Here is a 288358-nt window from a genome sequence, read left to right as displayed (position 1 = left end):
TGTTCGCGCGCTCTTTTCGCCCGGGGCCGTTCCTAATCCTGTCGTCGCGCTTTCCGCGCCACCCACTCTTCGTGCCTTCCTGGCTCCCTTTCTTCACTGCGCGCAATGTATCCGCCCATGCGGTACTCCCAAATTTTCCTGCCGTCAAGGCATTCCCTGCGGGTGTTCACACCTCGCCCTTTTCGGCGCGCCTCAACGGCCCGCTTTTTCTTCGTGTCCATCAGAACGCCTCCCTTCCTTCGCGTGCACTTCGTTCCCGCTAATTTCTCTTTTGCGCCTCTTTTGTCGCATTTCCTTTTAAAACTTACGTCCGCCCTCGAAGGCATTCTCTACTCGAGCGATCGGCCCGTCGGCTCGTATTGTGGGTTTTCTCGTGGTGGCGTGGGCTCCCGGGGGTTGGCCGCACTTGTCGGCACCCACTGGGTACATGGACACGCGTTCGCTATATATGGGCGGTAGTCTGCGTTGTCCTGTTCATGATCGAGCCGCCCCGGAACCATCCGCTTCTGCCGCCACCGCTTCACCCCATCGGGCGCCTCGTTTCCCGTGGCCTCCCGCTCTCTTTGCCGTCGGGCTGTTTCGTTCGCGTGCCCTTCCTGCCCTGTGCCGACTTTGCGTCTCTTTACGGGCATTACATGCCGGCAGCCGCTTCGCGGCGTCCTACTTCTTCCATTGCGCGCAAATTCTTTGCCCGCCAACCGCTTATGCGGTAACCTTAACGTGAGGTAGGTGCTTGCATGACACCTTACGATAATTAGTGCTTTTAGCGCCGCTCTTTGCCGTGCTCCTTTCGTGTACCCCCGCCTTCAGACCCGCCTCTTCTCCACTATTCTCTTTACTCCCTTTCCCAGCACAGCCCAGTTGCGGTGACCCCTAGCTAAAGGAGGCAATTACCGGGCTGTGCACTACCCTTCTTCCTGCCCTCCTCGTCGTCAAACAAGAATCACTCCTCCCCGTGAGCGAAATATCCCTCCTCCTCGCAATGTACGCCACTGCCCCAACAGATAGCGCGTGACGGCAGCGCAAGAAAAGGAAGGGACGCCTGTCACATATTTCTGTGGACAACTCGGACCGCGCCGCAAGGGAAGGAAATTTAAATTAAAATTGGTTTTAAGGAAAGGGAGTGAGGCCTTTCTCACGTATCTCTGTGGACACCCGAACCGCGCCCTAAGGAAAGGGAAATGAAATTAAAATTGATTTTAGGAAAGGAAGTGACACGTCTGACATATCTCTCGTTCGGGCGCAGTGGGGGCATGTGGGCACGAGGAATCACGCGGTGAGCGCGAACAACGGAACGCACATCCAAAGCGCGTTCACCACGAAGCTTGCGGCTTGCTGCCCGTTCGTTCAGCCCGGAAGCTATGCTGGCATTCGTGGCATCGGGTTCGTCGAGAACGATGTGCCGACGAACTAAGACTGCAGCTTGAGCCCCGCGCGTTTCGGCAAGGCGCCTAGCAGCGCATTTACGTGGTTTGCCGATCCGCGCGTCCGTTTCACCGTATGTAGCAGGGCGATATGTCTAACGGGCCAGCCGTCGCGCCGAACGGGCGATTGTGAATCATGGACTCCCTGGCAATGCTGCAACATGCTGTCGCGTTCCACTGTTAAAGGCGAAGCTTAAGCGTCCTCCAATTTTTACTACGCGCACGTCGGCATATCTCTCTGACGTAAACTGCATGCATGCATGAGAGCTCTTGTACGGTGGCTTGCAGCTGGTATATATCTTCTCTTGCGGCGTCTAGGATATCTCTATTCTTGTATCAGCCATATATATCTTTGCTTCGTATCTTGGAGGTTCAGCGGTCGCTCCCGATTTGTTTTTCGGACGATGGCCGCTCTTCGGATATTATATCGCGAATATCGGCAGTGCTGCGTGGTGTCTCAAACGGGCGCGCCGTTATCTCTCATGAGTATACTCTCACAGCGCGTGTCGGTGCATCTCTCTCAAACTCGTTATCGTGCTCATTTCGTTTGCTCGCGGCGTCTATCTCGCCTCTGGTATCAGCTACAGCTGTATTGTTTCTCTTTCCGTTTTTTTCTCTTGCAGGCTCAGCGATCGCTAGCGACGCCTGTTTCGTTTGCACCTCTGGGTTTCGGCTCGATCATAATCGGCATGCGCGCGTTCCGAGCGTCTCGTATACGCGTGAGACGCGGTTCACGATAGATAACGGATGCATCGCATATGAGACACCGGGCGTCTCATATTTGATGCATCGGTTATCTCTCCTGAGGTGTCGGGTATTGTTTTATTGCGGCACATACGCGGGCGTCTCACATATACGATGCACCCGTTATCTCTCGTGATATCACGGAGTTGGTCCCCGCAGGGGGGGGGGGGGGGGGCGTCTGCAGCTTGCAGACGTTGGTGAGTGGCGACACCACGTGTTCCCGAGCATCCGCAGGGACATCCCACAGGGGGATGATGATGAGCAGTGTGTCACCACGGACCCGAGCACCCGCGCTTTGCCGTGCGTGGCATTGCCGTGTCCGAGGAAAAGGGATCCTGGTGGTTGTGCCAATGCTGAGCGTTTGGAACTTTATGGCCCGCGGCGGAGGCAACACATCACTCTGGCCTCAACTTCCTGTAGACGGCACCTCCGGCCTGACCCGACCGGGGGGAAATCAGCAGTCGCCTTTTCCTATCCTCCCCTCTATCGTTCACTTTCCTACCCTTTCTCACAACTCTCCTGTCTCCGCTCAACCGGCGCGCCGGTGGGGGGCGCAGCTGCGCATATCAACCGGACGTCACAGAGTAGCGGTAGAACGAGCGCGCGCGTCGGCGGTGGCAGCTGCACCGCCGCTCCTTCGCCAGACGTCTCGTTGCAGTCGAGTGAGTGAGACGCATGGCTCCGAAGCGGCCCAGTGATTCCGCGCCAGGCGGTTCGGGGAAGCGGCAGCGAACGCCGGATTCCCCAACACCAAACGCCAGAAGAACAAGGAGCGAATTCGCTCCTTCGTCGCATGCGCATAATGCGCATGCGACGACTGAACATGTCACCAGATGCGAAAGCAAGGGAGGCAGAATGGAAACTCCAACAGCGACTGGTTATATCGCCGGGTACCAAAGGCAGGGGAGCAGAAAGAAAGCGGCAGCAGCCACAGGCGATATCGCCGAACACCAATGCGAATGAATTGGAGCGCAGACGGCAGCAGTGACTGGCCATGTCACCGAAGAGCAAACGCAGGGAAGCGGAGTGCAGACGGCAGCAGCGCCTGGCTATGTCACCAAACAGCAAGGTACTCCGAAGCGGTGACACTGGGGCCGCCGCCGCCTTCGGTTTCTGTCGGCGCACAGGTCGATCGGAGGTACCTGGTGTCGACATACAAACTCCCACCACAGAAGCCGGTGGCACAGTCCACAGGGCTGAAAATTTCGCGAGAAGACACGCGAACCTCCCCGGAGGCCCTCAGGCCCCAATTTCAGCAGCGGCATCATCGGCGACAGACACCCAGAAGAGCTCTGCTGAACTGGACCTGTCGCCCCACACCGCTAAAAAGGCAACTTCTGGTACAAGAGACTGCCGCTGGAGTAGAGCCTGGTTCTGCGGTGCCAACAAAACAGACTGATGCGAAGGCCACGGGCCATCGCGACCGAGATCATCCTCCAGGTCCACTGTGGAGGATATGGCTGTCAGCGAGAGCCCGCCGACATCCAAAACTCGCACATCCACGGCGTCGCCGCGGAAATCTGGCGTCGCAAGAGTGGCGATGGATTTAACTCCTGGTTAATAATAATAATAATTGGTTTTTGGGGAAAGGAAATGGCGCAGTATCTGTCTCATATATCTTTGGACACCTGAACCGCGCCGTAAGGGAAGGGATGAAGGAGGGAGTGAAAGAAGTGAAGAATAGGTGCCGTAGTGGAGGGCTCCGGAATAATTTCGACCACCTGGGGATCTTTAACGTGCACAGACATCGCACAGCACACGGGCGCCTTAGCGTTTTTCCTCCATAAAAACGCTGCCGCCGCGGTCGGGTTCGAACCCGGGAACTCCGGATCAGTAGTCGAGCGCCCTAACCACTGAGCCACCGCGGCGGGGCAACTCCTGGTTCGCTACTGCGGCGGCGAGACTTCCTAGATAAAAAAGAAAACCCACGAATCGCTCCTCCTGAAAATAAGCAACTTTCCCCAAAACACAAAAACAGCAGCATAGGGTTTTAAATGCATCCCCAAAAGGCATTATATATTGCGTTCCTAATTCACTGGAACTGTCGAGGCATATTAGAAAACTACAGTGACAAAAAAGATATTCTTTCTTTATATGCCTCCCCGGTTGTTTTGGGTCTCCAGGAGACAAACTTGGGGTAAAAACATAAAAATATTTTAAGTAAATATAAAGTCTTTCGCCACAACCGAGAGCAAGCAAATAGGCTCTTTGGAGGTACTGCCATAGTTGTCCAGAGTAGTATGGCTACTCGTGAAGCCAAGCTTCAGACTACATTTGAAGCCGTTGCAGTATATGTTGTACAGTATGAAACAATTACAGTATGTTCCGTATAAAGCCAACCACGCCTGACAGTAACACACCATGACTTAGAAGACCTTTTAAAACAATTACCAGAGCCATATCTGTTATTCGGCGAGTTTAAAGCTCACTCCAATTTGTGGGGAAGCGAACAAACCGACACTAGAGGCCGTATTTTAGAAGATTTTATTCTGTGGAATAATATAAGCCTTGCCAAGATGGGCAAACACACATACTGTTCTCCAAGCTCAGGAAAATGGAGCTATATAGATTTGTCTCTTACATCCCCTTCTGTTTTTACTGCTTTTAAATTGATGTCTTGGACAACCCGTATGGCAGCGATCATCTACCCGTTCTTATCAACCTAACATCTCCGCAAATTATTCCTACAAAATCACGACATTGGAAGCTCCATTTAACCGACTGGGTGCTTTTTCAAGAAAATGGCAGCCTAGAAAAAAATAGAACCACATAAATTCAGAATAGATGAACTCAATGAAATTGTCACAAACTGCATTATTTCCGCCGCGCGCCTGGCTATACCTCAATCTGATGGAGTGGTGAAACAAAACCACAAAACCTGGTATACAAAAGAATGTAGAGTACCAAAAAAATAAACAGAGCAAAGCATGGGGAAACTTTCCGAGGTACCCCACGCAGAAAAATCTCATAAACCTTAAAAAGCAAGAGCAGAAGCCCGATATATCCGCCGTGGGGCCGTAAAGACTTTATGGCAAAGTTACGTGACATCCATATATAGCTCAACCACATGTGAGAGAAGGTGCGAAAGCTGAATGGTAAATACTCCCCATTCACACATCCCCTTCTAACAGCCCCTGGTATACAGACAAGCATCGAAGAACAGGCAGACATTTTAGGTGAATATTTTTCGGCATGCAGTTATCAGCTCATCACACTACTCAGAATCATTTCTAAAGTACAAAAACACAGCCGAGAAACAGACTCCCTACAAGTGAATATACAAATGAACCATTTAATAATTTTTTTAAGTTATATAAATCAACATAGTCTTGTCCGCCGGTAAATAGACTGCACCCGGCCGTGACGGAATAAACTATCAAATGCTGTCCCACCTCTCTGAACCTACCGTAGAGGCACTTTCAAGTTTTTTTTAATAAGGTTTGGGTATCGGGTAAACTACCCGAAGCCTGAAAAAAGGCTATCATCGTTACATTTTTAAAACCTAAAAAACCACCAACCTCTTCCAGTAGTTATAGGCCCATAGCCCTCACCAGCTGCCTTGCAAAATCCTTTGAAAGTGTCGTTAATATTAGACTAACCATCGTGCTAGAAGCCTGTGAGCTTCTCGATGTCCATCAGTGCGCTTTCAAAAAGGCATGCTCCACAATAGACCACCTAGTTCGTCTTGAAAATACTGCCCGTGAAGCTTTTGTATACAAGCAGTAATGTCTTGCTGTTTTTTTCTTTTGCCGCCGCGGTAGCTGAGTGGTTATGGCGCTCGGCTGCTGGCCCGAAAGACGCGGGCTCAATCCCGGCCGCGGCGGTCGAATTTCGATGGAGGCGAAATTGTAGAGGCCCGTGTGCTGTGCGATGTCAGTGCATGTTTAAAAAAACTCTAGGTGGTCGAAATTTTCGAAGCGCTTCACTACGGCGTCTCTCATAGCCTGAGTCGCTTCGGGACGTTAAACCACCATAAATCAAACTAAACCAATCTTGCTGTTTTTTTTTTCGATTTTGAGAAAGCCTATGATACAGCCTGGAGGTACGGGATTCTTCACGACTTGGCTGAGCTTGGCATTCGTGGCAGGATGTTGAACTGCCTAAAGGTCTTCCTCTCAAATCGTTCATTCCATGTACGCCTCGGTTCAACCCTCTCGAGAATTTTCATTCAGGAAATTGGAGTGCCTCAAGGGAGTATTTTAAGTACGGCCCTCTTTGTTGTTAAAATGAATTCGATTAGTAAAATAATTCCAAAGTACATTATGCATTCGCTCTATGTCGACAGTCTTCTGATAGCTTGCATGTCCTCAAACATATAAACATGCGAAAGACAAGTGCAGTTAACAATTAATAAACCTGCAGCATGGGCAAACCGAAATGGGTTCCGGTTCTGCCAACAGAAAAGAGTGGAAATTTTTTTTCTCACTAAAACGTCGACTACAGATAGATCCTAGACTACATCTGAAGGAAACCGTATTATCGGTAAAGAGTGACCACAAATTTCTGGGCATAACGTTTGACAAAAACTTACCTTCTTGCCCCACATAAAGAACCTGAAGAAATCTTCTCGATCATTCAATATCTTAAAGGTGCTTTCACATAAACGCTGGGGGTCTCAGAGGACCTGCCTTTTATACATCTACCGCAGCATAGTTCGCTCTAGCCTAGGTTATGGGTCCATAGTGTATAGTTCAGCTAGGCCGTCCTACCTGAAGCACTTAGATCCAGTACATAACTCAGGTCTGCGCCTTGCAAGCGGGGCTTACAGGACGTCGCCAATAAAAAGTCTATGTAGAATGTATAGAAGAGCCATGCTCGCATGTGCTTAAATCCTAAAAATCAGTTCACTACCCAAACATCTCTGCTACTGAATAGTTATGAATTGTTTGTCTAAGCAGCTTTTCAGTAACAGACCCAATGCACTGACACCTCTTATCGTCGGTTTTCAAAAAATTTGCCAGGAATTAGGTATTCTGGACACACTACCTGATGTTGCCCAGAGACCCGAAACACTGCCACCTTGGTACACCTTTCCCGCTGTAGGAGACTACACACTAACACAATTTCGTAAAAAGCATACTCCACGTCAACACATATTAAAAAAAATTTTTCGTGGTAGACGATAAATGCAAAGAATATACAGCATTTTATACAGACGGTTCTAAAACAGCACTTTACGTTGGGAGTGCTGTAGTGCAAGATAAATGGGAAAAGGTAGTCTTGTTGCCTCAGTGCGCGTCAATTTTCTCATCCGAATGTTATTCCATTTCGGTGGCTGTAGCAAAATAGTCAAAAAGAACATACAAAACAGTATTATCTACACGGACTCGCTGAGTGTAATCACAGCACTGAACTACAGAAATGTGAGAGAACCTTTAATAGGAGATATAATTGTGAGATGCACAACACATCTGCGGAGGATTTTTCACGGCCCAGAGGGCCTTTATAGAGCACGCGACCGGTGCAGCACGACTCAGTGGAGCCTTGGAATAGGGGCCCACCCTTGCTGAAAGAAGACTCTAGTCGCCGGCGCAAGCACGAAGACGACGGAGCCTTCGATCCGCGAATCCCTTTGGAAATCAATAAATGTTTTCACTCACTCACTCACTCACTCACTCACTCACTCACTCACTCACTCACTCACTCACTCACTCACTCACTCACTCACTCACTCACTCACTCAATGCGGTGCATTGACAGTGGTGCGTCGGACAGCGGAGCGCTGCGCGTGCCAGCCCAGCGTTGCGCGTGTGTGCGTGTGCGCGTGCGAATGGTGTGTGCGAGGCGACGACGACAGGGAGCGTGGCGAGCACGAGGAGCAGAGAGATGACGTGTCAGAAAACCGAGGTGTGAAGGGAGACAGCGCAGCGGAGGTCGTGTCCAAGCGTGGAGGTAGCAGCCGACGGACGTTGGGTCCGTGCTGCCGAAAGGCCTCCCTTTGATCACCGATGCATGTCTCGATCCTGCGTTCCGTTCAAGCGTGGAGGTGGCAACCATCAGACGTTGGGTGCGTGCTGCTGTGGACCTCCGTTGGATCACCGACGCAAGCCTCCTGCGTTCCTTGCAAGCGTGGAGGTGGCAGCCGATGGATTGAAGGTCCTTGCGGTCTAAAGGTACCCTTGGATAGCCTGCTTTAAGCCTTCGGTGTTTCGGGCCGCCATCGACGGGTCTCGGCTACGCTTGTTCTTTCTGCTGTTGCCAAGTTCTTCGGGCAGCTGACGGGAGTCCACCGGCGTCTCCCTGTGTTCCTATCCGCTCCTACCACCACCTGGCTCCCTTCCGCCGCTTTCTTCGACGCATCGCACTACATCCACCCGCGTCCGCCCTGTCTGCAAGGCACCCCTGCTTCACCTGGGACGCTCAGTACCTGGTGAGCTCTTTCCTTTATTTCTGTAGTTTTGTACGCGTGTTGAGAGTGTGTTTTTTCTTGTTTTCGTCTCCGCACCTGGTGCAGACCAAATCACAAACTCCATGCTCCGTAATCTGGACGATCAATCGATCACCCAAATTACGCAATACTTCAACCAGTGCTGGAGGGAGGGTACCCTCCCGCAGTCCTGGCGCCACGCGAAGGTAATATTCATACCCAAACCCAACAAAACACTTACACTTCAAGACCTTCGCCCGATTTCGCTAACCTCATGCCTCGGAAAGCTCTTCGAGCATGTTGTGTTAGCAAGACTCACAACGCACATGGCGGACAACAATCTATACCCGCATAGCATGGTGGGATTCCGACCACATCTGTCCGCACAGGACGCCATGCTGCAACTCACACGTGACATTTTCGACCCGCTTCTGCCTGGTCACACAAAGGCAGTCTTAGCTTTGGATCTCTCCAAAGCTTTTGATCGCATCGAACATCAGGAGATCATGACTGCCCTATCTCCATTGAATGTGGGTGCGCGCACGTACGCCTACATTCAAGCATTCCTCACTGACCGCACGGCTGAGATACATTTTGGACCTCTCTCTTCCCCCCTCCTACACGCTTCAGAGTATCGGAACCCCTCAAGGGTCCGTCCACTCCCCCTTCCTCTTTAACATCACCCTCATCCCCCTCGCCCGAAAATTGGTAACTATTCCCCACCTTAAGCACGCTCTTTATGCCGACGACATCACACTGTGGACCACCCACGGCAGTGACGGCGACATAGAGAACACCTTACAGGAAGCAGCCACCCTCACCCAAACTTATGCACAGAACATCGGACTGTCTTGTTCCCCAGAGAAGACCGTACTGCTCCTCATCCGGCCCAAGATCCAACGCTCCCCCCACTCCCCCATTGCCATCGAACTAAATGGGAACCCGGTACCGGAGGTTGACACTCTCCGCGTATTGGGCCTGCATATCCAGAACGATGGCAAAACACCACCACCCTCAAGAAACTCAAGCAGGTTGCAGGCGCGATATCGCATCTCATCCGCACAGTTTCGGGCCATCATAGAGGCATGAAGGAGAGCGACCTCTGTCGCCTCATTTATGCCTTTGTCCTCAGCCGTGTGCTCTACACTACCCCATACTTGGAACTATCTAAACACGACATAAATACTTCGGATGCATTGATCCTCAAGGCATTCAAAGTCGCACTTCATCTTCCCCTCAACACCCCCACAGACAGATTACTAGGCCTGGGCCTCCACAACACGATCGAGGAACTCGTGGAGACCCATCGACAGGCCCAATACATAAGGCTTACACAAACCACCACAGGGCAGTGTATCCTGGACTCCCTCGGAATCAGAATACCGGCCAACGACCCAACCCTCCTCCCCATTCCTCGATCTCCTTTCATTTTCTTTTAAAAACACAAGCATGGCTTTTTTAATTCAATGGAATTGTAGAGGACTTATGCGGAATTATAGTGACATAACACATATTTTAGGGTCAATGTTACCCATAGTTTTATGTCTTCAGGAGACCAATCTTGGTCCACAACATGTGCATATCCTGAAACATTATCAAACTTTTAGACGCGATCGCGAGCAGGCAAATCGACTCTCAGGAGGCGTCGCAATTGTCGTCCAAAGCGGCGTCCCTGCTCGAGAAATAAAGCTCAATACAAAACTAGAGGCGGTTGCAGTCAGCATCGTCAGCTATAAAACACTAACAATCTGTTCCGTATACATTCCTCCACATTTTACATTAACAGTCCATGATCTAGAAGAATTGATAGATGAACTTCCAGAGCCATATCTGGTAGTTGGGGATTTTAACGCTCACTCCCCTTTTTGGGGAAGCGAGCGCTGCGACTCTAGGGGGCAAACAATCGAAGATTTTATCCTCTCAAATAACATCTGTCTTTTAAATACAGGAAAAGCAACTTATTGTTGCCCAAGCTCGGCAAAAATGAGCTTTCTCGATTTAGCTTTCGCATCACCATCGCTTTTTACAGATTTTAAATGGGATGTTTTAAATGACCCTCTGGGAAGTGATCACCTACCTATTATCATCAGCCTCTCATCGTCTACTGCAGTCATCCCCACAAGACCACGGCGCTGGAAACTTCACCTCGCCGACTGGTCACTTTTTACAGCAAGTGCCACACTAGAAAAAGAATTTTGTGAAGATCTCAGCATAGACGAAATTAATGGAAAATTTACTACATGCATAATATCGGCCGCTACACTAGCCATACCACAAACAACAGGACTCGTACACAAAAAACATAAAATATGGTGGACACAAGAATGCACATTGGCAAAAAAACAACAAAATAAAGCTTGGGGCTCTCTGCGTCGGTATCCCACAGCGGAGAACTTGATTGCCTTTAAGAGGGACAAGGCCAGAGCGCGATTCGTTCGGAGAAATGCCGAGAAATCCTCGTGGCAGAAATATGTGTCCTCTATAAACAGCTCTATAACCTCAAAAAAAATGTGGGAAAAAGTTCGAAGATTCAGTAGTGACCATACCCCTTTCACACTTCCTCTGTTGACTACACCCGGGACACAAACATCATTAGAAGAACAGGCCAACATACTAGGTGAGCATTTTGCTGAAGTTTCCAGTTCGTCCAATTACACAAACACGTTCCAGAAGTACAAAGCAATAGCAGAAAAACAAAAACTTCCATTTGCAGCAGGTATGCACGAGGACTACAATCAACCCATCACACTCCAGGAATTGATCAGGGCATTATCTTGTGGTAAAAAGACAGCAACAGGCCCAGATAATGTGCATTACGCTATGCTCGCCCATCTCTCTGAGGCTGCCGTACAGGCATTGTTGAAATTCTTTAACAAAATATGGACAACTGGAACTATACCTGAGGAGTGGAAGAAAGCAATAATAGTACCTTTTCTGAAACCCGGAAAACAACCAACAAGTCCTAACAATTACAGACCGATAGCCCTCACCAGCTGCATCGCTAAATCCTTCGAAAGCATAATAAACACTAGACTGACCTTCACACTTGAATCTCGTCGACTCTTAGATTTACATCAATGTGGATTTAAGAAAGCATGCTCGACCACTGATCACCTTGTCCGCCTAGAAAACACCATCCGAGAGGCGTTCATCCACAAACAGCACTGTATCGGTGTCTTCTTTGATTTGGAGAAGGCATATGATACCGCGTGGAAGTTCGGCATCCTCCATGACCTAGCAGATCTAGGGATCCGCGGCAGGATGCTGAACTGCTTGAACGACTTCCTGACTAGCCGCACATTCAGAGTCCGTCTGGGAGCAACTCTATCAACGGCATTCGCCCAAGAGAATGGCGTACCCCAGGGATGCATTTTAAGTACGACACTCTTTATAGTAAAAATGAATTCCTTGGCCAAAGTAATACCTAAGTCCGTAATGTATTCAGTTTATGTAGATGACATACAGATAGCATACACTTCTTCCAACATACTGTCCTGCGAGAGACAAATACAAATCACACTAAATAAACTGGCTGCTTGGGCAGAGAAAAATGGATTCAAGTTCTCCCCTCAAAAAACAGTAGCTGTTTTATTCTCATTACGACGAGGCCTACAGGTCGATCCCAATCTGTGCTTGAATCAAACCACACTGCCAGTCAAACAGGAACATAAATTTTTAGGCGTCACTTTTGACAAGAAACTTACATTTCTGTCACACATTAACAACCTGAAAAAGAAAGCATCCCAAGCCCTCAATGTATTAAAGGTACTCTCGCGAAAACGGTGGGGGTCCGATAGAGCATGCCTATTGCAAATATATCGCTCTTTGGTGCGCTCCAAGCTGGACTAGGGGTGTGTGGTATATGGTTCGGCAAGAACATCCTACTTGAAACGACTGGACCGTGTTCATAATCTTGGTTTGCGCCTATCAACTGGAGCTTATAGAACATCCCCGGTAAAGAGTCTTTACGTTGAAGCTAATGAGCCCACACTAGAGGATAGAAGAGTCACACTAACATGCACGTACATCCTAAAAACCCGTTCTCTCCCTAAACATCTCTGCTATCCCATTGTTACCAAGTGCCCATCTAGGAGATTATTCAATAATAAACCACATTTTATCAGGCCACTAATAATGCGCTTTGAAGATAAATGTGAAGACTTAGCAGTGCTGGACGCCCTACCTAATATTGCACAAAGACATGAATATCTACCACCATGGTACAGCCTTCCTTCAGTGTGTGACTTCACATTGACACACTTAAACAAAGAGAAAATACCACACGAGCACATACTACAAGAGTTCTTTGCACTACAAGAAAAATATGACACTTACACCGAATTTTACACTGATGGCTCAAAAACAGAAAGTCATGTCGGAAGTGCAGTAATTCAAGGAACAAATGAAAAAATGATACGATTGCCACAGTATGCATCGGTATTTACTGCGGAGTGTTATGCCATCTTTGTAGCTGTAGAACAAATAGTAAAACAAAACATAAAAAATAGCATCATTTACACCGATTCACTCAGTATGCTAAAAGCGCTGCATTCTACAAACGCTGCTGAACCCATAATAGGAAAAATCATACATAACATAGTTAAAATTACAAAGCAAAAGCATAACATTATATTCTGCTGGGTCCCTAGCCATGTTGGAATTTTAGGTAATGAGAGAGCAGATGCTTGCGCAGCACAAGCTAGAATTGGCCATATAAAACAAGTTAACATACCACAGAGGGATTTTTCTAAATTACTGCACAGTAAACTCAGGAATAAGTGGCAGATTGCATGGGACGAACAAACAAACAACAAACTACATTCTATAAAACCTGTTTTGAGAGAATGGAGATCATGTACACATCAGGAGCGTTTCATAGAAGTTATTTTGTGTCGACTACGCATTGGACACACACACCTTAGTCACAACTTCTTACTGACAAAAAAAGGCAAACCTCTCTGCGAAATGTGTGGCGATGAACTTACGGTAAACCACATTTTAACTGTATGCAAAAAACTGGAACAACTGAGGAAAAAATATTTCACAACATTGTACAATGAATACATCCCACTACACCCCATGTTACTTTTAGGAGATCAAGCACTGGTTGATTTTTCTAGCATTTTTAAATTTCTCAGAGAAGCCAATGTTTTATACAAACTTTAGATATAAAAAGCGTAACCTTTAACAAAAGTTCTAACCGTGTGTTTGGCGCATCATAGCCTAAGTTGCTTTTGCGCCATTAAAATCAATATAACTAACTAACATTCCTCGATCCCTTCACCGAGAGCTGGTCACCAAGCCACTGCCAAAAATATGCACCCCTCCCACCATGAGCAGCGCCGCAGAGCCCGTGCAAAGGCACTCCACCGAGTGTACGGCTCCGAGCCGGACGCCGTATGGGTGGACGCCGCCTGCACGGGTGACGAAGCAACCGCAGCCGTGGTGGACTCCTCTTCATCCGCCCTCCTCACGCTACCTCTCCCCCCCAGACACCACCCCAGAGGCTGCAGAGGAAGCCGCCATCGCAATTGCCATCACCCGCACAGAAGCCCAGTACATTTTAACAGACTCTAAAACTGCAATTCTAAATTTTGCGCGAGGCCGAGTCCACGTCCCTGCTTTTGGCATACTGGGCTCGCCCGATGCACCCCCACCCCGCCATGTGGCGGCCTCGTTTCCGGGAATCCCGGAAACGAGGCCGCCAACCTTTTAGCCTGAGGTTCTTTAAACCGGTTTCAGGTGGCCTCGGATCGGGGATTCGCGAGGGAGCGAGTGCACTCGTTCAGCGAGATGACGCAGGCCTACAGAGACTCGCGCCAGCTCTACCCCCCCCCCCCCCACCCCTCCCTAGATAACAAACGCAACACTCTGGCGCAAACTACAGACACACACACTCCCCTCACCCCTGACCCTAGCCTACTATCATCCCTCCTTCCCCACTCCTGCCTGCACCTTGTGCCCAGAACCATTCGCCTCTTCCCTCCACATCCTCTCCCTCTGCCCGGCGGACCCTCCCCCGCGCGGCCTAGAGGACCTCAAGACCTGGGAGGACTGGGAGACCCTGCTGCGCTCGGAGGACCCGGCCGTGCAGACAATCGCCACCGGCCGGGTTGCCAGTGTTATGGACCTTAGGGACATCAACACTTGAGTGCAGTGGGGTCGTGCGGAGACCCAGGGGCGTGCCCCGAGTGCAGACAATCGCCACCGGCCGGGTTGCCAGTGTTATGGACCTTAGGGACATAAACACTTGAGTGCAGTGGGGTCGTGCGGAGACACAGGGGCGTGCCCCGACTCCCTCTCCAACAATAAAGTTTCTCTCTCTCTCTCCGTTTCTTATTGGCCAGTTTTCCTTTAATTTATAAATACGGCTTCGTTTTGTTTCCTTTATCTCTTTTTCTCTTGTCTTCTTGTTCGAATCTTCACGCTATAGCGTTCCCCCTATAAAGTCTGGGATGCGTTACCAATTATCGCGACAATTGGCGTCCGCGCGACAGGACGGAGCCGTGTTTTTCCTCCTTTCGTGGGTCCGTAATAAGGAAGGATGGCAACACTAAAGGATTTGGTCGAGTTGGGTGAACGCATGTGGTTGAAAGACGCCTAGCTGCGCACGTGGGTGTCAGCCGAGCAAGATAGGGAACGCGCAGTACCTGCTGCCGAACGCGAGCACGCCAATTCGCAAGCAGAGGCTGAGGAGCGCAAAGGACAAGCCGAACGGGCAGCACGTGCTGCCGAACGCGAGCACGCCAAAGCGCAAGCAGAAGCCAAACGCGAGCATGCAACGTCGCTAGCAAAGACTGAAGAGCGTAGATTGCAGCTCCAATTAAGGCTCGCAGAAGCTGGTGGGGGTAATCGTGAACTCGCATCGGGGCCCTCAGCAGCGGTTAGCCCACACAAATTGATCCCGCCTTTCGACGATCGCAGGGATGATTTGGACGCATACTTCAAGCGTTTTGAGCGTATCGCAGGCCCAAGGAAAAATGGACTACAACACTCAGTATGTCTTTGACTAGGGAGGCTCTCCGTGTGTTCGGTCGATTGCCTCCCACAGCTTGAATGGATTATGATAAGGCAAAACTAGTCCTGCTCCAACAATTGCGGTTCACAGCAGAGGGTTATCGCGGAAGGTTTCGTGAAAGTAAGCCGCTAGATAAAGAAAAAGGCAAGCAATACGCAGCACGGCTGCTCAGTCTTTTCAATCGATGGGTTGAGATGTCGTGAACGGCCACAACGTACAATGATTTACGTGACTTTGTGGTGGCCGAACAGTACAGGAGGAACTGTCAGCCTTCTGGCGATTTTCCTGACCTGTACATAAGGCCGCCGACTGTCAGTCTAAGCCAGAACAGCTCTATTGCGTTGATTGCCGAAAAACAGAGCATGATGTAAGTTCCTGCTCAAGGAAGCACGAAAATCAGAAGCAATCGTCCTGTTGTGTTTAGCCAGAGTGTGTTGCACCTGAAAGGGTGTACACAACAGCAGGTAGGCTTGAGCCAGCTGATAACAAAGCGGTGGTCGGACTTGTCCGGAAAAACCCCGCAAACGCACAACATATGCCTGTCCTAGAGGGAGAGGTCCGAGGCCTACCCGTACGTGTTTTACGGGACACGGGAAGCAATACGGGGGTTGTGCGGAGGGCCCTAGTTCCTGACTCAGCTCTCACTGGATCGACATCTACGGTATTCCTTGTTGATGGCAGTAGTCTGGAAGTACCCGAGGCAGAAGTCTATATCGCTTCCCCTTATTTCACTGGCACGGCCCTGGTAAAGTGCATGGAGACACCATTTGCACGATGTCATAATTAGAAATATACCAGAGGCCCGTGAGCCGTCAAATCCAGATATTAATTGGAAAAAATCGCAGGGAGTTGCTAAATTATGTCCTGACATAGTCAATGACGAGGTCGCCAGCGAAAATTATGAGGGCAACGGTCCACAAGTGGTTTTGGCTGGAAAGGGAGTTTCTGGACGAAGGAAGGAAAGTACTGCTATAAGCTTGGTCCCATGAGGGTCACCAAGGAAATGCTAGAAGCAAAGCAAAGAGACGATGAGTCATTGAAGGCGTGTTGGGTGAAAGTAGGGAAGGTGTTCCATGGCAAGCACGGCATATCGCACTTGTATTCTGTTAAAAAGGATTTGCTGTAATGGCTTATCATCTCGCCTCTGGCAGAGAGGTTCGACAGGCAGTACTTTTCAAGACTTGCCGATCACAGGTGTTAAGGCTTAATAACGATAGCCCGTTGGCGGGGCACCAGGGCATTAAAAAGTCTACAGATCAAGCTCTGGAATATTTCTACTGGCCGGGAGTGCAAGAGGAGTTTGAGAGGTATGTCAGGTCGTGCGACTCCTGTGAAAGGACGTGCCCGAAAGGCAAAGTAGGGAAAGCTCCATTGGGACGCATGCCTCTTATCGACACTCCATTTGAACGGGTCGCTGTCGTTTTCGGTCCGATGTCGCCCACATCGGTGAAAGGGAATAGATATATTCTCACTCTCTTCGGTTTTACCACGCGGTATCCCGACGCCGTGGCTCTGCCAAAGATAGATTCATCGACCGTGGCAGAGGGTTTGGTGGAGATGTTTTCGCGAATAGGTTTTCCGAGGGAGATCCTTTGTGACCAGGGCTCCCGTTTCACTTCCGAAATGATGAGAGAGCTCAATGATCGTTTGACAGTGAAACATCTCAGCACGACCCCTTACCATCCAGTGTGCAATGGGATGGTCGGGAAATTTAACGGCACACTCAAGCAGATGCTGCGGAAGCTCAGTCAGGAGCAGCCCAAAACTTGGGATTATATCGCTCCGCTTCTGTTCGCATACAGAGATGTGCCGCAGACAAATCTCGGGTTTTCTCCGTTTGAGTTGATATTTGGACGACATGTGCGAGGACCACTCGCAGTCCTCAGAGAGCTTTGGACAAGGAAAGAGCCGGGAAAAGACACGAGGACGACCTATTTTTATGTTCTTGATCTAAGGGAGCGTCTCGAGCAAACTGTGAGAGCGGCACATCAAAATATGTTGACTGCCCAACAGTCTCTGAAGAGATGCTGTGACAGGAACAGCAAGAAGCGCAATTAAGCGTTGGAGATCGTGCCCTCATTCTTTTGTCCAGCAGCCACAATAAACTGCTAATGCAGTGGAAAGGCCTATTCGTGTTTTGTGGCACAAAGAATGACGTGGATTATTGGATCGACTTGATCCACGCTAAGAAGCTCTTACACATCGATATGCTTAAGCGATACGAAGAGCGTGCGTCCGAAGAGACCGTGCAGGCGTCATCTTTAGTTGTAATCGAAGAAGGTGACTAAAAAGAACAACTGCCTACTCTTAGCACGGACCATGGTAAAGTAATTAATAGAGTGCATCTTGCAACCGCGCAAAAAAGGACAAGGGGCGAGGAAGAAACCAACAGGACAGAGCGCGGAACTTCAACTGGTTTATTACAACAGTGCGTGACATTTATACAACATCGTAGTCACGTGGTAACATGACAAACGATCACGTAACAATTGTGCGCGGGCGTGTACGATACATCATGCAATCTAGATATGAATACTCTTTATCGGACAGGTTAACCGAGGTTTTGCTGACACACGAGCCGGAATTCTTCTTGATACAGTAGGCCTCATACACTTCTCTGCTTAGTTTCGACCCGAACTTTTTGAGGATAGTGGTATCGCGGAACCGAAGCGTGCAACCATGGCAGTGGCGACAATGGTCGGCCACATGCCCTCCCCCCACCAATGCGCCTACTCCTGCGTGGTGCTCCTGGAGTCTGACGTTTATACAGCGTCCAGTTTGTCTGATGTATCTTTTGCCACAGGACAGGGGTATACGGTAAACAACCCCCCTTTTGCACGGGAAAAATCTTTCTGCGTGCTTGATACCGCATTGTTCTTCGTGCTTTCCTTACACCTTGTTCATAGGCCGGCCAGTTTTTGGGGTGCGGTGAAGACCACCGGCACGTCGCCCTTCTGAGCCACTTTTTTCAAGCGATGCGAGATCTGGTGCTAGTATGGGATGACAACGAGTCTCTTGCGTTGCGCGTCTTCCCTACGGCGGTGCTCAGGTACGCCCCTGGCTTCACTGGCAAGGGCCTCTAGCACAGAGGTGATTAACTCCCCAGGGAAACCAGCACTGGTCAGCCTTTTTAGCTGGAAACTCACGCTGTGCGCCATTTCATGATTACAGGACTTGTCCAGAGCAGCACGCAGGCAGTTTTTTGCGATACCACTTTTAACAAGCTTGGAATAAGCTGATTGGTGGGTTAAAATCGCCTTTTTTTTGAGCGAGGCTGGTACCTCCAGCACGCTTGGGTTTCGCGGACAACAATACAGATATCAAGGAATTGCGAGGAACCTTGCGCAGGCACCTCATGGGTGAACATAAGGCCAAAAGAGCATTCGGAGAAGATTTCTAGAACCCGGCGCACCGCTGTCATACCCCCCTCATGCGTAACCCCTTTGAGGAAAATAGTGTAATCATCCACGCATCTAAATACCTTAGCCGAGTAGGCTGTGTCAATGCGTTCAGCAATTCCCTTGTTTTTCCCTTTTTTCTTTTTTTGGCGAGTGCTCCTATTTTTCTGTTATGTTCCCTCCTCGCTAGACGGGATTCCATCAAACACTCGACTAAAGTGCCCACCTAGAACCCTCTTTTATAATAAACCACAAACTACCAGGCTACTACTCGCGTTTTGAAGAGATGTGCCACAATCTCGGCGTACTGGATACATTACCTAGCATTGCACATAGACGAGATCCACTGCCTCCATGGTACAATTTTCCGGTGATATGCGATTTCACCCTTACACAGTTTAACAAAAGGCACACTCTGCCACAACATATACTGCAAGAATTTGTAGCACTCGAGGCAAAATACAATGGTTTCACGAACTTTTATACTGATGGTTCGAAAACCAGCCAGGGTGGCAGTGTAGGCGCGCTGCCTATCCAATGTTCGGAACGCAATGAAAGCAGGTTTTTGCATTTGGACACCAATGCCACTTACATAACAGTGAGATTAAGGTGTCCACTAACACAGGGAGCCAGTTGTGCGCCTTTCCTTTCGTGAGAAAATGAACTGTCTCTACAACGTTGACGCTAAGGCGCCCGTGTGCTGTGCGATGTCAGTGCACGTCAAAGATCGCCAGGTGGTCGAAATTATCCCGGAGCCCTCCACTACGGCACCTCTTTCTTGTTTCACTCCCTTCTTTCCCCCTTCCCTTACGGCATGGTTCAGGTGTCCAACGATATATGAGACAGATACTGCGCCATTTCCGTTCCCCAAAAAACCATTTATTATTATTAATATTATTATTATCTACAACGTTGTCAACGCCAGTGAACCCAATAAACGCCGGCGGCTCACTTGTTTTGTTTGGTTTTTGAGGAATGGAAATTGTGGAGTAAATGTTTCTCATATCTCGGTAGACACCCGAATCTTTCTGCAAGTGAAAGTATAAAAGATGGAGTGAGAGAAGAAAGGAATAAAGATGAAATTGAAAATTGTATATTGAGGGTTACTGATATGGAGTTCCTGGGTTCGAACGCTACCGTGGCGGCTGCAAAACGCTAAGGCGCCCGTGTGCTGTGGGATGTCCGTGCACGTTAAAGATCCCCAGATGGTCGAAATTATTCTGGAGCCCTCCATTACGGCACCTCTTTCTTTCTTTCTTCTTTCACACCGTTCTTTATCCCTTCCCTTACGGCGCGGTTCAGGTGTCCGCCGATATATGAGACAGTTACTACGCCATTTCCTTTCGCCGAAAACCAATTGTTGTTATTATTATTATTTGAGGGAAAGAAAACTGAATTTTGTGGAAAGGCGCTAACGCGACCACGGAGGCCGCGTTTGGATGGAAACGAAACGCTTTTGCTGTGCGTTGTCAGTGCACATTAAAGATCCCCAGGTGGTCGAAATTACTCCGGAGCCCTCCACTACGGCACCTCTGTCTTCCTTTCTTCTCTTAGTCCCTCATTTATCATCTTCCTTACGGCACGGTTCAGGTGTCCGCCGATATGTGAGACAGATACTGCGCCATTTCCTTTCCCCCAAAGATAATTTTAATTTTATTTTTTAAAGGCGCGGCGCAGCAGCGGAAAACTTGCGGCTCGGGGCAACTAGTGGCGCATGCGCAGTAGTGACTAGCGACGCTTACCTGAAATGCGCCGCTGACTAGCTTAGAGTGGTGGTGGCGGTTGTGGTGAAAACATTTATTAGGAAGGGACAAGATGTATGTTTCGATTAGCCCGTAAGAGACCGATCCTTACAAGCACTAGGTGGAGGTCCCTAGTTTGGAACCCCAGTGGTGGTGGCCGCCGCCCGGACGCGCCCGATTAAGGCTTGTTGGGCCTGTAAGTTGTGTCAGCCGAGCAGGGTCGCCTCTCAGTCTTCCCGGGTTGGGTTGGTGATGGGGGAATAGCCGGGTTGGAGGGGCAGGCCCATACCATGTGATCGGTGCCCGAAGACACCGCTCTACAGTGCGGGCAGGTGCCCTTAAAGGAGGGGTCAAAATGTCTTAGTGCTGCCGGGAACATCAATGTACTTGGGAGAAGGCGGAGAAGGAGCCGCTCATCCGCCTTCTTGAGGCCTTTACATGGGAGGGGTTAATGCGGTGACTATCTTGAAAGTAGGTTGTAACATCTTTGAAGGTATAAACCGGATTGAGATCGGATTCCTAATCGGGCGGGGAGGAGAAAAAAACCTGGTGAGAGAGTGCGCAGCCGGCGGCGTCTGCTGCCTCGTTTCCTGCCAACCCCTGACGTGCAGGGGCCGATATAGGGTAACGGCGTGCAGGGTCCGTATCCCGTATGCACTTTTAATAGATTCGATAGGCTAGGAAGGGAGTGCAGCCTTGTTCGACGTTCCGACAGGCCCCTCGTGAGTCGGTGATTATGTATTTTAAATCGGAATGTGAGGCCGCGAGACCAATCGCGACCTCTTCTGCTCGTGTTGAACTGCGGGCTCTGAAGGTGAGGCCGTTAACTGTGTTGCTACTGTTAACTACCGCGACCATGTACCATCTCCCGTGGTGAGGGCCGGAGGCGTCCGCGCGGTATACACCTGTTTTGTTTCCATAATATCGGGCTAGGGCTTCCGCTCGTGCCAGGCGCCGACCATTACTTCCCGAACACTATTCCCATCACTACTTCAAACAGTCGGCTTATGGCTCTTGGGGTGATTAATACTTTCCAAGAGCTCCAGGAGGCGCACCTTACAAATCAGTACTCGCGCTTGTCGCACACGGAATCGGGTTGCCGGCTTCTCCATATCCACCACACCACTATCGTGGAAGACAGGCTTCACATTCCAGAACTGTGGAGACGCGCCCTCCATGTGCGACCTTTAGCCTAGTGTAGCTTTCGCTCATTTAGATGGCACATCAGCATTCAGGGAAGGTGCAGACTCAGTAGGCACACGCGCCATCTGCCAGGCCAGCGCCGTGAATGTAGAAGGAGGGTTTCAGGGTGCCTACAGGATGGCGCTACGACTGCTCGCCAAGCTCGGAGGAATTGTACTGGAAACGCATGGTACTCGCTAAATTCCGAGCCCTGTAATTTACATGCTCATAATTACTCATGTATGCCTGAGTACAGTTCTCGAAGATACGTTTCTAAGAAACCCGTGCATTCACTAGACTCGCAGGCTTTATTCATGCTGAAAACGTCGAGCCGTCTTCAAACATCAAACTTCAAATACTTTATTTCTTCCTTACGAAGAAAAAGGAAGCTGAGGCAAAAGGCCTGTAGAGCCTGACGAGGCCTCAGCTTCCTTGTACAGTTTGCACTACATTGCAGAGGTAAAAAGTAGAACATGCACAAATCAAACAAACATTCAACGTATTACAGAACAAAGCAGAGAAGGAGGATCGCACATTGCATGAAACGTGATCACCGCGGAACAACAAACATGACATAAAACCAGGCTTCGCTTGCGCACAGAAAACAAATAGATGAAATACACAATACTTTTCAATTGTATTAATACTGTTCAGGCACAAAAAGGGGCCGTATTTATTAGGTAAGGTAAGATTGTGTCAGAACGTCAATGCACAAAAGTTTAAGGATTTAACAAGTCATTTTACATTAAGTAGCCCTTAGTTATTGCAGTAAAATGTTTGAGAGAAACACTAAAGTCAAGATCACCCGAAAAATTATTTAGATCATTTGCTATTTCCCGTAGTTCGTACGCGTTCTCGTGACTAGTTTCCTATGTGCTCGGAGGCTATTCTGTGATGAGGAATTTTCTGGAAGGGTATTATACAGCCGGTTTTTGTAGATGTGTTGGAACAAACGCGCTTTAAGCAAACTGTGTTTGCGATAGAGTGGTGCTGTAGCCAAATATTGAGGATGACCGTGATATCCTTGGATTGCTCGTAATGCCTTCTTCTGTACAACTATCAGTTTATTGTAATTGCTTTTAGTTGTAGTGCCCCAGGCGAGGCAACAGTAAGACAATCTGGAATTAAAAAGTGCATAGTACCTAGATAACTTCAACCATTTAGGTAGGAGATGGGAGATTCTATAAATGCAACCAACTGTTTTGCATAGATCAGATATAAGATTAGTAACGTGAATATTCCAAGAAAGAGTTTCGAAACACCAGACACCGCGGAATTTGAGACTGCTGACTCTGTGAATTATTGTGTTCCCGTAATGAATATTGACTGCGTAGAGTTCAACAACCATGATGGGCCTAAATATAATGTAGGTAGTTTTCTTTAGGTTTAAGGTCGGCCTTTTTGCCTGTAACTACATATGTAAACTGGTTAGGTAAATGTTGGTCATACTTTCCAGTGCAGGCAGTGAAAAAATGGTTCGTGTCGTCTGCGTACATTACAAGATCAGGTGAATTTAATATTTGGGATATATAATTAATGTAAACTAAGAATAATAAAGGTCCTAATATGGAACCTTGCGGAACACCTTTTGTTATGGCTTGCCTGTCGGAACGATTCTCATTTATTCGAACATACTGTAAGCGGTTTTCTAAATAGCTTGTGAGGAGATCCAGAGTTATTCCACGCACGCCGTAGGCATGTAACTTCTTAAGGAGAATGGTATGCTGTAGCTGTACGCAGTCAAATGCCTTGCGAAAATCAAGAAACAAACCCAAGGTGTATCATTGCTCTTCAATATTATCGATAATTTTGTCTTTAATTTTGAGCAGTGCTTGTTCGGTCGACCTGTTCTTTAAGAAGCCGTACTGTGTAGAAGCTATAATGTTATATTTGTCGAAAAGGTTCTGCAGTCTGCTGTCAATCGCACCATAAAATATTTTTATAATAGAGCTAATTTAGAAATAGACCTGTAGTTGGAGATTCCATTCCTGTTACCGCCTTTATACATTGGACACACACGAGCAAGTTTTGAGTCGTCTGGGAACACTCCCGTTTCAAACATAAGATTTATAATCTAAGCCAACACGCCAGATATAGATGAAGAGACGTACTTTAACGGCACAGCTGCTACGTGGTCATACCCAGGCGATACGTTATTCGTAATGTCATTGATTAATGCTTCCACTTTATTTGTAGTTGTTGGCGCAAACACTACAGAATTAGGTAATGGTGTAATGGGAATCGGGTAATCACTGCTAAGTTCGGGTTTTTCAGTTGTTGGAGTGCCTACTGTCACGAAGAACTCCTTCGTTGCTTTTGCCAAGCTGGAACCACTGAGCGTGCCATCTGAAGTTATGATTTCATTCAACTTGTGAACCAAGTTTTATTGAACAGATTATTTATTTCTTTGCAGACTTTTCCTTGATCATTTTGGACTTTTGAAAACCGCTCGATGTAGTAGTCAGTCTTGGCGGCCTTAAGATCGGTATTAAGTGTATTTCTAAACTTCTTAAATTCTTTTAGTAGAGATATGTCACGGCTCTTATTAAAAGCATGGTACATGTTATTCCGGATCCGAATGCGTTGGCACAGTGATTTTGTTATCCAGGGATTTCTATACTTCTTTCGATGAAACGTTCTTGTACGAAGAAGGAAGGCATCGTTATAACACACCAGAAGGAGCTTGAGGAATGCGACAGAGGCCTCATTTGCATTATAAACTGTGTTAATATCCCAAGTTGTACTATCAATTAGAGTTTTAAATCTAAGAAGGCTGGAGTCATTGATATCTCTGTAATTGTGTATAGCTTGGTGTAGAGTTCTCTAGTTTAACGGGAATAAGACAGAATACAGGCAGATGGTCGCGAATATCCGCAGCTAGCACACCCGATAGGGGCTCTGGGGACATCTGATTGGTTATGCATACATCTAGCAGAGTGGCTGTCTCCGTAGTCACTCTTGTAGGCAGAGCTATGTAGTTGCAGCAAGCATAACATGACAAGATACTCTTAAATTCGCATGCATTGGAATCTGTAGCCATAAGATTTATATTCACATCGCCCATAAGTATGAAAGGAAGGTTAATAGAAGCTAGATAGTCAAGCAGGCACTCCAGAAATTGAAAAAAAAGTCTTCTTTGCTCCGGTGGGTGGTCGGTACATTGCAACAATAATAACGTGTGACAAGGATATAAAAAGGCACTCATAACTGGGAGTTATGATCGAAAACTCATCAATTACTGTAGGCGTGTACAGTCTATCACATAAATTGCAAGACCGCCGCCTCTTCCATGAGGCCTCGTCAAACCACTGTACTTATAACCATCAAGATAAATAGATTCATCCTGTGTGGAGAGCCAGGTTTCAGAAAGCAAAACGGCATCAAACTTTGAGCGCAGTGACGAAAGTACGAGGGTAATGGAGTCACCCTTGTTGCGCATGCTCCGACCATTTACATGCATAGTCGAAAAAAAATTCAGTTGACCTCATCCGGGAATTCATCACAGCTGTAGTAATCGCAACCTGAATGAAACTGCATGATTAAATTGGAGCAGGAATAGAAGTCAGTACAAAGCAAAATTTACTTAGGTCATTTTGTTTAAATCGTTAAGTTCGAGAATCGTGACGACAGCGGTTCCTTCAGACTGCCGTGCAAAAATGTTTCCACCATTTTTCCACACAAATTTCTACTCGATTTGTTTTTTGCGCTCAACGGCAGCGCAGAGCAACTTCTTGTTTGCTGGAGTTAAATGCTCGTTCACATAGACTGCATCATCATCTGAAAATCCTAGCGTTATGTTTGTCATCTCGTGCTTCTTAGCTTTTGCCAGGAGCGCATGCTGCTTATCCCGACGGACAAAACGAACTACAATGTTCTGCTCTCCAGAGTTTTGCGTGTTAACAGTGTGGTATATGTCGATATCTGAGTCAGTGATCGGTTGACCAACTGCATCACCGTTTTTTTACGATCACAGCAGGGTCATCGATGGTTTTCACACCCTTTATTTCCAAATTGTTCGAGCGTTTGTATTGCTCAAGCTCCTCCGCTTTGAGCGTAAGACGCTTGTTTTCCGCTCTCAAGTTTTCGTTGAGCTTTAGCACTTCACTAACTTGTTGCCTAAGAGCTTTGACCTCAGAGCTAATGCTTTTTGCTTCGTCACATGTGTCACTGCAAAACTATGTACTATGTTTTAGTGAACGTAATTGCGCTCTCATTTCTCGCTTGAAATATTCAAGGGCCTTCGCAATTTCCTTCGTCATGGTAAGGAAAATTCAAGCAACGAACATACAACAAGACAAATGAAGTTTGGCAGCAGTCCGCGGCTTGATAATAAAAGCGGTAGTAGCAGTAGCGTATACTAGCGCTTACCTACTAACAAAACAGGAACAATGAGCGATGTGCGAACGGCTTGCGCACTGCTGCCAAACTGCGCTGAAGCCTCTTGCAGGGACCTCTTTTGTAGGCAGCTCGGGTGGAAGTCCAACGTTGTACGCGCTTGATCGCCGGAAGAGGGCTACATGCAGTTCCAGCAGTTCCATCTTCAGCCGACGGTGCATCAGCCACTCGGTCCCACGCGCTGGCAGGCAGAAAGCGGTCACCACAGATGAGGCTGCGAAGAAAGCAGGAACAATGAGCGATGTGCGAACGGCTTGCGCACTGCTGCCAAACTGCGCAGAAGCCTCTTGCAGGGACCTCTTTTGTAGGCAGCTCGGGTGGAAGTCCAACGTTGTACGCGCTTGATCGCCGGAAGAGGGCTACATGCAGTTCCAGCAGTTCCATCTTCAGCCGACGATGCATCAGCCACTCGGTCCCACGCGCTGGCAGGCAGAAAGCGGTCACCACAGATGAGGCTGCGAAGAAAGCAGGCACAATGAGCGATGTGCGAACGGCTTGCGCACTGCTGCCAAACTGCGCAGAAGCCTCTTGCAGGGACCTCTTTTATGTAGGCAGCTCGGGTGGAAGTCCAACGTTGTACGCGCTTGATCGCCGGAAGAGGGCTACATGCAGTTCCAGCAGTTCCATCTTCAGCCGACGGTGCATGAGCCCCTCGGTCCCACGCGCTGGCAGGCAGAAAGCGGTCACCACAGATGAGGCTGCGAAGAAAGCAGGAACAATGAGCGATGTGCGAACGGCTTGCGCACTGCTGCCAAACCGCAGAAGCCTCTTTCAGGGACATCTTTTGTAGGCAGCTCGGGTGGAAGTCCAACGTTGTACGCGCTTGATCGCCAGAAGAGGGCTACATGCAGTTCCAGCAGTTCCATCTTCAGCCGACGATGCATCAGCCACTCGGTCCCACGCGCTGGCAGGCAGAAAGCGGTCACCACAGATAAGGCTGCGAAGAAAGCAGGCACAATGAGCGATGTGCGAACGGCTTGCGCACTGCTGCCAAACTGCGCAGAAGCCTCTTTCAGGGACCTCTTTTGTAGGCAGCTCGGGTGGAAGTCCAACGTTGTACGCGCTTGATCGCCGGAAGAGGGCTACATGCAGTTCCAGCAGTTCCATCTTCAGCCGACGGTGCATCAGCCACTCGGTCCCACGCGCTGGCAGGCAGAAAGCGGTCACCACAGATGAGGCTGCGAAGAAAGCAGGCACAATGAGCGATGTGCGAACGGCTTGCGCACTGCTGCCAAACTGCGCAGAAGCCTCTTGCAGGGACCTCTTTTATGTAGGCAGCTCGGGTGGAAGTCCAAAGTTGTACGCGCTTGATCGCCGGAAGAGGGCTACATGCAGTTCCAGCAGTTCCATCTTCAGCCGACGGTGCATGAGCCAATCGGTCCCACGCGCTCGCAGGCAGAAGCGGTCACCACAGATGAGGCTGCGAAAAAAGCAGGAACAATGAGCGATGTGCGAACGGCTTGCGCACTGCTGCCAAACTGCGCTGAAGCCACTTGCAGGGACATCTTTTGTAGGCAGCTCGGGTGGAAGTCCAACGTTGTACGCGCTTGATCGCCGGAAGAGGGCTACATGCAGTTCCAGCAGTTCCATCTTCAGCCGACGATGCATCAGCCACTCGGTCCCACGCGCTGGCAGGCAGAAAGCGGTCACCACAGATGAGGCTGCGAAGAAAGCAGGAACAATGAGCGATGTGCGAACGGCTTGCGCACTGCTGCCAAACTGCGCAGAAGCCTCTTGCAGGGACCTCTTTTATGTAGGCAGCTCGGGTGGAAGTCCAACGTTGTACGCGCTTGATCGCCGGAAGAGGGCTACATGCAGTTCCAGCAGTTCAATCTTCAGCCGACGGTGCATGAGCCCCTCGGTCCCACGCGCTGGCAGGCAGAAAGCGGTCACCACAGATGAGGCTGCGAAGAAAGCAGGAACAATGAGCGATGTGCGAACGGCTTGCGCACTGCTGCCAAACTGCGCAGAAGCCTCTTTCAGGGACATCTTTTGTAGGCAGCTCGGGTGGAAGTCCAACGTTGTACGCGCTTGATCGCCGGAAGAGGGCTACATGCAGTTCCAGCAGTTCCATCTTCAGCCGACGATGCATCAGCCACTCGGTCCCACGCGCTGGCAGGCAGAAAGCGGTCACCACAGATGAGGCTGCGAAGAAAGCAGGCACAATGAGCGATGTGCGAACGGCTTGCGCACTGCTGCCAAACTGCGCAGAAGCCTCTTGCAGGGACCTCTTTTATGTAGGCAGCTCGGGTGGAAGTCCAACGTTGTACGCGCTTGATCGCCGGAAGAGGGCTACATGCAGTTCCAGCAGTTCCATCTTCAGCCGACGGTGCATGAGCCCCTCGGTCCCACGCGCTGGCAGGCAGAAAGCGGTCACCACAGATGAGGCTGCGAAGAAAGCAGGCACAATGAGCGATGTGCGAACGGCTTGCGCACTGCTGCCAAACTGCGCAGAAGCCTCTTTCAGGGACATCTTTTGTAGGCAGCTCGGGTGGAAGTCCAACGTTGTACGCGCTTGATCGCCGGAAGAGGGCTACATGCAGTTCCAGCAGTTCCATCTTCAGCCGACGGTGCATGAGCCACTCGGTCCCACGCGCTGGCAGGCAGAAAGCGGTCACCACAGATGAGGCTGCGAAGAAAGCAGGAACAATGAGCGATGTGCGAACGGCTTGCACACTGCTGCCAAACTGCGCAGAAGCCTCTTTCAGGGACATCTTTTGTAGGCAGCTCGGGTGGAAGTCCAACGTTGTACGCGCTTGATCGCCGGAAGAGGGCTACATGCAGTTCCAGCAGTTCCATCTTCAGCCGACGATGCATCAGCCACTCGGTCCCACGCGCTGGCAGGCAGAAAGCGGTCACCACAGATGAGGCTGCGAAGAAAGCAGGAACAATGAGGTATGTGCGAACGGCTTGCGCACTGCTGCCAAACTGCGCAGAAGCCTCTTGCAGGGACCTCTTTTGTAGGCAGCTCGGGTGGAAGTCCAACGTTGTACGCGCTTGATCGCCGGAAGAGGGCTACATGCAGTTCCAGCAGTTCCATCTTCAGCCGACGATGCATCAGCCACTCGGTCCCACGCGCTGGCAGGCAGAAAGCGGTCACCACAGATGAGGCTGCGAAGAAAGCAGGCACAATGAGCGATGTGCGAACGGCTTGCGCACTGCTGCCAAACTGCGCAGAAGCCTCTTGCAGGGACCTCTTTTATGTAGGCAGCTCGGGTGGAAGTCCAACGTTGTACGCGCTTGATCGCCGGAAGAGGGCTACATGCAGTTCCAGCAGTTCCATCTTCAGCCGACGGTGCATGAGCCCCTCGGTCCCACGCGCTGGCAGGCAGAAAGCGGTCACCACAGATGAGGCTGCGAAGAAAGCATGAACAATGAGCGATGTGCGAACGGCTTGCGCACTGCTGCCAAACCGCAGAGGCCTCTTTCAGGGACATCTTTTGTAGGCAGCTCGGTGGAAGTCCAACGTTGTACGCGCTTGATCGCCGGAAGAGGGCTACATGCAGTTTCAGCAGTTCCATCTTCAGCCGACGATGCATCAGCCACTCGGTCCCACGCGCTGGCAGGCAGAAAGCGGTCACCACAGATAAGGCTGCGAAGAAAGCAGGCACAATGAGCGATGTGCGAACGGCTTGCGCACTGCTGCCAAACTGCGCAGAAGCCTCTTTCAGGGACCTCTTTTGTAGGCAGCTCGGGTGGAAGTCCAACGTTGTACGCGCTTGATCGCCGGAAGAGGGCTACATGCAGTTCCAGCAGTTCCATCTTCAGCCGACGGTGCATGAGCCCCTCGGTCCCACGCGCTGGCAGGCAGAAAGCGGTCACCACAGATGAGGCTGCGAAGAAAGCAGGAACAATGAGCGATGTGCGAACGGCTTTGCGCACTGCTGCCAAACTGCGCAGAAGCCTCTTTCAGGGACATCTTTTGTAGGCAGCTCGGTGGAAGTCCAACGTTGTACGCGCTTGATCGCCGGAAGAGGGCTACATGCAGTTCCAGCAGTTCCATCTTCAGCCGACGATGCATCAGCCACTCGGTCCCACGCGCTGGCAGGCAGAAAGCGGTCACCACAGATGAGGCTGCGAAGAAAGCAGGCACAATGAGCGATGTGCGAACGGCTTGCGCACTGCTGCCAAACTGCGCAGAAGCCTCTTGCAGGGACCTCTTTTATGTAGGCAGCTCGGGTGGAAGTCCAAAGTTGTACGCGCTTGATCGCCGGAAGAGGGCTACATGCAGTTCCAGCAGTTCCATCTTCAGCCGACGGTGCATGAGCCAATCGGTCCCACGCGCTCGCAGGCAGAAGCGGTCACCACAGATGAGGCTGCGAAAAAAGCAGGAACAATGAGCGATGTGCGAACAGCTTGCGCACTGCTGCCAAACTGCGCTGAAGCCACTTGCAGGGACATCTTTTGTAGGCAGCTCGGGTGGAAGTCCAACGTTGTACGCGCTTGATCGCCGGAAGAGGGCTACATGCAGTTCCAGCAGTTCCATCTTCAGCCGACGATGCATCAGCCACTCGGTCCCACGCGCTGGCAGGCAGAAAGCGGTCACCACAGATGAGGCTGCGAAGAAAGCAGGAACAATGAGCGATGTGCGAACGGCTTGCGCACTGCTGCCAAACTGCGCAGAAGCCTCTTGCAGGGACCTCTTTTATGTAGGCAGCTCGGGTGGAAGTCCAACGTTGTACGCGCTTGATCGCCGGAAGAGGGCTACATGCAGTTCCAGCAGTTCCATCTTCAGCCGACGGTGCATGAGCCCCTCGGTCCCACGCGCTGGCAGGCAGAAAGCGGTCACCACAGATGAGGCTGCGAAGAAAGCAGGAACAATGAGCGATGTGCGAACGGCTTGCGCACTGCTGCCAAACTGCGCAGAAGCCTCTTTCAGGGACATCTTTTGTAGGCAGCTCGGGTGGAAGTCCAACGTTGTACGCGCTTGATCGCCGGAAGAGGGCTACATGCAGTTCCAGCAGTTCCATCTTCAGCCCACGATGCATCAGCCACTCGGTCCCACGCGCTGGCAGGCAGAAAGCGGTCACCACAGATGAGGCTGCGAAGAAAGCAGGCACAATGAGCGATGTGCGAACGGCTTGCGCACTGCTGCCAAACTGCGCAGAAGCCTCTTGCAGAGACCTCTTTTATGTAGGCAGCTCGGGTGGAAGTCCAACGTTGTACGCGCTTGATCGCCGGAAGAGGGCTACATGCAGTTCCAGCAGTTCCATCTTCAGCCGACGGTGCATGAGCCCCTCGGTCCCACGCGCTGGCAGGCAGAAAGCGGTCACCACAGATGAGGCTGCGAAGAAAGCAGGCACAATGAGCGATGTGCGAACGGCTTGCGCACTGCTGCCAAACTGCGCAGAAGCCTCTTTCAGGGACATCTTTTGTAGGCAGCTCGGGTGGAAGTCCAACGTTGTACGCGCTTGATCGCCGGAAGAGGGCTACATGCAGTTCCAGCAGTTCCATCTTCAGCCGACGGTGCATGAGCCACTCGGTCCCACGCGCTGGCAGGCAGAAAGCGGTCACCACAGATGAGGCTGCGAAGAAAGCAGGAACAATGAGCGATGTGCGAACGGCTTGCGCACTGCTGCCAAACTGCGCAGAAGCCTCTTTCAGGGACATCTTTTGTAGGCAGCTCGGGTGGAAGTCCAACGTTGTACGCGCTTGATCGCCGGAAGAGGGCTACATGCAGTTCCAGCAGTTCCATCTTCAGCCGACGATGCATCAGCCACTCGGTCCCACGCGCTGGCAGGCAGAAAGCGGTCACCACAGATGAGGCTGCGAAGAAAGCAGGAACAATGAGGTATGTGCGAACGGCTTGCGCACTGCTGCCAAACTGCGCAGAAGCCTCTTGCAGGGACCTCTTTTGTAGGCAGCTCGGGTGGAAGTCCAACGTTGTACGCGCTTGATCGCCGGAAGAGGGCTACATGCAGTTCCAGCAGTTCCATCTTCAGCCGACGATGCATCAGCCACTCGGTCCCACGCGCTGGCAGGCAGAAAGCGGTCACCACAGATGAGGCTGCGAAGAAAGCAGGCACAATGAGCGATGTGCGAACGGCTTGCGCACTGCTGCCAAACTGCGCAGAAGCCTCTTGCAGGTACCTCTTTTATGTAGGCAGCTCGGGTGGAAGTCCAACGTTGTACGCGCTTGATCGCCGGAAGAGGGCTACATGCAGTTCCAGCAGTTCCACCTTCAGCCGACGGTGCATCAGCCACTCGGTCCCACGCGCTGGCAGACAGAAAGCGGTCACCACAGATGAGGCTGCGAAGAAAGCACGAACAATGAGTGATGTGCGAACGGCTTGCGCACTGCTGCCAAACTGCGCAGAAGCCTCTTGAAGGGACCTCTTTTATGTAGGGAGCTCGGGTGGAAGTCCAACGTTGTACGCGCTTGATCGCCGGAAGAGGGCTACATGCAGTTCCAGCAGTTCCATCTTCAGCCGACGGTGCATGAGCCCCTCGGTCCCACGCGCTGGCAGGCAGAAAGCGGTCACCACAGATGAGGCTGCGAAGAAAGCACGAACAATGAGCGATGTGCGAACGGCTTGCGCACTGCTGCCAAACTGCGCAGAAGCCTCTTGCAGGGACCTCTTTTATGTAGGCAGCTCGGGTGGAAGTCCAACGTTGTACGCGCTTGATCGCCGGAAGAGGGCTACATGCAGTTCCAGCAGTTCCATCTTCAGCCGACGGTGCATCAGCCACTCGGTCCCACGCGCTGGCAGGCAGAAAGCGGTCACCACAGATGAGGCTGCGAAGAAAGCAGGAACAATGAGCGATGTGCGAACGGCTTGCGCACTGCTGCCAAACTGCGCAGAAGCCTCTTGCAGGGACCTCTTTTATGTAGGCAGCTCGGGTGGAAGTCCAACGTTGTACGCGCTTGATCGCCGGAAGAGGGCTACATGCAGTTCCAGCAGTTCCATCTTCAGCCGACGGTGCATCAGCCACTCGGTCCCACGCGCTGGCAGGCAGAAAGCGGTCACCACAGATGAGGCTGCGAAGAAAGCAGGAACAATGAGCGATGTGCGAACGGCTAGCGCACTGCTGCCAAACTGCGCAGAAGCCTCTTGCAGGGACCTCTTTTATGTAGGCAGCTCGGGTGGAAGTCCAACGTTGTACGCGCTTGATCGCCGGAAGAGGGCTACATGCAGTTCCAGCAGTTCCATCTTCAGCCGACGGTGCGTCAGCCACTCGGTCCCACGCGCTGGCAGGCAGAAAGCGGTCACCACAGATGAGGCTGCGAAGAAAGCAGGAACAATGAGCGATGTGCGAACGGCTTGCGCACTGCTGCCAAACTGCGCAGAAGCCTCTTGCAGGGACCTCTTTTATGTAGGCAGCTCGGGTGGAAGTCCAACGTTGTACGCGCTTGATCGCCGGAAGAGGGCTACATGCAGTTCCAGCAGTTCCATCTTCAGCCGACGGTGCATGAGCCCCTCGGTCCCACGCGCTGGCAGGCAGAAAGCGGTCACCACAGATGAGGCTGCGAAGCAGGAACAATGAGCGATGTGCGAACGGCTTGCGCACTGCTGCCAAACTGCGCAGAAGCCTCTTGCAGGGACCTCTTTTATGTAGGCAGCTCGGGTGGAAGTCCAACGTTGTACGCGCTTGATCGCCGGAAGAGGGCTACATGCAGTTCCAGCAGTTCCATCTTCAGCCGACGGTGCATCAGCCACTCGGTCCCACGCGCTGGCAGACAGAAAGCGGTCACCACAGATGAGGCTGCGAAGAAAGCACGAACAATGAGCGATGTGCGAACGGCTTGCGCACTGCTGCCAAACTGCGCAGAAGCCTCTTGCAGGGACCTCTTTTATGTAGGCAGCTCGGGTGGAAGTCCAACGTTGTACGCGCTTGATCGCCGGAAGAGGGCTACATGCAGTTCCAGCAGTTCCATCTTCAGCCGACGGTGCATGAGCCCCTCGGTCCCACGCGCTGGCAGGCAGAAAGCGGTCACCACAGATGAGGCTGCGAAGAAAGCACGAACAATGAGCGATGTGCGAACGGCTTGCGCACTGCCGCCAAACTGCGCAGAAGCCTCTTGCAGGGACCTCTTTTATGTAGGCAGCTCGGGTGGAAGTCCAACGTTGTACGCGCTTGATCGCCGGAAGAGGGCTACATGCAGTTCCAGCAGTTCCATCTTCAGCCGACGGTGCATCAGCCACTCGGTCCCACGCGCTGGCAGGCAGAAAGCGGTCACCACAGATGAGGCTGCGAAGAAAGCAGGAACAATGAGCGATGTGCGAACGGCTTGCGCACTGCTTCCAAACTGCGCAGAAGCCTCTTGCAGGGACCTCTTTTATGTAGGCAGCTCGGGTGGAATGCCAACGTTGTACGCGCTTGATCGCCGGAAGAGGGCTACATGCAGTTCCAGCAGTTCCATCTTCAGCCGACGGTGCATCAGCCACTCGGTCCCACGCGCTGGCAGGCAGAAAGCGGTCACCACAGATGAGGCTGCGAAGAAAGCACGAACAATGAGCGATGTGCGAACGGCTTGCGCACTGCTGCCAAACTGCGCAGAAGCCTCTTTCAGGGACATCTTTTGTAGGCAGCTCGGGTGGAAGTCCAACGTTGTACGCGCTTGATCGCCGGAAGAGGGCTACATGCAGTTCCAGCAGTTCCATCTTCAGCCGACGATGCATCAGCCACTCGGTCCCACGCGCTGGCAGGCAGAAAGCGGTCACCACAGATGAGGCTGCGAAGAAAGCAGGCACAATGAGCGATGTGCGAACGGCTTGCGCACTGCTGCCAAACTGCGCAGAAGCCTCTTGCAGGGACCTCTTTTATGTAGGCAGCTCGGGTGGAAGTCCAAAGTTGTACGCGCTTGATCGCCGGAAGAGGGCTACATGCAGTTCCAGCAGTTCCATCTTCAGCCGACGGTGCATGAGCCAATCGGTCCCACGCGCTCGCAGGCAGAAGCGGTCACCACAGATGAGGCTGCGAAAAAAGCAGGAACAATGAGCGATGTGCGAACGGCTTGCGCACTGCTGCCAAACTGCGCTGAAGCCACTTGCAGGGACATCTTTTGTAGGCAGCTCGGGTGGAAGTCCAACGTTGTACGCGCTTGATCGCCGGAAGAGGGCTACATGCAGTTCCAGCAGTTCCATCTTCAGCCGACGATGCATCAGCCACTCGGTCCCACGCGCTGGCAGGCAGAAAGCGGTCACCACAGATGAGGCTGCGAAGAAAGCAGGAACAATGAGCGATGTGCGAACGGCTTGCGCACTGCTGCCAAACTGCGCAGAAGCCTCTTGCAGGGACCTCTTTTATGTAGGCAGCTCGGGTGGAAGTCCAACGTTGTACGCGCTTGATCGCCGGAAGAGGGCTACATGCAGTTCCAGCAGTTCCATCTTCAGCCGACGGTGCATGAGCCCCTCGGTCCCACGCGCTGGTAGGCAGAAAGCGGTCACCACAGATGAGGCTGCGAAGAAAGCAGGAACAATGAGCGATGTGCGAACGGCTTGCGCACTGCTGCCAAACTGCGCAGAAGCCTCTTTCAGGGACATCTTTTGTAGGCAGCTCGGGTGGAAGTCCAACGTTGTACGCGCTTGATCGCCGGAAGAGGGCTACATGCAGTTCCAGCAGTTCCATCTTCAGCCGACGATGCATCAGCCACTCGGTCCCACGCGCTGGCAGGCAGAAAGCGGTCACCACAGATGAGGCTGCGAAGAAAGCAGGCACAATGAGCGATGTGCGAACGGCTTGCGCACTGCTGCCAAACTGCGCAGAAGCCTCTTGCAGGGACCTCTTTTATGTAGGCAGCTCGGGTGGAAGTCCAACGTTGTACGCGCTTGATCGCCGGAAGAGGGCTACATGCAGTTCCAGCAGTTCCATCTTCAGCCGACGGTGCATGAGCCCCTCGGTCCCACGCGCTGGCAGGCAGAAAGCGGTCACCACAGATAAGGCTGCGAAGAAAGCAGGCACAATGAGCGATGTGCGAACGGCTTGCGCACTGCTGCCAAACTGCGCAGAAGCCTCTTTCAGGGACATCTTTTGTAGGCAGCTCGGGTGGAAGTCCAACGTTGTACGCGCTTGATCGCCGGAAGAGGGCTACATGCAGTTCCAGCAGTTCCATCTTCAGCCGACGATGCATCAGCCCCTCGGTCCCACGCGCTGGCAGGCAGAAAGCGGTCACCACAGATGAGGCTGCGAAGAAAGCACGAACAATGAGCGATGTGCGAACGGCTTGCGCACTGCTGCCAAACTGCGCAGAAGCCTCTTGCAGGGACCTCTTTTATGTAGGCAGCTCGGGTGGAAGTCCAACGTTGTACGCGCTTGATCGCCGGAAGAGGGCTACATGCAGTTCCAGCAGTTCCATCTTCAGCCGACGGTGCATCAGCCACTCGGTCCCACGCGCTGGCAGGCAGAAAGCGGTCACCACAGATGAGGCTGCGAAGAAAGCAGGAACAATGAGCGATGTGCGAACGGCTTGCGCACTGCTGCCAAACTGCGCAGAAGCCTCTTGCAGGGACCTCTTTTATGTAGGCAGCTCGGGTGGAAGTCCAACGTTGTACGCGCTTGATCGCCGGAAGAGGGCTACATGCAGTTCCAGCAGTTCCATCTTCAGCCGACGGTGCATCAGCCACTCGGTCCCACGCGCTGGCAGGCAGAAAGCGGTCACCACAGATGAGGCTGCGAAGAAAGCAGGAACAATGAGCGATGTGCGAACGGCTTGCGCACTGCTGCCAAACTGCGCAGAAGCCTCTTGCAGGGACCTCTTTTATGTAGGCAGCTCGGGTGGAAGTCCAACGTTGTACGCGCTTGATCGCCGGAAGAGGGCTACATGCAGTTCCAGCAGTTCCATCTTCAGCCGACGGTGCGTCAGCCACTCGGTCCCACGCGCTGGCAGGCAGAAAGCGGTCACCACAGATGAGGCTGCGAAGAAAGCAGGAACAATGAGCGATGTGCGAACGGCTTGCGCACTGCTGCCAAACTGCGCAGAAGCCTCTTGCAGGGACCTCTTTTATGTAGGCAGCTCGGGTGGAAGTCCAACGTTGTACGCGCTTGATCGCCGGAAGAGGGCTACATGCAGTTCCAGCAGTTCCATCTTCAGCCGACGGTGCATGAGCCCCTCGGTCCCACGCGCTAGCAGGCAGAAAGCGGTCACCACAGATGAGGCTGCGAAGAAAGCAGGAACAATGAGCGATGTGCGAACGGCTTGCGCACTGCTGCCAAACTGCGCAGAAGCCTCTTGCAGGGACCTCTTTTATGTAGGCAGCTCGGGTGGAAGTCCAACGTTGTACGCGCTTGATCGCCGGAAGAGGGCTACATGCAGTTCCAGCAGTTCCATCTTCAGCCGACGGTGCATCAGCCACTCGGTCCCACGCGCTGGCAGACAGAAAGCGGTCACCACAGATGAGGCTGCGAAGAAAGCACGAACAATGAGCGATGTGCGAACGGCTTGCGCACTGCTGCCAAACTGCGCAGAAGCCTCTTGCAGGGACCTCTTTTATGTAGGCAGCTCGGGTGGAAGTCCAACGTTGTACGCGCTTGATCGCCGGAAGAGGGCTACATGCAGTTCCAGCAGTTCCATCTTCAGCCGACGGTGCATGAGCCCCTCGGTCCCACGCGCTGGCAGGCAGAAAGCGGTCACCACAGATGAGGCTGCGAAGAAAGCACGAACAATGAGCGATGTGCGAACGGCTTGCGCACTGCCGCCAAACTGCGCAGAAGCCTCTTGCAGGGACCTCTTTTATGTAGGCAGCTCGGGTGGAAGTCCAACGTTGTACGCGCTTGATCGCCGGAAGAGGGCTACATGCAGTTCCAGCAGTTCCATCTTCAGCCGACGGTGCATCAGCCACTCGGTCCCACGCGCTGGCAGGCAGAAAGCGGTCACCACAGATGAGGCTGCGAAGAAAGCAGGAACAATGAGCGATGTGCGAACGGCTTGCGCACTGCTTCCAAACTGCGCAGAAGCCTCTTGCAGGGACCTCTTTTATGTAGGCAGCTCGGGTGGAATGCCAACGTTGTACGCGCTTGATCGCCGGAAGAGGGCTACATGCAGTTCCAGCAGTTCCATCTTCAGCCGACGGTGCATCAGCCACTCGGTCCCACGCGCTGGCAGGCAGAAAGCGGTCACCACAGATGAGGCTGCGAAGAAAGCACGAACAATGAGCGATGTGCGAACGGCTTGCGCACTGCTGCCAAACTGCGCAGAAGCCTCTTTCAGGGACATCTTTTGTAGGCAGCTCGGGTGGAAGTCCAACGTTGTACGCGCTTGATCGCCGGAAGAGGGCTACATGCAGTTCCAGCAGCTCCATCTTCAGCCGACGATGCATCAGCCACTCGGTCCCACGCGCTGGCAGGCAGAAAGCGGTCACCACAGATGAGGCTGCGAAGAAAGCAGGCACAATGAGCGATGTGCGAACGGCTTGCGCACTGCTGCCAAACTGCGCAGAAGCCTCTTGCAGGGACCTCTTTTATGTAGGCAGCTCGGGTGGAAGTCCAAAGTTGTACGCGCTTGATCGCCGGAAGAGGGCTACATGCAGTTCCAGCAGTTCCATCTTCAGCCGACGGTGCATGAGCCAATCGGTCCCACGCGCTCGCAGGCAGAAGCGGTCACCACAGATGAGGCTGCGAAAAAAGCAGGAACAATGAGCGATGTGCGAACGGCTTGCGCACTGCTGCCAAACTGCGCTGAAGCCACTTGCAGGGACATCTTTTGTAGGCAGCTCGGGTGGAAGTCCAACGTTGTACGCGCTTGATCGCCGGAAGAGGGCTACATGCAGTTCCAGCAGTTCCATCTTCAGCCGACGATGCATCAGCCACTCGGTCCCACGCGCTGGCAGGCAGAAAGCGGTCACCACAGATGAGGCTGCGAAGAAAGCAGGAACAATGAGCGATGTGCGAACGGCTTGCGCACTGCTGCCAAACTGCGCAGAAGCCTCTTGCAGGGACCTCTTTTATGTAGGCAGCTCGGGTGGAAGTCCAACGTTGTACGCGCTTGATCGCCGGAAGAGGGCTACATGCAGTTCCAGCAGTTCCATCTTCAGCCGACGGTGCATGAGCCCCTCGGTCCCACGCGCTGGCAGGCAGAAAGCGGTCACCACAGATGAGGCTGCGAAGAAAGCAGGAACAATGAGCGATGTGCGAACGGCTTGCGCACTGCTGCCAAACTGCGCAGAAGCCTCTTTCAGGGACATCTTTTGTAGGCAGCTCGGGTGGAAGTCCAACGTTGTACGCGCTTGATCGCCGGAAGAGGGCTACATGCAGTTCCAGCAGTTCCATCTTCAGCCGACGATGCATCAGCCACTCGGTCCCACGCGCTGGCAGGCAGAAAGCGGTCACCACAGATGAGGCTGCGAAGAAAGCAGGCACAATGAGCGATGTGCGAACGGCTTGCGCACTGCTGCCAAACTGCGCAGAAGCCTCTTGCAGGGACCTCTTTTATGTAGGCAGCTCGGGTGGAAGTCCAACGTTGTACGCGCTTGATCGCCGGAAGAGGGCTACATGCAGTTCCAGCAGTTCCATCTTCAGCCGACGGTGCATGAGCCCCTCGGTCCCACGCGCTGGCAGGCAGAAAGCGGTCACCACAGATAAGGCTGCGAAGAAAGCAGGCACAATGAGCGATGTGCGAACGGCTTGCGCACTGCTGCCAAACTGCGCAGAAGCCTCTTTCAGGGACATCTTTTGTAGGCAGCTCGGGTGGAAGTCCAACGTTGTACGCGCTTGATCGCCGGAAGAGGGCTACATGCAGTTCCAGCAGTTCCATCTTCAGCCGACGGTGCATGAGCCCCTCGGTCCCACGCGCTGGCAGGCAGAAAGCGGTCACCACAGATGAGGCTGCGAAGAAAGCAGGAACAATGAGCGATGTGCGAACGGCTTGCGCACTGCTGCCAAACTGCGCAGAAGCCTCTTGCAGGGACCTCTTTTATGTAGGCAGCTCGGGTGGAAGTCCAACGTTGTACGCGCTTGATCGCCGGAAGAGGGCTACATGCAGTTCCAGCAGTTCCATCTTCAGCCGACGGTGCATCAGCCACTCGGTCCCACGCGCTGGCAGACAGAAAGCGGTCACCACAGATGAGGCTGCGAAGAAAGCACGAACAATGAGCGATGTGCGAACGGCTTGCGCACTGCTGCCAAACTGCGCAGAAGCCTCTTGCAGGGACCTCTTTTATGTAGGCAGCTCGGGTGGAAGTCCAACGTTGTACGCGCTTGATCGCCGGAAGAGGGCTACATGCAGTTCCAGCAGTTCCATCTTCAGCCGACGGTGCATGAGCCCCTCGGTCCCACGCGCTGGCAGGCAGAAAGCGGTCACCACAGATGAGGCTGCGAAGAAAGCACGAACAATGAGCGATGTGCGAACGGCTTGCGCACTGCCGCCAAACTGCGCAGAAGCCTCTTGCAGGGACCTCTTTTATGTAGGCAGCTCGGGTGGAAGTCCAACGTTGTACGCGCTTGATCGCCGGAAGAGGGCTACATGCAGTTCCAGCAGTTCCATCTTCAGCCGACGGTGCATCAGCCACTCGGTCCCACGCGCTGGCAGGCAGAAAGCGGTCACCACAGATGAGGCTGCGAAGAAAGCAGGAACAATGAGCGATGTGCGAACGGCTTGCGCACTGCTTCCAAACTGCGCAGAAGCCTCTTGCAGGGACCTCTTTTATGTAGGCAGCTCGGGTGGAATGCCAACGTTGTACGCGCTTGATCGCCGGAAGAGGGCTACATGCAGTTCCAGCAGTTCCATCTTCAGCCGACGGTGCATCAGCCACTCGGTCCCACGCGCTGGCAGGCAGAAAGCGGTCACCACAGATGAGGCTGCGAAGAAAGCACGAACAATGAGCGATGTGCGAACGGCTTGCGCACTGCTGCCAAACTGCGCAGAAGCCTCTTTCAGGGACATCTTTTGTAGGCAGCTCGGGTGGAAGTCCAACGTTGTACGCGCTTGATCGCCGGAAGAGGGCTACATGCAGTTCCAGCAGTTCCATCTTCAGCCGACGATGCATCAGCCACTCGGTCCCACGCGCTGGCAGGCAGAAAGCGGTCACCACAGATGAGGCTGCGAAGAAAGCAGGCACAATGAGCGATGTGCGAACGGCTTGCGCACTGCTGCCAAACTGCGCAGAAGCCTCTTGCAGGGACCTCTTTTATGTAGGCAGCTCGGGTGGAAGTCCAAAGTTGTACGCGCTTGATCGCCGGAAGAGGGCTACATGCAGTTCCAGCAGTTCCATCTTCAGCCGACGGTGCATGAGCCAATCGGTCCCACGCGCTCGCAGGCAGAAGCGGTCACCACAGATGAGGCTGCGAAAAAAGCAGGAACAATGAGCGATGTGCGAACGGCTTGCGCACTGCTGCCAAACTGCGCTGAAGCCACTTGCAGGGACATCTTTTGTAGGCAGCTCGGGTGGAAGTCCAACGTTGTACGCGCTTGATCGCCGGAAGAGGGCTACATGCAGTTCCAGCAGTTCCATCTTCAGCCGACGATGCATCAGCCACTCGGTCCCACGCGCTGGCAGGCAGAAAGCGGTCACCACAGATGAGGCTGCGAAGAAAGCAGGAACAATGAGCGATGTGCGAACGGCTTGCGCACTGCTGCCAAACTGCGCAGAAGCCTCTTGCAGGGACCTCTTTTATGTAGGCAGCTCGGGTGGAAGTCCAACGTTGTACGCGCTTGATCGCCGGAAGAGGGCTACATGCAGTTCCAGCAGTTCCATCTTCAGCCGACGGTGCATGAGCCCCTCGGTCCCACGCGCTGGTAGGCAGAAAGCGGTCACCACAGATGAGGCTGCGAAGAAAGCAGGAACAATGAGCGATGTGCGAACGGCTTGCGCACTGCTGCCAAACTGCGCAGAAGCCTCTTTCAGGGACATCTTTTGTAGGCAGCTCGGGTGGAAGTCCAACGTTGTACGCGCTTGATCGCCGGAAGAGGGCTACATGCAGTTCCAGCAGTTCCATCTTCAGCCGACGATGCATCAGCCACTCGGTCCCACGCGCTGGCAGGCAGAAAGCGGTCACCACAGATGAGGCTGCGAAGAAAGCAGGCACAATGAGCGATGTGCGAACGGCTTGCGCACTGCTGCCAAACTGCGCAGAAGCCTCTTGCAGGGACCTCTTTTATGTAGGCAGCTCGGGTGGAAGTCCAACGTTGTACGCGCTTGATCGCCGGAAGAGGGCTACATGCAGTTCCAGCAGTTCCATCTTCAGCCGACGGTGCATGAGCCCCTCGGTCCCACGCGCTGGCAGGCAGAAAGCGGTCACCACAGATAAGGCTGCGAAGAAAGCAGGCACAATGAGCGATGTGCGAACGGCTTGCGCACTGCTGCCAAACTGCGCAGAAGCCTCTTTCAGGGACATCTTTTGTAGGCAGCTCGGGTGGAAGTCCAACGTTGTACGCGCTTGATCGCCGGAAGAGGGCTACATGCAGTTCCAGCAGTTCCATCTTCAGCCGACGATGCATCAGCCCCTCGGTCCCACGCGCTGGCAGGCAGAAAGCGGTCACCACAGATGAGGCTGCGAAGAAAGCACGAACAATGAGCGATGTGCGAACGGCTTGCGCACTGCTGCCAAACTGCGCAGAAGCCTCTTGCAGGGACCTCTTTTATGTAGGCAGCTCGGGTGGAAGTCCAACGTTGTACGCGCTTGATCGCCGGAAGAGGGCTACATGCAGTTCCAGCAGTTCCATCTTCAGCCGACGGTGCATCAGCCACTCGGTCCCACGCGCTGGCAGGCAGAAAGCGGTCACCACAGATGAGGCTGCGAAGAAAGCAGGAACAATGAGCGATGTGCGAACGGCTTGCGCACTGCTGCCAAACTGCGCAGAAGCCTCTTGCAGGGACCTCTTTTATGTAGGCAGCTCGGGTGGAAGTCCAACGTTGTACGCGCTTGATCGCCGGAAGAGGGCTACATGCAGTTCCAGCAGTTCCATCTTCAGCCGACGGTGCATCAGCCACTCGGTCCCACGCGCTGGCAGGCAGAAAGCGGTCACCACAGATGAGGCTGCGAAGAAAGCAGGAACAATGAGCGATGTGCGAACGGCTTGCGCACTGCTGCCAAACTGCGCAGAAGCCTCTTGCAGGGACCTCTTTTATGTAGGCAGCTCGGGTGGAAGTCCAACGTTGTACGCGCTTGATCGCCGGAAGAGGGCTACATGCAGTTCCAGCAGTTCCATCTTCAGCCGACGGTGCGTCAGCCACTCGGTCCCACGCGCTGGCAGGCAGAAAGCGGTCACCACAGATGAGGCTGCGAAGAAAGCAGGAACAATGAGCGATGTGCGAACGGCTTGCGCACTGCTGCCAAACTGCGCAGAAGCCTCTTGCAGGGACCTCTTTTATGTAGGCAGCTCGGGTGGAAGTCCAACGTTGTACGCGCTTGATCGCCGGAAGAGGGCTACATGCAGTTCCAGCAGTTCCATCTTCAGCCGACGGTGCATGAGCCCCTCGGTCCCACGCGCTGGCAGGCAGAAAGCGGTCACCACAGATGAGGCTGCGAAGAAAGCAGGAACAATGAGCGATGTGCGAACGGCTTGCGCACTGCTGCCAAACTGCGCAGAAGCCTCTTGCAGGGACCTCTTTTATGTAGGCAGCTCGGGTGGAAGTCCAACGTTGTACGCGCTTGATCGCCGGAAGAGGGCTACATGCAGTTCCAGCAGTTCCATCTTCAGCCGACGGTGCATCAGCCACTCGGTCCCACGCGCTGGCAGACAGAAAGCGGTCACCACAGATGAGGCTGCGAAGAAAGCACGAACAATGAGCGATGTGCGAACGGCTTGCGCACTGCTGCCAAACTGCGCAGAAGCCTCTTGCAGGGACCTCTTTTATGTAGGCAGCTCGGGTGGAAGTCCAACGTTGTACGCGCTTGATCGCCGGAAGAGGGCTACATGCAGTTCCAGCAGTTCCATCTTCAGCCGACGGTGCATGAGCCCCTCGGTCCCACGCGCTGGCAGGCAGAAAGCGGTCACCACAGATGAGGCTGCGAAGAAAGCACGAACAATGAGCGATGTGCGAACGGCTTGCGCACTGCCGCCAAACTGCGCAGAAGCCTCTTGCAGGGACCTCTTTTATGTAGGCAGCTCGGGTGGAAGTCCAACGTTGTACGCGCTTGATCGCCGGAAGAGGGCTACATGCAGTTCCAGCAGTTCCATCTTCAGCCGACGGTGCATCAGCCACTCGGTCCCACGCGCTGGCAGGCAGAAAGCGGTCACCACAGATGAGGCTGCGAAGAAAGCAGGAACAATGAGCGATGTGCGAACGGCTTGCGCACTGCTTCCAAACTGCGCAGAAGCCTCTTGCAGGGACCTCTTTTATGTAGGCAGCTCGGGTGGAATGCCAACGTTGTACGCGCTTGATCGCCGGAAGAGGGCTACATGCAGTTCCAGCAGTTCCATCTTCAGCCGACGGTGCATCAGCCACTCGGTCCCACGCGCTGGCAGGCAGAAAGCGGTCACCACAGATGAGGCTGCGAAGAAAGCACGAACAATGAGCGATGTGCGAACGGCTTGCGCACTGCTGCCAAACTGCGCAGAAGCCTCTTTCAGGGACATCTTTTGTAGGCAGCTCGGGTGGAAGTCCAACGTTGTACGCGCTTGATCGCCGGAAGAGGGCTACATGCAGTTCCAGCAGCTCCATCTTCAGCCGACGATGCATCAGCCACTCGGTCCCACGCGCTGGCAGGCAGAAAGCGGTCACCACAGATGAGGCTGCGAAGAAAGCAGGCACAATGAGCGATGTGCGAACGGCTTGCGCACTGCTGCCAAACTGCGCAGAAGCCTCTTGCAGGGACCTCTTTTATGTAGGCAGCTCGGGTGGAAGTCCAAAGTTGTACGCGCTTGATCGCCGGAAGAGGGCTACATGCAGTTCCAGCAGTTCCATCTTCAGCCGACGGTGCATGAGCCAATCGGTCCCACGCGCTCGCAGGCAGAAGCGGTCACCACAGATGAGGCTGCGAAAAAAGCAGGAACAATGAGCGATGTGCGAACGGCTTGCGCACTGCTGCCAAACTGCGCTGAAGCCACTTGCAGGGACATCTTTTGTAGGCAGCTCGGGTGGAAGTCCAACGTTGTACGCGCTTGATCGCCGGAAGAGGGCTACATGCAGTTCCAGCAGTTCCATCTTCAGCCGACGATGCATCAGCCACTCGGTCCCACGCGCTGGCAGGCAGAAAGCGGTCACCACAGATGAGGCTGCGAAGAAAGCAGGAACAATGAGCGATGTGCGAACGGCTTGCGCACTGCTGCCAAACTGCGCAGAAGCCTCTTGCAGGGACCTCTTTTATGTAGGCAGCTCGGGTGGAAGTCCAACGTTGTACGCGCTTGATCGCCGGAAGAGGGCTACATGCAGTTCCAGCAGTTCCATCTTCAGCCGACGGTGCATGAGCCCCTCGGTCCCACGCGCTGGCAGGCAGAAAGCGGTCACCACAGATGAGGCTGCGAAGAAAGCAGGAACAATGAGCGATGTGCGAACGGCTTGCGCACTGCTGCCAAACTGCGCAGAAGCCTCTTTCAGGGACATCTTTTGTAGGCAGCTCGGGTGGAAGTCCAACGTTGTACGCGCTTGATCGCCGGAAGAGGGCTACATGCAGTTCCAGCAGTTCCATCTTCAGCCGACGATGCATCAGCCACTCGGTCCCACGCGCTGGCAGGCAGAAAGCGGTCACCACAGATGAGGCTGCGAAGAAAGCAGGCACAATGAGCGATGTGCGAACGGCTTGCGCACTGCTGCCAAACTGCGCAGAAGCCTCTTGCAGGGACCTCTTTTATGTAGGCAGCTCGGGTGGAAGTCCAACGTTGTACGCGCTTGATCGCCGGAAGAGGGCTACATGCAGTTCCAGCAGTTCCATCTTCAGCCGACGGTGCATGAGCCCCTCGGTCCCACGCGCTGGCAGGCAGAAAGCGGTCACCACAGATAAGGCTGCGAAGAAAGCAGGCACAATGAGCGATGTGCGAACGGCTTGCGCACTGCTGCCAAACTGCGCAGAAGCCTCTTTCAGGGACATCTTTTGTAGGCAGCTCGGGTGGAAGTCCAACGTTGTACGCGCTTGATCGCCGGAAGAGGGCTACATGCAGTTCCAGCAGTTCCATCTTCAGCCGACGGTGCATCAGCCACTCGGTCCCACGCGCTGGCAGGCAGAAAGCGGTCACCACAGATGAGGCTGCGAAGAAAGTAGGAACAATGAGCGATGTGCGAACGGCTTGCGCACTGCTGCCAAACTGCGCAGAAGCCTCTTGCAGGGACCTGTTTTATGTAGGCAGCTCGGGTGGAAGTGCAACGTTGTACGCGCTTGATCGCCGGAAGAGGGCTACATGCAGTTCCAGCAGTTCCATCTTCAGCCGACGGTGCATCAGCCACTCGGTCCCACGCGCTGGCAGGCAGAAAGCGGTCACCACAGATGAGGCTGCGAAGAAAGCACGAACAATGAGCGATGTGCGAACGGCTTGCGCACTGCTGCCAAACTGCGCAGAAGCCTCTTGCAGGGACCTCTTTTATGTAGGCAGCTCGGGTGGAAGTCCAACGTTGTACGCGCTTGATCGCCGGAAGAGGGTTACATGCAGTTCCAGCAGTTCCATCTTCAGCCGACGGTGCATCAGCCACTCGGTCCCACGCGCTGGCAGGCAGAAAGCGGTCACCACAGATGAGGCTGCGAAGAAAGCAGGAACAATGAGCGATGTGCGAACGGCTTGCGCACTGCTGCCAAACTGCGCGGAAGCCTCTTGCAGGGACCTCTTTTATGTAGGCAGCTCGGGTGGAAGTCCAACGTTGTACGCGCTTGATCGCCGGAAGAGGGCTACATGCAGTTCCAGCAGTTCCATCTTCAGCCGACGGTGCATGAGCCCCTCGGTCCCACGCGCTGGCAGGCAGAAAGCGGTCACCACAGATGAGGCTGCGAAGAAAGCAGGAACAATGAGCGATGTGCGAACGGCTTGCGCACTGCTGCCAAACTGCGCAGAAGCCTCTTGCAGGGACCTCTTTTATGTAGGGAGCTCGGGTGGAAGTCCAACGTTGTACGCGCTTGATCGCCGGAAGAGGGCTACATGCAGTTCCAGCAGTTCCATCTTCAGCCGACGGTGCATGAGCCACTCGGTCCCACGCGCTGGCAGGCAGAAAGCGGTCACCACAGATGAGGCTGCGAAGAAAGCAGGAACAATGAGCGATGTGCGAACGGCTTGCGCACTGCTGCCAAACTGCGCAGAAGCCTCTTGCAGGGACCTCTTTTATGTAGGGAGCTCGGGTGGAAGTCCAACGTTGTACGCGCTTGATCGCCGGAAGAGGGCTACATGCAGTTCCAGCAGTTCCATCTTCAGCCGACGGTGCATGAGCCCCTCGGTCCCACGCGCTGGCAGGCAGAAAGCGGTCACCACAGATGAGGCTGCGAAGAAAGCACGAACAATGAGCGATGTGCGAACGGCTTGCGCACTGCTGCCAAACTGCGCAGAAGCCTCTTGCAGGGACCTCTTTTATGTAGGCAGCTCGGGTGGAAGTCCAACGTTGTACGCGCTTGATCGCCGGAAGAGGGCTACATGCAGTTCCAGCAGTTCCATCTTCAGCCGACGGTGCATCAGCCACTCGGTCCCACGCGCTGGCAGGCAGAAAGCGGTCACCACAGATGAGGCTGCGAAGAAAGCAGGAACAATGAGCGATGTGCGAACGGCTTGCGCACTGCTGCCAAACTGCGCAGAAGCCTCTTGCAGGGACCTCTTTTATGTAGGCAGCTCGGGTGGAAGTCCAACGTTGTACGCGCTTGATCGCCGGAAGAGGGCTACATGCAGTTCCAGCAGTTCCATCTTCAGCCGACGGTGCATCAGCCACTCGGTCCCACGCGCTGGCAGGCAGAAAGCGGTCACCACAGATGAGGCTGCGAAGAAAGCAGGAACAATGAGCGATGTGCGAACGGCTTGCGCACTGCTGCCAAACTGCGCAGAAGCCTCTTGCAGGGACCTCTTTTATGTAGGCAGCTCGGGTGGAAGTCCAACGTTGTACGCGCTTGATCGCCGGAAGAGGGCTACATGCAGTTCCAGCAGTTCCATCTTCAGCCGACGGTGCATGAGCCCCTCGGTCCCACGCGCTGGCAGGCAGAAAGCGGTCACCACAGATGAGGCTGCGAAGAAAGCAGGAACAATGAGCGATGTGCGAACGGCTTGCGCACTGCTGCCAAACTGCGCAGAAGCCTCTTGCAGGGACCTCTTTTATGTAGGCAGCTCGGGTGGAAGTCCAACGTTGTACGCGCTTGATCGCCGGAAGAGGGCTACATGCAGTTCCAGCAGTTCCATCTTCAGCCGACGGTGCATCAGCCACTCGGTCCCACGCGCTGGCAGAGAGAAAGCGGTCACCACAGATGAGGCTGCGAAGAAAGCACGAACAATGAGCGATGTGCGAACGGCTTGCGCACTGCTGCCAAACTGCGCAGAAGCCTCTTGCAGGGACCTCTTTTATGTAGGCAGCTCGGGTGGAAGTCCAACGTTGTACGCGCTTGATCGCCGGTAGAGGGCTACATGCAGTTCCAGCAGTTCCATCTTCAGCCGACGGTGCATGAGCCCCTCGGTCCCACGCGCTGGCAGGCAGAAAGCGGTCACCACAGATGAGGCTGCGAAGAAAGCACGAACAATGAGCGATGTGCGAACGGCTTGCGCACTGCTGCCAAACTGCGCAGAAGCCTCTTGCAGGGACCTCTTTTATGTAGGCAGCTCGGGTGGAAGTCCAACGTTGTACGCGCTTGATCGCCGGAAGAGGGCTACATGCAGTTCCAGCAGTTCCATCTTCAGCCGACGGTGCATGAGCCACTCGGTCCCACGCGCTGGCAGGCAGAAAGCGGTCACCACAGATGAGGCTGCGAAGAAAGCAGGAACAATGAGCGATGTGCGAACGGCTTGCGCACTGCTGCCAAACTGCGCAGAAGCCTCTTGCAGGGACCTCTTTTATGTAGGCAGCTCGGGTGGAAGTCCAACGTTGTACGCGCTTGATCGCCGGAAGAGGGCTACATGCAGTTCCAGCAGTTCCATCTTCAGCCGACGGTGCATCAGCCACTCGGTCCCACGCGCTGGCAGGCAGAAAGCGGTCACCACAGATGAGGCTGCGAAGAAAGCAGGAACAATGAGCGATGTGCGAACGGCTTGCGCACTGCTGCCAAACTGCGCAGAAGCCTCTTTCAGGGACATCTTTTGTAGGCAGCTCGGGTGGAAGTCCAACGTTGTACGCGCTTGATCGCCGGAAGAGGGCTACATGCAGTTCCAGCAGTTCCATCTTCAGCCGACGATGCATCAGCCACTCGGTCCCACGCGCTGGCAGGCAGAAAGCGGTCACCACAGATGAGGTTGCGAAGAAAGCAGGCACAATGAGCGATGTGCGAACGGCTTGCGCACTGCTGCCAAACTGCGCAGAAGCCTCTTGCAGGGACCTCTTTTATGTAGGCAGCTCGGGTGGAAGTCCAACGTTGTACGCGCTTGATCGCCGGAAGAGGGCTACATGCAGTTCCAGCAGTTCCATCTTCAGCCGACGGTGCATGAGCCCCTCGGTCCCACGCGCTGGCAGGCAGAAAGCGGTCACCACAGATAAGGCTGCGAAGAAAGCAGGCACAATGAGCGATGTGCGAACGGCTTGCGCACTGCTGCCAAACTGCGCAGAAGCCTCTTTCAGGGACATCTTTTGTAGGCAGCTCGGGTGGAAGTCCAACGTTGTACGCGCTTGATCGCCGGAAGAGGGCTACATGCAGTTCCAGCAGTTCCATCTTCAGCCGACGGTGCATCAGCCACTCGGTCCCACGCGCTGGCAGGCAGAAAGCGGTCACCACAGATGAGGCTGCGAAGAAAGTAGGAACAATGAGCGATGTGCGAACGGCTTGCGCACTGCTGCCAGACTGCGCTGAAACCTCTTGCAGGGACATCTTTTGTAGGCAGCTCGGGTGGAAGTCCAACGTTGTACGCGCTTTATCGCCGGAAGAGGGCTACATGCAGTTCCAGCAGTTCCATCTTCAGCCGACGATGCATCAGCCACTCGGTCCCACGCGCTGGCAGGCAGAAAGCGGTCACCACAGATGAGGCTGCGAAGAAAGCAGGAACAATGAGCGATGTGCGAACGGCTTGCGCACTGCTGCCAAACTGCGCAGAAGCCTCTTGCAGGGACCTCTTTTATGTAGGCAGCTCGGGTGGAAGTCCAACGTTGTACGCGCTTGATCGCCGGAAGAGGGCTACATGCAGTTCCAGCAGTTCCATCTTCAGCCGACGGTGCATCAGCCACTCGGTCCCACGCGCTGGCAGGCAGAAAGCGGTCACCACAGATGAGGCTGCGAAGAAAGCAGGAACAATGAGCGATGTGCGAACGGCTTGCGCACTGCTGCCAAACTGCGCAGAAGCCTCTTGCAGGGACCTCTTTTATGTAGGCAGCTCGGGTGGAAGTCCAACGTTGTACGCGCTTGATCGCCGGAAGAGGGCTACATGCAGTTCCAGCAGTTCCATCTTCAGCCGACGGTGCATCAGCCACTCGGTCCCACGCGCTGGCAGACAGAAAGCGGTCACCACAGATGAGGCTGCGAAGAAAGCACGAACAATGAGCGATGTGCGAACGGCTTGCGCACTGCTGCCAAACTGCGCAGAAGCCTCTTGCAGGGACCTCTTTTATGTAGGCAGCTCGGGTGGAAGTCCAACGTTGTACGCGCTTGATCGCCGGTAGAGGGCTACATGCAGTTCCAGCAGTTCCATCTTCAGCCGACGGTGCATGAGCCCCTCGGTCCCACGCGCTGGCAGGCAGAAAGCGGTCACCACAGATGAGGCTGCGAAGAAAGCACGAACAATGAGCGATGTGCGAACGGCTTGCGCACTGCCGCCAAACTGCGCAGAAGCCTCTTGCAGGGACCTCTTTTATGTAGGCAGCTCGGGTGGAAGTCCAACGTTGTACGCGCTTGATCGCCGGAAGAGGGCTACATGCAGTTCCAGCAGTTCCATCTTCAGCCGACGGTGCATCAGCCACTCGGTCCCACGCGCTGGCAGGCAGAAAGCGGTCACCACAGATGAGGCTGCGAAGAAAGCAGGAACAATGAGCGATGTGCGAACGGCTTGCGCACTGCTTCCAAACTGCGCAGAAGCCTCTTGCAGGGACCTCTTTTATGTAGGCAGCTCGGGTGGAATGCCAACGTTGTACGCGCTTGATCGCCGGAAGAGGGCTACATGCAGTTCCAGCAGTTCCATCTTCAGCCGACGGTGCATCAGCCACTCGGTCCCACGCGCTGGCAGGCAGAAAGCGGTCACCACAGATGAGGCTGCGAAGAAAGCACGAACAATGAGCGATGTGCGAACGGCTTGCGCACTGCTGCCAAACTGCGCAGAAGCCTCTTGCAGGGACATCTTTTATGTAGGCAGCTCGGGTGGAAGTCCAACGTTGTACGCGCTTGATCGCCGGAAGAGGGCTACATGCAGTTCCAGCAGTTCCATCTTCAGCCGACGGTGCATCAGCCACTCGGTCCCACGCGCTGGCAGGCAGAAAGCGGTTACAACAGATGAGGCTGCGAGGAAAGCAGGAACAGTGAGCGATGTGCGAACGGCTTGCGCACTGTTGCCAAACTGCGCTGAAGCCTCTTGCAGGGACCTCTTTTGTAGGCAGCTCGGGCGGAAGTCCAACGTTGTACGCGCTTGATCGCCGGAAGAGGGCTACATACAGTTCCAGCAGTTCCATCTTCAGCCGACGGTGCATGAGCCACTCGGTCCCACGCGCTCGCAGGCAGAAAGCGGTCACCACAGATGAGGCTGCGAAGAAAGCAGGAACAATGAGCGATGTGCGAACGGCTTGCGCACTGCTGCCAAACTGCGCTGAAGCCACTTGCAGGGACATCTTTTGTAGGCAGCTCGTGTGGAAGTCCAACGTTGTACGCGCTTGATCGCCGGAAGAGGGCTACATGCAGTTCCAGCAGTTCCATCTTCAGCCGACGATGCATCAGCCACTCGGTCCCACGCGCTGGCAGGCAGAAAGCGGTCACCACAGATGAGGCTGCGAAGAAAGCAGGCACAATGAGCGATGTGCGAACGGCTTGCGCACTGCTGCCAAACTGCGCAGAAGCCTCTTGCAGGGACCTCTTTTATGTAGGCAGCTCGGGTGGAAGTCCAACGTTGTACGCGCTTGATCGCCGGAAGAGGGCTACATGCAGTTCCAGCAGTTCCATCTTCAGCCGACGGTGCATGAGCCCCTCGGTCCCACGCGCTGGCAGGCAGAAAGCGGTCACCACAGATGAGGCTGCGAAGAAAGCAGGAACAATGAGCGATGTGCGAACGGCTTGCGCACTGCTGCCAAACTGCGCAGAAGCCTCTTTCAGGGACATCTTTTGTAGGCAGCTCGGGTGGAAGTCCAACGTTGTACGCGCTTGATCGCCGGAAGAGGGCTACATGCAGTTCCAGCAGTTCCATCTTCAGCCGACGATGCATCAGCCACTCGGTCCCACGCGCTGGCAGGCAGAAAGCGGTCACCACAGATAAGGCTGCGAAGAAAGCAGGCACAATGAGCGATGTGCGAACGGCTTGCGCACTGCTGCCAAACTGCGCAGAAGCCTCTTTCAGGGACCTCTTTTGTAGGCAGCTCGGGTGGAAGTCCAACGTTGTACGCGCTTGATCGCCGGAAGAGGGCTACATGCAGTTCCAGCAGTTCCATCTTCAGCCGACGGTGCATGAGCCCCTCGGTCCCACGCGCTGGCAGGCAGAAAGCGGTCACCACAGATGAGGCTGCGAAGAAAGCAGGAACAATGAGCGATGTGCGAACGGCTTGCGCACTGCTGCCAAACTGCGCAGAAGCCTCTTTCAGGGACATCTTTTGTAGGCAGCTCGGGTGGAAGTCCAACGTTGTACGCGCTTGATCGCCGGAAGAGGGCTACATGCAGTTCCAGCAGTTCCATCTTCAGCCGACGATGCATCAGCCACTCGGTCCCACGCGCTGGCAGGCAGAAAGCGGTCACCACAGATGAGGCTGCGAAGAAAGCAGGCACAATGAGCGATGAGCGAACGGCTTGCGCACTGCTGCCAAACTGCGCAGAAGCCTCTTGCAGGGACCTCTTTTATGTAGGCAGCTCGGGTGGAAGTCCAACGTTGTACGCGCTTGATCGCCGGAAGAGGGCTACATGCAGTTCCAGCAGTTCCATCTTCAGCCGACGGTGCATGAGCCCCTCGGTCCCACGCGCTGGCAGGCAGAAAGCGGTCACCACAGATGAGGCTGCGAAGAAAGCAGGAACAATGAGCGATGTGCGAACGGCTTGCGCACTGCTGCCAAACTGCGCAGAAGCCTCTTTCAGGGACATCTTTTGTAGGCAGCTCGGGTGGAAGTCCAACGTTGTACGCGCTTGATCGCCGGAAGAGGGCTACATGCAGTTCCAGCAGTTCCATCTTCAGCCGACGGTGCATCAGCCACTCGGTCCCACGCGCTGGCAGGCAGAAAGCGGTCACCACAGATGAGGCTGCGAAGAAAGCAGGAACAATGAGCGATGTGCGAACGGCTTGCGCACTGCTGCCAAACTGCGCAGAAGCCTCTTGCAGGGACCTTTTTTATGTAGGCAGCTCGGGTGGAAGTCCAACGTTGTACGCGCTTGATCGCCGGTAGAGGGCTACATGCAGTTCCAGCAGTTCCATCTTCAGCCGACGGTGCATGAGCCCCTCGGTCCCACGCGCTGGCAGGCAGAAAGCGGTCACCACAGATGAGGCTGCGAAGAAAGCACGAACAATGAGCGATGTGCGAACGGCTTGCGCACTGCTGCCAAACTGCGCAGAAGCCTCTTGCAGGGACCTCTTTTATGTAGGCAGCTCGGGTGGAAGTCCAACGTTGTACGCGCTTGATCGCCGGAAGAGGGCTACATGCAGTTCCAGCAGTTCCATCTTCAGCCGACGGTGCATCAGCCACTCGGTCCCACGCGCTGGCAGGCAGAAAGCGGTCACCACAGATGAGGCTGCGAAGAAAGCAGGAACAATGAGCGATGTGCGAACGGCTTGCGCACTGCTTCCAAACTGCGCAGAAGCCTCTTGCAGGGACCTCTTTTATGTAGGCAGCTCGGGTGGAATGCCAACGTTGTACGCGCTTGATCGCCGGAAGAGGGCTACATGCAGTTCCAGCAGTTCCATCTTCAGCCGACGGTGCATCAGCCACTCGGTCCCACGCGCTGGCAGGCAGAAAGCGGTCACCACAGATGAGGCTGCGAAGAAAGCACGAACAATGAGCGATGTGCGAACGGCTTGCGCACTGCTGCCAAACTGCGCAGAAGCCTCTTGCAGGGATATCTTTTATGTAGGCAGCTCGGGTGGAAGTCCAACGTTGTACGCGCTTGATCGCCGGAAGAGGGCTACATGCAGTTCCAGCAGTTCCATCTTCAGCCGACGGTGCATCAGCCACTCGGTCCCACGCGCTGGCAGGCAGAAAGCGGTCACCACAGATGAGGCTGCGAAGAAAGCAGGAACAATGAGCGATGTGCGAACGGCTTGCGCACTGCTGCCAGACTGCGCTGAAACCTCTTGCAGGGACATCTTTTGTAGGCAGCTCGGGTGGAAGTCCAACGTTGTACGCGCTTTATCGCCGGAAGAGGGCTACATGCAGTTCCAGCAGTTCCGTCTTCAGCCGACGGTGCATCAGCAACTCGGTCCCACGCGCTGGCAGGCAGAAAGCGGTTACAACAGATGAGGCTGCGAAGAAAGCAGGAACAGTGTGCGATGTGCGAACGGCTTGCGCACTGCTGCCAAACTGCGCTGAAACCTCTTGCAGGGACGTCTTTTGTAGGCACCTCGGGTGGAAGTCCAACGTTGTACGCGCTTGATCGCCGGAAGAGGGCTACATGCAGTTCCAGCAGTTCCGTCTTCAGCCGACGATGCATCAGCCACTCGGTCCCACGCGCTGGCAGGCAGAAAGCGGTCACCACAGATGAGGCTGCGAAGAAAGCAGGAACAATGAGCGATGTGCGAACGGCTTGCGCACTGCTGCCAGACTGCCCTGAAACCTCTTGCAGGGACGTTTTTTGTAGGCAGCTCGGGTGGAAGTCCAACAATGTACGCGCTTGATCGCCGGAAGAGGGCTACATGCAGTTCCAGCAGTTCCGTCTTCAGCCGACGATGCATCAGCCACTCGGTCCCACGCGCTGGCAGGCAGAAAGCGGTCACCACAGATGAGGCTGCGAAGAAAGCAGGAACAGTGAGCGATGTGCGAACGGCTTGCGCACTGCTCCCAAACTGCGCAGAAGCCTCTTGCAGGGACGTCTTTTGTAGGCAGCTCGGGTGGAAGTCCAACGTTGTACGCGCTTGATCGTCGGAAGAGGGCTACATGCAGTTCCAGCAGTTCCGTCTTCAGCCGACGATGCATCAGCCACTCGGTCCCACGCGCTGGCAGGCAGAAAGCGGTCACCACAGATGAGGCTGTGAAGAAAGCAGGAACAGTGAGCGATGTGCGAACGGCTTGCGCACTGCTGCCAAACTGCGCAGAAGCCTCTTGCAGGGACGTCTTTTGTAGGCAGCTCGGGTGGAAGTCCAACGTTGTACGCGCTTTATCGCCGGAAGAGGGCTACATGCAATTCCAGCAGTTCCGTCTTCAGCCGACGATGCATCAGCCACTCGGTCCCACGCGCTTGCAGGCAGAAAGCGGTCACCACAGATGAGGCTGCGAAGAAAGCAGGAACAATGAGCGATGTGCGAACGGCTTGCGCACTGCTGCCAAACTGCGCAGAAGCCTCTTGCAGGGACGTCTTTTGTAGGCAGCTCGGGTGGAAGTCCAACGTTGTACGCGCTTGATCGCCGGAAGAGGGCTACATGCAGTTCCAGCAGTTCCGTCTTCAGCCGACGGTGCATCAGCCACTCGGTCCCACGCGCTGGCAGGCAGAAAGCGGTCACCACAGATGAGGCTGCGAAGAAAGCAGGAACAATGAGCGATGTGCGAACGGCTTGCGCACTGCTGCCAAACTGCGCAGAAGCCTCTTGCAGGGACCTCTTTTATGTAGGCAGCTCGGGTGGAAGTCCAACGTTGTACGCGCTTGATCGCCGGAAGAGGGCTACATGCAGTTCCAGCAGTTCCATCTTCAGCCGACGGTGCATCAGCCACTCGGTCCCACGCGCTGGCAGACAGAAAGCGGTCACCACAGATGAGGCTGCGAAGAAAGCACGAACAATGAGTGATGTGCGAACGGCTTGCGCACTGCTGCCAAACTGCGCAGAAGCCTCTTGCAGGGACCTCTTTTATGTAGGGAGCTCGGGTGGAAGTCCAACGTTGTACGCGCTTGATCGCCGGAAGAGGGCTACATGCAGTTCCAGCAGTTCCATCTTCAGCCGACGGTGCATGAGCCCCTCGGTCCCACGCGCTGGCAGGCAGAAAGCGGTCACCACAGATGAGGCTGCGAAGAAAGCACGAACAATGAGCGATGTGCGAACGGCTTGCGCACTGCTGCCAAACTGCGCAGAAGCCTCTTGCAGGGACCTCTTTTATGTAGGCAGCTCGGGTGGAAGTCCAACGTTGTACGCGCTTGATCGCCGGAAGAGGGCTACATGCAGTTCCAGCAGTTCCATCTTCAGCTGACGGTGCATCAGCCACTCGGTCCCACGCGCTGGCAGGCAGAAAGCGGTCACCACAGATGAGGCTGCGAAGAAAGCACGAACAATGAGCGATGTGCGAACGGCTTGCGCACTGCTGCCAAACTGCGCAGAAGCCTCTTGCAGGGATATCTTTTATGTAGGCAGCTCGGGTGGAAGTCCAACGTTGTACGCGCTTGATCGCCGGAAGAGGGCTACATGCAGTTCCAGCAGTTCCATCTTCAGCCGACGGTGCATCAGCCACTCGGTCCCACGCGCTGGCAGGCAGAAAGCGGTCACCACAGATGAGGCTGCGAAGAAAGCAGGAACAATGAGCGGTGTGCGAACGGCTTGCGCACTGCTGCCAAACTGCGCAGAAGCCTCTTGCAGGGACCTCTTTTATGTAGGCAGCTCGGGTGGAAGTCCAACGTTGTACGCGCTTGATCGCCGGAAGAGGGCTACATGCAGTTCCAGCAGTTCCATCTTCAGCCGACGGTGCATGAGCCCCTCGGTCCCACGCGCTGGCAGACAGAAAGCGGTCACCACAGATGAGGCTGCGAAGAAAGCACGAACAATGAGTGATGTGCGAACGGCTTGCGCACTGCTGCCAAACTGCGCAGAAGCCTCTTGCAGGGACCTCTTTTATGTAGGCAGCTCGGGTGGAAGTCCAACGTTGTACGCGCTTGATCGCCGGTAGAGGGCTACATGCAGTTCCAGCAGTTCCATCTTCAGCCGACGGTGCATGAGCCCCTCGGTCCCACGCGCTGGCAGGCAGAAAGCGGTCACCACAGATGAGGCTGCGAAGAAAGCACGAACAATGAGCGATGTGCGAACGGCTTGCGCACTGCCGCCAAACTGCGCAGAAGCCTCTTGCAGGGACCTCTTTTATGTAGGCAGCTCGGGTGGAAGTCCAACGTTGTACGCGCTTGATCGCCGGAAGAGGGCTACATGCAGTTCCAGCAGTTCCATCTTCAGCCGACGGTGCATCAGCCACTCGGTCCCACGCGCTGGCAGGCAGAAAGCGGTCACCACAGATGAGGCTGCGAAGAAAGCAGGAACAATGAGCGATGTGCGAACGGCTTGCGCACTGCTGCCAAACTGCGCAGAAGCCTCTTGCAGGGACCTTTTTTATGTAGGCAGCTCGGGTGGAATGCCAACGTTGTACGCGCTTGATCGCCGGAAGAGGGCTACATGCAGTTCCAGCAGTTCCATCTTCAGCCGACGGTGCATCAGCCACTCGGTCCCACGCGCTGGCAGGCAGAAAGCGGTCACCACAGATGAGGCTGCGAAGAAAGCACGAACAATGAGCGATGTGCGAACGGCTTGCGCACTGCTGCCAGACTGCGCTGAAACCTCTTGCAGGGACATCTTTTGTAGGCAGCTCGGGTGGAAGTCCAACGTTGTACGCGCTTGATCGCCGGAAGAGGGCTACATGCAGTTCCAGCAGTTCCATCTTCAGCCGACGGTGCATCAGCCACTCGGTCCCACGCGCTGGCAGGCATAAAGCGGTCACCACAGATGAGGCTGCGAAGAAAGCACGAACAATGAGCGATGTGCGAACGGCTTGCGCACTGCTGCCAAACTGCGCAGAAGCCTCTTGCAGGGACATCTTTTATGTAGGCAGCTCGGGTGGAAGTCCAACGTTGTACGCGCTTGATCGCCGGAAGAGGGCTACATGCAGTTCCAGCAGTTCCATCTTCAGCCGACGGTGCATCAGCCACTCGGTCCCACGCGCTGGCAGGCAGAAAGCGGTCACCACAGATGAGGCTGCGAAGAAAGCACGAACAATGAGCGATGTGCGAACGGCTTGCGCACTGCTGCCAAACTGCGCAGAAGCCTCTTGCAGGGACCTCTTTTATGTAGGCAGCTCGGGTGGAAGTCCAACGTTGTACGCGCTTGATCGTCGGAAGAGGGTTACATGCAGTTCCAGCAGTTCCATCTTCAGCCGACGGTGCATCAGCCACTCGGTCCCACGCGCTGGCAGGCAGAAAGCGGTCACCACAGATGAGGCTGCGAAGAAAGCAGGAACAATGAGCGATGTGCGAACGGCTTGCGCACTGCTGCCAAACTGCGCGGAAGCCTCTTGCAGGGACCTCTTTTATGTAGGCAGCTCGGGTGGAAGTCCAACGTTGTACGCGCTTGATCGCCGGAAGAGGGCTACATGCAGTTCCAGCAGTTCCATCTTCAGCCGACGGTGCATGAGCCCCTCGGTCCCACGCGCTGGCAGGCAGAAAGCGGTCACCACAGATGAGGCTGCGAAGAAAGCAGGAACAATGAGCGATGTGCGAACGGCTTGCGCACTGCTGCCAAACTGCGCAGAAGCCTCTTGCAGGTACCTCTTTTATGTAGGCAGCTCGGGTGGAAGTCCAACAATGTACGCGCTTGATCGCCGGAAGAGGGCTACATGCAGTTCCAGCAGTTCCGTCTTCAGCCGACGATGCATCAGCCACTCGGTCCCACGCGCTGGCAGGCCGAAAGCGGTCACCACAGATGAGGCTGCGAAGAAAGCAGGAACAGTGAGCGATGTGCGAACGGCTTGCGCACTGCTGCCAAACTGCGCAGAAGCCTCTTGCAGGGACGTCTTTTGTAGGCAGCTCGGGTGGAAGTCCAACGTTGTACGCGCTTTATCGCCGGAAGAGGGCTACATGCAATTCCAGCAGTTCCGTCTTCAGCCGACGATGCATCAGCCACTCGGTCCCACGCGCTTGCAGGCAGAAAGCGGTCACCACAGATGAGGCTGCGAAGAAAGCAGGAACAATGAGCGATGTGCGAACGGCTTGCGCACTGCTGCCAAACTGCGCAGAAGCCTCTTGCAGGGACGTCTTTTGTAGGCAGCTCGGGTGGAAGTCCAACGTTGTACGCGCTTGATCGCCGGAAGAGGGCTACATGCAGTTCCAGCAGTTCCGTCTTCAGCCGACGGTGCATCAGCCACTCGGTCCCACGCGCTGGCAGGCAGAAAGCGGTCACCACAGATGAGGCTGCGAAGAAAGCAGGAACAGTGAGCGATGTGCGAACGGCTTGCGCACTGCTGCCAAACTGCGCAGAAGCCTCTTGCAGGGACCTCTTTTATGTAGGCAGCTCGGGTGGAAGTCCAACGTTGTACGCGCTTGATCGCCGGAAGAGGGCTACATGCAGTTCCAGCAGTTCCATCTTCAGCTGACGGTGCATCAGCCACTCGGTCCCACGCGCTGGCAGGCAGAAAGCGGTCACCACAGATGAGGCTGCGAAGAAAGCACGAACAATGAGCGATGTGCGAACGGCTTGCGCACTGCTGCCAAACTGCGCAGAAGCCTCTTGCAGGGATATCTTTTATGTAGGCAGCTCGGGTGGAAGTCCAACGTTGTACGCGCTTGATCGCCGGAAGAGGGCTACATGCAGTTCCAGCAGTTCCATCTTCAGCCGACGGTGCATCAGCCACTCGGTCCCACGCGCTGGCAGGCAGAAAGCGGTCACCACAGATGAGGCTGCGAAGAAAGCAGGAACAATGAGCGGTGTGCGAACGGCTTGCGCACTGCTGCCAAACTGCGCAGAAGCCTCTTGCAGGGACCTCTTTTATGTAGGCAGCTCGGGTGGAAGTCCAACGTTGTACGCGCTTGATCGCCGGAAGAGGGCTACATGCAGTTCCAGCAGTTCCATCTTCAGCCGACGGTGCATGAGCCCCTCGGTCCCACGCGCTGGCAGACAGAAAGCGGTCACCACAGATGAGGCTGCGAAGAAAGCACGAACAATGAGCGATGTGCGAACGGCTTGCGCACTGCTGCCAAACTGCGCAGAAGCCTCTTGCAGGGACCTCTTTTATGTAGGCAGCTCGGGTGGAAGTCCAACGTTGTACGCGCTTGATCGCCGGTAGAGGGCTACATGCAGTTCCAGCAGTTCCATCTTCAGCCGACGGTGCATGAGCCCCTCGGTCCCACGCGCTGGCAGGCAGAAAGCGGTCACCACAGATGAGGCTGCGAAGAAAGCACGAACAATGAGCGATGTGCGAACGGCTTGCGCACTGCCGCCAAACTGCGCAGAAGCCTCTTGCAGGGACCTCTTTTATGTAGGCAGCTCGGGTGGAAGTCCAACGTTGTACGCGCTTGATCGCCGGAAGAGGGCTACATGCAGTTCCAGCAGTTCCATCTTCAGCCGACGGTGCATCAGCCACTCGGTCCCACGCGCTGGCAGGCAGAAAGCGGTCACCACAGATGAGGCTGCGAAGAAAGCAGGAACAATGAGCGATGTGCGAACGGCTTGCGCACTGCTGCCAAACTGCGCAGAAGCCTCTTGCAGGGACCTTTTTTATGTAGGCAGCTCGGGTGGAATGCCAACGTTGTACGCGCTTGATCGCCGGAAGAGGGCTACATGCAGTTCCAGCAGTTCCATCTTCAGCCGACGGTGCATCAGCCACTCGGTCCCACGCGCTGGCAGGCAGAAAGCGGTCACCACAGATGAGGCTGCGAAGAAAGCACGAACAATGAGCGATGTGCGAACGGCTTGCGCACTGCTGCCAGACTGCGCTGAAACCTCTTGCAGGGACATCTTTTGTAGGCAGCTCGGGTGGAAGTCCAACGTTGTACGCGCTTGATCGCCGGAAGAGGGCTACATGCAGTTCCAGCAGTTCCATCTTCAGCCGACGGTGCATCAGCCACTCGGTCCCACGCGCTGGCAGGCATAAAGCGGTCACCACAGATGAGGCTGCGAAGAAAGCACGAACAATGAGCGATGTGCGAACGGCTTGCGCACTGCTGCCAAACTGCGCAGAAGCCTCTTGCAGGGACATCTTTTATGTAGGCAGCTCGGGTGGAAGTCCAACGTTGTACGCGCTTGATCGCCGGAAGAGGGCTACATGCAGTTCCAGCAGTTCCATCTTCAGCCGACGGTGCATCAGCCACTCGGTCCCACGCGCTGGCAGGCAGAAAGCGGTCACCACAGATGAGGCTGCGAAGAAAGCACGAACAATGAGCGATGTGCGAACGGCTTGCGCACTGCTGCCAAACTGCGCAGAAGCCTCTTGCAGGGACCTCTTTTATGTAGGCAGCTCGGGTGGAAGTCCAACGTTGTACGCGCTTGATCGCCGGAAGAGGGTTACATGCAGTTCCAGCAGTTCCATCTTCAGCCGTCGGTGCATCAGCCACTCGGTCCCACGCGCTGGCAGGCAGAAAGCGGTCACCACAGATGAGGCTGCGAAGAAAGCAGGAACAATGAGCGATGTGCGAACGGCTTGCGCACTGCTGCCAAACTGCGCGGAAGCCTCTTGCAGGGACCTCTTTTATGTAGGCAGCTCGGGTGGAAGTCCAACGTTGTACGCGCTTGATCGCCGGAAGAGGGCTACATGCAGTTCCAGCAGTTCCATCTTCAGCCGACGGTGCATGAGCCCCTCGGTCCCACGCGCTGGCAGGCAGAAAGCGGTCACCACAGATGAGGCTGCGAAGAAAGCAGGAACAATGAGCGATGTGCGAACGGCTTGCGCACTGCTGCCAAACTGCGCAGAAGCCTCTTGCAGGTACCTCTTTTATGTAGGCAGCTCGGGTGGAAGTCCAACAATGTACGCGCTTGATCGCCGGAAGAGGGCTACATGCAGTTCCAGCAGTTCCGTCTTCAGCCGACGATGCATCAGCCACTCGGTCCCACGCGCTGGCAGGCCGAAAGCGGTCACCACAGATGAGGCTGCGAAGAAAGCAGGAACAGTGAGCGATGTGCGAACGGCTTGCGCACTGCTGCCAAACTGCGCAGAAGCCTCTTGCAGGGACGTCTTTTGTAGGCAGCTCGGGTGGAAGTCCAACGTTGTACGCGCTTTATCGCCGGAAGAGGGCTACATGCAATTCCAGCAGTTCCGTCTTCAGCCGACGATGCATCAGCCACTCGGTCCCACGCGCTTGCAGGCAGAAAGCGGTCACCACAGATGAGGCTGCGAAGAAAGCAGGAACAATGAGCGATGTGCGAACGGCTTGCGCACTGCTGCCAAACTGCGCAGAAGCCTCTTGCAGGGACGTCTTTTGTAGGCAGCTCGGGTGGAAGTCCAACGTTGTACGCGCTTGATCGCCGGAAGAGGGCTACATGCAGTTCCAGCAGTTCCGTCTTCAGCCGACGGTGCATCAGCCACTCGGTCCCACGCGCTGGCAGGCAGAAAGCGGTCACCACAGATGAGGCTGCGAAGAAAGCAGGAACAGTGAGCGATGTGCGAACGGCTTGCGCACTGCTGCCAAACTGCGCAGAAGCCTCTTGCAGGGACGTCTTTTGTAGGCAGCTCGGGTGGAAGTCCAACGTTGTACGCGCTTGATCGCCGGAAGAGGGCTACATGCAGTTCCAGCAGTTCCGTCTTCAGCCGACGATGCATCAGCCACTCGGTCCCACGCGCTGGCAGGCAGAAAGCGGTCACCACAGATGAGGCTGCGAAGAAAGCAGGAACAGTGAGCGATGTGCGAACGGCTTGCGCACTGCTGCCAAACTGCGCAGAAGCCTCTTGCAGGGACGTCTTTTGTAGGCAGCTCGGGTGGAAGTCCAACGTTGTACGCGCTTGATCGCCGGAAGAGGGCTACATGCAGTTCCAGCAGTTCCGTCTTCAGCCGACGATGCATCAGCCACTCGGTCCCACGCGCTGGCAGGCAGAAAGCGGTCACCACAGATGAGGCTGCGAAGAAAGCAGGAACAGTGGGCAATGTGCGAACGGCTTGCGCACTGCTGCCAAACTGCGCAGAAGCCTCTTGCAGGGACGTCTTTTGTAGGCAGCTCGGGTGGAAGTCCAACGTTGTACGCGCTTGATCGCCGGAAGAGGGCTACATGCAGTCCCAGCAGTTCCGTCTTCAGCCGACGATGCATCAGCCACTCGGTCCCACGCGCTGGCAGGCAGAAAGCGGTCACCACAGATGATGCTGTGAAGAAAGCAGGAACAGTGAGCGATGTGCGAACGGCTTGCGCACTGCTGCCAAACTGCGCAGAAGCCTCTTGCAGGGACGTCTTTTGTAGGCAGCTCGGGTGGAAGTCCAACGTTGTACGCGCTTGATCGCCGGAAGAGGGCTACATGCAGTTCCAGCAGTTCCATCTTCAGCCGACGGTGCATCAGCCACTCAGTCCCACGCGCTGGCAGGCAGAAAGCGGTCACCACAGATGAGGCTGCGAAGAAAGCACTAACAATGAGCGATGTGCGAACGGCTTGCGCACTGCTGCCAGACTGCGCTGAAACCTCTTGCAGGGACATCTTTTGTAGGCAGCTCGGGTGGAAGTCCAACGTTGTACGCGCTTGATCGCCGGAAGAGGGCTACATGCAGTTCCAGCAGTTCCATCTTCAGCCGACGGTGCATCAGCCACTCGGTCCCACGCGCTGGCAGGCATAAAGCGGTCACCACAGATGAGGCTGCGAAGAAAGCACGAACAATGAGCGATGTGCGAACGGCTTGCGCACTGCTGCCAAACTGCGCAGAAGCCTCTTGCAGGGACATCTTTTATGTAGGCAGCTCGGGTGGAAGTCCAACGTTGTACGCGCTTGATCGCCGGAAGAGGGCTACATGCAGTTCCAGCAGTTCCATCTTCAGCCGACGGTGCATCAGCCACTCGGTCTCACGCGCTGGCAGGCAGAAAGCGGTCACCACAGATGAGGCTGCGAAGAAAGCACGAACAATGAGCGATGTGCGAACGGCTTGCGCACTGCTGCCAAACTGCGCAGAAGCCTCTTGCAGGGACCTCTTTTATGTAGGCAGCTCGGGTGGAAGTCCAACGTTGTACGCGCTTGATCGCCGGAAGAGGGTTACATGCAGTTCCAGCAGTTCCATCTTCAGCCGACGGTGCATCAGCCACTCGGTCCCACGCGCTGGCAGGCAGAAAGCGGTCACCACAGATGAGGCTGCGAAGAAAGCAGGAACAATGAGCGATGTGCGAACGGCTTGCGCACTGCTGCCAAACTGCGCGGAAGCCTCTTGCAGGGACCTCTTTTATGTAGGCAGCTCGGGTGGAAGTCCAACGTTGTACGCGCTTGATCGCCGGAAGAGGGCTACATGCAGTTCCAGCAGTTCCATCTTCAGCCGACGGTGCATGAGCCCCTCGGTCCCACGCGCTGGCAGGCAGAAAGCGGTCACCACAGATGAGGCTGCGAAGAAAGCAGGAACAATGAGCGATGTGCGAACGGCTTGCGCACTGCTGCCAAACTGCGCAGAAGCCTCTTGCAGGTACCTCTTTTATGTAGGCAGCTCGGGTGGAAGTCCAACAATGTACGCGCTTGATTGCCGGAAGAGGGCTACATGCAGTTCCCGCAGTTCCGTCTTCAGCCGACGATGCATCAGCCACTCGGTCCCACGCGCTGGCAGGCCGAAAGCGGTCACCACAGATGAGGCTGCGAAGAAAGCAGGAACAGTGAGCGATGTGCGAACGGCTTGCGCACTGCTCCCAAACTGCGCAGAAGCCTCTTGCAGGGACGTCTTTTGTAGGCAGCTCGGGTGGAAGTCCAACGTTGTACGCGCTTGATCGTCGGAAGAGGGCTACATGCAGTTCCAGCAGTTCCGTCTTCAGCCGACGATGCATCAGCCACTCGGTCCCACGCGCTGGCAGGCAGAAAGCGGTCACCACAGATGAGGCTGTGAAGAAAGCAGGAACAGTGAGCGATGTGCGAACGGCTTGCGCACTGCTGCCAAACTGCGCAGAAGCCTCTTGCAGGGACGTCTTTTGTAGGCAGCTCGGGTGGAAGTCCAACGTTGTACGCGCTTTATCGCCAGAAGAGGGCTACATGCAATTCCAGCAGTTCCGTCTTCAGCCGACGATGCATCAGCCACTCGGTCCCACGCGCTTGCAGGCAGAAAGCGGTCACCACAGATGAGGCTGCGAAGAAAGCAGGAACAATGAGCGATGTGCGAACGGCTTGCGCACTGCTGCCAAACTGCGCAGAAGCCTCTTGCAGGGACGTCTTTTGTAGGCAGCTCGGGTGGAAGTCCAACGTTGTACGCGCTTGATCGCCGGAAGAGGGCTACATGCAGTTCCAGCAGCTCCGTCTTCAGCCGACGGTGCATCAGCCACTCGGTCCCACGCGCTGGCAGGCAGAAAGCGGTCACCACAGATGAGGCTGCGAAGAAAGCAGGAACAGTGAGCGATGTGCGAACGGCTTGCGCACTGCTGCCAAACTGCGCAGAAGCCTCTTGCAGGGACGTCTTTTGTAGGCAGCTCGGGTGGAAGTCCAACGTTGTACGCGCTTGATCGCCGGAAGAGGGCTACATGCAGTTCCAGCAGTTCCGTCTTCAGCCGACGATGCATCAGCCACTCGGTCCCACGCGCTGGCAGGCAGAAAGCGGTCACCACAGATGAGGCTGCGAAGAAAGCAGGAACAGTGAGCGATGTGCGAACGGCTTGCGCACTGCTGCCAAACTGCGCAGAAGCCTCTTGCAGGGACGTCTTTTGTAGGCAGCTCGGGTGGAAGTCCAACGTTGTACGCGCTTGATCGCCGGAAGAGGGCTACATGCAGTTCCAGCAGTTCCGTCTTCAGCCGACGATGCATCAGCCACTCGGTCCCACGCGCTGGCAGGCAGAAAGCGGTCACCACAGATGAGGCTGCGAAGAAAGCAGGAACAGTGAGCAATGTGCGAACGGCTTGCGCACTGCTGCCAAACTGCGCAGAAGCCTCTTGCAGGGACGTCTTTTGTAGGCAGCTCGGGTGGAAGTCCAACGTTGTACGCGCTTGATCGCCGGAAGAGGGCTACATGCAGTCCCAGCAGTTCCGTCTTCAGCCGACGATGCATCAGCCACTCGGTCCCACGCGCTGGCAGGCAGAAAGCGGTCACCACAGATGAGGCTGTGAAGAAAGCAGGAACAGTGAGCGATGTGCGAACGGCTTGCGCACTGCTGCCAAAGTGCGCAGAAGCCTCTTGCAGGGACGTCTTTTGTAGGCAGCTCGGGTGGAAGTCCAACGTTGTACGCGCTTGATCGCCGGAAGAGGGCTACATGCAGTTCCAGCAGTTCCGTCTTCAGCCGACGATGCATCAGCCACTCGGTCCCACGCGCTGGCAGGCAGAAAGCGGTCACCACAGATGAGGCTGCGAAGAAAGCAGGAACAGTGAGCGATGTGCGAACGGCTTGCGCACTGCTGCCAAACTGCGCAGAAGCCTCTTGCAGGGACGTCTTTTGTAGGCAGCTCGGGTGGAAGTCCAACGTTGTACGCGCTTGATCGCCGGAAGAGGGCTACATGCAGTTCCAGCAGTTCCGTCTTCAGCCGACGATGCATCAGCCACTCGGTCCCACGCGCTGGCAGGCAGAAAGCGGTCACCACAGATGAGGCTGCGAAGAAAGCAGGAACAGTGAGCAATGTGCGAACGGCTTGCGCACTGCTGCCAAACTGCGCAGAAGCCTCTTGCAGGGACGTCTTTTGTAGGCAGCTCGGGTGGAAGTCCAACGTTGTACGCGCTTGATCACCGGAAGAGGGCTACATGCAGTTCCAGCAGTTCCGTCTTCAGCCGACGATGCATCAGCCACTCGGTCCCACGCGCTGGCAGGCAGAAAGCGGTCACCACAGATGAGGCTGTGAAGAAAGCAGGAACAGTGAGCGATGTGCGAACGGCTTGCGCACTGCTGCCAAACTGCGCAGAAGCCTCTTGCAGGGACGTCTTTTGTAGGCAGCTCGGGTGGAAGTCCAACGTTGTACGCGCTTGATCGCCGGAAGAGGGCTACATGCAGTTCCAGCAGTTCCGTCTTCAGCCGACGGTGCATCAGCCACTCGGTCCCACGCGCTGGCAGGCAGAAAGCGGTCACCACAGATGAGGCTGCGAAGAAAGCAGGAACAGTGAGCGATGTGCGAACGGCTTGCGCACTGCTGCCAAACTGCGCAGAAGCCTCTTGCAGGGACGTCTTTTGTAGGCAGCTCGGGTGGAAGTCCAACGTTGTACGCGCCTGATCGCCGGAAGAGGGCTACATGCAGTTCCAGCAGTTCCGTCTTCAGCCGACGATGCATCAGCCACTCGGTCCCACGCGCTTGCAGGCAGAAAGCGGTCACCACAGATGAGGCTGCGAAGAAAGCAGGAACAATGAGCGATGTGCGAACGGCTTGCGCACTGTTGCCAAACTGTCGGAGTGTAACCTGCCCCGGTGGCTCAGTGGTTAGGGCGCTCGGCTACTGATCCGGGTACCCGGGTTCGAACCCAACCGCGGCGGCCGCGTTTCGATGGCGGCGCAATGGTAAGGCGCCCGTGTGCTGTGCGAAGTCAGGGCACGTTAAAAATCCCCAGGTGGTCGAAATTATTCCGGAGCCCTCCACTATGGCACCCCTTTCTTCTCTTAGTCCCTGATTTATCCCTTCCTTCAAGGCGCAGATCACGTGTCCGCGATAAGTGAGACAGATACTGCACCTTTCCTTTCCCTCACAACCCATTTCCTGTCCTGGTGGAGTGGGAGGAGGAGGAAAACTTTTATTTCTATTTACAGTGAGAGGTCGATGGGGCGAGCCGGAAGGGCCCGTCCCTTACAAACACTAGGAGGGAGCCCTAGTCCGGGATCCCTGTAGCTTCCGCAGCGGCTCGGGCTCTAGCTACCAATGCCTGTTGGGCATGGAGTTCGGAGCAGCCGCGCAGGGCAGCTTCCCAGGCCTCTCGAGTGGGGTGGAGGTGGGGTGGGTAGGCAGGATTGGAAGGGCATGCCCACACCATGTGGTAGGTGTCCGAAAACTCCTCCTCACAGTGTGGGCACGCGCCCGAGAAAGAAGAATTGAAGTGCTTAAGTACTGCCGGGCACAGTACAGTATTGGTATAGAGGCGGAGAAGCCAGCGCTCCTCCACCCTGGTGAGGCCTTTACAGGGAGGGGGATAGAGACCATGAAAATTTTGATAAAGAGAGGTGATCTCTTTAAAGGTGATGGCCGGATTGAAATTGAATTACGGATCAGGCTGCGGATGAGGCGACGCCCGGTGAGTAAGCGCGCGGGCGGCAGCGTCGGCTGCCTCGTTCCCCTCAAGACCCGCATGAGCCGGAGCCCACACGATGGTACGATGGGTCGGAAACCCTGTGTAATCGCATGCGTGGAGAATTTTGAAAGCACGGTCTGGAATGTACCCTTGCTCAATATTGCGGCAGGCGCCCCTGGAGTCCGTAATAATGACTCGGGACTCTGGATCTGCGGCGGCCAGTGCAATGGCGATCTCTTCCGCAAATGTAATGTTTGGGGCACGGAAAGTAAGGCCCTGAACTGTAGTGTTTTGGTGGATGACGGCCGCCGTGTACCAACCCCCATGGTGCGGGCCGGCCGCATCCACATAGAAGACACCTGGCTTGTGGCCATATTGTTGAGAAATAGCCTCCGCCCGCGCGAGACGGCGACCATCATGGGTGTCTGCAGTCATGTTCTTCGGAAGGGGTCGCACCTGGAGTGCAAAGCGCCAGGCTTCAGGGATGCGGACCCGTTCTTCTGTATGTGTTGCGTAGGAAATGTGTAAGCGGGTTAGAAGGCGGCTCCCCGCAGGTGTTTTGCTTAGGCGCAAGTATTGATTGTTAAGATGAGCTTCTCGTAACTCCCCAAAGGTGTTGGTCATCCCCAGACCGAGGAAACGCTTGTTGGACGTCGTTATGGGAAGGTCGAGCGCTCTCTTATAAATCTTGCGGAGAACTACCTCTAAGGCATTCTCATCGCATTTGCGTAGATGGAGGTAGGGAGCCGAATATAAAATCCGGCTGGTCACGAATGCATTGGCCAGCCGCAGGGCATCTTTGCATCGTAGTCCCCCCCTTTTATTGGACACCCGGCGGAGCATCCGACCCACCTGGTCCCCCACCTTACGTAACTTGTTTAGGGTAGTGTCTATCTTGCGCCTATGATGAATGAAAAGCCCCAGTACCCGGATCTCCGCGTGTTCAGGTATCGGTCCGCTAAGTAGGGAAAGGGCAATTTTGGTTGTGCACTTTGAGTTGGGGCGTATGTGCACAAATTCAGATTTGCTCGGGGAGCATTCAAGACCACAGCGACGAGCGTATTCGTCCACTATAGCTGCCGCTTGTTGCAGGTTGGTCTCGATGTCTCCAACCGATTGTTGTGTTGCCCAGAGGGTGATGTCGTCCGCATACAGAGCGTGCTGCACACCGGCGACCTCCGCCAGCTGGGTAGGGAGCTTCATCATGGCCAGATTAAATAGTAATGGTGAGAGGACAGCTCCCTGTGGGGTCCCTCGTGTACCAAGTTGATATGGGCCATATTCTGTGTCTTGTAGCCGGATATAGGATTGGCGATCTGTAAGGAATTGTTTGATATAATTGAAAGTATTGCGCCCACAATGTGTTTGCGACAAGTGGGATAGGATGATCTCGTGGGTCACATTGTCGAAAGCCCCCCGCAGGTCAAGTGCGACGACTACTTTATCATTGCTGGGGTGCTCGACGGGGTCGAGAATCTCCTTGTGAAGTTGCAACAGGACATCTTGTGCGGACCGGTGTGGGCGGAAACCGTACATGGTGTCTGCGAAAATGTTTTGTTGTTCCAGGAAAGCCGACAATCTGTCGCGGACCATAGTCTCCATCAGCTTCCCCACACACGAAGTGAGGGAGATGGGCCGGAGGTTGTCGGTGTTAATGGCTTTACCTGGCTTGGGAATGAAAGTTACTAGTGCCGTTTTCCAATCTATGGGGAGTGGTGTGCCTCCAATCCAGATAGTGTTGAAGTAATCGAGGAGAGTTTCGTAGGCGGGATCTGGGAGGTTGGCAATAAGCTTTACCGTCACCTTGTCCCGGCCTGGTGCTGTACCTCGCTTCATTTTAGCCAGGGCCGCTTTTAGGTCATGGAGCTGGAACGGTTGATCCAAATCCGCGTTCTCGGAACCTGCATACGAGTACGCCTGACCACGGGGATCCTGGTGTATACTCAAATATTGGTCGCGGAGCGCATCGGCCAGTTTGGCCGTGTCTCCAGTGAAGTTATGTATAGCCCTTTGAAGCTGTTTTTGTGTCTCAGTACGGGTTTGTGCCGGATCAATAAGAGCGCGGAAGAGGCGCCACGTACTCCGACTCGACATTTGTCGAGCTGCAGTGTTGCATCGGTGCACCCAATTGGAGTCGGCGAGTTGGGCCGCGTATTGTGCCGCCTGTTGGGTGATATCCGCAATTCGAATTTTGAGTTTCCGATTGTGTTTTTGACGACGCCAGCGGCGGACTAGGCTGTGTCGTGCCTCCCAGAGGTGGAGGAGGTGGTTATCCACCGCCGGGCTCGCCTCTGAGAGTTGAACATTTTGCTCGACTGATTTCAAGTGGGATACTAGGTGTTGGGACCACGTTGAGTATCCTTGGTCCATTATCGATTGAGGATTGGTGTAACTGTTCCTAAATTTGGTCCAGTCGGGTAGTTTTGCATTGGCCTGTGGTCTTGTGAGTGGCTTGGTATGGATTGTAGTGGTAATTATGCAGTGGTCACTACCGAGGGATTCCTCGGTGTTCCTCCAATCTGCATAGCGAATATTTTTCGTAAAGGTGATGTCCGGACACGTATCGCGTGTAACGGAGTTACCTATACGAGTGGGTTGCGCGGGATCCGTTTGAAGAGTAAGGCCCAGTGTGGAAACAAGCTCCGCCAACTTGCGTCCGCGTTTCTCTTCACGTGTGTACCCCCATAAGGTGCTGGGAGCATTAAAGTCCCCAACGATTACGAGGGGATCCCGATTCGCGACCTTCAAAGCCCGGCTGAAGATATCTGCGAATGTAACATTTGGTAGCTTTGGGGGACAGTAAATGTTGAGTATGTGCAATGGGGGTCCTGTTTGCGTAGCGGAAGGATCGTCACCATTACATAGGAGAAAGTAGCGCTAAGATCCAGGTCAACCTGGGAGGCCGTGTAATTTTTATGTACGCAGAGGCAGCTATGCGCATCCTGCTGGTACACCGTGTAACTGGCAAGGGTGGCGCCATTTCCTGGCTCCTGAAGGGCCACCACAGGAGGTAATTCTGGGAACGTTGTAAGGAAAAGGCGTAGATCGGCTCGCTTTGTGCGTGCCTTGAATCCGCGACAGTTCCACTGTACAATTTGAATAGGGATCGAATTGCTTCGCGGATGCTTCCTATTTCTAGGGGCGCCCGCCATGATCAAGGGTAGAGTTGTGAGTTTGGAGAGAGGAGGCTTGAGAGCCAGTGGCTCCAAAGAGAGGAGCGTTCTCTATACTGAGGATGGCACAGGGGACCTCTTCTTCTTCTCCGGCGATTCGACGCCTAGACGCTTTGAGCTGCCGGCCTGTGGAGGTTTTGAGCGGGCCAGCGCGCTTGGGAGCGCGGGTGAGTTGAGCGAACTGAGCGGTTATGAGGTTCGGGATAGATGCCGCAAGGTGGCTAATTTTGTTGAGTGCCGCCGTAAGTGTGGCATTGATTTGCGTTTCCAATGCGGATATTCTGTTGTTAACTTGAGTTTCGAGCGCGCTCACTCTCGCCTCGAGTGCCGTGAGGGCATGCGCAGCCTGTCCTGAAGGGGTTGCGTCGCTTTCCATTGCCTCTGCTGCGGGTGAGGCAGAGGTGTGGTTGGGGGAATTTTGGCGGGCCTCCGCTATTGCGAGGCGCTTTTGAAAATTTGCAACCTGCTCGCGGAGAGCAGATATTTCTTTTTGTTCGGCAGAGATTGGCCGTTGTTGGGATTGGGAAGGGGGAGCGAAGCGAGAAGCTGCCCTGCCGGCGCCGCTCACCTGGGAGTGTTGCTTGACAACGGTTGCCCACGTCTTGGAGCCGCCTTTTTGTGGAGGTCCGAGGGGCTTCGCTGCACCGGCCTGAGGCGGCGGTGGCGCAGCTGGAGGTTTCCCTTGGCTCCCAGTAGAGGAATTCACAGGCTGGTCCATGGCGTGGTCGGCAGCCTTGGCCTTCAGCTTGTCCGGGCGACGCTTGCCACGCTTGCGTCGGTTTCGCTTCGATTTACGCCCGCGCTCGGCCTGCGTGGGCTGGATAGCGCGATATTTAGCAGTACACGCTGGGCCCCCCGTGGCATGGGCCGCGCCGCACACTGAACACTTTGGGTTGCACTGGTGAGGGGCCCGCACCCCCTCAACGAGTAGAGCCTGCTGTCCGCACAGGCCGCACCGGTCCAGCCTCTGGCCAGGGCAGGCGTCCACGCGGTGGCCGACCACACCGCAATGTCGGCAGGCTGGAATGGTTCGCTGGTAAGGCCTAACTTGTACAAGCTCCGAGTCTTAGTGCACGAAACGTGGCTTCTCTGTTCCGGCGAAAGTCAGTCTCGCTTTGTTGGATGTCCCAAATTTTCGCACTTCCACGATGGTGCCGAAGCGCCATTGGAGCCTAGTACGGAGCGAGTCCGTAGTTTCAGAGTTACGGACGGTAATGACGCCGTAGCAGACGTCCTTGTCGTCTTGGCGCAGGTGCCCCACAAGGGGGACCTTCCCGTCGGGTCCATTAAGTTCAAATTCGCCGATGATACGGTCGGCTAGCTCAGGTTTCGCAGTGTGAACAATAATGAGGTTTTGTTCTCTTACCGGTATTATGGTAAGATCTGTTGCGGGTTGCGCGCCCAGGAGAGCCGTGAACGCCCGGCCGTAGCCGGTCTCCTGGAAAGTCTCGTACAACGAGACGCGGGTCCGGGGCTTGATGACGACGACGTAGTCGTCTGGAGCAGGCTTGGGAATAACAGGCGGTTTCCACTTCGTGAGCAGTCGCCGACTGCGGCCCGCCGCGCGCGGGGCGGGTGACTGCTGGTTTCCGGCGTGAACGCCGGCCGCGTCTACGGACGCCGGCTTTAAGGCTTGGTCTTGCGCTCGGCGCAGCACTGCGGCGTTCAACGCGACGCTGCGAAATCTTGCGGAATCTGGGCCTCCGGTTGCCGCTGGGGTAACCGTTGTCCAGTGCATGTTCTCGGGGTCGTAGCCTCGGCAGGAGATTTGCGTAGCAGCCATACTGGCGTCAGTGGCCAGAGGCCCCGATGTGCCGGGTACCGGTTCGGCCGTTAGGCCTAGCCGCGCCACCGGCCCGATCGGGCCATGTGTTGCCCGAAAAGGGGGTTTAACCGGGCCCACCTTGGAAAAAACTGTTGTCCAGATGTTCCCGACAGCTTTCGGTGCACGTTGGGGATGATCTTGCTAGGGTCAGGCGGAAACTTCCGCTGCTCCGGCTGAAAATCGCCGAAGCCGACGACCAGCACGTCTGACTCCCCGTGCGAACGCCGAGCGAATCCCCGTGGAGTGGGAGCGTCCCTGTCTCGAATATAATAATAATAATAATAATAATAATAATAATAATAATAATAATAATAATAATAATAATAATTGGTTTTTGGGGAAAGAAAATGGCGCAGTATCTGTCTCATATATCGTTGCACACCTGAATCGCGCCGTAAGCTAAGGGATAAAGGAGGGAGTGAAAGAAGAAAGGAAGAGAGATGTGCCGTAGTGGAGGGGTCCGGAATAATTTCGACCACCTGGGGATCTTTACCGTGCACAAACATCGTACAGCACACGGGCGCGTTAACGTTTTTCCTCCATAAAAACGTAGCTGCTGCGAACGCCAGAAAATTGGTTTTTGAAGAAAAGAAAGGGTGCCCCGCCGCGGTGGCTCAGTGGTTAGGGCGCTCGACTACTGATCCGGAGTTGCCGGGTTCGAACCCGACCGCGGCGGCTGCGGTTTTATGGAGGAAAAACGCTAAGGCGCCCGTGTGCTGTGCGATGTCAGTGCACGTTAAAGATCCCCAGGTGGTCGAAATTATTCCGGAGCCCTCCACTACGGCACGTGTTCTTCATGGAGAGATTCCGGACACAAAAATCGAACACACAATAACAGAAGTCATACCGAAACGTAAGCTGAAAGCAAAATGCATCTTCATTGTCAACCTATACAGCCCCCTAAGACAGAAGGACGGAGATTTCAACAAACTCTTTAAAGAAATAAGCAAGAAAGCTAAGGACAACATCCTCGTTATAGCCGGAGATTTCAATGCGAGAGACCAAAAATGGGGGTACCATAATGGGGAAAAAAAGGGCGCAAGAGTAAACGAAGCGGCGGAACTCACAGGATGCACCCTCCTCACAGATGAAAATCAACCCACCCGCATTGGGAATAGCGTCAGCGTAGATACATGCCCAGACCTAACCTTCGTAAAAGGAGCACAGGCAGAGTGGACAAATCTATTAGAGAACCTAGGAAGCGACCACTACATAATCAGAACCACGATAGAGACCAAATACGTCAAAAGAAAAATAGGTGCGGCCAAAATTACGGATTGGGATAACTTCCGCAGGAAATGTAAACAGATAAAAGGGGAGATCTCCTCAATCGAGGAGTGGACCCAGCAGCTAAGTCAAGCACAAGAGCTGTATACAAAGAAAATAGATAGAACTGAGACTACACCAGAGATAGACTCGAGAATAATCAGGATGTGGGAGGCAAGACGAGGCCTCGTGAAAAGATGGAACAAGGAAAAGTGGAACAGAAAGTTAAAAAAAAGAATCGCCGAAATTACGGCAACGGCGGAGGAATACGCGATGCAGTTAGCAAGGCAAAACTGGGAACAGTTCAGCAACTCACTTAACGGCACGCTGAGCACGACTAAAACATGGAGGATTTTAAAGAGTCTAATGGATCCTACCAAAACAAAGACGGAATGCAACAAGGTCATCCACCGCCTTGTCCACCAGCATGAAGGAACCGATGAGGAGCTACTTAAAGCAGTCAGCATGAAATCCTACGGCCAGGACAAACCCACGGCCTATCAAGAAACCTACAAAGGCAGAGAAAACCCGGAGCTAGACAAACCGATCTCCAGAGATGAGGTCTACGCTGCAGTTAGGTCCATCAAAAGAAACACAGCAGCTGGAGAAGACAAAATTAGGAATTCCCTAATCCGCAACCTGGGTGACGAGGCAGTCGAACAGCTAGCTCACTGCCTACCTAAACAAACAATGGGAGGCAGGACTGGTGCCCAAGGAATGGAAGCACTCTATGGTTGTAATGATCCCCAAACCCGGAAAGAAACTACACATAGAAAACCTGAGGCCCATTTCACTCACATCTTGCCTCGGCAAGCTCTATGAAAGAATTGTAACCAAAAGAATTCAAAACTACCTAGAGGACATTGAGCTGTATCCCCATAGCATGTTTGGGTTCAGGGCAAACCTGTCAACGCAAGACATCCTGCCACAACTCAAACATGAGGTAATTGCCAATTCCCCGCAGCAAGGAGAAAACATAATTATGGCAATTGACATCAAAGGGGCCTTCGACAACGTTAGCCACGCGGCTATAATGGAAGGCATCAACAATACCAACTGCGGAAGGAGAATTCACGACTATGTAAGATCTTTCCTGACAGAAAGAACGGCCACAGTAGGATTAGGAGATATAAGAAGCGGTAGCATAGACACACCAAATAAAGGCACACCGCAGGGATCGGTTATATCGCCAATCCTTTTTAACCTAAGCATGATCGGTCTGGCATGGAAACTTTCAAACATCCCGGGCATAGGACACGCCATATATGCGGACGATATAACTATATGGTCGAACCAGGGATCACTGGGGCAGAAGGAACAGCAACTGCAAGAGGCAGCAACCTGCATCGAGCAATACACCAAAACGAGGGGTTTAACCTGCTCAACCGAAAAATCGGAAATCCTTAGGATATGAAAGAAACCAACGGATGCAAGACTAGAAATAAAGCTCGAGGACAACACCATCCCGGAAAAGGAGACTATTCGAATTTTAGGCATGTGGCTACAGAGCAACGGCAAATGCAACCACACGATAAACCTCCTTAAAAAATCAACGGAACAAGTTTGCCGCATGATAACCAGAGTATCATCCAGAAGATACGGCATAAAGCAGTGCGACACGCTGAAACTAGTGAACAGCCTAGTCATCAGCAGAATAATCTACTCACTACCATACCACAACATGCTCAAAAGCGAGGAAAATCAGACGGAGGTTCTAGTCAAAGCATCCTACAAAACAGCTCTGAACTTACCAAGAAACACATCAAACGAAAAGCTGGCAGAACTGGGGCGCACAACACTTTTGATGAGCTTAGTAAGGCACAATTCATGTCGCAAATACAAAGGCTAAGGAACTCGACAACAGGAAGGGCCCTCTTAAGAAGGCTGAACTATAAAGAAGCCTTGGACATCGAGGACAGGTCGGAAAACATCCCAGATGAAATACGTCGAACCTTCCATGTTAGTCCCATACCCAGGAATATGGATCCAAACCTCCACGCAGCAAGAAGACAGGCAAGGGCTAAATATGTAGAAACGAAGATAGCCACACAAGATCGAGTAGTGTACACTGACGCCACACTGTATCCATGGAATCGCAGCCAAAGCATCAAGAAAACAGTTTCAGTTGTAACAACGAAGGAAAGTGACCTCATCAGCGGTGCATCCACGAGAGATGGAACGATAGCTGAGGCAGAGGAGATAGCCATAGCCCTAGCGGCAGCCGAGGGCTATCGGACCAACAAATCTCTCACAATCTTAACTGACTCCCAGGAAGCGTGCAGACGCTACATGGCAGGAAGAATCAATAAGAAAGCACTAAAGATACTCTTGAAAACGAAGCGAACCAATGAAAATATCCAACATAGGATCTACTGGGTACCAGGACACGCCGGAATCAAAGGCAATCTGAAGGCAGACAAGCTAGCTCGCGAGCTCACTACCCGAGCTGGTGCGTCAAATGCCTCGGACGGCCCGGGGATGACGGTGGAGCTCACGTACGCAGCTATCCTCAACCTCATTAAAGGCAGAAGGCGCAAATACCCCCAGCCACACCCTCAGCTAACACAATACGAGGCGACATGCTGGAGAAGACTCCAAACAGGGACCTTCTACAACCTTCATGTCCTACATAAGATGTATCCAGAGCAGTATAGGGATACATGTCCGTGGTGCGGGGCAACCCCCACGTTATATCATATCACATGGGAATGTACACACAATGTAGCGTTCCGAAATAATAAAGACCCAAATGCGGAACAGTGGGAGGACCGGCTAACCAGCAGCCAGCTTAAGGTCCAAAGGGACCTAGTGAGCCACGCATGCCGGATGGCCAGGGACAGTGGTGCCTTGGACTAGGGGCGCCAACCACGCTCAGCCTGGAAGACATCGGCAGTCTCTGGGCACGCAACCAAACCTCTCAATTGGAACAATAAAGTTTACTCTCTCTCTCTCCTTTCTTCTTTCACTCCCTCCTTTATCCCTTCCCTTACGGCGCGGTTCAGGTGTTGAAAGATATATGAGACAGATACTGCGCCATTTCCTTTCCCCGAAAAATCAATTATTATTATTATTATTAAAAGAAAGGGCGCAGTATCTTACATATCGGCGGACACCTGAACTGCGCCGTAAGGGAAGGGATAGGATGGATCGAAACAACTTTTATTAGACAAAAAAATATTCCAGGGTGGTTCCTTACTGGTCCAGGAGTGCACAGGCTTGTGCTTCACATAAGGCCCGATCCACCAGCCATTTCTGGCCGGCGGGCTAAGCGGTCCGTAGAGCAGCCTCCCAGGAAGAATAAGTGTGATTAAGAATGCGGACTACTGCCTGTGGGGAAGTACATTCCCAAAGGTAGTGTATTATAATTATAATTGGTTTTTGGGGGAAAGGAAATGGCGCAGTATCTGTCTCATATATCTTTGGACACCTGAACCGCGCCGTAAGGGAAGGGATAAAGGAGGGAGTGAAAGAAGAAAGGAAGAATAGGTGCCGTAGTGGAGGGCTCCGGAATAATTTCGACCACCTGGGGATCTTTAACGTGCACTGACATCGCACAGCACACGGGCGCCTTAGCGTTTTTCCTCCAAAGGTAGTGGAAAAGTGAGGATCTGGGCACGCCACAGATGTTTAAATGAGGTGGAAAGGTAAGGGGAAAGCATGAGAGACGGTATGGTGAAATAAAGCAGCCCGTCGGTTTTGTCGCCATGTTGCGCTGGATAAGGGCGAGAAGGTACTGTGGGGTGGTGGTAAAGTCATGCGGCTGAGTTTGTAGGATGTGGTGATTTGATTATATGTATAAAGGACCGATGGGGCCTCTTGCGCAGGGTTGGGTGGGTGCCTGATTGTCCGGGGTCCGGGAAGAGAGTTCTCGGGCCAGCGCATGAACGCGTTCATTACCGGGGATCAAGGCATGCCCAGGAATCCGCGACAGAGTAACCGTTCGGTCAAGAGAGGTGGCTGTGGCAAGAATACGGTGTGTGGCCGGCATCGCCACGCCCTTTAGGTATTGGCGGTATGCGTCCTGGGAATCTGTGCAATTTTAATAATAATAATTGGTTTTTGGGGAAAGGAAATGGCGCAGTATCTGTCTCTTATATCGTTGGACACCTGATCCAGGGGACCAGTTATGCGTCATTCCTTTCCTCAAAGCCATCGCCGGCTATAATATCGTCATCGCCAACGCCAATGAACGCAGTGAACGCCCACATTTTTCGCTTTGTATATCCTCGATTAGCTGAGCTAATCCACATTAATTTTTTGTCAATGGTGGAGTGGGACAGCGCAAGTGCGATGGCGGCTCCTTCGGCCTCTGTAGGTGAATTAGTTCGGATAGTGGCGGCGTCCTCAACTGTGCCGTCTTCATAGGCTGCGACTGTCGTGAAGAATACTAATTTAGAATTTTCTGCCGCGTCGACGTAAAGAATATCGGAGCGGTTGCTGTACGTTTTGGTGTTATAGCTCGCTCGAGCCTGCTGCCTACCCTCATGGAGGCTGGCGCTCATATTACGCGGTAGGGGCTTTTGATATTATGTGATACTGCGTGCGCAGAGAAATCATGTAAGGTGTAGGACTTGCTTGGGTGGGAACGGGTGGATTGAGACGGAGCTGTCGCAGTAGGCATTTGTCCTGTTTCCGTGCGACTCAGGCGGACTAATTGGTTGGTCCGTTGTGCCTCTATTAATAACATCACGGTATTGTGGGTACCAGTGGCCAGGAGACGTTTCGTGCTAACCGTCCGTGGAAGACGTAGGGCGGAAGTGACAGCCATTTGTATTAGAATGTCTGCCCGTTGTGTTTGGCGCTGAGTGAGCATGTGGTATGGGAGGTGGTATCTAATGCGGCTAATGATTAATGCATTTGTCATATTGAGGATCTCGCGTTGAAAGAGCCCATGATTGCGTGCCGCCACCCGCTTGATTATTGCAGCCACCTGTTTGGTCTGTCTGTGCAAGAGCTGAAGGTTAGCGGTTGCATAGAGTGTGTTGTTAATGAGAAGGCCGAGAATCTTCACCTGAGACGCAACAGGCACTGGATTCCTGTACGGGTGCAGTACAATGGGGGGTCACTGGGCAAGGGTTTCAGCTGCAAGAGTTCCGATTTAGTTGGAGAGCAACGGAGGCCTGTTTGTTAATTTGGGGGTGGTGATGCCTATGCCAGATTGCAGGATATCCTGGGCTGTTCCAATGGATACTCCCGTTGTCCAGATTGTTATACCATCTACGTATATGGCTCTATGTGGAGCTCTGGGATAGCAGCAAGGGCCTTTGCCAGTGGCGCTACGGCAATGCTAAAAAGTAAAGGTTATAGGACCGCCCCTTTCGGGGTTCTCCGGTTAGGGAGGGGGAAGGGCTGGGAGGCGACATCCCCAAGGTGGAGTTCAGCTGTGCGTCCCTGAAGGAAGGCCCGAACATATTGCCATATGCGGGTGCCGCAACCCGTGGTGGCTTATGTCGTCAGAATATGGTCATGGCTTATTGTGTCGAAAGCCTTATAAATATCCAGGGCCAGTATGGCTCACGTAGCGGCTGTACAGCGCTTAGTGTAAAAGGGAGACTCTTTAAGGGCGAGAAGTACGTCTTGGCGCCGATATGTTTGCACGGAAGCCAAATTGAACTTTGAAGAGAAAGCCTGCTGTTTCTAGGAACAGCTGCAGGTGATTGAGAAGGACATGCTCAAAGAGTTTGCCGACACGGTTGATTAAGGAGATGGGGCGCAAATTTTGAAGGGTGCGGGGTTTGCCCGGTTTGGGTATAAATCGCATGCTGGCATGTGCCCAGGCTGATGGTAACCTCCCCGCGTGCCAGTGGTTAATAAAGAGCTTCGTAAGTTCCCGAAGGGAGAATTCCTCCAGAATGAGTAGTGCCTTGTAAGTTACGCCATCCTGCCCCGGCGCCGTAGAGCGGTGAATACTAACGAGTGCTTGGCGGACTTCGCTTAAGGTAATGTCGGCATAGAGTTCCGGGTTAGGTGGAGGTAGATTGGGTGGATCGGCTGACTGAAGAGATGTGGGTATTTAAGTGTGCCGTAGTTGGCCAATTACGTATTTGCCCTTTTGGAGCTCTAGTTGTATTAGACGTTGTGTGCTTATTTGTGTCTGAGATTTAGTGGCTTTTGGATCTAAGCGCGCAGGAGGGACCACGTGCGTTTAGTGTTTAATGTACCCTTAACGTCGTTACAAAAGGTTGCCCAGTTTGCCCGGGCTAGCGTTTTCGCGTATTCTTCTGCCTCACGAGTGAGAGCAGCTATGTGGAGCCTCAATTTACGATTGTGTCGCTGGTGACGCCAGCGCTTAAGAAGTCCCTATCGGACCTCCCATAGATGAGCCAGATGCGGATCAACCTGCGGTGCCGTAGGGGTGGTTTGAATGCGTTTACTGTTCACCTGGATAGCCTCCACCAGAAGGTCTGTCCAGTCAGTGACAGTACGGGGTTCGGTAGAATCAGCTGCCAAGTATGAGCGCAATTTATACCATTCAGTGAGGAGCTGTGAACGAGGGCTGAAAATCTTGGAGTCGTAAGCAATAGTAGTGGAGACTGGAAAGTTGTCACTCCCAAGGCTGTCTTGGAGCACCGTGTGAGATTTAACGATTATGTTCGGTGTGGCACATGTGAGATCGGGTGCGGTGTCGCTGGTGACACTTGTGCCAATGCGAGTGGGGATGGTGGGGTTTGTGACCAGGCCAAGGCTGTAATCAGCCATTGCGGTAGAAATGAGGTTAAAGTTGGGGGTATCCGAGGTGTATCCCCAGTGCGTGTGACGTGCATTAATATCACCCACCAGAAGGAGCTTTGAGGAACGAAAGGAGCCCAGGATGGCCGGAGTAACTCTGTCTATATCTTTGGGATTGCTGTATATGCTAAGAATAGTGAGGTCATATGTGTGCCCGGGTGAGCTGAGCTCTATAGCGGTATACTGAGTGCCCTTGCTGTCGGGCGTGTTTGTCGGCGTGCGGTCGAGCACCGCCATGGATGCGAGTGTTGAAACTGCCGTACGTGGCGTAAGGACTGCCCTGTGATAGCCGCGGATATGAATGCGATTTGTTTCCGTCTCTTGCAGACCGATGACATGGTGGAGGGGGATTAAGTGAGTTTGCTATATATGCTGCTAGTTGCGCTTGTTTTCGACTTATGCTGCGACAGTTCCACTGCCATATAATTGTTTCTGTTGGTGTAGTGGACTGGCGCGTCGCCACCGACCTTTTCGCGTGCTATTGTTCTGTGCCTTGTTGCTGGTCTGGAGATACTGGATGAGGACAGGCAGTGGGTTGAACTGCGCGCTGCTTACGAGTCAATTCCTCATGAGGTACAAGTTCGAAAGACTGACTGATGCCGGCTTCATGTTTTTCCAAGCGTGTGTTGATCGTAGCTTCTATCCTGTCAGTCATGGAATGTATCAGCTGTGTCTGGGCTTGTAAGAGCTGTTGCTGCATCGCTCCGAGTTTTTCAGCAGCTATAGTGATGATTATGCTTGTGATTTCTGAACGAAATTCAGCGGAACGTATTCATTGCTTTACCGCCTCTTGAGGTGTAATAAGGGGGCCAGATAAGGGGTACTAGTGGGTGCTGCTTGGACGGACCACTCACCCTTTTCAGCAGAGCCGCTCCTTTCTCGGGTGCAGCGTTCCGGAGTGACTGCGTATCCTGGGTCTCTTGGATGCGGGCTGTGGATTCACTGGCTTTCGAGGTAGAGGCCCGTGGCTCGGTGGCGTCCGCCTTGGTACCACTGGGCTCCAAAGCTTTATGTCCGCCATTCACGGTGTCCACACTGTGATTTTCCGTCTGTTTTTGTTATCTTGTTCGTGCGACGGTTCCGGGTTCTCGGTCTCCATGGCCTGCTCAAAAGGTGCCTTGGCGGCTGTGGTGACGACTGGGTTTTCCTTCCTCAGCGGTGGGAGGAGGGGTCATTCTTCTGTGCTTCGATTCCAAGTTTTCTTTGGATGGACGGTGAGTACCTTGCTTGGACCGTTGGTCTGATTCACTTTCATGGGCAGTGTTGTGCTGTTGCTATATTCTTGCGGTTGTTCCTGCCGGTCGACTTGGGTTTGGTTCAATTTGGGCCGATGCTCATTCCTGGGTCTATGCTCAGTCTTGTGCTCCTGCTCAGTGTTGTGCTTCAGCCCAGTCTTTTGCACCTGCTGAGTCTTTTGCTTCTTCTGCACATCTAGGAGAGTGCACGGTGCAGCAATTTCTCCATAAAGATGGCGTCTGATTGTGGCTTCATCAGTTTTGCCTGTCTTTTTCCCTCTTGCTGTAATTCGTCTGTGTTGCCGGACAGTTCGTGTCAATGGTGGAGTGGTTCGATGTGCCGCAGGCGATGCAGTGCTTTTTGCAATCGGCATCCCCTGGTGGAGGATTGTGTATTCCGCAATTGTAGCAACCTTTAGCAACCTTTCTCCTGCGGAGTGGGGCAAATGACAGCTCGGTGTCCTGTTTTCGGGCAGCATCCGCAGACCTGCATCACTGGTCGGAATGGTTTGCACCTGCATTCTGTGCCGCTGAGGTAGACAATCCGTGTTATTGCTTTGCCTTCAAAGGTATGTAGACATGCGCCTTTTGTGCCGAAAGGCCTTGCTTGAATGATGTTTATTTGTTGGGGATATATTTCCATGCAGTTAAACAATTCCTCTTCTGTTGGTATCAATTAGGCGCCGATAATGATGCCTTTACATGAGTTGTCTGGTGAGGCTGCATAAGCATTCATCGAATATTCAATTCCTCCTAGATTGATTGCCCGGATATTGCATATCTGTTCAGTGAGGTCCGGATCCGGGGTGCTCAGAATAGCGATGTTCTGCTCCGGCTTGACTCTCACCCTAGCATCGTGTGTTAATTGGCGGCTGAGCTTGAATTGCAAAGCAGCAAGTAGTGACCTACCCGATTTGTTATGCAGCGTCACCCCTCCCCGTAGGCGTATTACGATCTTGTAATCATCATGCGACAGCCTCAGTAATTTGACAGGGCATGCGGGTCGTGATCTTTCCGCAGGTTTGTGTGCTTCTGCCTCCTACAGGTTCGAATCGTTTTCTTCGTGCGTCGATCATCCTGAACCATGGCGTGGCCTTCGGGCAAGCTTCAGTCATGTCTCGTGTCGTCCAGTTTAATACGAGTTGGAGTACGGGTCCTCCTGCGGCGTCCCGTGTGGTAGGCCCTCGTCCGGTGTGTGGATGTTAGAAATTCCGGGTTCGGAGTGCTGAGTTTCCATGTCGGCAAGTTCGGGGACTCCCTCCGGTGCCGTCAGCAATGAGCCCGACCCGCTGTGGCAGGATGTGAAGGCAGCGGCGTCGGCCATATGATACGTGGACATGAAACGCCGCTCCGCCGTGCGCCACCGAGGGGGATTAGGCTTAGTGCGGCGACTACGCCTCGGAGGTCTTCGGAAGCTGCTTGTGCAAAATACACCGTACTCACGGGCAAAGATGCCCTCGTAAAGGTCCCTTGGGTGTTCACGGAAGCCTGAGGTAGGAATTTCGGGCACTATGAAGGGTAATTGGTAGAATAAAGCAGGAAATTCGCAGAGCCCATGTGAAGCGCGTCTGCTCCGCTCGGCTCCCTCCAGCAATCAAGGGAAGGGATAAAGGAGGGAGTGAAAGAAGAAAGGTGTCGTAGTGGAGGGCTCCGGAATAATTTCGACCACCTGGGGATCTTTAACGTGCACTGACATTGCACAGCACACCGGCCATGATCCCCCGATATGTCAGCGCATGCGCAGTAGAGAGCTGTACCAGGCATGGCGAAATCGGCTTTGCATTGCTATAGCGAAGCTATCGCTTCAAAAATCGCTCCAGTGCCGGGAAGCTTCGGCCAGGCCACTGCAACAGCTCGCACAAAGCACCGTATAGCGCGACGGCTTTAACACAAACACGCAGCCCGTAGAAAGAACGCTTCACCAGGTTTTCGCGGGCGCTGCTATCAAGGGTAGAGTTATCGGCATGCTTCCCTCGCGCTCTTTATCCTCGGTGCAAGCAAGCGAGCGGTGTCGCGCGCCAGCGTTGGCAGCGCTGCGATAGCGGAGCGCAGCCGCTCCTGTCTGTCTCATTGCTGGTCTCTCGTTGCCCACCTGCTTCCCTGTTCTTCCTGACAGCCATGCGCACGAAGGCGTCTAGGTTGAGACCCCCGCGTTGAGGTACAACACCAGAATGGCTTTATCGCTGAACTGATGATGAATCAACATTTATTTGGCCGGAAATAAATCGTTGGTGCACGCAGGCACCAGACGGGGTGGTCCCCTAGTTACAGGACCCATATGGTCCCAGCAGCTCCTGGCCCCTGTCCGTCAGTGCGAGGGCGGGGCGGGATAACCATGTCTCCCATTGCTCAAGGCGTTGGGGATTGGGGGGTATTGGCGGGAAGGGGAGGAGGGGGACTCTTGAGTTCTGTGCACTCTGTCAAGACGTGCGGCAGGGTGCCCTTTTCTTTTTTCCAAAAAGGACAGAGCATATCGTGTTCCGCATGGTACATGTGGTTCATCATTACGTATCGCTGAAACGTTAGGCACAGAGTGAGGCGTATGGCGGTCCAAAGGCTCATTGCAAAGTTCGAAGGCACGAACTGAACTGACCGCACATATTAAATGCATTAAGGCTGGGCAGAAAAGCATCGAAACAAAAATAACTAACGTTCAGAAGAGTTTGGACGAACTAGAAAGTTCTTGACACTTTCAGCCATGAATTTGCAGGCATGCAAGAATCAATTGAACGCTTATCTTCACAAAATAACTTTTTACAAAAACGCCACGAACTAACTCAGAAATATGTTCCAAGACGCACCATCACTTCTAATCCTCAAGCCCCATGGTATACCGCCCATATAAGACGCCTATCAGAAAAAGCGCCGATATCGTACAGCCAGGCTATCACCATGTAACGCTCACTGGGACGCAAACAAGACTGCCGCTGATGCCTATATAGCTGCGCTTAAGAAAGCAAAAGAAAACTCCCTTTCTAACACTTTACCATCCATGCTATCTACCAACATAAAACAAAAATGTTGGCGCGTCATCAACCTGCATACCGAAGAATCTATTAACTTAACGAACGCCTCAGGTGACCCTTTTCCGCCTCATTTATGCGCATCAGAACTTAACGAAAGTTTTGTTCAGAACTTCTCGCGCACATCAAACACCAAACATCCCGTTCCACTCCGGTATAATTTCCCAACTATGCCTCAAATTGTCATCGATTCATCTGGCGTTGCTAAACTTATTGATGCCCTAAAATTTCATTCATCACCCGGTTTTGACTCCATTCATGCTAAATTCTTAACAAATACAATTGTCTACAGTTCCTTAATAATAACAGATTTTTCAGCAGACTCTCGATGGTTCCATTCTGCCTACACAATGGAAAGTCGGGAAGGTGGTTCCATTATTCAAATCAGGAAATAGAACATCCCCAACAAATTATCGCCACATCTCGCTCACTAGTACTTGTTGCAAACTATTAGAAAATGTCATCTTCACTAACCTTGTGAACTTTCTCGAGTGTAATTTGTTTTTTACACCCGCACAGCATGGCTTTCGGAGGTCATTTTCTTGTGAAACCCAACTTGCCAGCTTCACCATCAAACTTCACCATATTTTTAGATCGCGCAACAGAAGCTGACGGCATTTTCCTAGATTACTCGAAAGCATTCGAAAAGGAAGGTCACCGCTTACTATTTTTAAAGCTAACCCAACTGAATATCAACTACATTGTTTTAAAATGGATTGAATACTTTCTTAACCGATCGCAGTTCGTTTACGCTAATAATTTTAACTCACCCTTCAGCGAAGTTTACTCGAGCGTGCCACAAGGGTCAGTGCTTGGGCCCCTTTTGTTTCTTATTTACATCAATGATCTCCCTTCGATTGTATCACCTAACATTCTTTTGTTTGCTGACGACTGTGTTGTTTTCCGCGAAATAAAATCCCCCGACGATGCTAACATTCTCCAGCGTGATCGTAATAACATTTCTCTTTGGAGTAATGAATGGCTTATGGAACAATACTAATAAGTGCAAAATTATGCGAGTATCAAGAAGTTCCAACTCTCTGCCTGTGTACTACTTAAATAACGTTGCCTTAGAAGCGGTTACTTCATATAAATACCTGGGTGTTCATATTTCTGTGGACCTTAACTGGACGCGCCATATTCAGTACATTACTAACAAGGCTAACCGCATGTTGGGCTACGTGCGCCGTAACTTTTCCAAAACTCCATCTTCTTTGAAATTATTGCTTTATAAAACACTAATACGTTCTAATCTTGAATATGCCGTAGCGATATGGGATCCGAATCATGGAAAACTGATAACTTTGCTTGAGCTGGTTCAAAATAACGCTGCTCGTTTTATCCTGTCCAACGTTAATCGTACCGCAAGTGTAACAAGCATGAAAGCTAATCTTTTTTTACCTCTTTTAGCATCCCGCCGGCAGACAATTCGTTTGAGCCTTTTACATAAACTATACCATCACCCTACGCTACGCGATTCTCTCATTTCGTCCCCCAGATACGTGTCAAATCGCATTGATCATCGTCACAAAGTTGGCATTGAAACATGTAACACTAAAACAGCATTTCAGTCTTTCTACATCACGTGAATGGAACCGCCTTCCCGCAGATATCGTCGACATAATTGATAACCAGAATTTTCGTTCTGCACTAGCTAACATTGTATAACAGGAGGATGATAATACTTGTTTTCTAATATGCATTGTATCTATTTATGTATTTTTGTTTTGTAACCACTCCACTCTTTAATGCCTTTGGCCCTGAGGGTTCAATAAATGAAATGAAATAAATAAAATGAAATGAAAAACAACCTATCGGTACTTTAGTGTCGCCATATGTGAAGCATTTCACGCGTTTCGACTTCCTTGGAAAGAGTACTACCTCAAAGCTTCGTGTGTAACATTGCAGAGAACATGAGGCTTCATATAGCAGACGTCTGTGCTCAGAAGATGAGTGTTGGAAAATTTTAAATTCTTGAATAATCCTGCGTAGAAGCGTCATTGCCTACCAACAAATATTGTAGCTCATGTACTCGAAAGCTCGTTAAAACGTGCTTGGAAACCATGCGCATCCGAGCCACACTAATAGGCGTGTTCTCTGAAACGCCACCTGTTTTGTGGCAGAGATAGCACTCAGGCAGCTGCGGAGTGTCCTCGGAGTGAACGGTGCATGCGGTTCTAAGAAATTTCCTCAGATCGCATGGGCTGCATACAGACAACCTGCTATTACACGGCTGTTTCTTGCGAGCTAGAGAATCTGCGTCATGTAGTTTCCTGCGCGGTTCCACGCCAAACACGAGCTCATGTGGGCTGGGTCTACATTCGCACATCACTGTGTGGTGCACAGCTGTTTTCTAGGAAAATGTCCCAGCATCTTTGTAGTTAGCCGATGCCGATGGGTTGGTCCTTCATGGTACGAAGACAGGCGGAACACACCACCCCGATCTGTGTTCTCCTGTACACCCCTTCCTCTCCGTCACACCACTCCCCTGCCCGGGCTACTATGTAAAAAAGTATAGTTTTCATGGGGCTGTTCGTGATAGCATGAACTGCTCTCTAACAACTTTCCATACAGATAACAGGATTCCTGTGTTTTTAGTTTAGGGCGCTTAAAAATACTGTTAGTTCACAAAAAAACTGCTGCATTTCTGTATTTTGAAAGTCATTGTCTTCTTGTGGACAAATTTCTGGGCTTTTTGTTTTATATTGTTGCGAAAGCATGCCTCCTTTTCGCAGCTGTCAGCGCAACGTTCCAGCGTATTCTTTCGACATAACATTGCTCCCACTCTGTGCGCGGAGTATTTATCCCTGTTGTAGAGAACGAATTTTGGCACTCACATGATTGCACAGTGCGCACGCACCGTCCGTGTTCGCGTTTTCGGCCTCGTGATACCTGTACCCTGCGTAGATCGGGGTAACTTAAAACAATTAATGGATCAAAATTGTATTGCGAGTAGGTGAGCGGCGAACAAGAACTTGTGACGTGTACGCTTATTATTTCAGGGTCGTGCAGCAGGCCACCGCAAACAACCACAAAGTGAATCATCGGCTCTTCAAATTGCAAGGTATGGTCTCAAATTTGTGAAAACAACTTGTAACAGTGGCAAAAGTGTGGGAACAAATTTTTGTCCTGGGATACACAAAGACGACGGCACTACCCTCAATTTTACATATTTAAAGCACCAATGCACCCTTCGTTACTTTTAGACCGCAGCGGTGGCGTTGAAATTACCAAAAGAAAGGTTTCTAGTGGTCCGAAGCAGGCGAAAAAGTATTCATCCATGAAAGAGCCGGTTGTGCCTTACTATGTGGTGAACATAGAGTTATTGTTTATTTATTTATTTATTTATTTATTTATTTATTTGAAATAGCCTCAGGGCCAAAGGCAATGGAGTGGGGAGCGGTTAGGGAAGAAAAGTACATTTATAAATGGCTCCTAGTTAGGCAATGTTGCTAAAAATTGTTTACAATGTCTCTTATATTCCAAAATTGTAAAAACATTGCTAACGCACTGCAAAAACGCGAATGATCAACGATGGAAGTCAACGATCCTGGAAGGCAGTTCCAATCATGTGAAGTTTAGAAGTACGGAAAGCTGAGCAGGTTGGTTACTGCTATCTATGGTAAAACAGCGCGGAAAAACACAAGGACGAAACACGAGGTCGTCGTGTTTATTTCTTGCTTGTGTTTTTCCGCGCTGTTTTACCAATCATGTGAAGCACGGGCGATGAAAGACTGAAGAGAAATTTTCGTGTGGTAAAAAGCGATGTCAACTTTTTGAGCGTGATCAGTGCGAGGATATATATATATATATATATATATATATATATATATATATATATATATATATATATATATATAAGGGTGGAATAAGGACGTCATTATGTGCAAGAGGGTTTTAAAACACAGACGAGGAGAAAATCTACGAAGGGATGCAAGTGATCTAAGTTCCAGTGAGTTGTTCAAGCTACGCTAGCCATGCGATTATAATTGCTAAGAATGAATCGGGTCGAGTTATTTTGCACCAATTCAAGGGAATACATCAGGTTTTCGCTGCTTGGGTCCCAGATGGATGCGCAATATTCCAGCTAGCTACGAATTAATGATTTGTACAACAATAGTTTTTGTGGCCCCGGAGCAGTGAATAAGTTACGGCGCAGATATCCTAACATGCGGTTTGCGCTGCTAACTAGTTTAGGGTCATTCCAAGACAAACGTCCCAGACGTTGCGTTCGACCATCTATAATTTTTTCAAAACAATTCATGGAAACTTATCGTAATGTGAGTAATGAAAGCCTGAACACGCGCCTCAACAGAGCTTGCGCTAAACCGGTAACCAACGTATTAGGTGGCGGCATTTATGGGAGCCACTGAATCCCCCCGCACACTCGCTTAAAAAAAAAGAAAACCCGCGCCGAGGTTTGGAATTGAATCAGGGCCTTCGGCGTTTGAAGTGGTGACACTACCACACCGCCACTACAGCTGAAGTTTTAAGCGTGTATAAAGGCGCATCTAGTGAACGCACTCTTCCTATGCAGAAAACTCCGCGCTTTTGCATATACTGGCCTAACAGAACTAGGCCATCAGCAATTTTTTTAACTGCCTTGTATCTTGTGTCTCTTTCCTAATAAACGATTTCCGTTAAGTAGTTCGAAGTTGCCTGGCACAGGCGGGAATGTTTGGCCGGCCGAGCGTACGAAGACACAAGTGCTCTTTATACTGCTAACTGCCTTGTACGATCACCGGCCATCGAGCCATCATAGTTTTTCGTCTACCGTGGCGATCATCTGACCAGCCTTAACAGGCTCCTTCAAAGGCTAACTAGCACTTGAAGCGGTGCTTGCAGCGCGCTCTGCTGTTCGGCGCTTGTAAATCGACACTACAACTGGAGTGGGGCGTCCAGTTAAGCCAAATATTACAAGAGAATGTTTGGTGCGAAAGCACTGATTTGTGCTGCGTAGAAGACGACGATGAGAGGGCAGCGCCGCGGGCCGGAGCAGTTGGAACTTGAGACAGACGACGCTCTGCAATGCACAGCGTGAGAGTGGGGTGCAGTGTAACACGAGGCCACTGTGGATATGATATGTGCCACTCCAACAGAAGACGACAGCAACATGAGGCGTTCTCGCGTGCTGCTATAGCTTACTCTGGTTTAAAGTCGGTCTGTTCGTACACTTTCATCAGATGAGCAATCATTTGGCAGAAATGAGATTTTTTCTCGGAACAACTGATTCACAGTGCGCGTCTATCGTTATGTTTTTGCACAAGCTGTGTACTCCAATCAGAAAAAATTAATGTGGATTGGCCCAGCTAGTCCAGGATATACAAAGCGAAAACGAGATTGAGGTCTCCACTGACCCACGGAGGCGGTTGTGCGCCTTTCCTTTCGTGAAAACGAACGCTCTTTGGAAAGTTGCCAACGCCAACGAAGTCTATGAACGCCGTCGGCTCACTTCTTTTATTTGGTTTTATGGAAAGGAAATGGCACAGTAACCGTCTCACGTACCTCGGTGGACACCAGAACCGCGCCGTAAAGGAAGGGATAAAGGATGGCGGGAAAGAGGAAAGAGAAAACTGAAAATTGAAAGTTGGATTTTGAGGAAAGGCGTGGCGCTGCGCAGCGGCTGAACGCCTGTGGCTCGGCGCTACTAGTGGCGCATGCGAAGTAGTGACAAGGGAGCGAGAAAGAGAAAATTGTCAGTGGCTTAGCTCGGCTATGCCAGGATATACGTAGCGAAAGCTAAGGTGTAGTATGGTTAGCCTTGGTAAATCTTGATTGCAAGTCCAGGTTAGTCTGGTTGTCTAGCTATGTTGTTGTCGCATTAAATACGACGCAACTGTGGTTGCGGCGCACCAGAGCTCTCTTTTTCAATCCTCCGACATGCTATCAGGCATGCGACGCAGCATGCGCCCAAACGGCGGCGGCGGCGAGCCGCGCGGTGTGGCGTCATGCCAGATGGCACGGCGAGCGTGCAAAGCACACTAACCGTCTCACATATCTCGGTGGACGGTATAAAGGGGGAGGGAAAGAGGAAAGAGGAAACTGAAAATTGAATGTTGCATTTTGAGGAAAGGCGTGGCGCTGCGCTTCGGCGCAACACCTGCGGCTAGGTGTTACTGGTGGCGCATGCATATTTGTGACTAGGGATCGAGAGAGAGAAATGCGCCGTGTGCCCTCACTGCTCCTCGCGCTTGCGCAGCACGGCTCTCCAGGAATCACGCGTAACTGCTCAACATGCTGCCAGTAAAGCTTCCGCTTTAAAAACACATATGAAGAGGTTCATCAGCCTATTGCACTCCCGTAAGGTATGGTATGATAAATCAAATCACTTTTTCAAGGTTCGTTGCAAGACATCGCAGAACAGACTTGCGTCCTTATAATACTGTTGATAGTTTATGGGGGTTTACGTCCCAAAGTGACTCAGGCTATGAGGGACGCCGTATTCGAGGGCTCCGGGAATTTGGGCCACCTGGAGTTCTTTAACGTGCATTGACGTCGCACACTACGCGGCCCTCTATAATTTCCCCTCTATCGAAATTCTACCACCATGGCCGAGATCGAACCTACTTCTTTCGGGTCATGAGCCATGCGCCATAACCACTGAGCCACCGCGGCGTCCTCGTCCTTACAATAGATGAAGCAATGGTAAATTGTTTCAGGAACATCATAGAGGCGGCGGTTCGCTTATGACACAGACGTGCCCCTTCTCGGAAGCCAAGTCTCTACGGGCAATGGTTCCGTACGTAACTTATAGAAGAAAGTTCTAGTGCATGCCGAAAGTAACACTTTTCGCATCCGCGTAAGGACATCATTGCCTGGCTATCCAAAGTACAATGAGCGGTAATTAGGGGGAGGGAAAAGCATCGAAATTAAGTATTTTACACACGTTTTGGGGACATCAAAAATGAGAACTCTGTGAAAAAACGGAGTGCCAGAAAATGCACACTAAAATATACCTCAAGCATAAACCCCCTTAGACAAGGACAGTCAGAAAAGTTTGTGGGCGCAACCAGTTTGGACAAAGCATTAACTGTATTTGCCTGCTAAAATCCTCGAAATATCGAGAAAAACATAAAGCGGGTAGCCGGGTAAAAATCTGCAGCATATAAAGATGGACTATACCTAGCCCACCCGCGCTGACAGGCCGGAAAAGATCATTACGTCACATGGGTCCCAGAGAGAAACCTCGACCAAAAGTTGAAAAAAAAAAAAACTCTGTGGAAGTGATGAATAGAAATCCTGGGACAGTGAAAAATCCGCAAACCATACTAAATTTTTAGTTGCTAGAAAGAAGTTAGAGGCGGTAGCTTTGCCTTTTATGGCCATACCACGAGAGACAAATGTCTGAACATAGCACTGTACAGGCGATACGCAATATTTTCAATAGCTTTCACTTTGCCTGTACAAGATTTATGGTACGCCAAGATACTTGGACGGTACAAACGACCATGCCACGCCAGCATACCCAGCTAGTGTAGATCCCTGTAGCCCAAACCACAGAGCGCTACTCTTCGAACGGTACATCTGGGCACCCGAAGCTCTACCCAACTGCTCATTTGAGCGAACAGCTTCATCCACGAAAAGCTTGTCGGCGCAGGAAAATGCCAAGCTAACTGCATAAACTAATACTTAGGGCTCACTATCTGGGATACGGAAAGGTGGAATTGCACTACTCTCAGGAATTTATACGTAGTGACTCTAAGTAGAGTGCAAACAGAAGTGGCGATTGTACGAAAGAAAATATTCGGACGGGTTGTGGAAGAGACCCATTCACAATCAAATGGGTGGCAGCGCTCCCTCTTGATGATGTGCTCATCCCTACATCCTGTGTAGTGATATCTCTTTTCAGGCGTCTTTCGTAGCGTGTCCGTAAAGCTTTTATAAATAGTTCATATAAAAAAAAGATAATTTTCGTGTAATAAATAGCATTACAAAAACGGCGGCTATAGCCGAGTGACCTTTGAAGCACATCTATTCGCGCCGCCTTGGGTTCGACTCCCATTCTTGGATATTGATGTGACTTTGTTTTGCTAGGCTCTGAGCCTCCGGACATAATCGGCAAGTGACGATTTTGCTAGGCGGTGAACCTCCTGTTTAATGCTTCGCTCTGATACTATACGCTACCTAGACGGGCTGCCCCTGTAGTGTGGCAACACTAGAGGCTGTTTTTGTCCCTAACCCTACTTTCAGCGGGGACTTGGCTGCACTATTCCACACCAAGTGGGCCTGACAACCTAACCCGGTAGGGCCTTCACAAAAGAGTCCCACATTTAAACAGTGAGAGGCGGCCTTGAGCAGCACGGCCCTGGAGGACCAGCTTTTCGTGGGGTTCCCCAACTAGAGGACAGAAGTCTGGAGCGACCCACACTGCTCTTATTGAGTAACGTTTCAGAATAAAGTTTATTCTTCTTATCACCAGCAGAAGTTTTTAAGTACTGTGGTAATGCGTTGTTTGAAACAATGCCGAGAAGCTCGGTGTTGTAATCGCCGAAGCCATTCTTCATTACTCTCACCAAACTAACGCCATCACTGTGCGCCGCATAGCCATAGCGGCTTCCATGACTTTGCAAACAACGTGCTCGGAGGGTACTTCCACCTAAACACCCGACATGCACCAGAATACATACTTGCGCGTCGATCTAGAATAGGTGCACTATCACCAGGAAAAAGGCTCATGCCCTTGGCCGCGACAAGTATCCTAGCAACCTTTCCCTTGGATCGACGATTACAACGTCAAGTAGGAGCGGGATATCGCAGTAAACAAAGAAGAGAGTCACAGAAGAATATTACTGCCGCTTCCTATCTGCCCCTTCGTGACATCTCACTCGCCCCAAATATGCTTACATCGGACAAGCACGAAATATTTATATACCGTGTTACCTCTATAACCAGAACATAACCGCCCTGACCATCCCCGTTGTGAGTTCTCATCAAAGCATTCCAACACGAGGTAAGCACCAGTCCCGTTTAGTACAGTGATTCTTACGTATTATCGGTCCGTAAAATAAAGTGAATTGAGAGAATCGCGCTCAATTTGCTCTCTACCAAGACTTGTACTTTTTGTCTGGGGGCTTGTGTACCTTCAGTTGGCAGCGACTCGCTCCTTGAAAGGTCGCTCTATCGGTAACAGCATACGTGCCCTGCGCTGCCATATGCCGTTCTGTGTGGTTTCAGCTATGCGGAATAAAAAGGAAAACCAGCCGCGCCAAGCGTGTTCCGGCACTGTCGTGACTCATTCGTAGAAAAGACTAAGTGCAACAAGGATTCGCTGCTTAGTGTGATTATTTTAGTTCGCCTAGTACTACGTGGCTGAACTGTGCGGCAAGGTGTTCTTCGAGTGCATCAGGTGAGCCTATATAGCTTCTTATGTCGCTGTAGTAGAGCTTCGATGGAATGGAGAGTCTAGGGGCATCCATATGAGAATATCCGGCAGCTTACCCGCTCTGCCGATTTTTTTCACGTCAAGTTACGAAGGCAACAACCAGCCTAGCTAACAGGCGCCCGCCTTTGAGCGCTTATGCCCAGCCATACGATTTCCCAGCAATTTATCATACGAAATCGGTTATAAACGAGTTATTCACGAACAAGTTTTGTTTAAATGTGTTTAGATAAATTAAACGGTTGTAGCTGTAGTGTGTTGCTTCTCTTTCCGAAGTTATCTAGAGACTGGCCTGCCGCTTCTGGCTTAAAGAGTGTTGGCGTTGTGAGGAGCGCGCGCCGCCTCCGGTGAAAACGTGAATGGGATGTGGTTCTTACATTTCGGCGACGCGAACCATGACTATACCCAGACCGTTTGGACCTGGTTTGTGGATAGAATTACCAAGTTCTTCGGCGATACTACGGCTAAGAAGAAAAGAGCCGAGCAGACCAATGCGACAAGAGCTGAGGTCCCAGGCGAGACGTGCACGAATACATCGAAGTGCTCCAACTATGCCGGCTTGCCAACAGGAAGATGCCTGATGACGACAAGGTGGGCCACCTTTCAACAGGGATTGCGGAAGACGTCTACAGCTTTCTCGTCCCCAAAGACTCCTCTCTCTTCTTGCCTCTGCTGAGGATGTGATGCAGCATTGTCGTGCATTTGAGGCACTCAAATTGCACCGTATTTCCTCCTAATTTGGCCGACTATTCAATGTCACAAATGTCTCCCTAGCTACCCACTCTCTGGCTTCGACGCTCCTGTGACAAGCAGCGCAACAGTTACTGCGCATAAAATCGGGCTGTCTGTTAAGATTCCGACATAAACCTGGCCAGTACTAACTCGTTGACCTACTTCTGAAACACCTCGACGCGCACCTGTAGGGTATTCTCGGTCGACGCGGCCTCCTGTCTACTCCAAGACCTGAGAGACGCGTCGGTCCCACTATTGTCCACGTCGTAGATCTGCTGCTCCTTCCGAACGACGTCTGACAACATTCTCCGAAAATTTAGTTTTCGTCTGTCTCAGCACAGCGTTCATTATCCTCCCTGGGAAAGTCCCAATCCGGCAATTTACTTTTCGTGTCTCGCAGCACAGCGTTCATTGTCCTCCCTGGGAAAGTCCCGACCGATATTAGACTATCTCCATTTATCGGCTCCATTATAGCTCCGGCGCACCTCCTCATTTTTGAGTCACCAGGTGTATATTTTTTCTTTCCAGTGTGTGTGTGTAGACATCACCCCATGTAGCTCATTGTATTATGCCATCATCAACTTTCATTCGCTCTTTACCTTCCTTTTCCTTCCCCTTTCCTCGGTGTGAAGTAGCATGCCAGGTTCATGTTATCACCTGCCGACCTGTCCTCCTTCCTCTCATTAAAATTCCTTTCTCTCTGTTATTACTTGGACGCTTTCGTTCCGTCCCCTTGTTGGCTCTGGCCATGACTTCCGCTCAGGGGTTTTCATTGCTTCCTCCTCTTTATCGTCTCCAGACTTGTTAGCTAACACCTTTGAATATCTCTCCCTGTGAAAGCTTCCCCGACCTAGATTCCTTTCACTGCCTAGGCCAGTGCTGGGCCAATCCATGGGACTCACGCTGGAATATCCGCCATTGCCGTTTCCGATGGCGGTGCCGGCCATTTTTCCTTCAATTCCGACTTGGTGCTCCTAAAAGTTTCCGTTCACTGCCTTTTTTACCTCTACATTTTTTTCTAAGCCATCCATACGTGGCGCTAGTGTGGCGTTTTGTTGGACAACCCCCTCCTGCCGTCCACTTAATACGCAATGCCTGCGCTTATAATCCGCATCTTCCGCCCCCCTCTGCTGATTCAAACCGCGTTTCCTCCATGTTCACCAACTCCTCACAGTCCTTACATCTAACCTTCCTTTGCCTCACCATCTTATATCCACTTCAATATTCTTACCACAAAAATGGCCAGAATGCGTGCAGGCTCAAACATGATGTACAAGCACGTGTTGAAATAAACTGTTTACTACAAAAGCCGACCATCTTGAAAAGGATTAACTTTCGCTTACTAAATACTTTCTTTTTTTTGCAAAGTGACGAACACATGAATAAGCGCTGAAAATCCCACCTGCCGGATCGAGTAACCTGGGCGCCAGAAGAATAAACTATATTATTCTCCCTAGCAAGTCCCTAGCCTAACTAGCCTGCACCAAAATACAGATAAGTATTAAAATATTACAGGAAAGAACTCATTTATTTCACGCTGCTACGTCGTTCTCGCTGTCGTCTATCTGTCTGGTCCCAGTCGCCACGTGAAATCCTAAAAGCGCCGAACCTTGTGCCCCTCATAACTGCTCGTAAACGCCCGGCGCGACAGGATCTCCTACCTTCCTAACTGCTGTTTTCACTTCTCAGGTGTAGAACAACAGTTTCTCGGCTGACCCTATGGATACTTTCTGGCCCCTTTATACTTGGCTGTTACACTCAATCTCGTTAGGTAATTACGTTTCGACTCACTGAAATGGTTATTCCTACTGGAGAGACATTGGTCGACTGGGATAAATGCACGGACGGTGGCTTAGTGCCTTTCTATAGCTGCCTTCAGGTTATTCTGAATCAGGAAGACTGGAATACCTTCTCATCATTTTCTTGCAGGATCCAGCCCGAGATCGGAAGTGCCAACTGTAATGGCAGAAGGGAGCCATGTGGGGACAGTTACGAAGAGTGGCGCTGACGGCAACCGGAAGTGGACTGTCCTAGGGGCATGCTTTGCTATGAATTTCATTAGCAGTGCTTTGTTTCGGAATTCTGCCGTCTTCTACCCTCACATCATGAACACCTTTCTGGTCTCCAGGGAACCGGCTGCATTGCCGTTATTCGTCTACGGAGGCTGCTTTCACTTCGGAGGTACGAAAGCGAGGATTGCGGGCAGGTTTTGCTTGCTTGTTTTCCGTCTAGCCGTGGCTAAATTTTATGTACTTTTATGTATCTGCATAAATTCAGAACACGTGGCATGATTGGGAACTGCGAAACAACTCGAAAAGAGTGCAACGATTTAAAGCATCAAATGTGCCACCGATCTCCCGAATCCTGATGGTGTCGTACCACTTTACAATTCCATAACCTCTTACAACTCTAGAATACAAACCTGGCAATGAGTATATATCGGCTTCTTCCACCTGCATGCTTAAGACTGCTGCGAATATATTCATTATGAAGAGCTGCTGCGAATATATTCATTATGAAGAGCGCCTGCCCTAAAACAGAGACGTATATCGCTGTTCAACGCTGCGTAACAATTTGCCAGGAAGAAAAACAAATATCGGTGGAACTGAAAGCGTAAGCTCATTCGGCTTTCCATTGCGAAGTAAAGGAAAAGTAGCGCATTACTGTAGAGCATTAGCAGCGCACTGCTCCTTGATATCTCTAAAGGCCGTGCATTTATTTGGGCATAGTTCCCTTAAGCAGCGTGCCAGTTCTTACAAGTAGCGTGATAGTGGCAGCTTCTCTGTAACACTCAGGTAAGCCTCTCTGCCTCGCAGGGCACTTGCAGTCTCCATATGCTCAAGGAGACTGCATGTGCCAATGTGTATCTCTGGCACCGAGAATAAAACTTATGCCTTATGCTAAATTTAAAAAAAAATGCACATAACTTAAAATCGTAAAGCGGAAGGCGCATTATTGCACACGACAAGCTCAGTTATCATTTCAGAAGGATGCATCCCTAACGAGAACTTGCGAACCAGCAAAGAAAGCGTCAGCATTGTGCTCTAACATAAAGCGAGGTTTCGCGCTCATGCTCTGGCCATGTTCACTCGCCGAGCAAGTCCTTGCCGCATCTGTCACTGACCAATATTCATGAAGTCCTTATAATATCGCTAGTTACAACTGTATATCGCTGTTCAACGCTGCGTAACAATTTGCCAGGAAGAAAAACAAATATCGGTGAAACTGAAAGCGTAAGCTCATTCGGCTTTCCATTGCGAAGTAAAGGAAAAGTAGCGCATTACTGTAGAGCATTAGCAGCGCACTGCTCCTTGATATCTCTAAAGGCCGTGCATTTATTTGGGCATAGTTCCCTTAAGCAGCGTGCCAGTTCTTACAAGTAGCGTGATAGTGGCAGCTTCTCTGTAACACTCAGGTGGGCCTCTCTGCCTCGCAGGGCACTTGCAGTCTCCATATGCTCAAGGAGACTGCATGTGCCAATGTGTATCTCTGGCACAGAGAATAAAACTTATGCCTTATGCTAAATTTAAAAAAAATGCACATAACTTAAAATCGTAAAGCGGAAGGCGCATTATTGCACACGACAAGCTCAGTTATCATTTCAGAAGGATGCATCCCTAACGAGAACTTGCGAACCAGCAAAGAAAGCGTCAGCATTGTGCTCTAACATAAAGCGAGGTTTCGCGCTCATGCTCTGGCCATGTTCACTCGCCGAGCAAGTCCTTGCCGCATCTGTCACTGACCAATATTCATGAAGTCCTTAAAATATAGCTTATTACAACTGTATTGCATGAGACCTGCGCTTCTTCGATTTACACGGACACGCTTAAGGAAAACAGATATCAACAGTGAAGCGCATTCTACCAACTGAACTTTTATTCTATTGAAGCACTATCGTTTTCTTTTCAAAAATAATGTCGCCTTTCTTTGATTCTGCTGCTCTGGAAATAACTTCAGTTGGGAGAATGCATTTAGCCGTTTTACCCTGTCCGTGTTGACTGTGTTTTGTGTGAATTCAAGCAGTGCAGCTCTCATACAATATTTAAAAAACACCTAGTTGGTTTTATTGTATGCTGTTGTGAATGCGGCATATGTACATTTTCTGTTTTCATGCCTGTGTTGTGTTCTGTCGCACTATCTCTCTAAATTAGTAACTGATATGATGAGGTTAAGCCAGCCGAAATCGCTTCGTTATGGAAGTCTTAATTACGATTTACCCGCATTTTATGTCATTTTGCGCGGTAGCTCTGCTGGGGGGCGCCATCATTCAAGTGGTCAAAGTGCGCACCGCAGCAGTCGCCGGTGGTCTTCTGCTCAGTGTCAGTTTTATGGCCTCTTACTGCGCTACTGGGACAGCGTTTCTTACGTTCGTGCTTGGAATTATGGGTGGTAAGTATTTTCTTTTTCATCAGTGTCAGCTCCTAACCACTTAATAATAATAATAATAATAATAATAATAATAATAATAATAATAATAATAATAATAATAATAATAATAATAATAATAATAATAATAATAATCAATCAATCAATCAATCAATCAATCAATCAATCTTTATTTTTTCGGTGCCCAGGAACAACCCAAAGGTCTTGGTGCTGGTACACCATTCACACGCACAAAATGTACATTTATTTCACTACAAAGGAAGACACTCAGGGGAGGTAATGCAGCAGTCAAGGCGATAGAAAAAAAAAGACACATAAACTAGGCGCGACAGCAAGCATGAAACAAAAAAGCGAGAACAAGGAAACAGCGAGAACAGGGGTAAATGAAAACAGCTAGAACAGGCAACAGACATATAGATAACTAATAAAACAATAAACAAAGAGAATGAACACAAGAACGACCGATAAGAACCAAGTACAGCATATATCAAAATACAAACAAGAATAAAGCCCATACTAATATGAACGAATAAGAGATCTCTGAAATACAAGCTAGAAATACAATCATACACAATAAGAAATGTAATTAGTGAACGCGTTACAGACAATCAGGCGTGAGTACACAGTATTAAAGAAATAATATTAATGAAAACAAGTACACGTGATGTACAATTAAGGAGAGAAAAAAACAATATAATACCGGTGCAAACGCACAAGTGTAGTAAAGACAAAATGCATGAAAGGGGAAGTTATGTATGAGAAAAAGAGTGCTCAAAGTGGAACGTCACGGACATTCAATATAAAGGAAGGGAGAGAATTTTCGAATATATCAAGGTGAGGACAAAGAGAATTAAACAACTTTTGCATTCTGTCCAGAGGGGAGAGGGAGTGCAGGAGCGCAGAAACTTGAAATGGTCTGAATTCCCTTATGCTCTTTCGCGGTACACGCAAAAGGATACGCGCTAGGAGCTGAGGGCATAGAATGTGACCATGAAGAAGTTTATACAAGAAAATTATATCTGCCCTCACGCGACGGCAGCTAAGAGAAGGAAGCTGCAGTGAGTTACTCCGTCTGGGATGAGAGCTAGAAGTTTTGCAAGAAAACCGATGTTGAAATATGCGTAAAAACTTTATCTGAACTCTGTCGATTTTTTCACAGTTCGACTGGCAAGTGCCGCTCCAAACAACAGACGCATATTCCAAAAGCGGCAAGCATATGGAGAGGTAGAGCTTTAAGAAAGGGAGTTGGGATCGAAACTCTCTCGAAAGCCTGCAGATGAAGCCGAGTGTACGCATAGCCCGTAGAGCAATGCGTTTTGTATGAGAGGAGAAGCTGAGGCTACGGTCGAAAAGTACGCCGAGGTCATTAATTTCATCAACCCTGGGCAGCGGCCTACCATTCACAGAATAAGAGTAGAGAAGACTGTGCGTTTTACGCGTAAATGAGACAACCTTGGTTTTAGATGAATTGAGAGTGAGCCCATTCTTCAAGCACCAATCAGAGAAGGCGGATATGTCCGACTGCAATGACAAGCAATCATGAAGAGTATGTATTGCCTTGAACATTTTTATATCGTCCGCATAAAGGAGAAACGAGGAGTTTTTTACCACGGAGGAAACGTCATTGATAAAAACAGAGAACAGAAGCGGGCCTAATACCGAGCCCTGAGGAACTCCGCTGGTTGGAGTGTAAACAAATGAGGTCTGTCCATTTACACTGACAAAGCAGGACCGATCAAGAAGATAGTTGCGTAAGAGGGCTACAATTGAAACGTCGATCTCAAGCAGCAGAAGCTTTTGAAGAAGTAATGAGTGAGTAACAACGTCGAAAGCTTTGCTCAAATCACAGTACACAGCGTCTACCTGACTCCTCTGAAGGATTTCAGCTGATGTATACGTCATAAAAGTCACAAGGTTAGTTGTAGTAGAACGACCTTTTATGAAACCATGCTGATTATGTATGATTACATGTTTGAGGTGGAAGGAAAGTACTTTGTGCAAAGCTAATTCAAAAAGCTTAGAGGTTGCACAAAGAAGAGAAATGGGGCGGTAGTTTGAAACATCAGATTTGTTTCCTGATTTGAAGACAGGGAAAACACGCGCCGTTTTCCACACGCGGGGAAAGGCAGAATTTTTCAAACAGTTATTAAATATCGTGGTTAAAACAGGGACGAAGGTACTATTGAAGGCTTTTATTATGGCGGCTGGAATGCCATCAGGTCCAGGGGACAAAGATGGTTTCAAACACTTAAGACTCTCACTTACTAACTTCTCGTCAAGAAGAACGGAATTAGGTGCGCCAGCTGGAAGGCATACGGAATCGCGACGTGGAGATTTGTACACGGAGGAAAAGTGTTGAGCAAAGCCGTCAGCGACGTTCCGAATTTCATTCCCATGAGAGTCAACTAAGTGAATATGACTATCAGATTTATTCGAGCGTTTGCGAACGTATCTCCAGAATTTAGTAGGACGATTAGAGGCACTATTCTCTAAATATTCTCTATATATCTCTAAATAATAATAATAATAATAATAATAATAATAATAATAATAATAATAATAATAATAATAATAATAATAATGTGAAGAATATGATGACCCGGACAAAGCAGATGACTCGTGAAAACGAAGAAGATGGCCCTGTGCGTCAGCCGTATTGCTATCGCGACGTGTGTCTGTGCCCGACCTGGTTGCCCTCGGAGTGTTCTCGCCGCTGCTCCCTTCCTCCCAGCTCTTTTGAATAAACCCCCGCCGTACATTTGGTGGAGGAGCCGGGTAAAAGCCCTGGAATTGCGCAACCGTACCCTCCCGCCACCTGCGATGCCTCACGACGTTCAACATCAAGCCGTGCAAGTGGGCCCAGCTGTTACCTGCGCCGGCTCCCTTCGCCAACGGGACCCGGCCATCTTCATTGGGTCCGATGAGCAGCATGTCGAAGATTGGCTCACGTCTTACGAGAGGGTGAGCCTTTACAACAAATGGGACGATGCCACCAAACTAAATAACGTAATTTTTATCTCACCGGCGTGGCTAACCTGTGGTATCGGAACCACGACGTGGACATCCGCACCTGGTCCGCTTTCAAGAAAACCTTCTCCGAAGTATTTGGTCATCCTGCTGTTCGGAAACTCCGCGCCGAACAACGCTTGCGTGAACGGTCTCAGCAGGTCGGCGAAAGCTTTACCAGTTACATACAAGACGTCATTGACCTATGCAAGCGTGTCAACCTCAATATGTCGGAAGCTGACAAGATTAAACACATTTTGAAGGGTGTTGACGGCGACGCCTTTCAGATGCTGGTAGCGCGCGACTTGCGCACCGTTGCTTAAGTCGTCACCCTTTGCCAAAGCTTCGAGGAGCTGTGGAAGCAGAGGCTCCTGACTCGACAGCACCTTCGACAGGTTGAGTCGCTTGCTGGACTGACACCAGCACCTGACACCTCATCGCTGCTGCAACAAATCAGACAATGTTCGGGAAGAAGTGGCGCGTCAGCTTCCTCTTCTGCCTAACCCTACAGGGAAAGCTCCAGATTTGGCTCTGGCACTTCGACACGCCATCCAAGAGCAGGTTGCCGAGGCTCTTCCACCCGCCCATCCGCCACCACCTGTCGCCGCTCCACTGACATATGCCGACGTTGTCGCCCAGACGCCGCCCCCTATGGCCGCTCCGCTGACATACGCGGACGTCGTCGCCAGACCTCGACCGCCTACCTATGCTTTGCCTCCAACACCTAACGCGCTCATCCCTCCTGCCTCTACGCCAGATCGCTCTTCTACCGAATTGTTCTTGCGCTCCATCGACGCCGATCTTCCCCCACCGCAAAGAACACAACTTCTCGACCTCCTTCATCAATTTCGCTCTTCGGCCCAAAGAAGTTTGGTGAGCGTCGAACTTCCACCGTCACCCATCGCATCGACACAGGTGCCCACGCGCCGCTGCGGCAGCGCCCCTATCGTGTGTCTCCAACCGAGCGCCAGACTATTACAGAGCAAGTCGACCAAATGATTCAAAACGGCGTCATTCAGCCCTGAAGTAGTCCATGGGCATCGCCTGTTGTCTTCGTGAAAAAGAAAGATGGCTCCATACGCTTCTGTGTCAATTACCACCGCCTTAATAAGATAACGCGCAAGGATGTCTATCCGCTCCCCGCATAGACGACGCTCTGGACTGTTTGCAAGTGGCGGAGCTCTTTTCCTCCCTCGATTTATGTTCTGGGTACTGGCAGGTCACCATGGAAGCAGCCGATCGTCCCAAAACTGCTTTTGTGACCCCCGACGGATTCCATGAATTTACTGTGATGCCATTCGGCCTTTGTAAAGCCCCTGCAACCTTCGAACGGATGATGGACACCCTTTTGCGTGGACTCAAGTGGAAAATGTGTCTATGCTGTCTCGACGACATTGTCGTCTTTTCCCCCCGACTTTGAAACCCATCTATCCCGCCTGAAGCACGTTTTGACCTGCCTCTCTGACGCTGGCCTGCAGCTCAACTTGAAGAAATGCCGTTTTGCTGCGCGTCAGCTGACAATTTTAGGACACGTTGTCTCTAAGCAAGGCGTTCGTCCCGACCTAGTTTAAACTTCGCGCTTTCGCAGACTTTCCCAAACCCACTTCCATCAAAGACTTGCGCAGCTTCTTAGGTCTGTGCTCTTACTTTCGGAGGTTTATTCGCAACTTTGCTTCGATTGCTGCGCCTTTAACACAACTGTCCGGCAGTTTCGACTTATCGATGTGGTCTCCAGCGTGCGACGATGCGTATAACACCTTGCGCCGCCTCCTCACAGCGCCGTCCATACTGCGCCATTTCGACTCGACCGCTCCTACCGAGGTCCACATGGACGCCAGTGGTGTCGGCCTCGGCGCCGTACTCGGCCAGCGCATCTGTGGTTTTGATGAATACTTTGTTGTCTACGCAAGCCGCACGCTTACGAAGGCTGAAACTAATTACTCCGTCAGTGAAAAAGTGTTTGGCCATCGTATGGGCTCTTGCCAAATTCCGCCCGTATCTCTATGGTCGCTCTTTTGACGTTGTCACGGACCATCATACGATTTGTTGGCTTTCTTCCTTGAAAGACCCATCCGGCCGCCTTGCCAGGTGGGCTCTTCGTCTGCAAGAATATGACATCCGCGTGGTCTATCGTTCCGGCCCCAAGCATCAAGACGCTGATGCCCTGTCCCGCTGCCCACTTCCAGCCGAGATCGCCAACCTTTCCACCTCTGACGTCTCCCCGTCGTCCCTTCATATCAGCGACGTGCCTTCAGAGCAATGTACTGACCCCTGGATCGCTTCTCTTCTCGACTTTCTCTCCAACCACACGGCTGCTTCTCCATCCCGTGCTCTCCGCCGCCATGCTTCCCACTTCGTGATTCGCGATAACCTCCTCTATCGCCGGAACTACTGCATCGACGACCGCAAGTGGTTACTCGTTATTCCTCGCCACCTGCGCACGAACATATGCACCTATTTCCACGCTGACCCACAATCCGGTCACGCGGAAGTCTTCAAGGCATACACCCGCATCCGGCTGCGCTATTACTGGCGCGGCATGTAAACCTTCGTACTTAAATACGTATGCGCCTGTCTCGCCTGTCAACGTCGCAAGCCATCTCCTCATCGCTCTGCTGGAGAGTTGCAGCCACTCCCTTGCCCACCACGCCCCTTTCGACCGTATCGGCATTGATTTCTACGGCCCGCTTCCATACACTGCGGCCGGCAACCGTTGGGCTATCGTTGCGCTTGATCATCTCATGAGATATGCCGAAACCGCCGCCCTTCCGTCTGCCACAGCGACAGATGTTGCCTCCTTCCTTTTGCAACGTTTCGTCCTTCGTCACGGTGCACCTCGTGAACTGCTTAGCGACCGCGGACGCGCCTGTTTGTCCGATGTCGTCACCGCCCTGCTCCGTCAGTGCAATATAATCCATCGTACCACCTCCGCCTATCATCCGCAGACCAACGGCCTCACCGAGCGATTTAACCGCACCCTCGGGGACATGCTCTCTATGTAAGTCACATCCAACCACTCGAATTGGGATCTCATCCTCCCTTATGTGACTCGCCTACAACACCGCCCAGCAGTCCACTGCTGGCTTCTCTCCCTTCTTTCTTCTTTACGGCCGTCATCCATCTGCTACAATAGACACCATTCTGCCTTATCAACCTGACGCCTCCGAATATACCCGTTTCCGAAGCCGCGCAACACGCAGAAGATTGTCGCCAAATCGCCCGGTCAGTCACAACTGACGCCCAGTATCGCCAGAAATTCCGCCACGACAACGCTCACACCACATCGCACTTCTCTCCTGGTGCGCTTGTGTGGCTCTGGATACCATCAAGTACAGACTTTCCTCGAAATTTCTCGCCAAGTATCACGGCCCCTACCGCGTCCTGGAGCGCACATCTCCGGTTAATTACGCCGTCGAACCCCTCACGCCATCTCCCGATCTCCGCCGCCGCGGCCGCGAGACAGTTCACATCCAGCGTCTCAAGCCTTACTACAACCCCTCCATATTGCAGTCGCCGTAAATCGCCAGGATGGCTCCCCTTCGCCCCGGGGGTGATTGTGAAGAAGATGATGACCCTGACAAAGCAGATGACTCGTGAAAACGAAGAAGATGGCCCTGCGCGTCAGCCGTATTGCTATCGCCACGTGTGTCTGTGCCCGACCTGGTTGCACTCGGATTGTTCTCGCCGCTGCTCCCTTCCTCCCAGCTCTTTTAAATAAACCCCCGCCTTACAATAATAATAATTCTTGGACAGCTGACACCGAGAATCCTTTCTATTCTGTCCATTGGATGAGAGTATTCGCTTCGTTCTCTTATTTTTACAGTTCCTTAGCTGCAGGAGTGATACACTGTAGCTGGCTAGATCAATTCTATTAGGGCTGATATTAGTCCAGCCATATGAAGAGCTCTTTAAGGCAGATTCCCGGATTTGTGCTCGCATAACTGTTTATGACTGTCGTGAAAGCGCGCGTCCTTGTTGTTTTGTCTTCCTGTCCTTGCGTCCTTGTTTCGGTTCACGCTGCAGTTTCCCCCTTTAGACATGTACCAACCTCTCCAGTCTTCTCGCCTGCTTCAGGAATTAAAACCTGGACCTGTTCTAAGCACGAGTATGCTCAGCTGCTCTAAACGTGTATAGGATACTTAAGAATCAATACTATTTTCTCCATGCATAATTAGAATTATGTGCACTGTCCTGCTCGTTGCACGTCGCACGGGTGGAGTAAAGAATGTTTCAGTTCTTGAGTTGTAGGCATGGGTTATTGCACGCGTGTCTCTTCCCATGTTCGACCATGATCCATGTGATGGGGAGGGTATAACAATGCGTACCACGTGTGCTTCTATTGTCGACATGGTGAGGGCTTTCAAGCTTAGGTGGGAGAAAACTAACAAAAAAGGCCTTCAAAATTGGAGCGCCGAGAGCCGTCGCCAGCAAACAAATGAACACCATATGCGATATCCTCCTGTCGTGAGTTGGTTCCCACCGTTGACATGCCCTTTTTTACAGTGCATAAAAATATACTATATTGACATGATTGCTCAATTACTTTCTATAAATATGTAATAACACCACCAATAATAATTGCTTTCCGTTTTCCTTGCTTTCCAAGACTGTCGCTTAGATTTGTGTATGTCACACCCACTCTCTAATGGAAGACTATGAAGTGGCTCTAGACCAGTTAAAAGGACCCCGGTCCTTGCGTCTTCCAATCTATGAGCCTACATACTATTACCATTCCTTTTCCCGTAAAAACTTTCCTGTATCCAGCAATTAACCGCCTGTGTCTTGGCCACTCCCCCTCACTGGGCATGTGCCAGCAGTGTCTGAGGCCTACCTACGTACCGTCCCTTCGCCTCTTCAGTTTTTTCCTGATTTACGACTTTATAATGAAACCATTGTTTCTTTTTTGGTGACGGTGATGGAAGTGGATGCTGTTGAAATTCAGTCCGCTCGGTCAAGCGCTGCGGTCCAGAGGAAACGTCTTGGCCTCCCGAATGACGCAAGCAGCCAGGCCATCGTGGTGTACTCTGCCAACAGTGATGGCTCTTCGGCTGACGACGGCTTCATCAGAGTCGTAAGCAAGAAGGCCAAACTGAGACTGCGCTAAGGTGAGGACTCGTCGTCGTCGAGTATGTCCACGATCACTACGGAGCGAGGATCATCGGCTCATACTGCCCTATTTGTACCAGAGACTCCCACCGACAATCTCAACCACATCAATAGGCAAGCCACGTCTGCGTTCCAGGAGGCCCGCCTCCAGGGAGCAACTGAAGATGTGAGGGTAAATCGTTTTAGGAATGTCGTCGCCATTGATGTCATGGACCGGAACGCGCTTGAGAGTTTGAGCAACATCAGAACGCTCGGCGGCATCAGCGTTCGCTCCCATGTCCTTCCAGGCAGTGGCACTACGGCAGGCGTCATTTACGACGTCGACGTAGCCATCCGTTACTCTGATCTGCTCATCTTGATTCAACCAGCTACCGACGGTGTAGCCATACTGCAAGCTCAGCGTCTTGGAAGGATAAAGTGCATCAAGTTGACCTTCCAAGGGTGACTGCGTTCCAACGTACGTGAAGGTTGGGCACTTTCGGCATGTAGTTAGGCCTTTCGTCCCGAAGCCTCTCCAGTGCCGGAAATGCATGAAGATAGGACACGTGAGTAGTGTGTGCAATTTGCCCATCGTGTGCCTACGGTGTACTCAGCCACACAGCGGCGATTCTTGCCGGGCAACAGTCCTTACGTGCGCCAGTTGCCGCGACCCTCATGACGCTGCCTCAAAAGTTTGTCCTTGCCTGAAAAGAGAAACGGCGATACTCAAACAAATGGCAAGAGACAATTCTACGCACAGAGAAGCTGCCGCTAAGGTGTGACGACGTCGTCGCGTCGCCCTCGTCACAGACATTCTAAAGGTCTAGCGAGCATTGAAAATGATCACCAAGAATTTCCGCAACTTGTCCTCCCCTCCGCATACTACTTTAAAGATTGGGAGCAATATCACTGGCGAGGCACAGACGGCTGTCGCAGACGGGCCTTGGCCATCCCTGCCTGAGCTACACACACCCGCAGTGACCATGCAGGTATTGCATACTGAGAGTCCCGAGCCCATTGCTAATCAAGCACAAGTCACAACTCCGGTCCAGGACCGGGACCGGCAAGTTACTTGGCCATCGCTCCCGAAGCACCCAGCACCCACCCCAGCACCGCGCACCCAGTTTGTTGAGCCTACTGCTGGTCGAGTAGTTGGTCAGGAAACGGACGAGGTCGCAGACGAGCAAGTGATTGCGATGCTAAAGCCAATCGTGAATGCCATGTGTGTGCTGCTTTCCAACATGCACATGCCAGCTGCACAGAATGCACTGCAGATGCTGGATTTGTTGAATCCAGTGCTTGCAGCTGTCCAATAGCTGGCACAACGCATCCTCCAGCCTCATCTTTCCGAGAAGTCCGATGCTTACGTTGTCATCAACATTATCAGCTTCAACTGCAAGCAGCCTTTCTTAACACTGAAACGTCTGCGCTGCCTTGTGATGTAGGGCCCTCGACCTGTTTCGCTCAGGTCGCAGCAGAAGCCCTCAACGTGTGCAGGCTACAGCTGCGGCGGCCTGTGACTTACAGTGCTTGTGTCTCTTCCTGTCGTGCTTGCTACGGACCGCATTTTTATACTTCTTCTTACTCTTTTACCCCCTCATCCCTCTCCCCCAGTGCAGGGTCGCCAATCGTAACATATTACTGGTTAACCTCCCTGCCTTTCGCCTACCACTTCTCGCTCTCTCTCTCTCTCTCTCTCTCTCTCTAATTTTGCTTGTCCTCGGGGCACTCAGTGGTATTCACCTTGACATTTACTGATTACGTTGTTTTGTTCCTTTTTAATATATGCTGCTCTCATTTGCTCGGCAACATATGGAAAGAAGCAAAATGCTTTTCGTATAGCAAAGTAATGGTTTTTAATTTGAAATGTGATTTGCGTGAGTTCCGGTTTCAGCAAACACTAAAGTCCAGCGCCAGAAATCCGTGCAGCAACGCGTGCGCAGGGACCCGTGTACCCTCAGTGTATCTGCCAAATGATCATGCAGTATTACACGAAAACCTGCAAACTTTTGATGAGTCGTGTATGCGTTGGGGAATTCAACTAACACTGAGAAAACATTCCTGCTCGACTTACTAGGAAGAAAACATTAAGCATCATTTCTTATACGCTTGGCCACAATGTTACAACAGAAGTAGATGAACCTTGATGTCACGCTTATTAATAAGCTAACCCTGTCTCGTCACATATCCGCCAGTTGCTCTTGGTTCCTTAGAAAGCTGTAGTCCCTCAAGAGGAAACTTGAGGGAGCACCTGCTCAAGCTAAGCTCTTAGCTTGCAATGCCTCCCTCAGAGCCTGAATATGCTGCCAGCGCATGGAATCCGCACAATAAGGATATATTACAACTCGAGCGAGTGCCAAGAAAAGCTGTTCGGTGCATTTTTAGTAGATACAGAAGACATATCCCCCCTCTCATTTTTGATGCAGAAATATAACATAGACTCTTGAAATCGCGTAGGAAATCCAGTTGGCTCGCATTTTTCTACAGCTGGCTTTAGGACAAGCTGAAGTTTAACTTGCCGGATTGGTTAAAGGCGCATTTTACCAGAAAGACAAGACACACGCCATCACTCCCTGGTTTCGATTGTCGCGTGAACATACATTTTTGAACAGGTTTTTTTTCCCCGGAACTATCAGGAAGTGGAATCCTTTGCCTTCAGATATTTCCGCAGCAAGCGGCATATGCATAGTCTGCAGTATCTGGAAATAAAAATAAAAACTAACTTAACGGATGCATGTGGCGGCTATAGTGTTGGAAGAAATCGCCTTATATTTGTTCCATGAATGGTTTTTGGTTGTACCGATACTAAATGGTATTTCTTTGCATAACGTTGTTCTCATGAGAAGAAACAGCCTTGGTCATGGTACACACAGACGCAAGTTCACGCGCAAGGAAAGCTTGGATGCATGAAGGGACAAGATAAAAATGTAATTGAATGAGAATCAGGGTGAGCTAAACTGTCAAGAAGCAACTCCGCGCGGATTACATGGTTAGTGCGAAAGCATGTTTTTTCTTAAAAAAACGTTCTGATGTCGGAGCTGTTAAGTGTGTGCGTTAAAACAGTTTGATTCTAACATATGAGAGCAATCAGCCTTATATACATCTTTAAAAAAGATTAGATCTTGGTCTCCACTCCTACATGATAAACATTCAATATTGCACGTTTTCATCACTATTTCGTGGTCATGTTCGCTGTATGCTATGTACTAGTGGGCTCGGGTGGCCTTCAAGCGAAATTTGTTTCGCTTTTTGCCTGAGCGTGCCCACATCTTTATGGTGTAAATAAAAATGAAATGAAATGAAAATGAAAATCATACGTCATATGTAAAAGCGGCAATCGAGCTATGGATCAAAATGGATTCTTAGGATCGAAAACTTGGACACCGTTTCATAACTAAAATGAATTTGTGAATAGGATTCGAAACAACCGATGCGAATTCATTCTCAGAGCGCACCTGGGAACAAGAGAGCCTTATCAAAATAGAGAGTTCTTCGAACCCACACGTTTTCCTAACAATAAACATATCTTCATGTAATATCAAGCTACAGGCCATGTTGCTACCGAGTGCTCTCCGCTTTCAAGCTATCGGCTGCAAGGGGGACCCAAAGTGACCGCTTCTTTATACATGAAATGACTGGGTTCTTGGACGGGTACAAATTAGACGATTTCACGGCGATATTGAAAACTTTTCGCAATTCTTACAGAGCTGGATAGATAAACTAATGTCGCATAGAACAGCGCCAATGATAAGCTTATGTGCGGATTGGTCTAATCTGACGCACATACGCCGTTCGACTGCGTGGTTGAATGATTTAATTTTCACAAAAAGTACTAACATTAACTAATTTCTCGAAATTAAGTCGACGTTCGCTTTATGGCACTAATAACACCCTTGTTGTAGCCGTTTACTGTTTATCCCATTTTACTAGAGATTACGACTTTTGATTGCAGTAGGAAAACAAGCGCAAAGGACGGAGGCAGAACAGGAACACAAGACGACGCTGGACTATTCTGTGTCCCCGTCCTTTGCGCTGGTTTGCCTTCTGCAATCATGCACCGACTCGCCCAGCTCACCACTCTACTGAATTATAGCTTTTGAGGAGCGAAACTAGCACAGCGCCCATGTGCATTTTGGCTTGTTAGCGGTTACGTTAAGTTGCTTCTTTTCTTGTTCCGAGTTTTATTAAAATATCGTTATTGTTAGCACTTTGGATTTGGTTTTTAAGCGGTTTAACGTCTTAAAACAACTGAAGCTATGAGGGATGCCGTAGTGGAGGGCTTCAGATAATTTTTACCGCCTGGGATTTTTTAACGTGCACTGGCAAAGCACAGAGCACGTGCCTCTAGCATTTTGCCTGAATCAAAATGCTGCCGCCGTGGCCAGGATCGAACCCGCGACTTTCGGGTCAGCAACCGAACACCTTACCCACCCAGCCACCGTGGTGGATGTAAGTGAACAGGTTGGCTGCATATTTACACCATTCGAAGGTTTTTGACACTGTCCTTCGCTCCAAGCTGTTCCATGAGCTAAACTGTGTAAAAAAATTGCCAGGCTTAGCTTGGTTAAGCCAAGAATGCGTTGCATATCTCGATGGAGTTCCGTGCTGCTCCGTTGACTCGATAGGCTATTGACTCGATCGCCATTGAAACTGCCCGTGTAGCAACGCTCGATCGCCTTTGAGTCGATAGACTATCGGTTCGATGGTCCTCGAAATGCCCGTGTGACAGGGGTATAAGACTGTCCCGGCGAAGGAGCGCAGCTCTTTTATACATATGCCGTGACGTCAATCATAGCGCAGCGCCCCTAGCGGGAGGAGCGGGAGTCAGGTGGTGGCTGCGGCCGGGCGCGGGGCCCAGCTTTTCCTCCGTGATGTCACGCGCCGGCGCAGCGCCCCTAGCGGGAGGAACGGGAGTGAGGTGGTGGCTGCGGCCGCGCGCGACCGCGCGAGTTCGGGCCCAGCTTTTCCTCCGGCTGTCGTGACGTCACGTCACGTGGTTTGGTGGCTGCCCGGCCGCGCCCAAGGGCTGAACTGAGTGATTGCAATATGCAACGGATTGCTATTGTCGTTTTCCTATCGCTCATAACGTGTCGGTTCCACTAGACCACAGGTTATTGATGTTTCATCATGGTTCCCACCAAGTTCTGTTCTACGGTTGCTTAACTGTTAAACATCTATGGTCTAGCTCTTCATGTGCTAACAAACACATGCGATGCCTGCGCGCTTACAGTTGCGTTCTTTCTTATACAATTAAAGCATGCATGGATGTTAACCTTGTTGACAAATCATTGTTACGTGTGCGCAGGTCTAAAACCCTGCTGTTTTGAAAAGCGTCGCCAAACGCAGCATTGAATTGTCCCTGAATGTAACCAACCTTCTATGGGTCGAAAGTAAGATATTTATCCCGATAGCCGGGAAATAATTTCTCATCGCTGTGTTACCACCCTCCGCGGTGGCTCAGTGGTTAGGCGCTTGGCTACTGATCCGGAGTTCCCTTGTTCAAACCCGACCGCGGCGGCTCCGTTTTTATGGAGGCAAATCGCTAAGGCGCCCGTGTGCTGTGCAATGTCAGTGCACGTTAAAGATCCCCAGGTGGTCGAAATTTTTCCGGAGCCCTCCACTACGGCACCCATTTTTTTCTTTCTTCTGTCACTCCCTCCTTTATTCCTTCCCTTACGGCTGGTTCAGGTGTCCGCCGATATATGAGACAGATACTGCGCCATTTCCTTTCCCCAAAAAGCAAATATTATTATTATTGTTATCGCTGTGTTACCTAAGACGCAGCTCGTTCTACGCGTAGGATGTTTTTGAATAGAATCGTTCACTTTGCGAACTAAAACCTAAACGGTACACTACGTAATTTCTCTGCAGGTACGGGACAAGGAATTATCTTCAACTGCAGCATCGTCGGAATTGGTGACCATTTTTCTTCGAGGCGAGGTCTTATCCTCGGCGTCGTTATGACCGGAGCCCCTGCAGCGTCTTTCGCCTTCCCGGCTCTATTCAACTACGCCCTGCAAGAATATGGCCTGCGAGCAACGCTTCTTCTGACAGGAGCTTTTATGTTTAATGTTGTGTTGTTCGGTCTCCTAACTGCTCGCCCAAGAAGGCAAAAAGGGCGGCCCCGGCCGTTCCCAAATGTCGTCTCTGTTTCGACATCGTGCATGTTTTTGGAGCCTCCGGCAAGAAACACAGAAATATCCTCCATTTCACCCACTGTCTTCCACGCAGAGGTAGATAAAGGCTTCAGAGGCGATAAACACGAACACCGGCGCTTCACAGCCGTGGTTAAGCCGACTTGCTCGATTTCCACAGCCAGTGCAACGACAGTGAAAAATACAAATATGTTGGGCAGTATGGACACAGAGAAAAGTATTTTGTCTGTGTCAACACGCGTATGCTCGGTTTCCGACTATTATCCACCATGCAATCTGGAGACAAGGACGATAGGGCTTCGCACAAACGTTTCAACGGAACCGCGCGTCTTATCACAACTATCTCATACGGGACTGCTTCCTAGATGGAATGATGGGACTGTAACGCTTGCACAGAAGAAGCATCAGAAATTAGCTACAGCGACTTCTTTTGCAGCAGGCTTCAGGCTCAAGTGGCTCGCACTGAGAGCAAGCACTGTCAAAATCGCCTCCAAACCACGTTTCTACGTGATTTGTTATTCTTTCTGGGCCTACTGCTTCTTCTTGGACACCTTCCTCACCGTCATTGTGGACTGTGCTATTGACAACGGCCTCGCTGTAATCGACGCTGTACACGTGCTGTCGTTTTTCTCAGCGACAGACGCTCTGTGTCGACTCCTAATTCCTTGCCTTAGTGACTGCAATCTACTGCCCACTTCTACGCTCCTAGCTTTGTCGTGTGTCGCAGCGTCACTTCTAAGTGCTTCCCTCCCGTTTCTCGCGGGAAGAGTGGGCTTCTGGACCGCGGCCCTGGCCTTGGGACTGCCGTGTGGCTACTTGAACGTCGGCCTCTCGGAAAACATCTCAGCTGTTGTCGGGAAGGAGAACCTTCCAATGGCCCTCGGGTTCGCGTCTGCCGCCGCAGCTATCGGCTCTTTCACGACGCCATTTTTAATTGGTGAGTGGGGAATTGGTGGATATTCTCTAGTGATCCTGGATTAATACAGAAAAGCAACGCTACACATCACGTTCTGCGACAATTGTGCAGGAATTAGGTGCGAGGTTTTCAAAGAAATTGAGATGTTCGAGGCGTGCACCGCATTATTGTGACATTTGAAAGCTGGCTTTTTTTTTTCAAATTCAGTGTCTCAAAGGCATTCAGCCTGTCGGCTCTGCGGTACTGCAATGAAGACAATGTATTTTTTTTCAAGCCCTTTGTTCGGGAAAGTTACTTAGAAGAAAACTGAAATCTCTAGAGAAAGTTTCCCCGATTCGTTTTTGCTTCACTTCTGAGAGTTCTGAGCGTTTTGTTGTGGTTCAAAGAGACAAGGAACATGGAGCAGGACACATACCAGAAATACGATGGTGTGTATGTGTTCTGACGTCATTTATTCCCTAACAGCTAACTGAGCATACTGAGAATTTTGTACCATTTCTTTAATGGTAAAATGTAGACAGGCGCATCATAGTGTCTTTACCATGGCAATAATAACAGACATAGTCCCCTCTTGATCACGTGTTCGCATTTGAGAACGTTAGGGCTTAGGGAATATCGTTTAGTACAAGTGAAGCAAGGTGGCGGCTCCTTTTATACCTTTTTTTTCAACATTAACTTGGCAACCGCCGCCCACGTCTGCCAGCTTAGCAAGCATAGCTTTCCTGTAAACTGTATTTGTAGGGGCGGCCTTCCCATGCACCTTTACTGTCGTCTGAAACTTGCATTAATACATAAGCTGCTGTGTAACTAGGCTGCGAGAATTCTTTTAATTTTGCGTTTCCAGCGCTAATGCATGACGTCATTAAATTTTGGGTCTCCTACTTCGAAGGCTTATTTTTTTTTTTGTAATGACGGCATCGCTACCGCAGGCCGAAGGACTACCACATTTCTAAGTAATTACTTGAGATGGTAATGTCTTTTTTTCCAATGGTCGGTGGTCTGCGAATAAGAAAATGTCAAATCAACGCGGATCTGGTAACAAACTTGAAGTCATGCTTGGCCAGCCTTCCTCGTTGGAGTTTTACGCAGTCATTCCGCAGATCTTGCAAGGGAAATAATTTGGCAGCAATGTCGTTTATTATGCAAAAAAAAACAGCAATAAACGACATTTTGCTACAGGATGTTGTGCACGTGAAGATAAATTGCGAAATCAGAATTTAACTTGACATTTCTTAATACTTCAATGGCTTCCAAACCAAACATCAAAACTTTCAACTCTGCAGCCCCAGATGCATGCTTGCCACGGGGGACTGACCAGCCGCGCAGGTGGCAATCAACTAACCGTGGTGGAGCCCTAGAGCACACATTCCATTTATTTCCATCAGATTAGGTCTCGTCCAGTTGAGGGTCTCCAGATCTCGTAACAAAATAAGAAAACTATCCCAGGTTGCACTTAAGACTGCTTAGGAGCAGTAATGCGAAAGCATTTCTGTTGACTCGGTTGCTGCGTGTTCCTTTCTTGCCTTCGCCATTTCTAAGTCGTGTTTTCGCTCTAACTTCGGTTGAACCGCATTCGAAGACGTGGGTCTCGTTGCTAGAGCGTCTAGTAAGCACATCAAAACAGTAATAATTAATTATTCTAGTAATTCACCAATTCGATCAAATTAAGAATGAATGTGTCAAGTAATCCACCAACTCAACAAATTAATTGGGCCATTTAATCAGTTACACAATAATTAATCATTTGGTGACTTAATCATGTGCAATTGATGTTATTTTTATTTAATGAATTCTGTAATTAACAAATTCATACATTCTATTATATTACCAATTAATTTGTGAAGTAATTGAGCATTTGAGCTAATTATTACTTTGCACAAATAAAAAAAGTTCTAAAGTGATTCATCTTTTGGTTACATAATTAATAAATAATGCTAATTACATAATTATTTGATCAAATATTCTATTATTCGCCCCTTCAATGGATGATTGCCAATTCGTGCGGACACGCTCTGCCGACAGGTCCTGTACACGCCACTCTTGAGACAAGAAATGCTTTCGCATTAAAAAACTGATAACGAGCCCCAGCATTTCGATGGAAGGGAAATACAAGCGGCATGTGTACTGCGCGATATCAGTGCACGTTAAAGAACTCCAGGTGTTAGAAAATATCGGAGCCCACCACCTCGGTCTCCCTCGTAGCCTTAGTCACCCTGGGACTTTAAGCCCCATAACCCAAACCAGTTTTAACTATCTTTGCACCCCCCACTGCGGCTTAGCAACTGCACAGCTTGGCTGCTGTGCTCAAGGTCGCGGTATCAAACCCTTGCCACGACTGCCGTGTTTCAGTGAAGACCAAAATGCAAAAAGGCCCGTGTGCTGTGTTATGACAGTAACCGCTAAAGGAACCGGGTGGTCGAAATGAGTTCGGATCCCTCAACTGTGGCATTTCTCATAGTCCATGTGTTGCTTCGGGACATTGAACTGCCCACACCATACCTTAACCATGTTTTTCGAAAGGTAGAACAATATGACATTTGAAAAAAAACATAGTTAAGATTCGATGAGGTATTCGTGATTAAATTGCTGAGCAGATGCTGGTTTGATTAGGGTGACGTGGGCAGTACAAGTGCCGTGCTAACTGTAAAAGAACACGAAATTTATAGTCTATAACAGTGCTGTTAATATTCGTGCTTTCTCTTTCTTTTCTTTCAGGGTTCTTCCGCGATATGTGGGGCTCTTACGACGACCTCTTCTTTCTCACTGCCGGCGCACTGGCGGCTGCTTTTGGATTGTTTACTGGAATCATAGCAATTAACTTTTTCAAGACTAGGGTGTTCGTGCTGCCTCGGTAGCCGAAAATCTGTCGAAGTCAACAGAAAGCGCAACCGCCCTCGATCGTAATCATGTGAATGTTCTGAAAGTGCGCACGACCGTGACGACTTACCTTCAGTGCCTTTCGTGTTCAGTTTGCGCTCTAGAGGCGGCTTTAAGAATTCCAGTTCAGCAAGCTGACGCATAAGGACAAACAACGGTGCGACAAAGCGGAATGATGCAGCAAGGCAGTTTATGCCGGACTCAGTGGACATCGAATTGCACGTCGGAAGGGGACGCTGGCATACTGTACAGACGTAACTAGAGAGACAAAAAATAAACTGCACTCCTTTCAGGTTGATCTACATGGTCTGCGGTCTATCGATTTGTCCCTCATGCTTTGTTACCGAGGGAATGAACAATGGGGACTCCGAACGAATTCAAGGGTGGTGACCAGTTAGGCGGCCAATAGAAGAACCCTCTTTATCACTTATCACAAGTCCCCGCAGGGGGGCGTCTACTACATGCAGGCGTTGGTGAGTGGCGACACCACGGGTTCCCGATCATCCGCAGGGACATCCCCGCAAGGGGTTGATGGTGAACCGTGCATCGCCACGGACCCGAATACCCGCGCCTAGCCGTGCGTGGCATCGCCGTGTCCGGGGAAAAGGGAATCCTGGTGGTTGAGCCGATGCCGGGTGTTTAGACCTTTAAGGCCCCTCTGTGGACGCAACACACCACTTTGGCCCCAGATTTCTGCAGACGCCACCTCCGCCTGGCCCGACCGGGACAAATTGGCAGTCGCCTTTTCCTGTCCTCCCCTCCATCTTTTACTTTCCTATCTTCTTTCTCACAACTCTCCTATCTCCTACTAACTTCTTGGTTTTTCCTTGTTTCCTGGTAGCGGAGAGTTAACATTAGCGAGGGAAAGCATATGACAGTGTAGAGCACGAGTTTCTGATGCATAGAATACGGGCTCTGGGCTTGCCAAGTTATTTTGTGGCATGGGTGTCAGCTTTCCTGGCTGACAGGGAATTTTATTGTTGTCAACGCGGGATTTCTACAAGGAAATTTCGTCAATCTAGAGGAGTGCCTCAAGGTGCAGTTCTCTCCCCTGTTCTTTTCAATCTCTTACTCAGTTCGATTCCGACCTCTCCTGATGTGGCTACATGCGTGTATGCAGACGATATAGCTTTCTTTGCTGCTGCGAGTGATTTACATTCTTTTTATATGGTGTTACAGTCGTATTTAAATTCACTTGACCGATGGTTATCTGAAATCCACTTAAGTCTCAATGCAAACAAGTGCACTTTGTTACCTTTTCCGATTTCGCAACAGGCAAACATTTCACTGGTTTGTCGTCATCACGTGATTCCTCAGGTATGTTCTCTAAACTATCTCGGGGTAACTTATAACACCTCTCTCTCTTGGCGGTCACATATAGATCAGGCTGCTGCGAAAGGGGTTCGGGCATTCGGTCTTCTGCAAAGGCTGAGTAGCCGACGCTGTGGTATGCGCCGACATGCTCTTCTGATGAGTTATAAAATGTATACCCGGCCTATCTTGGAATTTGGCTGCGTTCTGTTGTCTGGAGCGGCTGCATATAAACTGCGCTCACTTCTGCTTTTAGAGCGTGAAGCTTTGCGCCTCTGTTTGGGCCTCCCTAAATACGTGGCAAAGAATGTTTTGTATCTGGAAGCGCGTGTGCCGCCTCTTACTGCAAGGTTTCGCCTGTTGACGGTACAGACGTTTTTAAAATTTTGCGACTCGGAGCAGCATGCATCCCATTTGATCTTCCTAGGGCAGCGAGTGGAGTTCTTGGGTGTCGGTTGCTCTCGGCTTCAAACTCCCCAAATCTGTTTCGCTGAATCCTTGCTGGGCCCACTAAATGTGCGAATACCTGAAATTGTTCCGGTGCGGTCCATCCCCTCAACTATGACCATCATCTTCGACGATATTTACCTACGTAATGCCGAATTACTGCCTTTCTCTTTGTTAAATGGTATGTTGCAGGATTACTTGTCGACCTTCTGCACACATGTTGCTATTGCGACTGATGGCTCGGTGTGTGACGAAAAGGCAGTTGTAGGCGTTTACTCCCATTCCCTTGACTGGTCTTTTTCTCTCCGTCTTCAAGATTTCACACCTATCTATCTGGCTGAGTTTCTAGCAGTGGTTCTGGCTCTGCGCAAGGTACCCATCTCTTTTTCAGCGGTAATAACAGTTACGGACTCGTTATCCTTATGCACTTCCCAGTCTGCGTGCACTGAATCGCAGCTCTTTCGCATACTAAAATTCCTGATCCCTCAACATATCAAATCAATTCGATTTATTTGGGTTCCTGGGCACAAGGGCCTTCTAATAAATGAATCAGCTGATGCTCTAGCGAAGGCAGCCCTGAGTGGACCGATTGTTGACCCCCTTCCAACAACTGCTTACATCACGGCGGTACGATTTCGAATGTACACTGTAATGAAAGAATTTGGCGCATCAGCGCTTACTTGATTGGACGACTTCCAACACCTCCTGTTGCCTTGGAGAATCACAGCTTGGCGATCGCGCAAACTTGAAGTTTCCTTCACGCGTCTTCGTTGCCGGGTGCCGCAACTAAATTTTTACCTCTACAGGCCTGGTCTGACGATCTCCCCATGGTGTCCGTATTGTGCTGAGCCGGAAACAATACAGCACTTTCTTTTCTTTTGTCGTCGCTACTCATCGATCCGGAGGCGACTATTACAGGTCCCAATGCAGAATTTCAATTTGCGTCGTTCTTCTGCGGTTGTTCTGTCCCTTGGCGCTTCTATGCTTGGCCATACCAATGGGAATGTTTGCTCTGCCGTTCAAAATTATCTCCTAGAATAAAAACGTCTACCTTCATAAGCTTTCGTACTGCCCAAACCATCATAAGCTTTCGTATTTGGGTAACTACTTTTTGCAAATCCTACTCTCTCTCTCTCTCTCTCAATCTCTAATTTTTTTTACTGATTCCCTTACATAATTTTCAGTTTGTTAGGTCGCCGTAACCTCCTGCAACCTCCCCTGCTACGGAAACTGAGTTACACAATTTTTGTTAGGCCATCTTACGCTTGCCATATGCAATCTGCAATTTAAAGTCACCGCCTGGTTATGGCCAATCCCCCTTGTGGGTATGTGCCATTTTGTGAGGGGAACAACAACAACAACATTGTGTGGCGAACTACCCTGAGATTCTTCGTATTCGGTTATAGTTGAGGTGTACAGCTGACATGGGCAAGACTTGTTTACAACTTCCTGTCCCGTCCCCGTGTTGGGCTCCGCGGTGGGTAGCTGCCACCGCAGCCTAAAAACAATTTTTTATGGATCCCTTTTATTCTACAAATGATCGCTCTCATCAACGAGGGCGGAGTGAAGTCTTCCCCAGATACCACGTCGTACACAGTGATTATATCTCCTTTTGTAGTTTCGAAATCTGTCACACTCACTGGGCCTTGGCTGGAAGGTGATGAAGCTGGTTCATGGCAATCTACTCCTCCAGATCAGAGATGAAGCAGACCATTCCAACCTCTCAAACATAGTAAACTTTAGAGAAATACGTGTTTTCATTAATGCACATAGATCCCTCAACATTGTCAAAGGCGTGATTTCAAAACAAGACTTTCTGTCTGACTGAAGCAGAAATGCTGGATGATCTCAAGGACCAGAATATTTTATTTATTTATTTATTTGTACATACTATCAGTCCAGCTGGACTAAGATAGGAGTGGGTACGACATCAAAATTTATAAACGCAGGCCAGTACGATGAAACAGCCATTACAGTCAAACACAGTTCGTAAAATACAGTCAATGTAATGTACAAATTATGTGCACTCCTGCGTTAAATATTTGCACATGAGGGTAGCAAATTGCTCTCGGGATTGGGTATTCACAACGTGGTTAGGAAGGCTGTTCCAATCGGACGATGTGGCAGGAAAAAAAGAGTATTTAAAACAGTCTTTAAAAAATTTTTCTACCTGGACGTGTTCATCATGTTTATTACGAGTGACGCGTGTCTTTGCTTCGTTAATGTATTGTTCTTTCTTAACCAAGACTAAATCATTTATTTAGTTAGTCGTTTTTCTTTTCGTCTGTGGGAAAGAAGAGGCACATCTGCTTGGGCATAAAGAGGGGTCACTGAATCCAATCGTCGATACCGGGAGAAAATAAAATTGTCACGTAGTGGTGACGGCAGTCTAAGCAGCGATGAAGACGAACAGGTCTTCTAAAATAAAACTGTTTATTGGGCTGACTTGCACCCAAAATGGACTGAATCACTCGTCGGCGGCGAAGCGACAAGCGTGCTCGGCGGTCGTCGAACAGAATGCCCGCCGCTGTCGGCCGTGCTCAATTTAAAGATGATAGCGAATTTCGAGATAAAGCGTGTAAAGTTACTAGAACATTCCGGAACAACGTAGAATCAGCTCTGCCAGGCTACGATCAATCGAGATAAACCTAGTCGCGTCTTGCGTCGCAAAGAAAGCGATAAAGTTGTGTGGCGGCAGATTTGAAGAGTGAACAAACACTGCAAATGTTCGCGGCATTACTCCCCTCTCAAAGAAGCATCTACCCGATGCAATAAAACAAATAATGCGACTAGTAAGAGATAAAATGGATCTTGCGAAAATAGAGTATGGAAATGCAGCGTCCTTTAGGGCGCATAATATGGCTTCAGACGGACTACATGGACAACTTCTGGTCGTACGCGGCGTCGCTGGGATGCAGTCATTGCGCCAGGGATGACTTCAAAATCCGGTTCAACTAGCTGACGAAGAACCTTGTACGGACCGAAATAGCGGCGAAAAAACTTTTCACCCAATCCACGGCGGCGAATGGGCGTCCAAACCCAGACTTGGTCTCCTGTCTTGTATTTCGCGTTGCAGCTTTGTAGGTTGTAGCGTCTGGCGTCGGACCGCTGCTGATCTTTGATCCGTAATCGGGCAAGCCTTCGAGCTTCTGCGCATTTAAGGTAGACGGAAACGTCGACGTTATCTACTTCTGTAACGTTGGGCAGCATGGCGTCTAGCGTGGTCGTGGCCTCCCTGCCATGGACGAGCCTAAAAGGCGTCATATGAGTGGTCTCCTGCACTGCGGTGTTGTAGGCGAAGACGACGTAAGGCAGGATGACATCCTAGGCTTTGTGTTCGGCATCGACATACATGGCGAGCATACCGGTGATGGTCTTGTTCAGGCGCTCGGTCAGTCCGTTGGTCTGCGGATTGTATGCAGTTGTCCTCCGGTGGCTGGTTTGGCCGTAGCGCAGGATGGCTTGCGTTAGTTCCGCCGTGAATGCTGTTCCTCTGTCCGTCTAGTACTCTGGCGTCTAGTACTGTTCGAAGTCTTTTGAGGTGCTCTTCAAAGTTCGAGGCGAAGACAACGACGTCATCTAAATATACCAGACAAATTTGCCACTTCAGGCCTGCCAGCACTGTATCCATTACTCGCTGAAGCGTCGCTGGTGCGTAACAGAGACCAAATGGCATCACCTTGAACTCAAACAGCCCATCCGGAGTGATGAATGCTGTCTTCTCGCGATCTCTTTCGTCGACCTCAATTTGTCAGTAGCCGATCTTGAGGTCAATAGACGAGAAATATTTGGCATTGCTGAGCCGGTCCAGTGTGTCGTCGATGCGGGAGAGGGGGTAGACGTCCTTTTTATGTTGTTCAAGCGGCGGTAATCAACGCAGAATCGAAGTGCTCCGTCTTTCTTTGTCACTAGAAGATACGGCGCCACGCATGGGCTGTTTGAAGGCTGGATGACGTCGTCGCAAAGCATTTCTTCGACTTGGTCCTGGATGGCTTGTCGTTCTCGCGGTGACACATGGTAGGGGCTTTGACGGAGAGGTCGGACGTGTTGGTCCGTTTTAATGCGATGCTGGGAAATTGGCGTTTGGCTGGCCATTGGCGATGTCGAAAAACTCTCACTGTAGCTTCGAAGCAGATTGCGGATGTGGTTTTGTCTGTTCCGGGACAGGGCTGGGTTGATGTGGAAAGTGGGCGAGTTCTCTTGGTCAGGCGAATCTTCTGCGGAGGGGTTGGAGAGTGCGAAGGAGTCTCGTACGTCGGATATTTCGTCGAAGAAAGCAATCGTCGTTCCTCTGTTAATGTGCCGGTATTCTTCGCTTAAGTTAGTCAGCAGTACTTCGTCCTGGCCATTGCGGAAATGTGCGATGCCTCTTGCGTTGCTGATTCCTCGCGCGAACACTTGGGTTCTGATCGGCTATGCCTTCTGTAGATTTATCGCTCTGTAGTACGTTCCGTTTCAGACTATGGTTGCATAGTGTATGGTTCAGGAAGGCCACCGTACTTGAAACGACTCGATCCAGTGCAAAATTTAGGTTTACGTCTTTGAACTGGTGGTTACAGGACATCGCCCATAAACATGCTCATACATTCTAAAAATCTGTTCCCTACCGAAAAATATCTGTAACGAATTAGTTACAAGTCCCCATCTAAAACACTCTTTAATAACAAACCGGAAACTACGAGGCCTGTCCTCCTGCCTTTTGAAGAGGTTTGCGAGAATGTCGGCGCACTGAATACATTACCTAGCATTGCGCTCAGACGAGAGCCGCTGGCTCCATGGTACAATTTTCCCGTGATATGGGATTTCACTCTTACACAGTTTCACAATAAGCAAACTCCACAACAACATATACTACAAGAATTTCTAGCACTCCAGGAGAGAGAGGGGGGTTTTATTTATAGGAAAGGCAGAGAGGTTGGCTGGAAAAACAAATATCTGGCCTGCTACTCTGCACTGGGGAACGGGAAGAGGAGAAAAAAGAGGGCCACGAAGAGGGATGATGATGATGGGAGGAGGCAGATGAAAAAAAGAAAAAAACAAGGCACACTTTCTTACATCACAAATGCGAGGTAAGGCCCATGTCGCTTAAAAAGCATGAGAGCGCTCGTGTTGCCTGTACAGTTTTCGAACTATCTGGCCAAGCCCCGAGGTTCAGATCCTCCGAGAGGGGCCTGGTGTCAAAATACCTCAAAGCAGATGCTAGTATGAGTCTCTCGTGCATATGCTTGGCACGCCACTAAAACATGTTCGACAGTCTCTAGCACACTACGTGTGGTACAGTCCGGGAAGTCCGCTTGTCCAATTAAGTTCAAGTACTTGCGCGTGAAGGCGACATTTAAACGCAATCTATGGATAACGCATGCAATAGGGCGTGGTATTTCGCGTGGAAGAGAAAAGGACATCTCCGGATCTATCCGTTTAAGGCTGATGTGTCGAGTGCTTTGCAGGGCCCAGTATCTAGCCGTCGCACTCCTCAAAGACCACGAAGGGAGAAAAGTGGTGTCCGGTCTAGAAAACGGCACAGCAGTGCGAAGGCCACTGCTGAAGGCGCTCCTTCACTCGAGGAAAAATACATTGGTTTCACGGACTTGTATACTGACGGTTGAAGAACGAATGCCTCGTAGGAAGTGCAGTAGTACGAGGGCATGAGAAGGAAATAATCAGAGTTTCTAAGTGTGCATCACTTTTTACAGCAGAGTGTTATGCTGAATGCCTAGCCGTAAGAAAAATACTAAGTGCGAACCTCAGAAAGAGTATTGTAGCGTGAGTTCACTGGCCGAGGTTGAGCAGTTTCGCGTGGCTCCTGGAGAGACGTGCTGCGCATGCACGAGGAGCAGTGACGTCACACGGCGCACAACTGGCGCGCCGCAGCCGCCGCTGCGCGTGCCTCGCCGGTCTGCGCATTGTCTGGAAACCGCACCACGTGACCAACCACGGCGCCGCGCCGCCGGCATCTGCTCCGCACCACGTGAACGACCACGTGGCCAACTACGTGTCAAACGTGTCAAAACTTGAAACACTGAGGAAAAAGCATTTTGCAGTTTTTTACAATGAACACATACCATTACAACCCACATTACTCTTAGGTGAAGATGTACTTGCTCACATTTCAGAGGTCTTTAAGTTCTTGAAGAGGGCAGGTGTCTTAAACAAATTGTAGTTGTGATAATATTGAATAATTTATAGCAAGAGACTTTCTAAACCACACCTCAGCCAATTTATCATTCTTGAGAAGAAGGCTGAGGTCTTAATTTGATTGGCTGGGAGCCTCAACAGCCTTGCCCCGGCAAGGATGGTTGCATACGTTACCCGACTTTATTTAAAGCTTTTACTAATGTCAATTTTTAAAATGTCTTTTCTTTGGCATCACTGGGTAGTAAAACTTGCATTTTAGGCCGTGTGCACCCCCGATCACTTTGCCCAATATTTATAAAATTCTGCAGAATATTTTTGTATGCCATGTGGTTGGCGCATGATAGCCTTAGCTGCCTATGTGCCATTAAACCAAACAAAACAGAAAATTACCACAAGGCTGGAATGCTTCGCCTGGAAGGGGTCCAAACGCTAAGGGAACTTTAGTAAAGTGGAGTGTTGGGACAGTTGCTGATTCATGATTTGCAGGTATGCTTGGCGCGAGCGAAACGAGGACAAGAGAGGGACACAGGATGAGCGCTAAGGGAAAGCTGAGGATAACGAGGAAGTGCGTGAGCGTACCTCTGCCGTGCTTTTATGTAATTTCCGTCGGTTGTTTAGAACGGCTTGCTTTACGTTAACAGGATTACGCGATGTGAAGGGGCCCTTTAATGTGCGATGTCAGTGCACGTTAAAGATCCCCAGGTGGTCGAAATTATTCCGGAGCCCTCCACTACGGCCCTATTTGTTCCTCTCTTCTTTCACTCCCTCCTTCATCCCTTCCCTTACGGCGCGGTTCAGGTGTCCAACGATATATGAGACAGATACTGCGCCATTTCCTTTCCACCAAAAACCAATTATTATTAAGGGGCACTGGGAGCAGTGTTCTGGCTCAAGATGCTATTAACACATTTATATACGGTAACCACTATTAAGGCCTCGATAATTCTGCGGCGGAAAATTTTAAATTAGGTGGATTAAAAAAAAAACACCCGCAATATTCCACGTAAGCATAGCACGCACAAGTTGAAGACGTCAGTTCACTTTTGCGTCGTGAAACCTATATGCTTAATGCGCCTCCATTAAGATCTAAGGCGGCTGTTGGAATTCAGCGTCAGCTAGTGCTTGGTATTCTCTTCATTTGAAGAAAGGCGCTTGTTTGACACAATGACCCGCATCTTCTGAATGATCTCTTTGATGATGCCTCAGCGCACTCCTGCACCCACCTGCTGCGCTGACAGTACCCGCTGGCGGGATGCAGCCCGAGAAATGTTTGGCGCACTCCTGTCGTTCACATTCGTTCCTGGAAGGCCCGACACCGCAACCAAAGAAGACACCCCAAACTGATGCCAGGAATTAGCGGAACTGAACACGTGTGTTTCTTTGCCGCTGCTATCAGGATTTTTCTAGAAAAGAGCCAGTATCATAACTCGTCCTGCAGAACGGTGTGATCAAATCTCCAGAGCCGCTCCTCTTGACACGCTAGCCTGCTCGAACAGAGAGCGGGTAAGCATGCCAGGCTGTTTGCGGAAGTTTAATTCTTCATTATCACGTTCAAGCTCCAAAGATGATTCAGATGAGCCGTATCTGAACCAATACTGCGCCGCTTTTTTCCCCCTGAAAGCATCTGCTTTAAAGCGTACCTCTCATTATATTCGGAAAAAAGTACGACGAATATGGCACGAAATTTTCTTTGCGACTCGTCGAGCGAACTGCAGCGAGCGGAACCACGTGTATCATAAACCGCAAGGAAAACCCAACCTCCCGACTCCCTTCGGCTGGGGAAGCAACGCGCGCGTGAAATGTAAGCTTCCGTTATAATCGTCACATGTGAATACCGCATAATGAGGGCTCCATTAGGTGAGGTGAATGTGAGGGAGTATTTGTCTAGAAAAAAATTGTGAGGGCTGGAAGAGGTGGTGAGGAGGGGATGAGGGTGTGTCTTGAAGTTCGCGCCTGGCATGACCTTTCTATAGTTTTCGGTTCGCGGCGCACCCTGTTCCAGAAATCACCTGGACACGAGAAAGAAGACTAAAGGAAGACAACTAAACAAGAACTACTTACGTGAAATCCTCAGTTGATGTGTTTTGGTGCTTATTTAATTTGCTGTAAAAAGTTCCGCCTACTGAACTGACGCAGAGTGCAGCCTGAGTAGCCCTTGCGGTTTGAGCTAGTTCGAAGAATCAATATGTGAAAATTTAATGTGCGGCAATCAAAGTTTATTATAATTGTAGTCTAAAGGCGGGCTGCGCGATCCGTACGGCCCATTAAGTGCAAGCTGTTTACCAAGTGAACATGGAACGGGGGAAGGCGATCGAAAACACAACTAAGAGACGCAGAGGTAAAGTTTTAACAAGTGACGAATTAAAGCATCGGGTAGTCGACCTGGGACACTGTGTTTCTCGACAGGAAGCCAGCTGCAATAGAGCAGCAAAGCAAGTACGGCGTACAGTCAAGCCCACTGATAACGAACCGGATCATCATTCACGGAGATCGTGTTCGTGGTATCCAAGGTGCGTGTTAAGTGGCCTTTGCCTATCACAGGAAAAAATGCAAAGACATGTAAAAGTGGCATTTATTTCAAGAAAATGTCGGTTATGTACGTCTGCTTCTTCTTGCAGCGCTTCCAGACCTTTTTCCAAGCTGTTCAGAGTGGTGCTGTGCGTCTCGCCGAAATCATTTCTGTCAACGAGCTGCTTCAGGGACGCTGTATTACTAAATGTGATATGGGCGTTCATGGCACCGGCAGGTGCCTTACGCTTGCGGTTACTACAATGATAGTTCACCCCTCCCGCAGCGCTGCACCCTACTGCGCTGCGCTGTTTTGGCGCCATGCTGTTTTTTACCTGTGCTCTTGTATCTTCATGCTGTTTTTTCCCTCTGGTTTTTCGCTCGCTGTGCTGTTTTTCCGGCGTGCCGTTTTTTCCCATGTGCTGTTTTTTCGTCGAGCTTTTTTTTGCCTGTGCTGTTTTTATTTTTTGTTTACCCACCACGCCAAGCGGCATTACAGTGGAGGAGGGTATACAAAACAGAAACCATGACATAAGCAGTGTCAGCCATGAACACAAGTCAAAATCTTTCAGCGCCACAAAACTAAAATATTCATTATAACATAAAAAAGAAAACATGATCAAAAATAATACAAGGAGTGTCTGAAGGCAATTTGTTCCAATCGCGTGATTTTTGTCGGGGAAAACAGGCAATCGAAATACATGAGTTTTTTCGGCAATCATCCGTACTTTGAAACTGTAGTCTGCGCGTTTTAATGCATGTGTTTTGTCGTGTGCAGTTCTTTAGTGCGCCCTGTATGCAGCTGTACTTGCACGCAGCGCTTGCTTCAAGAACCTAGTAACTGTGGCCAGGTACAGCTGCCAAAATCTTTTAACTATCGTGTGCGACGGCCCCGTTGTCTGTGCCCCTGCACTTTAGGGCGGATGAAATTTTCGGAAAAGTCAAGGTTAGGCAAGGGCTTTGTGAGCCTCTGCTTAGACTCGATTTTTTTGCAGGTTGGCTCCTTTGTAATGCGCAGGAGCACGGAAAAGGCGGCCATCGTGCACGCTAGTTAAACATTTGGACGGCTCTACCCTTTTATTCGCAGCCCAATGTTACTTTTCAAGCGCTTTGCACAAGGGTGGCGCATACTGTACGTTCTGCGCGCACACTGAGCGCGTTCTGAGCGTTCTTGCAACCTTGTCGAGGATCCAAGACGAGAACGCCGACTTACCACTAGTGGCAACGAACGTCCCAATCGCTGTCAGTATAGACTTTTTCAGCATACCGGAGACGTACTACCAGAGACGTATACCGGATTGCCGGACCCCTATTGCGCACGCGCAGTGCCTCCCCCTCACCCCAACAATGCCACTGCGCATGCGCAAGAGGGATCCGGTAAACCGGTGTATTTCTCGGGTAGTACGTCTTCGGTATGCTAAAAAAGTCTAATGTGGCGCCCCAATGGGGCTTGTCCGCAGCAGGGGTCTCAGCCCCAGTGCATATGACCGCGCTGGCGATCTTAGAATGCGAATTGATGCTGCTTCATTTTGAAGAAACACTTTATTTTAATGAAGTAAATGGCACTGTTGTTTTGGCTGTAGATGTTGGTTGCAAAAAGGAAGTCTACTAACTCCGAATTTCAAATACGACGGCAATCTGCGTGACCTACAGTGCCTTTATAAGTGGGCTCGACTGTATGTGAGCAAAATCGTAATGATGTCGGCAATAAGACTAATTGGATGTACCTGAATGGCATAGGTATCAGAGTTGCTACTATTCTTTAACCGTATAATTATAGAAGAAATGTATGCTTCAGTTTACAGGCTCAAATATATGGTGTCATTACTACCGCATTTCATGTAGACAGATTGGTGTACTGATATTTGTAAAAATGGCTCGTGCACTAGATATTCCTGCAATCTATTCTCTAGTTCATTACCCCCATTACTGTTCTGTTGATGACGATCTCAGTCGTAGTTTTTCCAAACACTGGGCTGATTATTTCCCGTGTTGCAGCTTTATTATTTCAGGACTTTGTAAATAGGGTGTTGTAATAGTTATTCGTTGCGTACTTTGTTTCTTTATTTTAGACGATTTCTATTCTTTTTAATCCGCATTAGGAGTATCGTGTTCTCTGGTTACGTTCAATTTATGGTGCGTACCATGTCTTATTTCAATTTTTAGAAATAGATCACGAGTGATTGATCCACCGCTTTCTACTATTCCTTTGGCCGAAAGAAGGGCAGTGTGAGAAATTGGTCTCTTCAATGGCTCGATATTTATTAACGAATATTTCAAGGACTAGGTATGCGTGAATTGAAGAAAAACATATATGGAAAATTTTTGCAAGAGACTTATTATTTTAGAAGTATCAAGAAAAAATTTATTAATATAGATGAGGTTGCGGGAGTTATAGTAGATGATGTGATAGAATTTTTTTAAGGAACACTTTTTACGAAGCCAGGTCATTTTATTGGACAAAACGGCGTCAGAAGGCATATTAATTTTTAAATCGCCGCCATGTAGTACCTAGCTCATTTGCTAGGGGTTGCATGCTTGTTTGCTACGGGTTACAGCAGACAAAAAGCTTTTTCATTTGCTCCAGAGAGAGTACGAGAGAGAAGGACAAACGGAAAGGTCGGGAGGTTAACTAGGCAGCGCCCCCGGTATGCTACCCTGCACGTGGGAAGGGGAACGGAGGGAGAGATAGAAAGGGGAGAGAACAAAGAGAGGTGATCACTTTTCCACATGTTTGTTGGCTATTACTTGCAGGGTACACAGGGCGCACACTGATAGTTCACAACCTTGCACTCAGTCCTGAGTCCTTCAAGAACGTTAATAGTGTCTTCAAAGCTACCCTCTGCGAAGAAGGCTTACTCCAAGGACCCAGAATCTTGGCTTCAGTAAGGGGCCGTGGATCTAAACGGCGGAGTGTTGCAGCCAGGAGTGCACGCTCACGCTGAAACCGAGGGCAGTTACAAAGAAGGTGTTCTACAGTTTCGTCGCACCCAGAAATCTCACACGCAGAATAGTCTGCCATTGCGATTAAGCGGGAGTAGGCATTTGTGAACGCCACTCTCAGCCACGGGCGACACAACAGCGTAGCATCGCAGCGGGAGAGGCCGGAGGACCGAGTTGAAGCAAGGGGTCTAGGAGGTGCAGACGGCATGTGGAGTTGCCAGGAGAAGACCCTGACGCTAAAATCTCTTTCCGGCCAAGCATTCGGAGATGATTCATTTGATCCAAAAACTGACTATGACCGTGCGTTACTTAGCAGTCAAGTTCATTTGCTCCAAAAACTGACTATGGTTGCTAGGTAACGCATTGTATGTTGTAGTAAAGGCTTGTAATATTTGTTTGTTTATTCAACGAGATTTAACGTTATGGTGACAACGTCGTGGGCAATGGATAAGCATATTGAACTGGCGTAGAAGTACTTTTCGTTGTGCTGACGCGCCCGCAAGGAACTGAACAACTCTGTGGTGGCGATAGCAATAAACACGCGTGTCGTCGGCAAACACGATCACCGTCGCTGTTGGCCGCGGTCTATTTAAATCTCACAACGAACTTTCGAGTTAAAGCACGAAAAGCAGCCACAACAATCTTGCACCATGTGGAGGAAGTTGCGCGTGGCTGCGACCACTGAAGATAAATCTGGTCTCATCTTGCATCGCAAACAAAGCGATAAAGCAGCTTTCAGGAATAAAAAAAAACATTACAAGTCTTTGCGGCAATATAGTTGAAAAGATCTGATTCTATCTGTATAGTTAGCAATTCAGCTTCGTTGTTACTGAAGGTAACATCGTGGAGCAGCGTACAGGTATAACAGTCTCTCTCTCTCTCTCTCTCTCTCACACACACACACACACACACACACACACACACACACACACACACACACACACACACACACACACACACACACACACACACACACACACACACACACACACACACACACACACACACACACACACACACACACACACACACACACACACACACACACACACACACACACACACACACACACACACACACACACACACACACACACACACACACACACACACACACACACACACACACACACACACACACACACACACACACACACACACACACACACACACACGCACGCACGCACGCACGCACGCACGCACGCACACACGCACGCACACGCACACAGAAAACAGCCAGCGCACATCGATTATTTAAACAAAAGGATTTAAACAAAAGAAAATAAAACCAGGCATTGAAAATAGAGTGCCGTCATCTGTGTACCGTGCTTCTGACAACACTGCCATTGGAAAGCTAACGAGGCTGAAAATTCTACAAGATATAGATCTTTGTTTCTCACTGATTGAGCATTCAAATGAAAGATCTTCACACCAGTATGTTCTTTGAGCAATGTAACCAATGGAATCTTTGCCAATATATTCTTTAGCATATTTTGTTTGACCTACATTCAAAACGAGGAGAGACGTAATAATGACGGCTGAACATGTGCAAGCAGTCGCGTATAGGGCACGTCGCCATCGTCATCACCATTAGCGTTGGTCACGGCGGGACTTTATTACGACAGCGTTCTTGCCCTCCTTGCGTCTGATCAGAACCTTGCTTCCACTGTGCCCAACAATAGATGCGTCCTTTCCGTGTGCCCCCTTATCTGTTTACCAGAGAAGAGTGTACGTGTTGTGATTTTCTAAACAAAGGACAGCACTTTTCTTCTCTGAGCTTCGTACGGCTTTGCAGCGAAGCATCCCTGACACACTGCTGCGCGAAGCTCGCAATGGTACGAGCTATTTGTTTGTTTATTAGCGGAGTTATTAAATTGAAGTTGTGTCATTTTCCTCAAGCGCTGACAGCTCGAGCGATGCAGCAACAGCGTTCATTTTCGCTAGTAGATCTTGGTTTGTCTCGATAATTTTGCACAATTCTAAATTTGACTTGCGGTTGTGCCATCGAAGTCATTGAAAATCAAAATTGGCTTTTGGGTAAGAAAATGGCGCGGTGTCTGTGTCACATATCGGCGGACACATGAACCGCGCCGTAAGGGATGGGATCAAGGAGGGACGAAGACAAGAAAGGAAGAAAAAGGTGCCATAGTGGAGAGCTCCAGAATAATTTCGACCACCTGGGAATCTTTTACGTGCACTGACATCGCACAGCATACGGGCGCCTTAGCTTTTCGCCTCCATCGAAACGCGGCCGCCGCGGTCGGGTTCGAACCCGGGTACACCGGATCAGTAACCTAGCTGCCTAACCACTGATTTACCGCGGTGGTTACTTTATTTCTTTTTATGTTGCTTATTTCTTTACTTCTTACGACAACCTCTGATTGATTTACTCGTTTCTTTATGTCAACTACATCTTTACCTTGCCGCGTCAGATCTGCCAGCGCTATGTCACATTTATCAGAGAGAAGCTGGGGGCATTTATTTTCGACCGCAGTGACGGTTCCTCTAAGTTGCCCGGTTAAGCTTGAGGCTCACCAATGACGCAAACGTTTGCAAAGTCTGCTACCTTTTTCTGTTTGGCTCTCCTGGACATTAGGCAGCGTCACTGCTTTCGAGAATATTCGCCCGTTAATTTGAAGTTTCCGACAGAGGTATGGGCATACCCATCATTGCACTCGATCGTGTTGTCACCAGGAGCAACAGGTAAACCACAGTCGAAACAGCATCCTTTGTCGCAAGCATCGCTGATGTTTGGAGCATAACTGTAGCGGCAAAAGCGAAAAAAGAAATAACTTCAGTGCGCAATTAAGCTCCGCTTCAACAGTAAATGCAATATCGTTTGTAGGTCCCTTCATCGGCATGGGTTTTTCTTTGCGAAACACTTCGCGGACGTTTTCATTCTCGAGTTTACGTTCAAAGATCCCGGGGAGTCCTCATACCACTCCTGGCGCAGTGGAGCAACGGTTAAGCAATGTACCACTGCCCCGGCAGGTGGGGTTGTGAGATACAGGTTGCTCTCGGCGAGCAACCTCTCTCCATCAATCGTTAAATTAACCGCCACCTGCCACGGTGGGCGGTCTGCCCCCTATCCGGTGGCAGGTAGCACGATCCGGCTTTTTCTCTCAGAACACCGACGACGGCGGCGGTTCTACAGAACGGGAGCCTTAATGCTATCGCGGTAATACTGGCAGTGTAGGTACTACATTGGTCCAGGCAAGAATGTGCCCGACTGTGCCGCAGGAACTGCCCAAGTGGTTGCAGAGATGATGTCTCCATATTTTTTCTATTAGAAGTAGCATGCGAAGTAGTGAGACGCGGCGTCTCTTGCGCAGTGCCAGTAAGCGTCGACATGAGTTGCTATCATGTGTCCCAGACAGCCTTTGTAACTGAGCAGTGGACAGGAACTGCAAATACACCGACCAGTTCAACAAGGCCGCTTAAATGAGCTGCCGCATCTGCCCATGTGCGGTTTGTATTTCTATTTTGGAGGCAGAGATGTACTTTCAGAAATATCTTGCCTTCCACGGGAGGGTGGTATTGCCCAGGATAGTGCAATTTTCTGCAAAAATCATGAATACGTTCTTTTCAGCGCAAACATATTTCCAACTGGGATAATCTAGTCGCTAACTATGGATTGTACGGATGGAGTTTTGTGGTTGTGTCCATTGTGCGCGATTTTTAGTGCTTTTGGCATACAGATTGACCAACTGTACGGTAGCGGTTAGGAAAAAACACAGTCGGGGTATATTCAGGTGGTTTAGAAAATTTTCAGCCACTATTTATTATTTGTTGCCCATTACTTGCCGTTTGATAAATATTTCACCCTTGCTAATATATGCAAAGGCAGCCTAAATTGTGTGATTTTAAAAATACCCTTAATAGTCCTTTATTGTACACAACTTAAGCGACCTGCAGTACCGGAGTGCACTCTTGCGAAGAAGCGAGCGCAAAAAAATGTTTAAGAATTAATATTTTTTTGCTCTTTATTCGTGAACGCTGGTAAATTACGTAACTGGCTGGCGTATATTAAACTGCGTCACGCCAAATGCAGAGCATATCAGGGGTTGCTATTGCAATCCTGGCAGATCTGGTACTTGGGAGATGGGCTCAAAGTAGATCATATATAAACTCGCAGCAGGTGTTGTAGACTCCAAGCTTGCTCTCAGGCACCCAGTAGCTGCATCCTTGCCCTGCATTCATTCGAATTCTCACTGATCTCCTTCACAGTCGTTGCAGAAGAAATGCAGATGCCACAATTACTAGCTGCATTGAAGACGCAGCAAATTTTAAACATGAAAGTTGTCCGTGTGAGCAGGAGCTTGGAATTTTGCTAGCCTTGGTTATTGCTAACACTTGCTACACGTCAGTTTTGACGGAGGTGGAGTAAATTTTTTGACAAGTTCTTTCTCTTCCCATCCGCCGTAGGCTAACGTGACTCAATGAACAACACCCTGGTAGCAGAGCTTTTGCACTAGAGGTGCACGCATAAGGACGGAACCTCTGAGAGGCAAAGGGATCTTGACGACGAATGCCTAAACTGCTAACACATTGTTTATATAGCAATTTCGTATATTACATGATAAGAAAACTCGACTTAAAGAAAAAGAAACGTTCGGATCTGTATGAATGAGAGATATTTCCTCTCTCGGCAGGGCCGATGGTTTAAGGCGCCGCACCTTAATCTGTTTGCTTCTGAATGCTTGCTTTGGTTTCGCTTCCGACCCGTTCCTCGTCATATCGAGACAGAAAATGAAGGGGATGCCGACATTCTCATGTGAGCAACCATTAGCGAGGGGCGCTGTTCATTAATGACGCCTAAATTCCCTCTACACGGTCTTTTTCTGCACGGCCAAGAAACTTACTCGTACTATAAGATTTTTTCGCAAGCGCAATCTTCAATATTTTAGCGCCCATTGTAGTCATAAGTACGAATTCCGCGATGGGCACTGATTGCCGTCCCGGAGAAATAAATATTTCAGCATATCTTGTTCCCGATATTTGGTGCAAGTATAGAATGCATCAGAGAAAAGTCATATTCTTAGAGGTCCCATGCATGATGGTAGCCACAGGCTGGTACGCAAAGGTGCATCAAAGTTTCTGTCTATTTCTATAGTGACACAAAAAATGGCTATACAGACGTGAGCCATCGCGTAGCAACGTGAAAACTTGATAAGGCCGTGGGCGGAAATTTTTCTTTCTTATAACAACAAGAGATGTTTTTCAGGTGACTTTGTAGGCAAGTGTACGTGGCAGTGTGCCAAAAATTGGAACATCCCGTGAACAAGAACAATTGGTTAAACACTGCAATTTCGCCACAGGGACATTAAATCAGCTTCGGGAAAAGTGCAGCGATGAGGCAGTGCTCGTGCGCGATGTTTTAGGTGCCACAGGCGCTTGAGATGTGGAAAGTATCCCTTGAAGACGATGGCTTATCCTTGAGCAAGAATCTTGTACATGAGAGTGGTCGGAATCGGTTAGGTAAATTGCAGATATTGTTGGTGTGTCCAACTGCTCAGTTAAGCTAATACGAACGTTGGAATTGAACATGACGGTGCTGTATTTTTCCCCGACTGGTGACGTCTGAGCAGACGGGACAACATTTGTCAGTGTACACCCCGTCGCATTGCGCATCTCGAATGTGAGTTCATCGTACAAGCCACAGGATGCTATCGCTTTCGTTCCCGCTTTACTCACTATAATGAGCGCCTGCTGTCTTAGTTTTCCCCCGTGGATATGCAGCTAAAAGCTAGCCATTTTTGCAACATTACCGAGATAATAATAATAACAATAATAATTGGTTTTTTTGGGGAAAGGAAATGGCGCAGTATCTGTCTCATATATCGTTGGACACCTGAACCGCGCCGTAAGGGAAGGGATAAAGGAGGGAGTGAAAGAAGAAAGGAAGGAAGAGGTGCCGTAGTGGAGGGCTCCGGAATAATTTCGACCACCTGGGGATCTTTAACGTGCACTGACATCGCACAGCACACGGGCGCCTTAGCGTTTTTCCTCCATAAAAATGCAGCCGCCGCGGTCGGGTTCGAACCCGGGAACTCCGGATCAGTAGTCGAGCGCCCTAACCACTGAGCCACCGCGGCGGGGCCCGAGATCTAGCCGTGAATTGCAAATGAATACGGGTGCCGTTAAAAAAAAAAGATTTCCCAGCCGCTTTCTGGCAGTGGCAGGAACCGTGGGATGGGTGCATTGCTGCGCAATATTTTTTAGAACTTAGAAGGCTGTTCGAGGAACTTTTTGATGTACCCTCGAATGACAGGGCTTTTGGTTGCTGCTCGTGTAACTGCCTTCGCTTGCTTGACTTGAGTTCTTCGAGCAAGGGAGTGCGCAGTATCTGGATACTTTTGCGACTTGAACAGCCGCTGTCATCAGGCGCCTTCCTTAAATAGACAGCGTGCTCGGCTTGTTTGGCCACTTTTAAGCCGGAAGCCTTTAATGGCTCATTGTCAAGGTCATCTGGCGTTAGCAGAAACTTTCACAGGTTTCCGGCCTCCTGCTTGGTCTCCTCTGTGTCGTGACATCACTGTCTCTAGGCGCAGGTGTGCGCCTCCTGTTGGCTCGCGTGCGTGACGTCACTGTCGTCAAGTGCGGTAGTCGGGGTGGCTCGGCGGCCCGCGGGATGACTCATCACATTGGCACGCGTGGTGGCCGTGTGTTCGACGGTGCGCCCTGACGTCACTGTAGTCAGGCGCCTGAGGTGGCCTACCCGATTTGGCGCTGTGTGGCCTGATGTCACTGTCGCGAGGCGCGCGTGGCGACCGTCTGCTTGGGTGCGGTGTAGCAGCGGCTGTGGCGCCAGTTTACTCTGCGGTATCCTCTGGGAAGGATGCCTCGTCTCGACAAACCAGCGTCTCTCAATACGCGTCGTTCGGCAGCCGCTGAACGCAAGCGGTGCTCAAGAGAGGCTGAGCGTATACGTCGCATGCATCAGGGCGGCGAGGCGCGTCCAACAACACAGAGTCCAGGGACGCGACGGGCCAACGTAATGGAGGCAATGCGTTTGAAATCGCCATTGGCGATGGTGTCAGGCTTCCGCCATTTCACACTTTGGTCTCGACAAAATGCCTTCCGTAATTTTTTGTTGCCTTACGTGCCGTCGCGTCCCACCTAGTTTGTTTTCTGGATGGGAAGAGTGCTAGCGATTATTATTACTTTTATTGTTATTATTACTTTAGTAATATTTTTGCATGTTACTGCTTGCACGTGTCATGAGTGCCTTTTCACTGTGTAATGATTGCCAGAGTGTGAGGCGCTCTTTCTCAGTTTCCACTGGCTGACAGTGTATGACGTGGTCCATGTGAATGGTATGAGCAGCAGCGACAGCGAAACGTGCAACATCTAAGTCTTCTCTTATTTTGTGTGCAGATTCCCGCTTACCCAGTCAACCACTCCTTCCACCCTCGCCTGCTACCCTCACCTGCAAGCAGTATCATCGCCAGTTACACGTGCGGGCTCTGCAGCTGCGCATACCAACCTTCCGGAACAGTGCGGTCGCCCTTCCGGTGGCCGCTGCTACAAAATCAAGCCGGCATCAAGGGACCGCCACAAGGGCAGCAGCGACAGCGAAACGTGCAACATCTGAGTCTTCTCTTATTTTGTGTGCAGGTTAGTTCTAACACTACCGTGTTTTCTTTTTCTCTTGTAATACTTTTCTGCTGTCCCTGCTGCTGCTCTGGTTGCAATTTTTTATTGATAATGCCTCCCTGTTCCAAAATAGTATTTTCTTAGGACCATCCTACTTGCCAAGTATATCATTCTCAGCGTTGTTCCCGTTTGTTACGCTTGTCGCATGCACTATGTCGATTAAAGAGGCCGACTTTCTCGAATTTAAAGATGAAATAAGGCAAGAGCTTAAAGTGTTTCGCGAATCACTAGGGAGGGATTTGCGCAATGAAATTCGGGATTTGAAAGCTGAACAAAGGAATCTTGTGCAGAGCCTTGACTTTGCTCACGGCAGTATTGATGAACTAAAGAAAAAACTGGAATCAGAAATCTTGAAAAAAGAATGTCTTGCAACAGAAAACGAAGCCCTCCGCAAAAAATGTCTCGCAGCAGAAAGTAAAATTCAAGATATTGAAGATCGTATGGTGTCTTCAGAGCAGTATTCTCGGAGGGCAAACATCGAAATTCAAGGCGTCATTCAGAAAGAAAATGAACGCGTGACAGATTTGCTTGTTTGGATTGGCAATGCTGTGAAAGAACCGATAGCGGAAAGTGACATTGAAGCCTGCCACCGGGTGCCGACACGAAAGGCTGATAAAACCAAAAGCATTGTCGTGCAGTTCAGGACACGCTCAAAACGGGATGCTGTCCTGAAAAAAGCCAAGAATGCACGGCTGACAAATGACGACCTCGGCCTTGACGATACAGCACCTGTTTTTGTAAACGAGAACCTCTGTCCCGCGCTCAAGAAACTACTTGCGATGACTGTAAAAAAGAAACACGAACACAAATGGAAATCAGTTCGGGCGTATAGCGGCGAAATCTACACAAAGCAATCGGATGGCAGCTTGGCCGTGTTGATAGCACATGAAAGTGATATTGAAGGCATATTTGGTCAGTCGGAATAGGACTTGTTCATTCCGATAACAACGCAGATTAGCTAGCACAACATGGATTCCTCTATGAAGTACCAAGAATTCATTTTTCCTAAAGATGTTGAACCTCCTGCAATATCTTTCGAATCTGTTCTGCACATTAATGTACGGTCTGCGAGTGGAAAAGATGTTCTTATCTCATTTCTGGATGATTTTGGGTTTAAATTTTGTATCGTGATGTCAGAGACGTGGTATCACGACGGATGTAATATGTTGAGATTATCAGGTTATAGGAACTTCTTTTTAAATCGTACTGGCAGACGAGGTGAAGGTGTTGCAGTTCATGTTAAAGTGCACAATAACTGTGAAATCTTGCCTGAATTTAGCAAAGTAACCTCTAACTTTGAAATAATCACCGTACAATGCAAAACTGAAACCATCTCTGTTGTATATCGTCCACCAGGAGGTAACGTAAAATCTTTCATAGAGTTTTTTGAGTCATTGCTAGACTATGTATGCAGCAACTACTTCCGCCTTGTCTGCGGTGGCGATTTGAACATAAACATACTTGATGATACCAACACTACTCGACAATTTAAGACTGCGTTACATTCCTCTGGTTTTCTGAACCTAATCAAAACATCTGCACGAGTTGCAGTCACTACTCAATCCGCACTCGACTTTATTTTGACAAATATAAATACTAAAGTTCATACCTCTGGTACTCTAACTTCTGACATAAGTGACCATTGCCCTGTATTTATGACTTATCAAACAAACTGCACTCAAACAAGGGAACTCAAAGAACCCATTATAATTTAATCTATCACGCAGGACACTTTAGAAATGTTCAGACAAGATTTATCGACATGTGATTGGTCAACGGTCCTGAACAAAACAAATTCGAATGATGCATACGGTGAATTTATTAAAATCTTTGTGGACATCTATGCAAAGCACTTCCCATTGATAACACTTAAGTCATCAAGGAAAACGAGAAAACCATGGATAAACTGGGAACACCTCAAATTGATTAGAATGAAAAACCGCCTTTATCATGATTTTCTACGTTCACGTTTCGAAGCCGCCCTAAAGGAATTTAAGAAAACAAGGAATCAAGTAAACGCGGAGATTAAACGTGCGAAGACTGCATATTACCAAAAACTGTTTGCAGATATAAACAGGCAACGACATGGTGCTGCATGGAAAATTATAAACAATGTCCTTGGACGGAATGACTCCCGTTCAATTCCGAGAAAGATAACTATTAATGACCGTGAACTTGGAGATCGCGACATAGCTGAATACTTCAACCATTATTTTGTAAACGCTGCAACACCGAATAGTTCTCCCCCAGATACAGTTACCATAGCTTATAGCTATGCTGAAAGCATATTTTTTGCTCCTACAGATGAAATTGAAATACACAGCACATTCATGAGCCTAAAAAACAGTAGATCATTGGACACTAACGATATTCAAATTAAACCTGTTAAGTATGTATTAGAATTGCTAACGTCTGTCCTTGCTCATATTTTTAATCTTGTCCTTGAGACAGGCATATTTCCAACTTCCGTGAAATGTGCGAGGGTATCTGCGTTGTACAAAGGCGGTGATCAAAACCTTGCGTCCAATTACCGTCCCATTTCTGTCCTCCCAGTATTTTCGAAGGGATTGGAAAAAATTATTCTTTCTCGCATTACAAACTTTTATGATAAGCACAGTATTTTGATAAACTCACAGTATGGTTTCAGAAAGGGGCGGTCGGCTGAAGCCGCCTTGTTAGCCCTGAAGGAAATAATTTTGGAAAATAATAATATTAATTTATTCACAGCCGGAATTTTCCTCCAATTTAGTAAAGCGTTAGACTCCATTGATCACAGTATTCTGATTAGTAAAATTTCATCATATGGAATTCGTGGTACAGCTTTTGTTTTAGTTAAATCCTACTTAGAAAATAGGTACCAGTGCGTATGTATTAACAACCAAAGGTCATCATTCTTACCAATAGTATGTGGCGTGCCACAAGGAAGTATATTGGGGCCCCTTTTATTTAATACTTTTATCAATGATATCGTAAATATCGACACCACAGTAGAATTCGTAATCTATGCTGATGATAGCACCTTACTTATTTCTGGGAGTAATATTAGCGCACTAGAGTTAAAATGCAATGATATCCTTACTAAGCTATCGGCGTGGACTAGAGTATATAAAATCAAATTAAACCCAACTAAATCCAAAGCCGTTATTTTTCGTGCTCAGAATAAAACAGTTCCTCCGGTGAATTCATTCGTATTTCAAGACCAGCATATAGAAATAGTCAGCGCGAGCATAAGGTTCTCGGTGTGTATTTTTCTGCCCATCTTAAATGGGACGCACATATTGTTTATATCTCTAGAAAACTGTCTGCTGTTACTGGCGTAATCTCACGCTGCCGCACATTTCTTCCGACAAGCGCTAAACTACAAATATATTACGCTCTATTTCTTTCTCATATTAACTACTGTACACTGGTATGGGCAACAAGAACTAAAAGAAATATTAACAAGCTTCTCGTTTTGCAGAGGTAAATTGTTCGTCTTATCGCAAACACCGAACCAACATCAAGTGTTAATTCCACAATAGCATCATTCAATATGATCCGTGTAGATAATATATATGAATTTCGTTTGTTACAAATAGCATACTTTTCTTCCACGGGTATGAGTAATTTCTTGACACAACTAGCTTCCCTTGAATATCGTACACCAACAGTTAACACCCGTTGTACTGACACTTGGTCCTTACCACAGTTTCGAACTTATTACAAGCTGCAATCCGTGGCTCACAATCTGCCATTTTTTCTTAATAAATATGAAGATACTGCTGGATTTTCTCCAAAACAACTGCGAATATACTTTGTGAAAATGTAATCTGTATTTATTCTTATGTCGTATGAGAAAATGCCTGTCATCACTGTACTCTTTTTTTGCATTAATTCATTATTGATAAACATTCTGTTATCTTATTTCTGCTGTGTTGCTCTCATGCATACGCTGTATAATTTCTTTTCTATTTATTTATTGACGACCACTACTGTATTGTTCATTAATTGTTATTTCGTTCTGTCTGCTGCTGCCATGTAATGGTTTCCTGGGCCTTCGTCAAGCTGTTCGTACAGCTTTTAGCCCAGGTGACCATCCAGATACTTGCCATAACCACTCAGCCACAGCGGCGGCTTTAGGTCGTACCTTCAGTCTGCAATATTCCAGAAAGCAAGAAAATAACTTATTGCTGCTTTGCAAGTTACATAAGCAGCTTGTAACGGACGCCATAATATGCTCGCATACTGGGTTTCATACTGAGTAAAAATATTGCAGGTGTAAAATTTACTGCAGAAAAAGATGCAGAATCGGCGCTTGCTTGGCGTTTGCCTAAAAAAAAGAAGGTTGAGTTCAGGTGGAACGTATTCCTGTCCGGATCACGTGGTGAGAAAAAAGGCAGCCTCCGCTGTCCACCAAAAGTTGTGAATGACGTTGTGCATCTTATTTTGCTAAAAAACTTATGGGCTAGAACGACATGTATCGCTTCTTCGTGAGTGCATAAGTCGTGTCTCATAGTTCTCTCGATACGTCAGTATGTTTTATTTTCATACGTACACAACTACGTACTTTCTAGCCGGCGGAACAAACTGGCTTGGCAGTGACAATTTTCGTCATCGACGCCGAAATCGGTGTGCAGATACCACAACACAGAGTTTATCGAGTTTTCCTGTGCTGGTCATGTACGGGATGTGGTCAGTCACTGAGCTAGCGCACGAAAATGTCAGGCGTAATCTTCAACGCCGTATTTATTTCGAAGCGTGGTTAGACGCGCACCAATGTCTCCAGGTGGTGTATGGGCGTTGTGATCTTCCTTCTCATTGATCTGACTGGACGTCATTTTAAACAGTCAGTAGTCTTAATAGCGGCTCTATGGAGAAAATACCGGCAGCAACAAGAATGGACACGCAGCTTGACGGCACGCCCCTTAGTATAGCAGGGGCCGCTTCCTAAGAAAGCCTGCCGGTATTCCAGATCTTTCTCAGATAATTTCGATGTGAACTGGGAAACGTTTTAAAGTGAAAGTTGTATATAAAAGTGTGCCACAAATAATTTATAAAATGAACAAATGTAGCCGCATGGGGCGTTAAAACAACTGCAACTGTGCAAGAAGTACGTCTGCTTCCCATATTGGTTTTATTGCTCTGTGGCGATACGTTCTAACACAAAAATAAGCATGGCAGCGGGCATGAGGGGCAACAGTTGGTTCCACAGTTAAACAATATGATATTAGCACTTCAAAACAGCACCACTGTTTCGCATGTCGAGAACGTTCTCTACAGCAACATTGACGTCGCCTGTCATGAGCACGATACTGATTTCCTTGTACCTTATAGTCGTCCCTCAGGTACTGCGGCCTTCAGGCTCTACCAGGTTTATTTGCGCATATCTGAAGAAAATGCACATTTAGAAGAGAAACTTTCCAGTCATGACGTAATCTGTTGATCCTCTTTTCTGAGGTACCGCGTACAGTAACTTGCCCCTAGCGCTGCAAATACACACTTCATAACAAACTGTTATACATCTCGGGGACCTGAGTGCAGTTGTAACCTGAAGGGGCGAAGATCAGAGGTTGCCATGCAAATATATGCAATGTTATTTGCAGCTCTTCAATGCAACAACTTACGTCCTATTCGTTTTGATAACTTTCGAGTGCAGAATTGTTGTCGAGGAAGCTTTGACTGACAAGGACTGACGCCACAGTCAAACATGCGCAGAATGAAAGGACTAGCGTCATAATCACGGTGCAGTTCTCAAACCTAAACCTTGTGGACGGTCTTGTTGGAGATTTGATTTCGCGGCGAAAGGTACCGCTTTATATACACTTGAAAAAGCGCCACTTTCTTCTCGCTGCCACGTGGAACTAAGGAAGAGTATTGAAAAATATTTTTCACATTCTCGCCGCGGGTAACAACTGCGGCACAGAGCCGGATTCCAAGGTTACCAGCATGTCCTTGTCTCCGTATGTAGTTTTAGTTTCTTTATACTTGCTGTCCTGGTTAACTTCCAATGCGGAAGCAGTGTGCCGCACTTGTTAAATATTTTCTTTGTATATTTTCATTCGTTTTCATCGCTATGGATACCAGTGGTGCTTCAAAAATATCTTTATTTGGCGTTGGGCACAGAAGGAATGAAATTTTCAACCAGCCTTTTATGATTACTTACCTTTTTATCTTCTATCTTATTATAATACAGTACACGGACAATATTATGGTTTCTCTGATCCTCTTTTCTTGAATTTATGTCTTAGAATAAAGAGTCCACCAGCACACCACCTCTTCAGCAAGGCTTTGAAGAACGGCACGCGTTAGTGAAGTCTTCCCTCGCAGTCGTCGTATACAATAGGATTACGTGTTGTGAATCACAACGATGATATAGTGAGTGCCACTAATTTGACTGCGGGTCTATCTTTAAAAGCTGCAGGACTAGGGTGCTTAGAATTAATGCCGCCTCCGTGTACTGTAATGAGTACGGCTAATTGAAGGTTGACGTACAATATTCTGTTCGTTATCAGCAGCATTTAGCTTGCTCTGTGAAACCGTGCTTTCATAATCCTTACTTTGCTTTAGACGGTTACCTACGGCCGATTTTCTGCTTGCAACTGCATGCCCAATGCAAAACAAGCACACACTGAAGAAGGGACGGCGCACAGTGTTTTTTCGCTGTGTATTCGGCATAAAGTTTTCAAGAAACGATGAAACAGCAGTCTTACATTCTCTTTGGACAAATTGGGGGGTTTCGTGTTATCCGTGCAGAGACGCAACAGCGCACGGGGCTCACTGAGTGATGCTGATGCTTGAACCGCGTTTTTATGAATCAGCGGCTGTACAAAGCAAAATATAAGACATTAGTAATCATTCCTCTCACATTGAAAATACTGATTCTTCCTTAAGACAACCTTCCAACCGAACCATTGTTAAAGCCTTAAAAGGTATGAAATATCCCACTTGAACTCCCTCCGAATACAGCAGAGTGCTCTTTAAGTTCATATAATATATCAGTGTCGTATATTGATGTGATTCAATTTGATCTGGTTCTCACCGATGTTTCTTACGTAACCACCTGGTATAGCAGCTTAATCGGATCATGCATGGTATATGAGCGAGTAAATAATTTATTAATTTTGTACGTCAATTCTCCGAAGAGTTTTGACCCTTTGGTTGATCACTACATATATGCGACGCGGTTGTGAAAGAATGTATTCTCGAACCAGGCGCAGAAAAAAAAGCCACCTTGTTATTCGACACTGCCATTGCCACGTTTCTCGAGTTTCATGTGAGTTCAGGTGCCATTTTCATCATTCCTAGTTCCCAGCGGCATCGCTACTCTCCGTCTGCCTCTCTAGCCCTCAAACGTAAACGGCCAAATGCGTTAGCATTGCAGCGTTTCTTCGCTGGTCGGTATTCAGCCTTATTGTCGTACGCCGACAGCGCGGGGTGACAACACTTCGGCTATGGTGCTCTTGAACTGGTACAATCTTTGAATGCCAGCAATCCAGAAACTGATGCGACCTCTTCATGCCATAGCCAATGGCGAGTGTTTAGTAGCCTCTCTGAGCATGGTTTCCGTCTGGTGTGCTATTGGTTCTCTAAGTGTATTGAACTGGTTTCTCTCTGCCGCCTTAACTACAGTAGACCTTTCCCCTGGCGAAGTGCTTCTGCTTTGGCCGCAGTGTGATGGTTATCACGACCCTTGTACTACAGTCTTTACAGTTTAGAGCTCCCAAAGAGGCATGAAGTTTTTTTTTTATGCGAGATGTTTGCCGTAAGGCATAATGACAAAGGGTGAAGGGATATGGAAAAAGTTTGTGTAGACAAGCCGCCCTCAAAATGTGGCAAAACTTCCCGATAAAGGGATTATCAAGTGTCCACTTGCGATAGTCGCCCTCAAGGTGCCATCGGTGGCCAACCTTTCTTAGGAAGCGTCGCCTCACAGAGGCTTGAAGTGCTTTTGCATGCTTGCACCTTGTCTTCTCTCATTTGCAGGCCTGCGGAAATCACTCTAAATCCAGAGTAACGCATTTCTTCTACGCCAAACTGCAGTGGCAGGCCATCAAAGATTCTCTTCTGCATTTCTTGCAAACAAACATTGCTCTGTACCTTTTCTTTTCAACAGGCCAAGATGTCATCCATAAACACCGAAAGACCATGCAGTAGTTCTATGTTCCTTTGGAAAATTGCGCCGTCGCGGTGGCTCAGTGGTTATGGCGCGCGGCTGCTGACCCGAATAACGCGGGTTTGATCCCGGCCGCGGCGATCGAATTGTGATGGAGGCGAAACTCTACAGGCCCGTGTACTCTGCGATATCAGTGCACGTTAAGAAACTCCAGGTGGTCTAAATTTCCCGAGCCGTTCACTACGGCGTTCCTCTTTGCCTGAGTCGCTTTGGGACTTCAAACCCCCATAAGCCAAACCGTCTGGAAAATTCCCATTCCTAAACCGCAGTGAAGACGGGTTACACAGAACAGGCCCGATACCTTGTATCGGCTAACTTGTCAGCTGCCTGTTCATCTGGATTATTCTGCTTGCACACCTCATCGATATCTAACCTTCAAAACTTCGAGCATCCAGCTAGGTTTACCAGTAGGGTGCGGATACGTTCCCCATGTTTCTACACGGTTTACTGTTCTTTTGCAGTCCCCACTGATCCTTATTGATCCATGTACACTGCTGAACTAGAAGTGCTCCCACCTTCAAGTGAAGGAAAATCATTTGGCACAACAGCTCCACCTGTGCCACTTCTGCTTTAACGCAAACGACGGTTGCCGAGCCTTCAGAAATCATGCTTCAGCCACCGGGTCCAACACATGTGCATAGGATGCCCTTTACTTTTCCAAATTCCGCACTTGAAGCTGGACTAATACTTACGAGGTACGCGGCTCGCGCACACAAGGGACAGTGCTCGGACTTATTCCTAAGGACTTGAACTAGTCCCGGCCAAGAAGTCCACTATCAGCCCCGTTCACCACAACCAATCGCAGATGATGACCATTCCCTTATAACTCCATTGTCACTCTCAGTTCACGATTACGTGTAGCTGTCTATGGTTACAGGCACTGATATGCAGAATACTTAAACGCAACGCTCTTATTAACATTAGCTATTTGCGCGTAGACGGGTGTTTGATGAGTGTACAGACCACACCTAAGTCTATCTACATCTGTAAGAGTTTCCGGACGAAAACTTGCACTGTTTCGTCTAGATCCTCACCTGATAGCATACACTTGTTAAAAGTCCGGCGCAGCCTTTTTATGGCAACAGCCCTCACTGAGCTGCCTTCCATGTACCGAGTTGGGTTCGGTGGGACCTCGATGTCGCTTCATTGCTTGAAGTAGTGGCAGTGCACAGCACTGCCTCGTTGTCAAATGTATTGCATCTTTTATTGCCAGACGGTGTAGAAGATGGCGGAAAGCCCGTTGTTATTGACACCCGATGTGTGCACTAGATCGATAGCTGTACTGGCTCTTACAGAATTGCTTGATTCTCTAGTCTGCCCCGCAGTGAAAGCAGCATGTGCTGAATAAAGGCGATTTCAGTGTGCGTTCCTCAACAAAACAAAGCTTGTTTATGAAGTTATTGATCGCTGACATCTGGACTCTCGAATAAACCTGAGAAGTCATTGGAGATCCGCACGATAGCATAGTCCTACAAACCTAAAGCCGACGGCAAGCAGTGCCACTTCCTGATTAGTACTAAACGCGCTAAGTGGATGAAATTCATGGAGCTTACTGTCATTTACAACGTCGAACTTAGATATCTGTCCCTGCATTCATGATTAACAACAACTTCCAGGTCCAGTGGACTTCTTGTTTTGTATTTCGATGTTAATAATAGGCTACAAATACTGCATTATACGTGACAGCCGTCTGTGGTATATGTAGAAGCCCTTATGTATTTTTTTTCTCACAGAAAGCTGTTTAAAACACATATAAGAATACAGGGTGAAATAGTGAGTACAACTGAGCAAGTAGGTATTATATCTTTGAAAACTACTGTTCAAACCGACGAGGAACGGAGCAAGAAACAGACATCAGAAGCTCGGTTCTTCAAAACGTGGAGAGAAGAATAATTCGGGTTCGAACCCGACCGCGGCAGCAAGGTTTCGATGGAGGCGAAACGCTACGGCGGCCGTGTGCTGTTCGATGTCAGTGCACGTTTCAGATCCCCTGGTGGTCGAAATTATTCCGGAGCCCTCCACTACGGCACCTCTTTCTGTCTTTCTTCTCTCAGTCCCTCTTTTATCCCTTCCCTTTCGGCGCGGTTCGGATCTCCACCGATATAAAAAGAGACAATTACTGCGCCATTATCTTTCCCCCACAATCAATTTACCAATTTAGAGAAGAATAATACGAAGTGTTGAGCTAGTTGAGAGTACATCCTTGAAACCTACGTGGCGAACAGACGCAGGACAAAGTAAGAGATATAAGGCGAAATGTGAGTCCATCACAATGATGTCCCCAAGAAGCAGTATTTTGGACTCAACACTTTTTTTCAATAATGAGCTCTTTTTCAAAGTTTAGGCGCGTTTTAGTTCACTGCTCATTTTAGCTTGGCAATTACTGTCTCAACGCCCTTTTCTTGGCAGCGCCATTGCCGTGCGAGTATGTTAACCGCAACTGACCACCAACAGAACAACGCAATGAGCCTGTGAAGATAATTGCAGTTTTTGTAGAGGGAATCCGCTTGAGTTGGACCCCGCTTCGGATGACGTTTGTTTCTGCAGATATATTTTCAAATGTATTGTACAGATATATCTAGCTTCAGAAAAGTGGTTATTATTTCTTGGGCATCAATCGGACAAAAGTTCACGTTTAGAAATCATGTTCAGAGCCTGAGGCACTTGTTAAAAACATGTTTTTGATGAGTACGCTCTGCTGTTTTCCCCAAAACTATGTGCACAAAATCCTTTCGTTTCGCAAGCAGGCGATATCTCCAAATGTAAGGAGTTGTTGAACGGCGCCAGCTGTGTATATTAAAGTCGAAAATATTTTACGTCTTTTTATGCTGTATGATAAAAGTCAGAGGCGCGCACTGATGCAGCACCACCTGTTTTCAAAGAGCCTGACGCGCAGTTTCTGTGGAGTGCGTTAAGGTTATGGGGAACAGAAACAAGCGCCAGGCAGGATCCGCCTGCTGCCGAGGTAACGTTCAGCGCTTCATGGCAGCTTTGATAGCGAGCTGTTCATTATGGAATACACAGCAGTGGCGAAGCTTTTACGCAGTGTGTTAGAAACAATAAAGCGACGTTATGATTTTTTAAAAATTAACTGTCTGAGATTTTAGTTTTACACGAACCTCCCAGAATAAATGCCTACACCACCAATCTCATACCTGCGTCGGGTTTTCGGTCTCCAATCATTATGTCGCGATTGGCTCAGCACTTTTGCCCTTATTTGGCCTTTTAATAAGGTTAAATGTACAGGGTCGTCCACTTTTTAGTACGAACACAGCTCAGCGTGGCCGCGCATCGAAGCGAAGTGACGCAGGCGCACGGGGGCCTGGAGGTGGTGCTTCTTGTCGTCTGCTACAGCGCTCGTGCACCTTGCACCGTGCTCCCTCACCGGCCACGCTGAGCCCTGTTCGTACTGAAAAGTGGATGACCTTGTACACGTGATCGAAACGAACAAAATGGCGCAATCGGCTTTGCTTTAAACCTGCTAGTTCCTGGGGCAAAAGAAAAATCATGGAAAATTGCGGGCGTGATTTAAATTGCGCCTTTTGTTACTGCATGGCTCCAGAAACAACACGCGAGAAAGGCCTTGCAGGAAGCGAGAGAAATAGCCCAGGAGCAGTGGCGTCACCAGGGGATGCAGGGGGTGCATACCGCACTGGATGCAGATATGAAGGGGGTACAGCTGCGGCATAGAAAGGGGGAGGGGGGTGCACGCAGTCCATTTATTAACTGTGAATGAGCTTAATGTTTCTCTAACTAGCTGTCTGAGAGCGCACTTTAAGCCAAAATACCTCGGCAGTGGAGACACCTCGAAGCGAGCGGCATTGACCTGGATGCGGCCAACCATTGGTCAGCATTGCGCTTCTTTATATTTTTTCCTTACTTGGATTTTTTCGACTTGCACAACCTTCTCACTAGATGTTGAAATTTACTCAAGATATCCCTGCCTGGGGCGTCATGAGAGGGTCAGCGGTTCTAATTTGCAACCTATCAAAAACTGCTTGACACCTACATGCAAATGTCTAGGTCCTCAGGCCTAGCAGCATTATCTGTTGAAAGAAAACTGGCAAAAGCACCGAAGTTAAAGAAATGATGAGCACCTTTGCAGCCGTCAAGGTAAGAAAAAATGATTACCTGATTTTGTTTTTGCTCCGTACAAAGTCTGAGTGCGTGAATTCCTTCACCAATTACTAATAAGTTGTCTACCAGCATAGGAAGCCATTTTTTCCGGAGAAAATTGAATTACTACTTATCAGTGTAATACACCATGACAACAAGAGGACACTTGTTGGCTTTGAAGGAACCTTCTTGCCGCGTCTCTGGTTGCATTATCGTCGGAAAATCGCTGCCCACGATAAAATTTGTTCGGGTTACAAAATAGAAAGTTAAGCACAGGCATCCAGGTCTCAATATGAAGCTCCATGAAGCCCCGTTCCTAGATAGCTTGGTTACTGAATTATCTGTCCTGCTGTATTCAGCGAGCTTAACACAAGCTGAGAACAGCGATAGCGTCATGCACGGCAAGAGAAGAGAGGTTAACGCGCTTGCCAACGCACCGTGTGCAGCTGACCCTAGTGATGCCAATGTTCAGGAGCTGAGATTGTTGCTGCGAATCCTGCACGAACTATGGACAGCAAGTTGGTCTTTACTCAGCCTTCACATGGAGGCTTGTGGGCATGCAGATTTCGAAAACTATGTTTACCATCAAGAACACCTCATCTGCTACTTACACGGATTTCCACACTTAGGGCAGCAGTCTGAGCATGAAGGCGGCCGGTACTTTATTTGCACGGAAACATTTAGGCATTTCGAACCGTTATGTGCGAACTTATCTTCAACATCACCAACCTTAGTACGCCCACTGCAGGACAAAGGCCTTTCCCATACCTCCAAAATTAACCCAGTCCTGTGTCAGCTGAGGCCCCCTTGTCCCTGCAAACTTCCTAATCTCATCTGCCTCATAACTTCCCGCTACCCCCTGCTCATTGGTGTATTGGATGTAGTTGTCGCTTACTACAGCACGGTGGCCAAGTCCATCTACTAGAACTCTCATACTTTAATATTTTATGCTGATACTTGAGCTATATTTTATTTTTGCTCTATAAAGTGTCATCATCATCAGCAGCAGCCTGACTATGCCCACTGCAAGACGAAGGCCTCTTCCATCTTTCTTCGTTTAACCCAGCATGTGCCAGCCTTGGCCACGTTACTGACCCACGGCGATCACGCAGCAATCCACATTTTTCCCACACCTTCCTGATGCCTATTTATACGCCTTTTTCAGAAATAAAATTTCAGGTTTTGTAGTGATATCTACATTACGCTAGCACTTCGGGCCTTCAGCGCGGCACCTTTTGAGCAGCGTGGCCGCTCTTGAACTCCGTGGTGGCGCCGGGGCTGGTTACGGGGTTAGTCATGTGGTGCGGAGCGGCTGCCGGCAGCGCGGAGCGCTGGCAAAACAGAGTGGGGGGGAGTGGAGTGTGGGAGAGAGTTAATCCACGTCCATGGACGAAGATGAACAAGGAACGCCCTGCGAAACAGAGCGGCGAAAGACTGACTTTGCAATTCGACTGAGCGAGTCACATTAGGCCAGATGTAGCTATCACGTAACTCTAGCTTTAACCAGAGCTAAACCACAGCCAATTTTTATTCAACGCTCGTAAGCGTTTATTTCACGCTGTATTCTTGTTCCATGCTCTGTTTCCTTTCCGTGTTCGCAAGGCGTATATACGTAACAGCATTCGCAGCTTTTGGACTGGTTTAATTTGCTTTCGCACTTCACCAATAAAGAATGGGTGACACGTGTGGCCTGGTACAGACAGACGGACGCTGGGAGGCTGTAGTTTTAAACATCAAATGCTTATAGCTCCTTTTGTATCTCATGAATGCATGAGGCGTCGCTCCCCTCTAGAGTGCGGTAATTTACGAACGCAGAAATAACACGTGTAGTTCTTCAGTGATTTACACGTAGTGGTTCTGTTCGTGCTTAAACCTGTAAGCGTAGCAGGGGGCAGCATATATTTAGGTGGGCGGATGAGACTTAAGAAGTTCGCGGGGATACGGTGGACGCAGCTGGCAAAGGGCAGTGTTAATTGGAGAGACATAGGAGATGATTTTGCCCTGCAGTGGGTGTAGTCATGCTGGTGATGACGATGATGATAATGATGATGACAATTGCGAGACCCCAAGACCCCGGCTGAATGTTTAGGAGAAACATTCAAGGGACTTTTAAAAAAAAAAGTGTTATGCTGCCGTATCTTGAAGTTTTTATTTTGCAAATAATAACATAGCCCAACAACCACGAGTTACACAAAATTACACAAAATTACACAAAAATATATCATATCGAAGTACAGTGCCGCATTGTCACTGCAGTTCCTCTGGGGATGTTGTATGGACGGCATCACTAGATCAGCGAAGTTTAGCCTGCAAGGGAGGCAGCTGCGCCGATACCAATTCTTCTTCCTGCTTCCTGGTTATGTTCTACTGCGCGGTAGACTTCATCCGTATCGGCTCGGGCTTCCTGCTCGGGTGACTTCTCCAGCGGAGTGCTCTCTGGAAATAAACAAATTGTGTCACTTGTCACTAACACGTTGTCCCAAAAATTGTCACACCGCATGGGTTTTCCTCTATTACAAAAACAGTTATGTCCGCAATTTTGCAATGCGTAGGAGATGCTGAATGCTTGGTACATATTAGAGTGTAATCTTTCTCGTGAAAAGACAAAGCCATCTTATGAATCCATCATTTTGAACCGTTTACTTCCCTTTGCTTTAATCGTCTCAGCTATAAGTTAGTCAGATCCCTCTCCTCTACCTTTTACGAGGAGATATTTGCAGCGCTATTGCGCTATCCTTCAGTGACAAGAAAACACCAACCTCGCGTGAAAGGCGTTCACAGTGCAGTAGACACATCTCGTATCAACTAGAAAATATGTCGACGTCCACCAGTGCAAACTGATTATGCTACGCTATATACTTTTGCCTGTTCAAAAAAACTGAAAAGACAATTGCCACTGTGTGGAGAGAGTTTCAGCTTGAGGAGTTTTAAGCGGCATTTGTAATTTTGCATGCTCATGATTTCTTCTGCTCATCTGAGGTGGAATGTCATCATGCTTTCGCTTGTAACGTTGTTGTACTGATGATATGTGTGACCTCACTGCATGCTCACGAATAAGCTTTGCTTGTTACAGCAACGTGAGCTTCGTAAAAGTGTAAAACATGCCTTGACTTCTGTCGCCGTGGAACAGGCGACAAAGGGAGTTGGTATCAGTGCACTGCAGCGCACAACGCGGTGCATAAGACAAAAGTCTCTTTGTGGCCTCGATTGTGTTGAGCGGGCTTTAAGCGGCCACTGCCGATGCAGCTGACGTTGGAGATTAACTAGTTAGAGCGAGCACACGAATTCTTCTATTGATCGAATGCCTTAAAAAGCTTCAATGTTGAAACAGAACTTTACTATCATCCCGGATTTCCTTCCGCCAGGAAAAAAGCGGGCTACCTGAAGGGTGGCCATTATCCACAGTGTGTTACGGATAAAGCATTCGGGGCGATTGCCCGCAGATCTGATGACATTGCCTGATCACCTAGCACGACCAGAAAGCGATCATGTGATCGCCATTGAAAACTGTCTTGGTAATCGTCAACCAGGAAAAAAAGGATGTCGTAGCTACTGTACTGCAACTGTCTTTAAAGCACTGTATGTCGTTCACGCGCAAGAAAAAACTGTCAACGAGAGCACGCGCACTCCAGCTTTTGTCAGCAGTCTGCGCAGTCTGCCTAGACATGCTGAGTAGCCCGTCTCATGCGAGAATGTCTTGAGACAGTTTGTGTTTTCGGATTTTCTGCGGCTAAAGTGCTGTTTCCTCTATCATTATTGTTTTTGCAATTTCGGGTTCCCGCTAACATGAACACATCTGTGTTGGGAGCAAACCATGAGCCTTATATGCTGAGTGCCTACTAAGCTGGAGAAAAAGCAATGTTCTCTGCCGTGGCTTTTTGCAAACTTATTGGTGCTAAGGTAAACCCAATTTCATCAGTGCAGATCTGTCAAAGAGCTGCGAATTGTCAACCGTGCATACCGCTGTGATGTGCTTTGACCATCACTCTCTGCTTTCAGTGATTACGTTGAACTATATCTTCTTGATAACACACGACTGAGATAAAAGGTGATTTGTGGAGATGCCATATCAAGTTTTCTGTGTATTAGATGCCAAATTTTTGGAAGCACGTTCACAGCGATAGTCATTTCGAGACGCTAATTATAATGAATCTTACAATGCGTTTCGGTCACGCCACATGTTATCATTGCTGAACGCAAAGATAGACGAGGAATATAATTGGACGCATAGGACAAAGCTCGCAGAAGTTTTACACGCAAATGAGGTACGCATGGCTGCCGATATCGTGTTTCGGATATAAGCATATGAGCGATGTTGATTTTGTTGACTTTTTGGTGTGGTGAACAACGCGACAGATATCAGGAGGAGGGGAACTTTAATGGAACAGGAGAGGTCTTCCTGTTTGTCGGCCTGGCATTATACTCCAGGTGAGGGTGAAAGAAGAGAAGAGTAAAGAAGAGGATGATGAACAGAAAAGGAAAAGAGAAAAAGAAAGGGTGAATGGTGAAATCAAGCACAATCGCGAACTCCCCCCCCCCCCCCCCCACACACACACATAAATGTCAAAGAATGTCCACCAAACCCGTGTCTCCTACAACATTAAAAATGATTTTGTCGCTCGCACACCCGAAGCCGCGTCTCTCCAGTGTTCAAGGACATGCTCCATGTGCTCGGGGCGATCCTGTCAGAGTCCTAAAGCAATTAAAACTGTCTTGCGATCTTTGTTAAAGAGCCTCTTTCTAAGGTATGGAGTACTGCACACATCCTAAGTAGTCAGCCCGCCCCACTAATTCCATTTGACTGCGTAGCTGTAAATGCGAATATTTCTCGTCCCGATACAGCGGAGGCTTTCTGTTCTAAGATCACTGCACGATTAACGGCCATATCGGTGCCATTACCTCTCAAAAGCTTTACCCCTTCACCTAATACTGCCCTACTTGATGAACCGTTACCTATGCAAGAACTTCTTGCGACTTTGGCAGCTACCAATTAAAAATCGTGCCCAGGACAGGACGGTGTAATCTACACTGCCCTTTCTTATCTGAGAATTAAGGCCAAGGTTCAACTGCTCGCAGTTTATAACCCCTCCTGGGAGACCGGGAGCCTTGAAACGTTTTGGAAGCGTGCGAGTGTGATACCTGTCCTGAAGCCTGCAAAATCATCAACTGACTTAAACGTTTACCGTCCCATAGCGCTTCTAAGCTGCGTCGGAAAACTGATGGAGAAAATGGTACCCTCTCGCCTTACATGGGAACTGACGAAAAGAGGAATATACCCTTCGGTGGTTATGTCTGGTTTCCGAATAGGACGCAGCAGCATCGACAACGTTATTGCCCTCAAAAATTGTGTCAAACGCAGCAAGAAAAAGCGCTCTGTGGTCACTGCTGTGTTTCGTGACGTGAAGGAAGCCTTTGACAACGTCAATTATGAAGGAAATCACTGAGCCTTACAATCAATTGGCATTAGTGGATGGCTGTATTACTGGCTGGGCGATCACCTGCACGAAAGATCTGTTTTCTTGCCAACAAGTAAAGGTGACACAGATCTGCATGAAATATATCGCGGACTGCCTCAGGGGAGGATCTTAAGTTCCACCCTTTTCAATATCTCACTTGTTGGCTTGTAAACATGCTTGCCTCCTACAGCTGAAATCTCTCTTTACGCTGATGACAACTGTATCTGGTGTTCCGGACGCAACAGGCGCATTGTGCATGCCAGATTACAGAGGCCAATGGGCTGCATCGAATCATTTTAAATAAGGGCGATCTCGTCATGTCGACAGATAAAAGCTCAGCAATGGCATTTTCGAAGCGCGATCTTTCACGCTACGTGCTGGAAGTTGCTGGCACCCAGATACCATTCGTTACAAGCCATGATTTCCTAGAGGCGACATTTGACAGGTCCCTCTCGTAGTCCCCACATGCACAACAGCTTAAAATCAAGATCTGCTCTTACACCTCTATCTTTCGTATGTTCTCCACCTCTAGAAAAGGCTGCTCTACGCCTTCATATCTACGGTTGTATGGTGCGCTCTGTGAAGGCCTCCTATGCTAGTCTCCCAGCTCCTCAGGGTATCTCACAAACAAATATCAAACTCCTTGAAGATATGCAGGCTAAGGCTTTGACAATCTGCCTCAGCCTTCCCACGAGCACCTCTACAGTGGGTACATTAGCAGCGGGCAGACGTCTATCTGCATCAGTACTGCTAACTCAGGAGTTGCTTCATGCCCTGATGCGGTTCGTGGCTCGTTTACTTCATCATTCAGCCGCAGCGCACTGTATAGAGGAAGATTTTGACCCTCTCTAACCACACTACCAGCGCCCTGTCATGACCTCCTCCCCACATTGGAGGTACACGTACTGCATAGCAAATCAATACAGCATTTCCTGGCATCCTAGAAAAACAAGCACCCTCGGTCCTGCACTTCAATATTTTGGCTTTAACACATTTATGGATTCTACAGTGCATACCGTCACATCTAAACTGATGGCTCTGTCACATCCGTCTCATCAGCGATTGGCGTATGGGTTCCGCCAACGCGCACCGCAATTTCGGCGTTACTCAGTTACCACACCTCGACTACTACTACGAAGCTGGCTGCTCTGCGAGCAGAATTTACTTACATTCTCCAGCAACCGCCAACAGCGTGGGTTATTTTCAGTGATTCTCGAGCTGCACTATAGCCTATAAAGTCATCAGGAAGCCTTCAGGAGCCGATTATCGATGACATAAACAGGTTCCACTCCTAGGCCTGTGAGCTTGGCCACCGTGTTGTGTTGCAGTGGTTACCCGCTCAGTGTGACCTTGCAGGCAACGATTACGCTGACGGTACAGCAAGGTCGGTGCATGGCGACACCACCTTGGTCCTACCTGTACCATTTTCTTGCAGTGATGGTGCGAGGCTTCTAACTTAAAAATGATGGCATACTCAATGCTCTTAGTGGTGTGATCTGCAGCATCAATGTAGACCCCTTCTTGGTATCGACCCCACTTATACCTTGCGCATGTCACGCAATATAGCTAGGCGTGATCAAAATTGCCTCCACCGAATTCGGCTGGAACTAGCCTACACTAAATCATGTTTACATAAAAGTGGTGCTTAAAGTAGCGCTCTGCGCCCACATGTGGTGTGCCCGAGGATCTGCCACATTTGATCACCCGCTGCGGCAGATATCAGGATGAATGTATACAAGACACGGCGATCTCCGAGGGCATGTTTTTGTAGCGAAAGCTACAAAAACTTGCTCGCACCGTGCTTGCACCACACCACGTGACCAACCACGTGACGAACCACGTGACAACTAGCCAGACAACCAGACTATTATGGATTTTCGATCAAGATTAACCAAGGCTAAACATAGCTATGCCTTAGCTTTCGCTACGTATATCCTGGCATAGCCGAGATAAGTCGCTGCCAACTTTTGTTCAATTCGCCCTCACTTTCTCGCAAAGCAAATGGCTCCTACTTGTTAGCGTGTATGAATTCCGCAATACGTGTTTGCGTGATTATGTGTTCCTCCTATTGATTTTAGGTTGTTTTATTGCGTGTTTGCTCGATTTCTAGAACATTACAATTACCCCTCAAGATATCCTATGGTGTAGATATTATCTAGAATGCATAAAAAATTTCTTTCTCAGCAGGACTGTTATACAAATCGAAGTAGCCCCATGATCGCAACAGGAGCCAATAGGGAGGCGAATTAATCCAGTGAAAAACAGGGAGAGAAAGGTCGCTGACTCTCGGAATACACAGAAGCTCGAGGCTTAATGCGGATATATTTAAGAAGCACTCGTTCCACATTTTTGGAGTGGCCTTGCTTACCGCAGACAAGAGCGACGCATAGGAAAGCAGCAAATACTGCCAAAGCTTGCTTCATGATCTCCCAAGTAGCTCTCAGCGCAGGCACACAAGAACTGAAAATACAGCAAAGACATGTGCTACTTTGAAAAAGAACTCCATAACACTCAATAAAATGACTCAGTTTATTAAAATCTTACGTCTGTTTCTGAACAGAGCTTGAGCACGTTTCGAAAACCAAGAAATCTCCTCCGGAATTTGGTAACTATACTTTTGTCTTCCACCTCAACAATCAATGCGCGGTTGGGATGTCACACAAGATAGAGTCATAAGCGTGGTATTATATTCATGGTAACATTAGTGGTCTGGGTTGGAACGTTGCAGCTGCCATAATAAATGTTTATTGTTTCAGAAACTCCACTAGTTTCCGCTGCCAAGCTCCAGAAGTTGTGCGCGCGTAGAAAAAATTGTTGGATGCACTTAGATAACTCTTAACTGCGGCAAGGTGAAAGCCGTTTACAATTTTTACCCAAAATATAGATCTTTCGGTGACCTTAGTATAAAGGTCATCTAATCGCATTATCACGTGCCATCACAAGGTCACGTGACAGGCGGCGATGTAATGCACGGACGGTCACCGCGAGTATGAGCCATTAAAGGCTATCGCCTTAATAAATGTTACTGTATTCATTTCCTGCCTGCCATTAGTGACTGTAAATCATACCGAGAATTTTCTGTATGGTGTGGCAGACATGTAGAATATGAAGGCCCGGTGAGGCTCTTGGAAATATTTCTTTGCTTTACCAAGTGTCTATTCCAGCGGGCGTGAAAATTACTTGCTACTCGGCTCATCATATGCGTACGCAAATGAAGAAAGAAGACGCTCTTGTTATAACTCTCTATTATGTACATCGAGGTGTATTCGATGCATGAAATAATACATGAATCATAAAACATTTCCCCAATGTGTGAACCTTGTTTGCCAAAGGGGGAGTCGGGCTGGAATAGGTGATGTTTGCTCCTTGAATGCCAGACCTCGTCGTTTAGAAGCACGAAAGACAGTTGCCAAAATTAATAAGTGGAAGGAAATATAGGACTCATTTACTTCAGACATCGCCTTCTTATTCGCTGCGAAATAAAAGTAACTTTAAGTGCAAACAAACAGTGGACACGGTGATGTTTTAGTTTAGTGATATGTCACACGAGATTACGGTATAGGTTGAGGAAGAAAAGTGGTTGGATTCAACACTCCAGTTGCAGGTGAATTACGTTTTCACAAAATAATAACCATTAGTGCAGATCAATGAATAGTTAAATAAATGTAATTGGTGGCCATTCATCGAGGCTTGGCGATAGAAGCGCTTGTATTGTCATGATATCGGTTGGCGTACAACTATATGAAAATGTACAATATTACTAAAATTAATAAAAATGCTTTGGTTAAGCAGGCGCAGGAGGAGGGATCAAGAAAAGGTACATTATAATCTTAAAGCTTTTTTTCCTACGAAGTGAAATGAAGGAGAATGAATGAAGATATTCGGGGTTCTTGTCCCAATAAGATATTGAATTGCGCGGCTATACTAAAATTGCTTTTCAGCTGATCGCACCATCCGCTTTGTACGACAAAATGCTACAGAATATTTAGCTTTTAATTTGACCCTATGCATAGAAAAACATTGCCTTTACAAGAAATATAAAATTGAAATTTGCGAGCTCAGAAAGGTGTGAAAAGCACAGACAGCAGTCACATCGTGTCAACACAAGGACATGGAAAAGTTTGGTTCCTTACGCCACTACGTTCCTCTTATTGGTCTCGATAGTCAAGTTACAGTACGACAAGTAAGGGCTACTGGTTTCTGAAAGCATGTACCATCTATCCCGAACCAATAATTTTTCTCACAAATCAACAAGAGGTTTCGCTAGTTGCAGAACAATGATGCTTTCGTTATCGCCTTAAGGCGCAGATTATATCTGCTGAGGAGGAGTATGCATTCTTGTATAAATCATGATCAGAAGGCCTAATGGAAATCATTTGTCCAAACTCCTCAGAAAAGTTCACAATGGGCACGCTTTTAAGGCATCCAACAGTTTTCACGTCGAAGCACAAAACTGCTGCAATCACAAAGGCGAAAGAATATGATCATTACTTTGCTAACTTGTTGTTGACGCGCTCAGATGTATGTCCATGAACAACACTGTACATTGAATTATTTTCCAGTGTATGTACATCTTGAGAAAGAGATGAAATGAATTTGATGCAGAAAGACAAAACATTTTGCACCTTCTTCATCCACATGGCTCCCCGATGGGCAACCTTCACTCCTGCACTGGTGCGTGCTTCTCGTGTTCACGTGCGGAAGCCAGTGACTGATCTCATCATACTCGTTTGTGTTTGTCGCCGGCAACTCGGCAATGTGAAACCTCCTGGTAAGATTTGTGGGCTTTCATTGTTCGATTGGTCGCCCTTCTCGAGCGGTGTTTCCTTGCACAAGTTAAAGATTTATGCATTATCAAATTTTGGACAAGAAGTTTAATACTTTCTATTTTCGAGAATTAATCTGTGGTCGCATTTTCATAGCACGTTGACAAAAAACGCGCATTTTTTCGGGAAGAAGAAAAAGGCCTGCAATTTAAAAAATCTGCTGGTCACAACATTCCGCTCCTGCTCACGTCTTTAGCTCATTCTGCGTATTCGCTGAAGAAACACGTAAGCGATTTGGCCTGATAGCAGCACTCACCAGGATCACCATTCAATTCATTGTAGGCAATAGCTGTACCCACTATACAGCAGGCATAGTGTAAACATTTACGACACCAAATAAAAGGTGGAAGTTCACCTTGTTTATGAAAAGAGTGTCAGGTTTAGGTCGGGAACAGGACTATGGTCGCAGTTCCTGACGGGGTTATGCACAACAATTTTCGTCCAATATTTGTTTAAATAATGTAGTTTGTCCGACCTTCAATGGTAATATATCGGAGAAGACCATATCTACGAGCTCTCTCCACCTGTAGGAAAGAGGTTAAAGCAGACGAAATTATTTCAAAATAATTCTGCAGTTTAGTTTGAAAAAGCGAAGCCTTCCTTTTACTTAGTTTAGTTTTTAATACCTTTTACACAGCAGTTACCCCTCTTCGCGGTATTCGAGGAACTTGTTGGCGAGAATAAATATTTGGTAGAAGTGTTCCCCAGGCACAACTGTTCACTAGCGGGAGGCTGTCAGCAGTCTGTCCGAGACCGTTATAACCATCTTGCATTAAGTAACCTTAGTATTTCAATACGCGGGTGCAATATTTCCTACTAATGAAAGAAGTAATTAATACTTTAAAGGCTACGCTAATACTGACAGGGAGAAAAAAGAAACGAGGGAATCAAACTGTCTCCTGCTCACCTTCAGACAAGAGGCTGGTGAGAATGCTTTGTCATGTGCCGTGGCTTTTAGCCCCCTTTTATTTTCAACAGGCATCCGTTCCATGCAGTGTGGCTAGCTTTAAAATAGATACTAAATAAAGTCGTCTAAATAGAGTATTGAAAGGATAAAGGCCACACTTCCGTTTGCAAAAAAAGCAACAACAAAAAATTGACGCACCTGTCTGCATCCTTCAGGCGGATGTAGGTTCTTATAGGTTTGTTTCAGCCAGAAAATATCAGACTAAATGTGAACGGCCTTTGGTTAGGAAAGCAACAAAACCCTATGGTTGCAAAAATGCGGTGTAAAACGGTTTCTTCTGTTCTATAGCACAGTGGTAACGTACTCGCATGACCCGGAGAACGTATGAGGTCAAAACGTTGTTGAAATGTAACTACATATGGAAACCTGACTGGCTTGTAAAGTCAGCAAACTGCATATAAAAAGCCCTTTACTGATATCAAAGCACGCTGTTTTAAAGGGCGGACATGGAATTTTTATGGCAGGGTTTAAAGCTTAGTATAAGAGGATGGAGAAAAGTAAAGAGGAATCAATGTTGAAAAAAAAAAACGAAGTGAGAGTAGCGCCAAAATGTCCCGCTTTATTTCACGAGAAAAGAGGTTTCCTGAAATCGACTAAAATTCACTAATAATCAATATATCTGTTTTGAATGCCTTAGTTATACTTATGCCAGCAGTGTGGAAGACGTCTTAGCAGAATGGAGCCGAATGTACCGACTTCAATCAAATAATATTTGCTTTAAGGCCTACTTCTTTTGGTTTCCTGCTAGGCTAAATCGCACAGACTATTCGCTCTAGCATATAAGATTGCGCTTAAAAATTCAGCACTGTTAACCGGGCGTAAACACTGACCTGATTGACATTGAAGTTTGCAGTTGACTTTAAAACATATAATAACAAACGCAGCAGAAAAAAATTGTTTCCTAGGTGCCATCTCAGGGTTTCGAGATATTTAAATAGATTAGCTTTGCGAATACGATAATCACTCTGCGAATTTCATGTAGTTTTGATATAAGAAAGGAAGAAAAAGAACAGAATTTATATAATTTTGATTCTGTGTTCTTACATCGTTCGTTACGGCTCATTTATGAATTGTGCAGTAGGTGAAGCAGCCGATAAAGATTCTTTGGGAGGCATTGAATCCAATCTATGTTCAATATAAATTCTAAACTTGAGAAAAAAAGTGCTTTCAGCAGCACATGTTAATGTTATTTGCCTAGGGACTGGAGGTCGTCCCTGTATAAATATGACACATATGCCTAGCCCAATTTTGCAGCATTTATCTTATAATGTTTAATCAGAACAATGCTTGTTCGAGCTGAAAAATAAATCCTAAAGTTAAGTAGCTCGTCCCTATCACAGCGCAGCATCCAACTGGAACTGGCTCTACGGTTCTCTGAGGCAACGGGGCGCTACTCTTCTCCGCTGGGAGCCATCTCCCATAGAAACACAAATTAATGACTAAAGCGTTGTGATATTACCCAGACGTATCCAACTACACTTGATAGAATGCGTGTGGAGTGTTCGTTTTCCTCTCTGTAACAGGCCGTAAGGGCTAAGCATTATTTCAATTAAATAACTGTGGATTCGGGCTGATGGCGACAGGAGTCTCCTGATCGTGCATCTGTTGGGTGCAACTCTGCCACATCCGGATGCCGCTTTCAAAATGAGTGCGAGAGCAGAAAACGTTGGTAATTCACCGGTACAGTATGACATTATTATTACTTATATCCCCACCTCAATTCGCCAATCGCTCCACTTTCAGATCAAGATGCAAGCAGGACGAAAACTGTTTCGGGGCTCTCTGTTTTGCATTGAGGTCTTAATTTTGGTTTGCCGACACAACGAAAACACACTGAGATCAAGCTGAGAAGGCACTGGGTTTATATTGTCGGTGCAAGAAAGTAAGCCCTTACTCTTGGTGCCGCGAATGAAATGGCGCGTGTCCATGTGTTTGAACGAGTCGTAAATGAGTTTGAAAACCTCACTGGACGACGTCAAGTGCCTACCGGATGTCTGTGGCACGTCACACCCGACTGCCCTTGTCTGTAACTGATGGGATAAGGAATTGTTTAGGGAAAACAAACGATACACATTAAAACGCAATAAAAGAACATGAAGCCTCGAAGAACGGAATCATGTTATTCGGCAGCACAGCAGGCCAGACAATAATGATTATGCACGGCGAAAAGGAATCAGCTGGAGTCATTTAGTAGCCCATTGAGAAGCAGAGTCGTGGCAGTTCACAATTTTTCTTTCAGCATTTTCTGCGTCGTAAATTTGTGGCTCGGGCTTAAGACGAGGTCGGGTCTTAAGAGAGTAAATACGATATTACTAAGCTGGTTTCGCCACATAACAGACATCGTTCCGCTGAGCATAATAATGTTTAGGCTACCAGCATGTCATACAAAGCCGATATTAAGAGTAGTCCCTTTGACTAACACAAAATAAATCACAAGGCAATGAAATGTTTTCTAAATGAAGATTTTATTGGGAACGTCCTCGAAATGAGTGCCGAGTAACTCCTTCCTGTCCTCATGTGTCAAGGAACTTTTACCACTACAAACGGATTAACACATTTTTCTCGTTTAGGCCAATAGTACATTTCTTTTCATTTCACTTAAAATACAAAAACAAACTATTTATACGCTTTCGTTTATTTGATAATATAATACTTTTCGGTTAAAAACAAGGCTTACGAGACGCATGAAGGTCCAAGAAAGAAAGGCAGACGGACATGACGGCGGTACTTCAACTTCAGGTTTTATTGCAAGGTCTCGACAAATACAGCCCAGTGAAACGGAATCTCCAGTTACAGTAGGGGTTTGGCCATTGCGTTTCTTAGTAAGATGTGTGCCTGAAGCGCCTTCTTTTCAACTCGCTATTACCGAAGCCGTCCACCAGTCGACTCTCGGGAAGTATATGCTCGCGCCCTAAATGATCGTTGTGGTCATCGTTCCGAATGCTCAGCAGCAGCGGTGCTACACTGTGTCCGTAATGGGGGAGCGTGTGAGCCGAGCGATGGACAGGAAAATGCTTGCCACTTTCCAGGGGCAGCGGGCGAAGGCAGCACCTGGTCCATCAACCATTGAGTACACCGATGCTGCTAGCATGATCCGACAAAGCGAAGCGGTTTTCATTTATTGCGTTTCGGGCATGCGCCAGTTCTCGGCGAATATTTCTTCCCATCTTTCGCCAAGCTGCGAGTATTCAGAGCGAACGGCGCTTTCTATTCTACACGGTAATTGGGCACCTCAGGGGGTTCAGAAACCGCGATCCCTCAATACAATGTCAGCGAGCACGTACACACTATAGGTGCTAGCGGGATGTCATTGTGCTAGCAGATTTGGCAACCAACTATATATGTTTTTTTTAAATCCAAGCTTTGACGAAAGTTGTTATTCTTAGGGAATAAGTTCATTTTGTACCGCAAAGTTGTAACGCCGGCCTGAGGTTTGGTCAACAGATGACGGACGTTTCGGCTTCCATACGGAAGTCTTCTTAAAAAAACTAGGAATGAACGTTGGTGGTCCCCAATCTTTCTATGTTCTTAGGAAGGGTACAAAAAATGGGCGGGCACCTTAATTTCAACTGTGAGCACCCTGCCTACCACAAACGGGCTTGTTAAGCTTCGCTGATTCAGCCATATCGAGAAATCTGCTCAAGACCTCAGGATCTTGCATCCGATCTCCTGAACGTTCGCCGAGAGTAAAGAACTTGTTGCTGCCCCAATAATTTTGTGCTTTCCGTGGAGCTCCGCTTGTTGGGTCCAGTGAAACCAGTTTGCGACCGGTGCATATCACGAGCCGCCATACCATACCTACCTCGCATAACTGAAGCGTCGGAACATATTCTGCGTGAATACGTCATGCACGTTGCCCAAGTTTCCTTCCGTAATTTACCGCACGAGCTGGTGAATGTGAAAGACAAATCTAAGAAAAGAAAATTTTCCAGTCGTAGTGTACAAGATTCTCTGCGGTAGATGCGACCATGTGTACGTAGGCGGCAGCGGGAATTTTCAATGGCATTTAAAGTACTCTCAAGGAAGTGGGAAACAAGAGGTTTCAAGCGTGCTTGCTGAGCACGTCGTATCGGCAATGCATCAAACCTTCTGGAAAGAGGTTTCCATCATCGATAAGGAAAGAAACGGCCTTTCAGGACAATACTTGAGGCACAGGTGAATCACCACGCAAAGAAAACAGTTAATCCCAATGAAGGCCATCTCCCACCAACGTATGCAAGATTCCTTGACCGAATATTGAAAATAAAGAAATGGTTTCTCTTAGCTTAGCCGAAAGGTGGGCGAGATGGATAACGGTCATGATGATAAATACCGCAAAAGGAACACGAGGGACGTTAAGGAAAAATAAGGTTCTTAAGCTTGCTGCGCAGTGAACAATGCTTACGGATGGAAGCCGTAACATACGCCATCAGGTGACCCAAATCTTAAATCGCCCTTCACCTTTTTCGGTTTAAAATATTTTTTTTTAAAACTTGGCAGATAGTACGGCTACGCCGTTATAACTGTGGCGTGCTCATAGCGGAAGGGGCTAACTTATGTGCTCACTAATGTTCTTTTTTCGTGAGGAAATGGTGGTGTCAGTTTTGCTTAGAATTTTTACTTCAGAAAGAATAGAAATTCGCGCTATCCGCTTTATTTATACTGATTTTTCATGTTAAACTATTTTGAGTTCTTTAAAATCCAGAGAATAACCCAACATTGAAAAGCGAGGACAAATTTCTCGGTTTTTCCTATTTTATATGCGTTATCTTTGAACTTCAGGAGGATAAGTCCCATCATCAGCTCATCGCGTCTCCAACCGTACGTACCATAAGGACGTCTGCACCCTCGCCGCAAGATCTACCGCTCATTTTAGACCGTTTTTGTTCATTTCATTTCTGGACTGAAATTATCTGCTATAGGACACCGCATAACATATCAAAGCCATCCATCTTAAGCGCTCTATCAAGACCACTGTTTTTAACTCCCACGCACTTTCCTGTAATGTAAGTCTCCATACCTGGTTCCTTGAGCTACCAACTGAATAAAGTGTTATATCTAAAATACTATGAAATGCACTGTTTTGTTTCTCCACTCTTCTGCGTTAGAATAATATTGTAACGGAAAACAGGGAGACAGGTCGCTAACCAGCAGAATACAGCAAGCAGCCAGCCAGCCAGCGAGAGACACTTCAACGTCTTCGAAGACACTTCAGCGCCACCTGAGAACACCAGGTGGCATTACTCCCCCTCAAAAAAAAAAGAAAAACAAAAGCGGGGTTGCAGTATGGGCAGTGGAAAGAGAGAAAAAAAAACAGCACAAGCACACAAAAATGTACAAGGGAGGTGGGCGAAGGTGTCCCACGCGAAAACTAGCAGAACACTGAGCGTACTATCCATTACCGCGTGAAGTAGGGTTTCATGCGGACAACGTGCACAACCTCAGAGCGGGGTGGACGACGCTGAGGCTGCACAGTCCCGTCAGGAAGAACTTCGTAGGTCACTTCGGTGACGCGGCGCAAAACTCGGTACGGTCCAAAGTAACGGCACATCAGTTTTTCAGACAAGCCTGGGCGGCGTACCGGGGTCCACACCCAAACTTGGTCTCCCGGATGGTATTCGACGTGCCGATGACGGAGGTTGTAGCGGCGTGCATCCGTGCCCTGCTGCCGCTGAATGTGAAGACGGGCAAGTTGACGTGCTTCCTCGGCGCGCTGAGCGAACTGCTCGGCGTCTGGCGTGAGTGGGTGGTCATCAGTGCTGCATGGAAGCATTGCATCCAGCATCGTCTGAACGTCACGTCCGTAGACCAGACGAAATGGTGTAAATCGGGTCGTCTCCTGGGTGGCCGTGTTGTAAGCGTATGTGACGTACGGGAGAATCTCGTCCCAGGTTTTGTGCTGCGAGTCTATGTACATTGCGATCATGTCGGCGATCGTTCTGTTGAGTCTCTCTGTGAGCCCGTTCGTCTGTGGGTGATAGGCAGTAGTTTTGCGATGGTTCGTGTGACTGAGCTCGAACACGTCGCGCATGAGCTGTGCCGTAAACGCCGTACCTCGATCAGTGATTACGTGGGACGGTGCGCCATGACGCAGCACGATTTGTTGCATAAAAAACTGGGCGATCTCAGATGACGTACCGCGCTGCACCGCTTTAGTTTCCGCATACCTTGTTAAATAGTCGGTCGCGACTATGATCCATTTATGACCGGCCGATGACACAGAGAATGGGCCCAGAAGATCGATGCCGACTTGATCAAAAGGCGTCCGAGGGGGTTCAATAGGTTGGAGCAAGCCCGCTGGCTTGAGAGGAGGCGCCTTACGACGTTGGCAATCGCGGCAGCCTCTGACGTAACGCTGGACGGCGTGAGAAAGTTTGGGCCAATAATACGCCTGGCGCACGCGTGCAAGTGTGCGGGCAAAGCCCAAGTGGCCGGAGGTCGGCTCATCGTGACAAGCAAGAAGGATATCGGCGCGGAGATCTGCCGGAACGACGAGGAGGTGCGCTCGGTCAACAGTGCTGGAGTTTTTCTTAAACAAAATGCCGTTCCGGAGACAGAAGGCCGGCAGGTTTCTAGAAAATTGTCGGGGTACGACAGAAGCTCGGCCCTCCAGATAATCAATGATAGGTCGCAGGTCTGGGTCAGCTCGCTGGCGGGTCATTAGGTCTAAGGCGCTGAAAACTCCAATAAAACCACTCTCGTCCTCTATGCTATCATCCGCTAACCCGACGGGCGCGCGAGAGAGTGCGTCAGCGTCTTCGTGCGTCTGGCCAGATTTGTGCACAAAGGTGTAATCGAATTCTTGGAGGCGGAGGCTCCATCGGGCTAGGCGCCCCGATGGGTCGCGAAGATTTGCAAGCCAGCACAACGAATGGTGGTCGGTAACTACTTTGAACGGGCGGCCGTAGAGGTACGGACGAAATTTCATGGTTGCCCACATAACCGCAAGGCATTCTTTTTCTGTGGTCGAATAGTTTGTTTCAGCGCGAGAAAGCGTGCGGCTTGCATACGCATTTTGGTGTAGGCGCTGGGTAAAGATCCCTGTATATGTCTCATACTCCTCCGGATACCCTGGGTTCCAGTCCTTCGCTAGTGGACACCCCCGTGCACCGTGCTAGCCGGAGAAATCAAGGCCTACCTCCCGAACACGGGCTTTTGGAGTCTGCCAGAGCACCCACCCATCGACCTGTCATGCCAGCTGCTGCCTACTACACCTTGCAGAATCCGCGACTGCCCAAACCATTCCACGGCAGTCAGCTCGAAGACGTAGAGGACTGGCTTCTCGAGTTTGAACGCGTGGCCTTATTCAACCAGTGGGACGACGCCGCTAAACTTCGAAACGTCTTCTTTAGTCTCGAGGATGGTGCACGTACCTGGTACGAAAACCGAGAAGACGCCCTAACATCATGGCACGAGTTCCGCCGACGCCTGCTGGAGACCTACACCAGCACGGATCGTCGAGAACGGGCTGAACGGGCTTTGCAGTCTCGCATTCAGATGCCGAATGAGACTGTAAGCATGTACGTGGAGGATATGACTCGGCTCTTCCGGCGAGCTGACCCGGCCATGCCCGAAGATAAAAAGGTGCGCCATCTCATGCGCGGCGTTAAAGAGCAACTTTTCGCTGGCCTCGTGCGCAGTCCACCTGGGACTGTTGCTGAGTTTCTCTCGGAGGCGGTCACGATGGAGAAGATGCTCTTGCGGCGGTCTACCGCCTACGACCGGCCGGTACTCGCCGCTTCACTTACAGAGCCGCTTCCTGCCTTCGGGGCTAACCCTGGTCTTCTCCGCGACCTGATCCGCTCCGTTGTGCGCGAAGAGCTCCAGGCGCTTTTCGGTGCTCCCCTGCCGACGGCCGGCTCTCTCGCTAGCCTGGTCCGCGAAGAGGTTCAAGCCTTGAGACCTTCGTTCCCGTCCGTTGACCCGCCGCCTTTACCAACGGAGTGCCGTCGTCCAACGTACGCTGAAGCCTTGCAACGTCCTGCGCCCTCTTCGGCGCAGTTTCCTCCGTCCAATCAAGGCTCGCTGTTTTCCGCACACCCCGACACGTACTACATCGACAATCGACGATCACCCCAGCGGAAGACGGACCTGTGGCGTGCTCCGGATCGGCGGCGTCTCTGCTTTCACTGCGGGGAACCCGGTCATCTGTATCGCCAGTGCCCGTATCGACAGCTTGGGCTGCAGGGGTTCCCTATCGACATGCCCCGTCCACCAAGAGGTCAACGACCCCGGGAGATCGAGGACTACGTAGCCCAGCAGCGCATGGCGACAATTCCCCAGCGGCAGTCTCGGTCTCCATCACCACGCCGACCTTCGCCACAGCCCCAAAGCTCCTCCTGGATGGCGCAGAGACGGTCGCCAAGTCCCCGCCGGGAAAACTAAAGAGAGCGACCTCAGGGGGCGAGGCCGCTGGCAATCGATACGAACAAGACCCCCCGACAACGCGAACAGCGACCGACCGCGATTTAAAGGCAACGACTGCAGTACCTGAACTCGGAGATCGATTCTCCTTGGATATACCCGTGCTTCTCGATGGCTATAAGGTTAGTGCTTTGGTGGACACTGGCGCTGATTTCTCGATTTTAAGCGGAAAGCTAGCGGCGCTTCTTAAAAAAGTAATGACACCATGGTCCGGCACGCAGATTCGCACGGCTGGCGGACATGTCGTAACTCCGCTTGGCCTATGCACAGCAAGAGTCCAAATTCGCAGCTCCACATTTGTTGTCAGCTGCCTAGTTCTACCGAACTGCTCCCGTGACTGTATCCTTGGCGTTGATTTTCTCCGAGAGTATGGAGCTATTATTGACCTCCGAAAGCGCACTGTCACATTTTCTACCGAGAAAGCTGATGTTTACTCCGAGGACTGTCCACGCCGCGCCGCCCTTAGAATATCCGCCGAGAGCGTTTGGATTCCGCCACGCGCCAGCGTTTTTGTGAGTGTTCACTGCGACGGACTACGTGAAGGGACAGCGGTCGCAGAGGGCAACCTGTCCCTTTTGCTCACCCACGGCATCTGCTCAGCGCGAGGTCTCATCCATCTCCGCGACGGCTGCTCTGAGCTCCTGGTGACTAACTTCTCTAACGAGCCCCGGCACCTTTTTCGTGCTACTGCCATCGCATTCGCCGACCCCTTAGCGGAGGTTTCTGAATGTTTCGCGTTCGAAGCTGTTAGACCTGTGCGCCCATCCCTTGACATCAGCCCGGACCTTTCGGTGACTCAACAGCGAGAACTACGTGCCCTCCTACTTGAATACTCCTCCTGTTTCGCTTCTTCGTCGAAAGTCCGGCAAACGGCTCTTCTCAAGCACCGCATCATTACGCCCGACGATGCCCGCCCCATCCATCAGCAGCCGTACCGTATCTCACCGAAGGAGCGTGAGGCGATCCAAACGCAGGTGAAGGAGATGCTTTCAGATGGAATCATTCAACCTTCCAGCAGCCCCTGGTCTTCACCTGTCGTGCTGGTGAAGAAAAAGGATGGGACACTCCGCTTCTGCGTGGATTATCGGAAACTGAACAACATCACCAAAAAAGACGTCTACCCCGCACCTCCACCAAAATATGTAACGGAAAACAGGGAGACAGGTCGCTAACCAGCAGAATACAGCAAGCAGCCAGCCAGCCAGCCAGCGAGAGACACTTCAACGTCTTCGAAGACACTTCAGCGCCACCTGAGAACACCAGGTGGCAATATGTTCAAAAAGAGGCTTTTCTTGCTTATTTCAGCTGACAGAAAATAACTTGACAAAACGTTCTTTTTGTTGACATGTCCTGCATTCGCAGAGTATTTGCTTTACGAGGTACAGTTTATTATTGGTTTCATTTTCTCTAGTGGTGTGCTATTCATCTTTTAATTCTCTTTCAACAGGCTTGAAGCACTTTTTGTGAGTTATGTTTACTTTTCGAATTTTCTCTGAAATTGTGCAGCACACGCCTGTGCCGACATGGTTTGGTGTTAAGCCTATACTTATTCATTGTACGTATGTCGAGACTGGTGCTGTATTGCGTATGAAATCTCCTATTAAATATTGCACAGCGTTTACGTAGCATAGCGTTTTTAGGGCACCCATTCAGTGGGTCTTATTTATATTTTATTCAATGTTCTTTTGTTATATGTTTCTACTTACGACGCAGACAGTACGGGGGAAATGGTTTTGGGCTGGTGGCCTGTAGTTGGTCCTGTTTCCAGTAAATCTAGTTCATGACAAAAATCCTGAAATCGCTTTATCAAGTGAAGTACTGCTTGTGGTTTATTATAAAATATTGTTTTAGAGGAGCAGTAAATAACAAACCTGCAGCAGAAGAGTTTGGGAAGTGGTCGTTCCTGTGGAAATAGGCGCGTGTTGGCGCATTACTTCCATATTTATTGGGAGGCTGATTCGTTTCAATATAAATGCGATACATAGGGATGATGTTCTGTATGTACCCGTAACGGCCGTATACCCAGTTGTGTGGCGGTTTTAGCTGTTTTAGATAAGGCGAACTTCTTTACCCATATACTCCGCGTGTCTGAGATAAAGTGGTTTTTGCAAGGCAGCGAAATATATTAAGGACAAGCCCTGTTGGAGCTCCACGTTGGTTTTATCAAACTTTAGGAATTATCATGGTTCGAGAATGCTTATCTTTCAGGGATTTAATGCGCGCAGAAAAACCTGTTTGTTTTGTAGAATGCTGGACCAAGCAATTTATTTTCTGATTTTATTCGTAAATGGGCTCCGTTCGTATCGAGAGCGGATCAAATTGTGCTCTTCGCTACATCGAGAATAGTGCAGTTACAGGTTTTTGTGGCAAAAACTATGACGCATCTTTTTCACAAATAAAATATAATCTGTTTACTGAAACCTTTTTGTGCTCTTGGGAAATGATACACTCGAAGACGTACAGCATGTGACATATTTAGAGGGAACACTATATATGGCTGCACCAGCCCTTAACGCGGAGAAAAGTAGGCTTCACCGCAAAGTAGGAATCGGTCTCAGCCTGTTCCTTTGGAGCTCTCGGTGCCTTTCCTTTTTCCCCTTAGGGCGAACCCTGCCTTTCTCTATTCACTAAAAGATCAATTTCTTGTGCCGCCTCCAAGTACACCAAACTAATTTCGTGCAATCTTTGGGCCACCCGCACAAACTGACTACAAGGTCGACGTAGGTATTACTGCAGCTAGTAAGTGCAGCATAACCATAAAGGAGGATGTATTTTCGATACAGCGCTGCGGAAGACCATAATCTTTATTGACACTTTTTGACAGTATAATACCTAACTGCACTTGAAATCTGCGGTTTGGTTGGAAGACTAAGACAGTTGCGCAGTTCGCCGCGAACACCTGCGTTATCTAGGACAGGCAGGATATGCTATTTCTAGGACAGAAAACACTGCGGGACAGCGTTGCTGACATAAAATATGAATGCTTGCAGGTCTGGGTGTTCCAAGCGCAGGAAGTGATCGGTTGTGGAACGCCCCTTCCTAAATTCACACCGGTGACTGTCAACGACTTCTAAAGATTCGAGGATGAATGCAATCCTAGTGTTAAGTCAGCAGTCTACGGTGGGTCGTTTCCCCCTTTAGCCAGAACTGCCGCCTCCGTGGCAATTCGAGAGAGTTTACACCAGCGCTAATCCCCTTCGGCTCCGGTGGCGACTCGCCTTTTAGTACATTTGCCGCCACCACGTATAGATGCATAATCACTGCCCCCGCACGCTGCTGCGTGCCTCGCCGTCTTCTCCCCTGCTGATCAGCCGTACATGCGGGGAGCCGTCGTTCTGTTGTGCCTAGGCTGGCTCGAGGAATCCACTCAATTCCCGTCCTCAGGTGACCTTCCAACAAGTGTCGAACATAACAGAGAGTGAGACAACGAACGACCTTGTCAGGGTCACCAAGGACCGACTTCCTTTTTCCCCTGAGGAGAGACGAGCTTCCATGTAGAGAGGGGGGGGGGTCATTAAAGTCAGGATTTCCCGTACTCAGGTGACCTTCCAGCAAGCGTCGAACATAATAAGAGGGAGTGAGACCACGAACGACTTTGTCAGGTCGCCAAGAGCCGGCGACCTTTTTGCCCTGATGAGGGACGAGCTCCCGACTGGAGGGCGGGGGGGGGGTCATTCTAACTCTGCTGTCAAGCGGAGACAGCAAATACGATGCGAGGGAGCCTCAATGGCGGCTCTATGGGTTGCAAAAATACCGAGCTGCGTACACGAATCCGCGCGCCCTGCACGTTCGAGGGGGTTCGAGGCTCCGCAGAATCGAGCTCAGGCGAGTAACGGGCTCCGCCAATTTGTGCGTGTGGTGCCGTTGTACTGGTATTGGTCGAAATTGGGCGAGAGCTGGAATAGTAAATCTCCGCACAATTATCGAAGGGTTTAAATAGTGTTGTGTCGGGTTTAATGGCGCACAAGCAACTAAGGCTATCATGCGCCAAGCTCAAGGTTTAAGAAATTGTTTTCAGCAGATTTGTAAAAAAATATTAAAAATATTGCGGTGTAGAAAGCTTAAAAGGTTATTTCCTTCTACCTAGTATTGAGAGCATAACAAGGTTCATAAATGGCTAATATTAACAGTTTCAAAGGAGGCAGGGTAACCTCATCAGCCGTCGTTGGCTGGGCAAGGACTGGAGGCCCCCAACCAATCTAATAAAAAACCTCAGCCCTTTTCTCAGGAATAAGAAAGTGGCTGAGGTGCTTCAAGCGCTACAATGGGTCATGTTTACATCTTTTTAAGAACACCAGCTTCTGTGAAAAATCTAAAAACGCAGGACAAATCCACAATTGCATTATCACCAAAGAGCAATGCTGGGTGAAAAGGGAAGCATTGGTTATAAAACGGAGAGAAGCACTTTTTCATTTTGTTTTACAGTTTCGAACATAAAATTAAAATGTGATTGACTGTAAGTTCATCTCTACCTCTGCAAACTGGTTTTTCTTTTTTCTTTAGCAGAAAGTTGTGTGTAATGTGTGTGTAGTCTATACAGAGACAGCAGATAATGACTGACTTGAAGTGTTTCTGGCGCACACATAAATTCCATTCACCTAGTCCACGTTTTATTAACTGTAGCTTGTTATTTATTTCGCTGTTCCAAGCAGACTGCAATTGCTTCCTTGCATTATAATATAGTAATTTTTTGCAATGTTTATAGGACATATTTATATTTTTAATTCGCTTGCCGCAAGCTCGAGCAGAGCACAAATCTGCTCTTTCGTTGCTTTTTTTGCCGACATGACTTGGTACTCTGCAGCTTATTATGATTTGTCCTTGAGCTATGGCTGTTGTTATGTTCTGTATGAGGTCGCCAAGCATTGGAGTTACTGCATTTCTGGTATAAAGGGCTGTAAGCACACTTAGCGACTCTGTATATATAATAATGTTGGTGAGATTCTGATTTATCTTTTTTCCTAAGGCTACAGAGATGGCGTAGCATTCAGCAGGAAAGGTGGATGCACACTGTGGAAGTCCTACTATTTTATTCCAGTTGCCTTGTACCACTGCGCTTCCAACGTAAGCATCAGTTTTTGCACCATCTGCATAATAACCTGTGAAAGTACGGAATTTTTCCTCGAGTTCAAGAAATTCGTGTATTATAGCTTGTTCTGGGATTTGTTTTTTGCTAAACTGTGTAGGAGTGAAATCTCACACATTTCAGGGAAATTGTACCATGGCGACAGTGGACCTCGCCTTCGGGCAATGTTTGGCAATACGTCTAGTACGCCGAGGCTCTGGCACATCTCTTCAAATCGCAATAGCAGCGGCCAGGTAGGGTGCGGTTTATTCCTAAGGAGTGTTCTGGATGAGCACTTTTTGACTGTTTGGTGGCAGATGTGCTTAGGTAGTGAACGGATCTATAGAATGTGGAAGACGTGAGCATCGTTCTTCTGTCTGTAAGTGATGGTTCGTTCATTTCTACCTACAGACTGTTCATCGGCAACGTCCTCTAAGCACCAGTGGAAAGACGCACACATATATTATGTACGGGACAGTCGTTTAAGGTATGTTGGTCTCGCTGACCCAAACACTATAGATCCATGATCCAGGGTGGAGCGCACTACAGAGAGTTAAGTTTGCATAAGACATGTCCTGTCTGCTACCCAATGTTTTCTTGATGGTACTTTGAGTATCCTAAGGGATTGGGAGTCTTTCTTTTTCAGTGCATTTATATGAGGCCGGAAAGTGAGTTTATTGTCAAAGGCTGTGCCTAGAAACTTGAGCGCATTTCTTACAGGTAGCTGTGTTTCGTTCAGGCGTATAAATGGGTCAGCATGTAGGCCTTGTTGGAGCGAAAAAAAGGATGGCGACAGTTTTCCGTGTGGAAAACTGGAAACCTTTCCCACCTGCCCATGTCACTTATTTAATCATTGTAAACTGTATTTGTCTCTCGCATGTTACTAGGTTTGAGGACGCGCAAGCTATTTGAAGGTCGTCAACATTGACTGAATCCATAATAGATTTCGAGATTGATAGGCTGAAGGATTAGCATGCAGTTAGAAGGTCAACGAGATAGACGGAATACATAATGGACTTAGGAATTATTTTGGCTAAAGGATTCATTTTTATAACAAAGAGAGTTGTGCATAAAATACATCCCTGAGGTACGCCATTTTCTTGAACGATGTTTCTCGAAAGGTTTGAGCCTAGGCGTACGTGAAAAAGATTGGTTGGATAGGAAATTATTTAGGCAGTTTTAACATCCTGCCATAGATGCCAAGCTCTGCTAGGTCGCGAAGAATCCCGAACCTCCAGGATGTGTCGTATGCCTTCTCGAGGTCAAAGAAAAAGTTCAAGACAGTGCTGCTCTTATATAAATGCTTCTGGGACAGTATTTCTCGCAGTAGAAGTTCGCGGGATTCAAGCACAAATGTTAGTCTTATATTCAGGAAACTTTCAAATGATTTGGCCAGACAGCTTGTAAGGGCTATTGGCTTATAGCCACTAGGGGAAGTGGTGGTTTTCTTCGTTTCTGGAAATGCATTATCACGGCTGTTTGCCACGCGTTAGGCCTTTTTCCCAAGGGTTTAAAACGTGTGGCAAATAAAGAGTTATTAGGACCGCGGCGAGCCTCAATGTCGGCCGCTTTTAAGCAGCCTTTTTTCAGCTGCCTCTTTCTAGCGTGTCTTCTATTTCAATCCCGTCTTTAATAAATAAGTTTTTGTTGTTCAGAAGTTGTTGTTGCCTCAACCAGCAACGCGTCGCCGGACAAGCGGACTAAGACCAAAGGCTGTTCGTATTGCTAACCGCCGTGTATTCGATCACCCAGCTGCGTGCTATAATCGTTAATCGCTCGCGACGAGCATCCAACCAGCAGCAACCGGCCATCAGATGGTGTTGCGGAATGTTTGACTCCCATTGTAATTGAACGCGATAACGTTAAGGAGCTTGTGTCGCAGAAAATCCCGCGTCGCCGTCGGTATCATCGACCGTGAGCTAAAAATCCACGAAAAATCCCCAGAGAAGCAACCTTGGAGCCAGGTGGGTCAACTTAACCTGGTGCGTCCACAAAACCTGCCTGCCGGACTGTGAGCGATCTGCGCAAACTCGCAGGTGGCAGTTAAATTAATTTTTGCTCGCGAGAGGGTCGCGCAGAGCAACCTGGGTCGCGCAAGCCCCGCAGGTAGCAGCACCTGCCATCGCAGGACGGTGGCGCATCGCTTAACCGCTGCGGCACTGCGCCATGGGTGGTAAGAGGCGTCCCAGGCCCCTATGAATGCAGAGTCGAGAACGAACAATTTTGCATATATGTGCATTTCCCTATCAAAGCTATCGTGTGATGCCCTCAATGCGAAGGTAAGGTACATCGGTCCATCAGGGCCATTTCAATGTCGGGGCTCATCTGAGTGTTCCCTTTGCAACAGTATTGGGCGAAGAGCTTAGTTTTTTGAATTCCTTAATAATCCTAGGGCAGATAACGCCTTCAGCTTAAAAGAAGGAGGCCTTGACAAATGACCTACCATTTAAACGCTTCGCAGGATTTGAATTATATGGGAATTAGTGAGATTGCCCTCAACGTTTCTTCCGCTGTTTCGCCTTTTAGAGAAAGTCCTGCTCTTTTTGGGGCGCCGCCTTCAATTGAGCCACTCTGTCGTCATGGAACTGTCCTGTTAGTGCGCCGTACTTGTGATCCTCACAAGATGTAAGGTGGCGTCGTGAAATGTGCTCTTTCGGCACAGACGCAGTCTGACGGATTATTAAACACATCACCAAAAACAATCGCCGCGTGGCACTTGGAATGGCGATGTGGCCGAAAATTCACTCCGCTTCTTGAAACCGGGACAAGCGCCAATCGGAGCAGTTGCTCTACCAATTGAGATGACGGGGACGGCTAGCATATGTTAGGGCGAGAGCGTATTCATCAACAACTCGAAATGGAAACGGCATTGTTCCAACGTTGCGGTGAATCGCCTGGCGTGCAGTAGTTTTTTCATAAGAAAGAAATTAAGTACAACGGCTGCAGCGACCTTCGTTCCCATATCTAGTTATCATCGAGGGTGCGATGGTCCTGGCGACCACGCGAGCACCTAATTTATTTACACTTTTTCAGTATGCTCTTCAGGAGATAGCTCACAATGACCAAGCGGAATGCTGCGACGCCTGAGCGAACCATGGAACCAGTTCCATGCTTCCTTGATGCAGCCAGAAGCGTCAATGTCACTGTTCATGCGCTTTATACTTAGGGTTATAGAGTTACAGAAGGAAAACCCCAAATAAAAACTGTCTGAGAGGTCTGTTCGAAATTCGAAGTATGCAGTGGCTCAGCTACAAGGTGGTCAGAGTATATACAAAATACATGAATGAAAGCCAAAGAAACATCTTGTTACAGCAGTAAGTAGAACGAAAAGCGTATAAATGGGTAAAGTACAACAAGAAAGCAAAGTATAGAATGAAAATAAATAACATATGCATGCAGTCCTTTCACCAATGCGTTAAAACCAGCAAAGGACCTATGGAGCTAGAAAAATTGCAGTAGTGAGGCGATTAAACCAGGGAAGAAATTAAGAATGACCGCATTTTGTGACTAAATGAATGTAAAATAGATGCAATTTTATTTCATGTGGCAATGAATTCAACACAGAGAGGGCGCAGTGAGTATGCTGCCACTTTTTCATAATTGGCGCAGACATTATGCAGTAGTGTGTTCATTTGCTCAACAAATTTAGTGTAAAAGCCTTGGCTGAATTTCGAGGTCTTAAAACTGGATAAAATAATATTATTAATACGATAAAATCAGATTAAGCAACAATGACACTGGGAGAATGCCTAAATAGGAACAAATGTCTACTAGGGGTGCTGGTAAGGAGATGAACTGCAAAGCATGATGAATGAGTTGGGCAGGCTGAGCATAACGCTGGGTATAAAAATTAACATACCGAAAACCAAAGTAATGGTCAACAGTCCAGCAAGAGAACAGCAATTCCCAATCGGTATTGAGGTGCTGGAATTGTTAAAGGAACATGTCTGCTTACGGCAGGTTGAGAACTCCGATTCTGATAATGAGAGGGAAATAACTAGAAGAATAAGGATGGGGTGGAGCGCATATGGCAGGTTCCTTCAGATCAATATTGGCAGTTTACCAATATCCCTCAAGGCGAAAGTATACAACAGCTGTATCTTACCGGTACTCACCTAGGGGGCAGGAACGTGTAAGGTAACGAAAAGGGTTCAGCTTAAATTAAGGACAACGCATTGAGCCATGGAATGAAAAGTGATAGGTGTAACGATAAGAGACCGGAAGCGCGGAGAATGGGTGAGGAACAGAGGCGCGTTAATGACATCCTAATTGAAATCAAGAGCACGAAATGGGCTTTAGCAGGGTATGTAATGAGAAGGCAAGATAACCGCTATTCCTTATGTTTAACTGAGCGGATTCAGAGAAGGCAAGTGTAGCAGGGAGCGACAGGAAGTTAGTTGGAAGGACGAGATTAAGAAGTATGCGAGCATACGATGAGCGCAGATGGCAAAGGACAGGGATAATTGCAGAGTCTTTTGCCCTGCAGTGCGCGTAGTCAGGCTGATGGTGATGGTGAATTATTAGGAGATCTTAATTTTGAAGGCGTTGTATGAATGACTCGTTTCGTTTCTTTTTATTACATTAAAGACCCCTTTCCGGGTATTACATAAGGTGTGGGATACATATCATAGGTGAAGATTACAATTATTGAATGTGAGGAGGAACACTTGTTGGAAACGTCGATGGGCAGGTGATGGCAGCAATGACGAGGGGAAGGCCGTTCCAGGTGATAGCTGTTCTTGGAAAAAATGAGCCAGCAAACGTGGCGGTTCTAGTGAGCGGTCGAGCAACATAAAATGGATGCATATTGCGGTGAGATATACGTGAAGGTGGTGCTAGGTATGGGGGACGATTAAGCGAAACGTGAAATATGTTATGGAACATGGAAAGGCTAGCTATATGACGACAAGTGCTTAGGTTCAAAAGTTAGGACTGAAGTTTTAATGCTGTTACGCTGGTAATGGAAGAGTAGTCAGTGTGAATGATTCTTAGTGCGCGATTTTACAAAGCTTCAAGGGCACTAGCTAGATAAGTTTGATGCGGACGCCAGATAGAAGGTGCATGCTCTAGCCGAGACCGGATGAGATACTCATAGGCTTGTAGTTTCACGTGCGGTGGAGCGTGACGTAGGTGACGTTTCAGAAATCGAAGAGATCGGTCTGCCGATGATATGACGTAAGCGATATGAGTGCGCGAGGAAAGATCACTGCTTAAGGTTACAGCAAAGTATTCATAAGATTGTACAAGTTCGATAACAGAACTCAGCACAGCGTAGTTAAAAACGAAGGGCTTTTGGCGGCGGTGAAAGGAGACAAGTCCGCATTTGTTAGCATTTAGCTTCATGAGAAACTGATCGCACCAGCGATGAACGTGATTAAGATCATTTTGCAGAGCTGTGAAGGCAAACTGGCAGGCAATCTGTGCCATGGCAGAGCCGCAGAGCTGTTGGATAAATGTGTTATAGCATATAGTACCACACGATTATATGTAGTACGGAAGGTGGCTATGTACGAAACAATATTATAGAGTATGAAGGACTAATAGATGCAAGTAATGGCGGGCTTTTATTCTCACGTTTATATGAGAAGCAGTTTTAGACTTAATGTGTTCAGTGTGCTGATCGAACGTTAAATTATCATCTAAAGGACACTTAGAAACGTCCTCGAGTCAGGTCGCTAGATATAATGGCTGTCAATATGTATCCGAGGCGCTGAAATGGCTTCTTAGCTGCAAGAAATTAAAACTGTAAATGTCGTTTTTATTGGATTTATATGCAAACTGGTATTTCAGCACCAAACATTAATATTCAAGAGGTCAGTGGTCACGTTCGCGGTTAGTGCAGATATATCACTGTCAAGTGAAAAAATTGCTTGGCCATCGCCATAAATAATGCAACTGCACTGATGAAGGCACGTTAGTTAGTCACTATTGTACGCAACAAAAAGGATTGGCCCTTGAACGCATCCTTCTGGTACGCCGCGATCGATGAGTGTTGGGTCAATATATGCAGCACCATATCCAGGAACGTCCAACCTATCAGCGAGATAGTTAGTGATTAAATTACGAGCAGGGCCGCACACCTGAAATGAATCAAGTTTCAGAAAAACGATATCATGGAAGTTTTTGTGTCTAATCATTAAACAGGGCTCCCGCAAAAAAAAAAAACGAGATCATGCCAACGCCTAAATGGCTTAGTAAATTTGGCCGACGTATCTTTTGTAGGGTACGTAACAAACGATTTAATTTTAAACGGTGGTTTGTCCGGTAATTTGCGAACGGTTTTTCAAATATTCACTGACAAACGGCAATATGCAGTAAAAAAAAACAGGATGGAGTACTGCCATGGTAGGTAGACTACACTCGCATTCAACATTTTTGCGCGCCTAAAGCAAATAATGTTGTGGTGAAATTTATTATTTCATTAATACTCAACTATCTTAGCCAAAAGCTGTCCCATTTCATACCGTTGCTATGACCACCTTACTATACAAATTAAGGTAAATATGCGGGTAAGAATACTTTTTTCCTGAGATTGGAATTTTATTTCGAGCATGACTTGCACTACCTGTTGCCAAGAACGATCTTGTTGACCGCTTTATCTTGGACTCAATCTGAGATAGCAGCTGTAATTCGTACTGTGAGAACAAATATTTTTCCAATAGCAGTCAATGTTTCAAAAATAGGTTCATTTTGTATAATTTTATATTAAAAAAGCCTGAAGTTCCTATGAACTACTGTTTGAAAGCACAGTGGCTTTCAATGCTATCAAAACATTTTCTTCACGAGTCGTAAGGAATCTTGTATTTTTACAAGTGTTATTGTTAGGCTAGTTTTTTCTTATGAACAAAGAAATTAATGTCCTGGTCACGACAGCAATTTTCTTTTTGTACGCTGAATAAGTTGGTCGCCCTTTACTATTCTGACAGGATAAGGATCTCGTGAAAGAAATGTGAGGTGGATGACCGGTAAGTCTGGATCGTTTAAAATTCCCGATAAGAGAGGCTCTTCAGAGGATAGTGAATGTTTGAAATGTATATTTGCTTCCTGATTGAGATCAGAGGTCATTCCGCTGCTGCCATAAAAAATGGTGAGGACATACAGGCCAGCTATCGTATTCAGAATTTCTTCATTTTCAACCCATTCCACGGGAACTCTTTGGTTATCAGCCGCAGCAGCGTAAAACGGAACCGAAGTCTGCAAGGCCCATTTTGCTGTGTCGTTAACTTGTTTTCTTGTACGCACTTTCAGTTTGATTGCTCTTCACTTTAGTACGACCTCTTTTGCCATGCATTCTACCTTGCCCTCAAAATACCATCGCCGTCTGATAAAATCGTATCATTTGACGTCAGTAAAGAATTTTCTAGAGAGAGTTTGGCGCTTCCCAAATATACGTTCATTTCCAGAGACGTACTTTGACCTGCTGCATTATACAGCTGATGCCATATTTTGAAAAACATTCAACTTTTACGACAATTTTATGAATGTGCTCTTCAACAGACCTCACCGACCGCACGTCTTCTTTGTAACCATATTTTCTATTTTCTCGCTCAAACAAAAGCAACGACCATCGGCATCCGCCCGGAACAGCCACGTATTGCTGAGCAGTTTCATTTCAGAGCTTTTTTTGGAAGCGGAAGTGCGGATCAGTGGCCTTACATTTGTCAGCACTCATGCTAGACGTATTTTATAAATATAAAGTATTTTTCCGTTTGCTCCACTGCAGGGAAAGGATGCCGTTTTCAAATAAAAGCCCGCGTCTGCCACATTACTTTCGAAGCATACGGCCCAAGCTGTCGTGTGGTAGGTGACCAGGAGACTATTTCTCTGCATTCCTGTTTCTCTCTTTACAAATATTAGGCTAGCCGGTAAAGTAAGCAACACGTCTCACCACAAAAAGCTCAATTTATTGAGCACGGTACTTACAAGACTGAGTATATTTAACACCGTCAAAGATGGTCTGGCGAGATGCTCACGCGTGAGGAGAGTTTCATCTGTCAAACATTTTTGCGAAGGATTTATTCTCGCCAGCAAGATCTATCAATAGTAAACAGTGAGCGCAGCGGTAGCGTTAAGATCTTTGAAAACTGAACTGAAAGGAAAGATTGTTCTTTTGAACTAAAACAGGGTGATTCTGAACTATTTTCACCTCCTATCTCTTGACTGTTATATGTAGAAAAAGCTTCATCGTTGTTTTCACTGATTTTATGAGCTAGATTTCTGCGATTTGATAAACTATGGGTGTGCGAAACTAAATCTGAAAACAGCTGTTGTACATAAACCCGCCTGGCGCCGCCTCATTTAGTCGTTTAGTCGGGTTTAAAAATTTGCACCCACAGTTGTGCGCATGACACCCAGCGCAAAAAAAATTTTATGCGGCTTTTCTTGGCCAGATATGCCATTTTAAGGCTCGATCACTGTAAAAAAATGCCTTTATTGACAACGGCTGTTTAAAATTGCACGCCTGAAATGAAAAATTTAGGTGATTCGAGCGGTTAATTATTGTGCGTGAAAATCGGCGATTGCTCTACCTTTCACAGAGACTTTTCATATAATGAAACAGCTTGGAATTCTTGCGAAATCCTCTATCAGGCCATATGACTTACATGTTTGTTAAAGACGAAAAAATGGTTGAAGATTGCAGGATGTGTAAAAAGCTCTGAATGAAGAATTTCTGAAAATGCAGACAATCGGTTGTGATCGTTGGGAAAATACAGGTATTGACAATATGACTTAGTTAAAATATGTAGAGGTGGAAGGTAGATGCAAGCTGCGAAACCCCACGTGGACATTAGACGCCGCCAGCTTTGCACCATGGAGAAAACTTTTATGATCCTCATAATATTGCAGGCATTTAAAATACCTCGAGCGACATAACCCTTAGCGAAAAAAGGCTGTACTAAGAATTCATTTTAAACACGTTGTATTTTTTCCTATTTATTTTGGATTTTTTGTCGCTATGCTTAAATTGGGTTACGAATGGTTTGTAAGCACGCTGGGAGTAATATTTTGAACATTCTTACAACAGCATCAAAAATACATTTTCTGTCCTCTTAATATATTTATTATACAAAAAAATATACTAAAAATATACGTTTTATACATTAAAAATATGCTAATGATATACATTGTATAAATTACATCCCGTTAAACATACACAAAAAATATACAATAGATTGAAAATAAGTTCACCTCGGCTCCGTTTAAAAATGGTGTAGAAGTCGAGTTCCCCGGATAATACTGATCAATGTTGTGAACAGCAGAATTAATGACGGAGCTCGCTCTAAGCATCAGGAGACAGACAATCTCAAAGAAAACCCGTTGCCATCAAGAAGCCTATGACAATGGAAGGTCACGTGATGGGACCTGAAAGGGAAACATATCGCCACAAAGGAAATGCCGACGGAAACTGATGTCAGCAAACAGGAACTGCCCCGACAAGCGTGATACATGGCTTGGATTATGTATACCTCCGAGAGGAGACAAATTATCTTGCCCGGTGAGGCGCTTTTTGCGTGAAGACTTTTGGCCCCCAAATCGTCGCACAAGTATTGGAGTGATCGCTTTCAAATCGGCGGTCTATCTAGAACCGAGTTGCTAGTCGTAGCTTGCGTCAGGCATCGGTCAGGAGTCGAACTGTCAACCAACAAATACACGGGCGTCTATGGGAGCTGGTCGGCTTTGCCAGTCGAGGTCCTTTTCGCCTCCATGTTCGGGGCCGGAGGTGCGCATGGCGTCATTGCCGGTACGATGCTATGACGCTGTCCACACGTAATTTAAATAAGTGGTGATCGCCTTGCTGCAAAAAGTTAACACAAACGAATGGACGACAGAAAAGGAAGAGTTTTCGCTGTTCCCCGGAAGCTTTATTTCCAGCACTAGGGTGTGCCACGGCACCTGGAAGTACACTGCAAATATGGTGACGCGGACTACAGAATTTTTAGAATTGAAGTATAATTTGGACGAACAAATTTCGTATTTAGGAAAGCACAAGTTAAATGCATTTCCAAGCTGCGAATGCGATTTCGCGAGACGCGATTTCCAGCACCAGGTTGTTCAACAGCAGCTTGTAGTGTAGTGCATTATGTTTACGCGGACAGCTCAGACGTACGCATTCCAGTACACTTTGGACGAATGAATTTTGTTTTTACGAAAGAGCACTTTAAACACTTTGCCAACAGTATTCAGCGGCAGTTTGAAGTGTGCTCCAAATATATGTTTGTGTGAACAGCTCATTCGTTAGAATTGAAATATACTTTGGAGGAATTAATGTTGTATTTGAGAAAGTACACTTTCAGTACATTGCCAACATGCAAAGGCCATTTCCCGAAACGAGATTTCGAGCGTTAGAATTTTGTACGGCCCCTAAAAGTAGGCTTCAAATATGTTTAAAATAGCTGCCTGTTTGTTACAATTGAAGTATAATTCAGACGAATTTGTTTCATATTTACGAAAGTACACTTTAGATACATTTACAAGATACTAAAACCGCATATATATTTTTCACATTATTGAAATGTGCGCGAAGCATGCTTTTCGTGACGTATTTTTGGCATATTTTAAAAAGATATTTCGAATACAAAGCATAAATTTTCAGGAACCTATTTTCGGCATATTTTAGTGCATTCATGAATACAAAATATATTTAAAATACGCTACACATATCCCGCCGTATATTCCAAACGTATTAGTTTTCTCTAAGGGAACAGAGGGCGACAACTAAGACATCCCCCAACTTCTCTTGTATATTCATATGAGGCGCGTAGTAAATAGTTTACACGTTTCCCTGTACCTATACCTAGTACCGCAAATACATTCCATAGAGCCACACTAGCCCTTTATATTCTCGTTGTCCAGACACACCATGTAGCAAGGGCTGGGTACAACGCTCAAAGTCACTAAGCGTTACAAGTAAATGACTGCAATGACACCTATTTTCAAACTTAGATGCGTTACCTTTCTTTTGCTCGGCAACAAAAGCTAGTGATGCTTACGGAATATTAAAGATTGAATGCAGCATCTGAAACGTTCCAACACTGACCTCTGGTGTTACATAAGTAAGACATCCTATATAGTGTGTGCATCTTGTATAACGTCCCAATATTGTAGACACTGATTAGGTTGAAGGCGAAGTTTTGCTAGCTCTTTACATCCCAGGGGGTGTTTTCGGTTATTAAAAGGCATTGAAGCCGTTTTGAGAAACGGACATGCATGGCTTGGCTGAACTCAGATATATCATGGGTGTCATTGCATTGCTTCTATTGTATTATGTGCCTTCGCCGTATTTTGAGTCCCGTGCTGCCTGCTCTGACAAATTCTTGGAGATCATGAAGAAAGCTCTGGCCATATTTGCTGTTCTCCTCTGTGTCGCTCTTGTCTGCGGTAAGCATCGGCGCTCGAAATGCGGAAGGAATGGCCTTTACGCGGTGACTCATTATTAAGCCTCGGAGATCTGCGTGCTCGAGAACCGTTCACCATCGTTCTTTCATTCCGCAAATGGGACTCTTTTTCGGTTCCTCATTTGAGTGAGGCTACCTGGTTTTGCAAACCTGTTTGGATGGAATACAAGACTACATCTACTCTAGTCGAGGAGATGGAGCGTAACAGTAAATATTTTCAAGCCTTAAGACCGTGGAACTAAACGTTCCCATATTAAGGGAGGGAATTATATTTAGGAAAACAGCAATTGTAGAAGTCATTTAGAGCAAAGTGTAGGAGCCGTTTTTTGCGACAGAATGAGGGACCGCAAGCAATGCAATGTTACTCCACTATGTCTCCCTTCTCTGGAGATCAATGCGCAACTACTAGGCTGATTTAACACTCGACCTGAAGAGATTGGTGCTGTCCACCATTTAACTGAACGATCCTTCACAATGGAGGTTTGGACTGCTATTACGTCTTCAGAAAAATAATGTAAACATCATTCCATATGCTAATATCCGAATTTGACGTAGGTAGTCATGCGTTCCTCGTTCGTGTGTAACACTTCTTGCGGGCGGTGTTTTCTGCGTCCAGTTATATTCTATGTTCTATGTTAGCGTTTAGGGACACACAAGAGTGGTGAGTCCAAATACATCGAGAAATCATCTTATCTAATATCTCAGAAATACTATCGCTGCAAATATGATTCCATATATCTTACTTTGCGATAATAAGAAAGCCTAGCATGTAGGAGTCAAAAATGCTCCACTATATCTTCTTTTCATTACCCACCATATAACATTCAACATGTTCACTGAACGGGAAATGTGGTGCTCAAGGCACATGGCACTAGCAAACCAGGTGGACTATTGCTTTTTCTCTATTGTCCAGGATTCGAAGCGGGTCTCCCGCAGCTTTCTGAACTTTGCTAAAACCTTAGAAGAGAAGATTCCTTGTTTTGCATTGTATGCAGCTTAGCGGTGCATTCAAACAAGACTCAAAATTTGGGCAAGACAATTTATTTATTTATTTCAACCCAAGACACACGTCCGCACGTTATATATAGGTAAGCGGAAAACTATAAAAACGTCTGAAAGAATAAAACGTGGTTGAGCGGAGTACATTAGGAAAGAAAGCGTGAATCAAGCTATTTCCATATGAGCCGTGAGGCTCAACATCTCTAGGCATATTGCGCTAATTATTAACAACAGCTGAAGAGCGGGTGCGTTCTCGATAACAGCTTTTCTCGCGTGAACAACGTACAGTGCTCTCAAGACTAACCCTGACGTAGCTGCAATATACTTCCTTGCTGCTTGAGGATCGCCCATGTAGTATTACAGGCAGATCAATGCTTGACAAAAGAAAAAAAAACTCGGAGCAGTCGATCAGGTGATGGGAGCAGACCTGCGGGTAATCTTACCGCATGTTTTCCCCGCCACTGATAGCAGATGATGGGCCACCCTTCAGGATGTCCGCATTTTCCTAGCAGCACAAACACACGGACTGTAGTTAAGTGCAGTGCCAAGCATGATGCTTTTCAATTCATTCGATCAAATTAATGAAAAAGAGAGCTCACTCTGGCGAACCAATCTCTCACGGCATCTGCATCTGCAGCGGCCGCTTTCGACAAGCTCAACTCCAATGATACGAACCGGACTTTTCGCCAGGATTTTGGTGACAGCTGCTCGGGAACGTGTCACGGTTTTGCGAAGTTGCCGTTTCCGTAACAAGCCATGCATTTTGGTTAGCATGTTTTAGCTTCATGCATGACGTCATTCCAACGCCGCCTAGCAATGTTCTGGGCCATGCCCAGCGAAACGTTATTGCCGTAGGTTGTTTCGGCCGCAGCAGAAGAGAAACAATAGCTAATAAACAATATTAGCGTTGCCTCCTGAAGCACCTCTCCAGGCAGAAGTATATACAGTAGTATAAATATTTTTCGACACTTTGCCTTGCAGCAGTATTTGTGCGCTAGTGGAAGAAGTGGCTACTGCACCATGAATGCTTTTCACGCGAGCTTTGTGTTTCCTTGTCACTCCAAGCTGATGTTACGTCGCCGCAAATATCTCCTCCTAAATTGCAAAATCAGAGGGATTTTTCTACGTTATCCCTTATACGGTTTAATCAATGGGAAGTAAACTGTTGGAAGTGGTATATACCTGTCATGGTTTTGTCTCTTCAAGAGAAATTTGACGCTCTGAAATGTGCAACGCACTCGACATTCCGTGCTCATTGAAAAGGTGGTTGCAACCTAAGTAAATTTGCAATCGTGTAATTGAGTAAGAGCCATGCGCTGTGACATTTGTTTCTACAAAATTTTAATGACTAGCGACACAATGCTTTTGTTTCCAGAAAGCACTCCCATGGACAAAGCATCCCGGCAGGAAGCCAGAGCCGCACCGGAGGAGGGCTACCGAGTCGGCTGGATACTCCCGGAAGCAGGAAGAGGAATCAGTGCCGGCGCTGCTGCTTCCCTTGCAGGATAGACGTCGCTGCAACAGCAATGCCGTCGAAACAACATCGCTGGATGAACCGCGCCGAAACTGCCGTCCTTGTAAAATTCTGCATCCTGCGGTAGTTGCGTTTCCTGTTATTCGCGAATTAAAAATTGAAAGCGACGGCTGCATAACACGTGCCAGTTTGCTATTTCAACAAGTCTCAGCAATTTCTCTCCTAAATTTCAGCCGGGTTCATAAGGTGTCCTTAATTGTTCGGCCCGGTTAAAGCAGGAACGGAGGCTAACGAAAAGGGTTAAGCTCTAGTTAACGACAACACCGCGAGCTATGGAAAGAAAATGATTGGTGCAACGTTAAAAGACCTAAAGCGCGCAGAGTTGGTGTGGAAACAAACGCGGGTTAATGACATCCTAGTCGAAATAAAGAGGAAGAACTGGCCTTGGGCCGGGCATGTATTGCGAAGGCAATATGATCGCCTAGGTCCTTAAGGGTAACGGAATGGATTCTTAGAGGAACCGATCCAATACGGTACAATAACTCCAACACGCCAGGTGTTATTTCCCCGTCTGAAAGTGACGCTGCTCTAGAGGAGATACAGAACCGAGCAGGATGAAAAAATGAAAATTGATTTTTGAGCAAAGGAAATGACGCAGTAACCGTCTCACATCTCGGTGGCCAACAGAACTGCGCCAGAAGAGAAGGAATAACGGAGGGACTAAGAGAAGAAAGATAGAGGTGCCGTAGTTGAGCGCTCCGGAATGCTTTCGACCACCTGTAGATCTTTTACGTGCACTTACATCGCACGGCACACAAACGCCTTTTGCGTTTCGCACCCATCGAAACGCGGTCGCAGCGGCAGGGTTTTAACCCTGAAACTCCGGCTCAGTAGCCGAGTGCCCTAGCCACTGACCCAACGCAGCGGTTACCAATCACTATCCCTTCGCCAGCTTTACGAATGTCGCCGAAGCGCCCTGTATGGCGGGGGTGTTTTAAGTGGGTACAGTTTAATTATACTTTGTAGCCTAACCACATTTTCTCCCATTTCCAGTGAAAATCACACGTCTCCCATTCAAGATGACTTTGCAGGAGAGAATATACAATGAAAGGAAATCCATTGGGGGATGATAAGAAAAATAGGTTCCTATTTTGTCTTATGTAGGTGCCGCCATATATAGGTTCAATGTGTTTCTAGGGCTAATACAGAAGATTTCTCGAAGTTCTTTATAGCGCGATAAAAAACAAGGACACAGGAAGAAGTACACAGGACGGGCGCTGTCCTGTGTACTTCTTCCTGTGTCCTTGTTTTTTATCGCGCTATAAAGAACTTCGAGAAACTATGCTTGAACAACTAGCCCCACAACGAGTTTTGTACAGGAGATTTCATGGCAACAATGTGAGTTTATTCCTGTTGACACCGCTTCAGGGCTAACATGATCTGTGAAAATAGGGAACAGCACCAACGGAAAATAAATGTATTGGATGCTGTCCGATACGCTCACAGGTCTGAAAGTATTGCGAATTATGTGTATAAGTACGTTTCTTGTATGCAGATATTATTATTTATCTAGTTTACTATATCAGCGTTCAAAAGTACAGCACAGCGAAAACCGGATGTGAATTTTTTACCTAAGTGTGCAGCCTTTGCGAAAAGTAAAGATCCCAAGGTGTTCTCTTCAGTGTGATATGGTGTTCTTTGGGCATAGCCAATGAGTCAAATCTGTTGAAGGCGAAAGGAACTATCGAAGAACTCTTTTTTGCTTTAATGCAACTGCGTCTTGTCGACAGTGTACACCGCGGCAACCTGATTGTACTAGCTAAGGCAGTTAATACCGAGCTGAATGCGTTAGCAAGTACAGTCGTGTAGCCGCGGTGTACGCTGTCAACACGACACAGTTTCCGTAAACCAAGCAAGGTTCTTCAGGTAATTTGTTGACTTTATCACGGAGATGAACATTTGCCCTCTGGTTAGAAGCAAACAAGCAGTGAACCTGCGCCAGCTAAACGCAAACAAAAGGACGACTCACTCTCACTCATCGCATTTGCAGAGCACTGCAGTTTTATTCGTAAATATGATCCGCAGTGTGGCCATACCAATGGGTTATTGCGAAAATGGCGCTGAATGCAGTTGTCCTATATCCCCGCGCACGAGAGAGCGTTGCGCACCATGGACCGAAATCATTGTCTTTTTCAGTGAGTGACGAGAACAGGGCGCATTCTCTGTATAGGGGCTTTAGAACAATGTACTCAAGGCGCTGGTCCAGTCGTGTTTGTTTCTTTTTTCTCCCAGTATTTCGCGCAGTTTTCTTTGTGAATCATGAACCGACTAGTTCAAACTTGAGTTCTCCTTGAAGTTGTAACTTATCTTTAGGAAATACTGTTAGCCTACTTCTTTTTCTGTTCAATAATTATAACATAAACGAACACATAAGGCAGTATTTTATGAGGGAAACTTTAGTATAACCTACTGACAGCACATTAGGGCGGATTTATTGAATACTATTCGTTGCCGGCAGAGTTCATTGGAGTGAAGCGGGAGCAGGTTGGGTGCGGGGCATAGAGTGTAAGTGGTCAAGGTAAAAACATTTTCACTATAAACATTTTTCCTCAAGAATATTCGCAACTATATGCTATTGAGTAACACTAGCTAATAGATCGTCTTTAATGTTTTCGGTAGCGCGTCCTTACTTTGTATTTCACGGCTTAATCTTCGGCTCGAACTTGCTTTGAACGTTTAAGATTTTATTTTGTATGTGCATTACGTTCATTTCATTTAGAAATTCTTGAAATCGGTTTCTTCACCTGCAGGGCTTTATAATAGAAAAGTTCCGATGTCCTTTTAAAATAAATAGCTTTGAACTTGGGGAACTTGCCAACGTTTCGACATCAGGAATTGTTTTCGTCTGGACAAAGCGTTCATGATTGCCCGGGTTTAAAAAGGGCCTTCACGCCCAGGACGAAAGCCTGGTGATGGGGAGGGTGGCGTGAAGTGGGAAGGCTGTTGGGATGGGGAGCGTCCAACTTGTCCAGGCATGATGCCTGCTAGAGCGAATTAACCGGTTGACCGGCAAAGCTATAAAAACTAATACGAATTCGGGGAATGGCGATAGTGCAGAGATAGCAAAGATAGGCTGGAAGGCATGTGAGTCCGCACAGGGAGAGCTGCGACAGGTGCCATCGTGGGACTAGTTCGGCTGGCTTGGATAAAGTAGAGCTCAATTGAGCAGTCAGGTTGAAAGAAACACCAGGCGGATAAAAAAAGGGATGGGTACAGAGAAAGAGAGAAAATAGGGGGATGGAGTGGGAAAGCAAGCAGTTTTTCAGAAATAGTAGCAGGTGGTGCACAGCTCAAGAAAACAGTGGGTAAGAATAAGCGATAATAAAATAAAGGGGAAAAAGAGAGGAGGAGCAGAGAACGGGAAGGCAGGAGATTAAGTTGAAAGAATCGATAGAGAGGCGATCTGCAGCCCTGACAAAACTGCTGTGCAACATGCATGGCCATTTTAAAGAATCATGTGAGTGTCGGAAAGTACCACTGAGGTTCTATATTTCCTTCCGAAATTTTTAATAGCTGATGGTTGTAAGGATTTATATTTGTCGATTATGAATGACTCTGTAACTTTCGAAGGTAGATTGGATCTGCCAAATTCCACATTTACCTTTAAAGCCCGTAAGTCATTGTGTAAATACAAGTTCATGAAAAGCATCGACAAGGTGGACCGTCAATGCTCATGTAAAACGAGAACTAGACAGCGTCCGGGGCACGTCGTTTAGCATTTGATTTTTTCGCTGTAACGGTTGGTTGGAATACCTCGCAGTGTGCGTTCTGAGTATGTTGAACGCAAAATTTTCAGTAATTTTGAAGTGTGGCTAAGGGAATATTGTTTCGAAGTACTGTGCTACTGCCTTTCGTCCATTTTTTTTCAAGAACGCTTGAAAGTGCACTGCACAAAAAAGAGGTATTAAAATATAAAATCTGATGCTGAAATAAGTTTTCGCAAAAGGCCGTTCAGCTAGACCTGCTTTACGTCTTATAAAATTAATATTTGTTGAAAACCTTTAAAACAAGGTTAAGCGATTTGAATTATCATGATTAAAGTTTATAATTCGATGGTTTGAAAGAAGATATGTATCATTGTAAACTATGAAAATATCGCCTTCGAACTAAATATCTATACTTTCGCGTTACTAAGCGGCCAGGCAACTACAGGCAGTTATTTGGTACGTCAGGGCATCTCCTTGAAGGCAATAGAGTAAGTATTTCCCAAGGCAGCCTTTTTGGCAGTTTTCCGTTAACCACATACATGAATGACGTAAGATGGTATAGGCACTTACATATTGCGCATTCTGTTCAATTAAGACGCCATTCTTGTTCTGTTTGGCTCCTCTTCCGATTGCCAGTTTGGTATAGGCAAGTCCTTTTTAAATGCGCTCCATCGTTTGTCCCTGTGCAAAGGCGTAGCCTTAAGCGCAAATGCGTTTAAAGCCACTTTTTACACCTTTCAAAGCTTTATGTCACCATAAACAGACCTCTTCTGTTTGCTAGAAAGAAGGTCAAAATTTGAAATAGTGGAGACCTGCAAGAAACTTTGAGCGGTGTTTGAGGACTCCGCAATGTGCACTAAGCATGGATTTTAGCGCACAAATAGACTGGCACCAGAAGGTAGTGTGCTTTATAGTTTAACAGAAACTTTAAGTATTATTTGTCTATATCACAGTATTTCTGTGGCATATCAACTTCTGTCACTTCATTTGGGGCACTACATTTAAAACGACGTTCAGCCGCCGGCGAGACTGAGTGTTTCTGGATTTCGACTCCTCATCCAAGGTGTAGGGTTGAATCACAGCCCTCGCATCCATATTTCTTTGACGAAGTACACAAACATCTGCTATGTGAAGTCAGCGCACGTAGAAGGAGGGCAGGTGGTCTTAATAATTCTGAGCCTTCCGCTACGGCGTTCATCAAGCCACGAGTCCCTTCAGCTGTAAAACTGGAAAATTTACATTTTATGAAAAAGATCTTCGTGTCGCAAAAATAAGCCGAGGCTTTTATTGTCGGAGTCAGGTACACTGCCCACAGAGCTAAGTTTTTTTCTAGTGATCAAAATTATTCTAATCAAAGTATATCATCAAATCTCGATTCACTTATTGCAGTCAGTTTTAATCAGCGCAAATGTCGGATTTTCTTTCCTGCCCTCAAAAAGTAAATCCAAAGAAAGGGTTATTTTAACCAAACAAAGTGAACAAGGGACTAACGGAAAAATTCTCCGAAACTTACCAATTAAGGGAAACAAACACTTGAATTCCTGATATTTGATAGCTTGATGATTTGGATCACGGGTCAAGAGCATATTTATTGGAGAAACCTGCAACGCCCGTAGGCCTTATTGCCGGGAGGAGGACACATAGAAAACAAATCAATGCGCCAGAAAAATTAATAGAACGCAAAGAATGCACACACAAAAAAAACACAGGTCATGAGAGCCGGGTATAGTATCAAGACCATTGCACACATCACTACCCATCAGATAACAGGGCTCGGAATATTGTCTAAGAGCGGCACTGGAGAAGTTGCTGAGGTAGCAGATTCTAGTCATGAATTGTTAGTGGAAAAAAGGCGCTTTGATAACTGTTAGTTTTGCATTTAATTTCTCTAATTTTCTATCCGTGATGAAATCTTTTTGACCGAAAATGTGGCGGAAGCAAAGAAATTTCTTTATCTTCATTTTTCTGTGCTATATTTTATATAGCATTTCAATTATAAAGTTTCTTCTTTTTGTAGATAAGAACTCTCATCGCGGGATTTGTTTAAGGTCAGTAACCCTAATTTTGTAGTTTTAATTACGGGCAACAAATCGAGCAGCACAATTCTGCACACGTTCCAGCATATTGGTCAAATTTAAAGTTCGGTGCTGCAAAACAACACTGGCATACTCCAATATTGGCCGATTATAAGTGAAATATAGAAGCCCTTTATCTTGTGAAGGTTCCGTTTTGAAATTTCGTCTTAAAAATTCAACATTTTACAAGCTCTAGAAGCAACCTGCTCGACGTACTTGTTCTGCTGAAGATTGGAGGAAAAGTAAACGTCAAGGTATCTATAATGAGATAGTCTGGACAATACGATTGAGTCTAATTTATTTTCAGCCAAGAACGGATTTTGCCTGCGTGTAAACGATATAAACTGACACTTTATTGCATGTAAAGACATCTTCCACTTCGAGCACCACTCTTGTATACGGTCTAAGTTTCTCTGTAAATGACAGCAATTTGACATTTGAGGAAATGTTCAGAACGTTGTATATTACTCAATCGTCTGCATATATTACACACTGGATTATCACTGACGCCGGAAATAATGTAGTTGTCGGCCACAAGCGACTGACCGTTAGAAAAGAGCAGATCTAAAACAAACAAGGAACCATGAGATGTCCTTGTTGGCTTCATGACAAACTGATGCAGGTCTTTAGAACTAAGAAGGTTGCAGAAGTCAAGGTGAAATTTTTATGTTGGTAAAGACAAGTTTATTGCCCATCCACATAATGCCAGGCATATTAAAATTGCCTCCAACAATATAATCTTCGTTTATGGTGCTTATGAACTCAGAAAGGGAAGCGAATTTCTCCGAACAGGCACGCGTAGCGGAACGAGAGAAATAAGCAACAGTCAGGAGCTGCCCATTCTTTTAATGAAGATTACACCCTAGAGGTTCTTTGCACCCATTGAGTGCAGGCAAATCAGAGTTACGAAGCCTCGAATGAACAAGCAGAAACACGTCACCATCATGTGAATGTCTATCATAGCGGTAAGAACGAAAATAAGCTGGGAAGGTTTCAGATCTATGAAGTGAGGAAACAAGTGTCGTAAAATCGCCTGTTTTATTCTTTATAGTACGGCAGTTCACGAGAATAGTAAGATGGTCATTAAACAATATGGCGCCAGAAATCAGGGCGCGCTTGGAATCCATGCGCATTTGAATCGCCTTTTGCTAAGGAATGCTCCATAACTTGATCTTGAACTGGAAGACAAACGAAGAATTTTTGTCCATAAGCATTTTTTCGTAGCGAAGCTATACTTTCTACATGAGCGAGTTCAGCCAATTGCATTTGAGAGAATGCACGAGCCTTCTTTTCGGACTCACTCCATGGTTCCGCAGCTGAATGTTCTAAACACAACAGGACCAAGTTATTACATTGCGATCTATTGTTGGCGTCCTCAAGTGAAGCCTTAAGCTCAGCTATGTTCAGGGCTAAATCGTCAACTGCTTGTGGCTGAGTCGGTGGAACAAGCGGTCTCATTTTGTTTTATGGCACCCACTTTATCTTCGAGAACAGCAACTCAACAAAGAAGAACATCGTGTGATGCGTTCAACGCGTTCTGTTTACCTTTAATAGCTCGTAGTTCTTTAGATAACCTCGTTTGACCCAGCTCTAAGAGCGTAACAGTCTCAAAGATCCCATCTAAACTCACAACATCGCTGCTCGTGGTCGAAATCCTAGTTGAGGGCCACAAGTTGGCCTTTTACCGCTAGAGGCGGATTTAGGGTTGCTTGACGGGGGAACTTTTCTATGATCTGTCAAGGCAACGGTTTGGTCGAAGACTCTTTTCCCAAGCATCTAACCCCAAAAGATCCGAGCAGCAGGCGGGGGGAAACCTTGTACCCATTAGGAAAGCGGTAGGTCCCCGGCGGTGCTAGGGATCGAACCCAGCACCTCCCGAATGTGAGGCGGTGAAAATGCCTCCCGGATGCAAGCCGGATGCGCACCGCTGTCGTCCGTCCGCATTCTGCCCCGATATGCTTTCAGATTGCATTTTGTGAACATAGCCGATCAGTTTGCGAACATTTGTAGGCTAATCACAAAATGTCGTTTCGTTGCACGTTTCCCTTGCCGCCAATTAGTGCGGCGTTTGTTTGTTTTGCGCTTTATAAGCATGTTGTTCAATGCTTAGGAACGAGCGGCGTCAGTTTCCATCGCGTCTTGCATTTTGTGTATACATAACTCCTTCCAGCTAATATTCTAACTTTTTGTCCGTGGCCTGCTGTCAAGGCTTTGGCAAGAACGCTTGAATTCAAAGTATAGCTTTGTCAAAGGTAAATTGCCTAAGGCATTGACTTCAAGGCCATCTACGGGCTTCTCTAGCATTCGTTAAAATAAAAATTACCAGAGGCACTTAAGTATATTTACGTGCTACCAATGGGAAAACTGACCGCAGCGGTGGCCCAGTGGTTGAGCATCCGCCTCGCATGCGGGAGGTGCGGGATTCGATCCCCAGTGCCGTCGGGTACCCACTAGTGACACAATGGGTACAGGCTTTCCCCTGGTTTTGTGCTCTGCTTCTTTATAGTGAAATGCTTGGGAAATGGGTCTTTGACCCCACCTTGGGAAAAGGAAAATACCTTGTGCCATGACGCTTTTTGGCCGTAGATGCTCTTGCGCCATAAAAACTCATCATCATCACCATCATCCAATGGGAAAACTCTGTTAGTTAAAGCCGATATGTTGAAAAATGGTCCCTCCTTACTTAAAGTTTATTGACTGCGGCGAGTCCTCATACCACTACCTGCCCAGTGGCGCAGCGGTTAAGCGATGCGCCACGGCACTCGCAGGTGGCAGTTCATGTAAGAGCTATCGGAAGCTACACCTGACAGAGCCATCCACCGATGTTGCTCGTCCTCCCATTGGCCGCAGCTCGCGCGGCGCTCCTCCTACCTTTCGGGAACTTAACCGAGTTACTAACGAGTAACGGAGTTACCGGCGTCGACAGAAAATTTGGACAATTCCTTTGGATACGTTCCGTGGACGACACGCATGAGGGAAGTAATACTTTCGCATAATACGGGCTGCTGAAAATTTGCCGATGAACGTTCCTTTCACCTGCAAGACATTTCAAAGGCTGCTGATGCATAAGGAGCCACACAACACCGCCCGGAAATGAATAAAAAGGGCTCTGTACTTTTCATAAAGGATGAGACCCTCTCTATAAAATTCACGCAATGCTTCCATCTGCTGTGCTTTTGAGCATTCATACAAAAACAAAAATGACATCATTATACCGTCTACAATGACGAAAGATACTTATCGACGTATCTGACATTCCTTTCAATCCCATATAGGGCAATAGGCCGCATGCAATTCTTATCCGTCTTCGTCGGTGTCACCCTTATTAAAGGAGATCACAGTAGCGGCAGAGTGGTGTGTACACAAATATTTGCTCATCTTGTGGGCGAGAAATCCACCTGTTCTATCGCTAGCAAAACATTCAACCTCTTGATAGCAGCGCCCACACTGTAGAAAAAACCTGCCTTTTTTTACATGATGCTCGAATGGCTCTGCTCCGATCGTATCATCTCTCGCAAATTGATATTGATGAAAGATGCGGAATTTTCATTTGAGAGGTGTGCAGGTGGGCTCGATTGCTTTGAAAATTAAATCCTATGCCACTAAACGGACTTGTTACGCGGAAATTTCTCATCAGATACGGCTAGTTCGTGTAGGCAAAGAGAGCACTGCAAGAACACCCGACAGAGCTCTTGGACATCATCCGGAGGCAGTATTATTCTGGAACTCTCATGACTGGATGAGGCGTCGTGCCCCTCTGGAGTGCAGTAATTTACGAACGCAGAATTTATACGTAATTTATACGTAATTTATCAGTAATTTATACGTAGTGGTTCTGTTCGTGCTTAAACCTGCAAGCGTAGCAGGGGGCAACATATATTTAGTTGGGCGGATGAGATTTAAGAAGCTTGCGGGGATACGTTGGACGCAGCCGGCAAAGGGCAGTGATAATTGGAGAGACATAGGAGATGATTTTGCCCTGCAGTGGGTATAGTCAGGCTGGTGATGACGATGATGATAATGATGTTGACAATGGCGAGACCCCAAGACCCCGGCTGAATGTTTAGGAGAAATATTCAAGGGACTTTTTAAAAAAAGTGTTATGCTGCCGTATCTTGAAGTTTTTATTTTGCAAATAATAACATAGCCCAACAACCACGAGTTACACAAAATTACACAAAATTACACAAAAATATATCATATCGAAGTACAGTGCCGCATTGTCACTGCAGTTCCTCTGGGGCTGTTGTATGGACGGCATCGCTAGATCAGCGAAGTTTAGCCTGCAAAGGAGGCAGCTGCGCCGATACCAATTCTTCTTCCTGCTTCCTGGTTAAGTTCTACCGCGCGGTAGACTTCATCCGTATCGGCTCGGGCTTCCTGCTCGGGTGACTTCTCCAGCGGAGTGCTCTCTGGAAATAAACGAATTGTGTCACTTGTCACTAACACGTTGTCCCAAAAATTGTCACACCGCATGGGTTTTCCTCTATTACAAAAACAGTTATGTCCGCACTATTGCAGTGCGTAGGAGATGCTGAATGCTTGGCACATATTAGAGTGTAATCTTTCTCGTGAAAAGACAAAGCCATCTTATGAATCCATCATTTTGAACCGTTTACTTCCCTTTGCTTTAATCGTCTCAGCTATAAGTTAGTCAGATCCCTCTCCTGTACCTTTTACGAGGAGATAGTTGCAGCGCTATTGCGCTATCCTTCAGTGACAAGAAAACACCAACCTCGCGTGAAAGGCGTTCACAGTGCAGTAGACACATCTCGTATCAACTAGAAAATGTGTCGACGTCCACCAGTGCAAACTGATTATGCTACGCTATATACTTTTGCCTGTTCAAAAAAACTGAAAAGACAATTGCCACTGTGTGGAGAGAGTTTCAGCTAGAGGAGTTTTAAGCGGCATTTGTAATTTTGCATGCTCATGATTTCTTCTGCTCATTTGAGGTGGAATGTCATCATGCTTTCGCTTGTAACGTTGTTGTACTGATGATATGTGTGACCTCACTGCATGCTCACGAATAAGCGTTGCTTGTTACACCAACGTGAGCTTCGTAAAAGTGTAAAACGTGCCTTGACTTCTGTCGCCGTGGAACAGGCGACAAAGGGAGTTGGTATCAGTGCACTGCAGCGCACAACGCGGTGCATAAGACAAAAGTCTCTTTGTGGACTCGATTGTGTTGAGCGGGCTTGAAGCGGCCACTGCCGATGCAGCTGACGTTGGAGATTAACTAGTTAGAGCGAGCACACGAATTCTGCTATTGATCGAATGCCTTAAAAAGCTTCAATGTTGAAACAGAACTTTACTATCATCCCGGATTTCCTTCCGCCAGGAAAAAAGCGGGCTACCTGAAGGGTGCCCATTATCCGCAGTGTGTTACAGATAAAGCATTCGGGGCGATTGCCCGCAGATCTGATGACATTGCCTGATCACCTAGCACGACCAGAAAGTGATCATGTGATCGCCATTGAAAACTGTCTTGGTAATCGTCAACCAGAAAAAAAGGATGTCGTAGCTACTGTACTGCAACTGTCTTTAAAGCACTGTATGTCGTTCACGCGCAAGAAAAAACTGTCATCGAGAGCACGCGCACTCCAGCTTTTGTCAGCAGTCTGCGCAGTCTGCCTAGACATGCTGAGTAGCACGTCTCATGCGAGAATGTCTTGAGACAGTTTGTGTTTTCTGATTTTCTGCGGCTAAAGGGCTGTTTCCTCTATCATTATTGTTTTTGCAATTTCGGGCTCCCGCTAACATGAACACATCTACGTTGGGAGCAAACCATGAGCCCTATATGCTGAGTGCCTACTAAGCTGCAGAAAAAGCAATGTTCTCTGCCGTGGCTTTTTGCAAACTTATTGGTGCTAAGGTAAACCCAATTTCATCAGTGCAGATTTGTCAAAGAGCTGCGAATTGTCAACCGTGCATACCGCTGTGATGTGCTTTGACCACCACTCTCTGCTTTCAGTGATTACGTTGAACTATATCTTATTGATAACACACGACTGAGATAAAAGGTGATTTGTGGAGATGCCATATCAAGTTTTCTTTGTATTAGATGCCAAATTTTTGGAAGCACGTTCACAGCGATAGTCATTTCGAGACGCTAATTATAATGAATATTACAATGCGTTTCGGTCACGCCACATGTTATCATTGCTGAACGCAAAGATAGACGAGGAATATAATTGGACGCATAGGACAAAGCTCGCAGAAGTTTTACACGCAAATGAGGTACGCATGGCTGCCGATCTCGTGTTTCGGATATAAGCATATGAGCGATGTTGATTTTGTGGACTTTTTGGTGTGGTGAACAACGCGACAGATATCAGGAGGAGAAGAAGTTTAATGGAACAGGAGAGGTCTTCCTGTTTGTCGGCCTGGCATTATACTCCAGGTGAGGGTGAAAGAAGAGAAGAGTAAAGAAGAGGATGATGAACAGAAAAGGAAAAGAGAAAAAGAAAGGGTGAATGGTGAAATCAAGCACAATCGAGAGCTCCCCGCCCCCCACACACACACATAAATGTCAAAGAATGTCCACCAAACCCGTGTCTCCTACAACATTAAAAATGATCTTGTCGCTCGCACACCCGAAGCCGCGTCCCTCCAGTGTTCAAGGACATGCTCCATGTGCGCGGGGCGATCCTGTCAGAGTCCTAAAGCAATTAAAACTGTCTTGCGATCTTTGTTAAAGAGCCTCTTTCTAAGGTATTGAGTACTGTACACAGCCTAAGTAGTCAGCCCGCCCCACTAATTCCATTTGACTGCGTAGCTGTAAATGCGAATATTTCTCGTCGCGATACAGTGGAGGCTTTCTGTTCTAAGATCACTGCACGATTAACGGCCATATCGGTGCCATTACGTCTCAAAAGCTTTACCCCTTCACCTAATACTGTCCTACTTGATGAACCGTTACCTATGCAAGAACTTCTTGCGACTTTGGCAGCTACCAATTAAAAATCGTGCCCAGGACAGGACGGTGTAATCTACACTGCCCTTTCTTATCTGAGAAATAAGGCCAAGGTTCAACTGCTCGCAGTTTATAACCCCTCCTGGGAGACCGGGAGCCTTGAAACGTGTTGGAAGCGTGCCCGTGTGATACCTGTCCTGAAGCCTGCAAAATCATCAACTGAGTTAAACGTTTACCGTCCGATAGCGCTTCTAAGCTGCGTCGGAAAAATGATGGAGAAAATGGTACCCTCCCACCTTACATGGGACCTGACGGAAAGAGGAATATACCCTTCGGTGGTTATGTCTGGTTTCCGAATAGGACGCAGCAGCATTGACAACGTTATTGCCCTCAAAAATTGTGTCAAACGCAGCAAGAAAAAGCGCGCTGTGGTCACTGCTGTGTTTCGTGACGTGAAGGAAGCCTTTGACAACGTCAATTATGAAGGAAATCGCTGAGCCTTACAATCAATTGGCATTAGTGGATGGCTGTATTACTGGCTGGGCGATTACCTGCACGAAAGATCTGTTTTCTTGCCAAGAAGTGAAGGTGACACAGATCTGCATGAAATATATCGCGGACTGCCTCAGGGGAGGATCTTAAGTTCCACCCTTTTCAATATCTCACTTGTTGGCTTGTAAAAATGCTTGCCTCCTACAGCTGAAATCTCTCTTTACGCTGATGACAACTGTATCTGGTGTTCCGGACGGAACAGGCGCATTGTGCATGCCAGATTACAGAGGCCAATGGGCTGCATCGAATCATTTTAAATAAGGGCGATCTCGTCATGTCGACAGATAAAAGCTCAGCAATGGCATTTTCGAAGCGCGATCTTTCACGCTACGTGCTGGAAGTTGCTGACACCCCGATACCATTCGTTAGAAGCCATGAATTCCTAGAGGCGACATTTTACAGGTCCCTCTCGTAGTCCCCACATGCACAACAGCTTAAAATCAAGCTCTGCTCTTACACCTCTATCTTTCGTATGTTCTCCACCTCTAGAAAAGGCTGCTCTACGCCTTCATATCTACGGTTGTATGGTGCGCTCTGTGAAGGCCTCCTATGCTAGTCTCCCAGCTCCTCAGGGTATCTCACAAACAAATATCAAACTCCTTGAAGATATGCAGGCTAAGGCTTTGACAATCTGCCTCAGCCTTCCCACGAGCACCTCTACAGTGGGTACTTTAGCAGCGGGCAGACGTCTATCTGCATCAGTACTGCTAACTCAGGAGTTGCTTCGTGCCCTGATGCGGTTCGTGGATCGTTTACTTCATCATTCAGCCGCAGCGCACTGTATAGAGGAAGATTTTGAGCCTCACTAACCACACTACCAGTGCCCTGTCATGACCTCCTCCCCACATTGGAGGTACACGTACTGCATAGCAAATCAATACAGCAGTTCCTGGCGTCCTAGAAAAACAAGCACCCTTGGTCCTGCACTACAATATTTTGGCTTTAACACATTTATGGATTCTACAGTGCATACCGTCACATCTAAACTGATGGCTCTGTCACATCCGTCTCATCAGCGATTGGCGTATGGGTTCCGCCAACGCGCACCGCAATTTCGGCGTTACTCAGTTACCACACCTCGACTACTACTACGAAGCTGGCTGCTCTGCGAGGAGAATTTACTTACATTCTCCAGCAACCGCCAACAGCGTGGATTATTTTCAGTGATTCTCGGGCTGCACTATAACCTATAAATTCATCAGGAAGCCTTCAGGAGCCGATTATCGATGACATAAACAGGTTCCACTCCTAGGCCTGTGAGCTTGGCCACCGTGTTGTGTTGCAGTGGTTACCCGCTCAGTGTGACCTTGCAGGCAACGATTACGCTGACGGTACAGCAAGGTCGGTGCATGGCGACACCACCTTGGTCCTACCTGTACCATTTTCTCGCAGTGATGGTGCGAGGCTTCTAACTTAAAAATGATGGCATACTCAATGCTCTTAGTGGTATGATCTGCAGCATCAATGTAGACCCCTTCTTGGTATCGACCCCACTTATACCTTGCGCATGTCACGCAATATAGCTAGGCGTGATCAAAATTGCCTCCACCAAATTCGGCTGGAACTAGCCTACACTAAATCTTATTTACATAAAATTGGTGCTTAAAGTAGCGCTCTGCGCCCACATGTGGTGTGCCCGAGGAACTGCCACATTTGATCTCCCGCTGCGGCAGATATCAGGATGAATGTATACAAGACACGGCGATCTCCGAGGGCAAGTTTTTCTGGCGAAAGCTACAAAAACTTGCTCGCACCGTGCTCGCACCGCACCACGTGACCAACCACGTGACAAACCACGTGACAACTAGCCAGACAACCAGACTATTATGGATTTGCGATGAAGATTAACCAAGGCTAAACATAGCTATGCCTTAGATTTCGCTACGTATATCCTGGCATAGCCGACTTAAGTCGCTGCCAACTTTTGTTCAATTCGCCCTCACTTTCTCGCAAAGAAAATGGCTCCTACTTGTTAGCGTGTATGAATTCCGCAATACTTGTTTGCGTGATTATGTGTTCCTCCTATTGATTTTAGGTTGTTTTATTGCGTGTTTGCTCGAATTCTGGAACATTACAATTACCCCTCAAGATATCCTATGGTGTAGATATTATCTAGAATGCATAAAAAGTTCCTTTCTCAGCAGGACTGTTACACAAATCGAAGTAGCCTCATGATCGCAACAGGAACCAATAGGGAGGCGAATTAATCCAGTGAAAAACAGGGAGAGAAAGGTCGCTGACTCTCGGAATACACAGAAGCTCGAGGCTTAATGCCGATATATTTAAGAAGCACTCGTTCCCCATTTCGAGTGGCCTTGCTTACCGCAGACAAGAGCGACGCATAGGAAAACAGCAAATACTGCCAAAGCTTGCTTCATGATCTCCCACGTAGCTCTCAGCGCAGGCACACAAGAACTGAAAATACAGAAAAGACGTGCTACTTTGAAATAGAACTCCATAACACTCAAAAAAATGACTCAGTTTATTAAAATCTTACGTCTGTTTCTGAACAGAGCTTGAGCACGTTTCAAAAACCAAGAAATCTCCGGAAATTGGTAACTATACTTTTGTCTTCCACCTCAACAATCAATGCGCGGTTGGGATGTCACACAAGATAGAGTCACTAAGCGTGGTATTATATTCATGGTAACATTAGTGGTCTGGGTTGGAACGTTGCAGCTGCCATAATGAATGTTTATTGTTTCAGAAACTCCACTAGTTTCCGCTGCCAAGCTCCAGAAGTTGTGCGCGCGTAGAAAAAATTGCTGGATGCACTTAGATAACTCTTAACTGCGGCAAGGCGAAAGCCGTTTACAATTTTTACCCAAAATATAGATCTTTCGGTGACCTTAGTATAAAGGTCATCTGATCGCATTATCACGTGCCATCACAAGGTCACGTGACAGGCGGCGATGTAATGCACGGATGGTCACCGCGAGTATGAGCCAATAAAGGCTATCGCCTTAATAAATGTTACTGTATTCATTTCCTGCCTGCCATTAGTGACTGTAAATCATACCGAGAATTTTCTGTATGGTGTGGCAGACATGTAGAATATGAAGGCCCGGTGAGGCTCTTGGAAATATTTCTTTCCTTTACCAAGTGTCTATTCCAGCGGGCGTGAAAATTACTTGCTACGCGGCTCATCATATGCGTACGCAAATGAAGAAAGAAGACGCCCTTGTTATAACTCGCTATTATGTACATCGAGGTGTATTCGATGCATGAAATAATACATGAATCATAAAACATTTCCCCAATGTGTGAACCTTGTTTGCCAAAGGGGGAGTCGGGCTGGAATAGGTGATGTTTGCTCCTTGAATGCCAGACCTCGTCGTTTAGCCGCACGAAAGACAGTTGCCAAAATTAATAAGTGGAAGGAAATATATGACTCATTTACTTCAGACATCGCCTTCTTATTCGCTGCGAAATAAAAGTAACTTTAAGTGCAAACAAACAGTGGACACGGTGATGTTTTAGTTTAGTGATATGTCACACGAGATTACGGTCTAGGTTTGGGAAGAAACGTGGTTGCATTCAACACTCCAGTTGCAGGTGAATTACGTTTTCACAAAATAATAACCATTAGTGCAGATCAATGAATAGTTAAATAACTGTAATTGGTGGCCATTCATCGAGGCTTGGCGATAGAAGCGCTTGTATTGTCATGATATCGGTTGGCGTACAACTATATGAAAATGTACAATATTACTAAAATTAATAAAAATGCTTTGGTTAAGCAGGCGCAGGAGGAGGGATCAAGAAAAGGTACATTATAAGCTTAAAGCTTTTTTTCCTGCGAAGTGAAATGAAGGAGAATGAATGAAGATATTCGGGGTTCTTGTCCCAATAAGATATTGAATTGCGTGGCTATACTAAAATTGCTTTTCAGCTGATCGCACCATCCGCTTTGTACGACAAAATGCTACAGAATATTTAGCTTTTAATTTGACCCTATGCATGAAAAACATTGCCTTTGCAAGAAATATAAACTTGAAATTTGCGAGCTCAGAAAGGTGTGAAAAGCACAGACAGCAGCCACATCGTGTCAACACAAGGACATGGAAAAGTTTGGTTCCTTACGCCACTACGTTCCTCTTATTGGTCTCGATAGTCAAGTTACAGTACGACAAGTAAGGGCTACTGGTTCCTGAAAGCATGTACCATCTATCCCGAACCAATAATTTTTCTCACAAATCAACAAGAGGTTTCGCTAGTTGCAGAACAATGATGCTTTCGTTATCGCCTTAAGGCGCAGATTATATCTGCTGAGGAGGAGTATGCATTCTTGTATAAATCATGATCAGAAGGCCTGATGGAAATCATTTGTCCAAACTCCTCAGAAAAGTTCACAATGGGCACGCTTTTAAGGCATCCAACAGTTTTCACGTCGAAGCACAAAACTGCTGCAATCACAAAGGCGAAAGAACATGATCATTACTTTGCTAACTTGTTGTTGACGCGCTCAGATGTGTGTCCATGAACAACACTGTACACTGAATTATTATTCAGTGTATGAACATCTTCAGAAAGAGATAAAATGAAGTTGATGCAGAAAGACAAAAGATTTTGCATCTTCTTCATCCACATGGCTCCCCGATGGGCAACCTTCACTCCTGCACTGGTGCGTGCTTGGTGTGCTCACGTGCGGTAGCCAGTAACTGATCTCATCATATTCGTTTATGAGTGTCGCCGGCAACTCGGCAATGTGAAACCTCCTGGTACAATTTGTGGGCTTTCATTGTTCGATTGGTCGCCCTTCTCGAGCGGTGTTTCCTTGCACAAGTTAAAGATTTTTGCATTATCAAATTTTGGACAAGAAGTTTAATACTTTCTATTTTCGAGAATTAATCTGTGGTCGCATTTTCGTAGCACGTTGACAAAAAACGCGCATTTTTTCGGGAGGAAGAAAAAGGCCTGCAATTTAAAAAATCTGCTGGTCACAACATTCCGCTCCTGCTCACGTCTTTAGCTCATTCTGCGTATTCGCTGAAGAAACACGTAAGCGATTTGGCCTGATAGCAGCACTCACCAGGATCACCATTCAATTCATTGTAGGCAATAGCTGGACCCACTATACAGCAGGCATAGTGTAAACATTTACGACACCAAATAAAAGGTGGAAGTTCACCTTGTTTATGAAAAGAGTGTCAGGTTTAGGTCGGGAACAGGACTATGGTCGCAGTTCCTGACGGGGTTATGCACAACAATTTTCGTCCAATATTTGTTTAAATAATGTAGTTTGTCCGACCTTCAATGGTAATATATCGGAGAAGACCATATCTACGAGCTCTCTCCACCTGTAGGAAAGAGGTTAAAGCAGACGAAATTATTTCAAAATAATTCTGCAGTTTAGTTTAAACAAGCGAAGCCTTCCTTTTGCTTAGTTAAGTTTTTAATACCTTTTACACAGCAGTTACCTCTCTTCGCGATATCCGAGCAAGTTGTTGGCGAGAATGAGTATTTGGTAGAAGTGTTCCCCAGGCACAACTGTTCACTAGCGGGAGGCTGTCAGCAGTCTGTCCGAGACCGTTATAACCATCTTGCATTAAGTAACCTTAGTATTTCAATACGCGGGTGCAATATTTCCTACTAATGAAAGAAGTAATTTATACTTTAAAGGCTAGGCTAATACTGGACAGGGAGAAAGAAGAAACGAAGGAATCAAACTGTCTGCTGCTCACCTTCAGACAAGAGGCTGGTGAGAATGCTTTGTCATGTACCGTGGCTTTTAGCCCCCTTTTATTTTCAACAGGCATCCGTTCCATGCAGTGTGGCTAGCTTTAAAATAGATACTAAATAAAGTCGTCTAAATAGAGTATTGAAAGGATAAAGGCCACACTTCCATTTGCAAAAAAGCAACAAAAAAAATTGACGCACCTGTCTGCTTCCTTCAGGCGGATGTAGGTTCTTATAGGTTTTGTTTCAGCCAGAAAATATCAGACTAAATGTGAACGGCCTTTGGTTAGGAAAACAACAAAACCCTATGGTTGCAAAAATGCGGTGTAAAACGGTTTCTTCTGTTCTATAGCACAGCGGTAACGTACTCGCATAACCCGGAGAACGTATGAGGTCAAAACGTTGTTCAAATGTAATACATATGGAAACCTGACTGGCTTTCAAAGTCAGCAAACTGCATATAAAAAGCTCTTTACTGATGTCAAGGCACGTTGTTTTAAAGGGCGGGCATGGAATTTTTATGGCAGGGTTTAAAGCTCAGTATAAGAGGCTGTAGAAAAGTAAAGAGGAATCAATGTTGAAGTAAAAAAAAACGAAGTGAGAGTAGCGCCAAAATGTCCCGCTTTATTTCACGAGAGAAGAGGTTTCCTGAAATCGACTAAAATTCACTAATAATCAATATGATATCTGTTTTGGATGCCTTCGTTATATTTATGCCAGCAGTGTGGAAGACGTCTTAGCAGAATGGAGCCGAATGTACCGACTTCAATCATATAATATTTGCTGTAAGGCCTACTTCTTTTGGTTTCCTGCTAGGCTAAATCGCACAGACTATTCGCTCTAGCATATAAGATTGCGCTTAAAAATTCAGCACTGTTAACCGGGCGTAAACACTGACCTGATTGACATCGAAGTTTGCAGTTGACTTTAAAACATTTAATAGCAAACGCAGCAGAAAAAAATTGTTTCTTAGGTGCCATCTCAGGGTTTCGAGATATTTAAATAGATTAGCTTCGCGAATACGATAATCACTCTGCGAATTTCATGTAGTTTTGATACAAGAAAGGAAGAAAAAGAACAGAATTTATATAATTTTGATTCTGTGTTCTTACATCGTTCGTTACAGCTCATTTATGAATTGTGCAGTAGGTGAAGCAGCCGATAAAGATTCTTTGGGAGGCATTGAATCCAATCTATGTTCAATATTAAATTCTAAACTTGAGAAAAAAAGTGCTTTCAGCAGCACATGTTAATGTTATTTGCCTAGGGACTGGAGGTCGTCCCTGTATAAATATGACACATATGCCTAGCCCAATTTTGCAGCATTTATCTTATAATGTTTAATCAGAACAATGTTTGTTCGAGCTGAAAAATAAATCCTAAAGTTAAGTAGCTCGTCCCTATCACAGCGCAGCATCCAACTGGAACTGGCTCTACGGTTCTCTGAGGCAACGGGGCGCTACGCTTCTCCGCTGGGAGCCATCTCCCATAGAAACACAAATTAATGACTAAAGCGTTGTGATATTACCCAGACGTATCCAACTACACTTGATGGAATGCGTGTGCAGTGTTCGCTTTCCTCTCTGTAACAGGCCGTAAGGGCTAATCATTATTTCAATTAAATAACTGTGGATTCGGGCTGATGGTGACAGGAGTCTTCTGCTCGTGCAGCTGTTGGGTGCAACTCTGCCACATCCGGATGCCGCTTTCAAAATGAGTGCGAGAGCAGAAAGCGTTGGTAATTCACCGGTACAGTATGACATTATTATTGCTTATATCCCCACCTCAATTCGCCAATCGCTGCACTTTCAGATCAAGATGCAAGCAGGACGAAAACTGTTTCAGGGCTCTCTGTTTTGCACTGAGGTCTTAATTTTGGTTTGCCGACACAACGAAAACACACTGAGATCAAGCTGAGCAGGCACTGGGTTTATATTGTCGGTGCAAGAAAGTAAGCCCTTACTCTTGGTGCCGCGAATGAAATGGCGCGTGTCCATGTGTTTGAACGAGTCGTAAATGAGTTTGAAAACCTCACTGGACGACGTCTAGTGCCTACCGAATGTCTGTGGCACGTCACACCCGACTGCCCTTGTCTGTAACTGATGGGATAAGGAATTGTTTAGGGAAAACAAACGATACACATTAAAACGCAATAAAGGAACATGATGCCTCGAAGAACGGAATCATGTTATTCGGCAGCACAGCAGGCCAGACAATAATGATTATGCACGGCGAAAAGGAATCAGCTGGAGTCATTTAGTAGCCCATTGAGAAGCAGCGTCGTGGCAGTTCACAATTTTTCTTTCAGCATTTTCTGCGTCGTAAATTTGTGGCTCGGGCTTAAGACGAGGTCGGGTCTTAAGAGAGTAAATACGATATTACTAAGCTGGTTGCGCCACATATCAGACATCGTTCCGCTGAGCATAATAATGTTTAGGCTACCAGCATGTCATACAAAGCCGATATTAAGAGTAGTCCCTTTGACTAACACAAAATAAATCACAAGGCAATGAAATGTTTTCTAAATGAAGATTTTATTGGGAACGTCCTTGAAATGAGTGCCGAGTAACTCCTTCCTGTCCTCATGTGTCAAGGAACTTTTACCACTACAAACGGATTAACACATTTTTCTCGTTTAGGCCAATAGTACATTTCTTTTCATTTCACTTAAAATACAATAACAAACTATTTATACGCTTTCGTTTGTTTTATAATATAATACTTTTTGGTTAAAAACAAGGCTTACGAGACGCATGAAGGTCCAAGAAAGAAAGGCAGACGGACATGACGGTGGTACTTCAACTTCAGGTTTTATTGCAAGGTCTCGACAAATACAGCCCAGTGAAACGGAATCTCCAGTTACAGTAGGGGTTTGGCCATTGCGTTTCTTAGTAAGATGTGTGCCTGAAGCGCCTTCTTTTCAACTCGCTATTACCGAACCCGTCCACCTGTCGACTCTCGGGAAGTATATGCTCGCGCCCTAAATGATCGTTGTGGTCATCGTTCCGAATGCTCAGCAGCAGCGGTGCTACACTCTGTCCGTAATGGGGGAGCGTGTGAGCCGAGCGATGGACAGGGAAATGCTTGCCACTTTCCAGGGGCAGCGGGCGAAGGCAGCACCTGTTCCATCAACCATTGAGTACACCGATGCTGCTAGCATGATCCGACAAAGCGAAGCGGTTTTCATTTATTGCGTTTCGTGCATGCGCCAGTTCTCGACGATTATTTCTTCCCATTTTTCGCCAAGCTGCGAGTATTCAGAGCGAACGGCGCTTTCTATCCTATACGGTAATTGGGCACCTCAGGGGGTTCAGAAACCGCGATCCCTCAATACAATGTCAGCGAGCACGTACACACTATAGGTGCTAGCGGGATGTCATTGTGCTAGCAGATTTGGCAACCAACTATATATGTTTTTTTTTAAATCCAAGCTTTGACGAAAGTTGTTCTTCTTGGGGAATAAGTTCATTTTGTACCGCAAAGTTGTAACGCCGGCCTGAGGTTTGGTCAACAGATGACGGACGTTTCGGCTTCCATACGGAAGTCTTCTTAAAAAAACTAGGAATGAACGTTGGTGGTCCCCAATCTTTCTATGTTCTTAGGAAGGGTACAAAAAATGGGCGGGCACCTTAATTTCAACTGTGAGCACCCTGCCTGAAATTATCTGCTATAGGACACCGTATATCATATCAAAGCCATCCATCTTAAGCGCTCTATCAAGACCACTGTTTTTAACTCCCTCGCACTTTCCTGTATTGTAATGCTCCATACCTGTTTCCTTGAGCTACCAACTGAATAAAGTGTTATATCTAAACTACTATTAAATGCACTGTTTTGTTTCTCCACTCTTCTGCGTTAGAATAATATGTTCAAAAAGAGGCTTTTTTTACTTATTTCAGCTGACAGAAAATAACTTGACAAAACGTTCTTTTTGTTGACATGTCCTGCATTCACAGAGTATTTGCTTTACGAGGTACAGTTTAATATTGGTTTCTTTTTCTCTAGTGGTGTGCTATTCATCTTTTAATTCTCTTTCAACAGGCTTGAAGCACTTTTTGTGAGTTATGTTTACTTTTCGAATTTTCTCTGAAATTGTGCAGCACACGCCTGTGCCGACATGGTTTGGTGTTAAGCCTATACTTATTCATTGTACGTATGTCGAGACTGGTGCTGTATTGCGTATGAAATCTCCTATTAAATATTGCACAGCGTTTACGTAGCATAGCGTTTTTAGGGCACCCATTCAGTGGGTCTTATTTATACTTTATTCAATGTTCTTTTGTAATATGTTTCTACTTACGACGCAGACAGTACGGGGGAAATGGTTTTGGGCTGGTGGGCTGTAGTTGGCCCTGTTTCCAGTAAATCTAGTTCATGACAAAAATCCTGAAATCGGTTTATCAAGTGAAGTACTGGTTGTGGTTTATTATAAAATACTGTTTTAGAGGAGCAGTAAATAACAAACCTGCAGCAGAAGAGTTAAGGAAGTGGTCGTTCCTGTGGAAATAGGCGCGTGTTGGCGCACTACTTCCATATTTATTGGGAGGCTGATTCGTTTCAATATAAATGCGATACATAGGGATGATGTTCTGTATGTACCCGTAACGGCCGTATACCCAGTTTTGTGGCGGTTTTAGCGGTTTTAGATAAGGCGACCTTCTTTACCCATATACTCCGCGTGTCTGAGATAAAGTGGTTTTTGCAAGGCAGCGAAATATATTAAGGACAAGCCCTGTTGGAGCTCCAACGTTGGTTTTATCAAACTTTAGGAATAATCATGGTTCGAGAATGCTTATCTTTCAGGGATTTATTGCGCGCAGAAAAACCTGTTTGTTTTGTAGAATGCTAGACCAAGCAATTAATTTTCTGATTTTACTCGTAAATGGGCTCCGTTCGTATCGAGGGCGGATCAAATTGTGCTCTTCGATACATCGAGAATAGTGCAGTTACAGGTTTTTGTGGCAAAAACTATGACGCATCTTTTTCACTAATTAAATATAATCGGTTTACTGAAACCTTTTTGTGCTCTTGGGAAATGATACACTCTAAGACGTACAGCACGTGACATATTTAGAGGGAACAGTATATATGGCTGCACCAGCCCTTAACGCGGAGAAAAGTAGGATTCACCGCGAAGTAGGAACCGGTCTCAGCCTGTTCCTTTGGAGCTCTCGGTGCCTTTCCTTTTTCCCCTCAGGGCGAACCCTGCCTTTCTCTATTCACTAAAAGATCAATTTCTCGTGCCGCCTCCAAGTACGCCAAACTAATTTCGTGCAATCTTTGGGACACCCGCACAAACTGACTACAAGGTCGACGTAGGTATTACTGCAGCTAGTAAGTGCAGTATAACCATAAAGGAGAATGTATTTTAGATACAGCGCTGCGGAAGACCATAATCTTTATTGACACTTTTTGACAGTATAATACCTAACTGCACTTGAAATCTGCGGTTTGGTTGGAAGACTAAGACAGTTGCGCAGTTCGCCGCGAACACCTACGTTATCTAGGACAGGCGGGATATGCTATTTATAGGACAGAAAACACTGCGGGACAGCCTGTCTGACATAAAATATGAATGCTTGCATGTCTGGGTGTTCCAAGCGCAGGAGGTGATCGGTTTTGGAACGCCCCTTCCTAAATTCACACCGGTGACTGTCAACGACTTCTAAAGATTCAAGGATGAATGCAATCCTAGTGTTAAGTCAGCAGTCTACGGTGGGTCGTTTCCCCCTTTAGCCAGAACTGCCGCCTCCGTGGGAAGTCGAGAGAGTTTACACCAGCGCTGATCCCCTTCGGCTCCGGTGGCGACTCGCCTTTTAGTACATTTGCCGCCACCACGTATAGATGCATAATCACTGCCCCCGCACGCTGCTGCGTGTCTCGCCGTCTTGTCCCCTGCTGATCAGCCGTACATGCGGGGAGCCGTCGTTCTGTTGTGCCTAGGCTGGCTCGAGGAATCCGCTCAATTTCCGTCCTCAGGTGACCTTCCAACAAGTGTCGAACATAACAGAGAGTTAGACAACGAACGACCTTGTCAGGGTCACCAAGGACCGACTTCCTTTTTCCCCTGAGGAGGGACGAGCTTCCATGTAGAGGGGGGGGGGGGGGTATTAAAGTAAGGATTTCCCGTCCTCAGGTGACCTTCCAGCAAGCGTCGAACATAAGAGGGAGTGAGACCAAGAACGACTTTGTCAGGTCACCAAGTGCCGGCGACCTTTTTGCCCTGATGAGGGACGAGCTCCCGACTGTAGGGGGGGGGGGGTCATTCTAACTCTGCTGTCAAGCGGAGACAGCAAATACGATGCGAGGGAGCCTCAATGGCGCCTCTATGGGTTGCAATAATACCGAGCTGCATACACGAATCCGCGCGCCCTGCACGTTCGAGGGGGTCGGGGCTCCGCAGAATCGATCTCAGGCGAGTAACGGGCTCCGCCAATTTGTGCGTGTGGTGCCGTTGTACTGGTATTGGTCGAAATTGGGCGAGAGCTGGAATAGTAAATCTCCGCACAATTATCGAAGGGTTTAAATAGTGTTGTGTCGGGTTTAATGGCGCACAAGCAACTAAGGCTATCATGCGCCAAGCTCAAGGTTTAAGAAATTGTTTTCTGCAGATTTGTAAAAAAAAATATTAAAAATATTGCGGTGTAGAAAGCTTAAAAGGTGATTTCCTTCTACCTAGTATTGAGAGCATAACAATGTTCATAAATGGCTAATATTAACAGTTTCAAAGGAGGCAGGGTAACCTCATCAGCCGTCGTTGGCTGGGCAAGGAGTGGAGGCCCCCAACCAATCTAATAAAAAACCTCAGCCGTTTTCTCAGGAATAAGAAAGTGGCTGAGGTGCTTCAAGCGCTACAATGGGTCATGTTTACATCTTTTTAAGAACACCAGCTTCTGTGAAAAATCTAAAAACGCAGGACATATCCACAATTGCATTATCACCAAAGAGCAATGCTGGGTGAAAAGGGAAGCATTGGTTATAAAACGGAGAGAAGCACTTTTTCATTTTGTTTTACAGTTTCGAACATAAAATTAAAATGTGATTGACTGTAAGTTCATCTCTACCTCTGCAAACTGGTTTTTCTTTTTTCTTTAGCAGAAAGTTGTGTGTAATGTGTGGGTAGTCTATAGAGAGACAGCAGATAATGACTGAATTGAAGTGTTTCTGGCGCACACATGAATTCCATTCACCTAGGCCACGTTTTATTAACTGTAGCTTGTTATTTATTTCGCTGTTCCAAGCAGACTGCCATTGCTTCCTTGCATTATAATATAGTAATTTCTTGCAATCTTTATAGGACATATTTACATTTTTAATTCGCTTGCCGCAAGCTTGAGCAGCGCACAAATCTGCTCTTTCGTTGCTTTTTATGCCGACATGACTTGGTACTCTGCAGCTCCTTGTAATCTGTCCTTGAGCTATGGCTGTTGTAATGTTGTGTATGAGGTCGCCAAGCATTGGAGTTATTGCATTTCTGGTATAAAGGGCTGTAAGCACACTTAGCGACTCTGTGCATATAATAATGTTGGTGAGATTCTGATTTATCTTTTTTCCTAAGGCTACAGAGATGGCGTAGCATTCAGCAGGAAAGGTGGATGCACACTGTGGAAGTCCTACTATTTTATTCCAGTTGCCTTGTACCACTGCGCTTCCAACGTAAGCATCAGTTTTTCACCATCTGCATAATAACCTGTGAAAGTACGGAATTTTTCCTCGAGTTCAAGAAATTCGTGTATTATAGCTTGTTCTGGAATTTGTTTTTTGCTAAGCTGTGTAGGAGTGAAATCTCACACATTTCAGGGAAATTGTACCATGGCGACAGTGGACCTCGCCTTCGGGCAATGTTTGGCAATACGTCTAGTACGCCGAGGCTCTGGCACATCTCTTCAAATCGCAATAGCAGCGGTCAGGTAGGGTGCGGTTTATTCCTAAGGAGTGTTCTGGATGAGCACTTTTTGACTGTTTGGTGGCAGATGTGCTTATGTAGTGAACGGATCTATAGAATGTGGAAGACGTGAGCATCGTTCTTCTGTCTGTAAGTGATGGTTCGTTCATTTATACCTACAGACTGTTTATCGGCAACGTCCTCTAAGCACCAGTGGAAAGACGCACACATATATTATGTACGGGACAGTCGTTTAAGGTATGTTGGTCTCGCTGACCCAAACACTATAGACCCATGATCTAGGGTGGAGCGCACTACAGAGAGTTAAGTTTGCATAAGACATGTCCTGTCTGCTACCCAATGTTTTCTTGATGGTACTTTGAGTATCCTAAGGGATTGGGAGGCTTTCTTTTCCAGTGCATTTATATGAGGCCGGAAAGTGAGTTTATTGTCAAAGGCTGTGCCTAGAAACTTGAGCGCATTTTTTACGGGTAGCTGTGTTTCGTTCAGGCGTATAAATGGGTCAGCATGTAGGCCTTGTTGGAGCGAGAAAAGGATGGCGACAGCTTTCCGTGTGGAAAACTGGAAACCTTTCCCACCTGCCCATGTCACTAATTTAATCATTGTAAACTGTATTTGTCTCTCGCATGTTACTAGGTTTGAGGACGCGCAAAGCTATTTGAAGGTCGTCAACATTGACTGAATGCATAATGGATTTAGAGATTGATAGGCTGAAGGATTAGCATGCAGTTAGAAGGTCACCGAGATAGACGGAATACATAATGGACTTAGGAATTATTTTGGCTAAAGGATTCATTTTTATAACAAAGAGCGTTGTGCTTAAAATACATTCCTGAGGTACGCCATTTTCTTGAACGATGTTTCTCGAAAGGTTTGAGCCTAGGCGTACGTGAAAAAGATTGGTTGGATAGGAAATTATTTAAGCAGTTTTAACATCCTGCCACAGATGCCAAGCTCTGCTAGGTCGCGAAGAATCCCGAACCTCCAGGATGTGTCGTATGCCTTCTCGAGGTCAAAGAAGAAGTTCAAGACAGTGCTGCTTTTATATAAATGCTTCTGGGGCAGTATTTCTCGCAGTAGAAGTTCGCGGGATTCAAGCACAAATGTTAGTCTTATATTCAGGAAACTTTCAAATGATTTGGCCAGACAGCTTGTAAGGGCTATTGGCTTATAGCCAGTAGGGGAAGTTGGTGGTTTTCCTCGTTTCTGGAAATGCACTATCACGGCTGTTTGCCACGCGTTAGGCCTTTTTCCGAGGGATTTAAAACGTGTGGCAAATAAAGAGTTATTAGGACCGCGCCGAGCCTCAATGTTGGCCGCTTTTAAGCAGCCTTTTTTTAGCTACCTCTTTCTAGCGTGTCTTCTATTTCAATCCCGTCTTTAATAAATAAGTTTTTGTTGTTCAGAAGTTGTTGTTGCTTCAACCAGCAACGCGTTGCCGGACAAGCGGACTAAGACCAAAGGCTGTTCGTATTGCTAACCGCCGTGTATTCGATCACCAACCTGCGTGCCATCATCGTTAATCGCTCGCGACGAGCATCCAACCAGCAGCAACCGGCCATCAGATGGTGTTGCGGTATGTTTGACTCCCATTGTAATTGAACGCGATAGCGTTAAGGTGCTTGTGTCGCAGAAAATCCCGCGTCGCCGTCGGTATCATCGACCGTGAGCTAAAAATCCACGAAAAATCCCCAGAGAAGCAACCTTGGAGCCAGGTGGGTCAACTTAACCTGGTGCGTCCACAAAACCTGCCTGCCGGACTGTGAGCGATCTGCGCAAACTGGCAGGTGGCAGTTAAATTAATTTTTGCTCGCGAGAGGGTCGCGCAGAGCAACCTGGGTCGTGCAAGCCCCGCAGGTAGCAGCACCTGCCATCGCAGGACGGTGGCGCATCGCTTAACCGCTGCGGCACTGCGCCATGGGTGGTAAGAGGCGTCCCAGGCACCTATGAATGCAGAGTCGAGAACGAACAATTTTGCATATATGTGCATTTCCCTATCAAAGCTATCGTGTGATGCCCTTAATGCGAAGGTAAGGTACATCGGTCCAACAGGGCGATTTCAATGTCGGGGCTCATCTGAGTGTTCCCTTTGCAACAGTATTGGGCGAAGAGCTTAGTTTTTTGAATTCCTTAATAATCCTAGGGCAGATAACGCCTTCAGCCTAAAAGAAGGAGGCCTTGACAAATGACCTACCATTTAAACGCTTCGCAGGATTTGAATTATATGGGAATTAGTGAGATTGCCCTCAACATTTCTTCCGCTGTTTCGCCTTTTAGAGAAAGTCCTGCTCTTTTTGGGGCGCCGCCTTCAATTGAGCCACTCTGTCGTCATGGAACTGTCCTGTTAGTGCGCCGTACTTGTGATCCTCACAAGATGTAAGGTGGCGTCGTGGGATGTACTCTTTCGGCACAGACGCAGTCTGACGGATTATTAAACACATCACCATAAACAATCGCCGCGTGGCACTTGGAATGGCGATGTGACCGAAAATTCACTCCGCCTCTTGAAACCCGGGACAAGCGCCAATCGGAGCAGTTGCTCTACCAATTGAGCTGACGGGGACGGCTAGCATATGTTAGGGCGAGAGCGTATTCATCAACAACTCGAAATGGAAACGGCATTGTTCCAACGTTGCGGTGAATCTCCTGGCGTGCAGTAGTTTTTTCATAAGAAAGAAATTAAGTACAACGGCTGCAGCGACCTTCGTTCCCATATCTAGTTATCATCGAGGGTGCGATGGTCCTGGCGACCACGCGAGCACCTAATTTATTTACACTTTTTCAGTATGCTCTTCAGGAGATAGCTCACAATGACCACGCGGAATGCTGCGAAGCCTGAGCGAACCATGGAACCAGTTCCACGCTTCCTTGATGCAGCCAGAAGCGTCAATGTCACTTTTCTTGCGCTTTATGCTTAGGGTTACTAGAGTTACAGAAGAAAAACCCCAAATAAAAACTGTCTGAGAGGTCTGTTCGAAATTCGAAGTATGCAGTGGCTCAGCTACAAGGTGGTCAGAGTATATACAAAATACATGAATGAAAGCCAAAGAAACATCATGTTACAGCAGTAAGTAGAACGTAAAGCGTATAAATGGGGAAAGTACAACAAGAAAGCAAAGTATAGAATGAAAATAAATAACATATGCATGCAGTGCTTTCACCAATGCGTTAAAACCAGCAAAGGACCTATGGAGCTAGAAAAATTGCAGTAGTGAGGCGATTAAACCAGGGAAGAAATTAAGAATGACCGCATTTTGTGACTAAATGAATGTAAAATAGATACAATTTTATTTCATGTGGCAATGAATTCAACACAGAGAGGACGCAGTGAGTATGCTGCCCCTTTTTCATAATTGGCGCAGACTTTATGCAGTAGTGTGTTCATTTGCTCAACAAATTTAGAGTAAAAGCCTTGGCTGAATTTCGAGGTCTTAAAACTGGATAAAATAATATTATTAATACGATAAAATCAGATTAAGCAACAATGACACTGGGAGAATGCCCAAATAGGAACAAATGTCTACTAGGGGTGCTGGTAAAGAGGTGAACTGCAAACTTGATGAATGAGTTGGGCAGGCTGAACATAACGCTGGGTATAAAAATTAACATACCGAAAACCAAAGTAATGGTGAACAGTCCAGCAAGAGAACAGCAATTCCCAATCGGTATTGAGGTGCTGGAATTGTTAAAGGAACATGTCTGCTTACGGCAGGTAGAGAACGCTGATTCTGATAATGAGAGGGAAAAAACTAGAAGAATAAGGATGGGGTGGAGCGCATATGGCAGGTTCCCTCAGATCAATATTGGCAGTTTACCGATATCCCTCAAGGGGAAAGTATACAACAGCTGTATCTTACCGGTACTCACCTAGGGGGCAGGAACGTGGAAGGTAACGAAAAGGGTTCAGCTTAAATTAAGGACAACGCAGCGAGCCATGGAAAGAAAAGTGATAGGTGTAACGTTAAGAGACCGGAAGCGCGCAGAATGGGTGAGGAACAGACTCGAGTTAATGACTTCCTAATTGAAATCAAGAGAACGAAATGGGCTTTTTCAAGGTATGTAATGCGAAGGCAAAATAACCGCTATTCCTTATGTTTAACTGAGCGGACTCAGAGAAGGCAAGTGTGGCAGGGAGCGACAGGAAGTTAGTTGGAAGGACGAGATTAAGAAGTATGCGAGCATACGATGGGCGCAGATGGCAAAGGACAGGGTTAATTGCAGAGTCTTTTGCCCTGCAGTGCGCGTAGTCAGGCTGATGGTGATGGTGAATTATTAGGAGATCTCAATTTTGAAGGCGTTGTATGAATGACTCGTTTCGTTTCTTTTTATTACATTAAAGACCCCTTTCCGGGTATTACATAAGGTGTGGGTTACATATTATAGGTGAAGATTACAATTATATCTGTGAGTAGGAACACTTGTTGGAGACGTCGATGGGCAGGTGATGGCAGCAATGACGAGGGGAAGGCCGTTCCAGGTGATAGCTGTCTTGGAAAAAATGAGCCAGCAAACGTGGCGGTTCTAGTGAGCGGTCGAGCAACATAAAATGGATGCATATTGCGGTGAGATATACGTGAAGGTGGTGCTAGGTATGGGGGACGATTAAGCGAAACGTGAAATATGTTATGGAACATGCAAAGGCTAGCTATATGACGACAAGTGCTTAGGTTCAAAAGTTAGGACTGAAGTTTTAATGCTGTTACGCTGGTAATTGAAGAGTATTCAGAGTGAATGATTCTTACTGCGCGATTTTACAAAGCTTCAAGGGCGCTAGCTGGATAAGTTTGATGCGGACGCCAGATAGAAGGTGCATGCTCTAGCCGAGACCGGTTGAGATACTCATAGGCTTGTAGTTTCACGTGCGGTGGAGCGTGACGTAGATGACGTTTCAGAAATCGAAGAGATCGGTCTGCCGATGATATGACGTAAGCGATATGAGTGCGCGAGGAAAGATCACTGCTTAAGGTTACACCAAGGTATTCATAAGATTGTACAAGTTCGATAACAGAACTCAGCACAGCGTAGTTAAAAACGAAGGGCTTTTGGCGGCGGTGAAAGGAGACAAGTCCGCATTTGTTAGCATTTAGCTTCATGAGAAACTGATCGCACTAGCGATGAACGTGATTAACATCATTTTGCAGAGCTGTGAAGGCAAACTGGCAGGCAATCTGTGCCATGGCAGAGCCGCAGAGCTGTTGGATAAATGTGTTATAGCATATAGTACCACACGATTATATGTAGTACGGAAGGTGGCTATGTAGGAAATGATAATATAGAGTATGAAGGACTAATCGATGTAAGTAATGGCGGGCTTTTATTCTCACGTTTATATGAGAAGCAGTTTTAGACTTGATGTGTTCAGTGTGCTGATCGAACGTTAAATTATCATCTAAAGGACGCTTAGAAACGTCCTCGAGTCAGTTCGCTAGATATAATGGCTGTCAATATGTATCCGAGGCGCTGAAATGGCCTCTTAGCGGCAAGAAATAAATCTGTAAATGTTGTTTTTATTGGATTTATATGCAAACTGGTATTTCAGCACCAAACATTAATATTCAAGAGGTCAGTGGTCACGTTCGCGGTTGGTGCAGATAAATCACTGTCAAGTGAAAAAATTGCTTTGCCATCGCCATTAAGAATGCAACTGAACTGATGAAGGCACGTTAGTTAGTCATTATTTTACGCAATAAAAAGGATTGGCCCTTGAACGCATCCTTCTGGTACGCCGCGATCGATGAGTGTTGGGTCAATATATGCAGCACCATATCCAGGAACATGCAACCTATCAGCGAGATAGTTACTGATTAAATTACGAGCAGGGCCGCGCACCTGAAATGAATCAAGTTTCAGAAAAACGATGTCATGGAAGGTTTTGTGTCAAATCATTAAACAGGGCTCCCGCAAAAAAAAAAAAACGAGATCATGCCAACGCCTAACTGGGTGAGTAAATTTGGCCGACGTATGTTTTGTAGGGTACGTAACAAATGATTTAATTTTAAACGGTGGTTTGTCGGGTAATTTGCGAACGGTTTTTCAAATATTCACTGACAAACAGCAATATGCAGTAAAAAAAACAGGATGGAGTACTGCCGTGGTAGGTAGACTACATCGCATTCAACATTTTTGCGCGCCTAAAGCAAATAATGTTGTGGTGAAATTTATTATTTCATTAATACTCAACTATCTTAGCCAAAAGCTGTCCCATTTCATACCGTTGCTATGACCACCTTACTATACAAATTAAGGTTAATATGCGGGTAAGAATACTTTTTTCCTGAGATTGAAATTTTATTTCGAGCATGACTTGCACTACCTGTTGCCAAAAACGATCTTGTTGACCGCTTTATCTTGGACTCAATATAAGATAGCAGCTATAATTCGTACTGTGAGAACAAATATTTTTCTAATAGCAGTCAATGTTTCAAAAATATGTTCATTTTGTATAATTTTATATTAAAAAAGCCTGAAGTTCCTATGAACTACTGTTTGAAAGCACAGTGGCTTTCAATGCTATCAAAACATTTTCTTCACGAGTCGTAAGGAATCTTGTATTTTTACAATTGTTATTGTTGGACTAGTTTTTTCTTATGAACAAAGAAATTAATGTCCTGGTCACGACAGAAATTTTCTTTTTGTAAGCAGAATAAGTTGGTCGCCCTTTACTATTCTGACAGGATAAGGATCTCGTGAAAGAAATGTGAGGTGGATGACCGGTAAGTCTGGATCGTTTAAAATTCCCGATAAGAGAGGCTCTTCAGAGGATAGTGAATGTTTGAAATGTATATTTGCTTCCTGATTGAGATCAGAGGTCATTCCGCTGCTGCCATAAAAAATGGTGAGGACAATCAGGCCAGCTATCGTATTCAGAATTTCTTCATTTTCAACCCATTCCACGGGAACTCTTTGGTTATCAGCCGCAGCAGCGTAAAACGGAACGGAAGTCTGCAAGGGCCGTTTTGCTGTGTCGTTAACTTGTTTTCTTGTACGCACTTTCAGTTTGATTGCTCTTCACTTTAGTACGACCTCTTTTGCCAAGCATTCTACCTTGCCCTCAAAATACCATCGCCGTCTGATAAAATGGTATCCTTCGACGTCAGTAAAGAATTTTCTAGAGAGAGTTTGGCGCTTTCCAAATTATACGTACATTTCCAGAGACGTACTTTGACCTGCTGCATTACACAGCTGATGCCAGATTTTGAAAAACATTCAACTTTTACGACAATTTTATGAATGCGCTCTTCAAAAGACCTCACCGATCGCCACGCCATCTTTGTAATCATCTTTTATATTGTCGCGCTCAAACAAAAGCAACGAGCATCGACATCCGCCCGGAACAGCCACGTATTGCTGCGGAAGTTTTTTCATAGCTTTTTTTGGAAGCGGAAGTGCGGATCAGTGGCCTTACATTAGTCAGCACTCTGGCTAGACGTATTTTATAAATATAACATATTTTTTCGTTTGCTCCACTGCAGGGAACGGATGGCGTTTTCAAATAAAAGCCGACGTCTGCCACTTTTACTTCCGAAGCATACGGCCCAAGCTGTCGTTTGGTAGGTGAACAGGAGACTATTTCTCTCCATTCCTGTTTCTCTCTTTACAATTATTAGGCTAGCCGGTAAAGTAAGCAGCACGTCTCACCACAAAAAGTTCAAATTATTGAGCACGGTACTTACAAGACTGAGTATATTTAACACCGTCAAAGATGGTCTGGCGAGATGCTCACGCGTGAGGACAGTTCCATCTGTCAAACATTTTTGCGAAGGATTTATTCTCGCCAGCAAGTTCTATCAATAGTAAACAGTGAGCGCAGCGGTAGCGTTAAGATCATTGAAGGCTGAACTGAAAGGAAGGATTGCTCTTTTGAACTAAAACAGGCTGATTCTGAACTATTTTCACCACCTATCTCTTGATTGTTATATGTAGAAAAAGCTTGATTGTTGTTTTCACCGATTTGATAAGCTAGATTTCTGCGATTTGATAAACTATGGGTATGCGAAACTAAATCTGAAAACAGCTGTTGTACATAAAGCCGCCTGGCGCCGCGTCCGTACTCGTGCTCCTTAGCTAAACATAATTATATAATATACGAGTAAAACACGTACTTCCGTCTTTTGGTCGGGCTTCCAAATGGTTTAGATCATACCTGTATATTGTGGGGTGTAGTTTGTTGGAGCCACAACAAAATTTGTTTTTAAACAACAGGTAATGAAATGAATCTGTTCATTTTGTAGTTGAAGCAATTGGCACGTTATAATTTTGCACGGTCTCTGTTCAGCCTTCAATATTTATACAATCTGAAATATTACTACTGTAAATAATTTGCTGTATCAGTGGCGGACCAATTTGCTTAGTAAAGGCAAACCATAAGTCATTTAGCCGGGTTTAAAAATTTGCACCCACAGTTCTGCGCATGACTCCTAGCGCAAAAAATTTTTATGCGGCTTTTCTTGGCCACATATGCCATTTTTAGGCTCGATCGCTGTAAAAAAATGCCTGTATTGACAACAGCTGTTTAAAATTGCACGCCTGAAATGAACAATTTAGGTGATTCGAGCGGTGAATTATTGTGCGTGAAAATCGGCGATTGCTCTACCTTTAACAGGGACTTTTCATGTGATGAAATAGCTTGGAATTCTCGCGAAATCCGCTATCAGGCCATATGACTTCCATGGTTGTTAAAGGCGAAAAATGGTTCAAGAGTGCAGGTTGAGTAAAAAGCTCTGAATGGAGGATTTCTGAAAATGCAGACAATCGGTCGTGATCGTTGGGAAAATACAGGTATTGACAATATGACTTAGTTAAAATATGTAGAGGTGGAAGGTAGATGCAAGCTGCGAAACCCCACGTGGACATTAGACGCCGCCAGCTTTGCACCATGGAGAAAACTTTTATGATCCTCATAATATTGCAGGCATTTAAAATACCTCGAGCGACATAACCCTTAGCGAAAAAAGGCTGTACTAAGAATTCATTTTAAACACGTTGTATTTTTTCCTATTTATTTTGGATTGTTTGTCGCTATGCTTAAATTGCGTTACGAATGGTTTGTAAGCACGCTGGGAGTAATATTTTGAACATTCTTACAACAGCATCAAAATGCATTTTCTGTCCTCTTAATATATTTATTATACAATAAAATATACTAAAAATATACGTTTAATACATTAAAAATATACTAATTATACACATTGTATAAGTTACATCCCGTTAAACTTACACTAAAAATATACAATTAATAGATTAAAAATAAGTTCACCTCGGCTCCGTTTAAAAATGGTGTACAAGTCGAGTTCCCCGGATAATACTGATCAACGTCGTAAACAGCAGAATTAATGACTGAGCTCGCTCTAAGCATCAGGAGACAGACAATCTCAAATAAAACCCGTTGTCATCAAGAAGTCTATGACAATGGAAGGTCACGTGATGGGAACTGAAAGGGAAACATATCGCCACAAAGGAAATGCCGACGGAAACTGATGTCAGCAAACAGGAACTGCCCCGACAAGCGTAATACTTGGCTTGGATTATGTATACCTCTGAGAGGAGACAAATTATCTTGCCCGGTGAGGCGCTTTTTGCGTGAAGACTTTTGGCCCCCAAATAGTCGCGCAAGTATCGGAGTGATCGCTTTCAAATCTGCGGTCTATCTAGAACCGATTTGCTAGTCGTAACTTGCGTCAGGCATCGGTCAGTAGTCGAACTGTCAACCAGCAAATACATGGGCGTCCATGGGAGCCGGTCGGCCCTGCCAGTCGAAGTCCTTTTCGACTGCATGTTCGGGGCCGGAGGTGCGCATGGCGTCATTGCTGGTACGATGCTATCACGCTGTCCACACGTGATTTAAATAAGTGGTGATCGCCTTCATGCTAAAAGTTAGCATAAACGAATGGACGACAGAAAAGGAACAGTTTTCACTGTTCCCCGGAAAAGTTATTTCGAGCACTAGGTTGTTCCACGGCACCTGGAAGTACACTGCAAATATGCTGACGCGGACTACCCAACTTTTAGAATATAAGTATATTTTGAACGAACTAATTTCGTATCTACGGAAGCACACTTTACATACATTGCCAACATGCGAATGCGATTTCCCGAGACGCGATTAACAGCAACATGTTGTTTAACAGCAGTTTGCAGTGAGCTGCAAATATGCCGACGCGGACTATCCAGTTTTGAGAATATAAGTATACTTTGGACGACTTAATTTCGTATTTACGAAACGCACTTCCAATAAATTGCTAACATATCATTTCCCGAAGCGCGATTTCGAGCACTAGCTCTTGAATGGCAGCTTGAAGTTTTCTCAAAAGTATATTTTAGACGAATGAATTTCGCATTTACGAAAGTGCACTTTAAATACATTACCAACATGCCATTTCCCGCAACGCGATTTCCCAACACTAAGTGTTCAACGGCAGCTTGATGTGTGCTGAAAATATATGTTGACGTGAACAGCTCATTCGTTAGAACTGAATTATAATTTGGACGAGTTAATGCTACATTTGAGAAAGTACACGATCAATGCATTGCCAACATGCAAAGGCCATTTCCCGAAACATGATTTGGAGCACTGGTTTGTTGTACGGCACCTAAAAGTATGCTTCAATTATGTTTAAAATAACTGCCTGTTTGTTACAATTTAAGGACGCTTCATGCGAATTATTCTCATATTGACGAAAGTACACTTTAAATACATTTACAAGGTACTAAAACCGCATATATATTTTTTCACGTATTTGAAACGTGCTCGAAGTATGCTTTAAGTTGCGTATTTTTGGCATATTTTAAAAATATATTTCGAATACCAAGCATAAATTTTCAGGAACCTATTTTCGGCATATTTTAGTGCATTCATGAATACAAAATATGTTTAAAATACGCTACACATATCCCGCCGTATATTCCAAACCTATTAGTTTTCTCTAAGGGAACAGAGGGCGACAACTAAGACATCCCCCAACTTCTCTTGAATGTTCATATGAGGCGCGTAGTAAATAGTTTTCACGTTTCCCTGTACATATACCTAGTACCGAAAAGACATTCTATAGAGCCACTCTAGCACTTTATATCCTCTTTTTCCAGACACACCGTGTGGCAAAGGCTGGGTACAACGTTGAAAGTCACGAAGTATTACAAGTAAATGAATGCAATAACACCTATTTTCAAACTTAGATGCGTTACCTTTCTCTTGCTCGGCAACAAAAGCTAGTGGTGCTTACGGAATATTAAAGATTTAATGCAGCATCTGAAACGTTCCAACACTGACCTCTGGAGTTACATAAGTAAGACATCCTATAGTGTGTGTGCATCTTGTATAGCATCCCACTATTGTAGACACTGATTAGGTTGAAGGCGAAGTTTTGCTACCTGTTCACATTCCTGAGGGTGTTTTTTGGTTATTAAAAAGCATTGAAACCCTGTTGCGAAAGAGGCATGCAAGATTTGGTTGAACTCGGACATTTCATGGGTGTCATTGCATTGCTTCTTATTGTATGTGTCTTCGCCGTATTTTCAGTCCCGTGCTGCCTGCGCTGACAACTTCTTGGAAATCATGAAGAAAGCTTTGGCCATATTTGCTGTTCTCCTCTGCGTCGGTATTGCCTGCGGTAAGCATCGGCGCTCGAAATGCGGAAGGAATGGCCTTTACGCGGTGACTCATTATTAAGCCTCGGAGATCTGCGTGCTCGAAAACCGTTCACCATCGTTCTTTCATTCCGCAAATGAGACTCCTTTTCGGTTCCTCATATGAATGTGAGGCTACCTGGTTTTTCAAACCTGTTTGAATGGAATACAAGAGTACTACATGTACTCTAGTCGAGGAGATGGAGCGTAACAGTAAACATTTTCAAGCCTTTAGAATTTGCAACTAAACACTCCCAAATAAAGGGAGACAACTATATTTAGGAAAACAACAATTGTAGAAGTCATATAGAGGAAAGTGTAGGAGCCGTTTTTTGCGACAAAATGAATGACCGCAAGGATTGCAATGACACTCCACGACGTCTCCCTTCTCTGGAGGTCAATGCGCAACTAATAGGTTGATTTAACACTCGACCTGAAGACTTTGTGCTGTACACCATTTAACTGAACGATCCATCACAGTGGAGGTTTGGACTGCTATTACGTCTTCAGAAAAATAATGTAAACATCATTCCATATGTTAATATTCGAAATTGACATAGGTAGGCATGCGTTCCTAATTCGTGTGTAACACTTGTTGCGGGCTGTTTTCTGCGTCTAGTTATATTCTATGTTTAATGTTAGCGTTTAGGGACACACATGATGGTGAGTTTTAATACATCGAGAAATCATTTTATCTAATATCGCAGAAATACTATCGCTGCAAATATGATTCTATATATCTTACTTTGCTATATTCAGAAAGCCTAGCATGTCGGATTAAAAAATGATCCTCTATATCTTCTGTTTATTACCCACCATATATCGTTCAACGTATTCACTGAACGGGAAATGTGGCACTCAAGGTACATGGCGGTGCAAAACCTGGTTGACTATTGCTTTTTCACTAATCTGCAGGGCTCGAAGCGGGTCTCCCTTAGCTTCCTTATCTTTGCTAAAAACTTTGGAGAGAGGATTCTTTGTTCTGCATTGTATCCAGCTTAGCGATGCACTCAAACTAAAGACTCAAAATTTGGGCGAAACGATTTATTTATTTATTTCAACCCGAGACACACGTGCGCACGTTATGTATTGGAAGGCCGAGAACTATAAAAACGTCTGAAAGAATAAAACGTGGTTGAGCCTCACAACACTAGGAAAGAAAGCATGAATCAAGCTATTTTCCTATCAGCCGTGCTGCTAAACATCTCTAGGCATATTGCGCTAATTGTTGACAAGAGATGAAAGCACGCGCGTGCTCGATGACAGCTTTTCTCCCGTGAACAACATATAGTGCTCTCAAGACTAACCCTGACGTAGCTACAATATGCTTCCTTGCTGCTTGAGTGTCGCCCATGTAGTATTACAGGGAGATCAGTGATTGCCGAAGAAAAAACTCGGAGCAGTCGATCAGGTGATGCGAGCAGACCTGCGGGCAATCTTACCGCATGTTTTCCCCGCCACTGATCGCAGATGATGGGCCACCCTTTAGGATGCCCGCATTTTCCTAGCAGCACAAACACACGGTCTATAGTTAAGTCCAGTGCCAAGCATGACGCTTTTCAATGCAACTCTGGCGAACCCATCTCGTACGGCATCTGCATCAGCAGCGGCCGCTTTCGACAAGCTCAACTCTAGTGATACGAACCGCACTTTTCTCCTGGTTTTCGGCAACAGCTGCTCGTGGACGTGTCTCGGATTCGCGAAGTTGCCGTTGGCGTAACAAGCCATGCATTTTGGTTTGTATGTTTTAGCTTCATGCACGACGTCATTCCACCGCCGCTTAGCAAATTTCCGGGCCATGCCCAGCGAAACTATATTGACGTAGGGAGTTTCGGCCGCAGCAGAAGAGAAACAATAGCGAATAAACAATATTAGCTTTGCCTCCTGAAGCACCTCTCCAGGCAGAAGTATATACAGTAATATAAACTTTTTTCGACGCTTTGCTTTGCAGCAGTGATTGTGCGCTAGTGGAAGAAGTGGCTATTGCACTCTGAATGTTTTTCACGCAAGCTAGGTGTTTCCTTGTCACTGCAAGCTGATGGTACATCGCTGCAAATATCTCCCCCTAAATGGCAAAAGCAGAGGGATTTCTCTGCGTTATCCCTTACACGGTTTAATCAACGGGAAGTAAACTGTTGCAAGTGTACATACTTGTCATGGTTTTGTCTCTTCAATAGAAGTATAACGCTCTGAAATGTGCAAAGCACTCGACATTCCGTGCTAATTGAAAAGGTGGTTGCAACCTAAGTAAATTTGCAATCGTGTAATAGAGGAAGAGCCACGCGCTGTGACATTTGTTTTTGCAAAATCCCAATGACAAGAGACACAATGCGTTCGTTACCAGAGAGCACTCCCATGGACAAAGCATCCCAGCAGGAAGCCAGAGCCGCACCGGAGGAGGACTACCGTGTCTACTGGATACTCCCGGAAGCCGGAAGAGGAATCGGTGTCGGCGCTGCAGGATAGACGTCGCTGCAACAGCAATGCAGTCTAAACAACATCGCTAGATGAACTGCGCCGAATCTGCGGTGCTTGTAAAATTCTGCATCCTGCGATAGTTGCGCTTTCCTGCTATTCGCGAATTAAAAATTGAAAGGGATGGCTGCATAACACGTGCCAGTTTGTTCTTTTAACAAGTCTCAGCAATATCTGACCTAAATTTCAGCCGGACTCATGAGCTGTCCTAAATTGTTCGGCCCGGTTTAAGCAGGAACGGAGGCTAACGAAAAGTGTTACACTCAAGTTAAGGACAACGCAGCGAGCTATGGAAAGAAAAATAATAGGTGTAAGGTTAAGAGACCTAAAGCGAGCACAGTGGGTGATGGAACAAACACGGGTTAATGACATCCGAGTCGAAATAGGAAGAAATTGGCTTGGGCAGGTCATGTAATGCGAAGGCAAGATAATCGCCAAGGTCCTTAAGGGTAGCGGAGTGGATTCTAAGAGGAACGGATCCGATACGGTACAATGACTCCAACACGCCAAGTGTTATTTCCGCGTCTGAAAGTGACGCTGCTCTAGAGGAGATAGAGAACAAAGCAGGATGAAAAAAGAAAATTGATTTTTGAGCAAAGGAAATGGCGCAGTAACTGTCTCACATCGCGGTGGACACCAGAACGGCGCCATAAGAGAAGGCATAACGGAGGGACTAAGAGAAGAAAGAAACAGTTGCCGTAGTTGAGCACTCCGGAATGCTTTCGACCACCTGGGGATCTTTTACGTGCACTTGCTTCGCACAGCACACAAACGCTTTTTGCGTTTCGCCTCCATCGAAACGCGGTCGCGGCGGCAGGGATCGAACCCTGACACTCCGGCTCAGTAGCCGAGCGCCCTAGCCACTGAGCCAACGCAGCGGGTACGAATCACTATCCCTTCGCGAGCTTTAGAAATGTCGCCGAAGCGCCCTGTATGGTGCGGGTGTTTTTAGTAGGTACAGTTTATTTGTACTTAGTAGCCTTGCCACATTTTCTCCCATTTCCAGTGAAAATCACACGTCTCCAATTTAAGATGACATTGCGGGAGAGAATTCAATGAAAGGAAATCCATTGGAGCATGATAAGAAAAATAGTTTCCTATTTTGTCTCATGTAGGTGCTGCCATATATAGGTTCAATGTGTTGCTAGGGCTAATACAGGATATTTCATGCTAACACAATGTGAGTTTATTCCTGCTGACACCGCTTCAGGGCTAACGTGATCTGTGAAAATAGAGAACAATACCAACGGAAAAGAAAACTTTTGGATGCTCCTCGATGCGCTTACAGGTCTGAAAGTATTGTTAATTATATGTATAAGTACCTTTCTTGTATGCAAATAGTATTATTTCTCTTGTTTATTATATCAGTGTTCAAGAGTACAGCAGAGCGAAAACCGGATGTGAATTTTTTACTTAAGTGTACAGTCTTTGTGAAAAGTAAAGAACCCAAGGTGTTCTCTTCAGTGTGATATGGTGTTGTTCGTTACGCATCGCCAATGAGTCAAATCTGTTGAAGGCGAAAGGAACTCTCGAAGAACTCTTTTTTGCTTTAATGCAGCTGTGTCTTGTCGACAGCGTACACCACGGCTACACGATTGTACTAGCTAAGGCAGTTAATATCCAGCTGAATGCGTTAGCAAGCACATTCGTGTAGCCGCGGTGTACGCTGTCAACAAGACACAGTTGCCTTAAACTAAGCAGGGTTCTTCGAGTAATTTGTAGACTTTATCACGGAGCTCAACATTTGCCCTTTGGTTAGGCGTAAACAACCAGTGAACCCGCGCCAGCTAAACACAAACAACAGGACGACTCACTCGCACTCATCGCATTCGCAGAGCACTGCAGTTTTATTAGTAAACATGATCCGCAGTGCGGCCATACCAAGGGGTCAGTGTGGAAAGGGCGCTGCATGCAGTGGTCCTATATTCCTGTGCACGAGAGAGCATTGCACACAATGGAACGAACTCATTGTCTTCTTCAATGAGGGACGAGAACAGGACGCATTCTCTATATAGTGACTTTAGAACAATGTACTCAAGGCGCTGGTCCTGTCGTGTTTCTCTTTTCTGCCAGTATTTCGCGCAGTTTTCTTTGTGAATCGTGAACCAACTAGCCCAAACTGGAACTCTCCTTGAAGTTCTAACATATCTATAGGAAACACTTTTAGCCTACTTCTTTTTCTCTTCAATAATTGTGACATAAACGAATGCGTTATGTGGTATTTTAGGAGGGAAACATTAGGATGACTCTCTGACAGCACTGTATAGCGGATTTAACGTATACTTTCCGCGGCCGACCGAGTGTATTGCAGTGAAGAGGGAGCAGGTTGGGTGCGGGGCATAGAGTGCAAGTGGTCAAGATGAAAACATTTTCTCGCTTTATACATTTTTTCTCAAGAATGTTCGCAAATAAATGCTATTGAATAACACTAGGAAATAAATTGTGTTTATTGTTTTCGGTAACACCTCCTTACTTTCTATTTCACGGCTAAATCTTCGGCTGAAACTTGTTTTGAATGTTTAAGATTTTATTTTGGATGTGCATGACGTTCATTACATTTAGAAATACTTGCAATCAGTTTTTTCACCTGCAGGGCTTTATAATAGAAAAGTTCCGATGACTTTTTAAATAAATAGTTTTGAACTTGGGGAACTTGCCAACGTTTCCTCATCAGGACTTGCTTTCGTCTGGGCAAAGCGTTCATGATTGCCTGGGTTTAAATAGGGCCTTCACTCCCAGGGCGGAAGCCTGGTGAGGGGGAGGGTGGCGTGAAGCGGGAAGGCTGTTAGGATGGGGAGCGTCGAACTTGTCCAGGCATTATGGCTGCTAGAACGTATAAAGCGGTTGACCAGGAGGAGGAATAGGAGGAATGGCAGGGAGGTTAATCCGACGAATAGCCGGTTTGCTACCCTACACGGGGGTAAAGAGGAAGGGGAGAAAAAGATGAAGAGGAAAAGACAGTTGCAGGAAATTAAAGTCACTATGTAAAGTCAGCGTTCAGTAATGTCACAGCCTATCGCGCAGGCCAGAAGTCTTTAAAAAGCGGAGCATTGCCTTGGAGGCCTTCACCGCCGATGACCACCGCGGCCAGTGGCAGAGAATCTTCGTTTCCGTCAGTGAGCGCAGGTCGAGATGCTCCAGTGCACGGCAGAGAGACTGTTTTTCGGCGCTGTAGGCTGGGCATTCAAAAAGAATGTGGGGTATTGTCTCATCACACCCGCAGATGGCACATGCAGGGCTGTCAGCCATACCTATTGAAAAGGAGTAGTGCTTGGTGAAATCTACACCAAGCCACAGGCGACACAACAAAGCTGCTTCACGTCGTGGTAGGCCGGATGGAAGCCGAATCTTCAGATCTGGGTTGACCAGCAAAGCTATAAAAACTAATACGAATTCGGAGAATGGCGATAGTGCAGAAATATCAAACATAGGCTGGAAGGCCTGTGAGGCCACACAGGGGGAGCTACGACAGGTTCCATCGTGGGACTAGTTCGGCTGGCTTGGATAAAGTGGAGCTAAATTGAGCAGTCAGGCTGAACGAAACACCAGGTAGACAAGAAAAACGAGACAGGTGCTGAGAAAGAGAGAAAATAGAGAGAGAGGGTGGAAAACCGAGCAGTTTTTCAGAAATGGTAGCAAGTGGTGCACAGCTCCAGAAAACAGTGGGTAAGAATAAGCGATAATAAAATAAAGGGGAAAAAGAGAGGAGGAGCAGAGAACGGGTAGGCAGGGGAGTAAGTGGAAACAATCGATAGAGAGGCGATCTGCAGCCCTGGCAAAACTAGTGTGCAACATGCAGCGCCATTTTAGACTCATGTGAGTGTCGGAATGTACCAGTGAGGTTCTATATTTCCTTCCGAAATTTTGATACCTGCTGGTGGTAAGGATTTAATTTTGTGGATTAGGAACGACTCCGCAACTTTTGAAGGTAGATTGGAGCTGCCAAATCACACATTTACTTTTAATGCCCGTAAGTCATTGTTGAGTACAAGTTCATGACAAGCATCGGCAAAGTGGACCGTCAATGCCCATGTAAAACAAGAACTAGAAAGCGTCCGGGGCACGTCGTCTAGCATTTGTTTTTTTCGCTGTTACGGTTGGTTGGAATACCTCACAGATGCGTTCACAGTATGTTGAACGCTAAATTTTCAGTAATTTTGAAGTGTGCTAAGGGAATATTGTTTCGAAGGATTGTGCTACTGCCTTTCGTCCAATTTTTTCAAAAACGCTTGAGAGCGTATTGCACAAAAAAGAGGATTTAAAAAAATAAAATCTGATGCTCAAATAAGTTTTCGCGAAAGATCGTTCAGCTGGACCTGCTTTACGTCTAATAAAAGATAAAATTAAAGAAAACCTCTAAACCAGGTGAAGCGATTTGAATTATCATGATTAAAGTTTATAATTTGATGTTTCAAACAAGATATGTATGATTGAAAAACTATAAAAATTTCGTCTGCGAACAAAATATCTATAGTTTCGCGTTACTAAGCGGCCTGGCAAATACAGGCAGTTATTTGGTACGTCAGGGCATCTCCTTGAAGGCAATAGGGTAAGTATTTCCCAAGCCAGCCTTTTTGGCAGTTTTCTGTTAACCACATACATGAATAACGTAAGATAGTATAGGCACTTACATATTGCGTGTTCTGTTCAATTAAGACGCAATTCTCGTTCTGTCTGGCTACTCTTCCGATTAACAGTTTGGTACAGGCCAGCCATTCTTAAATGCACTCCATCGTTTGTCCCTGTGCAATGGCGTAGCCTCAAGCGCAAATACGTTTAAAGCCACTTTTTTACACCATTAAAAGTTTTATGCCAACATAAACAGACCTCGTCTGTTTGCTAGAAAGAAGGTCGAATTTTGAAATAGTAGAGACTTGTAAGAAGCTTCGAGCTGTGTTTGAGGACTCCGCGATGTGCACTAAGCATGGATTTTAGCGCACAAATAGACTGGCACCATAAGGTAGTGTGCTTTATAGTTTAACTGAAACGTTAAGTATTATTTGTCTACATCACAATATTTTTCTGATATATCAACTTCTGTCACTTCATTTGGGGCACTACATCTAAAACGACGTTCAGCCGCCGGGGAGACAGAGTGTGTCTGGATTTTGACTCCTCATCCAAGGTGGAAGGTTGAATCGCAGCCGTCACACCCATATTTATTTGACGAAGTACACGAACATCTGCTGTGTGAAGTCAGCGCACGTTGAAGGAGCGCAGGTGGTATTAATAATTCGGAGCCTTCCGCTACGGCGTTCCTCAAGCCACGGGTCCCTTATGTTGTAAAGCTCCAAAATTTATATTTTATGAAAAATATCTTGTCGCAAAAAGAAGCCGAGGCTTTTATCGCCGGGGTCAGGTACACTGTCCACGCAGCTAAGTTTTTTCAAGTGATCAAAATTATTCTAATCAAGGTACGCCCTTAAATCTTCATTCACATATTGCAATCAGTTTTATTCAGTGCAACTTGTTTTCTTTTCTGCCCCCAAAAAATAAATCCAAAGAAAAGGTTCTTTTAACCAAGCAAAGTGAACAAGGGAGTAACGAAAGAATTCCCCCAAACTTACCAATTAAAGCAAACAAACTCGTGAAATCCTGGCATTTTTTAGTTTGAAGAATTGGATCACCGATCAAAAGCATATTTATTAGAAATACCTGCAACGCCCGTAGGCTTTCTTGCAGGGAGGAGGACACATGAAAACAAATCAATACGCCAAAAAAATTGATGGAACGCAAAAAATTCACGCACACAAAATACACAGGTCATGAGAGGCGGGTATAGAATCAAGGCCACTGCACACATCACTACCCATCAGATAGCTGAGCACGGAACATTGTCTAAGAGCGGCACTGGAGAATTTGCTGAGGCAGCCGATTCGAGCCATGAATTGTTAGTGGAAAAAAGGCGCTTCGAAAACTGTTAGTTTTGCGTTTAATTTCTCAACTTTTTTTCCGTGGTCAAATATTTTTGATCGAAACTGTGGCGGAAGTAAAGAAATTACTTTGTTTATCCTCATTTCGTGTGCTATATTTTATATAGCATTTCTAATAGAAAAGTGCTTCGTTGTGTAGATAAGAGCTCTCATTACGAGATTAGTTTAATGTCAGTAACACTACTTTTGTAGTAATAATTACGGGCAACAAATCGAGCAGCACAATTCTGTGCACGTTCCAGCATAGTGGTCAAATTGAAAGTACGCGGTTGCCGAACAACACAGGCATACTCCAATATTTGCTGATTATAAGTGAAATATAGAAGTCCTCTATCTTGAAAAGGTTCCGTTTAAAAATTTAGTCAGTTCCGTTTTAAAATTTCGTCTTAAAAAATTCAACACTCTACAAGCTCTAGAAGCAACGTGCTCGACGTGCTTGTTCTGCCTAAAATTGGAGGAAAAGTAAACGTCAAGGTATCTATAATCAGATACTCTGGAGAATACAATTGAGTCTAATTTATTTTCAGCCAAGAACGGATGATGCCCTCGTGTAAATGATATAAACTGACACTTTATTGCATTTAAAGACATCTTCCACTTCGAGCACCATTTTTATATAAGGTCCAAGTTTATCTGCAAATGACAGTAATTTACCATTTGAGGAATTGTTGACAACGTTGTATATTACTCAATCGTCTGCATATATTACACAGTGGATTATCACTGGCGCCGGAAATAATGTAGTCGTCGGCCACAAGCGACTGACCGTTAGAAAAGAGCAGATCTAAAACAAACCAGCAACCATGACATGTCCTTGTTGGCTTCATGACAAACTGATGCAAGCCATTAGATATAAGAAGGTCGCGGAAGTCAAGGTCCATTTTTTTATGTTGCTAAAGAGAAGTTTATTGCCCATCCACGAAATGCCAGGCATAATAAAATTGCCTCCAACAATATAATCTTTGCTTATGCTGCTTATGAACTCAGAAAGGGATGCGCATTTCTCCGAGCAAGCCCGCAAGTTAGGAGCTGCCCATTCTCTTAACGAAGGTTACAGCATACAGATTCTTTGGACCCATTGGGTGCAGGCAAAGCAGAGGTAGGAAGCCTGGAATGAACAAGCAGAAACACGCCACCATCATGTGAGTGTCTATCATAGCGGTAAGAACCAAAATAAGCTGGGAAGGTTTCAGATCTGTGAATTGAGGAAACAAGTGCCGTAAAATCGCCGGTTTTATTCTTTATACTACGGAAGTTCACTAGAGTAGTAAGATAGTCATTGAACAATATGGCGCCTGAAATCAGGGCGCGCTTGGAATCCATGAGCATTTGAATTGCCTTTTGCTAAGGGATGCTACATAACTTGATCTTGATCTGGAATACAAATGAAGAATTTTTATCCATGAGCATTTTTTCCTAGCGAAGCTATACTTTCTACATGAGCGAGTTCTCCCAACTGCATTTGAGAGAATGCACGAGCCTTCTTTTCGGATTCACTCCATGGTTCCGCAGGTGAATGTTCTAAACACAACAGAACCAAGTTATTACGTCGCGAGCTATTGTTGGCGTCCTCAAGTGAAGCCTTAAGCTCAGGTATCTACCGGGCTAAATCGTCAATTGCTTGTGGCTGAGTCGGTGGTTCAAGCTGTCTGATTTTGTTTTATGGCACCCATATTATTTTCGAGATGAGCCACTCTACAGAGAAGACCATCGTGTGATGCGTTCATCGCGTTCTCTTTCCCTTTAATAGCTCGTAGTTCTTGAAAGAATCTCGTTTGACCCAACTTTAAGCGCGTAACCGTCTCAAAGATCCCATCTGAAGTCACAACATCGCTGGTCGTGGTCGAAATCCTAGTCGAGGGTTCAGGGCCGTGATTAATTTCCACATCAACAGAGAATAAATGAAAGTTTGCAGATACAACAAAATACACAATTTATCAAAGCATAGCATCCTTCGGTGAAAAGAAAACAGGTCGCTGGTGCACGACATTGCTATAACGCAGTGATTATAACTCAGATAACAAACGAAAGTGTGCAAGTTACAAATAAGGATGGATAACAGGCGTAATCGCAGGGCCGCAACGATGTCGTGCCCCGGGCGCCTCCTAGGTAATGGCCGCTTAAACAGCCGCCACTGTGTTCAGCCCCTTGGCCGTTGTAAGATGAGCTGTCGCGTCCACATCAAACATGGCCGTACACCTGAATGAGCTGCACAGCCACGAAGCTGCTGGTTCGAAGTATTTCCGTCCGTTCTGTAGGACAGCGAAGAAGATTCGTGCCTAGCAGCATTCCACGTCGACCAGGAAGGGCTCTTTCATGAAGATCGCAGAAATGTTTGAGTCAGGACCTGAACGATGCCGGGGTGTACGCTTGGAAGAGGTTCCACAAACCCCGCTACGGTCTACGGGGCAAAACTGGTGTCGAACACATGCAGCCTTTAAAGGTGGTTCGTGATTCACTGACAGGTTCAACGGAGTGTCTTTAGTTTGGTGAGGTTTAAAAAAAAAGGCCACAAGCAGGCCTTCTACCGCACGAGGCGGATTTTGGGTTGCTTGACGGCGGAACTTATCTATGATCTGTCAAGGCAACGGTTTGGTCGAAGGCCCTTTTCCCAGCCATCTCACCCCAGAAGAGCCGAGAAGCAGGCGGGGGAAAACCTTGAACCCATTAGGAAAGCGGTAGGTCCCCGGCGGTGCTTGGGAACGAACCCAGCACCTCCCGAATGTGAGGCGGTGAAAATGCCTCCCGGATGCTTGGCCGATGCGCAACGCTGTCGTGCGCCCGCATTCTTCCCCGATATGCTTTAAGATTGCATTTTGTGAACATAGCCGATCAGTTTGCGAACAATTGTCGGCTAAATACAAAATTTAGTTTCGTTGCACGTTTCCCTTGCCGCCAATTAGTGCGGCGTTTGTTTGTTTTGCGCTTTATATATTTTGTTGTTCAATGATTAGGAACGAGCGGCGTCAGTTTCCATCGCGTCTTGCATTTTGTGCATACATAACTCCTTCCAGCTAATATTTCTAACCTTTTGTCCGTGGCCTGCTGTCAAGGCTTTGGCAAGAGTGCTTGAATTCAAAGTATAGCTATGTCAAAGGTAAATTGCCCAAGGCAATGACTTCAAGGCCATCTACGGGCTTCTCTAGCATTCATTAAAATTAAAATTACCAGAGGCACTTAAGCATACTTACGTGCAACCAATGGGAAATCTCTGTTGGTTAAAGTCGATATATAGAAAAAGGGTCCCTCCTTACTTAAAGTGCATTGATTGCGGCGAGTCCTCATACCACTACCTGCCCAGTGGCGCAGCGCTGAAGCGATGCGCCATGGCACTCGCAGGTGGCAGTCATGTAAGAGCTATCGGAAGCTACACCTGTCAGAGCAATCCACCCATGTTGCTCGTCCTCCCATTGGCCGCAGCTCGCGCGGCGCTCCTCCTACCTTTCCGGAACTTAACCCGGTTTCTAACGAGTAACGGAGTTACCGACGTCGACAGAAAATTTGGACAATTCCTGTGGATACGTTCCGTGGACGCACGCATGAGGGAAGTAATACTTTCGCATAATAAGGGCTGCTGAAAGTTTGCGGATGAACGTTCCTTTCACCTGCACGAGATTTCAAAGGCTGCTGATGCATAAGGAGCCACACAACACGGCCGGGAAATGAATACATAGGGCTCTGTACTTTTCATAAAGGATCAGCCCCTCTCTATAAAATTCACGGAATGCTTCCATCTGCTGTGCTTTTGAGCATTCATACAAAAACAAAAAACATAAATCAGTGATTTGCACGTAGTGGTTCTGTTCGTGCTTAAACCTGCAAGCGCAGCAGGGGGAAGTATATATTTATGTGGGCGGATGAGATTTAAGAAGTTTGCGGGGATACGGTGGACGCAGCTGGCAAAGGGCAGTGTTAATTGAAGAGACATAGGAGATGATTTTGCCCTGCAGTGGGTGTAGTCAGGCTGGTGATGACGATGATGATAATGATGATGACAATTGCGAGACCACAAGACCCCGGCTGAAGTTTAGGAGAAACATTCAAGGGACTTTTTGAAAAAAGTGTGTAGCACTTGTTATGCTGCCGTATCTTGAAGTTTTTATTTTGCAAATAACCACATAACCCAACAACCACGAGTTACAGAATGGGTAACAAAATTACGCAAAAATATATCGAAGTACAGTGCCGCATTGTCACTGCAGTTCCTCTGGGGATGTTGTATGGATGGCATCGCTAGATCAGCGAAGTTTAGCCTGCAAGGGAGGCAGCTGCGCCGATACCAATTCTTCTTCCTGCTTCCGGGTTACGTTCTACCGCGCGGTAGACTTCATCCGTATCGGCTCGGGCTTCCTGCTCGGGTGACGTCGCCACCGGAGTGCTCTCTGGAAATAAACGAATTGTGTCACTTGTCACTAACATGTTGTCCCAAAATTTGTCACACCACATGGGTTTTCCTCTATTACAAAAAGAGTTATGTCCGCACTATTGCAATGCGTAGGACATGCTGAGTGCTTGGCACATTTTAGAGGGTAACCTTTCTCGTGAAAAGAGAAAGCCATCTTATGGATACATCATTTTGAACTGTTTACTTCCCTTTGCTTTAATCGTCTCAGCTATAAGTTAGTCAGATCCCTCTCCTCTACCTTTTACAAGGAGATATTTGCAGCGCTATTGCGCTATCCTTCAGTGACAAGAAAACATCCACCTCGCGTGCAAGGCGTTCACAGTGCAGTAGACACATCTCGTATCAACTAGAAAATGTGTCGAGGTCCACCAGTGCACACTGAATATGCTGCGTTATATACTTTTGCCTGTTCAAAAATAAACTCAAAGACAATTGCCACTGTGTGGAGAGAGTTTCAGCTCGAGGAGTTTTAAGCGGCATTTGTAATTTTGCATGCTCAGGATTTCTTCTGCTCATCTGATGTGGAATGTCATCATGCATTCGCTTGTAACGTTGTTGTACTGACGATATGCGTGACTTCACGGCATGCTCACGGATAAACGTTGCTTGTTACACCAACGTGAGCTTCGCAAGAGTGGAAAACGTGTCTTGACTTCTGTCGCCTTGGAACAGGCGACAAAGGGAGTTGTTATCACTGCACTGCAGCGCAAAACGCGGTGCATAAGACAAAAGTCTCTTTGTGGCCTCGATTGTGTTGAGCGGGCTTAAAGCGGCCACTGGCGATGCAGCTGACGTTGGAGATTGACTTGCTAGAGCGAGCACACGAATTCTGCAATTGATCAAATGCCTTAAAAAGCTTCAATGTTGAAACAGAACTTTACTATCGTTCCTGATTTTCTTCCGCCAGGAAAAAAGCTGGCTACCTGAAGGGTGGCCATTATCCACAGTGTGTTACGGATAAAGCATTCGGGGCGATTGCCCGCAGATCTGATGACATTGCCCTATCACCTAGCACGACCAGAAAGCGATCATCTGATTGCCATTGAAAACTGTCTAGGTGATCCTCTACCAGGAAAAAAAGGATGTCGCAGCTACTGTGCTCCAACTGTCTTTAAAACACTGTACGTCGTTCACGCGCAAGAAAAACTGTCATCGCGAGCACGCGCACTCCAGCTATTGTAAGCAGTCTGCGCAGTCTGCCTAGACATGCTGAGTAGCAAATCTCATGGGAAAATGTCTTGAGACAGTCTTGTTTTCTGATGTTCTGCGGCTAAAGTGCGGTTTCCTCTATCATTATTGTTTTTGTAATTTCGGGTTCCCGCTAACATGAACACATCTACGTTGGGAGCAAACCGTGAGCCTTATATGCTGAGTGCCTACTAAGCTGCAGAAAAAGCAATGTTCTCTGCCGTTGTTTTTTGCAAACTTATTGGTGCTAAGACAAACCCAATTTCATCTGTGCAGATTTGTCAAAGAGCTGCGAATTGTCAACTGTGCATACCGCTGTGATGTGATTTGACCACCACTCTCTGCGTTCCGTGATTACGTTGAACTATATCTTCTTGGTAACACACGACTGAGATAAAAGGTGATTTGTGGAGATGCCATATCAAGTTTTCTGTGTATTAGATGCCAAATTTTTGGAAGCACGTTCACAGCGATAGTCATTTCGAGATGCTAAATATAATGAATCTTACAATGCGTTTCGGTCACGCCACATGTTATCATTGCTGAACGCAAAGGTAGACGAGGAATATAATTGGACACATAGGACAAAGGTCGCAGAAGTTTTACACGCAAATGAGGTACGCATGGCTGCCGATCTCGTGTTTCGGATATCAGCATATGAGCGATGTTGATCTTGTTGACTTTTTGGTGTGGTGATCAACGCGGCAGATATCAGGAGGAGGAGAACTTTAATGGAACAGGAGAGGTCTTCCTGTTTGTCGGCCTGGCATGATACTCCAGGTGAGGGTGAAAGAAGAGAAGAGTAAAGAGGAGGATGATGAACAGAAAAGGAAAAGAGAAAAAGAAAGGGTGAATGGTGAAATCAAGCACAATCACGAACTCCCCCCCCCCCCCCGACAACCAACATATAATTGTCAAAGAATGTCCACCAAACCCGTGTCTCCTACAACATTAAAAATGATTTTGTCGCTCGCACATCCGAAGCCGCCTCCCTCCAGTGTTCAAGGACATGCTCCATGTGCACGGGGCGATCCTGTCGGAGTCATAAAGCAATTGAAACTGTCTTGCGATGTTTTTTAAAGATCCTCTTTCTAAGGTATGGAATACTGTACACAGCCTAAGTAGTCAGCCCGCCCCATTAATTCCATTTGAGTGCGTAGCTGTAAATGCGAATATTTCTAGTCCCGATAAAACGGCCATATTGGTGCCATTACCTCTCAAAAGCTTTACCCCTTCACCTTATACTGCCCTCCTTGATGAACCGTTCACTATGCAAGAACTTCTTGCGGCCTTGGCAGCTACCAATTAAAAATCGTGCCCAGGACAGGACGGTGTAAGCTACACTGCCCTTTTTCACCTGAGAATTAAGGCCAAGGTTCAGCTGCTCGCAGTTTATAACCCCTCCTGGGAGACCGGGAGCCTTGAAACGTGTTGGAAGCGTGTGCGTGTGATACCTATCCTCAAGCCTAGAAAATCATCAACTGACTTAAACGCTTACCGTCCCATTGCGCTTCTAATCTGCGTCGGAAAACTGTTGGAGAAAATGGTACCCTCCCGCCTTACCTTTGAACTGACGAAAAGAGGAATATACCCTTCGGTGTTTATGTCTGCTTTCCGAAAAGGACGCAGCAGCATTGACTACGTTATAGCCCTCAAAATATTTGTCAAACGCCGCAAAACAAAGCGCTCTGTGGTCACTGCTGTGTTTCGTGACGTGAAGGAAGCCTTTGACAACGTCACTTATGAAGGAAATCACTGAGCCTTACAATCAATTGGCATTAGTGGATCACTGTATTACTGGCTCTGCGATTACCTGCACGAAATATCTATTTTCATGAAAACAAGTGAAGGTGACACAGCTCTGCATGAAATATCTCGCGGAGTGCCTCAGGGGAGGATCGTAAGTCCCACCCTTTTCACTATCTCACTTGGCTTGGAAAAATGCTTGCCTCCTACAGTTGAAATTTCTCTTTACGCCGATGACAACTGTATATGGTGTTCCGGACGCAACAGGCGCATTGTGCGTGCCCGATTACAAAGGGCAATGGGCTGCATCGAATCATTTATAAGTAAGCGCGATCTCGTCATGTCGACAGATAAAAGCTCAGCAATGGCATTTTCGAAGCGCGATCTTTCACGCTACGTGCTGGAAGTTGCTGGCACCCCGATACCATTCGTTACAAGCCATAAATTCTTCGAGATGATATTTGACAGGTCCCTCTCGTAGTCGCCACATGTATAACAGCTTAAAATCAAGCTCTGCTCTTACACCTCTATTTTTCGTATGTTCTCCACCACTAGAAAAGGCTGCTCTGTACCTTCATAACTACGTTTGTATGGTGGGCTCTGTGAAGGCCTCCTATGCTACAGTCTCCCAGCTCTTCAGGGTAGCTCACAAGCAAATATCAAACTCCTTGACGATATGCAGGCTAAGGCATTGACAACCTGCCTCAGCCTTCCCAAGAAAACCTCTACAGTGGGTACTTTAGCAGCGGGCAGACGTCTATCTGCATCAGTACTGCTAACTCAAGAGTTGCTTCGTGCCCAGATGCGGTTCGTGGCTCGTTTACCTCATCATTCAGCCGCAGCGCACTATATAGAGGAAGATATTGAGCCTCTCCAACAACACTACCACCGCCCTGTCATGGCCTCCTCCCCACCTTGGAGGTACACGTACAGCATAGCAAATCAATACAACAGTTCCTGGCATCCTAGAAAAACAAACACCCCCGGTCCTGCACTTCAATACTTTGGCTTTAACACTTTTATGGATTCTACAGTGCATACCGTACCATCTAAACTGATGGCTCTGTCACATCCGTCTCATCAGCGAATGGCGTATGGGTTTCGCCAACGCGCACCATAATTTCGGCGTTACCCAGTTACCGCACCTCGACTACTACTACGAAGCTCGCTGCTCTGCGAGCAGAATTTACTTACATTCTCCAGCAACCGCCAACAGCGTGGGTTATTTTCAGTGACTCTCGGGCTGCCTTATTACCTATAAAGTCATCAGGAAGTGGTGGCATGCAACACTCCGGTCGCAGGTCAATTACGTTTTCACAAAATAATAACCATGAGTGCAGATCAATTAATAGGTAAATAAATGTAATTGGTGGCCATTCCTCTAGGCTTGGCGATAGAAGCGCTAGTATTGTCATGACATCGTTTGGCGTACAACTATATGGAAATGTGCAGTATTATAAAAATTAATAAAAAGTCTTTGGTTAAGCAGGCGCACGAGGAGGGATCAAGAAAAGGTACATTGTAAGCTTAAAGCATTTTTTCCTACGAAGTGAAATGAAGGAGTAAGAATGGAGATATTCGGGGTTCTTGTCCCAATAAGATATTGGATTGCGTGGCTATACTAAAATTTGTTTTTCAGCTGATCGCACCATCAGCTTTGTACCAAGAAATGCTACAGAATATTCAGCTTTTAATTTGACCCAGATGTATAGAAAAAACATTGCCTTTGCAAGAAATATAAAATTGAAATTTGCGAGCTCAGAAAGGTGTGAAAAGCACAGAGCAGCCACATCGTGTCAACACAAGGACATGGAAATGTTTGGTTCCGTACGCCACTACGTTCCTCTTATTGGTCTCGACAGTCAAGTTACAGTACGACAAGTAAGGGCTACTGGTTTCTGAAAGCAGGTACCATGTAGCCCGAACTAATAATTTTGCTCGCATATCAACAAGAGGTTCGCTAGTTGCAGAACAATGATGCTTTGGTTATGGCCTTAAGGCGCAGACTATATCTGATGAGGAGGAGTATGCATTCCTGTATAAATCATGCTCTGAAGGCCTGATGGAAATCATTTGTCCAAACTCTCCAAAAAAGTTCACAATGGGCACGCTTTTAAGGCATCCAACAGTTTTCGCGTCGAAGCTCGAAACTGCTGCAAGCACAAAGGCGATGATTACTTTCCTAACTTGTTGTTAGACGCGCTCAGGTGTATGTCCATGAACGACACTGTACACTGAATTATTATCCAGTGTATGTACATCTTGAGAAAGAGGTAAAATGAATTTTATGCCGAAAGACAAAAGATTCTGCATCTTCATCCTCATGGCTCCCCGATGGGCAACCTTCACTCCTGCATCGTTGCGTGTTTGGCGTGCTCACGTGCGGAAGCCAGTGACTGATCTCAATATATTCGTTTGTGCTTGTCGCCGACAACACGGCAATGTGAAACCTCCCGGTACCATTTGTGGGCTCTCATTGCTCGATTGGTCGCACTTCTCGAGCGGTGTTTCCTTGCGCGAGTTAAAGATTTTTGCACTATCAAATTTTGGACAGAAGAAGTTTAATACTCTCTATTTTCGAGAATTAATCTGTGGTCGCATTTTCGTAGTACGTTGAAAAAACGCCCATTTTTTTTCGTGAAGAATAAAAACGTCTGCAATTTAGGAAATCTGCTGGTCACAGCATTCCGCTCCTCCTCACGCCTTCAGCTCAGTCTGCGTATTCCCTGAACAAAGACGTAAGCGATTTGGCCTAATAGCGGCACTCACCAGGATCACCATCCAATTCATTGTAGGCAATAGCTGGACCCACTATACAGCACGCTTGGTGTAAACATTAACGACACCCAAATAAATAGTGGAAGTTCACCTTGTTTATGAAAAGAGTTTTATGTTTAGGTCGGGAACAGGACTATGGACGCAGTTCATGACGGGGTTATGCACAATTTTCGTCGAATATATGTTTAAATAACGTAATATGCCCGACCTCCAATGGTATTATATTGGTATTACAAGCTCTCTCCAGCTGTAGGAAAGAGGCTAAAGGAAACGAAATTACTTCAAAATAATTCTGCGGTTTAGTTTAAACAAGCGTAGCTTTCCTTTTGCTTAGTTGAATTTTTAATACCTTTTACACAACAGTTACCCCTCTTCGCGGTATCCGAGGAACTTGTTGGAGAGATTGAGTATTTGGCAGAAGTGTTCCCCAGGCACAACTGTTCACTAGCGGTAGGCTGTCAGGAGTCTGTCCGAGACCGTTATAACCCTCTTGCAGCAAGTAACCTCAGTATTTCAATACGCTGGTGCAATATTTATTACTAATGAAAGAAGTAATTTATACTTTAAAGGCTAGGCGAATACTGGACAGGTAGAAAGAAGAAACGAGGGAATCAAAGTGTCTGCTGCTCACCTTCAGACAAGAGGCTGGTGAGAATGCTTTGCCATGTGCCGTGGTTTTAGCCCCCTTTTATTTTCAAAAGGCATCCGTTCTCTGCAGTGCGGCTAGCTTTAAAATAGATACTAAATAAAGTCTTCTAAATAGAGTATTGAAAGGTTAAAGGCCGCACTTCCGTTTGCAAAAACAAAACAAGAACAGAAAACTGACGAACCTGTCTGCATCCTTAAGCAGGATGTAGGTTATTATAGGCTTTGTTTGAGACAGAAAATATCAAAAACTCAAAACGCCGTGAGGTTAGGAAAACATCAAATCCCTATTGTTGCAGAAAGGCGGTGTAAAACGGTTACTTCTGTTGTAGAGCACAGTGGTGACGTACTCGCATAACCCGGAGAACGTATGGGGTCAAAACGTTGTTTAAAAGTAACTACATATGGAACCCTGACTAGCTTGCCAAATCAGCAAACTCTACATAAAAAAGCTCTTTACTGATGTCAAAGCACGCTGTTTGGAAGGGGCGGACATGGAATTTTTAGGGAAGGGACGAAGGTGCAGTATAAGAGGCTGGAGAAAAATAAAGAGAAATCAATGTTGAAGTAAAAAAGAAACAGAAAAGAGACTCGCGCCTCAAAGTTCCGCTTCATATTATGCTAGGAGAAGTGTTTTGGCGAAATCGGCTAAAATTCCCTTATAGTCAATACATTACCTGTTTTGCATGCCTTCGTTATATTTATGGCAGCAGTGTGGAAGACGTCTTAGCAGAATGGAGCAGGATATACCCACTTCGATCATATAATATTCGCCTTAAGGCCTACTTTTTGGTTTTATTCTAGGCTAAACCGCACAGATGTTTCGCTCTAGCATATAATATTCTTTTAAAAAGACAGCATTGTTGTCCGGGCGTAATAACTCTGCCAGTTTGATATTGAAGTTTGCAGTTGACATCAAAACATACAACACACAAAAAAAGCTTGTTTCTTAGGTGCCATCTCAGGGTTTCCAGATAAATGAAAGAGATTACGTTTGCGAATACGATAATGACACTGCCAATTTCATGTAGTTTTGAATCATGAAAGGAAGAAAAAGAATAGAATTTATGATTATCTTGATTCTCTGTTCTTAAAGCTTTCGTTACTGCTTCTTTCCATGTTGTGCAGTTGGTGAAGCGGCCGATAAAGATTCTTTGGGCGGCAATGAATGCAATTCATGTTCATTATGAAATTCTAAACTTAACAAAAAAGAGCTTTCAGCAGCATATATTCCTCTAATTTTCTTAAGTACTGGAGGTCGTCCTGGTATAAACAAGACACCTATGCCTAGCCCAGTTTTGATGAATTTATCTAACAATGTTTAATCAGAACAATGTGTGTTCGAGCTGAAACATAAATCCCAAAGTTAAGCAGCTTTACCCTATCACGGCGCAGCTTCCAACTGGAACTGGCTCTATGGTTCTCTGAGGCGGCGGGGCGCTACGTACACTTCTCCGCTGGGGGTCACCTCCCATAGAAAATCGTTACAACACAAATGAATGAAAAAGTGGGGTGATATTCCTCAAAAGTATCCAACTGCGCTTGATGGAATACGTGTGGAGTGTTCGCTTTCCTCTCTGTAACAGGCCGCAAGGGCTAAAAATTATTAAAAGTAAATAACTGTGGATTCGGGCTAATGGCGACAGCAGTCTCCTGCTCGCGCAGCTGTTGTGTGTAACTCTGCCACCTCCGGATGCCACTTTCAAAATGAGTGAGACAGCAGAAAACGTTGGTAATCCACCGGTACACTATGACATTATTATTGCATATATCGTCACTTCAAAAGTCTGGCGAACTTTCGGGTCAAGTTACAAGCAGGATGAAAACGGTTTCAAGGCTCTCTGTTTTGCAGTGAAGTCTTAATTTTGGTTTGCGGACACAACCAAAACACACTGAGATCAAGCTGAGAAGGCACTGGGTTTATATTGTCGGTGCAAGAAAGTAAGCCCTTACTCTTGGTGCCGCGAATGAAATGGCGCGTGTCCATGTGTTTGAACGAGTCGTAAATGAGTTTGAAGACCGCAGTGGACGACGTCAAGTGCCTACCGAATATCTGTGACAGGTGACGCCCAACTGCCCCTGTCTGTAACAGATGGGATAAGGAATTGCTCGGGAAAACACACGATACACATTCAAACGCAATAAAAGAACATGGAGCCTCGAATACCGGAATCATGTTATTCGGCAGCGCAGCCGGCCGGACAATAATGATTATGCACTGCTGAAAAGAATCAGCTAGAGTCTTTTAGTAGCCCATTGAGAAGCAGGGTCGTGGCAGTTGCGAATTTTTCTTTCAGCATTTTCTGCGCCGTAAATTTGTGGTTCGGGCTTAACACGAGGTCGGGTCTTATGGGAGTAAATATGATATTACTAAGATGGTTTCGCCACATATCACACATCGTTCCGAGAGCTTATTAAGGTTTAGGCGACCAGGATGTCATACAAAGCCGATATCAAGGGTAGTCCCTATGATTAAGACAAAATAAACCACAAGGCAATGAAATGTTTTTTAAATGAAGATTTTTATTGGGAACGCGCTCGCAAAGAGTGGCGAGAAACTGCTTCCTGTCCGCATATGTCAAGGAATCTTCACCACTAGAAACGGAGTAATACAATGTTCTCGTTTAGACCAATGGTACATTTCTTTCATTTAACTTAAACTACAAAAAAAAAACATTTTATACGCTTTGCTTTATTTGATATGTAACACTTTCTCGGTTAAAAAGAAGGCGCACGAGATGCACACAGATAGAAGAAAGAAACGCAGATGATCATAGGGGCGCTGTTGCAACGTTGGGCTTTCTTGAAGTTGCAGTACCGCTTTGCCCGTGGAGTTTCTTCTTCCTGTGTGCGCCGGAAGCGCCTTCTTTTCAACTCGCTATGAACTATACTCGTCGACCAGTCGATTCTCGGGAAGTATATGCTCGCGCCTTAAATGATCGTTGTGGTCATCGTTCCGAATGCTCGGCAGCAGCGGTGCTACACCGTGTCCGTAATGGGGGCGCGTATGAGGCAAGCGAAGGGCAGGGAAATGCTGGCCTCTTTCCAGTGGCAGTGGGCGAAGTCAGCGCTTTTCATTTACTGCGTTTCGTGCATGCGCCTGTTCTCGACCATTTGTGCCCCAACTTTGGCCATGTTTCGAGTATTCAGAACGAATGACGCTATCTATCATTCCCGGTAATTTGGCACCTCAGGGAGTTCACAAACCGCGATTCCTCAAAGCAAGGCCAGCGAGCATGTACACACTACGGATCTCTCTATCCTTTTTTGAATTTCTTACCGATGCGGCCTTTGTAACCACCGGGCTCCTTTGCGTATTTCGATAACTCCGTCAGTCACGTTATCTCGATCGTTGTCGAATTGTTGGGGTCACTGACACTTTGGCGACGTGAAACATCTCGTGTAAACGATCTCGGTGCTGCGACAGCTAAGGTGGAGTCCGGATTTGCGCTCGTAACCTTCGATATTGTGATGAATGCCGCGAGACCCGCGCGGACACGATGTAACCAGCTACCTGCGTTCGTTTTATCCGGTATCACCAGTCATTTCGGCGCCGTTGATCATGAACTCTGATGCAGTAGTTAGTGGTGACGAACCAATCATCGTGTTTTGTCCGCAGAAGAGTCAGAACGTCATGGGAATCGATTGTAGAACTGTATGTTAACTGAGTTCTATTTGTGTCTCATATATTAAATTTGGATGTACAGTCCTCTGCATGATAGTGGCTCTCTTTCAAGCGTTTACATAAATACTAAACAATCTTCTTGCTGTTATCTTCGATTGTAAGGTACATCGCGGATGCATCAAACTGCTTGCACTCACTATACGGTGGTAACACGGCGTTTTTGCACTCACTGCTCTCTCTCTCTCCTCTGGCTCTGACAGCTGTGGAACGCATTGCCGCGCCACTACCTCCCTAGCCTCGGACGACGCATCGTTCATCACGGGCCACTCGCTGCCTGTCGATGGCGGGAGTCTGCTGCTCGGAGCCTCTATGGTGCCAAGGGTGGGAGCAGGCGGAATCCCGACCGACGGAACTTTGTCCGTCGACGTTTGCCGGCCGAAACTTTGAATTTTGTTCGTTCAACTGACAAATGGCGCCAGCAATGCGAGACGGCGTCTCGCACTCCTGCCATGCTGTCCTTGATCATGCGTTTTTTTTTCTTCCCCGCTGCATTGAATTGCTTGCAGTGCAGAAAAATAGTGTGTTGGTGGTGGACTCTTTCTTAGAGAATTCGGGAAAGTCATTATTCGAATCACACGCCAGTGCGTGTCGATTGTATCACATTGTTGCCGTTCTCTCGTGACAAGAGTTACTTGGAGCTTCTGCTCTGCCAGTGCTAACTGGTGGAACAAGTGCTCCTTTGTTCCCGTCTCCAAACAGATTAAAATTACGTTTTTTTCTGAGAACGAAGCTCTGTGTACTAAGAATATACTTTGGCTTCTCTTATCTTGTAGAGATTTAAAATATATTGTCACTTGTTGAAGACAATGCCTTCAACAGCGCACGAGCAGGCGGAAGTGACGGTTAAACAAAAAAATTTCGTTGTCTTGCTGCCACAAAGAACTGAATGACTCGGCGGTGGCGATAGCAACGAGTGTGTTCCCCGGTCGTCAAATACAACCGCCGGCGCTCTCGGCCGCGCTTGAAACACCCTTCGAGATAAAGCGGCAAAAGCATATACAAAAATCTCGAACAAGTTAGAAGCAGCTGCATGCGGCTGCGATCATTCAAGATGAAACTGGTCGCATATCACCTCACAAACCAGGAGAAGACGTCGCGTGCTGGAGGCATCCAGCATGAACAAACAAAAGTTCCAAGCTTCGCGGCAATGTATTAAAACCCACAGATTTCTTTTACTTTGCAAGTAAATGCGCGCTTCAATGTACAAAGTGTAAGGGAGGACTGGGCTATCAAATAAATGTTATTTTTTGACACTTACTGAAATATTTTTTCCCAGCTCGTAATGCTTGTCAATTTAAGAGCTTCGCCGGAATTAAAGTGACCAATATGGTGAACATTCTCTATTCCTCCATTGAAGCGTTGAGTGACAGCAATGGTTTAAAAAGGTGAAGGTTCAGAACCTCAGCACAAATGTTTATTATTTCGGTTGCCTCATTCATCGTCTTGTATGTTTTTGCTGTCGGTGAGAGAAGTGCGCCATTGCAACCAAGGCATTTCTGAATTTCTCCCGATCACTCCTTTTTATGACGCTACTATGAAGATGTTCTGGCATCAGCTAATCGCGGAATTTGCGATGCATCGGCAAAATAAGGCGGGATTCGCTCACAATTTTCTACGACCGCACTTAAAAAAATGCCCATTTTTAAATTGTCGCAACATATTTATCTAAAAATTTCCTTTTCTGCATTTATTTTTCTTGTAACCCACTGGTGTTCACTTCTCGTGAGAAATGTTTTAGCAAAAATTGTTGCACAAATTTAGAAAAAAGGAAGTTTTTTGTTTATGGCCGTCTAAAATTGTTAGCGGCTGTAACTTGTTGGTTTGGTGCATCGAAAATTTCACCATCTTAGTATAATCATAAATAGGAGAGAGCAGAAGATCAGAGCTTCCGTATGTTACTAGCGCATTTCTCCCACTGAAAGCAAAAGCATACGACCCGATAGATGAGGCGAACGACAGAATAAACTTTAAAGCTGACTTTCTCATTTTTCACTTTTTCTAAGATTGTTGTGACAATACTACCTTTCGGCATTTCGAAATTAATTACAGTAGAATGATTGTTTTTCTGCGCATGATTCCGTGTAGCCTTCAAGCTTTACTGCACTAATTTTACACCGCCGAGCGATACAATCGCAAGCGAAGTAGTAAGGTTGAGGAGAGCCAAAAGTAAACTTCAGATCGGTGTAACATGAAAGGTTGCGGGTACGATTGGACAGCGCGAACTTATGGGATCCAGACTCCACACATACAAGTTACCTTCTGTAGACGTTATATAGGCCACCATTTTGGCTTCCCTATTCTGTGACATTGCGGAACACATAAGACACGACAACAAATGGGGACTGCGTATTTCAGTGCCCTAAATTATTCCTGCCTCGTGAACTTCAAATTTGGCTGCACACGGGACGTGTGAGCTTTAACCCCCCGGTTCTCTTGCAGGCCACGTGTTTGTGGCCTGTTTTGTGGGTTGAGTGGACCCTGAAGTTTTACCCTCAAAGAGGATGGGGAGAAAGGGAGGAGGAAGTGAGAGGAGTAGAGGAGGAACAAAACATCGAGAAGGCAGCGGTTCTGACTGCTGAGTTGGGCAGCCGGCAAGTGGCGTTTGCGGGTGCTGAATTGAGCCAGTTGTGCGTTGTGCTTGCAATGAGTGACCAATCGTTGCCCCATCCACGCGCAGAGCAATGTTCCCAGTCAGATGCGCTGTGCGCTTGTAATACCTGGTCTGGTAATATTTGTTAATATTGGTTTTGTTAAGGAGTTGAGTTGAGGTGTTGAATGCTACAGGTGGGGTTAGCCTTGCTTTATCGGCCGGCAATTGCTCCACCGTAGCGTCCCTTCTATACTACCAATGTCCCAAACCCTGTCGCATGTATGCCGCTATGCGCAGTCTCTTATAATAGCACACATTCTCTCCCGTAGTCACCATCTATGCACACAATCAATCCACACAGTCCACATCACAGTCCACTCCAGAAGTCGCCATCTATGCACATATTCAGTCACAAGAGAACATAGGCCTTTGTAATGCCACAATACATACACACATTCACTGACAGTATAGCGTAGTCCATTCCGGAAGACACCATCTACGCACACATTCAATCACAGTAGGCCATAATCCGTTCCTGCTGTCACCATTTAGAAACGTGATCCGTGTCCTGCAGAAATGTTAGAAAGAGGCGTGCAGCCTCCCTTCTGCACGTCTCGTTTCCACTCGGGTACACAATGTCCTCAACTGTACTGTAACGGGTTCCTGTCTTCTTGAAGGAAGCGAACATCACTTACCTTTCCGCGTTGTACTCTGGGCAGTACATAATATAATGTTCGACATCTCCGCACACACCACATAAGGAACAGAGCGGAGACGATGCTTTAACCGTCTTATGCATCCATGCAGGAGTGCGAGCAGAGGCCGTGCGAATTCGATGTAGTAGGGTCGCCTGAGATCTTCTCAGTCCCTTGGTCGCACATGGCTTGTGGGGCGCACTCCACAGGGTACTGAAACGATCGAGCACCGTTTTCCTGTAGAGACTTTTTCCATCTTGAGGTACTTTTTTTGATGGAATCCTTGAGAGAGCTTTATGGACGAGATTGTCTGCCACCTCATTACCGTTGAATCCTATGTGAGAGGGCACCCATTAGAAATACAGAGCAAAGAATCTGCTGGGCAGATTCTGCACCAAGCGGAGAGAGCTTATAGACAGAGTCAGTAGGAAATCCGCGCTCTAACCACTGAAGGGCACATTTTGAATAAGTTAGGATGACAACAGGTTGAGCCGGACAAGAGCCTAACCTCCATAAAGGTGCCTCAATAGCAACACTTTCAGCCGTTGTGGAGGATACGGCTGCAGTAATGCGCACTGACAACTTACAGTCCAAAGAAGGAATGTACAAAGCTGCTGCGCCAGCTTGTTTTACCTTGTCCACAAAACCATCCGTGAAAATTTGAAGATGGCGGGCATACTCTGTTTCCAAGTGTTCAAGTACAAGCGAACGCGCTGCTGCCAAAGGAGAGCTGCGCTTTGCGCTCACATGGGGAATTGTGACCTTACAGTCGAGAGTCGGAAAAGACCAGGGGGGTTTCAACCGTTTCCTCTGCCTTCGGTCATTAAAGCCTAAAGAACTAAGAGTATTGAGTGCAAAAGTAAGCCTTCGACTCATATCTGTTGCAGAGCCGCTTGAGAAGGGATCGCCCAGCTACCGTCTCTCCTAGGCGGCAAATATGCATTAGTAGTCTCTGAGAAGCGATAAGGCAAAGAGGTTTCTATAGAGACTCATTAAGCACTGCCTTATTCGCAGCCGCCTGAGGAACTCCAATGGCTCTTCTTAGGCCGTTTCTGTGGACAACTTCGAGACGTTCAAGTTGTGATGCCGGGGGGAAATTAAAGTAATTGATACATTATGCGACTCACCACCAGTGCTTCATGAAGTTTGACCATTGAAGAAGGATGGTTTCCCCATTGCTCACGTGCAATTCCACGGATAACATTGAGACGCGAACATATAGATGAAACAATCGCGTCTACAGATTTTCGCCACTGTAGACGGGAGTCAATAATGACGCCCAAGAAACGCGTGTGGTTGAATTGACGGATGGAAGAGTGACCGACGTCTATCGTCAACTGAGCTTGACGTCTTCCTACACTTGGAAACAGAACAAAGCCGGATTTTTCCACTGACAGAGACAATCCCACACGTTTAAGGTAAGCTTGTGCTGAAAGTAGAACCTGTCGAGCTATCAGGGCTAATCGCTTGTATTGGTAGCCAGTAATCCAAATACATATGTCGTCAGCATATATTGACATACGCACTTGCCTGCAAATTGTTTTCAACGAATCGGGAAGGCCAGCCATTTCGACGTTAAAGAGTGCGGGGGAAAGAACACTTCCTTGAGGCCCACGTCATGATAGAACCCTTTCGGTGCTTAACGTACTCCCTAACCGTACACAAACCGCGCGATCACTTATAAACTTGTAAATGAATCTTAACATATGGCCCTGTATGCCCATGCCTTGCAAACGGTTTAGAATTGAGCTCTGAAGCACGTTGTCGTTAGCTTTTTCAACGTCAAGAAAAATGGCTATGCTGGAAAGGCCGAAAGGTCTGTGGTTTTCAATGTGGTTCACCATGCCTAAGACGCTATCTTGGGCACTAAGACCTCGGCGGAATCCTTTCATACATGTTGGCAGTGCCTTGCTGTCCTCAAGCCACCACGATAAGCGTTCATTTACAAGCTTCTCTATCAACTTAGCTACAAAGGAGGTCAATGACACAGGGCGATACGAGGCAACGTCTGTCATGTCTTTGCCAGGCTTCAGTACTGGAACTGCATGTGCCACCTTCCATGACGGAGCAACATCGCCAGTCTCCCAAACTCGATTGATGAAGTTGAGGAGCTTCTTTCTGAGTTGCAAGGGCAGATTATTAAGCATTTGATTGGTGATGCCGTCGGGACCTGGTGCACACCGGCGCCTCAGGCCACTGAGCGCAGTCTTAAGCTCACGAAGCGTGAGCGGGACGTCCATGATAGAACTGGAGGAAGCAGACGGTGTATATATATCTATTCCAGAATTAGCACGTACGAGTGCGTCTGCAAATTCCTTTGCCAAGCACGCAATAGGTTTTTCCTTGCGTATTGCAAGAGCTTCAAAAGACTTCGAAGGGCTAGATTCTCCAGCAAGGCTGCCAATAACTCGCCATATTCTCGTCATCGGTGAGAAATTAGCCAAACTAGCGCAGAATGAGGCCCATATTGCAACCTGTACAGCTTGTTCGTGTGCCGTCTAATGGCAAAATTCAGCCGACTAAATGTCGTCTTCTGTTGCCTGTCGTCCTTTTGCACGTGTTGGCGCTCCGCTCTTCTTCTCGCTGCGCAATTCATTTTGTCAACACCATCACTAGAAACACGTTCTTGGTGCTCTCTGTACTTGGCACAGTTGACCACATTGTTACCTTTAGGACCATGCACACAAAAGCAGGCAGCAAACACAAAAATCGGATAGTGATCACTTTCCATGCAGTCAGGCGCTGTTGACCACCTCACGCGGACGTCAGGTTTATGCAGTGTCAGGTCTATAGCTGTGGCTTAGGCTGGAGGCCGGAAGAAAGTGGGGCTTCCGTCATTGGCACCACACAGGTCCAAAGTGTCAATAACGTCTACGAGTTTGCGTCCACGGGAATCCTTGTTTTCTGGTCACCTCAGACGGCATGATGGGCGTTGAAATCACCGCAGATGATTCGATGAGCTGGGCAGCGGTTGCAGAATTGCTGTAGAAACAAATCCAATGCTACCTTTTCCGCAGGAAAACGTACACGGATGCTATAGACAGGGTTCGAGAGCCGGGCTGTATTCTCACAGCCGCTACCTCAATGTCATCCGTGCAAAGATCGGCAACGCTTAGAAAAGCATGTGGAATTTTCCTGCTTATGTAAAGCGCGGCACTTCCTGTAGGAAATAACTTTTTGCTGCTGTTTTTATGGGCTACATATCCAGTCACAGATCATCAGCTTGGCAGGCCAGCTTCTGACAGGGCCAATACTGGAACACAGGTCTCTTTCAAGAATAGTTTTAGTTCAGCTAACCGGCTTAAAATCCCAGCGCAGTTCCACTGCAATATAAAAGGCAATTTTCGGTGCATGAGATCCACGAGGTTTAACTCCATCCATATTAAATGGCAACGAAGTTCGCTGCGAATGTTGTAATTAGGGACTCGAAAGAAAGCCCCAGCTGTAGGAAGTTCTTCAGGTTACCATGCGCCGTCGCTGAAATATGTGAACCCAGGGCCCTAAGCAAATCATCAAGAATGTCAGACAAACCTTGATTTTTTAGCTCCTTATTTTGTGCAACGCACAAGATGCCGACGGGGACACACTCTTGGCCGCAGTAGCTGATTTTTTTGTCACTCGTGCATTTGAGAGTCCCCCTTGCCATCGAGTCTGGCTATGATCCGGCCGCTCAAGAACATGGACACTTTTTGCTGGAGGTCGAGCAACAGACTCGCGAGCACTGGACCTTGGCGTCTTTCTGGACTCAGGTCTCTTAGGGACATTGTTGGGTAACGCAACAACATCAGATTCCAACACTGGGAACTCGTCAAATCCTGGGACAGGCGTCTCAGTCGGTTGGGTTTTGGGACTAGCAATAAAGGATATTCGACGGTGCAGAGCGCTCATACGGAAGGGGCAGCGTCCGAAACTCGCAGGATGATCACCACCGCAAGCAAAACTGGCCTTGCAGGATTTAAAGTCGTGGTCGCTTCCGCACCGCTTACAGCGTCGATCCTTTGTGCAAACTTTGGCCACGTGCCCAAACCATTCGCATCTAAAACACCGTGGAGGAGCTTCAGTGAAATCTGCAACTGCCTGTTTTGTGAATCCCAGATCAATTTTTTCGAGGCGCGCTGAGTTGGGAGCGAATGTACGCACGATAGAGTTGGTAGGCTTCGCAGCCCATTCTTTTCCTGGAGACTCCACACGACGCACAAGTCGTCTCACGTGCAGTACACCTTGTGGTTTCAGAAAATCAAGATAATCGCGTTCTGAATACCACTTTAGTACACCCTTAATAACACAGGTGTTCTTCATGTAGGAATGGGGCAACCGCACGTTAACTTTGATGCCAAAAATCTGAGAGCTCTGCAGGACCTTGTCAACCTGCTCTTCCGTCGAGACGTCCAGCTGAAGAGCCCCGTGCATGGTGAACCGACTATGGATCGGAGCTGATCCCAGCAGTGATTGAATGGCCGCGAAAAGTAAGATGGGACTCTTCTGTCTTAAATCAACCCCTTTCTCTGTGGGCTCAACCACTACCGGGATCCCGACCGTTCTTTGCTTGCGATTTCTCACCAGTTTGAAGCCCTTGTTGTCCACCTCAATCATATCGGCCACTGACTCGTCCCCATCCACGATCGTTGACTCATCCCCACAAAGCGAGGCGGTCTCGCTGGACGGGTGGTCGTCTCCATGTTCTGGCCGCTGCACAGCCTGGGATTCTATGGCCGCCTTTTCAGAGCCAGCCTCCTTTGATTAGTGTGGTCCCTTTAGACTTGCCGGCGCCGGAGCAGCCGTACTTTTCCCATAGGGACAGTACCGCCTTGAAGATGCTGCCGTCCTCGAATATTCAAATAAAACTAGGTAAATTAGACAAATTTAGGTAAACAAACAGAGCTGAGGCGACAGTAGGTCGAACAACGTCTTCGTCTTCGTCTTCCAAAAGGACGCTCAGTTATTAGCAACGAGCTCTCTTTCAGCTAGATGTGGAGATTATATTGCAGGTCTGCTTTCCCGTTTTTGCGAGTTGTGAATTGAATTGGCTGTTTGGGAAAGGAAATGGCGCAGTAACTGTTTCATATATCTCACTAAACACCTGAACCGCGCCGTAAGGGAAGAGATAAAGCAGGCAGTGAAAGAAGACATGAATAACGGGGTGCCGTTGTGGAGGGCTCCGTAATAATTTCGACCACCTGGGATCTTTAATGTGCACTGACATCGCACAGCACACGAGTTGTGAATATTAGTCTATCTTGAACCGGGGTGCTGAGTCAGCCTAAAAGCTTAGTGAATTTCATCTTGTGTGAAATCGCCCTGCGTGTAAAAGGTAAATGCGCCAGGGGCACAAGAAGTGCTCGGAGTTAAGGCACACCGACTCGGTCTCGTATACAAAGGAAGCGTCTAGGATCCTTCAATGAGCGCTCTTTGTTGCCATTAACATCTATTGCAGGATGGACGCCTCAGTAAAGATTCACAATTTAGACTTATAAATTTGGGAGGCACTTTTGCATCCCGCCTGGTTTCTGTTTTTAACTGCGCGGTTTGGGGCGACCCGCCGCAGTGGCTCAGTGAATAGGGCGTTCGACTACTGATCCGGAGTTCCCGGGTTCGAACTCGACCGCGGCGGCTGCGTTTTTATGGAGGAAAAACGCTAAGGCGGCCGTGTGCTGTGCGATGTCAGTGCACGTTAAAGATCCCCAAGTGGTCGAAATTATTCTGGAGCCCTTCACTACGGCATCTCCTTCTTCCTTTCTTCTTTCACTCCCTCCCTTATCCCTCCCCTTACGGCGCGGTTCAGGTGTCCAACGATATATGAGGCAGATACTGTGCCATTTCCTTTCCCCAAAAACCAATTAATATTATTATTATTATTTGGGGCGCAGATGTTATCACAAATTTATAATTCTGGTAATTGCGAAAATGGCCCCGCCGCGGTGGCTCAGTGGTTAGGGCGCTCGACTACTGATCCGGAGTTCCCGGGTTCGAACCCGACCGCGGAGGCTGCGTTTTTATGGAGGAAAAACGCTAAGGCGCCCGTGTGCTGTGCGATGTCAGTGCACGTTAAAGATCCCCAGGTGGTCGAAATTATTCCGGAGCCCTCCACTACGGCACCTCTCTCTTCCTTTCTTCTTTCACTCCCTCCTTTACCCTTCCCTTACGGCGCGGTTCAGGTGTCCAACGATATATGAGACAGATACTCCGCCATTTCCTTTCCCCCAAAACCAATTATTAATATTATTATTGCGAAAATGCGAAAAAAATTCGATGGCATACTGCAATTTCCATCCATCAGAAAAATTAAACACCAAAGAAGTTTCTTCCTCAATTATGTAGAGGGACTTTTTACACTTTTTTATGGTGACCCCAAATTTACGCGATCAATGCAGAGGGCGTTGAAACAGAAATGCCTATATCCTCGCTTTAAATTTCTCTCGAAGTCGCGGAAAACGATTTTAGGAAATTACACTAGTCCTAAACTGTAGAAGGTAGAATTCAGTGCAATCACGAATAGATACGGTTTTAGCATTTACACACTGAAACTTCTGAACTACAGTGCTCATATAAAAAAATGCCGCGGTGAGCAACATAAGTGGTTTTGCTGCCGTATGCTCTTGTTGCCCCTATCCATACAATGTGCTTAACTCAGAGAACCGCTGCTTCACGTTACAGCTGTGAAATTTCTATGGAGGTGCTGGTCTTTGTCCGCACAGTAGCGAAAACGAGTAAAAAAGTATTGTGGTTGTTTGGAGTACTATTATACCGCTCAACCAACTATAATCTTTGTCTGCACAGTACCGAAAACGAGTAAAAAAGTGTTGTGGTTGCTTGGAGTACTGTTATACCGCGCAACCAACTATAATCTTTGTCTGCACAGTACCGAAAACGAGCAAAAAAGTATTCTGGTTGTTTGGAGTACTGTTATACCGCACAACCAACTATAGTCTTTGTCTGCACAGTACCTTAAACGAGTAAAAAAGTGTTTTGGTTGTTTGGAGTACTGTTATAACGCACAACCAACTATAGTCTTTGTCTGCACAGTACCGAAAACGAGTAAAAAAGTATTGTGGCTATTTGGAGTACTGTTATACCGAAAAACCAACTTTAGTTTTTGTCTGCACAGTACCAAAAACGAGTAGAAAAGTGTTGTGGTTGCTTGGAGTACTGTTATACCGCGTAACCAACTATAGTCTCTGTCTTCACAGTACCGAAAACCAGTAAAAAAGTATTCTGGTTGTTTGGAGTACAGTTATATCGCACAACCAACAATAGTCTTGACGTGCGAAAATAAAGGGTTGAAAAAAAAACACTGCTCTTCTGACGGGGGGAAATATTTTTGAAGTGTTAGAGATTCTTTACAACATTTTTCTTTTAGGACCCTTGTAACTAGCGATAAGTCTGCTATTGCATTCTTTGCTAAGAGAAAGTTGGGGTAGAATGTTCCTGTAAAAACTTGAGTATTACTTTAACTCAAAACGTAACGTGGACATCTCATATCACAAGCTTCGCAATGTAGGCTAATTGTTTGCTTGGTTGTAAACGTCACAATCCCTGAATTCCTATCCCATCTATCAAACCGTTGGCATACCTAAACTTTGTCAGTCCTAAAATAGAATACGATGCAGAAACATGGCATCCTCACCAGTCTAACCTCTTTGTAACTTCAGAAAGAAAAGAAATTCGTGCTATCCGCTTTATATATACTGATTAGTCATGTTACACTATTTTGAGTCCTTTAGAGTTCAGAGCCAACTAACCCAACGTTGAAAAGCGAGGACAAATTTCTCGGTTGTTCCTATTTCATTTGTGTCCATTCATCTTTAGGAGCATCAGTCCCATCATCAGCTCATCGCCTCTCCAGCCGTATTAACCATAACGTCGTCTTCACCCTCGCCGCAAGAACTACCGCTCATTTTAGACCGTTTTCTTCATGTCATCTTTGGACTGAAATTATCTACTACAGGACTCCGTATATCATATCAAAGCGATCCATTTTAAGGGCTCTGTCAAGACCATTGTTTTTAACTGCCACGCCCTTTCCTATAATGCAATGATCCATACCTGGGCCCTTGAGCTACCAACTAAATAAAGTGTTGTATCTAAAGTACTGTCAAATGCACATTTTTAGTTTCACTAAGCTTCTGCGTTAATATAATATGTTAAAAACGGGCTTTTTGCTTATTTCAGTTGACAGAAGATAACTTGATTAAAACGTTCTTTTTGTTGACATGTCCTGCATTCGCAGAAAATTTGCTTTACGAGGTACACTTTATTATTGGTTTCATTTTCTCTAGTGGTGTGCTATTCAAGTTTTAATTGACTTTCAACAGGCTTGAAGCATTTTTTGTGAGTAATGTTTACTTTTCAAATTCCCTCTGAAATTGTTCAGCACACTCCTGTACCGACATGGTTTGGTGCTAAGCCTATACTTATTCTTTGTATGTTTGTGGAGACTGGTGCTGTATTGCGTATGAGATCTCCTATTAAATATTGAACGGCGTTTACGTAGCGTAGCGTTTTCAGCACGGCCATTTAGTAGGTGTTATTTACACTTTATTCAATGTTCATTTGTAATACTTTTCTATTTGCCACGCAGACAGCACGGAGGAAATGGTTTGAACTGGTGGGCTGTAGTCGGCCCTGTTTCCAGTAAATCTAGTTCATGACATAAATCTTGAAATCGCTTTATCAACGCGCGTACTGCTCGTGGTTTATTATAAAATACTGTTTTAGAGGAGCAGTAAGTAACAAACCTGCAACAGAAAAGCTTCAGAAGTGGTCGTTCCTAAGGAATAAGGCGCATGTTAGCGCACTACTTCCATAGTTAATGGGAGGCTCATTCGTTTCTATATAAATGCGATGCATAAGGATGATGTTCTGTAGGTACCCGTAACAGCCGAATACCAAGTTTTGTGCCAATTTTAACTGTTTTAGATAGGGCGACATTCTTGATACATATACTGCGCGGGTCTAATATAGTGATTTTTGCGAGGCAACGATATATAATAGACGAGCCCTGCTGGATCTCCAACGTTTGTTTTATTAAACTTTAGGAATAATCATGATTCGGAAATGCTTATCTTTCAGGGATTTCATGCGCGGTAGAGAAACCAGTATCGTATTTAAAGCTAGAACAAGCAAATTATGTTCTGATTTTACTCGTAAATGAGCTCCGTTCGTATCGACAGCGGATCAGATTGTGCTCTTCGCTACAACGAGAATAGTGCGGCTACTGGTTTTCATGACAAAAACTTTGACGCGCATTTTTCACTAATAAAAATAATATAATCTATTTACTGGGACCTTTATGTGCTCTTGGGAAAATGATACACTCTAACACGTACAGCATGTGTGATATTTAGAGGGAGCAGGATATATGGGTGAACCAGCCCTTAACGCGGAAAAAGTAGGCTTCACCGCGAAATAGGAACCGGTCTCAGCGTGTTCCTTTGGAGCTCTCGGTGCCTTTCCTTTTTCCCCTCGGGGCGAAACCTGCCTTTCTCTATTCAGCAAAAGATCAATTTCTCGTGTCGCCTCCAAGTATGCCAAACTAATTACGTGCAATCTTTGGGCCACCCACAGGTATTACCGCAGCATGTAAGTGCAGTATAACCATAAAGGAGGATGTACTTTCGATACAGCCCTGCGGAAGACCATAATCTTTATTGACACTTTGACAGTATAATACTTAACTGCACTTGAAATCTGCGGTTTGGTTGGAAGACTGTAAGACAGCTGCGCCGTTCGGCGCGAACACCTAAGATATCTAGGTCAGGCAGGATGTATCCGCGCATTGTGATATGCTATTTCTAGGACAGTAAACACTGCGGGACAGCGCTGCTGACATAACATATGAATGCTTGCAGGTCTGCGTGTTCCAAGCGCAGCAGGTGATCGGTTGTGGAACGCCCCTTCCTATATCCACACCGGTGACTTTCAACGACTTCTAAGGATTCAAGGATGAATGCAAGCCTAGTGTTAAGTCAGCAGCCTATGGCGCCGGTGGGTCGTTTCCCCGTTTACCCGGAAACTGCCGCATCCGGGGTAGTCGAGAGGGATTACACCCGCGCTAATCCGCTTCGGCTCCGGCGGCGACTCGCCTTTGTAGTATATTTGCCGCCACCACGTGTAGATGCATAATCACTGCCACCGCACGCTGCTGCGTGTCTCGCCGTCTTGTCCCCTGCTGGCCAGCCGTACTTGCGGGGGGCCGTAGTTCTGTTGTGCCTCGGCTGGCTCGAGGAAACCGCTCCTTTCCCGTCCTCAGGTGACCTTCCGGCAAGCGTCGAAGATAACAGGGAGTGAGACAACGAACGGCCTTGTCAGGGTCACCAAGGGCCGACGACCTTTATCCCCTGATGAGGGACGAGCTCCCGAGTGTAGGGGGGGGGGGTCATTAAAGTCGGCGACATCTGACTGTGCTGTCAAGCTACTTGATGGGTATCTCTTTTTCTGCCAGCGGAGACAGCGAAGACGATGCGAGGGAGCCTCGATGGCGCCTCTATGGGTTGCAATAATACCGAACTGCGTACACGAAACCGCGCGCCCTACACGTTCGAGGGGGTTCGAGGCTCCGTAGAATCGAGCTCTGGCGAGTACTGGGCTCCGCCAATTTGTGCGTCCGGTGCCGTTGTACTGCTATTGGTCGAAATTTGGCGAGAGCTGGAATAGTAAAGCTCCGCACAATTACCGAAGAGTTTAAAGAGTGTTGTGTCGGATTTATTGGCGCATATGCAACTAAGGCTATCATGCGCCAAGCTCAAGGTTTAAGAAATTGTTTTCTGCAGACTTGTCATAAGATGTTAAAAATATGGCGGCGTAGGCTTAAAAGGTTATTTCCATCTACCTAGTATTGAGAGCAAAACAAGGTTCATAAATGGCTAATATTAACAGTTTTAAAGGAGGCCAGGTAACCTCGTCAGCCGTCGTTGGCTGGCAAGGACTTGAGGTCGGCTAGCAATCAAATAAAAAACCTCAGCCCTTTTCTCAGGAATGAGAAAGTGGCTGAGGTGCATCAAGCGCAGCAATGGGACATGTTGGACATTTTTTAAGAACACCAGATTCTCTGAAAAATCTAATAACGCCGGGCTTATCCACAATTGCATTATCACCAAAGAGCAATGCTGGATGAAAAGAGATGCATTGGTTATAAAACGGAGAGAAGCACTTTTTCTTTAGGTTTTCTAGTTTCGAAAGTGAAATTAAATTGTGATTGACTGTAAGTTCATCTCAAAATGTGCAAACTGGTTTCTCTTTTTTCTTTAGAAGAAAGTTGTGTGTAATGTGTGTGCAGTCTGTACGGAGACAGCAGATAATGACTGACTCGAAGCGTTTCTGGCGCACACATGAATTCCGTTCACCTAGGCCTGGTTTTATTAACTGTAGCTTGTTATTTATTTCGCTGTTCCAAGCTGACTGCCATTGCTTCCTTGCATTATATTATAGTAATTTCATGCAATCTTTATAGGACATATTTACATTTTTAATTCGCTTGCCGCAAGCTTGAGCAGCGCACAAATCTGCTTTTTCGTTGCTTTTTATGCCGAGATGACTTGGTACTCTGCAGATTCTTATGCTTTGTCCTTGATCTATGGCTCTTGTAATGTTGTGTATGAGGTCGCCAAGCATCGGAGTTATTGCATTTATGGTATAAAGGGCTGTAAGCACACTTAGCGACTCTGTGCATATAATAATGTTGGTGAGGTTTTGATTTATCATTTTTCCTAAGGCTACAGAGATGGCGTAGCATTCAGCAGGGAAGGAAGTCCTACTATTTTATTCCAAATGCCTTCTACCGCTGCTCTTCCAACATAAGCATCCGTTTTTGCACCATTTGTGTAACAAGCTCGAAAGTAGAGAATTTTTCATCCAGTTGAAGAAATTCTTCTATTATAGCTTGTTCTGGAATTTGTTTTTTGCTAGACAGTGTAAGAGTGAAATCTCAGACATTTCAGAGAAATTGTACCATGGCGGCAGTGGACCTCGCCTTCGGGCAATATTTGGCAGTACGTCTATTACACCGAGGTTCAGGCACATCTCTTCAAATCGCAGTAGCAGCGGCCAGGTACCGTGCGGTTTATTGCTAAGGAGTGTTCTGGATGAGCACTTTTTGAATGTTTGGTGGCAGATGTGCTTTGGTAGTGAACGAATCCTTAGAATGTGGAAGACGTGAGCATCGTTCTTCTGTCTGTAAGTGATGGTTCGTTCATTTCTCCCTACAGACTGCTTATCGGCAGCGTCCTCTAGGCACCAGTGGAAAGACACACATCTATATTATGTTCGGGACAGTCGTTTAAGGTATGTTGGTCTCGCTGACCCATACACTATAGACCCATTATCCAGGGTAGAGCGCACTACAGAGCGGTAACTTTGCATCAGACGTGTTATGTCTGCTCCCCAATGTTTTCGTGATAATACTTTGATTATGTTAAGGGACTGGGAGGCTTTCTTTTCCATTGCATTTATATGGGGCAGAAAAGTGAGTTTCTTGTCAAAGGCTGAGCCTAGAAACTTGTGCGCATTTTTTACAGGTAGCTGTGTTTCGTGCACGCGTATAAATGGGTCAGCCTGTAGGCCTTGTTTGAGCGAGAACAGGATGGCCAGTTTTCTGTGTGGAAAACTGGAAACCGTTCCCATCCGCCCATGTCACTAATTTAATCATTGTAAACTGTATTTGCCTCTCGCATGTTACTAGGTTTGAGGACGCGCAGGCTATTTGAAGGTCGCCAAAATTGACTGAATGCATAATGGCCTTCGAGATTGATAGGCTAAGGATGAGCATGCAGTTCGAAGGTAATTGAGATAGACGGAATATATAATGGGATTTGGAATTATTTTGTCTAAGATATTCATTTTTATAACAAAGAGCGTTGTGTTTAAAATACATCGCTAAGGTACGCCATTTTCTTGAATGAAGTTTCTCGGGAGGTTTGAGCCTAGGCGTACGTGAAAAAGATTGGTTGAATAGGAAATTATCTAAGCAGTTTAACATCCTGCCACAGATGCCAAGCTCTGCTAGGTCGCGAAGAATCCCGAGCCTCCAGGATGTGTCGTATGCCTTCTCGAGGTCGAAGAAAAAGGCAAGACAGTGCTGCTTTTGAATAAAAGCTTCTTGGACAGTATTTTTCGGACATGAAGTTGGGGGGATTGAAGAACAAATGTAAGTCTTATATTCAGGAAACTTTCAAATGATTTGGCCAGACAGCTTGTAAGGGCTATTGGCTTATACGCCTTTTCACTGTTTACAAACACGCGCCTCTGGCGCTCACTGGCTGCTCCCACTAAACTTCCGGCGAAGAACTTCCGGCAGTGTTTTTCAGGCGGCGCGATACGGAGACTCCGACTATCCGTGCGTGTTTTGAGGCTGTGCTTACGTTCATTGTGCGTCGCTTGTACAAAAATAATGTCAAGTGATTATTTTAAGAAGCTGGACACCGAGGCGCAAGTGCGGTACCGCGCGAAACTTTCGTTCAGAGGTGAGGAGCTGCCTGACGCTCTCGACGACGACGTTGTCCGGTTCGCCTTTACATCGGGCCCACGAAATCTGCCGCCTGTGACAGTAGCAGATATTTATTTGTATCTTGTGGAAGGCGTGTGTTTTTACACGAACGAACAGTTTAAGTCTTACAAACTTGAAGATGCGTACAACGCATTCATATGCGGGAAGGTGAAGCAAGTGAAATCTTTCAAGGCGGGAGCGCACGGAGACGGCGTTGTTGTTATTGCGGCGACTGTGGAAGCCAATCAAACGCTTTCGAAGTCTTACAAGGCGTGGTGCATCGTGAAGGAGGATGCAACCATCGAAAGTGCGCATTGCACTTGCATGGCCGGGTAAGTAGGCGAATCATAATAAGAGCTACAATGCCATGAGCCTTTACCTTGCCTTATTTTTCATTTTTATGAATCAAACCACAAAGAATGGAGACTTTCCCGTTTTCGAAAATTCTGTACTAGTTGCGTTACAGCGCAGAAAAGCGCTACTGTTCGCCTAACTATGCGCGTGTAATGAAATGTTTGCCATACTGCCGTAATTCGTCATTGTAAACTTTGTTTCCTGTGCTAACAGCCGCCCGAGCGCGGCTTTATCGCTTTGCTCGCCGCATGAAGATTTGTCCAGAATTATCTCGTTTTGTTTGTGACACGCTGCCGCATCTCGGCTGTTCTAGATTGTACTTGTCATTTGTAACATGTTATCTGTAACTTTCCATACTGTCTATTTCGAGGATCGCCGAGCGCGCTTGTGATCACCGACGCATATTATTCATTCGTGGGGCGCAACTCAGCCCAATAATCCGTTTGTTCAGGCAGCTGTTATTGGTCTCCATGCAAGTCTGCTTTATTAAAGCCACTACTTTGCGACAATATTCATGTCATAGTTAGCCAGATCATTTGTCGATGCTTGACTGCATGATGATGCATTCATCCTAATCGAGTTGCCTTGTGGATGACAAAAGTCGTCAAATCTCACCCTCCAGCATTCGTTTGTACAAGGCATTTAAACTTTTTCAAGGGCCACAGTTCTCACCAATAATTACAGTTGTTTGTGAACTTTTTATTTCTCATGTTTCCTACTTATTTTTCAGCCTTGGGGAATGCTGCACACACGTGGCTGCACTCTTGTTTAGAGTTGAGGCAACTGCGCAGTATGGCCTGAATGACCCGTCCCCAACTGATGTTGCATGTAAATGGATTGAGGCATCAAAGGGAAGCACAGTAAGTCTTTGTTTTCATTCTGCCATGAACAGAGTTGTGAGCAAAATTGTAATTGACACTGAACTTTCCACAGGCAGCACCAGTCTCGGAGATTGAATTTTTTAAGCCCAAAATAGGCCGTGCACCACCCCAAGTCAGCGAGGCACCAGACTACTCAGTACCAGTGCTCACGGATGAGCAAGTGTCAAGGTTTCATCATCAAGTGAAGGTAAGGACTTCTCATTAAATAAATTTTGATACATACGTAGAGAAAGGACACACACAAAAAATGCTCACTGTTTGTGCAACTGTAAAGAACCAGATCCACTCACATTGCAAATAGGGCACTAATTCCAATACTGTTTTTTCAGGAAATTGCACCAAACACTTTGATCCTGACTTCAATCTCTGACAGCGAGGACACAGATTCTGCCCCTGAGACAGCTGCCCTGGAACCTGTACGAGTGGGCAGATGCAAGCAACTCTCTGCGAAACCGCCCCTTGCTGAAATATACCAAGACCTCGACATAGACGAGGGAAAAAAAGTGGAACTGACAGCTGCATGCTGTAGTGAAATTGAGGAAGCTACTCGAGGCCAAGAAAGGTCACCAAGATGGTTACAAGAACGTCGAGGGAGGATCACTGCCTCTGTAATGCACCGTGTCGCAGCATGCAGCACAGGTGCAGCAGGCCTTGTTGCGGAGATTATGGGATACGTGAAGACGCCTCAAGTTTCCAACCTGCGGTGGGGCTCCGAAACAGAGAAGAAAGCTGTGCAGGCATTTATAGAAACGGAGTCTCAAAAACATGTGGACTTCAGTCTTCGAGACTGTGGTCTTTTTATTGCAAGGAGCATGCCTTTTATTGGAGCATCTCCAGATGCACTAGTGTCTTGTTCATGCTGTCCAAAATCAGTACTAGAAGTGAAATGCCCTGCAACTATGAAAGATGCTTCACTGACGAAGGGCTTAACTAAACTGGCATATCTGAATGAAGACTTGCAGCTGAAGCATAACCATGCCTATTACACACAAATTCAGGCTCAAATGGCTCTAACTGGGCTGTGTCAGGCATATTTTGTGGTATTTACAGGTTCCTCTCTAACAAAAGAAATCATAAGCTTTGACGAGACATTTTGGGCAGCTACTAAACTCAAGGCAGCAAACTTTTTTTTCACCTACATATTCCCGGAACTACAGTCAATGCACATCTTCAGTCAAATCGAACGTGCAAAGAAGACATGTCACTGCCGAGGCACCAAGTTGGGCCACATTGTGGAATGCTCACTCTGTGAGGCAACGTTTCACCTCAAGTGTGTAAAACTTAGACGCACACCTCGACAATGGATTTGCACTGCATGTCAACATAATAGGCAGACTGCTGATGAGTAAGGACAAGGCCAGAGGAGCTAGTGCTGCTGCTTTTCACATTCCCTCTTTGAAGTGTACAGGGTCTGTTCGCTTTACTGAAGTCGTGTCCTCCACAACAGCTGAAAGCGTTGCCATTCAGGCAGCTCTCAAGAAGCTAGGGTCTTGTACGGCTCAACCTGTTGTTATCCTGTCGGATGAATAAAAATCTGCCCTTCAAAGGTTAGAGTGTTGGTTCCCTACTGATGCTTTGTGTCTTAGCGGTCTAAGTTTGTTGCATAATCTGAGCAGCAGAGGCTTCTCTATACGCTTCCAATGTTCAATGGGTGGCCTCGCATACAGGTCGCGCTCGCGCTAGATTATGTAATTTAGTTACTGTAGGTGCCGCTACGGTGGAGCAATTGTAGGCAGAAACCTCAAGGCTAACCCTGTAGCTTACAGCATCTCAACTTAAGCACAAGCTTTTTTTTTTTTTGCTGAACACTCCAAGTGTTATATTTTATCACATTCGAAAGGCAGATAAACACTGCTTGTTTGACAAAATATGTTCACTTCAAGGACTAATGTCGGATGCATTTGTCGGATGTGCAAACTCAAATATAATAGATTTTAAATACAGTACGCCTTCACGTCCCAAGCAGGGAACATATAAAAAAAACTGATACAGAAGCAAACACAAAGTAAAAATTTGAACACCTGCTCTGAGGACAGAATAACTATACAAGCAGAAAACAAAAAGCCCAATTCTCAACATGTGAAAACAAGCAACAGGAAATACTTAAAAACTGAGTCAAACAATATGCAGTAATTGACTGCAGAGAGTGCAAGAAAATAGAATAAACAAATGTGAAAAGATCAATGTGGGCAACATCAACAACATGAATTATTGTGTACACACAGTGCAGACACATTGGATGTAGTAGAAAAGATAAATACATGCAATGAAAAGCATGGTCACACACACATGAGCACTTGCTGTTCTATCACAGTGTGTGTACACGTAGTGCAGACACACTGGAAGTAGTCGAAAACATAAGTACACACTATGAAACTATATGCAAAGATTGTCAGTATGGTCACACGCACATGAGCATTTGCTGTTCCATCACAGCATGTCTGTATTAATGTTTCCTCACAGCACCGCACTTTCGTGGAAGAGAGTTATGAAGCACTTCTGCGCTGAGAATTCTTAATGATAGGGGTTTGCAGATTAACTAAAGCAGAGCACACCACCACCACTTTATCTATGGTTGCGAGGTTCTTGTCGCCAGTCCTCTTCACGAAATTCAAAGGCAGCACAGTCTGGAAAATTCTGAAAACTTTCAATCTTTGTATGGACCTTTCAACATGGATGCGCACGCTAGAGACTTTCCTAGACGTTGTGACCTCAGCACCAGGTAGCTGGGCACGATTCTTAGTCAGTGATGGCATGAGAAGTGTTGCACCTCGTGCAGCAAACATCTCACCGCATCTAAATCCTCGGTCAACAAGAAAAACATCCCCTTCCTTGACCTTGTCTAGGAGACCACTGCGTAGAGTAATCTCCTTGTCAGGCGTCCTGCCTCCCCATGCTTTTGATACGAAAGTTATTACTCCTGAAGGTGATATTACAACTAGTATTTTTACTGTATTATGGTGTTTGTAATGAGAATATGTCTGGCTCCTTGCTGTCATTAATATCGGCCTTTGTATGAATACTTCAGTACAATCAATGATGCCAGTTACACCATCAAAAAAAGGGTCCTGAAACGCCGCTGGCCGATTAGCTTGGAGTGTCTGTCGGGAAGGCCAGATTATCAACTTTGTCATGTTTGCAGCAAGAACATCAAGCCATGCATGAAAAATTGAACTGACAGTGGCATTTGAGATGCCAAATCTGCATGACAAATCTTGGGTAAGGAGACCCAAACGAAGTCTCATGAGTACCATGATGAGTTGTGTTTCTGCATCAAGCCATGTGGCACATGACGGCTTCCATGCTGACAGCACAAACTGCAGGAAAGCAGTGAACATGGCTGTAGATACAATCCCTGTGTAAAACGTTACTGTTTTGGCTGACTGCATTACCATTTATTTGGTTATAATAGCATGGTTTGTATGCTTGTTTTCAAGTTCACCAGCCTTTTGCTTAGCTGCTGAACACTCTTCCTCCAGAGAGGCCAAACGCTGCTTAAGCCTGCCATTCTCTTCAATAAGATGGGATATATTCTGCATGCTGAGATCAGTTTCTGTTTCCATGTGGCAATTCTCTACCACGGAAACAGTTGCAGTCGCAGATAGTGCAGTATCATCCGCGTCTTGTCCTGCGCCAGTCGTGTTGAGCCCACAGTCAAGCACACCTGGCCCAGGATTACATGCAGCAGGTCTGGATGCTTCCTTCAATCCATCCTTTCGAGCAGCGCGTTAGAACCTAGAAATTTTCTGGGCCACATTTCCCGAGGCACGATAAGGAAATATGGAGGGGACATAGTCGGGATGTGTGGGGTCAGATGATGGTTTACCTAAAGAAAGAAAAGAATGTTTGAAAATTAGTAGCCACATGTGCACTCCCAAAAAAAAACAAAAAAACTGGCTGAAATGCACCAAAGCAATATTGCCCAGGACTTCTCTAGGAAAAGGAAGAAACACTAAGGGTTCCTTGGTATGATTACATACTTTACGTTCTGCATTTGTTAGTAAGAAACTGCACAAAAATATTGAATCAAGCAAGTTGGAAGCATTTCACTTTTTTTACCAGCACTTGCAGGCGATCGAATTAATTTCTCCAGCCGCTGAGAATAGTAGAACAAAAAGTGCATCGAATGATACTCCAGCGTTTTTGGATTTCGTCCCTGTAGAAAAGTTGATGCAGCGAACGGGATCGAACACACGACCAGAAGGTTAGCAACAGACGCCTAAGAACACCAACCGAGTTAGGCATTACAACAATAAGATGCTTGGGCCCGCATCGCAGCAAAAACTGCCGCTCATAAACTAAGCATCAACTAAGCGCTCGATTACTAAGCTGGGATACCTGGGTTCGATCCCGGCCATAGCGGCAGAGTTTTGATTGACGCGACACGCGTCTAGAAAGCGACCGTGTGCTGTGCAAATTCAGTACACATTCAAAACCCTCAGGTGGTCTAAATTATTCTGGAGCACTCAACTACGCCGTTTATCATAAGCTGAGTTACTTCGGGACTTTAAATGCCCGTAAATCACACACACTCGCATTGCTGCATGATCGAAACTGCACTGCAAGCGTCACAAGCTGGCTAATTGCCCTGGAAATGGCTAAGCGACGCCTTGCACGCACAACTAACCGCAAAACAGTGTTTCCTTACTTCACGGTGCAATTTTTACTGCTAGAGATGCAGCCGCTGATTAGGCGAATGCGGTCGCGACGATTGCCAACCCGCAACGTTCAATCCAGTCAACGTTCAATCTCAAAGCGCACATAAGACGTGCAGGAATTAGCTGCGGCACAAGCAGACATCCTAAATCTGTTCTCACCTTGAACGAAATGAGCAGAACAAACATGGGAGCTTTTCGTAGGCATCCATCGGTCCCGCCGAACTGCTGCTATCCAAGCGTTTCTACGCTCGGCGTCTGCCGGAAACCTGAAAGTGCGCACCTGCGACAGGAGGTTGGTTCCAGGTCGCAAGCTGCAACCTGGCACACAACAGCACGGTCCACGTCGTGATGGGGTCACGGAAGATGTTTTTCCACCCGAAAACATAATGCAGCAGGGCGACCGCGCCGTACTTTGGCCGTGCTACAAACACAAAAGAAAAACTCGCCTCGACCCTGCGGCTCGCTCGCTCGCTTCGCGGGGAGACCGGAAGTTTCCTGGGTGTCCATCCGGTTTGCGGCGCTGTGGCTCCCCCTGGCGGCTATGAGCCCGTGAAAAGGCGTATAGCCACTAGGGGAAGTTAGTGGTGCTGGAAATGCATTATCACGGCTGATTGCCACGCCGTGGGCCTTTTTCCGAAGGGTTTAAAACTTGTGGCAAATAGAGATATCACGACCGCGCCGAGCCTCAGTCTCGGCCGCTTTTAAGCAGCCTTTCCTCAGCTGCCTCTTTCTAGCGTGCCTTCTATTTCAATCCCGTCTTTATTAAATAAGCTTTTGTTGTAAAGAATTTGGAGTTGCTGCCTCAACAAGCAACGCGTCGCCGGACAAGTGGACAAAGACCCAAGGCTGTTCGTATTGCTAACCGCCGTGTATTCGATCACCGACCTGCGTGCCAGCATCGTTAATCGCTCGCGACGAGCATCCAACCAGCACCAACCGGCCATCAGACGGTGTGGCGGAATGTTTGACTTCCATTGTAATTCAACGCTATAGCGTTAAGGTGCTTGTGTCGCAAAAAATCCTGCGTCGCCGTCGGTATCGTCGACCGTGAGCTAAAAATCTACGAAAAATACCCAGGGAAGCAACTTAGGAGGCAGGTGGGTCAACATAGCCTGGTGCGTCCACAAAACCTGCCTGCCGGACTGTGAGCGAACTGCGCAAAGTGGCAGGTGGCCGTTAAATTAATTTTTGCTCGCGAGAGGGTCGCGCAGAGCAACTGGGCGGCAGAAGCCCCGCAGGTAGCAGAACCTGCTATCATAGGACGGTGGCGCATCGATTAACCGCTGCACCACTGCGCCATAAGTTGTAAGAGGAGTGCCAGGCACCTATAAATGCAGAGTAGAGAATGAACAATTCTGCATATATGTGCATTTTCCCATCAAAGCTATCGTGTGATGCTCTTAATGCGAAGATAAGGTACATCGGTACGTCAGGGCGATTTCAATGTCGGGGCTCATCTGAGTGTTCCCTTTGCAACAGTATTGGGTGAAGAGCTTAGTGTTTCGAATTTCTTATTCATGCTAGGGCAGATAGCGCCTCTAGCCTAAAAGAAACAGGCTTTGACAAATGACCTACCATTTAAACGCTTCGCGGAATTTTCAACTATATGGGAATTAGTGAGATTGCTCTCAACGTTTCTTCCGCTGTGTTAAGTGGAAGCCCACAGAGCCCCCCGCACCTGTTACCAGGAGCGGTCATGGGAAATAGAGGAATGTACGTCAAGGCGCGATGCACGCGCTTAGTGTGAGCTCCGGCACTAATCCTTTCTGTTCCGGCGCCCAGTTATCCTTGTCCCGCGGAAGAAATTCCTTTGCTGTCAACGAAGATGGCAGTTCCGATGCGTGGCAATCGGTGGAATGCGCATGCAGCGAGCTGCGTACGTGGAGTCACGCGCCCAGCACGTTCCAGGAGGAGCGAGGTCCACTAGGCTCGGACCGGTAAGCCCTGGGCTCCGCCCACTTGCACATACGGTGCCACTTCACTGCGGTTGGTTAAAATTGGGCGAGAGATTGATTATTCAAGCTCTTCCCAATTATCGAAGGGGTTAAAAACCGCGGGAAACAACGATTTGGGACGAGCGCGCCGAGACTCAAGCTCGGCCGTTTTTAACAGCCTTTTTTATCAGCCTTTTCTAAACTGCCCGTTTTTAACTGCCTTTTGCTCACCTGCCATTTTATGTCAGTGCCGTCTTTAATAAATAAGTTTTGTCTTAAGAAGTTGGAATTGCTGCCCCAACCGGGAGCGTGTCGCTGAACGAGCGGACGAAGACCCGAAGTGCTCTTCGTACCGCTAACCGCCGTATATTCGATCACCGGCCAGCGTCCCATCATCATTCAACGCTCGCGAGGAGCAATCGACTAGCCCAATCCGGCCATCCCATCAGGAGGAGGGCAAGAAAGTTTAACTCGCTGTTTCGCCTTTTAGAGAAAGTCCTGCTGTTTTAGGTAGGGGCGCCGCCTTCAATTGAGCCTCTTTGCCGTCATGGAACTGTCCTGTTAGTGCACCGTACTTCTTATCCTCACAAGATGTAATGTGGCGTCGTGGGTTGTACTCTTTCGGCAAAGGCACAGTCTGACGGATTATTGAACACATGACCAAAAAAAATCGCCGCGTGGCACTTGGAATGGCAATGTGACCGACAATTCACTCCGCCTCTCGAAACCAGGACAGGCGCCAATCGGAGCAGTTGCTCCACAAATTGAGCTGACGGGGACGGCTAGCATATGTTAGGGCGAGAGCGTATTCATCAACAACTCGAAATGGGAACAGTATTGTTCCAACGTTGTGGTGAACCTCCTGGCGTGCAGTAGTTTTGTAATAAGAAAGTAAATAAGTACAACGCCTGCAGCGACCTTCGTCCCCATATCTAGTTATCATCGAGGGTGCGGTGGTCATGGCCACCATGCGAGCGCCTAATTTATTTTTTTTTTCATTATGCTCTTCAGGAGATAGATCACAACGACCAAGCGGAATGTCGCGACGCCTGAGCGAACCATGGAACCAGTTCCACGCTTCCTTGATGCAGCTAGATGCGTCAACGTCACTGTTAATGCGCTCTATGCTGTGGGTTGTTAGAGTTACAGAAGGAAGTCCCCAAATAAAAACTGCCTGGGAGTGCTGTTCGAAATTCGAAATCTGAAGTGGCTCAGCTACAAGGTGGTCAGAGTATATACAAAATACAAGAATGAAAGCCAAAGAAACATCATGTTACAGCGGTATGTAGAAAGAAAAGCGTATAAATGGGGAAAGTGTAACAAGAAAGCAAAGCATAAAATGAAAATAAATAACATATGCATGCAGTGCTTTCACCAATGCGTTAAAACCAGAAAGGACCTACGGAGCTGGAAAAATTGCAGTAGTGACCCAAGTAAACCAGGGAAGAAATTAAAAATGTCCGCATTTTGTGACGAAATGAATCTAAAATATGGTGCAATTTTATTTTATGTGGCAATGAATTCCACACAGAGAGGGCACAAAGAGCAGGCTGCTTCTTTTCCATAATTGGCGCAGACTTTATGCGTACTGTGTTCATTTGCTCAACAAATTTAGTGTAAAAATCTTGGCTGAGTTTCGAGGTCTGAAAACTGAATAAAACAATAATATTAGTATGTGTACAATAGATAAATGACGATAAAATCAGATTAAGTAACAATGACACTGGGAGAATGCTTAAATTGAAACAAATGTCTAGTAGGGGGGCTGGTAAGGAGATGAACTGCAAAGCATGATGAATGAGTTGGACAGGCCGAGCATAACGGTGGGTATAAAAATTATTATGCAGAAAACCAAAGTAATGATCAACAGTCCAGCAAGAGAACAGCAATTTACAATAGCTACTGAGGTGCTGAAAATGGTACAGGAACATGTCTGCTTAGGGCAGGTAGAGAACGCTGATCCTAATCATGAGAGGGAAATAACTAGAAGAATAAGGATGGGGTGGAGCGGATATGGCAGGTTCCATCAGATAAATAATGGCAGTTTATCGATATTCCTGAAGGGAAAAGTGTACGACAGCTTTATCTTACCGGTACTCCCCTACGTGGGGGCAGGAACGTGGAGGCTAAGGAAAGGGTTCAGCTTAAATTAAGGACAACGCAGCGAGCCATGGAAAGAAAAATGATAGGTGTAACGTTAAGAGACCGGATGCGCGCAGAATGGGTGAGGGAAAAGACGTGCGTTAATGACATCCTAATCGTAATCACGAGAAAGAAATGGGCTTGGGCAGGGAATGTAATGAGAAGGCAAGATAACCGCTATTCCTTATGGGTAACTGAGTGGACTCAAAGAGAAGGCAAGTGTAGTAGGGAGCGACAGGAAGTTAGTTGAAAGGATGAGATCAACAAGTATGCGAGCATACGATGGGCGCAGATGGCAAAGTACAGGGTTAACTGCACCGACATGTGAGAGTATTTTGCCCTGCAGTGGGCGTAGGCAGGCTGATGGTGATGGTGAATTATTAGGAGATCTTAATTTTGAAGGCGGTTGTATGAATGACTCGTTTCGTTTCGTTTCATTACATTAAAGACCCCTTTCCGGGTATTACATAAGGTGTGGGTTACATATCATAGGTGAAGATTACAATTATTGAATGTTAGGAGGAACACTTGTTGGAAACGTCGATGGGCAGGTGATGGCAGCAATGACGTGTGGAGGGCAGTTCCAGATGATAGCTGTTCTTGGAAAAAATGAGCAAGCAAACGTGACAGTTCTAGTGAGCGGTCGAGCAACATAAGATGGATGAATATTGCGGTGAGATATGCGTGAAGGTGGTGCTTGGAATGGGGGACGATTAAGCGAAACGTGAAATATGTTATGGAACAGGCAAATGCTAGCTATATGACGACAAGTGCTTAGGTTCAAAAGTTAGGACTGAAGTTTTAATGCTGTTACGCTGGTAATGGAAGAGTAGTCAGAGTGAATGATTCTTACCGCTTCAAGGGCGCTAGCTAGATAAGTTTGATGCGGACGCCAGATAGAAGGTGCATACTCTAGCCTAGACCGGATGAGCGACTCATAGGCTTGTAGTTTCACGTGCGGTGGAGCATGACGTAGGTGACGTTTCAGAAATCCAAGAGATCGGTCTGCCGGTGATATGACGTAAGCGATATGAGTGCGCGAGGAAAGATCACGGATTAACCTTACAGCTAGTTATTCATAAGATTGTACAAGTTCGATAGCAGAACTGAGCACAGCGTAGTTAAAAACGAAGCGCTTTTGGCGGCGGTGGAAGGAGACAAGTCTGCATTTGTGAGCATTTAGCTTCATGAGCAACTGATCGCACCAGCGATGAACGTGATTAAGATCATTTTGCAGAGCTGCTTGATGGGATATGTTGGTTATTGTGCGATAGATAACGCAATCGTCGGGAAAAATGCGAACGTTACATGTCAGATGCATTGGTAAATCATTGATATAGATTGGAAACAGCAGTGAGCCAAAGATTAGAGCCTTGTGGGATGCCTGATGTTACAGCGAGGGAGGTGGAATTTTTTTGTTAACAAAAACAAACTGGGAGCAGCTTGTCAAAAATTTCCTTATCCAAGCAAGAATGTTAGGATGTAAATTTAGGTGCTTTAGATTTAGTAGTAAACCTGCGTGAGGTACGGTGTCAAAAGCTTTTGCAAAATCTAAAAAAATGGTGTCAGTTTGGATATCATGATCTAGATAAATAAGCAGATCATGAACGTAAAGGGGACACTGGTTAGATAAATGGGGCGATAATTAAGAGGAGATTGTCGCACAGTTTGTGCACAGGAATGACCTTCCCCATTTTCCAGTCATCCGATAGGCTTCCTGTAGCAAGAGATTGTGTGAACAGCAATGACAGGCGAATTATTTAGTGTTTTTCAACAGTTTCGAATAGATTTCGTCAATGCCAGCTGATGATGAGAGCTTCATATTTTCTATTATAGACAACACACAATCTTAAGCGAAGGATAGACAGGGTAAAAGGGGAAGTACAGTGGTAGGCGGTGAAGGTGGTAACGCGACAGCTTCATCAGTAAGAACAGAGGAAAACGCTACAGTAAAAATTTCGGTTCAATGAGCGCCACTGACCTCCTCGCCCACTCTGTCAGTAAGGGTAATAACATGGAGGTGCGACTGGTTTATTATTTGCCAGAATTTTCGGGGACGCTGTTAAGAGTTTGGAGCAATTCAAGAATAAAGAGCGATTGTTTAGCTCCTCGAATGGCAGATTAGTGGCGTCCTCGGCTACGCGATATCTGTTCCAAGCGCAGGCGGTTTGGTTTAATTTTGCCGCTCGAAAAAGGCGCTTTTTTTTTCCTCTCCGTTTCCATCTGTAAATTTGTGAAACTAAGTTTCTAATGATTGGGCCGGATAGTCGTCGGAGGTATATATTTGTTAGTTTGCTGTGTGAATCTGTTGGTGAATATCAACCAATTATCATTAACAGAACGACTGTGTAGTCAGATCAAAACTCCGGCAGAAAGTCTTCCTGCTCATTGTTGATCGTATCATAATTGTCCGATCGTACAGTCTGGTAGTTTTGTTCTGCATCTGGCGCAGCTCAGGCACAAACTGATACATGGCATGAATAATGTTTTGGTCACTAATTTCGCGTACGTCGGTCATAATTGATAAACTACCGCGACCAGTGGCTAGTACCAGATCTAAAATGTTTGAGGCACCGTTGGGCTACATTTGTTTCTGGGACACTAATTGGTGTAGGATTAAATAATAGCAAACTTCCAAGAATTCTCTAGATTCGGAAGCTCTCGCTAGGGACAGTTCGTTTTCCCAGCGGATGTCGGGGTAATTGAAATCTCCGAAAAGAAGAACTTCGGCATTGACATATTTAAACTTGAGATGAATCAATATGCTATTAAGTTCGCGAGGAAACTGCGGATTACTTTTTGAAGGTGTGTAACATATGCTCCACAAGTCCGTTTTCGGTACAGCGCGACACATAAGCCATAGCATTTCCAGTCGTTAATTGATGTTTATACGGGATCATGATAACTGTTGATCAACCGGAATAAGGATGCCTCCGCCTCGTGTACCTGTACGGTCATTTCGAAAAACTTTAAAACTTGGTAGCTCAAGCAGAACTTCACTGTCGGTGACGTCATCCGTAGGCCACGTTTCGGTTAGGATTAGTGCATTACTCCGGGATGACAGTACAAGACTTGAGAAGGCGGTACGTTTTAGAAGGAAGCTTCGTTTGTTATTATAGATCACTGAAAAAGAAAGATTTGATTGGTTGGCAGTGCGCGCCTGTTTACGAAGAGTTGCCTGATTTTGCTAATGCTTCGCGATTTCCTTTAGAGTGCCTGATGATTCATCTTAAATGTAACGTTTTGAATTCATGTACAAAGTTTGTAGCGTAGTTTATGATACAGAGACTTGCTTTTAGCAAACCAAAGAAGGTGCTTGCGGGCATTTATGACCGCACGAGAAAAATCCTCGCCAAAGGTGTAGCCTCTGCTCTTAAATTGCTTCCCATTCTAGATAATGGGTTCTTTAGTTTTGAAGAATGAAAAATTCACAATTATGGGGCCGGCTCGCTCTTCAGTGCGCTGGCCGAGGTGGTGCGTACGCTCAATGTGAGCAGGTTCAACTGTCACATGCAGTGTATCAGAACAAAGGCGGAAAACGGTTTCCTCCGATTCAGCAAAAGTTTCTGTGGGGTTGGTGTCCGGGGGACCATATAACATTAGATCAATCCGTCGTCAGCGTTTTTCGGAATCGTCCATACGGGCTTCCAAATCCCGAAAAAAACCGAGATGTTTGGATGGTGCCAGTCTGTAATGTTTTGATGTCTGTTTTCAGGGTTACAAGATCTTTGTGTTTGGTTTCAACGTCCGCCAAAACGCCTGGGAAGGTCGGAAATGGTATTATTGGTAACTTCTGTCTTTTCAGAGATTACACATCCGCGAGTATTTCTGCCTATAAAGCGGACAGTTTTTTCAACTCAGCAAGGATAGTGTCGAATCCTGGGTTTCTGTCAATGTCACCTGATAACAATATCAGTGCACGAATAACACTCGCACATTCAGCAACCAGGAAAAAGCAGCACTGTGGGCTCGGCAGCTGCACCAAGAGATAGTCACCGGATCTCTTGCAAAATAAGTTGGGGTAACTGACCTGCATCGTGAAAGCAAACTGGTTAGCGATCCGTGCGATGGCACAGTCGCAGAGCCCACAGAGTGCAGATGACGGTCGCTGGTCTTTTATCCCTGGAATTCCTGCAGTGGATGATGACGATGGGGCTTCCCACGTTTGGTGGACGCTTCCAGCGTGGAAAGATGGCGCCAAGAAACATTCCGGAGCGGGGAAAAGTGCTGGAATGTTCCGTTCACATTGGCGAAAATCGCCAACGTCATTTTCACCGAATGATGCTTGGCACATTGTGCTGCTGGTTAAACCAGCCGATACAAGGGTAGCGGCCAGTTGGGCGATAACATGGTAAGGGCCTGCAGTATGAAGGCATGCTGGCAAGCAATCCGTGCCATGGCAGAGCCGCAGAGCTGTTGGATAAATGTGTGTTATAGCATATAGTACTACACGATTATATGTAGTACGGAAGGTGGCTATGTACGAAACAATAATATAGAGTAAGAAGGATTAGTCTATGTAAGTAATGGCGGGCTTTCCTTCTCACGTTTATATGAGAAGCAGTTTTAGACTTAATGTGTTCAGTGTGCTGATCGAACGTTAAATTATCATCTAAAGGACACTTAGTAACGTCCTCGAGTCAGGTCGCTAGATATAATGGCTGTCAATATGTGTCCGAGGTGCTGAAATGGCTTCTTCGCTGCAAGAAATTAAAACTGTAAATGTCGTTTTCATTGGATTTATATGCAAATCGTTATTTCAGCACCAAACAATAATATTCAAGAGGTCAGTGGTCACGTTCGCGGTTAGTGCAGATATATCACTGTCAAGTGAGAAAATTGCTTTGCCATCGCATCCTTCTGGTACGCCGCGATCGATGAGTGTTGGGTCAATATATGCAGCACCATATCCAGGAACGTTCAACCTATCAGCGAGATAGTTACTGATTAAATTTCGAGCAGGGCCGCCCACCTTAAATGAACGATATCATGGAAGTTTTTGTGTCCAATCATTAAACAGGGCTCCCGCAAAAGAAAAAAAAACGAGATCATGCCAACGCCTAACAGGGTTAGTAAATTTGGCCGACGCATGTTTTGTAGTGTACGTAATAAACGATTTAATTTTAAACGGTGGTATGTCGGATAATTTGCAAACGGTTTTTCAAATATTCACTGACAAACAGCAATATGCAGTCAAAAAAAAAGCAGGATGAAGTACCGCCGTGGTTGGTAGACTACACTCGCATTCAACATTTTTGCTCGCCTAAAGCAAATAATGTTGTGGTGAAATTTATTATTTCATTAATACTCAACTATCGTAGCAAAACACTGTCCCATTTCATACCGTTACTATGACCACCTTACTATACAAATTAAGGTAAATATGCGGGTAAGAATACTTTTTTCTTGATATTGAAATTTTATTTCAAGCATGAATTGCACTACCTGTTGCCAAAAACGATCTTGTTGACCGCTTTATATTGGACTCAATATGAGATAGAAGCTGTAATTCGTACTGTGAGAACAAATATTTTTCTAATAGCAGTCAAATTTTCAAAAATATGTTCATTTTGTATAATTTTATATTAAAAAAGCATGAAGTTCCTATGAACTACTGTTTGAAAGCACAGTGGCTTTCAATGCTATCAAAACATTTTCCTCACGAGTCTTAAGAAATTTGTATTTTTACAATTGTTATTGTTAGACTAGTTTTTGCTTATGAACAAAGAAATTAATGTCCTGGTCACGACAGCAATTTTCTTTTTCTAGGCAGAATAAGTTAGTCGCCCTTTACTATTCTGACAGGATAAGGATCTCGTGAAAGAAATGTGAGGTCGATGACCGGTACGTGTTGATCGTTTAAAATTCCCGATAAGAGAGGGTCTTCAGAGAATAGTGAATGTTTGAAATGTATATTTGCTTCCTGGTTGAGATCAGAGGTCATTCCGCTGCTGCCATAAAAAATGGTGAGGACATACAAGCCCGCTATCTTATTCAGAATTTCTTCATTTTCAACCCATTCCACGGGAACTCTTAGGCTATCAGCCGCAGCAGCGTAAAACAGAACCGAAGTCTGCAAGGGCCGTTTTGCTGTGTCGTTAACTTGTTTTCTTTTACGCACTTTCAGTTTGATTGCTCTTCACTTTAGTAGGGGCTCTATTACCAAGCTTTCTACCTCGCCCTAAAAATACCATCGCCGCCTGATAAGAGCGTATCCTTTGACGTCAGTAAAGAATTTTCTATAGAGAGTTTGGCGCTTCCCAAATATACGTACGTTTCCAGACACGTACTTTGACCTGCTGCATTATACAGCTGATGCCAGATTTTGAAAAACATTCAACTTTCACGACAGTTTTATGAGTGGGCTCTTCAAAAGACCTCACCGATCGCCACGCCATCTTTGTAATCATCTTTTATAATGTCGCGCTCAAACAAAAGCAACGAGCATCGACATCCCCCTGGAACAGCCACGTATTGCTGCGGAAGTTTTTTCAGAGCTTTTTTTGGAAGCGAAAGTGCGGATCAGTGGCCTTACATTAGTCAGCACTCTGGCTAGACGTATTTTATAAATATAAAGTATTTTTCCGTTTGCTCCACTGCAGGGAAAGGATGCCGTTTTCAAATAAAAGCCCGCGTCTACCACATTACTTCCGAAGCATGCGGCCCAAGCTGCCGTGTGGTAGGTGAACGGGAGGCAAAAATTATTTCTCTCCCTTCCTGTTTCTTTCTTTACAATTATTACTCTTGCCGGTAAAGTAAGCAACACGTCTCACCACAAGAAGTTCAATTTATTGAGCACGGTGCCTACAAGACTGAGCCACACTTATAGTATATTTAACACCGTCAAAGATGGTCTCGCGAGATGCTCACGCGTGAGGACAGTTTCATCTTTCAAACTTTTTTTCGAAGCATTTATTCTCGCCAGCAAGTTCTATCAATAGTAAACAGTGAGCTCAGCGGTAGCTTCAAGCTAATTGAAGACTGAACTGAAAGGAAGGATTACTCTTTTGAACTAAAACAGGGTGATTCTGAACTATTTCCACCTCCTACTTCTTGACTGTTATATGTAGAAAAAGCTTGATTGTTGTTTTTAACGATTTGATAAGCTAGATTTTTGTGATTTGATAAACTATGGTTTTGCGAAACTAACTCTGAAAACAGCTGTTGTACATAAACCCGCCAGGCGCCGCGTCCGTACTCGTGCTCCTTAACTAAACATTATTATATAATATAGGAGTAAAACATGTACTTCCGTGTTTTGATCTGGCTTCCAAATGGTTTAGACCGTACATGTAAATTGTGGGCTGTAGTTTGTTGGAGCTACAACAAAATTTGTTTTTAAACAACTAGTAATGATATGAATCTGTGCATTTTGTAGTTGAAGCAATTGGTACGTTATAATTTTGCACGGTCTCTGATCAGCCGCCAATATTTTATACAATCTGAAATATTACTACTCTAAATAATTTTCTGTATCAGTGGCGGACCAATTTTTTTTGTAAAGGCAAAGGATAAGTCGCTTAGTCGGCTTTAAAAAATTGCACCCACGGTTGTGGTGCGCATGACACCCAGTGCCAAAAATTTTGATGCGGCTTTTTTTGGCCAGATGTGCCATTTTTAGCCTCGACCACTGTAAAAAAATGCCTGTATTGAAAACGGTTGTATAAAATGTTTCGCCTGAAATAAACAATTTAGGTGATTCCAGCGGTGAAACATTGTGCGTGAAAATCGCCGATTGCTCTACCTTTCACACGGACTTTTCATATGATGAAACAGCTTGGAATTCTGGCGAAATCCACTATCAGGCCATATGACTTACATGGTTGTTAAAGACGAAAAAATGGTTGAAGATTGCAGGATGTGTAAAAAGCTCTGAATGAAGAATTTCTGAAAATGCCGACAATCGGTCGTGATCGTTGACAAAATAAAGGTATTGACAATATGACTTAGTTAAAATATGTAGAGGTGGAAGGTAGATCCAAGCTGTGAAACCCCACGTGGACATTGGACGCCCCCAGCTTTGCACCATGGAGAAAACTGTTATGATATTTATAATATTCCAGGGATTTAAAATACCTCGAGCGACATAACCCTTAGCGAAAAAAGGATGTACTAAGAATTCATTTCGAACAGGTTGTATTAATTTTCTATTTATATTTATTTTTTGTCGCTCTGCTTAAATTGTATTACGAACGCTTTGTAAGTACGCTAGGAGTAATATATTGAACATTATTATAACTGCATCAAAAATACATTTGCTGCCCGCATAATATATTCATTATACATTAAAATGTGCTAAAATATACGTTTCATACATTGAAAATATACTAATAATATACAATGGATAAAATACATGACTATAAATATACACTAAAAATATACAGTTAATACATTAAATATGTTCACTTCGGTTAGGCTTAAAAAAGGTGTACTAGTCGGATTGACCGGATAATACTGATAAATGTGGTGAACAGCAGAATTAATGACTGAACTCGCTCTAAGCATCAGGAGACAGACAATCTCAAAGAAAACCCGTTGCCATCAAGAAGTCTATGACAATGGAAGGTCACGTGGCGGGACCTGAAAGGGAAAGATATCGCCACAAAGGAAATGCCGACGGAAACTGATGTCAGAAAACAGGAACTGCCCCGACAACCGTAATACTTGGCTTGGATTATGTACACCTCCGAGAGGAGACAAATTATCTTGCCCGGTGAGGCGTTTTTTGAGTGAAGACTTTTGGCCCCCAAATAGTCGCGCAAGTATCGGAGTGATCGCTTTCAAATCTGCGGTCTATCTAGAACCGAATTGCTAGTCGTAACTTGCGTCAGGCATCGGTCAGTAGTCGAACTGTCAACCAACAAATACACGGGCGTCTATGGGAGCTGGTCGGCTCTGCCAGTCGAGGTCCTTTTCGCCTGCATGTTCGGGGCCGGAGGTGCGCATGGCGTCATTGCCGGTACGATGCTATCAGGCTGTCCACACGTAATTTAAATAAGTGGTGATCGCCTTGCTCCAATAAGTTAACATAAACGAATGGACGACGGAAAAGGAAGAGTTTTCACTGTTCCCCGGAAACGTTATTTCCAGCACAAGGTTGTGCCACGGCACCTGGAAGTACACTGCAAATATGGTGACGCGGACTACAGAATTTTTAGAATTGAAGTATACTTTGGACGAACTAATTTCGTATTGAGGAAAGCACAATTTAAATGCATTTCCAAGCTGCGAATGCGATTTCCCGAGACGCGATTAACAGCAACATGTTGTTTAACAGCAGTTTGCAGTGAGCTGCAAATATGCCGACGCGGACTATCCAATTTTGAGAATATAAGTATACTTTGGACGACTTCATTTCGTATTTACGAAAACGCACTTCCAATAAATTGCTAACATATCATTTCCCGAAGCGCGATTTCGAGCACTAGCTCTTGAATGGCAGCTTGAAGTTTTCTAAAAAGTATATTTTAGACGAATGAATTTCGCATTTACGAAAGTGCACTTTAAATACATTGCCAACATGCCATTTCCCGCAACGCGATTTCCCAACACTAAGTGTTCAACGGCAGCTTGATGTGTGCTGAAAATATATGTTGACGTGAACAGCTCATTCGTTAGAACTGAATTATAATTTGGACGAGTTAATGCTGTATTTGAGAAAGTACACGATCAATGCATTGCCAACATGCAAAGGCCACTTCCCGAAACGTGATTTGGAGCACTGGTTTGTTGTACGGCACCTAAAAGTATGCTTCAATTATGTTTAAAATAACTGCCTGTTTGTTACAATTTAAGGATGCTTCATACGAATTATTCTCATATTTACGAAAGTACACTTTAAATACATTTACAAGATACTAAAACCGCATATTTATTTTTTCACGTATTTGAAACGTGCTCGAAGTATGCTTTAAGTTGCGTATTTTTGGCATATTTTAAAAATATATTTCGAATACCAAGCATAAATTTTCAGGAACCTATTTTCGACCTATTTTAGTGCATTCATGAAATCAAATTATGTTTAAAATACGCTACACATATCCCGCCGTATATTCCAAACGTATTAGTTTTCTCTAAG

At 47.6% G+C, this 288358-nt stretch overlaps 1 protein-coding gene, 1 long non-coding RNA gene and 1 pseudogene across 2 annotated transcripts; 2 read left to right on the top strand and 1 right to left on the bottom strand.

The window, feature by feature from the left end:
- Window positions 1–97857: 97857 nt before the first annotated feature.
- Window positions 97858–118550, top strand: LOC144120059 (uncharacterized). Its single transcript, XM_077652530.1, has 4 exons — window positions 97858–98077; window positions 100142–100285; window positions 114245–115465; window positions 118160–118550. Exons 1-4 carry the CDS (start codon window positions 97858–97860, stop codon window positions 118297–118299), a joined length of 1725 nt encoding a protein of 574 aa, XP_077508656.1. The 3' UTR covers window positions 118300–118550.
- A 20624-nt stretch (window positions 118551–139174) lies between these two features.
- LOC144119057 (uncharacterized) lies at window positions 139175–232741 on the top strand. The gene is made up of 3 exons (XR_013312246.1): window positions 139175–139281; window positions 228585–228675; window positions 231036–232741. It is a non-coding gene; the product is annotated as an uncharacterized LOC144119057 (long non-coding RNA).
- Window positions 232742–272032: 39291 nt separating this feature from the next.
- Window positions 272033–273166, bottom strand: LOC144119055 (uncharacterized; annotated as a pseudogene).
- Window positions 273167–288358: the final 15192 nt, after the last annotated feature.

The sequence above is a fragment of the Amblyomma americanum genome, chromosome 2, assembly GCF_052857255.1.
Source record: "Amblyomma americanum isolate KBUSLIRL-KWMA chromosome 2, ASM5285725v1, whole genome shotgun sequence".
Classification (NCBI taxonomy): domain Eukaryota; kingdom Metazoa; phylum Arthropoda; class Arachnida; order Ixodida; family Ixodidae; genus Amblyomma; species Amblyomma americanum.
Note: the sequence above shows the minus strand (reverse complement) of the source record. Positions and strands in the feature narration are given on the sequence as shown.

Bases quoted from the DNA above. Each gene is read 5' to 3' on its own strand.
- LOC144120059 (XM_077652530.1), top strand. From the start codon at position 97,858: ATGGCAGAAGGGAGCCATGTGGGGACAGTTACGAAGAGTGGCGCTGAC. The intron at 98,078-100,141 runs GTACGAAAGCGA...TTTGCGCGGTAG, and splicing joins AGGCTGCTTTCACTTCGGAG to CTCTGCTGGGGGGCGCCATC. The intron at 100,286-114,244 runs GTAAGTATTTTC...ATTTCTCTGCAG, and splicing joins CGTGCTTGGAATTATGGGTG to GTACGGGACAAGGAATTATC.